General features: G+C 44.5%; 1 protein-coding gene and 1 long non-coding RNA gene across 2 annotated transcripts; one reads left to right on the forward strand and one right to left on the reverse strand.

Moving 5' to 3' along the window:
- Nucleotides 1–40573: 40573 nt before the first annotated feature.
- On the reverse strand, nt 40574–204860 carry LOC138259944 (uncharacterized). Its single transcript, XM_069207940.1, has 12 exons — nt 204091–204860; nt 149086–149263; nt 145160–145315; nt 140134–140270; nt 126789–126937; nt 126354–126542; nt 80227–80316; nt 79420–79509; nt 48575–48697; nt 45535–45666; nt 45008–45124; nt 40574–42113 (listed from the first exon to the last, which is right to left on the reverse strand). The coding sequence occupies exons 1-12, from the start codon at nt 204098–204100 to the stop codon at nt 41985–41987; spliced, it is 1500 nt and encodes a 499-aa protein (XP_069064041.1). The 5' UTR covers nt 204101–204860; the 3' UTR covers nt 40574–41984.
- Nucleotides 204861–204951: 91 nt separating this feature from the next.
- Nucleotides 204952–208357, forward strand: LOC138259945 (uncharacterized). The gene is made up of 2 exons (XR_011198778.1): nt 204952–205118; nt 205627–208357. It is a non-coding gene; the product is annotated as an uncharacterized lncRNA (long non-coding RNA).
- The last annotated feature ends 80001 nt before the right edge of the window (nt 208358–288358 follow it).

A 288358-nucleotide genomic window follows, 5' to 3' on the forward strand; every position in this document is an offset into this window, starting at 1 on the left:
TTTTTGCCTTGAAGAAGCTCCATTGTGTTTAGGAACAAAACGTGTTGGTTGTTAATGTGTGATTTGTTTGATATTTCAAAAAATAAAGGAGGATCTTTAATTGCACACATTAATATTTGTCCCCACGTTGTACCTTGAAGTTTGCTCTCTTACAATCGGAAACATGGATTTTCTCTGCACAAGGTTGCAGCGGTTCTGGAGCAGGTGAGACGTGGGAGAAAGAGCTCCCCGGATACAGTCAGAATTAAAATTGCTGGTTCAGTGTGAGGGAAGCAGTGAATTTTTAATGCGCTATGTCTAGGCTGACATTTGTCCGTGGTCTAAGTACCAGACCTCCCAACTCTATACCGGCTCCCATCACATGGTCTCAAGGCCCTGCCCCCTCCTCACACAGTGGAAATTTTACTTGTTGGCACGTCTGAAGTACTATTGGTATGATAAGGTCTACAGATGCCTGTTATGTCCCTAGCAAAGAGCTGGTTTGTCAATCCACATGTTGAGGTGCCCTAAGATGAAGAGGTCATCGTGGCCCATTGAAATATCTGCTAATGTGTCCCTGAGGATACCTGCAAAAGGGAGACTGAGTGGAGTTTGACAATTTATGATGAGAAAGGCGGAGTGGAGAAGCAGTGATTCTTATTCTGAGAAACTGATGTCTTTTATATTGGACATGCACAGTGTATTTTTGTGAACCATTACAGGCCTGCCACCATTCTTCCCCATTGATTTATTTCTAGAGATGATCATTTGTACGTACACAATTACTTTTTTTAGTACTGGGGTTTCTCAAATGTTTAGCCAGGTTTCTAAGATGAAAACAAATTACGATATGGGGCCCGATTGTAGATCATATATGCAAATTCTTATTTAGTGATCTGGCATTGAGTAGCATACATGATGATTGTTTCTATGATTGGTGGGGGCTGTGGTATAACTGATCTTTCTGTGAGATTAGTGGGCAGCTCTCAATATTGTGTTTAGGGTTGGGCTAGGCTATATGATTTCATTTGGCTTTTTGCTACTTTGTCCAGATAGTATGCAGTATGTGGTAGGGTATTATAATTTCCTTATTGTTTGTGATTTTTGAGGGAGTTCTAAATAGATTTGTAGGTCGTTTGTTTGTGCGTTCCTCTGGTTGAATTTACAGCAGTTCTCAGTATTAAACTTGATATTTTACAAGATGCTGGAGGTTTTGAATCTCGGTTCCTCAGCTAGAATTATTGATAATTCTATTGTGGCCTTGTCGCTACTCGAATTCTAGCCCAGGCCTCTGCGGCAGCAGCTCTGGTGAGCAATTGATGTTCCATGGGGTAGATTCAGTATGGAGAGGAACAAGATTTTTGGGGGTTGGGAGTACACTGGTAAATTTGAGTAGAAGAGGTTGCGCAATGTGTTGAGGCAAAGTTGGAGCCAAAGGTATTTAAGGAGCTGTTTGAAGGGCAGAGTTGTGTAAGGAAGGAGTGAAAGGAAGAGTAGGGCAGAAGTAATTTATACAATTTGAAACTGAGCAATTTGGTGCCCCAGTTAGTGGAATGGGTCTATGTCACTTACAACAGATTTTGGGGTTGGCAGCATGAGTGACTGCAAGATGGTGAGCAATGATTACCGGGGTGATTTAATAGTAGCAAACAGATAATAAGAAAGTTGCAGGCGACTGATTAGATTTTAGGGTGGGAAAGAGGAGTATATTAGACGAGAGGCATAGATTTAGTTAATGAATAGGAGAAGATATGGTCTAATGGCCAGAGCTTCCGGATTTGAACTGGGGAACCAGGTTTGAGGCCCAGCCTCAGCACGACATCCGGTGATGTGGGGTAAATCACTATCTCCCTGTGCTCTAAAAAATACAAAAAACAACAAAAGGTGTGTAGTAAGATCTGGTGCTCGTGTAGTATAATTTGATGTTCATTTAAAATGCTCTAATGCCCTCTGACCAAGTTCACACTTTATAAGACTACAAATAATGCCATTAAGGAGGCCAGACAAGGTAGGATAAGCAGGTTTAAGGAGAGAAGGTATTGGCTTAATAGAGGAGGAGTGAGCAGAGGAAGAAGGTTGGATTAGTAAAAGATTTGTAGCAGGGGAGTGTAGGACAGGAAGGATCAAGGGAGAAGTTGCTTTCCTTTCAAGGATATGATAGTGCCACCAGGAGTAGTGTTCTTTGTAGGATTCATTGTGTTTCTTTTTACATTTTGGTCATTCAGTACTATCTGTGGAATGTGCAGGATTGGAGCGCACCAAGTATGTACAAACCACATAGGAAATAGGGGCCAGATTTAAGAAAAGTGGCGATGCACCGAGTGCAGTACCACTTTTCTGGCGCCCTTTTTCTTGTGCCCCCTAATGCCACCATGTGTGCGTCGTATCTAAGATACGGCGCAACATGGCAGTAATTAGGGAAGTAGCAAATTTTTTGACGCTAGGTCAGAGGTTTGCAGGATTAGCATAAAAAATGTTGACGTTGATTCTGGAGAGCCCATTGAGGTCCATTTAAACAAAGGTGTGCCTCCTTCTAATGCCTGCTCTAAGCAGGCGTTAAAAGTGCCAAAAAAATGATGCAAAGAAATCTCTTAGATTTCCTTGTGCCATTTTTTCAACCCCCCTTAACGGGGGAACGCCCTGTTTGCATATCATGCCTGGCAGTCAAAATGTAGCGTAAAGGGTTACAAAGTGATGCAATACATGCATTGCTCAGTGGCGCAATGCTGTGATTGTGCCACTTTGTAAATCTGGCACTGCGATTTTGGCCTCGTTGGGCCCCATTAGCGTTAAAAAAAAATGCTAGGGAGGCGCTAGGGTCTCTTAAATCTGCCCCTGAATTTGTTAATTCTGGAAAATCGCAAACTTCCCTAACAGATGATCGACCTGGAGCAGCAGGCACTCAGTTACCAGACATCGGTGGTTCAATGTCTGTTGACGATTCCCAGCTTTGTTCTGCAGAATTCTACTCAGCTTGTGAGCTTATTTAGAGGTTTGGGTGCAGATAATGGGACTTGTAGCAGTGGAAGGTTAGCTGCCTGCAATGTTTTCTAGGGTGGAAAGTGCCCTGCTACCAGGATATGGTCACAGTATTAACAAAGAGGGGTTACCCACATCATTTAGTGGACCAGCTTTGATTATACCCCATATTCGAAAGTCGCTGGTGAATAGGGTCTATTCAATAGTGGAATACAAATAAGAGCAGCTCACAATATTCACCCGCCACCATTGTATTAAGAACCTGAAGCATAACCTGTAGCAGAATATGATGAGGTTATGGGGGGATGTCCAGGACAATGAATCAGAGAAGGTTCATCTAAATCCCAGAATATAGAGCAGCAGGTTTATGGAGATCTCCAGGAGTGGAATAACCGGAGGTGAGCCTAAAAAACAGACACCAAAATAGTAGGTCTATGGGGCATACACGGAGCAGAATTATTTGAGCTCCTCCTAGGGCACAGACACCACAGTAGTACGTTTATAGGGGATACCCAGGACGGGAATAAGAGGAGGTCAGTTTTAACACCACACACCAATGTAGACGTTTGTGGGGCCTCCCAGGAAGTGAAAAGAGAACTCAGCATAAAACGTGAAGAACACATACATAGTTCTACGAGGCCACTCCCACAGCTGAGAGGAATCAAGCTGGGTAAGGTGCTGCCAATAGAGTAGTTAGCACGTGAGAGCGGGATTATAGACAATACAGTAGATCTAGGGCTCTACCTACAAGGAAAGAAAAATAATCTAGTGCAGTGGTTCCCAACCTGTTCTCCGGTGACCCCTGGTGTCTGCAAAGCCATCTCAGGGTGCCCGTGACGGTTTAGAAAATTAACTGATATGAAAAGCGTAATAACAAAGTGATTATAAATAAAGTGTCTAAATGTACAATTGAAATTTTTAAAACATACAGTAAATGTTGAGGAATTAGAAATTGGAGGCTAAAAATTAAATTAGTATCCCGAGGTTGATGTGTGGGTGCAGTGCATGTGCATCAAACAGAATATAGTACGAATGATGTGCAGCTTCTGTTGAATTTAGAAAAGCTTCAACCTTCCTATTAAAACATGTATTTGTTTTATTTGTTTGAAAATTAAATAAAATGTGTTATCATTTGTGTATGTGGTTGATGGAACGCTGATTTCTGTATTTTTTGTGTGTATTTCTTTGTGGTTTAAATCATCAACGATGTTTAGGCCTGGGTCCCCAGCTTCCAATAATGAGTGAGTCTGGGAGTCCCTGGTTTCCAATAATGAATCAGTGGGTGTCAACAGAAGTCAAAAGGTTGGGAACCACTGATCTAGATTGTCTATAACTTTTCACAGTTACGTGCAAGGGGCCTTACTCAAGGGTGCAGGAGTAAAAGTAAGCCTGCAGCAGGTCTGTATGGTCCATTCAGAAGTTGGATCAGAGCAACCCTAGAAGTACCTAGGAAGAAAAGTCGTTACCACTGTGAAGTTTGCCTGATGTAGATGTGAACACCTGGTAAAAAAACCTAAGGTAGCACAGTATTAGGCCCAGGGGATCTACCTAGAAGAGGGATATGTGAACCTGCTCATACACCTTACAGATTGAGAACTGATTAAGCGGGGACCTCTGAGGGGTTTGGTAGGTCTGAGTCAAGGAAAGATACCCAGGTTTATAAAGGTATATATTGATGTGGTTTATGTTTGTATAGAAGTAATAAAGAGGAAGGATAGGGAATGAAATGGATAGGATGTATCAGAGCTAACAGTGGCTGGAGTAAAAGTTAAACAGGCTTGTAGGTAGGAGGAACCAGTGATATGAATTTCTGGCCCTATGCCCTTTTCAGACCCTAATAAGCCCAAACTTGATAGCTCCTAAGCCTTAACTTGGACGTCTGGGTGGGACACTCCCGAAGGAAAAGTTAAGAATGAGTAAGTGACCAATCAGTATAAGTGTAAGGTGGTGAGGTGGAAGGACTCAAAGGCGAAGGCCATGATGTTGCTTTTCAGAGAACCAATTAATTATGACACTGTGTCTGCAAGCCAATAGAAAGGCTGAGAGGCACACAAGCAGTGGTGGCTGCTCCTTTTAGACAATTGTGGGTCCTTAAAAATTAAAAACAAACTTACGTCTCTTGAAGATCTTCTGCAGCACATGTTCAGCTGCAAACACACACAAAGTTCCTCCTGCCTCACGCTGCTTGCTGGAGAAAAGCATTGAGCCAATCCAAATACTGCTCTCTTTCCGCTTACAATGCTAAACAGCATAACAGCAGGGCTAGGATTGGCTGGAGCGGACAAACACAGCACTCCATCAGTCACCTACAGCACTGTGCTTCTGCTTCTCAGCTGTTGATTGCAGAAGCCTGAACTACGCATGGCAGGCTGGCCACAGTAAAAACACTGGCCAATGTGACATGCGCAGTTCAGTTAACCCAGCCTGAACTGCTGCTGCGACTCCAGGAGAGAGAGAGTTCAGTCATGGCCCGCCCTCTAAACAGGTGAGAGTGAAAAGCGTGAGAAGGAAATGTGTTATGTGTGTGTGTGTGTGTAGTGGGTCCCATGGGGGAGGTCAGGTGGTCAACACCCCTACGCTCCTATGGACGAACTACCCCTGCACATAAGAAATGTAATGCATAGAAATGTCTTCAAATTACTCTGCAGTCGACCCAAGGCTGGACTAGTGGCCTGGCTCATCCTTAAATGCTAAAGAACTTACCAAATCTTCTAAATACTTCAGATGTAAATTAAGCAACAAACAAAATGCTAAAAGCTTCAGAATGTAGGAAGTGTTTCCTTAAGATATGGAAGTGGTTCAGTTTAGTGCACTAGATGACAACATTACACTGACATTTATTTGAAGTGAAAGTTTCTAAACATGAACTCTGAAACATTTATTAACACTTCCTCCTAACAATGACTTAAGTGAACAAATTGAACCAGTTGTCTGGTGTCCCTTATATCATGGCCAATATAACTGCTATCAATGGTGAAACATTAGAGGCTATTAAAGCATATACAAGTGAGATTTTTGCATGGGTTCCACTTGAACTGAAATACTTGAAAGGGCTCTCAAATGTAGGTTTCAAGTAAATTAGACACATGAACTAACCTGATTTTCCTTACGGCACACAAATTAGTCATTCAGGGGAGCTGGGATTTGAACCTCGTTTTTTTTGTTACATGTAGTGCGAATAAGCCACTAACGGAATTCATTTATTTTCCTCAATCCTGTCTAACACCAGAAGACAATGCTTTTGTACAATTCTGTCAGATGGTTAGAACTTCGTGTTAAATAAATAGAGATCACAGGTTATGAATGCACACGAGCATGTAGAAAAAAGCACATAAGAAGGGTAAGGATGGCAAGGAACCATAGAGAAAGCCCAAGGCTTTCCTAGATTTTACATGGCTATTCAAAAGTCATAGTGCATTAAAAAAGTATGGGTCACGTGACCCTAAGTACAATAGAGGTGGGGTGAGTGAGCATGGAGGTGGAGTCAAAGGCATGGCTAAAAAGATCAAAATATTTTGTAACTATTTTGTTGATATTTCACTAACAGGTAACTTCATATAAAATAATTCACATCTTCAATGAAAATTAATTGCACGTTAAATTAATCAGTGGGAAATGCACTACTTTATGTTTTTAAACCTCTATTGGTTAATGTGATCACTGCAGATGTCTGAGTGTGTGCATCTGAGAGCTACAGAATTACGCCCTGGTTGGTGCAGTGGTAACTAGTGTATTTTTAATGGTATGAGGTATGAGGTCTCAGCCTATAGAAAGCACTGTGAATGTGTAAGTCTTTATTTTAAACGTGAATTACACAGAGCATAATAGGCTACCACAAAATGTACAAAAACACAGGTTTCAGATAAAAAAAGTCTTTCAAAATCTGCATTTTAGGAACACATAGACTGTTCCTAGAGCAAACATTTTTCATAACTGTCTATTAAAGCAGTCACTCCATTGTTTAGATGGTAACACCCTTACAGTGCCTCTCAAAAAGAAGACATCTTTGTTAGGAAGCTTCAAGGGACTCCATCAATGAACGCCCATACTAGCTTCCTAGCAGCCTTTACATTTGTAAATTAACCAATTGCACACTTTTATATGTCCCTTAGGCAGCAACAACCCTAGCAAGATTTCTTGTTTAGCTGTCTGCCCCTCCCTAACTCTTAAATTGAGGCATCTCATCTGTCAGAAGAAATACTAAAATTACACTAAAAGGTCCATTGAAACATTTATCAAGGATATTAGGGCTAATTTAGGGACAGGCCGCGTAAAATACGGACGGGTGGGCACCCTATTCGGTGTTCCTAAAATTATTTTCTTCTAATATAATTATCTGATTGTTGATACGCACCGTCCCCTAAATAATACAAGCCTCCAAAAATAAAACTAAGATTAAAGACGACAGTTTATTATAATTGGCTGATAAGCGCGAACTTTCTTGATGCATGTGCTCAGACGTAAATATACAGCTTATTTACATTCAACAGCTGTAGCCTCCTGTCAGGAGCACAAGAGTGCAGCAGCTGTATATATAGCCTGGCTTCACATAGCAAATATACGTTAAGTGAAATTACGCATTAGCCACTAGCAATGCGGTACGTCAGCTAACGGAGCCTCAGTGGGGCATGCCACCTATCAGCCCTCATGCCCTATCAGACATGGGGTGGGAGAAGGAAAGCCTGCCCCACATTCCAGTTTCTGACTGGTCAGAAGCTTCAGTCCTTTTCTGGCACAAGCAAAATCTGCGTTATTTTCTTTGGAACCCTACACATGAAGACCAGTTACGTTACACAAGTTCACATTCATTTTAATAGGGTCGGGGAGATTAAGGGATGTCCCCGAATCACAGGATGTTGAGCCGATGCTGAGACTCTACCTAGTTACCTAGTTCTAATGTCGGCAGCCCTGGCAATAAGGCCACATCTCCTCCCTGTTTCTTGAGACACAGTGTGTGTGGGATCTGGAATTGAACAGCCGGTGGGTGATGCAGAGGTGGACATCCACGCCCAAGGGAGACCTGCGGTGCTTCAAGATAAAGTGTATTATTAGCCTGTGTGTCTCCCCTGACTACGAGTGTGGATGTGGGTACAAGTGTGTCAGTGTGTGATAGGATCGCGGTTTTTCTTTTTGCATCAGTCACCATGGGTGCAAAGGGCACATTTCCTGTAACGGGCAAGGCTCTAAGATGGATCATGCTGATGATGTCTGATGTAAACACCACCTTGGAATGCCACAAAAGTGCAAAACCATGCCAACCAAGTACTGCTTCTTTAAGGGAGCAACTAGTAAAAACCTTCAAGCATGATCCTGACCACCAAGTCTACACTCTTAACTGCACACTGCACTAGAGTGGGTTTGGTGTGGAGCAGAGGAGGCAGCAAGCAGCTGCAAAAGAAGGCCCAAGGGGCTGAAGACTAGTTTCAGGCTCTGTTCGGAAACTGAGTGCCTGACAGAGATGAAATAATAACAATATAGATAGGATTTGGGGAGTCAAATTTATTTAAAGCGAGAAACAAAGTTTAGTTTGGGACACGCATGTTTTTCTTCATCCCCAAAATTTGACAGTTTCATCAAGGCTACAACGGTACATGCCCTCAAATGAAACACTGCCAAAGCCAATAGGTTTTGTCTTTGGGATCTAGTAGGCATGTGAATGCCTTTTAGCGATGCTGTGCAGTATCAGCCAGAAGAAAACAGAAACGCAATGACGGAGATAAGGTCATTTCGTGTTTCCACGCATGATTGCGCTTCAGAAAGGAGTAGCAGAAAAACACTTTTTCGTAAATAAGAAGAATCAGCATCCATTTGCTACTACACAGTTTAAAAAAATAAAATGAAAGAAGAATTGCAGGGGTAAAAAAGAGTGGGCAGGTGGAATAAAAAAATCAAATTAGGTGAGAGAGGAGGAGAAAAGCAGCACATAAGGGAGAGAGCAAAACAGGGATAGGGAGAAGCACGCGAGGCAGAGAGAAACATGGAGCAGGGGGAGTTTAGCTGAGGAAGAAGCACATGAGAGAAAAAGCAAGAAGCACACTAAGGAGAGAGCTATATGGAGTACACAGGGTGCAGGTATTTGAAGTGGAGAGAACCACTGAGGGAGATAGCTGGAAAACATATGCACTCTCATGGAGTGCTTAAAAAAAGAAAAAAAGAAGTTCCCTAAAACTGAGAAGTGAAAGGGTGTAAATTTTATCAGCCGGATGGTAAAGACACTATGCTCTAGGGGAGGAACAAACTTAAGGAGATGAAGGGAAACTGTTGAATAAGAAGCAAGCAAATGGTGTGACAATAAATCCAACATGGTAAGTAATGGGTGGTCTGTAAGCCCACTAACTTTTTGGGAAGTCCACAGGACTTTCACAACCACACAACTTGTGCCACTTGTTAGGTGAGACCTAAGAATTTGAATATCTGATGAAAAATGACTAGGGTGTAGCCAACAGCTATATCTAATAGTTTCGCCAAAGTAATTTATATTAATTTACAGACAATTTTAATAACTACACGTGACTACTTATGTTCCCATATCACAGGGACTTTATCATATGCATGCTCTGAGCAGCTACTTCACTCAGTCATAAACCATGATTACCTTTGTAGGAGGTATTGAAACGGGCAGCTAAATATATGAGAATGATTGCCTTCGAACTAGGTTGTGTATTCCCTAAACCTTGTACACAACTGGTCTCAGACAGACGGAAAGCAGGTGTAGGACGAGAACAAAGAAAGATTAACAAACACGGAGTAAGCTATTCGGGAACAAAGTGAACAAGCATTTGCAATGCAACAGGTCTTGCGTTTGCTCATGTTAGAGCTGATCGCGTTGTAAACTCCTAACCCGACTTTTCATCTATCGGCAAAAGTGCTTTTATGTACGTAACCCGAAAAAGTGAAATTAACTGTGTAAAGCGCTCGACTTCTGCCAAGCAAAATCGCGCTAGGAAAATAGAGAAAAAGTAGTCCACGATCCGACAGAAAACAGCGAGCCTCGCATGTTTTCTAAACTTGGTCGCTGCGCTCGAGGAGGGCTAACCACGGAAAAGGCATGACGTGTGCATGCCTTCCACTAACAAAAGCAAGCAGATTTTACTAGGCAAGCCCAGCAACCAATCAAACACACTGACGTGGCATCGACAGGGCTCTGAGCCCTTTTCTAATAACTAAAGCGTCTCGCTGTGATACGCATGCGCGAGCGCATGAAACGCAGGCTCGACCCTAAAAATGGATATTTGACTCCATCTGCTGGTAGCAATGTGCAAGTATTTTGTTGCGAGTGGCTCTTTATGCCAGTGGAGCGAGACGCTAAGTCAAATGATTTGCTACTTTTCATTAATTTAGGTCTGGCCAACAGACAGCTGTTAGTTGTCTGTTTAAGACAGTCCTGTTGTGGATCATACCAAAAACTTACCATGGGCTTAGAGGTTGCCCATTCCTTACAATTGACTGGTTTCTTATCACTGTTCATTTGTTTGAGTCTTAGTTGATTTTCCTCTTCTTTTGTCTACCCCTCTCCTGGATCATAGCTCCTTTATTAGGTCGAGCGCACAAGTACCTGTTGTAAGTATTACAGACTTTTAACCACGCCCATCACTATCACTCGTTAATGGGCTTGTCTTTCAAAAATCCTTTGTTATCCTTGGTAAATGCTTTACGTTTTCCCCACCTTGGGGCGGTTTGGTTACTGCCTTGGACACGGACCCTGCTACATGGATCAAGCATGTTTGCTGATACGTTTGATTGTCAGCAAACTTCTTTTTCCTTTTGTGTCTCTCCTTCGTGCTCATGCTTATGGCAGCCAAGGCACTTTGAATCTGCTCGCTTATGTCAACTGTTTTACTTTTCATTTTCAATTTATGTGGCAAGAGAGTCTAGTTAGGAATTTACAATGCTAATAGCTCTACCTCGAGCAAACGCTAGACCCATTGCACTGCAAATGCTTGTCTTCCTTCTGATTGGATGACTTGTATCCTTCCACTGCTCACACTTTTTTTAAGCAATGGTTGAGAGTAGACATGTTTTCTACTTACCTTCTCAACAACCCACCCCTTCCATATCCACTGCTTGTTCTCCCTTCTCTCTACACTCCGAACTCGTCTGCCCATACCGACACCCAGGCAAGCTTCTCCATGTTGCAATGCATTGCTTTACTTGTGTTTGTGTATATTTATACATCACTTACTATATGTATATTTTATTATTACATGTATTTTTTATTTTGCGGAGGAAACTCCCTCCAAACCACCCCCTTTTCTTGTGTACTCCTTCCTATACCATTACTCAACCCAAAACCATAAAATTACCCCTACCACCCCATAACCCTAAAGTTAACCTTACAATCCTTCACCACTACCAATCTCTAAACCCTAAAATTACCCTTACCACCCTTCACCACTAACAACCCCTAAATCCTGAGATTGCCCCACCACCCCTTTATCCAAAAATTACCCTTATAATCCTTCACCACTACCAATCTCTAAACCCTAAAATTAAATATACCCTTACCACCCTTTACCACTAACCAACCCTAACCCTAAAATTACCTCTACCACCTCTAAACCCTAAACTTACCATCACAATCCTTCGCTACTGCAAATCTCTAAACCCTACAATTACCCTTACCATCCCTTTATCACTAACCAACCCCACCTCCTAAAACTACCCTTACCACCCCTTACCACTACCCACCTCTAAACTCTAAAATTATCCCTACCACCCCAACCCAAAATTACCTTTAGAACCCTTTACCAGTACCCACCCCTACATTTTAAAATTACCCTTACCACCAGTTACCACAACCCACCACAAAATCCTAAAATTATCCCTACCAAACCTAAACCGTAAAATTACAATGACCACCCTTTACTACTACTCACCCCCTAAACCGTAAAAAATTAATTTACCACCCTTTCCCCCTACCCATCCCTAAACCTTAAAATGACCTTAGCCTCTCTTTACCACTGCCCACATCTAAGTGTGGTAAATGCACAAATACTGACTTCTGATCTAAAAGCATGCTTGGTGAAAGGGATGTAAAGGCACTGCCTGGTAAAGGCATCATTGTAAAGGTGGTCTCCCTTCTCCACTGACCCCCAGTCCACCTTACTTTGCTTCCACCTCTCTATTGTCTTTTCCTTCTTCCACTTTCCCCACCTGCTCATGCTTCGCTCCCGATACAAAATTTGATCACAACATTTTTTTTGGTTACATTTTTTTTTAGCCCTGGAGCTGCAATTTGCTGCTGGGCCACTCAGATTTCTAAATAAGTGTTTTTGCAAAAGTAAAAAATATTTTTATTTATTTACTGTTTGAAGCGACGTCCATCCTGGAATAGCAAGCAAAAAATAAAATGAATGGCCCCCGCATCAGTCCGGCTGCCTGGTGAGGGATGTGTGCAAATACAGGACACTCCAGCCAGCAGCACCATGACGTGTGTGCACCTATCATGTGTTTGCATCATCATGCCTCGATTTGATTTTATTATTTTTTTGCTGTTGCTGCACAGTATCAGAGCTCTGCAAAGTGCAATGCTTCAAAGTTTTTGAAAAACCTTTTTTAACTGGGGCTGCAATGTACGAGCTGCACCTCACCGACATTGTGCCTGCAGACACAGAAGGGCAGCTGATCACATTCTGAAAACTATACTCGTTTTTTCCATTGAAGAAGCTCCTTGTGTTTAGGAGCGAAACGCGTTGGCTGTTAATGTGCGATTTGTTTGATGTTTCAAAACATAAGGGAGGGATTTTAATTGCACACATTATTCTCTGTCGCCACATTGTACCTTGGAGTTTGTTCTCTTACAATAGGATCAATGGATTTTCTCTGCACAAGGCTGCAGCGGTTCTGGAGCAGCCGAGGACCGAGAGGAGGAGCTCCCGTGAATACAGTCAGATTTAGGAGTAATCGGGGGTGCCGGGTTTCTGCTTTGCCACAGATGCTTGCATTGTGTACCCACAGCTTCTCTCTCTATTTGACAGCTGTATTTAGCATTCATTCACAGGGCAGTGTGCAGGTGCAACCGTAACATCACAGTTCTACCAAGAAGCGCATCACTGTGTGAACAGATTTAACTAAATGCCAAACATGTATAAAATAGTCAACAGTTCATCCCAAGGTGTGGCAGTCCCATCAGCCATGGTGCTGAGGTAAGGACAGTGTGGAGGGCGAGGGAATCAGAAAGGGATGAAGCACTCAAGGCCTGGCTCATCAGGATTAGTGTTAAAACTGATACATAATCAAATACCCTATACTCAATAGTGATCAGTTGCTTGCATTGTCTGGACTTGTGCTGGCAGCAGATAGCTAGATATGAAGTGTTACGAAGACGCCTATTGCAAATTGCAGTTTTCATTCTCGTCTGCTTTATTACAGTCACGGCTGCTGCGATTTGTGGCAACGGAGGACCCACGTGCAGCAGCATTGCCTACACTGTGCAGCACCAGATTATAGGGGATAACGGGCCACACTGTGTGGGAGTATCACTCCTAGGGTGACCACCCGTCCGTAAATTTCACGGACTGTCCGTTGTCCGTGATGAAAGCTTTAACGGACAGCATTTGTCCGTTATTTTAGCCTTTCACCTAAAGGACAATGGAGGCAGGGCGAAATTACGGGCAGAGGAGTTTCCCCAGCTGGGCTGGAAGGCAGGGGGTCTCCTGTGCTCTGAGGGAGGGAGGGGCAGACTGATAAGAAAAGGCCTTCTTGCCAAGGGGTCTCCTTCCCTAAAGACATGCAAATGTGGGCAACTGGTAAATCTGCAAATACAAAGGGCTTGAAAACCTGCATTGACTTTACTAAAAGGAGTCACTTGGAGTTTTCTGATGGCAAAGATATTTCTTTCAGAGAGGTATTGTAATGGTGTTCCAAGGTGAGCTGTGGAGTGTGTGGTTTTAATGGAGTGTTATACATTTTTTTAGTATTATGTATAAACTGTATATTACTCAAATCTGTATTTCAGAAACACTATTTTTTATTTAACCAAAATGGATTTGCGCATTTTGTAGCAGCCTTTATTATGATGTCATTGTATTTTTCAGTTCTTTCTGATGGATACAACTACCTGTGGATTCCTCACCTGATGAATACTCCCATGGCGCCAGCATTCGACGGAAATCTTCTTACTAGTCTCTGCACGTCGACGAGGACGTCACTCTAGCCCACGCGACGCCGTCTGACGTCATACAGGCAATAAGAGGTCCTCGCCGACGTGCCGATGACAGTTCCCTTTTTTCCGTGCATTCGAAACGGTTATCTTCGAGGGAGCTACTGTTACCTTCGTGGTTACAGTGTATTGTCTGCTGCGTAGTCTTCTCTGCGGTAATAATGTCTCAGAGGAAGTCGGGTTTCAAGCCCTGTCGAGAGTGTGGGGGCAAGATGTCAGTTACAGATCCTCACTCCGACTGTCTATGGTGTTTGAGCTCCGACCACGACGTCTCGACTTGCGATTCATGTCAACACATGAATCCGAAGGCCCTCAAAGAGCGTGAGGCCAAGTTATTCATGGCAAAGTCAAAGAAGAAGGAGAAACATCATAAGAAGTCTTCTTCGCCAAGGTCTCACCGGCGTCAGAGACTCCCGGCGCCGTAGAGACTCACGACGTCATTCCAGCAAGGAGTCTCGTTCGAGGTCACCTTCGGCTCGGCGTCGGAGGACTTGGGAGGTCAGCCCCACGGTCACGCCGCATCCATCGACGCCGTTGCCCTCTCCGGCGTCACCGACTTCGTCTGGTCAGGCGTCAGTGATTGAGGTGGTGCAGCCTCTTGTGTTTTCTCCGGCGTCGCAGACGTCGAGGCCGGCGTCGGGGTCGCCCTCGATCCAGGCACCCCAGTATCCGGCTTTTCCCACTCCTGGAGCCGATAGTACCGCGTTTCTTAATGCGATGTATACCATCTTTCAGCAGATGGCTCCAGGAGCTGCTCCGGCTGGTCCTTCGGGGCCCTTGGCCTTTTCGTTGGGTGATCCTGCGCCTCTTCGGCCGGCACCCTTTATGCCCTTTCTCCCTTTTGGGAATGTGGGCTCGGCGCCGGTGGCCGCTCCGGTGGCTTCGGATGTTTCGGCCCCGGAGGTTGCCCTTCCGTCGAAGTCAGGATTTTGCCCTGTGACTCCGGTTGGTCCATCGGCTCCAAGACCTCGTCCTCCGGCTCCTACCTCGGCGCCGAAGCTGCCTATGGCGCCGGACGCGGCGTCAGATGCTTCTGGAGATCGGCGCCGTTCTTCGACGTCGGCGGAGGTCATGTCGACTCCGCGTATCGAGGAGAGACTTCATTCGAGGAGGCGTGCTCTCCGTCTTTTAGAAGAGCAGGAGTACCAGCGAGTCTTAGAGGAGGGAGAGATTGAGGACTCTGGAGACGGACTACATGGTCTGGATACAGCCAGTGGGCTGGACACTTCCCCTGAGTGGGACCTTTCATCTCCAGGGGAATATACGGAGGAGGCTGCTTCCTTTCATGCTGTGGTGAGGAAGGCAGCAAGCTTTTTGGACCTGCCTTTGCCGGTGGCAGAGGCGAAGCAGAATTTGCTGACAGAGGTATTGCATCCGGCCTCTGCTGCAGCTGAGCCTCTCTTGCCATTTAATGAGGCTTTGCTGGATCCGGTGTTGGAGGTGTGGAAGAAGCCGGTGTCTTCTTCGGCCGTTCATAGGGCTGTGGCCAGGAGGTATCGAGCTGCACCATCTGACCCTGGCTTTCTCTCTAGACACCCTACGCCGGAGAGCTTGGTGGTGCAAGCCTCCTGTTCCTCAAAGTCAGCGCCTGGTTCCTTCCCGACGGTGCCTGGAGACAGAGACTCCAAGAAACTGGATGCGCAGTCCAAGAAAATATTTTCGTCATGCAGTTTGGCGTTGAAGGCCACCAACGCAACGTGCATTCTGGGGAGGTACATCCATGCTCTGATGGATGATATTTCGTCTTCATTTACGGAGCTTCCCCAGGGTCTCTTGGATGTGGTCTCGGACGCCCAGGCTGCCGCGACCCAGATTATCCAGTCTGGGCTGGACACGACCGACTCGGTGGCCAGGGCGATGGGCACGGCTGTGGTGGCAAGGAGACAGGCCTGGCTCCGAAACTCAGGGTTTTCGGCGGATGTGCAGTCGACCCTGCTGGACCTCCCGTTTGATGGGGACAGACTGTTTGGAGCCAAGGCAGATTCGGCCTTGGAACGATTTAAGGAGAGCAGAGCCACAGCCAAATCGTTAGGACTGCAAGCTCCTTCTTCCTCTTCTAGATTTTTCAGGAGGTTTCGGGGATTTGGGCGTGGCTCTTCTTCCTCTTCCTTTCGGGGGAGGTTCCAGCAACCCGCCTCTTCCCTCCCCTATAGGTCATTTAGAGGGAGGGGGAGGGGTGGGGCCCGTACCAGAGGAGCCTCTCAACAGCACTCTGCCTCTTCCTCGTCCTCTGGAGGGGTGCAGCAGGGGAAGCAGCCTTAGGCTACCACCGTTTCCCACTCACTCCTCTCCTGTAGGGGGAAGATTACAGCATTTTCTCCACAAGTGGAAGTCTATCACCACGGACACTTGGGTTCTCGGCATTGTGGGGAAAGGCTACGCCCTTCCCTTTCGGGAGTTCCCGCCCCTCATCCCGCCCCGCCCATCTTATTGTTCAGAAGAACACCTCCTGTTGCTAGAACAGGAGGTTCAAGTCCTCCTTTCAAAGGGCGCGGTAGAGTTGGTCCTAGAGCAGGAAAAGGGTCGAGGTTGTTACTCAAGATACTTCCTGATTCCCAAAAAGGATGGTCAGTTGAGACCAATCCTGGATCTGAGGATCTTGAATTGGTTCCTCAAACAGGAAAAGTTCAAGATGCTGACCCTAGCACAGGTGCTTTTAGCGTTGAACAAGGAAGATTGGATGGTGTCTGTCGACTTGCAGGATGCTTACTTTCATATCCCGATACTCAAGTCGCACAGGAAGTATCTCCGGTTTGTGGTAGGGTCGCAGCACTATCAGTTTGCGGTCCTCCCGTTTGGTCTTACTTCAGCACCTCGAGTCTTCACAAAGGTGATGTCAGTGGTTGCGGCGGAGCTCAGAAGGAAGGGGATAGCAGTATTCCCTTACTTGGACGACTGGTTGATCAAAGCCAAGTCCCCGGAGCTTGTGTCGCATCATCTGCAGTCAACAACCCAGTTGTTGTTCGACCTGGGCTTTTCGGTGAACGTGCCCAAATCTCACCTGGAGCCCTCTCAGCGCCTCCTGTTCATAGGGGCAGTACTGGATACAACATTGAGTCAAGCCTTTCCTCCGCCTCAGCGGATTCAAGATATTCAGGAATTGGTTCCAATGTTTCGAAATGGAGCGGTAGTTCCAGTCCTCAAGGTCCTTCGTCTGCTCGGTCTGTTCGCCTCCTGCATTCTGTTGGTCACGCATGCTCGCTGGCACATGAGGGCTCTTCAGTGGTGCCTCCGAAGGCAGTGGTCTCAACACAAGGGAGATTTAGAAGGTACTGTCAAGATCTCCAGAGATGCTGCTGTGGAATTGAAGTGGTGGATTGCGGGCAACAACCTTTCACAGGGAAAGCCGTTCGCGCAGTCGCCACCAGTGGCCACGGTCATAACGGATGCTTCCACCCTAGGATGGGGAGCTCATCTGGGGGATCTGGAGATCAAAGGGCTTTGGTCTCCAGAGGAACAGGTGTTTCATATCAATCTGTTGGAGTTACGGGCTGTACGTCTGGCTCTCAAGGCCTTCCTCCCATCCCTTCGTGGTCAGTCGGTACAGGTCCTGACGGACAATACTACCACGATGTGGTACATAAACAAACAGGGAGGAGTAGGGTCGTACCTTCTCTGCAGAGAAGCTCTTCGGCTATGGTCCTGGGCAAAGGACCATCATATTTGCTTGGTGGCAAATCATCTGGCCGGGGTCTTGAATGTACGTGCGGACAGTCTCAGTCGCCAATTCTCGGCAGACCACGAGTGGCGTCTCCATCCAGATCAAGTCTGTTTATTCTTCCAGATGTGGGGGTTTCCTCGGATAGATCTGTTTGCCACTCGGGAGAACGCGCATTGCCCGTTATTCTGCAGCCTCCAGTATCCGATGCAGGGAGCGTTGGGGGACGCGTTTCAGATAACCTGGTGCGACCAGTTGCTTTACGCGTTTCCCCCCATACCCTTGATTCCTCGAGTGTTGAAGAAAATTCGCCAAGACCGGGCCCAAGTCATCTTAATAGCTCCGGATTGGCCAAGGAGGGTATGGTACTCCGACCTTCTCCAACTCTCAATGTGCCCTCCGCTCCGTCTCCCTCTCAGGGCAGACCTCCTCTCGCAGTCGCAGGGGCAGGTTTTACACCCCAACCTCCAGAGTCTGCACCTACATGCTTGGAGATTGAACGGGGCAACCTGAGTTCCTTCTCTCTCCCGCCTGATGTAGTGGATGTTATCTTAGCGGCCAGGCGACACTCCACTAAATCTATCTACGCTAATAGGTGGTCTAAATTTGTTATGTGGTGTGGAGAGAGACAGATTGATCCCTTACATGCTCATCTGTCACATGTTTTGTCTTTTGCACTGTCTCTAGCGCAGAAAGGTTGTGCAGTGGCTACCATTAAGGGTTATTTGTCGGCCTTGTCAGCCTTCATTTGTCTTCCAGACCAACCATCGTTATTTAAATCCCCTATTGTTCTCAGATTCTTGAAAGGTCTTCTGAATCAATATCCTCCAAAACCATTCGTTATGCCTCAATGGGATTTGTCCTTGGTCCTGACTTTCCTTATGGGGTCCCCTTTTGAGCCTATGCATTCTTGCCCCTTAAGGTATTTGGTTATTAAAACAGTATTCCTGGTAGCTATAACATCTGCAAGGAGAGTGAGTGAGTTGCAGGCCTTATCGGTTAAACCCCCTTATATAACGTTTTATGGGGATAAGGTGGTGTTGAGGACCAAGGCTGCTTTCCTTCCGAAGGTTGTTTCACCCTTCCATTTGGCTCAGACAATCACTTTGTCCACGTTTTATCCTCCGCCTCATCCTTCAAAGGAGGAAGAAAGACTACATCGCCTGGACCCAAAAAGGGCGTTGAGCTTCTATATCGACAGAATGAAGGATATCAGGCTGGAGGATCAGCTGTTTGTCGGATACGTGGGCAAGAGGAGAGGAAAGGCAGTCCACAAGAGAACACTCTCCAGGTGGGTTGTTCTTTGCATTAAAATCTGTTACTCTTTGGCAAAGAAGGATCCGCCTGAGGGCATTAGAGCTCACTCCACCAGAGCTAAGTCGGCCTCTTCGGCCTTGGCCAGGGGTGTTCCTGTGGTCGACATCTGCAAGGCCGCAACTTGGTCGTCCCTTCACACTTTTGTGAAACATTACTGTTTGGACTCTGAGGTCAGAAGGGACGGTCATTTTGCACGGTCAGTGCTGCAGGATTTCTTGGTTTGACCATTTAGGCACCCACCGCCGGGCGTGGTACTGCTTTGGGACTCTATTCATCAGGTGAGGAATCCACAGGTAGTTGTATCCATCAGAAGAACGAGTTACTTACCTTCGGTAACGACTTTTCTGGTGGATACATTAGCTACCTGTGGATTCCTCACGGTTCCACCCGCCTCCCCGTTGCCTTTTTGGTCTCTCCAAGCAATCCTTGAGTGTGCTCCTTTTGGTCTTCAAAGTTGCAATACATTTTGCAAATATGATATTTGTATATATGTGTATATTTATATATAAATCTATATATATATTGGGTATATACATGATTCGTATGTATAAATATATTTATTTGTTAAAAAAAAAAAAAAAAAAAGAAGGTTATATTAAATCTACAGCTATTTTATTGCAATGTTGTGTGATTTACAATATTAAGAGATGTTGCTTTGCTCTTTCATTACATTGGGTTATTATTATTCTCATGCACGTAAAAAATGTTGGTACTGTCATCGGCACGTCGGCGAGGACCTCTTATTGCCTGTATGACGTCAGAAGGCGTCGCGTGGGCTAGAGTGACGTCCTCGTCGACGTGCAGAGACTACTAAGAAGATTTCCGTCGAATGCTGGCGCCATGGGAGTATTCATCAGGTGAGGAATCCACAGGTAGCTAATGTATCCACCAGAAAAGTCGTTACCGAAGGTAAGTAACTCGTTCTTCAGGTACTTCGGTACCTCATAGTACTAACAAACATTGGCAAAGCAGTAGGTCTCATCTACGAAAGAGTTATTGGCTTTGTTAATGTGTTTTAGCCATTAGCCATGTTATACACCAGAGTAGCTGCTGTTCAGCATGGCTTAAAACTAGTGGCATAATTGTGTGGAGTGAGGTAGAGTGACATAGGAGCAGTGGCGTAGAGCCCAGTGGTGCAAAGTACAGTGCGTTAGAGTAGAGTGCAGTCGTTTAGAGTGCAGTGGCATGGAGTGGCGTGGGACAGAGTAGAGTGGCATAGAGTGTAGTGGAGTAGAGTAGAGTTGCATACATTAGAGTGGCAGAGAGAGCAGTAGCGTAGAGTGGTGCAGTGGCATGGATTGCAGAGTAGACTCACGTTGCAGGGAGTGCAGTGGCGTAGTGTAGAGTGGTGCAGAGTAGAGCAAAGTGCTGTAGAGTGGAGTGATGCAGAGTAGAGTGGCATAGAGTGCAGTGGCATAGAATGCAGTAGTACATAGTACATCAGTGTATAGTACAGTGGTGGAGAGTGCAACACTGCAGAGTAGAGTGTCAGTGTAGTGGTGTAGAGTGGTACAGAGTACAGTGGCATAGAGTACAGTGGTGCAGAGTAAAGAGCAGTGGCATACAGTGCAGTTGTTTAGAGTGCACTGGTGTAGAGTGCAGTTGCATAGAGTGGCATTGGGCAGAGTAGAGTGGCATAGAATGCAGTGGAATAGAGTATATTGGTGCAGAATGCGGTAGTACAGAGCAGAGTGGTGTAGAATATAGTGGCAGCCAGTGCAGTGTTGCAGAGTGTCAGCGTGCAGTGGTGTAGAGTGCATTGAACTAGAGTGCAGTGGTCAGAGTGGTATAGAGTACAGTGGCGTAGAATAGATTGTTTCAGAGTAGAGTGCAGTTGCATAGAGTGGAGAGGTGCAGGGAGAGTGCAGTGGAATAGAATGCAGTGGCACAGAGTGCAGTGGCATAAAGTAGATGATTTCACAGTAGAGTGATGTGGCTTAGAGTGGAGAGGTGCAGGTTATAGTGGAGTTGCATAAAGTGGCATAGAGTGTGATGGCGTAAAGTAGTGTAGAGTGCAGTGGCATAGAGTGCAGGGGTGCAGAGTAGATTAGAGTGATGTACAGTGTATTGATGTAGAATGCAGGGGCATAGAGTTGAGTGTTACAGAGTAAAGTGCATTAGCATAGAGTGCATTAGCTTAGAGTGCAGTGGCGTACAGTGCAGTGTTGCAGAGTGGCAGTGGAGCTGTGCGGATTAGATTGGTGTTGCCTAGACTGGAGTGGTATGGCATGCAGACGAGCTGAGCGCAGTGGTGTAGAGAGGCATAAAGTGCAGTGGCATAGAGTAGAGTGGTACAGAGGAGAATAGAGATGCATAGTGTGAAGTAGCATAGAGTGCAGTGGCATAATATGGAGTGGTTCCGAATGGAGAAGAGTGCAGTGGCATGGAGTGGAGTAAAGTAGAGTGATACAGTAGGAAACAATGAGCAGTGCATTAAGCCTTCCTTAAAAGTCTTTACTAGTAAACCCCATCTCATGCAGGGAGGTGGGCAGAAAGCCAGTGAGCCACCCATTGGACCTGTGCAGCTGAATAATAGCATTCTAAGTCCAGAAGACCTAATCCACCCGCAGTCAGAGTTAGCTTTAGGGTGGAAAGAGCTCCCGATGGCGCCGCAGTGACCAAATCAGATGTGTGGCCTATCTGAAGAAGGAATGAAGGACGAGCAGGGGAAGTTTTGCAAATAATACTATCATTGGGGTAGCACACCATCTTCACTAGTGCCACGTGGCCTTTACAGAAAGCAGAAGAGAAGACCAAAAAGCAAACTGGGCTTGGAGGGACCGTTCGCTCTGCCGAGATTTTCATCCTGGAAATCAGTGTAAGAATGGTAGATATATTCATCACTAGGTATCAAAAGGTAACTGGTTCCCAGTTCAATCTGAGATCTAATTGTATATGAAGGCGAAAACAGTGCCATATGTTAAAGAAACACTAATTACATTTTAAAATTTCTAAATTTTGTTTGTGCAATTTAGATCCCAAATATTTTGAAGATTCTATGTGTACTTGACACTTAGGGATAACCCAGATCTCTAGTTTGGCTTTTGCTCAATTTCAAAACCATATAACGACATGGACAAAGCGGGAAATTGCCTTGCACAACCTTGCAAGGGGTCTGGCCCTTGCTCACCCTTCAAAAGCACTAACAGCGGACTATTGCACCAGAAGAGTTTGTCAAGGTGGATGGGTGTTGCTTGTTCAACCACTTGACAGTGCCCCTTCTGTTTCACTCCTGTGTGCAGAGACAACTCCCCAGGTACCCAATACCTTCAAATAGTCTTGGTGGACCCATCTTGTCTGATTGTAGGAATTGTCCCACCTTGTTCTTCTCTTCTTTATTTATCCAGTTCTTAGCAACAACCCTTTGAATTACTTGCCGTGGATCTCCCGTTTGATCTCAGTTTCATCCTCCTCTTTGATTATCTTTGATTGGTAGTCCAGGCTCCCATTTCTGAGATAAATGTAGAGTTCCATTCATACACTAGTGCAGTGAGACTACAGACAAGTCGCCCACACCATCTGCCCTGCCTCTTTAAAAAAAAAAATTGGTTGAAAGTCCATGGGCGGTTGGGGTAAGCCAGATGGTTTTGTTCAATTTGTTTAAACTAGCATAAGGTTAATTACCTTAATGTGTCCCAAACTGTTTGCCAGGGGTTTTAAAATGTTCAGAAACATAATCAAAATGTTGCTGTTACTTTCTCTTCAGGAAAGATCGGGTAGATTTGGGTAGGGGTGATGGCCTTGCCGCAGTACTGAAGGGCATTAATTTACTACTGAACAAGGACGTAATGTGACACCTGAATGTAGCATACCAGGAGGCAATCACAAAAGGTCCACATTGAATAAATAGTGCTATGTTAAAAAAGAGTAAATAAATGCACTGACAACATAGTGAGGCATACCCTCTCTTGCGCGTCTGTAAAACTGACGTTTGTTCTTGAATTTCTGTCCTGAATTTTGACCCTTTGTCCTGAATTTTTAACAGTCCTGTCCAGAATTTGCCTCAATGCCAGGTGGTAACCCTACTCCTCCATTTTATCGTTTAATACACACTAACATTGTCGGAGCAAGGTTTCATCTCTTAACACCTGAATACAGCAATCAACAACTGTAAGGTGACCAGTTAAGCTGTGCAGAGGATTTGCCCCCCCCCATACAGCACTTGTGGTGGGCTTTAATAACAGTTGATCCATTTGAGCTACATTTTTATACAAATCTGCCAATTACTTAGCACAGGACAGCAAAGGTGGGTAAATACTTAACTATGCAAAAATTATTTGAGCTGCAAAATGACAATTCCTGTGGTTCCCATTATACTGATCTCCTTGACTGCTAGCATAAAGTTATTGCGAAATGTCGATAGAATATATGAGTTGAATTATTTTCAGAAGTTCACATGATAACTGGATCAAGATATGTGGTAGTGTCACTTTATTTGGCCAACTTAATAATTACACTAATATTCTGACAGAATTCCTTTATATCTTCCAAGCAATTGCAGGCTAGACTACTAATAGATTAATTTGGATCTGTAGCAAGGCAACAATTACTGAGACTCACTTAAGAAGAATAACTATGTACTCCCATTGACGATTTTAGTGATAGGTGATATAGTGGATAGCATCATTTTGCAGGTCGATATATGGTGGATTCAACCCAGACTGGAGCTGATCTCCAGAATATGGTTTCATCTTGAATAAAATAAATCCATGCTTTTTTAGCACAAAGTGCCTGATTCTTGTTGACATATGAAGGTCAGACATAGGGGCAAACCCAGGATGTAGGGAGCAGACAATCAAAATATAGGGTCACTCACGTCGGTTCTCTTTTTTGCTTCTGCCAGTGTCCAGCTGGTACATGCACAAGGCGAGAGTGTTGTTCATGCAATGCAAAATGATAAGTGGTGTAATGATTGCTTCCTTTCTTGCGTGATTAATCCATTCCTTTCCGGGGGTGGTGCGGGGGGTTGAAGGGGATACACCAACTTCTTTTGGTGTTGCGTGGAATTATACAATCTGATCACTAGCTGCTGATGTAATGATTAAGTGATAACTCATTCTGGCATATTATATGATTAGCATTGATTAAGAGTTGGCATAAATATTTTCTATGCTTACTGATCCACGATGTTTTTGTATTGCTTAGTATCAACTGGCAAGCATTTTTTTTTCTTACTTTGCCGTATTCCACATTAATTGCTTTGAGTTTCCTTGCAAATATGACATTTTTAAAGCAGTTAATTAATTAAATGATTGACCAAGAACCATCAATTGATAAAGCTCAATGTCCAGTTACCTTTACAAAGAAGAGAATCATTAATCAGTTGTTGTGCTGCAGAGAAAATAAGAGATCTCGACTACTTAAGCTGCAAGAGTTAGCGTCCAAAACAGGTGAACACAAAGGAGGGTGCTACCACCAATTAAAATGAAAATGACAGCATTATCAAGCAGTCGAGATTTGTGGAATCTCGATGAGGTACGGTTCAGTCTTTGCAGCTACTGGATCAAACAGCATATGGTACTTCAATCTTCAACCACTTTCAAAAAGATTCTTTTGAACGTCCTCAGGCTGCCTGTCTAAACCTTTCCAGTCATAACATCCTCCTAAACATTTATAATCTCTTGGAGCCTCGTCTTCGTAAACTAACGAGATTTGGGTACAGATCTTTTTACCCACAGGAAAGACTTTCCTAAACTACTGAGAATAAAAAGGGATTCCTGAACTCTAGAACAAGCCTAAAACTTGTGTTTTCAATTCCCCTTACGGTCTAGCCTCTGCTGGCATGGGCCAATGTCCAACTGCAGGACTTGCATATCAACAGTAGGCTGGTTTATGATCATTCAGTACCCATATTAAAGATTTTCCATTATTAGAAACTTTATCATTCTTCCATTTCAGGATTTCAAGCGTGTCATTTTCTTTCCTGCATGCTTGTCTACTATGGTATTTCAGTGACACCCCACTTAGCCAGTGCTCTGATAAAGCAATTTGTGGTTGTAGCACCTTACAAAACCTCTAAATTAATACTGAAACTAAATACATTTGAATATAGAGTAAAAGCACACCGAGATGTACCACTGGAAGACACAATGTTGTTTTGTAGACAGTAGTCAACAAACTCAGTTGTTTTGTAGTCTCGCAGACATGCTCTCATTTTAGAGTAAGGGCGAGAACTACTGGCAACAGGTACAATCACGTCTCTTTCAATTTCTGGCCAGTGGTAAGAAGTTCTGGTGTCTCTTGGAAGTTTATGGATTCTGGTATCTTCAGTCTGGCCTTTTTACTGATCGCTGTGGAGAAGTTTATCATTTCCCAAAGGTTGCCATGAGCCAATGAAATCTCTCAGTTATGGTTAGTGGTTCTGAGGATGGCTGTACCTTAGCTCGGTTGTTAATGCTCAATATTTTTTTCCTGCTTTGGTCCCACCTGTCTCTGACATCTGTTGATCATGCCTACCAGGGTAGAGGTAATAAACCCGCTGAGATTGTTTCAACTGTGAGCTGATCATTTTCCTGATATAAAAGGTTTACTCCCTCATATAGCCACCAAGCTGAAGTCAAGGAGTGGATGAGTTTACTTCTGAAATGCATCTACTGGGGACAGGTGAGGATAACAGACAATGACTCAGAACACAAGTCTAGGCGCAGCTGGTGTACAGTTGTAGCAGGGCAGGGTGGAAATAAGTTGGGGACCCCCAGGCAAAGACAAAACAACTCATTGGTGGAGGGTGATACTAATGGTCAGGCAGGCACACTGCATGGGGTGCTCATAAGCATGCGTTGTTTTCAATGGTGGGCTGGTCAGTCCTCTGTGGCTCACCTGGCCCTGGTCTCTGGGCAGCTACATGCCCTCTCGTACCAATCTTGGGCTGGGGCAGAGTCCTTGTGATGAAATGTGGTCCATGCAGGTAGGTATGCTTTTCGGGCAGACAAAAGTCCTCAGTAAGATTAAAGATAAGTATTTGCTAAAAGAGCCTTATACTTACAAGTGCAGGAGAGATGAGCAGTTATCCAAACAATGCAGAAGGTTCTTAAATTTAAAATGTTCTCTTACTCATGAAAGAAAGCATTTTTGTGGGCCCTTTCCCGGGCAAACATGGTGAAGCTGGGATGGCAGGAAGTGGTGGGAACCTTTTCAGCAGTCCCAGGGCAATTGCAATTTCTGGGCTTTAAATGTAAGAAGAAATTGGCAAACCAAATAGGTCTTGTGTTTATAATGTGAATACCAGACTGTTGATTTTGTCAATGTCATTTTGTAAGGTATTGCTTCAAATAAGTAAAAGAAAAGAAAAAGTTACTTAACTTTGGTAACGTCTTATCTGGTAAAGACATATTCTAGTTGCAGATTCCTTAACCTTATAATTTCTCCCAGGCATCAGTCTGGATCCGGAGATTTTTTCTCGAGCAGTATCCTTGTGCCCCACCAGGTGGCGTCGGACAGCTCCACGTTCGTTGCCAGCATCGTGTGCACTGGATATGATGTCACGGGACCTATATAAGTGCAACCCCAGTGCACCGATGTCAGTTTCTTTACAAATCTTTCCACGGCAGAAGAGCAGAGCCACGAAGGACACTGACCACTGGTATATCAAAACTAGGGTTCTGAAAGGTAAGTCCCTGTCCCTAGAAATCAGTTTGCAGAGCTGGGGTGATGGGTGGGTCAGTAAGGAATCAGCAAGTAGGATATATCTCTACCAGATAAGGCGTTGCCGAAGTAAGTAACTTGTTCATCTGATAGAGACTTCTAGTTGCAGATTCCTTACCTTAGAATAGACACCCAAGGAATACCATCCCCGGAGGTGGGTCTCCGAACCAAGATCATACTAAGAAGTCCTGCAGGACCAAATGGGCCAAGTACCCGTCCCTCCGGTCCTGACTGTCCAGGCAGTAATGTTTGGTAAACGTATGCAGTGATGCCCATGTTAGTGCCTGACAGATGTCCAGGACTGGAACTCCACATGTAAACGCAGTGGTTGCAGTTGTCACTCTGGAAGAGAGTGACAAACCCTCCAAGGGTTTTAGCCAATGGCTACCACAGTTTAATGCAGAGAATGACCCATCTAGAGATGTTTCTTTTCTTCACTGCCCAACCTTTCTTCACACCCACATCCCCAACAAAGAGTTGATCATCCCCCGGAACTCTTTGGTACAATCATGGTAGATCATCAATGGTCTTTTTCGGTCCAGGCGGTGGAGTCTCTACTCTTCCTTAGAATAAGGAGGGTGCGTGTAAAAAGTAGGCAAGGTGATAGATTACCCTACATGAAAGGGCATGATAACTTTTGCCAAAAAGGAATCCCTGGTGTGCAGCACAATTTTGTCATGATAGATAGAAATGTATGGTGGCTTAGATGACAATGCCTGTCTGAAGCTTACTTACCATGAGAGAAGATGTAATGGCCACAAAGACAACTGTTTTCAATGTTAGAAGCCTGAGAGGACAATTGTGAAGAGGCTCAAAAGGAGCATAGATGCGAAATGTCAGAACCAAATTCAAATCCCATTGGGGCACGAGGAATGGTGATGGAGTAAACATGTTGGTCGACCCTTAATGAACCCAACTATAGGAGACTTAAACAAAGAGCGTTGGTCAGGTGATCTCAGAAATGTAGAGATAGACAAATAACCTTTGAGGGTGCCCAAAGCAGAGTCCTGCTGGGCCAACAAAAGTATAAGCAAGAGGACATCGGAAAGAGGGGCAGAGAGGGGGTCCATAGACTTGTCTGTGCACCATGCCATAAATTTGTTCTTTCGACAGGCCTATACCGTTTTGGTGGAGGAACGCCTGACTGCCAAGATAACGTTACAGACTTTGAGCAGCAGGTTAAAAGCTGTCAACTGCCGCCGCTAAATCTCCATGCAAGAAGGTGGAGACTGGACAGGTATGGGTGGAGAACCTTCCCCTGCTGCTGCGACAGAAGATCCTCCCGAAGGGGCAGTCTGATCGGAGGATTGGTGGCTATGCTCAAAACTAGGGATACCAGACTCTCCGTGCCCAGTCGGGAGCCACAGCGATTACTTGGCCAGGTCATTTGTGATCTTCTTGAGAACTTTGGGCAGAAGTCGTATGGTCCGAAAGAAGGCCTGAACTCCACTCAAGATGAAAAGCATCACCAAGCAGCTGCTGCCTTGGAAACTCCAACGCGGAAAACTGCTGACATTGCGCATCCTCTGCAGAGGGGAAGATATCTAGCCGAGGCTCTTCCCACTGCTGAAAGAGATCTTGCGCAACATCTGGATGGATACGCCATACATGATCGACTAGTCTTTGTCAGCTGAGTTTGTCCACTTTGACGTTCAAAGAGCCCACCAAGTGCTGAAGCAGCAGGAAATGCCCTGCTGTTCCATCCATGTCCAGAGGCACGACCCCACCGCGCCATGCTTCTTGCAGTACCACATGGCAGTGGTGTAGTCTGTGAACACCTGCAATATTTTTCCTTTTGGAGAGGAAAGGAATGCTTTCAATGCCAGTCTGAATGTCCAGAGCTCTGAAAGACTGATGTGGAGCCCAGATTCCACCGGAGACCAAGCTGCTCTGGTCTCTGCCTCTCTCATGTAGCCGCCCCATCCCAGAGGTGGTCCATCTGTCACCAATGTCAGATCTGGTTGGGGAAGGGAGAGGGATCTGCCTCTGACTCAATCACATTTAAAGAGCTCCCACTGCAGATCTTGCGCAGTTCCCTCTGTGATCCGGACCATGTTGAAGAGATTCCCCGATGCAACGCCCACTGGAATTTCAGGTCCCACTTTAAAGCCTGCATATGCCATCTGGCATGTGTCACCAGCAGGATGCAGGAAGCCATGAAGCTCAGCAGCCTCAGAGTCATTCTCACAGAAATTCAGGATAGAGACTGAAACATTGGTATCATGGTCTAAATATCCTGGACTATCAGCTCAGGGGGATAAGCCCGAAACTGCACTGTGTCCAGAACAGCTCCAATGAAAGGGATCCTCTGAGAGGGAGTCAGGTGTGACTTTGGCGCATTTATAATGAACTCCAGCGAATGCAGGAGGTCGGCCATAGTCTGGAGGTGGGAAACAACAGCCCAAGGCAGGCCTGTGTTCCACAGCCAGTTGTCAAGGTAGGGGAAGACTGAAAACCCCGACCTGCGCAGAAAAGCTGCAACCACCAATATCACCTTAGTGAACACCCGAGAGGCGCAGTTAAGGCCAAAGGGGAGCACAGTGAACGGAAAATGCTCATAGCCTACAATGAACCGCAAAGTAACATCTGTGGGGAGGCAGGACAGGAAAATAGAAATAGGCGTCCTGCAATTCCAAACCAACCATCCAGTCTCCTGGATCCAGGGCAGATAGAACCTGAGCCAGAGTGAGCATTTTTGAACTTCTCCTTCTTGAGGAAGGGATTGAGGGCCTGAAGGTCTAGGATAAGGCGGAGGCCCTTGTCCTTTTTGGGCACCAGAAGGTAGCAGGAATAACAACCACGACCTACTTCTGGCACAGGGACCCTCTTTATAGCTCCCTTGGCCAAGAGAGCCATAACCTCCTCGCGGATAAGTGCCAGTCAATCCTCCCTCATCCGATTGCAGGATGGCAGTATGGATGGAGGGGCAGTCTCGAAGGGGAGGGAGTAACCCCTTTGGATTATATGCAAACCCACCTGTCTGACGTGATGAACTGCCAGCGGGGCAGGTGATGGCAAATCCTGCCTTCGACTAGAACCTGGTGGGGAAGCGTCCGACTACGAAGGTTTGGAGGCCACTGCAGGGGAGGGGGCAATGGATGGCTAGACCGCTAGTGCCCTGATCCCCCAAAATATTGGATCCCAAATCCCCAGCCACACAGACGCTGGGCAGCATGTGTTGCACGTGACTGGAGGGTAACGGACGTAGTTGGGTGCCCTTTTTGTAGCCATAAAAGAGACAAAAAGCAGACTGAGGTTGCGAGGGGCAGCTGAGAGACCCAAGGACCTGGCAGTGGCCCGGGACTCCTTATAGCACTCAAGCGCAGAGTCTGCTTTGTCTCCAAACAGACAGATGCCATCAAAGGGCATGTCCATAAAAGTTGATTGAACATTCCCTGAAAAGCCAGATGTCCTCAACCAGGCGTGGTGCCTCAAGGCCACCACCGATGCAACCGATCTGCCTAGTGAGTCGGTCGAATCCATCCCACATCGTACTGTGAACTTCACTGCTATTCTCCCGTGAGCAACAACTTGGGAGTGAATGGACCAGTGGCAACACGGTGCAACTGTGTCCCATAAAGTATGGGTATAACAGCCCAAAAGGTATGTGGTGTTAACAGACCGCAATGCCAGGCTGGAGGAAGAAAACATCATCTTTCCAAGCTGATCCAGCCTCTTGGATTCCCTATCCGGGTGTGCAGAAGGGAATGCACCCGGGGAACGTGATGGCTTGGATAACCAAGGTCTCAGGGGTTTGGTGTTGCATCAGATACACTGAGTCATTTGGAGCAGGTCTATGACAGCAGGCGATAGTCCTTCTCACAGGAGCCCCTATGCTGGGTTTGGACCAGGTCCTCAGCAGGACATCAGTAAGGGCTTCATTAAAGAAAAAAAGGGGTTCAGAAGTGGAAGCACCAGGCTGAAGCACCTCTGTCAGGAGGTTAATCCTAACTGCCACAGAAGTCAACTTGAGGCCCTGGACCTCATCTGCTCTTCTCACCACCACTGAGTAGGAAGCTCCCTCCTCCATAGCCACAGTAGGTGAAGAAAGCATGCCAGTGTCAGGAGAAGTGTCCAGACCACTGGCCTCACCCAGGTCCATCCGATAGTCCATGGGATCTTCCAGCTGGTCTTCCAAAGGGTCCAGTGACCCCTCCCAATCCTCACCGTACCCCAACCCAAGAGGATCCAACCTAGGGAGCAAGGTTCTAGTGGAAATCGGAATCTGCATCGTGGAACATTGGTCTGGCTCTGAGCTGGAGTCGGTAATGAGGATGGGGTCCGTGGCGTTGGGAGCGCCGACGTCGGAACCGTCGTTGGTGAAGGCTGAGGTGGTATGACCAACACCTGTTTAGATCCAGGAACAGATCCATGAGTGCCACCAGGAGCCGAGATCAAAGACCCTGGCGTGGAACCCGAGGGGGCCCCTGACAACCCCACAGGCCCAAAGGCGCTCCAGCGGAGTAGGACTGTCTAAATATGAAGTGCATGGCCTCATAAAACTCAGAGTTGGGCATGGGTCGCTATGGCTCCCAGAAACTTTGGGAGGTGTGGTGCGACCCAGACGCAGCCTCCAAGGATGGAGGCCCGAAACGACAACACTCCTTTCCCTCATCTCTCGACGAAGAAGTCGAAGAACGATTCTTCTTCTTCAACTTCTTTTTATGCCTTGACTTAACTGACTGTCCCGAGGACTTGGAGTGGGACAATAAAGAGTGGTGCTCCGCGACTGTTCTCGGGACCTTCCTCTCGACCGAGGTCAGGAGCAACACAAAGCCAAAAATGGGTCACAATGAGTTTTAGAGACCACTTCCTCAAAGCTTACAGATTCATGGCCTGGCACTTGGTGCACGACTGCAAGTCGTGGTCACGCTCCAGACACCACAAGCACACAAGAAGTAAATCCGTCACAGACATCTCCCGATAACAGGATCCACAGGGCTCGAACCCGGTCTTATGTGATGAAATCTCGATGCACCAGGTAAGGAATCTGCAACTAGAAGCCTCAATCTGATAAATAATTTCAAAACACTGGAGGAAAAGCAAATGCAAATCTTATGGTATTTTAAAACTGTCCATTTAATTCAAAGTTTATGCATGGTTAATTTTTTTAATACTTTCACTCAGGAACCTAAACAGAGTTTAAAAAGAATAAGAACGCATTAGGATGTAAAGGGAAGTGGTTACCAAGGATTCAGCCATTTGAGCATCTGTAGTGGCCCAGGGAAGAGATTTATGGGCCTCCATGAGAAGTTTCATGCAGTCACCAGCTGAGTGCAGCAGAAAGACCATACCAAAGCACCTAAAGGACTTTGCATGACTAAGCTTGTGATTTCATGCAATTTGTGGAGTAACTGAGATGTAACAAAAAACGTTCTCTCTTCAGCCTTAACCGAGTAAAAATGTACCTGCTACTCTGCATTTACAGACAAACTCGGAGGGAGGAAGAACAGCACTTGAGGCAGGCAGCTAGAAAACGCATTTACTATAATGGAGTGCTGAATAAAAAAGAAAAAGGTAGTTCTCTAAATGACAGCAGTGGAAGGATATAAGGTAGCCAATCAAAAGGAAGCTAAAGAGGGGAAAAACAGACATAACCAGAGGAAAGTAAGCTATGTACTAGGAAGCAAGCAAATGAGAATTACAATAAAGCCAACAAATGGTAAGCAACGGTCAGGCTGTCAGCCCACTGTAAGTTTACAATAGGTTTTTTGCGACCAGATAGGTAGCCTTTACCTAAAAAAGAAAGCCTATTACCATTGGTGTTCTCAGACTTGACCTTACTGTTCAACCCAAAAACTGAGCACCCAGAGCAATCCTTTGGCACTTGACCATTAGGGTAGGAAATCTGAGGAATCCACAGCTCAGTAAGGGAGGTGATGCGTGTTAGAAATTCAGAACTCATGAGACACGCAAAAGCAATGAATAATTTCCTGTGTACCCACTGCTTTTACATAAAAGTAAATACTTAACAGCCACACACAATACATTAATGTATACCAAATTTACAGGGCAAAGAATAACAAGTTAACATATAGAATTATGGATGGGTAACAATGAAATATGGGAATATTTGTGTTGCGAGTGGCATCCAATAGACAACAAGAGCGAAGCTAGAGTTGTCTATGATGTCCCTCAGAACCCTGACAAAAAGAGGATGGTAATGAAGGCGAGCACAAAAAGATGACAACTTTGAAGGCATATATCACCTTTTGTTTCTGTGAAATGCATATAAGTAAACACAGAAAATACCTTGTGCCAACAGCACTTACACAAATCTGCTGGAAGAGAAGAGTGGGTGGGGGGGGATCAAGAAGGCATAAGAAAGAGTAAGAGAGAGTGACCAAAGAACGGTGAGAACGAGGAGCACATCGGGCAGGAGGTAGGAAGACACAAGAGGGTGGTAGATGAGGGTAATAAGGACTGCTAGCCTTTTCTAAAATGTTGGCAATGTATTACCCAGGACCCCAACCCTCCAAAATCTTAAACAACTTGACATTATGAACACTGCTTGAGGATATCACAATGGAAAAACAAAAATAATAAGGAGATGGATGGATAATCTCAGCCACTGGCAATCGCTTGGGCTGCATCCCAAACCATCATTTTTCACCCACCATGCCACCTCACTTTAGACCCAGCCACATGCAAATCTCCTGATACAACGAAACCTTGTTTCTCATAGGAAGTCGAGCTCGAACTGCCAGAAAGGCTACCACAGTGGCACCGGTAAGAATCCTCCTCCATGGAGAGTATCCACCAGGCAGATATTTTACCAGCCATGTCTTTTAAAACGGGGAAAAGCACTGGAATCGCTTTTGTTTCCCTTTTGAGATCTCAATGTTAAAATGTAAAAAACATGAAGATGTACATCACTTAAAACTATTCACAAGCTGTCTAAACAATTTCTAAATGAGGATTAAAGTAAAGAAAGGGTTAACTGCTACGTTTTACACAATTATTTTTTCACTTATCAGCACTTTGCCATCGCAGAATAGCAAACGTAAACGAATGTTAGTATTTTTTCCCCCGAGGAAGGTGACAACCCAAATTCCATGGAATACATCTGTTTTTCAGAAAAGAGCTAAAACATGGCTCCGTATCCGCCACTATTAAGCACCTTCCCAGATAGGGCCATCGTGCTTAAAAACACTCTCTCCTCCCTGTCCTATTGGGCTTCGTATGCACATCATTCTGTACGTTCCCTCCCCTGCTAAGATTGCACTATAGGAGTACCTACATTAACTGCTTGGTGACCAAGTGTTCCCTGTTAAAACTGATGTTAAGAAAGGTATGTAACCCAATGAGAAACAAAATCTCCTCTGACAACGTATCCTTGGAAGGAAACTGCACCATAGATAAAGTTTACCATACCTAAAGTTTGCCATGCTTGCAACTAATTTTGGCACCTGCTCTGAACTTTTTCAGATTTACCGGTAACTTAGTGGGTCTGGGTCGCACTTCATAAAACTGGAAAGAAACAAATAAATCCTTTTGCACAGTTGAACCAAATTCTGAGGTTGCAAAGTATTTAAAAATTAGCTAAACGAAGGTGCTTGGACTCCTTGGGGTCCAAGAAGCCTACTCAGCGGTTCCTCGATAGCTTACAAAATTAAGATAAAATAAGATTAATAACTAAATAAACTGTATATAAAGAAGCAAAACTGAAAACCGTAAATTTCAAAACGTTCTGTAAATGTGAAGGAATTTGAAGTTGGAGGTTGAAAATTAAGTTAGTACCCTCAGACTGATGTTGGGAGCAGTGCAAATGCATCAAAAAGACTAAAGAAAGGACAAAGAGTGTCCACTATTGAATTAGAAAAGAAACCTCCACTCTTCCTATTAAAATTGAAGTTTTGATTTTTGGGCTATTTGTTTGTGAAATAATAAAATATTTCATCATTTGTGTGTTTGTTTGATGAATGTTTCTGTTTTTTTTGTGTATTGTCTTGCAGTTGAAATCATTGAAAATGCTTAGGCTGGGGTCCCCGGCTTCTAGTAAAGATTCAGTGGGGGTCCCGAGATTCCAATAATGATTCAGTGGGGGTGGTCCTAGGTTTCAGTAATGATTGATTGGGTGTCTACAGAAGTCAAAAGGATAAGAACCACTGTGCTACATTTCTTAACCACTGGTGGAATCGTGATTGTGACCTCACCCAGGTGTCATACTGAAGTAGGCAGTCGGGATGCCACACTCAGGATTGTAGCTTCCACCGGTGCAGCAGGAGCAGTGGCACCGGAGCGCAGAGGCCTGAGGAACTCACTGAACCCTGAACACTGCTTTTTTAATAACTCAAACACCAGCCGGTGTCCGATTTCCTTTCATGCACTAGGGCTCCTCACACACTGGCTACACTAATCGTCACAGTCAACTTATAACTTAAACTATTATTCATGACAAGAACCATTCGATAAACCCACTCATTCAAGTCCGAAATCGTATTTTGCATTGACGTTCACAACAACCACAAAGCCACGATTATTGTTTTCATACCAACAACAGTCACCTTTATCTTCATTGTCAGCCCCACTTACAACTAGGCTCGGGAGAAAGTAAATTTACCTAATCTTTGTGTAATGTTTTGGGAAACGCCCCAAATGATGCCAATAGCCCACGTCATGTAATTGAACCTCCGTTTAGGTAAATAAATATCCTACAGCGGGAACACAGGAGCCATAAGAACAGACAGATTGAGAGCGGCTGTTGTAGACATCACACCATATTGTCCTTTTTTTAAGGGCCAAAAGCGTCCTTGCATCCAAAGATAAATGTGAGAATGCGATCGTACAAAATGTTGTATCTGCATTTCACATACGTTTGTGTAATAAAGTATTTTTTAGGAATTTAATGTAATGTCACCAAAGGTAATTATGCAAATGTTGCACAGGCCTATCAAATACGCCAAACATATGACATACAATCCTCTTCTGCCAAGGGCAAAACATCTTGCCTGAAGTTTTCACCTGCTTCCCCCCCTCGATCTATAGTCCTGCCTCGTATCTTATATAAGTCAATCATGGGGTAGTACGACGACGCCATGAGCTCTGAAAAACGAAACAATGTGAATACAAAACTACAACATACATTTCTCTCAGTTTCAGTTTCCCAGATACACACTCTCTGCTGATACTAACCAACAACACTATCCGCTGTTCGCTCCACTCATACCACCTGTCATCATAACAATGCCCAAACCCTGCATTCAAACACATAATCTACAAACACTCTTCCCCTCTCCTCACCAATTACACACAACCATACAATCCCCACATTTCACTCCACCACACATATTACCTCTTCCGGTCATCTCAACTAATACTTACTTCCCTGACACACACCCATCACCTCTTACACACTTCATACATTCACCTCCAAAACACATCAACACCCCATCTAACACTCAAATTCCACTTAGCAGCACTAACTCACATACAAATCCCTCACCAAAAACAACTACACCAATATCCCCTCTCATTATTCCACAAAAACAATACCGACCACAAACATCAGCACATCAAAGCAACACAAACTTACATTACACTCATCGTCATACCCACTCCCACCCCCAGGACTACACAAAGGATACAAATTCCATCCTATCTCCACCCCTACCCCCCCACTCTTCACAAACACCTACCTCAAGCACCCCAACCCAGCAACTTTCATTCACTCGCCTCTCCTCCATTGCACAATTTAGAGCCTTACATCATGATCCACATGCTCCTCCACCACCCCTAACCCATACTCCATCCACACTAAACAAACGCAAACAAAATAAAAAAACATGCCACTCATAGCAACCTCGCATCCCCTTGTCTGTTACATAATAAAACTACCCTACAAAAAACACTACACTCCTCATGGCTCTCTCAGCCACCAAGTCCACCACCCACACACACAGACCCAACAAAATGCCTCCTTAACCTGCTGGAAGAGGAACACTATATTGAAAAGCAAGACTATTGTGAGTCTCAAACAGTCATCACAACTAGCAACACTCCTGCTTCAAGCTCACATTACACTACTTACACTTCTACTAAAAAAAACAACACTACCACTAACACACCTTATCTAAACTGCCAGCTCATAAATGCTCGATCACTCTCAAAAAACAAGCACCACATCTACGACCTGCTCACAGACACACAACCTGACTTACTATTCATTACGGAATCCTGGTTGGGAGATGACATGGCACCAGTGTTGCACGAAGCCCTTCCTCTGGGCTATCAAACCATCACACAAAACCGTATGGGCAAGAAAGGAGGTGGACTAGCTATTATATTCAAACAGGCAATAACCCTCAGTAAAACAGACAACATCTCCATACAAGGTTGTGAAGCCCTCCTTACCAGATGCCACCCTACTCCAACTTCCTCCTGTAACTTTCTCCTCCTTTACAGACCTCCACCTAACAACTCCACTTTCCCTGATGCTTTTCTTGACACAGTCTCAAACCTCGTTACACTATACTCCAATCTATGCATTCTTGGGGATCTAAACAGTTGGTTTGACAAACCCAATATGCCCCATCCAAAAGCTATCACCACTGGCCTACTCGCATTGAACCTACATCAGATTGTACACAATCCCACACACATCGCTGGTCACATCCTAGATGTCATTTTTGCTAAGCCTGAACTTGTTACTATTCATAGCATCACACCAACCACCTGGTCAGACCACCATATGATAACTTTCCGACATACAACTCCACAAATCAACACACCCCACAACTACTTACATACATACACCTATCGACCATGGAGCAAACTCAATTTGGATCACTTAGAAACACAACTAACAGCAAACACAGATCTAGATACAATTAATTCTGTACCAAAACTTTGTGAGTGGCTACAGGAAGCTTTTGATGTCCTAATACCACTTAGAAAAACTAAACATGACAAAAGAAAACCAACACCTTGGAGAAACACAGAACTTAAAAAGATAAAGCAACAAATCAGAAAGTTGCAGCGGACCTGGCTCAAAACAAACAACAGTCAAGACAAACTGCAGCTACACAAACTTAACAGGATATACAAATCATCAATCAAAAAAGCTAAAAAAAGATACTACTCAGACAGAATTCAAAATGCTCAATCTACAACCAAGGAATTTTACAAAATTCTCAATGAATTTCGAAAACCTAGATGCATGGAAGGAAGTCATCCCACCACTCAAGATTTCACAAACAAATTGGCAACTCACTACACAACCAAGGCAGGCACATTGGACTCCTATTTAAAACAGAAGAAAACCATCAGCACCAACCCCTTTACTAAAATACCCTTTAAGAATAAACCATCCCAACCTCTACAGTCCTTCAAACAAATATCCCAGGATGAATTTATGGATTTGGTCAAAGCAAGCAGACCTTCTGGTTGCCCTTCTGACCCTTGCCCACCACAAATCTTCAAGAACATTCTGCTATCTACTTCTACTGCCACACCTGTAAGAAGAATCATCAACAACTCTTTAACTTCAGGAACTTTTCCTGCAGACCTGAAAAAGGCATACATACGACCATTATTAAAGAAAACAAACCTAGACCCACAAGACCCCAACAACAACAGACCAATCACAAATGGACCTTTCCTGGGCAAATTGATAGAAAGAGCAGCATTCGCCCAGATGTCATAATTCATTGAAGACAATTCTATACTTTCAGACTTCCAAACTGGATTCCGCCCAGGAAGAAGCACTGAATCAGCACTCATGGCAATCTGGGACGATCTTAAAAACACGGTCGACCGAAATGGAGTTGCTGCACTACTTCTCTTGGACCTCTCAGCTGCCTTTGATACGGTTGACCATGACACCCTAACACAAAGACTCCACGAAGCCGGCATACAAGGGATTGCTCTCGACTGGATTACTTCCTATCTCCAAAAAAAAGCGAATATCATCCACTCGCCCCCCTTCTCGTCCGAACCCTACCTCACAAAAACAGGGGTCCCCCAAGGGTCAATCATCTTACCTTTGCTTTTCAACATCTACATGATATCTTTACCAGAACTGATCAATGATTTCCATCTCACATGCTACAACTATGCAGATGACACACAAATACTACTTAAATTAGAATGCCCCAAAAACATTGAAAACTCCCAAATCTTCAGTTGCCTCAGAGCCGTTGATCAGTGGATGACCTGGAGCCATCTCAAACTAAATACCTCCAAAAGAGAAATACTCATATGTGGTGACTGGAAAAATTATGACCCTCTGTGCGTCTGGCATGACGATCTCGGACCACCTCCTCAATTATCCAAGGAAGTTAAAAACCTAGGAATCACCATGGATTCCAAGTTAACTATGAATGCCCAAGTAGACAAATTAGCACGCACAAGCTTCATCACCTTAAAGACTTTACGACGCATCTTCCCCCACCTCGGATTTCCACACAAGGTGCAAGCTACTCTCTCGCTTGTACTATCCAAACTGGATTCTGCCAATAGCCTCTACCATGGATCATCTCTATCTGTTATGAAAAAACTACAATGTATCCAGAATTCCGCAGCCAGGCTACTACTATATATAAAGCCGCAAATCCACATCTCCCCTGCCTTGAGAGCACTACACTGGTTACCCGTTGCCAGAAGATGCACTTTCAAGCTGCTTTGTATCACCCACAAAGCTATACATGGAACAGGACCGCTTTTTATCAGAAAGAAAATTACCAAATACATCCAACAAAGAACCCTCCGCTCAAGACTGGCACCTCGCCTTAGAACACCACCGTACAAGAAAAAGACTATAGGTGGTACATCCTTCTCCGCCCAAGCAGCCAAACTATGGAATTCATTACCCCCAACTATAAGAGCCACAGATAACTTTCTTGTCTTCAGAAAACAACTCAAGAGTTGGCTCTTTCCTTCATAACCACCTTTTTCAAACAACTATGAACTGCATATGCCTATGTGGATAAATATTTTTTTCAGATTATATGTATATTTCTATTTATTTATAGTTTCTTTGGAAAATATGTATTGCTACTGTCATAACAATAAAATACACACACACTCTTTAAACCTGTCTGACTAAGTATTTTTTACCCATGATTCTAATTATGTATTGTATGTGCATATGTGTGTGTATTCATGTGTGTGTGTGTATATATATATATTTATATGTGTATGTATGTGTATATGTTGTTTCTGTGCTTGGCATGTTCGTGGATCATTGCATGGCTCCTGGTTTTGGGTTGTTATACTAGATATCTATGAATTCCTGCTCTCATCTTATCACACTTATCTACTCATCACTCTTATGTCATGTCTCTATCAAACTATCCTCCATTCTCACTCTGACTCATCCCAAATCCCTTCTACCACTTTCATCTCCTAAATATCTCTGCCTAAGCTCTTCCCTCCACCTCCACATCTAAATCACCAAACCTCACTCTACCTCTGTGACCTCCCACACAACCCTACTAAATTCTCCTGCATTCATCTCACCCTGCTACTATGCTCTCCCTAACCCTTCCACATACTCTTTCCCCTCCGCCCCCCTTTATTCATCCCAAGCCTTTGGGTTGAGTAAATGAAGGATATACTCCCAATTAACACTTCTGGATTTCTTTCCTCCTCCACCCCTCCATTACTCCAGTCAATCTAACTAACAAACTCTCATATCCGCGGCTCAAATTAACTCATAATACTAAAACTGTACTCATTATTAAACAATACTAATCCATCACTAATTCTTGTTGGGTTCCGGAGTAGCGTGCTACTCATCGAAAAGCGCTTCGACGCCTCGTCAGGGGTAGTAAGCGCTATATAAATACGATTACAATACAATACAATACAATACAAGAAATCAGATCAGCCAGACAAAAAGTTCTTTGGATTTATTTGGCGATGGTACAGGCAGAGATGTGTTACCTATGGAGAAGTATTGTTCCTTCACACCCCCCACCCCCAGCTCAGTGTCCTCACCTCGAGGGTCCGATGGCAGCGCTTTCTGAGGATGGAACAGGCCAATAAGGAATCCAGGCTTGTACCTTGCTCGGGTACGAGGTCTGTCAGGAACATTTTGCACTGATCGCTAAAAGTCAATGGAAGCAAATACAAACACCTTTCTCTAGGGTAGGGGCAAGAAAGAAAATCACAGCTGTGTGGGCTGACTCTAAAAACAAGGGTTTAGAGCAGTGCTTCCCAACCTTTTGACTTCTGTGAACCCCCACCTTATCAGCACTGGAACCCGGGGACCCCCAATGAATCATTATTGGAATCTGGGGACCCCCAATGAGTCATTACTGAAAGCTGGGGATCTACTCTGTTAATATTATTACAATTTCTAATCAGTCACGGACCCCCTAAGGAGGCTTCGCGGATCCCCAGGGTTCCCGGACCACAGGTTGGGAACCACTGGTTTAGAGGAAAGACATACATAGGCACTCTTACACACCGCCCAAAGCGGATTCATTAAGCAGAGACCTTCATCCAGGCCTACAAGTGCCTTCAGATCCAAGCCCATCAACGGAGTGATCCTTTATACCTGGTTGGGTTCTGAGTGCCGAGTGTGGCTGTTGGCTCAGTGGCACAGCTCTTGGTCACAGGGTGAGGGGAACTGCTCTGTCAGCCCATGGAGCCCTCAGCGGTGAGTCAAAATGTTAAATGATTTCATAATTTAGATCAGAGATGGGTTTCTAGGTGAAACTGAATCTTGGTGGCGATTCAGTCAGTGACTTAGCGCTAAGGTTCTCTGTGAGGATCTTAGTCTCAATACAAAAAGAGCAGCTATGTGAGCTCAGTGGTAGAGTCCCGATTAAACCTTTTGGAACTAGATGGAGGGGGAGTAACCCTGTTACTTTATCAAAATTGTCCCACAATTTGAGGCATAGAATTATAGCAGTAAGGACTACTGCACCTCTACCTGACGGGCAATGGTTTCAGCGACCACCCTGAGGACCACTGATACAGTGCACTAGCTCAAGGGGAGAGCTCCTTAAGGGGAATCCACGCCCGATTCCCACAGAGCGGAAAGCAGAGTGCCACTGAGCGTGGCACAGCTCACAGTAGGTTCTGTGGCCCGTAAAAGTCCCACTTAGGGAGCACACACTTCACAGTATGTAGCAAACAACAAAAACCATAACACTGCCTGAAGCTTTGTCAATGAAAACCAGCATGGAGTCCACATACAGAAAGCAAACAAACTTTGGGGAAGTACCCAACCGTGGGAAATAATCCATGAATATTCATTATTGAACTGTCTGGAAGAGGTGTATAATGCTCTTGCTGATCCTAGACTGCCATTATCTCCAATGGCTTCTCCGCATAGAAGAGGCCCCATCGTTGGTCTCCCAGGCTGCATCGGTGCAATTTCTCTTTCCATCCTTCGATGATGTACAGATAATCATCTTCCGAGAACTCCTGTCCACAGAAAAGGAAGACACAAGCAGGAGGTTACAACAGCAGCTATCACCTGCAGCAGGTGAAGTACCTTAGCTAAACCCATCCCGCTAGTCCCATTTGACTTCACAAATGTAAATGACGGCACACAAAGGCTGGAGTACTGAGGTACTTGAGCAGAGCTCTGAGTGTGTCTCAGTGCTGGAGTAGTGGGGGCTGCAGGTCAGCAGTGAGATGCATTGGTAGGTGTATTGGGAGGTCTATATATGTGGGGAAAACATCAATCTCTACCCTGACACCCTGAATTGTTGTAGTTTATGGCTAGCTTGTGACTATGTTCTAACACTAGGGGTAATTATCTTTAGAGACCCAAATATAAACATTGGGTATTCGTAAGAAGGAACATGTTAGTCAGAAGTAGCGTTGAGAGTGCTTCGTCATTGTACATTGGGCACACGCACCACTATTATTATCGTTCTCTGAGGCTGTAAGCTCAGCTTAGGTTATACTTTCTTTTAAAAAGGCTTACCATGGGTTTTCTGTGAGGGTTTGTTGGAGGAATTACGAAGTTACATTAATCAGGGTTCCTGTATGGTCCTGTCTCCTCCTCTCTCACCTTACAGTATTCAAGAAATGTATAAATATGTATCAATCAAAAGAGGCGTTTTACCCTCATTTGGACCACCTCACTGAAAAAAGGACCAGGCCCCACCAACAATAACATACATTAACTGAGAATAATGACCAACAATCTACCTCCCAACTTGAGATGCAGAGCGAAAGATGATTTAGGCATTTCTTTGAACTATCTGATGTGACATCATAAAACTTTGTTTCAATCGGTATCACCAAAGAATTAGGTGCTGCGACGTTGCTGGATGGTGCATGCAGACACTAGGCAAACCCTTTGAATATAAAGACAAAAGAAGAACTGTACCCCTGTCAGAGTCAAGGTTACCTGGGAGGCAGCCACATGGACAGTACTGAGGATCTGAGGCTCTGGAGTCAGGCAACAGACAGAAAAAACCTTTCTTCTCTTTCAGTCTCAGATAACAAGCAGGTTGTCTCAAAATCATACATCTTAGAAGAAAATTCTTAAAAGGTGCTCAAAGGACGTGGAAGTCAACCAAATATGATTTTGTAAACCATCCTATGTACAATTAGGTCAGTCCGCAAAATCGCCATTTGCAGAGGCTGCATAACGACCTACTTAAAGAATATTAAGTAGGCGATCACAACTAACGACTTTCTGTGATTGGATACAAACACAAGGATTGTGGTGCAAGGGGCAGAAGACCACCATCCTCATGTTTACATTTCCAAAAGGAAAACTTATTCTTTAAAGAAGTGCATGTCTGTGAAAGAACCCCGGGCTACATAAAAACAGTTTTCACTTTGAAAAAACACCATGAGGAGTAAGCAGTGGTCTCCAGTTTTTGCTTTGAGGAGTCGGTAACTGTTCAGTGGTTTGCAAACAGAACTTCATTCGCAAACGTGGTCACAAACACAGAGATTAAGAAAAAATGGACGGTTTTAAATTGCAAAATCCTTTAGTACATCTGGTCCAAAGAGTGCTACAAGCTACACCTCTGGGGAAGCCACCTCATCAAGCAAACGCAGAAATTGTCTAGTTTCAAATCATGCCCCAGCCAGTTTTCAAACTACACAGGTTTACTATTCACTTCAAACAGTGTGTATATTTTTTAGTTTTTTTTATTAACTTTAAATTACAAAATGAAACGGATTTCAAGACAAAAGTAAACTATAATAATGCATTATAAAATTATGATTTTTTAATGCTATATGAATTGTTGGACTGATTTTAAAGAACTATCCCAAATGAAATCTTCGGAATTGATGGTTAGGACCTTTGACACTGGCTTGCTATCAAATAGGCCAGCACCCTTCTCTGAGATACTGTTCTCCCTTTGTGCCTGTTCAAGGCTGTGTGCTTTTCTGGACTAAGGCCAACTTTACTAGTCCTGGCCTCCAACTTCCTAATGTGTGTATACGTTTTGCAACACCTGTGGCGGAAGAGAGATCAGAAACATGGTCCTTCAGCAGAGCAGTATTCTTGGTACTGGAATATCAGAGGAGGGCATAGTAAGCCAGAACTGAGGTGCATTAGATGACCTATGAGGTGGTACTGATTAGAGAAGGGGCCTCCAACCTCTTCTGTAATAAGAGCTACTTATGTTCAATGAAACTCATCGAGAGCTACTAATATTAATAGTGTTGTAATAGTGACCACAGGGGTGATTAAGTTAATAGCTACCATATGCAAGAATACCAGCAGTGACCACCTCAGTCCACAAAGCATGGCTGCAAGAAGTAATGTATAAAAAGCTTTGTCAATATGGAATGGCTCTACATGGGCAATACATGATACCCATAACTGCACTGCCTCTGGCACCAAGGTAATAACATTTGTAAAAAAAGATTTCCCAATGAGAGATAATTTATAACTTAAATATCAACCTTACACATAGTGTGGAAACCGCCATTTTTCTCCAAATATCAGCCTAGGAGTTCCAAAAACAAACATATTTTTGTCTTAAATACACACTCATTTGTATTAATGAATACACCATTTAATTTAATACATTAATTCAACCAAGTAAAAGCTTCTCATTTAGGAGTCTGAGCTACACATAGGTGAGCTAATTACAGATACCTGAAAAGCTACAAGTAGCTCACAAGCTACTCGTTGGAGAAGCCTTAGTGCAGCAGATCGACTGAGGTGCATCAGTGGCACCTGGTACTTGAATAGCAAATGGTACTACATTGATAGAGGTACATTTTAAAGTGGATTGGTGGCTTGGCCTGTACTATGCCACTGGAGGCGGAGGGGGAGCCAGGATGCAGCATAGATCTGATTACATCTTCATGAGCTGCTCCTGTCTACCTGTCCTTACCTGTGTGAAAGCCTCTTTCATCTCCTGTGTCCTGCAGAGCTCCATGTTCAGGATCGCCACGAACTGCGCAGTGCGGTCCACGGCACGGACGTTCACAAATCCCACCTTCTTCAGGAACTAGACGATGCCATCAAAGTGGAAAGCAGAGGGGATAGAGTTAGAGTGAGAAGGGGATCAATTTAAAGGGGGCTAGGTAATAAATAATGTCATAGGTGGCCATGTAATTAATGATGTCATAATAGATTTTACTGCCTAACCAGACCACATCAAACAAAGCAACATTCCAATAGACTTGCAGTTTGTGATTGTTTATGATGTAAGATTTAGTAAAAGGACAAGCTTTATACCATTCACAGAATAATTCCTCTAGCAAGACACACTCAATCGATCCAAAGGCCAAGTAATGTACATCTGAATGGAGACAGCACAAGAGGGGACTGAGTTTATACCTTGTTACGATAAACATTTCATTGCAGTTATTCAAAAGGTACAGGGCATTGAGGGTACTTGAGAACAATGGGACTGACCTTGCCGTATTCCTGGGTAGTGTACAGGATGTAACCTCTCCCCTTCACATACTCCTCGAAGACCTTAGACCATGGCTTCTCCCCGCAGCAGTAATCAGTGATCAGAAGTCGGCCTCCAGGCTTCAACCACGACTACAATGGAGGACAGAAAAGCAAAGAGTGAAAACAAGGAGAAATCTAGAAGGGAGAGTGAAGGGAAGAAAATAAAGAATGGAAATTAAGCAAGGACAAAAATGAAAGAGTGAGCAAAAGGGGAGGAGGGGAAACGGTTAACTATGGATCAAGGAGGACTGCAAAAGATAATGGAAGGAAACAGAAAAAAAGATGCAGGAGATACAGCAGAGAAAATGAGAGGGAGGCGAAAAAGAGAAAGAAGGAGAGAACAGAAAAAGACCAAAGAGCAGGAGAGGCAAGGAGAGTGTGTTAAGAGGAAGGAAGGAGGGACAAAGAACGGATAGAGATAAAGGAGGCAGGAGAGAAAGGTAATCCAAAGAACAGGAAAAGGGAAAGAAGAGTGATCAGGAGGAGGTGAGAGAAAGAGAGAGAGAGAGAAGGAAAGTGGACAAGACAGGAGTAAAGAGAATGGGTTGAGTGGGAGGAGAGTGGAAGAAGATGAAAAGGCAAGAGGAAGTGAGCCGAAGAAGGAATGTCAGGAGTGGTTTGACACAGGTGTAAAAGGAAGAAAATGGTAGTGAGAAAAAAGGATAAATGGAACGGGCAGAGACAGAAAGTAGTGGCGGAAACAGGGGAAAAAAACAACAGAAAAGCACAGTGAGAAAGAAAATTTAATGAAAAGGCAGAATTCGAAAAAGCGAGTTACAACAAAGTGGAAGGAACAGGAACACACAGAGAGAAACAATCAGGAGGTGGAAGAGAAAAAAATAAGCGGTAGCAGTGAACAATGAAACAGAATGAATGTGTGATACGAAGAAAACGACAAAGAAGGAAAGAACAAAACGTGTGTTTGCCTATATATATATATATATATTTAATGGAAACAATGAAAACGCATTGAAATTTGACAGTTAAGGTGTGCTAACTGTTGCCCCACCATGTTTTGTCTTTGTAGAGAACTTTTTTATTTTCCACCTGCTAAGGCGTTTACTGAGCATGGTAGGAAGGGGGCCAAGAGTTATAGTGTCCACTTTGTTTTGCAAACTATAAATGGCACTTTTAAGAGAATTTTCAGTTTTCTGACCATGAACCAAAACTATCTTTTAACTATGTTTTCTTCAGTGAATTACATAGGTTTGCAATGTATCACATTCACCAGCACTATACCTTTTCTCAATTAAACACAGCCTTCAACCAGACTACGCACTCAATCCCCTTCAGTTGTGCACACTGGGGTTGGATGCAGGGCCTGCCGGGCCTTGCACGGGACTTAGCTTGCTAAATGCCAAATTGTATGCAGATTCATCAACCACTGCCTAATTTATTAGTGAGTAAAACTTTTATTTAGTGCCACTGTTTGCGTGACCGTTGTTAAATGTGCTCAAAATTGGATAAAATCAAAAGTTATAAAAGTATAATTATGTGCGGATTCCTCAAACAATGCAAAATTAGCAAATGGACACTTCCAGTGACCCCTCCCCCACCCATTTTTATTACTCCCACCTTTAATGGTCCTACATGCAAGTGAGAAAATCACGATAAGGCAAAACATGCCAAGTCCCTGCTAAATTTCTTGCAGATCTTTCAAATGGTGCAAATGTTATTAGCAAATCAATAATGTTTTGATGCAATACCCTTTTTAAGTGTGTCCACCTCATTACATTGAAAAAACCTCAAATATCTGCACTTCTGCTCTGGGTGTAGTTTTCTAACTGTCTTACACATAGGATGCAAATTCAGCATAAAGCTCTAAAGTTACAAATCAAATAAATATTCCATGCCCTCCCCTTTTAGATTTGCGTTACTCTTGATGATCTAGTACAAAAATTGACATATCAAAAGAAAACTAATCCTTTAAAGCTTCTGTCAAATTTTGTGCAGTTTCACCCCACCATGCCAAAGCTGTTAGAAAATTAATACTATTTTAGCTCCGCTCAACACCGCTCCCATGTAGCTGTACCCTGTCGAAGGATTTGCAAACGTATGAAAATACCAAGAGCAATCTCAAATAACTAAGAGTTTGATTTAGAACTCTGTGGACAGGTTACTCTGTCACAACAGTGACAGAAATGTCGTCTGCCGAAATCTAAATCCCATCAAATATAATGGGATTGAGATTTCGGCGGACGGGCTATCCTTCACCGTTGTGACGGAGTAACTTGTCTACAGACTTGTAAATCAGGCCCCCAAAATCTAAATCGCATAGAATACAATGGGATTTTGATTTCAGCTGATGGGATATCTGTCACTGTTATGACGGAAACCTGTTTGCTGAGTTGTAAATAAGGCCATAAGTGTTTGCCATATCTATGCATTCATCAAACGGTGAAAAATGTATAAACAAATTAACAAATGGTGAGACTCAAAAGTGTAACTCTTTCAAGCTGACCTTTCAAGCGCCATTTTCAAATGTTAATATCTAGAAATCTACTAAAAGTATTTACACTAAACAATAAGAAGACCAATTTCTGAGTAAAAGTTCTACTTTCAAGCCAAGTGTGACATAAATCCAATCAGCAGTTTTTGCTGTACCTATCAGCAAATATTTCCTACGGGTAGTTAAATGGGAAAACACATCTTTTTTTACTCCTCTTTTTCACTTTTCGCCCCTTACACAGAACGGCACAACATTTTTCATGTTTGACCTTAGATGACAACATTAAGCAAGTGCCAAACTTATTGCAAATCCGTGAGTGGGGGCCAAAGTTATAGGCAAATAAAAAAAAAGTACTTTCAGCGCAAACCAATGCTGCCACAAGTACAATATAACTGCCATTGTGTGTGAAACAAGAGTCCTTTAGTCCATTCCCCTTTAGCTTCTTTCCCTGAAGTTGATTCCGTCTTCCACCCTGTTCTCTACACAAACTATCCACGTGTCGCACTCACTTCCCTCAGGCCCGCTTTGAAATGCTGTAGACAGACTTACGTAGAATCTCCGGAAGAGGGCTTCCTTGTCTGCGATGTGCAGGATGGTGTCCCTGCTGTACACCACGTGAAAGGAGTTCTTGGGAAAGACCCGCTTGGTGGCGTCGCCGATTTCAAACTGCACCTGAGAAAAAACCAAGAAGAAACGTGTGGGCATCTTCTATAACTCTTCTGCTGCCCTACGCACAAGCTGCCTCAGAATGTTTCAACTGATGAGTCAGCTCAGCCTTAAAAACCCATGTAGACAATATGCAAAATCAAGCCGGGTTCCAGGAATATATATCTGGATGGGCCAAGGGTGCGTTTGGGTGGGCCCATGCGTGCCCAATTTTCAACAATTCTGGAGGTAGCCTACAAACTGGGCTCTGGTGCCACTGCACCTGCTGCATCATTGGCAGGTAAACCCCTGTCTCCTCTTCCCCAACACACACCTCCACACTGCAGCTTGCGTCAGACATGAGCTAAGGTCGCCACTGGGCTGTTTTCTTTTATGGGCATGCCCAGAGTTCTGTCTCAGTCAGTAGAAAAATACAGAAATCATCTAAAGGTGGTATTTTTCGCCCTGTCAATACACAAGTAAAACAGCTGTTATTAAAAATATGCACTATAAAATGTATTCTAGAGATTTCTCGTTGACCGCTGACTGATAATTAAAGTAAACAAAACAAAAAAAAAAATCACATTTGCGACATGGAGGAAGCACTTAGCAGGCACTTTCTCTGTGGCCTCTTTTGCGGATACTGGGAGGGCCAAATGTCAAGTTTGGGTTGGGCTGGCCCACCCGCTAGAACCGGGCCTGTGCAACATCATGGAGGCAGCTGGTGGGCGCCTACTCTCATTTTTTCAGGACAAGGACGCATTTTTCATCACTGGATTCTCTGAGAGAAAGAGAGAGAAATGGGAGGAGTGAGAAGAGGAAGGAGAGAGTAGGGTGAGAAATAGGGGGGGAGCGGTGGGGAGAAGGAGAGAGAGAGACACCGGCATCTATAGCTGCATGTCTGCATGAGCCAGTGTGTGAGTACTAGCATGTGTGTGAGTGAGGGTGTACCTGTACCTGTGCTTTATGCATAGTTCACCCCAATAAATGCTGGCACAGACCCAGAAGATTGCCAGGGGCGTGGCCCGCTCCCCACCCCCTATGTACCCTGGCACTGGAGTCGCTTGTGCGCCTGGGAGAGACCAGATGCCCAAGTCAGGGGTCTGCATCGGGATCTGGATTGGGAGGATGTGATCGCCCCATACGCAGGCGGCATGCTGCGGTACCTGAGGGGTCCCCCGCAACTGATAACACGCGGTGGGCGTCCTAGATACCTGTCAGAAAAGGCCTGATTTCCGTAGCAGGCCAGGAGGGCCTATACTGAAGAGTGTCCCGTCCCTGAAATGACCTTGTCAGCAGGCCACGCTGGTAGTTACAATTGGTGTTTTTAAACAACAGTAATAGGAACAAAAATTGGACTGTTCTTTTTTAACGAACGTGTATTGCAAATCAACCCTTTTAATTTCTTCATGATTAATGGATCAACAAAGCTGTTCTGCCAGGCCAGATGACAGAATCATTCCGAGATGGGGCTCTAAAACCTACTAACAGAGTAATGTACTCTGAACATGTAGTAGCAAAGATTAACAAACGTATAAGATATTGTTATATGTGAGCATAATTTATTCCCTCAGGCGAGTAAAGTCACACACTGAACTCATTTCAGAGGCTCGCAAAATGTGGTCATTTAGACATCAAAGGTTTTCCCAACGATTTGCAAAGATTTCCATATTTCTGATGTCAGAAAAATCTTCCCTCGGGAGTACACAAGGAAGTCTACGTACATTATAGATTTCCTCGGGGTTTTCTTCTTAAGTATACTTAACTCCTCTGGACTGTGTACAGGGATCACAGGCATACGTTTTTACCCAATTACTCATTTGCACATGTAACTTGCAAATGTGAAGAAATCTCTCCACGGAAAACTCCACAAAATATGGGGGCGTTGTGATAAATTATACATCATATTTGTATGCTTACTCCAGTTTGGTTTAAGAGAAAATTTACGTGTGCAAATAAAGTGGAAATACATCAGAAATCGGAGACCATTTTGTGGGTATTTATCTCATTTCCATTAACCATGCCTGTGCTCCTTACTTTGGCAATAACAACACAAGTATCTATTCCATTTGCTAATTCTTGATTCATAAAACAACAATAAAAACAATTTCCTATATACGCATTCTTTTTGCAGCTGCATATGTTGGGTTTAAAAACAGGTAGAAGTAATTTTCTCCAGTACATGTAATTTCCACCTGATCTACATGGTATAAATTACACCGTTTGTACATATATGACACTCATGAATTATTTTATCCATGTCCCAATACACACCACTCTGACTAATGGTGCAAGTGTTCGACTCCCTGGGCGAATCTCCCTACTTTTCCTTACGAGAGTGTGCCTCTCCCTCCCTAATTATGTTTTACACCCCTCACATTGTATCTCGTTATTTCAAAATTTACGAGGTATGTCCACAAAGAATGAAAAAATATAAGTGAATATTAGCGCTGTTTCAGAACTTAAGGAGCAAGCTCTCCGTTTCTACTCTAATGTATGTGCAGTGAGGAGAGATGAAATTACTAATTTGTCACATAACATCTGCCTTTTGGTATGAAGTGAGTGTGTGGTCCCTTCAGAACAAGCCACACTTTTAGGAAGTGACGATAAGGTCCCAAATAAACTAGCAGCCCTGATTAAAAGCTGTAGTCCATTCATGACAATGTAGCCACTCCCTTCAGATGTATTGGTACCGTCCATGAGAGCAACAGCATGCCCTTCTGAGGAGCGGTGGTCCAGATATACATTGTCAAGATAGCCTGGCAAACTTTTGGCATCTGGTATGGCCGGCTGTCATAAGTTCAAGTTCTGACCAGGTCACCTCAGACACTCATACGTCTGAGGTCATGAAATTCTGCGCCATTAAACTGATTAGCAATAACATCCGTTATTTGCAGCGCTTAGAACCAACCAACACTGTGCTGTGGTATTACTGCGGTGCAAGATACGGTAGTCCTGCTGAGAAAAGTCAGTGGCGTGTCCTGCGGCAAACAGTGACCTGTGACCCTTCCATGAGCCGCATGGCAGCCCTGCTGAGAAGTGCTGCTACTGCTGATGGCAGAAACAGAAATAGTAGGCCTGTCCAAGAATGTTCATCCTGGCCAACAAAAGCTTGGTATCCTTCTGATGGATTCACAGGCCTGCCCGATACCCAGCATGTCTATGGGACTGCTGGATCGGGGGCTGGTTTGGATGTCCTGGAGATCCGATGGGAGGAGTGAACAGGAGAGTAGGGGATGCCAGGGTTTTTGACTATGGACAGAGGGAACCACCATCTCTACCAACAAAGGGTCCAGAGATTAAGTATTTCGTGCTCTGGAAGCCTTGTCAATGTGCTCTATTCCCAATCAGCTAGTGGGCTGGAAGGAAGGTTTACTTTTGTTTTACAACCTTGATGGAGATTGAGGGGAGGAGCAGAGACTACCGCCATGCTCATGTCAAATTAAAAGATTGGCAGTAGGATCTTCTCTTCCCTCATATACCACTCCAGTTACAATGAGGAGGGAGAGGCGAAAGAAGGAGGAAAAGGGAAGTGGAGATTGTGGAAGCGCATGAGAGTGTCAATGAGAAAGATGAGAGTGATGAAGCAGAAAATGAAGGTTTCGATTTATTAACGCTTAAACGTAGTGCTGAAATAATCAGGTGTGACATTAACCGAATTAATTAAGATTGTACGGGGACAAAATGTGCCCTCAGAGTAGTTTGCCATCATTTATACGCGTGCTTTATATAACGTGGTGAATTAGAATTGCACTAATCCGACATAATCATAAACGTGTGCTACGATTTGCTTGTTTGAAATGTTTTAGCTTAGCATTACTTTAGCGGAGGCTTTGGCCTAGTTGCCTGGTCTCACGGTTTAGATGCTCGTATTTTTCCACTGTGCTAATAAACGTGTATTCTTGCTTGAAGCTGTACTTTTCCACAGAAACTGTTCACATGCTTATCTTAAAGTTAGTGCCAGCCTGGCATATTTTCTCTTTAATTCAAGGTCGACTTGCAGGTGCGGACAATGGAGGCTCTGAGAGTAAGCTAATTGGGAGACAATGTTGCGATTTGCGTACCCATCTCTAAGGATAATGTATGCTTAAGTAAAAGCTTGAGAACTGTCGTTTTTGATTGGTCAATTTGAAGCCAACCTATGAACCCTCCAATGGAGACCCTACAGGACTCGAACTGTTGTCTATAAAAACCAGGTGCACAAGAAGAAGGTAGCCATTACCAGCTCAATACCCGCCATTTTGCAGACTTCGTAGCTATTATGGCCCACTTTGCTGCGACGCCATTTTGAGAGACTTTGATGCTTTCTCTAATCGAGAGAAAGAGACTTTAAATGATTCTTGCCCTAGAGACTGTAACTTTGATTGGATCCCTTTGCATGAAGTAATAGTTTTACCTTGCCGCCGTGAGGCAATTGCCCCGTTCACCCCTGCCCCTTTGTCCCGTCCTATGCCGATCGAAACGGTACCCATGATGACCGAAGAATGGTACCTGTGAGACGAAGACTTCCTTGTATGCTGATCGTAATTGGTAAATATGAAAGGAAAACTGTAAAATTGCATTGTGTTTCTTTTAGGTAACCAACTGCTGAATTTTTGATAAGGGCCCTAGCTAGGAGTTTTCTAAATTAATGTTGCTAAATTGTTTTTGCATGAAGTCCCACATGCTGATGCTAATTTGAGGTTAGATGAGGATTCCATATGTCGCACGATGCAATTGGAGATCTTGTTATGCTGACTAAATGTATGCCATTAGTTCATTACAGATTATCGTATTAGTGATTTGCATTGCTATTATCGAATGCCTTGTGATTCAAATGCTACATAGATTACACTTGTTTCGACGTTATGGACAGCTATTAATGTTCATATATGTTTATCATTTGGTGTTGAGAAACATTTATATTGTGCTAGCTTTGTTAATATAGGGAAATAAATTCACTAACTTTGCAATAAACTGGTGTGGTTCTTCCTGACTGAAAGGTCAGGGTTCGCCGAAATGTATTCTGGATTAATTGTTAAGTGTTATGTTGTTCAAGGTGTTGCTTATGTTCGTTATTGATTATTGATTTTGATGAGATTGATCGATTAAGAGTACAGAGAGTTCCCATTAAGTCAAAAGATTCATCGGCCTAAAGAGCGTCCAAAACAGGTAAAATTATTAGTACGGACCGCTCTATCAGTAGATGGTAGCAGAGGACGGTTTCGTCTTTTGGGACCCTGTACTATTAAAGTATATGGTGTCGAATTAACGGTTACGCATTTTGAGACCCCATTCGAAAAGTCGAATTAGATTTTCTTGGATAAAACAGATTGACAAGATGATGATGGGCTAGGTCCACCGCGACTTTCCCGGGATCTCGGAGCTTGCGAATGGAGAGAACGGAGGTGTGGAATCAGCGCTGGCGGTACTAGTGATGGTATGAGTGAAGTTAGGGTTTTGCGCTTGCACAGCTTATTGCCGCAGGGTGTGTGAAAAGGTTGCGAGGATTTTTTCTTTTTGAGGATAGCGGAGGTGCGACTCCGAGTGTAGAAGTAGAGAAGTCGTCGAACTTCATAGAGATATCGGAGGTGCGGCTCCGAGTGTGAGAGTAGGGAAGTCGTCGAACTTCATATGCGTCTGGCGCTTTGTGCATAAAAAGGTCCACGTGGTTGTTGTTGTTGAGACGGGCCCTGCGAGGTCAAGAGACTCCGGAGTATGTTGATCCATGTTGTGATCTGGGCGGTTTAGTAGGTTGATCGGGCGTGGTCAACGAGTCGGTACGTGTGTTAGGGAGTGAAAGAAACTTCGACTTCGGGCTTTGACAAAGATTCTAAGTGCACTAGAACAGATCATTGACAAGTTGAGAGTAAGTCTGCGGGTCAGATTTGCTTGCGAATGTGGGGATTGAGAAAGACGGAATAGCGGCCAGAGGCTAGTGAAAAGTCCCGAGGCTAGTGAAAGGTCCCTAAGGTCCTGAAGCGATTGTGTTACCCTTCCTGTAGTAAACCGACAGATCTGTTTTATTTTTGGTAGCTCGCAATATATGCAAGAAGTTGTTACGGAAAGAGGTGAGTGAAGGAGGATTAGCCGCGAGGCTTTGTCAGCCGCAGTGTGTGTGAGTGTGACGTCACTAAGAGCCGCGCTGGGATAGGTTGGTTGAAGAGAAGGGTCGCGCACGGATTGGACGCAGTCCGTGGCACTCGATTGGAAGGGGAGAGGCAGGTGAAGAGTATTCCGGGAATTAATGTCACCTATTGATTACAAACTTTGTGGAATTAAAGTGACCTATTGATTATAAACTTGGTGAAATAAAAGACGAGAAAATGAAATTCTTTAAAGCATTCAGGAGCGCGATGAAGGGGGAGTCTTACATTAAAGCGAGCGTAGGAGAGGAGACGCCGCCCGAGGGTACACCAGCTTACATTGTAATGGAAGAGAAGGGGGTAGCTCCGTGCCTTTGGCTAAAGCAATGGCACAAGTGGACAGAGAAACATGGGAGCGTAGCATTCCCGATACATGGGACATTCAATATAAGGATTCTAGAGAATTTGAGATTCACGATGTACGACATGAAGGTGCCTCCAAGGCCAGCACAGTTTGAGGCTCTAGCAATTTGGGAACTAATGGCCAGACAGCAACAGCAAAAGAAGTTCGAGACCAGAATGAGGAAGGTAGAAAAGACACTAGCGGATGCTAGGTGGGATAATGCACAGAAGGTGTGGAGGTCAGATGTATTGCAGGGGATAAAATTGTTCCCAGCAATTACTAAGGAAGGAGAAGAGACAGGTAAGAAAGCTACCTGTAAGACGGACAGAAAGTGTTCCAAGGATAGAGAGGACGAGGAAAAGTTGAGAAGAGAAGAGGAGTTAGAGGATGAGGAGTTAATAATGCAATTGCTGAACGACCGTCCACCGCCTTATGCAGAGAATGGACGAGGTCCAAGTACCAGTTCTGCCCCTCCAGCTCCGGTACAGAACAATGAAACTCAGAGTTCAGGAGCATCATCGGGACCAAAGGACCCGAGTCTGCTGTTCACCCCGCAGATACCGCAGGTTAGGAGAATATATCCAGATGTGCCCGTGTTGAACCCAGCAGAAAATTATCAACCGCAGATGCCAGGGTACTACAACAGTGATAACAGTGCAGGAATGATTCTAGATCCAACAGTAAGGGGAGTACAGAATGGTTACAGCCCAACAATGGCACAAGCTGAATCAACTCAGTTTTTGATGCCTCAAAAGCAGATGCAGGGAGGAAATGCACATGCTCAAATGACGGGGAGCCAGATGGGCATGCCGACAATGATGACCCATGGTGTGGGAATGAACATGCCTCAGAACATGGGGAATGGACAGAACCCAGACGCGATATCCTTACCCATTACTGTAGGTCCAGCGGTACCTCTGTATAGTCAGCGTAACTTAGGTATGAGCAGTCAGGGATCAATGCTGCAGAATGGGACAGAAAGGAGGTGCATAGAGAACACTCCAGGGATGACTCCGATAGCGGCTCAGCCAACCGGGTCTGGATCCTTGATGGAGTTTAGTCCCGTATGCGCTCAGTCAACACTGGTGAGGTCGAGCCCCCCACTGATAATACCTCTCACATCGAACACTGAAAAGCTGCCGCAGCCATCGATGGCAGTCGATGTGAATGCTACACTGATGGGAGTAAATGCGCAACAGCTAACCCAGTGGTTCAACAGTCTAAATTCCACACAAAGTTCAGACAGTGGGAAAGGAGAAGATTACTTGAATAGGATGAGGCTGAACATGGAAGCACAAGAATTGGTGGAAGGGAATATGGGGGTGAATAGATTAGAGTCCTACACGGAAGAAGAGCTGAGGTATCTATGTCCAAAGATCACGAAGGAAGTGAACAAGGTACATAAAAGTCTGCAGGAAGTAGCGGACAGAAACGGGATTGACATAGGCAAGACGAAACATTTGAGCAGGAGTTATAGGTTGGATTTTGGGACCACAGATTTTGAACACATGAGGTCCGCAGGTATGAAAGCACACCTTAAAGAATTGCTGCAGAGTGCACAAGTGTGGAGGTGCTTAGACAAGTGGGAAAGCAGGTGGGTAAAGAGGAAGGATAAGAGGAGGGACAGTGCTACAGAGCACAATGAGAAAAGACCGCAGAGTAGTGATACAGTAACAATGTTACCAATGAGGGAGACAGCAGGGGGAAAATTAGTACACGTACCATGGCACCGAAGTGACATTCAGTCCTTCACGGACGATTTTCCCAAACTAAGAGAGAAGCCGATTGAATGGTATCAGCAGACTGATAGGTTTGTGAAGCTTGCAAAATGTCTCTGGGAAGACCTGAATACTCTCTTTGTGATTGTGGTTCCGGCAGATTTGTGGGAGGATTGCAAAAGAGCCGTAGGTTGGCCGACAAGTGAACCAGAGAGGAACAGGGAGACAGGTGCACCATCGCCTTTGGTGATGAGCTTGTACTACAAGGTGATTGAGCATTTGAAAACGAAGGTACCTGCGGAAAACGTGGATTGGCAGAGGATTGACCGAACTGCCCAAGAGACTAAAGAATCGATTCATAGTTACTATGAGAGGTTGTTGAAGGCGTTCAAGAATTACAGTGGCACGGAAACCATAGAGGCGAAGGACATGCTCCATTTTGTCTTCAGATTTGTGGAAGGGCTGAGGCCAGAGATAAGTCAAATGATAAAGTCGCATTTGATTTGTTGTCAGTCTAAACCGATTGACGAAGTCTTGACCTATGCGAAGTACTGTAGCGACGAAATTGAAGTGAAACAGAAAAAATTGAAAGAGAAGGTGATGATGATGCAGCTTAAGGCAGCTCAAACAGGTTTGCAAGGTCTGCAAGGTCTGCAAGGCTTGCAAGGGATGCAAGGGTTCCAACAGCAGGTACCACAACCGCAGTTGCAGTTGCAGGGAAACATGGCGTTTCAGCCACAGGCCAGAGGCAGAGGCAGAGGAGGTTTTGTGAATAATGGTCCGGATTTGAACACTGTTGTGACGGGTGTGCAGGCAATGAAGAAGGTGATGCCGTGTCATGTGTGCGGAATCGTAGGTCATTGGAAACGCGAGTGCCCAATGGTGGTGCAGGAAGGTGCAGGTGTAGGTGCAGGTGTAGGTGCAGGTGTAGGTGCAGGTGTTGGTCAGCAAAACAATGATGTCAATGCATTTCAGACAATGAGGGGACCGAAAATGAGAGGTCCAAACCCAAATTTTCAGACCATAAATCAATTGCAGGGATTGCAACCTATGCAGCCGCAGCAGATGCAGATGCCTCGTATGCAGATGACGCAGATGCAGCCGATGCAACAGCAGTTACCTATGGTACCTAATCAGCAAATGCAAATACCCTTGGCGCCAATGAGTCAGCAGCAAGTGATGGTTCCTCCGCAGGTAACAGGTCAGGTAATGAGTACAAATGGCACCGTACAACAGTTCCCATTACACAGTGAGAGTGGAATAAACAATGTATGGGAGAGTGAAAGTTCAGGAGAAGAAGGAGACTGTGTGCTTGCGGCATCCTTGGAAGTCGATCAAAGGGGTCCGTACGTGGAGGGAAGAGTAATGGGTCATCGTGTTTCATTCTTGGTTGACACGGGAGCCACACGTTCAACAGTTAAGAGTAGTGAAGTTCCAAATTTGCCACTCTCGGGAAGGACAGTTCAAGTGGTGGGGGTAGCAAACAGACATCTGACGAACCCAATCACAGATCCGGTTCCAGTCAGCATCGGTAACTATCAAGGGGTACATCAGTTTGTGGTGTGTGACTCAAGCCCGATAGCACTGTTAGGAAGAGACCTATTGTGTAAATTGGGTTGCTCGATCATGTGTTCGAACGAAGGAATAACAATCCAGACAAGCAGTGATGGGGAAGAAGAGGACAGTGTAGAGGGGGAAGAGATGGAAACTGTCGATGAAGAGTATCCTCTGATTTGTCTCTTCCCGATGATAACTGAAGAAGATATCCCAGCCGGACTACGGGAGACAGTCGGAAAGGAAGTGTGGGACATGACAGGGAAAGAGGTGGGATTGATGAAAGGAGTGGAACCAGTGAAAGTGATGGTAAAGCCCAATGCAATCTTTCCCCAGACCCCACAATACCACATGCCACAAGATACTCTCATGAAAGTTGCCCAACTTATTGACGAATTTGTGAAGCAGGGGGTACTGAAAGAGGTGTTAAGCAGCCCATGTAATTCACCAATAATGGGAAAAATAAAGCCGAGTGGAAAGGTCTGACTCGTGCAGGATTTGAGGAAAATAAATGACATCATAATAAAGTGCTGCCCAGTAGTACCGAATCCAGCTGTGATAATGTTCCAGGTCCCTTGCGATGCTGAATGGTTCTCAGTCATCGATTTGTCACAAGCATTCTTTTCTGTGCCCCTTCATGAGGACAGCCAATTCCTCTTTTGTTTCAAATTCTTAGACAGAGTGTACAGTTGGTGTCGAATTCCTCAAGGGTTTTCTGAGTCACCGTCAATATTCAATCAGATTCTAAAGAAAGACCTGGAAGCATTAGAATTACCATTCGAGTCAACCCTAGTACAGTACATTGACGACTTACTGGTTGCATCAAAGACAGAAAATGGCTGCACAGCCGATACCATTGCTCTGTTGAACCATTTGGGAAGGAATGGACATAAGGTGTCTCCTTCCAAATTACAGTTCTGTCAGAAGAAAGTGAAATACTTGGGTCACCAAATAGAGAAAGGGTCACGGAGAATAATGAAGGAAAGAATTACAAGTATACTCCAAATGAGTCCACCAAAGACAAGGAAGGAGGTGAGGAAGTGTAGGAAGTTGGCTCTGTATGTGCTATTTCAAAGTAAGGAATAGCATGCACAGAGTCCAAGGGTTCCCCTTAGAGGTAAAATAGTGGTAAAAATAGATAATACTAATGCTCTATTTTGTGGTAGTGTGGTCGAGCAGTAGGCTTATCCAAGGAGTAGTGTTAAGCATTTGTTGTACATACACATAGGCAATAAATGAGGTACACACACTCAGAGACAAATCCAGCCAATAGGTTTTGTATAGAAAAATATCTTTTCTTAGTTTATTTTAAGAACCACAGGTTCAAATTTAACATGTAATATCTTGTTTGAAAGGTATTGCAGGTAAGTACATTAGGAACTTTAAATCATAAAAATTGCATGTATACTTTTCAAGTTATTGACAAATAGCTGTTTTAAAAGTGGACACAGTGCAATTTTCACAGTTCCTGGGGGAGGTAAGTTTTTGTTAGTTTTACCAGGTAAGTAAGACACTTACAGGGTTCAGTTCTTGGTCCAAGGTAGCCCACCGTTGGGGGTTCAGAGCAACCCCAAAGTCACCACACCAGCAGCTCAGGGCCGGTCAGGTGCAGAGTCCAAAGTGGTGCCCAAAACGCATAGGCTAGAATGGAGAGAAGGGGGTGCCCCGGTTCCGGTCTGCTTGCAGGTAAGTACCCGCGTCTTCGGAGGGCAGACCAGGGGGGTTTTGTAGGGCACCGGGGGGGACACAAGCCCACATAGAAATTTCACCCTCAGCAGCGCGGGGGCGGCCGGGTGCAGTGTAGAAACAAGCGTCGGGTTCGCAATGTTAGTCTATGAGAGATCTCGGGATCTCTTCAGCGCTGCAGGCAGGCAAGGGGGGGATTCCTCGGGGAAACCTCCACTTGGGCAAGGGAGAGGGACTCCTGGGGGTCACTTCTCCAGTGAAAGTCCGGTCCTTCAGGTCCTGGGGGCTGCGGGTGCAGGGTCTCTCCCAGGCGTCGGGATTTAGGATTCAAAGAGTCGCGGTCAGGGGAAGCCTCGGGATTCCCTCTGCAGGCGGCGCTGTGGGGGCTCAGGGGGGACAGGTTTTGGTACTCACAGTATCAGAGTAGTCCTGGGGTCCCTCCTGAGGTGTTGGATCTCCACCAGCCGAGTCGGGGTCGCCGGGTGCAGTGTTGTAAGTCTCACGCTTCTTGCGGGGAGCTTGCAGGGTTCTTTCAAGGCTGCTGGAAACAAAGTTGCAGCCTTTCTTGGAGCAGGTCCGCTGTCCTCGGGAGTTTCTTGTCTTTTCGAAGCAGGGGCAGTCCTCAGAGGATGTCGAGGTCGCTGGTCCCTTTGGAAGGCGTCGCTGGAGCAGGATCTTTGGAAGGCAGGAGACAGGCCGGTGAGTTTCTGGAGCCAAGGCAGTTGTCGTCTTCTGGTCTTCCGCTGCAGGGGTTTTCAGCTAGGCAGTCCTTCTTCTTGTAGTTGCAGGAATCTAATTTTCTAGGGTTCAGGGTAGCCCTTAAATACTAAATTTAAGGGCGTGTTTAGGTCTGGGGGGTTAGTAGCCAATGGCTACTAGCCCTGAGGGTGGGTACACCCTCTTTGTGCCTCCTCCCAAGGGGAGGGGGTCACAATCCTAACCCTATTGGGGGAATCCTCCATCTGCAAGATGGAGGATTTCTAAAAGTTAGAGTCACCTCAGCTCAGGACACCTTAGGGGCTGTCCTGACTGGCCAGTGACTCCTCCTTGTTATTCTCATTATTTTCTCCGGCCTTGCCGCCAAAAGTGGGGGCCGGGCCGGAGGGGGCGGGCAACTCCACTAGCTGGAGTGTCCTGCGGTGCTGTGACAAAGGGGTGAGCCTTTGAGGCTCACCGCCAGGTGTTACAGCTCCTGCCTGGGGGAGGTGTTAGCATCTCCACCCAGTGCAGGCTTTGTTACTGGCCTCAGAGTGACAAAGGCACTCTCCCCATGGGGCCAGCAACATGTCTCTAGTGTGGCAGGCTGCTGGAACTAGTCAGCCTACACAGATAGTCGGTTAAGTTTCAGGGGGCACCTCTAAGGTGCCCTCTGGGGTGTATTTTGCAATAAAATGTACACTGGCATCAGTGTGCATTTATTGTGCTGAGGAGTTTGATACCAAACTTCCCAGTTTTCAGTGTAGCCATTATGGTGCTGTGGAGTTCGTGTTTGACAAACTCTCAGACCATATACTCTTATGGCTACCCTGCACTTACAATGTCTAAGGTTTTGTTTAGACACTGTAGGGGTACCATGCTCATGCACTGGTACCCTCACCTGTGGTATAGTGCACCCTGCCTTAGGGCTGTAAGGCCTGCTAGAGGGGTGTCTTACCTATACTGCATAGGCAGTGAGAGGCTGGCATGGCACCCTGAGGGGAGTGCCATGTCGACTTACTCGTTTTGTCCTCACTAGCACACACAAGCTGGCAAGCAGTGTGTCTGTGCTGAGTGAGAGGTCTCCAGGGTGGCATAAGACATGCTGCAGCCCTTAGAGACCTTCCTTGGCATCAGGGCCCTTGGTACTAGAAGTACCAGTTACAAGGGACTTATCTGGATGCCAGGGTCTGCCAATTGTGGATACAAAAGTACAGTTTAGGGAAAGAACACTGGTGCTGGGGCCTGGTTAGCAGGCCTCAGCACACTTTCAATTGTAAACATAGCATCAGCAAAGGCAAAAAAGTCAGGGGGCAACCATGCCAAGGAGGCATTTCCTTACACAACCCCCCCCCAAACGAAAGAGGATGAGACTAACCTTTCCCAAGAGAGTCTTCATTTTCTAAGTGGAAGAACCTGGAAAGGCCATCTGCATTGGCATGGGCAGTCCCAGGTCTGTGTTCCACTATAAAGTCCATTCCCTGTAGGGAGATGGACCACCTCAACAGTTTAGGGTTTTCACCTTTCATTTGCATCAGCCATTTGAGAGGTCTGTGGTCAGTTTGAACTAGGAAGTGAGTCCCAAAGAGGTATGGTCTCAGCTTCTTCAGGGACCAAACCACAGCAAAGGCCTCCCTCTCAATGGCACTCCAACGCTGCTCCCTGGGGAGTAACCTCCTGCTAATGAAAGCAACAGGCTGGTCAAGGCCATCATCATTTGTTTGGGACAAAACTGCCCCTATCCCATGTTCAGAGGCATCAGTCTGCACAATGAACTGCTTAGAATAATCTGGAGCTTTTAGAACTGGTGCTGAGCACATTGCTTGTTTCAGGGTGTCAAAGGCCTGTTGGCATTCCACAGTCCAGTTCACTTTCTTGGGCATCTTCTTGGAGGTGAGTTCAGTGAGGGCTGTCACAATGGATCCATATCCCTTCACAAACCTCCTGTAATACCCAGTCAAGCCAAGGAATGCCCTGACTGGAGTCTGGGTTTTTGGAGCTACCCAGTCCAGAATAGTCTGGATCTTGGGTTGGAGTGGCTGAACTTGGCCTCCACCTACAAGGTGTCCCAAGTAAACCACAGTTCCCTGCCCTATCTGGCATTTGGATGCCTTGATAGAGAGGCCTGCAGATTGCAGAGCCTTCAAAACCTTCTTCAGGTGGACCAGGTGATCCTGCCGGGTGGAGCTAAAGACAGCAATATCATCAAGATAAGCTGTGCTAAAGGACTCCAAGCCAGCAAGGACTTGATTCACCAACCTTTGGAAGGTGGCAGGGGCATTCTTTAAACCAAAGGGCATAACAGTAAACTGATAATGCCCATCAGGTGTGGAGAATGCTGTTTTCTCTTTTGCTCCAGGTGCCATTTTTATTTGCCAGTACCCTGCTGTCAAGTCAAAGGTACTTAAGAATTTGGCAGCACCTAATTTATCTATGAGCTCATCAGCTCTTGGAATTGGATGAGCATCTGTCTTGGTGACAGAATTGAGCCCTCTGTAGTCCACACAAAACCTCATCTCTTTCTTTCCATCTTTGGTGTGGGGTTTGGGGACTAAGACCACTGGGCTAGCCCAGGGGCTGTCAGAGCGCTCAATTACTCCCAATTCCAGCATCTTGTGGACTTCCACCTTGATGCTTTCCTTAACATGGTCAGATTGTCTAAAGATTTTGTTCTTGACAGGCATGCTGTCTCCTGTGTCCACATCATGGGTACACAGGTGTGTCTGACCAGGGGTTAAGGAGAAGAGGTCAGGAAACTGTTGTAGGACTCTCCTACAATCATCTTGCTGTTGGCCAGAGAGGGTGTCTGAGTAGATCACTCCATCTACTGTGCCATCTTTTGGGTCTGATGACAGAAGATCAGGGAGAGGTTCACTCTCTGCCTCCTGATCCTCATCTGTTACCATCAACAGATTCACATCAGCCCTGTCATGGAAGAGCTTAAGGCGGTTCACATGGATCACCCTCTTGGGGCTCCTGCTTGTGCCCAGGTCCACCAGGTAGGTGACCTGACTCTTCCTTTCTAGTACTGGGTAAGGGCCACTCCATTTGTCCTGGAGTGCCCTGGGAGCCACAGGCTCCAGAACCCAGACTTTCTGCCCTGGCTGGAACTCAACCAGTGCAGCCTTTTGGTCATACCAAAACTTCTGGAGCTGTTGGCTGGCCTCAAGGTTTTTGGTTGCCTTTTCCATGTACTCTGCCATTCTAGAGCGAAGGCCAAGTACATAGTCCACTATGTCTTGTTTAGGCTCATGGAGAGGTCTCTCCCAGCCTTCTTTAACAAGAGCAAGTGGTCCTCTTACAGGATGACCAAACAGAAGTTCAAAGGGTGAGAATCCTACTCCCTTCTGTGGCACCTCTCTGTAAGCGAAAAGCAGACATGGCAAGAGGACATCCCATCTCCTTTTGAGTTTTTCTGGGAGCCCCATGATCATGCCCTTTAATGTCTTGTTGAATCTCTCAACTAAGCCATTAGTTTGTGGATGGTAAGGTGTAGTGAATTTATAAGTCACTCCACACTCATTCCACATATGTTTCAGGTATGCTGACATGAAGTTGGTACCTCTGTCAGACACCACCTCCTTAGGGAAATCCACTCTGGTAAAGATACCAATGAGGGCCTTGGCTACTGCAGGGGCAGTAGTCGACCTAAGGGGAATAGCTTCAGGATACCTGGTAGCATGATCCACTACTACCAGGATATACATATTTCCTGAGGCTGTGGGATGTTCCAGTGGACCAACTATGTCCACACCCACTCTTTCAAAGGGGACCCCCACCACTGGAAGTGGAATGAGGGGGGCCTTTGGGTGCCCACCTGTCTTACCACTGGCTTGACAGGTGGGGCAGGAGAGGCAAAACTCCTTAACCATGTTGGACATATTGGGCCAGTAGAAGTGGTTGACTAACCTCTCCCACGTCTTGGTTTGTCCCAAATGTCCAGCAAGGGGAATGTCATGGGCCAATGTTAGGATGAACCCTCTGAACAGCTGAGGCACTACCACTCTCCTAGTGGCACCAGGTTTGGGGTCTCTGGCCTCAGTGTACAGGAGTCCATCTTCCCAATAGACCCTATGTGTTCCATTTTTCTTGCCCTTGGACTCTTCAGCAGCTTGCTGCCTAAGGCCTTCAAGAGAGGGACAGGTTTCTTGTCCCTTACACAGCTCCTCCCTTGAGGGTCCCCCTGGGCCTAAGAGCTCAACCTGATAAGGTTAAAGCCCCAAAGGCTCAGTTCCCTCAGAGGGCAGAACTTCTTCCTGAGAAGAGAGGTTCCCTTTCTTTTGCTGTGTTGCAGTTGGTTTCCCAACTGACTTTCCTGTTCTCTTGGTAGGCTGGGCCATTCTTCCAGACTCCAGCTCTACTTGTTCACCCTGTGCCTTGCACTGTGCTCTTGTTTTCACACACACCAGTTCAGGGATACCCAGCATTGCTGCATGGGTTTTTAGTTCTACCTCAGCCCATGCTGAGGACTCCAGGTCATTTCCAAGCAGACAGTCCACTGGGATATTTGAGGAGACCACCACCTGTTTCAGGCCATTGACCCCTCCCCATTCTAAAGTAACCATTGCCATGGGATGTACTTTTCTCTGATTGTCAGCGTTGGTGACTGTGTAAGTTTTTCCAGTCAGGTATTGGCCAGGGGAAACCAGTTTCTCTGTCACCATGGTGACACTGGCACCTGTATCCCTCAGGCCCTCTATTCTAGTCCCATTAATTAAGAGTTGCTGTCTGTATTTTTGCATGTTAGGCGGCCAGACAGCTAGTGTGGCTAAATCCACCCCACCCTCAGAAACTAGAGTAGCTTCAGTGTGGACCCTGATTTGCTCTGGGCACACTGTTGATCCCACTTGGAGACTAGCCATACCAGTGTTACCTGGATGGGAGTTTGGAGTGGAACCTTTCTTGGGACAGGCCTTGTCTCCAGTTTGGTGTCCATGCTGTTTACAGCTATGACACCAGGCCTTTTTGGGATCAAAGTTTTTACCCTTGTACCCATTGTTTTGTGAAGAGGCTCTGGGCCCACCCTCCTGTGCAGGTTTTTGGGGGCCTGTAGAAGACTCTTTACTATTTTTAGTTTTGGTTGTCTCATCACCCTTCCCCTGGGGAGTCTTTGTGACCCCTTTCTTTTGGTCACCCCCTGTTGAAGTCTTGGACACCCTTGTCTTGACCCAATGGTCCGCCTTCTTTCCCAATTCTTGGGGAGAAATTGGTCCTAGGTCTACCAGATGCTGATGCAGTTTATCATTGAAACAATTACTTAACAGGTGTTCTTTCACAAATAAATTGTACAGCCCATCATAATTACTTACACCACTGCCTTGAATCCAACCATCTAGTGTTTTCACTGAGTAGTCTACAAAGTCAACCCAGGTCTGGCTCGAGGATTTTTGAGCCCCCCTGAATCTAATCCTATACTCCTCAGTGGAGAATCCAAAGCCCTCAATCAGGGTACCCTTCATGAGGTCATAAGATTCTGCATCTTGTCCAGAGAGTGTGAGGAGTCTATCCCTACACTTTCCTGTGAACATTTCCCAAAGGAGAGCACCCCAGTGAGATCTGTTCACTTTTCTGGTTACACAAGCCCTCTCAAAAGCTGTGAACCATTTGGTGATGTCATCACCATCTTCATATTTAGTTACAATCCCTTTAGGGATTTTCAACATGTCAGGAGAATCTCTGACCCTATTTATGTTGCTGCCACCATTGATGGGTCCTAGGCCCATCTCTTGTCTTTCCCTCTCTATGGCTAGGATCTGTCTTTCCAAAGCCAATCTTTTGGCCATCCTGGCTAACTGGATGTCCTCTTCACTGGGGTTATCCTCAGTGATTTCAGAGGTGTTGGTCTCTCCTGTGAGGGAACCAGCATCTCTGACTATTATTTTTGGAGTCAGGGTTTGAGGGACCCTGTTCTCCCTAGATAGGACTGGTAGGGGGGAATTTTCCTCCAAGTCACTATCCTCTTCCTCTGAGTTGCCACCCTCAGAGGGGTTGGCCTTTTCAAACTCTGCCAAAAGCTCCTGGAGCTGTATTTTGGTAGGTTTGGGGCCCATTGTTATTTTCTTTATTTTACAGAGTGACCTTAGCTCCCTCATCTTAAGATGGAGGTAAGGTGTGGTGTTGAGTTCCACCACAGTCACATCTGTGCTAGACATTTTGCTTCTAAAAGTTGGAATACTTTTTAAGAATCTACAACTGGTTCTAGAATCTAATTCAAACTTTTACAAACTTTTAAACTCTAAAAGAAATGCTAAACAGGATCTAACACAAGGCCCTAGCAGGTCTTTTAAGAATTTAGAAAACTTTTCAAATTGCAAAAATCAATTTCTAATGACAATTTTGGAATTTGTCGTGTGATCAGGTATTGGCTGAGTAGTCCAGCAAATGCAAAGTCTTGTACCCCACCGCTGATCCACCAATGTAGGAAGTTGGCTCTGTATGTGCTATTTCAAAGTAAGGAATAGCATGCACAGAGTCCAAGGGTTCCCCTTAGAGGTAAAATAGTGGTAAAAATAGATAATACTAATGCTCTATTTTGTGGTAGTGTGGTCGAGCAGTAGGCTTATCCAAGGAGTAGTGTTAAGCATTTGTTGTACATACACATAGGCAATAAATGAGGTACACACACTCAGAGACAAATCCAGCCAATAGGTTTTGTATAGAAAAATATCTTTTCTTAGTTTATTTTAAGAACCACAGGTTCAAATTTAACATGTAATATCTTGTTTGAAAGGTATTGCAGGTAAGTACATTAGGAACTTTAAATCATAAAAATTGCATGTATACTTTTCAAGTTATTGACAAATAGCTGTTTTAAAAGTGGACACTTAGTGCAATTTTCACAGTTCCTGGGGGAGGTAAGTTTTTGTTAGTTTTACCAGGTAAGTAAGACACTTACAGGGTTCAGTTCTTGGTCCAAGGTAGCCCACCGTTGGGGGTTCAGAGCAACCCCAAAGTCACCACACCAGCAGCTCAGGGCCGGTCAGGTGCAGAGTCCAAAGTGGTGCCCAAAACGCATAGGCTAGAATGGAGAGAAGGGGGTGCCCCGGTTCCGGTCTGCTTGCAGGTAAGTACCCGCGTCTTCGGAGGGCAGACCAGGGGGGTTTTGTAGGGCACCGGGGGGGACACAAGCCCACACAGAAATTTCACCCTCAGCAGCGCGGGGGCGGCCGGGTGCAGTGTAGAAACAAGCGTCGGGTTCGCAATGTTAGTCTATGAGAGATCTCGGGATCTCTTCAGCGCTGCAGGCAGGCAAGGGGGGGATTCCTCGGGGAAACCTCCACTTGGGCAAGGGAGAGGGACTCCTGGGGGTCACTTCTCCAGTGAAAGTCCGGTCCTTCAGGTCCTGGGGGCTGCGGGTGCAGGGTCTCTCCCAGGCGTCGGGATTTAGGATTCAAAGAGTCGCGGTCAGGGGAAGCCACGGGATTCCCTCTGCAGGCGGCGCTGTGGGGGCTCAGGGGGGACAGGTTTTGGTACTCACAGTATCAGAGTAGTCCTGGGGTCCCTCCTGAGGTGTTGGATCTCCACCAGCCGAGTCGGGGTCGCCGGGTGCAGTGTTGTAAGTCTCACGCTTCTTGCGGGGAGCTTGCAGGGTTCTTTCAAGGCTGCTGGAAACAAAGTTGCAGCCTTTCTTGGAGCAGGTCCGCTGTCCTCGGGAGTTTCTTGTCTTTTCGAAGCAGGGGCAGTCCTCAGAGGATGTCGAGGTCGCTGGTCCCTTTGGAAGGCGTCGCTGGAGCAGGATCTTTGGAAGGCAGGAGACAGGCCGGTGAGTTTCTGGAGCCAAGGCAGTTGTCGTCTTCTGGTCTTCCGCTGCAGGGGTTTTCAGCTAGGCAGTCCTTCTTCTTGTAGTTGCAGGAATCTAATTTTCTAGGGTTCAGGGTAGCCCTTAAATACTAAATTTAAGGGCGTGTTTAGGTCTGGGGGGTTAGTAGCCAATGGCTACTAGCCCTGAGGGTGGGTACACCCTCTTTGTGCCTCCTCCCAAGGGGAGGGGGTCACAATCCTAACCCTATTGGGGGAATCCTCCATCTGCAAGATGGAGGATTTCTAAAAGTTAGAGTCACCTCAGCTCAGGACACCTTAGGGGCTGTCCTGACTGGCCAGTGACTCCTCCTTGTTATTCTCATTATTTTCTCCGGCCTTGCCGCCAAAAGTGGGGGCCGGGCCGGAGGGGGCGGGCAACTCCACTAGCTGGAGTGTCCTGCGGTGCTGTGACAAAGGGGTGAGCCTTTGAGGCTCACCGCCAGGTGTTACAGCTCCTGCCTGGGGGAGGTGTTAGCATCTCCACCCAGTGCAGGCTTTGTTACTGGCCTCAGAGTGACAAAGGCACTCTCCCCATGGGGCCAGCAACATGTCTCTAGTGTGGCAGGCTGCTGGAACTAGTCAGCCTACACAGATAGTCGGTTAAGTTTCAGGGGGCACCTCTAAGGTGCCCTCTGGGGTGTATTTTGCAATAAAATATACACTGGCATCAGTGTGCATTTATTGTGCTGAGGAGTTTGATACCAAACTTCCCAGTTTTCAGTGTAGCCATTATGGTGCTGTGGAGTTCGTGTTTGACAAACTCTCAGACCATATACTCTTATGGCTACCCTGCACTTACAATGTCTAAGGTTTTGTTTAGACACTGTAGGGGTACCATGCTCATGCACTGGTACCCTCACCTGTGGTATAGTGCACCCTGCCTTAGGGCTGTAAGGCCTGCTAGAGGGGTGTCTTACCTATACTGCATAGGCAGTGAGAGGCTGGCATGGCACCCTGAGGGGAGTGCCATGTCGACTTACTCGTTTTGTCCTCACTAGCACACACAAGCTGGCAAGCAGTGTGTCTGTGCTGAGTGAGAGGTCTCCAGGGTGGCATAAGACATGCTGCAGCCCTTAGAGACCTTCCTTGGCATCAGGGCCCTTGGTACTAGAAGTACCAGTTACAAGGGACTTATCTGGATGCCAGGGTCTGCCAATTGTGGATACAAAAGTACAGTTTAGGGAAAGAACACTGGTGCTGGGGCCTGGTTAGCAGGCCTCAGCACACTTTCAATTGTAAACATAGCATCAGCAAAGGCAAAAAAGTCAGGTGGCAACCATGCCAAGGAGGCATTTCCTTACAGGAAGTTTTTGGGAATGGTGGGCTATTGTCGCCAGTGGATTCCCAACTTCTCGTCTCTAGCAAAGCCTTTACTGAAATTGACCCAGAAGGATGCCTTGGATGAAATTGAGCTGAAAGGAGATGAGATGGATGCTTTTGTTGAACTGAAGGAATGCATGTGCAGGGCTCCAGCTTTAGGTATGCCTGATTACACGAAGCCTTTCACATTGTTTTGCCATGAACGTGATGCATGTTCTTTGTCTGTCTTGACCCAAGCCCATGGTGGCGTGAACAGACCAGTAGCGTATTTTTCAGCTACTTTGGATCCGGTTGCAGCAGCACTCCCAGGGTGTTTGCGCGCCGTAGCAGCAGTTGGTATCAGCCTCACTCAGAGTGAAGGAATAGTGATGGGACACCCAGTAACAGTCATGGTCCCTCACTCAGTTGAGATACTTTTGACCCGCTCCCGAACGCAACACATGACTGGAGCAAGACTCACAAGGTATGAAACGATAATTCTGGGCTCACCGAATGTGCAGCTGAAAAGGTGCACTACGTTGAATCCAGCAACCTTGCTTCCTGGAGAAAATGCCGAAATTGAGAACGCTGAAGACGTCGAGCATGACTGCCTTCAGGTGACTGAATTTTGCACAAAACCTCGACCGGACATCAAGGATACTAAACTTGATGAAAATGACCAAATTCTTTTTGTTGATGGTTCATGTCTGAGAGACGGGATGGGGATTTTGAAAGCGGGATATGCTGTCTGTACTGTAACAGGGGTCTTGGAAGCGGGATGGCTCCAAGGAGTCTATTCTGCACAAGTAGCAGAACTTGTAGCCCTTACCAGAGCATGTCAACTATCTGCATTGATGAAAGTCACCATTTATACTGATAGTCAATACGGGTTTGGGATTGTGCATGACTTTGGACAACTATGGTCACAGAGAGGGTTCCTGACTTCTTCAGGATCCCCAGTGAAGAACGGGGAGAGAATAAGGGAATTGTTACATGCCATTCTAGTGCCAGCTGAAGTTGCAGTGGTGAAGTGCAGTGCTCATACGAAAGGACAGGACTATGTGTCTCTGGGAAATGCATATGCGGATCAAGTCGCAAGATTTTGTGCCTTGAACTGTATATTACTGAGAGATGATTGGAACACGATAAGTGAGCCAGAACTGGAACCAGCTGAAGCATTTGCCTTGAAGGTTGTAGATACAATAGAGGAACTAAAAGCATTACAGAATAATGTCAGGGAGGATGAAAGAGATTCCTGGATCAAATCACAATGTATAAAGAGACAAGACGAGTTATGGGTTTCACATGAAGGAAAATATGTTTTGCCAAATAGTCTCTTATCACAGCTTGCGCGGTTCTATCATGGGCAAGCTCACCTAGGGAGAGATGCCATGATAAGATTGTTCAAAACTGATTGGTTTAACCCCAGATTTCGTCAAGCTGCAGAAGCAGTTTGCCATCGATGTGTCACTTGCCAGCAGATGAACCCAGGAAAGGGAACGGTTGTGAGCGCGAGTCACATTGGTAGGGCAAGCGGTCCTTTTAGTCGAATGCAGATGGACTTCATTGAGATGCCTGTGCATGGGGGTCTGAAATATGTGCTGGTGATTGTGTGCATTTTTAGTCACTGGATTGAGGCATACCCTACACGTAGGAACGACAGCCTTACAGTTACCAAGCTATTGTTGAGGGAGTTAATACCACGTTTCGGATTCCCAATCTCTTTAGAATCAGATAGGGGAAGTCACTTCAATAACGAGGTGATAAAGTTACTTTGCGAAGCGCTGAACATTGAGCAAAAGCTGCATTGTAGCTATCGCCCTGAAGCATCAGGACTGGTGGAGCAGATGAATGGTACGCTGAAATCGAGAATGGCAAAAATATGTGCATCGACAAATTTGAAATGGCCTGACGCATTGCCCTTAGTGCTAATGTCAATGAGAAACACTCCTGATAGAAAGACTGGATTGTCTCCACACGAAATTCTCATGGGCAGGGCTATGAGACTTCCTGCAGTTCCCGCAAACATGCTTTTGAATATTACAGATGATATGGTGTTAGACTACTGCAAAGGACTGGCTGACGTGGTTCGCTCTTTCTCTCACCAGGTGGAAGCGACCACCTTGCCACCGATCCAAGGTCCAGGACACGCACTGAAAGCAGGTGACTGGGTCGTGGTAAAGAAGCACGTGAGAAAATCGTGTCTGGAACCCCGTTGGAAAGGCCCTTTCCAAGTGATCCTGACGACAACTACCGCTGTGAAGTGTGCGGGGGTTCCCAACTGGATTCACGCCAGTCACACAAAGAAGGTGTTGTGTCCCACAGATGAGGAAGTTGAAGCGCTGAAACTACCAGTGCCTGATAAAGCAGTGCTGAGTGCTGAGACAGAACAAAAGCGAACTGAAAGCGAACAGGCAGAAGCAGGAGAGAAAGAGATATTGTTGGAAAGTGAAGAGTCCGACTCACTTGGGGAAGACCCAGGAGAAAGTTCAGACAGCGACGAAGAAGCTGCAGGTGACAAAGAACCTGAAGCAGCTGAGGGTAGCAAAAAGCCTGAAGCAGCTGAAGGTGACAGAGAACCTGAAGCAGCTGAAAGTGATAAAGAGCCTGACGAAAGTAACGGTGACGAAGGGCTCGAAAAAGGTGAAGAGCCAGGAGAGCCTGATCAGAGGAGGGCTTTCCCAGAAGCAGACGATACAGAAAAAGAAAAAGAGAACGTGATCGATTCCCCGGAAGAAGGGGATAAGGCAGAACAGAACGAAAAGGTTCAAGCTTCCACAGAAAAGATCGCAGGTCCATCAAATGGACATGGTGCAAAGAGAAGACTAAGCATCTCACCAATAAAAGAAAAGGGTAAAGAAGGTTTGAACGAAGGAGGGAGACCGAAAGTGAAAGAGAAGAGAAAGGAAGTGACTGTAGTGGAACAATTGTCAAGTGAAGAAAAAGACTTGACAAAAGAAGAAAGTACCAGCGAAGCCGAGTCGAAAAGGGAAGCAAAATTGAAAAGAAAAAGGATACCAAATAGGAGGTATTCCGGTCCTGAATGGGCATATGCAGTCAATGATGATTGGACTGACGAGTTTGTATCTCTAAGCATCGAGAACGAAGAAGAAGAAGAGATACCAATAGAGAAGAAAAGTTTCATAGACTCTGTCGATTGAAAGAGTAAATGATATTGCTTGCTACAATATAACGTGAAAGAAACAACCAGCTGAGACATTGTTAAACCAGATGAGACATTTGCTAAACTGATAAAGACTGAGTCATTGCCGAATTGAGACAAATGCTGCTAACCGATAAGTGACTGGCCTTTTGAAGAAGACGGTGTGAACATTGCGCTTGTTCAGCTTTGTAACTGAATCGCTGAATAGTTTCATTTATAAGTGCTTCTAGCTCTCTGATTCTATACAGATCATGACTAGGTACGCTATGCAAAATAATAGAAAGAAATATTGTAAATACGTGTGTATAGGCTTGGTAGTAACATGTGTAATAATAATAATGGCAATTGTGATTGGAATGCATGGAAAGGGTGAAAGTGAGAATATCGAGGCTTCTACTATTACTCCTGTTACTGTCACTGAACTAACTCCATTGAAAAGACTAGCAATGGATGAGAGGCTCTTGCACGATAAGAAAGAGCTTTCGTATAACGTTTTCTATCGCTTACTAACAGAGTATGTTGAAACTATGGATGCGAAGGATTGTTATGTGTGTACACAGATACCGACATCAGTAAAGGAAGGGGTAACTTATCACCACATGCCTCTTACATACGGGATTACATGTAGTATAGTAATGTCTAGGTTTTATGGTCAAACTAACATACAGTATTTTTACTCGAATTATGATGTTACCTTTGCTTATGTTCCTATAATAGCGCAGCTAAGCCAGACCGCAAAATATTGGGATTATAAAATTATGGGGGAATTTTTCGAGCCAATGCAACCTTTTGAAACGGCTCATGCTCATAGGGAAAACCTTACTTGCTCAGTCTCTGCTGTAGAAATAAGCTTTTTGGATCGCACAGATGATAGAAGGGCTCAAATGAAAGCGAAATTAGAAAAGGAGTTACATAAGAGGACTTCAGTAGATAATTATGATTTTGCTGCTATAAAGACACAAGGGAAAATAGCTTTAGATGCTTGGCATGTAGGGAAGTTTTGTATATATCGAGGTGAATCTTATTATGACAATATTTTTGTAGGAGCGAGTGAATGCAAACATACGTTTATTTTTAAGGCCAAATGGACATTCATGATGGACGGACTTGACCCTGTCATTCCAGGTGTATATTACATTTGTGGGCATAATGCTTATTATCGTCTTCCAAAGGGATGGTGGGGGAGATGTTATTTGGGTATAGTGTTCCCAAAGGTTTATCAACTGGATGACGTATCGATGATTCAAAAGACATCTGGATCTCATAGTATCCAGAAAAGAGAGACCGCAGCTGCTGTGGTAGGTGATATATTTGGAGCCATGATTCCTTCATTGGGAGTTGTGCTGAATTCCATCAAGATACGAAAGTTGTCTACTATAGTGGATAACATGTTGACAAAGTTTTCAGGTGCTATAATCCTGATAGATGCTGAGCTTGCAGTGGAAAGAGCTATGACTCTTCAAAATAGGCTGTCTTTAGACATTCTTTTAGCAAAGGATGGAGGCGTTTGCAAAATAATTGGTGCACGTCACTGTTGCACCTATATACCGGATAATAGTGTGAAGATTAAAACTATGCTTGCTAATCTAACAAAAGAAAGTGCAGATGTGAAGGAATTGAAAGAACCAGGAGTGTGGGAGAAGGTTGGAAAGGGAATAGCTTCAGTCAGACATTGGATTGGGGGAATTTGGAATGGAATATTATTGAAAATAATAGAAGGAATATTAATAGTAATAATTTGTGTATTTGGAATTTGGGGAATAAAAAGGGGAATAATAATGATTATGGAAAGAATTAAAAGAAGAAAGGAGGAGAAAATTATGAAAAGAATGGCAGAAGAATACAAAGCGCAAACAAGGGGTACTAAAAGGAAAAGGGAACTGACAGAATTTTAATGGAATAAAATTTGTGGGCTAAATTTGTGTGATGACAAGTAGTCATCAGAGGAGGGATTGATGAAGCAGAAAATGAAGGTTTCGATTTATTAACGCTTAAACGTAGTGCTGAAATAATCAGGTGTGACATTAACCGAATTAATTAAGATTGTACGGGGACAAAATGTGCCCTCAGAGTAGTTTGCCATCATTTATACGCGTGCTTTATATAACGTGGTGAATTAGAATTGCACTAATCCGACATAATCATAAACGTGTGCTACGATTTGCTTGTTTGAAATGTTTTAGCTTAGCATTACTTTAGCGGAGGCTTTGGCCTAGTTGCCTGGTCTCACGGTTTAGATGCTCGTATTTTTCCACTGTGCTAATAAACGTGTATTCTTGCTTGAAGCTGTACTTTTCCACAGAAACTGTTCACATGCTTATCTTAAAGTTAGTGCCAGCCTGGCATATTTTCTCTTTAATTCAAGGTCGACTTGCAGGTGCGGACAATGGAGGCTCTGAGAGTAAGCTAATTGGGAGACAATGTTGCGATTTGCGTACCCATCTCCAAGGATAATGTATGCTTAAGTAAAAGCTTGAGAACTGTCGTTTTTGATTGGTCAATTTGAAGCCAACCTATGAACCCTCCAATGGAGACCCTACAGGACTCGAACTGTTGTCTATAAAAACCAGGTGCACAAGAAGAAGGTAGCCATTACCAGCTCGATACCCGCCATTTTGCAGACTTCGTAGCTATTATGGCCCACTTTGCTGCGACGCCATTTTGAGAGACTTTGATGCTTTCTCTAATCGAGAGAAAGAGACTTTAAATGATTCTTGCCCTAGAGACTGTAACTTTGATTGGATCCCTTTGCATGAAGTAATAGTTTTACCTTGCCGCCGTGAGGCAATTGCCCCGTTCACCCCTGCCCCTTTGTCCCGTCCTATGCCGATCGAAACGGTACCCATGATGACCGAAGAATGGTACCTGTGAGACGAAGACTTCCTTGTATGCTGATCGTAATTGGTAAATATGAAAGGAAAACTGTAAAATTGCATTGTGTTTCTTTTAGGTAACCAACTGCTGAATTTTTGATAAGGGCCCTAGCTAGGAGTTTTCTAAATTAATGTTGCTAAATTGTTTTTGCATGAAGTCCCACATGCTGATGCTAATTTGAGGTTAGATGAGGATTCCATATGTCGCACGATGCAATTGGAGATCTTGTTATGCTGACTAAATGTATGCCATTAGTTCATTACAGATTATCGTATTAGTGATTTGCATTGCTATTATCGAATGCCTTGTGATTCAAATGCTACATAGATTACACTTGTTTCGACGTTATGGACAGCTATTAATGTTCATATATGTTTATCATTTGGTGTTGAGAAACATTTATATTGTGCTAGCTTTGTTAATATAGGGAAATAAATTCACTAACTTTGCAATAAACTGGTGTGGTTCTTCCTGACTGAAAGGTCAGGGTTCGCCGAAATGTATTCTGGATTAATTGTTAAGTGTTATGTTGTTCAAGGTGTTGCTTATGTTCGTTATTGATTATTGATTTTGATGAGATTGATCGATTAAGAGTACAGAGAGTTCCCATTAAGTCAAAAGATTCATCGGCCTAAAGAGCGTCCAAAACAGGTAAAATTATTAGTACGGACCGCTCTATCAAGAGCAAGACACAGGACAAGGGCTGTAATGAATCTGGCAAGGCAGCGGGATTCCCATGGAGGGAAGGGTGTCCGTATGGTACTCGTGTTTTAAATACTGTGGTTAACAAGAAACTCTTGCATCTGTACATTCTGGGAGTGAAAACAATGATTTAAAATCAAAGGAGAGGTGGGAAAACGTTTGCACGCGTGGGCTTTCCATAGATGGAAAATGTGGACTTGACACTGACATGAAAATATGGACCTTTCATTTTGTGAAGAAAATATGACATGGCAAGGTAACTTTTACACCGTTGTAGTGCTGCTCTAAAACAAAGGCCTGTATAATGAACAGCATAAGGTTAATGCAGTAAGTGCAAATGCTATAGTACCAAGAGCAACAGCTCTGGCATCCGAGGCACTGAGCTACCCCGGACCCTCATAGCAATATCTACATGCACCTGCCTCCGGTTGTCTCTTTACAGTAGGACCCTTCCACAGGTCGGGCGGCTCAAATCACACGAGACTCGCCTAAATCAGTCTGTGGTTGAGCGGCAAAGCTGCTCATCATATCAATGTATCTATGCACCAGCCTCTCGTTGCACTGTCGCACCCATTCGAAGAAATGGGCTCCAATCACGAGACTCGCGTAACAAAGCAGCGTGAAGTGAGACGCCGAGCCCACGCGTCAAACCACTACGTAATTACGTCTACCTTAGATTGCACAATCTGTCGTAGGACCCCTACCAAACAGCACAAGAGCCCCTCCAATGGCTTTTACAGTAGCGGACTCCGAGGGCCGCTAGCGGGGTTGCCACTCAACCACAGGCTGACTTCGGCGTGTCTCATGTTATTTGAGCCCAACTTGTTGGAGAGGTCCCACTGTATACGACGCAACCACAGGCAGGTGCACGTAGATATTGTTATGATGAACAAGTTGGCCTGCTTACTTCCAATTGATTTGTGGCGCAGGTTTCATATAATTTAAGGGTTGCCCATTCCCTTACGTCCGGATGAAGACCCCCCTTGATGGTTCAAAGTAACCACGTTATATAGGGTTGAAACGTTGACGCTCTTTTGTATCTAGATAAGAATTTCAGTTTCCCCCTTGGGGCCACTAAGGAATTTGTCTAGTGGCCCTTTTTGATTTGCAATAAAATTATCTTGATAGACAGGTGACAGGCGGCCGTGCACCTCGAATTCTCTTCGATTGTATTTTTGCAAATTGTTTTTAAACTCATTTACTTTACTGTGTCACTTGCCACATCGCATGAGCACTTTTTCACTTGCTGGAGCAACCATTAATAAAATATACGGAGATTGCCTCGTGTACCTTTGAAAAATATATGACGTACATTATTTTTTCGTCTTGGTGATGTGATCTTGGCTTAATTCTCCTTTTTCTTTTCATGTGATGAATTACACGAATGGTGGACCCAAAGAAATATAGGTTCAAGTTATTGGTTTCTGGCCCGACAGGACCGTGTTTTGATCATATCTCCAATCTGACTAAAGACCTACATTCATTCTAACTACAGATATGAGCAGGTAAGGTATAGGATCTTTTTTGGCAAGATAAGTGAAAGAGAGAGGTTCTGGCGTGTTTTATGTGTAGGATGCTTAAGGGAGCAGAAACACATTATATTGTCACCAGGAAAAAGACGCTCTGGGCATCACCAGCACGACAACTCAAATCATGTGCGAGGCTATGTTTTCAGGTTTAACCACAAAATAATTGAGAAGGTATTTGAAAATTATAAAAACAAACATTTCTTACAAAGCGCGCACCACATTCCAAAAAATGTTTCCTTCAATGCATCGTCTGCTTACCCAGTGAGAGGGAGGATGTTTGGAGGTCCAAAAGAAAGAGCAAATGTAGACAAGTTTGGGTGCTTTATCAGGAAAAAACAAGAGCACAGCTCAAGTGTCCGAAAGAGATGAGAGAAATATCAGGCACATCCTGGACTGTTAGGGTGGTTATCTTAGAAGGCGATCTTTTGAAGAGGTAGAGGTAGAGGCAGGTTACAACCTCTGAAGGATGTTCAAGGGAAGCCAATGTGTTTTCGTCTAGTGGCTCACACTGACATGTCCAACACTAAACAGCATCTAAAAGAGGATTGCCTGCAGCCAAGACTTCACAAAGATGTAGACAATGGCGAGGAATTCTATTTACTGCCTTCGGAGTGGTAAAGGATGTAAAACTCAATGCTCACATGGGGTGTGCAGGTGTGCCAGAACAGTACTGGGAAAAGGATTGGATGTCATGAGCATTTTCGCAGTCAAGGTGTATCAAGCTTCTTGGAAGTAGTGGCAAATCACCTGTCTGAATGGTCTGAATTGTGAATGACTCCACATACATGGAAAACAGTGGGCACACCTCATATAACATATAATTGCCGGGAAAGGTTATGAGAATAAACTACTGAATCAATCAATCCGTCTTTAAAAGAGGCATTTAAATAAAGTGTGGGTAGAAGTCGATCCCGCATTTCACCACAGGTTTTATACCTTTTGAGGCATTAAAGAGAAGGTAATACAACTCCTCCACATGCCCACAGTGTCTGTAGAGAGGAAATAAATTAGAACCGGATATGGGCACTAAGCATGTTCTTGTGTTTTACTGCTGCCATGTTGCATCCGTTCTGCACACAAGAGGGAAGCTTGAATTCTTGCTACCACATTGGTACTTTTTCTGCTTGTGTGAGGTAAGCTTGCACCACTGTGGTGCTGCAGTGTGTGAGGGAAGATCACAATGGTGACTGTATATGGTGACTGTATAGCTGCCTCCTGCATTTGCAATCTCTTTATGATGAAGGTTTTTATCAGACCTACCAGAGGTGTGTTCTCCTCCACGGCTCGCTCCATTGCAATCTCCACCATGTTGGAGGACAGGTCCATCCCCAGCACCTCAACTCCGTGCTCCTGGAGAGGAAGAGAAGGATGTAGGCAAGTGAGAAATGGCACACAGCACTGTTGGATCTCTCAGAATCAAAGAGTTCCTGAAGCCATCACCTTCTAAAGCCACTGAGTACCAGCAACCATGCTCATCCATAGCTGCGTGCCAATGCAGTGGCATAGCAAAGGTACCATTGGCTCTAAAGCACGTAAGTAAGTTACGGACCACCCCTGTGGTTTGACTCTACCAACTGGAGTAAAGTGGACCAGTCAGAACCCCAGGACACGGTGCCATTGTACCTGTTGTGCAATTGTTAACCACTCTATTGTAATCATGTGGGATGCCACCTTTCTGCTGGGTCCATATGGCATGGCTTCAAGAAACACTGCACATTGGGAGACATTGCCTTTATGAGTTGCTGAGCACTGTGGGGCATTGCCTCTCAAAGCTACTAAGTACTGGGGTAAGTCACCTTCCCCAATGAGCACAACAGTGCATAGTAGCTCCAGAATGGCGGCAAAGGCTCTCTAGAGCTGCTTGGCACTGTGTGGGCCACATTCTTCCAGTGCCCCAGAGGACCGGAGGTCCTAAACTTTCTGCTGAGCAATTAGAACCATAGGCTTCAGAAATACATAACCCCTGCAGCAATGGGCTTCCCGAAACCGTGTGCACCTGAACAATTGCATTCTAACAGAGCACAGAATGTGTATTGCTGGATCATCAGCCTACTTAGTCACACCTACCTTAGCCATGTAAAAGTCGCCACCACCAATGCCACAGCCGACATCAATCACCTTTTGACCAGGATTAAGGTCGAGCATAGCAACAAACTCCTACACCAAGGAAAGTAGAAACAGAGCATAAGTGATGGAGAAAGAGAATAAAAATATAGAGGTAGAGAGGCTGAAAGTGTCAAACAAACACAGAGAGAAAGAGTACTAAATTGGGAGGAGTCACTCGAAATGAAGATGACTCGCTCAGGTAAGGCAAAGAACAACTAAGCACATTCACTTCTAAGTCCCTTCTGACAAGTGCCTAATTTCCACAAATAAGTGTCAGGGCCCAAGGTGCCATTTAGGATGCCTCTGCACCTTACACCCTCACTGCCCCTGGCAGAGCATCAAAATGGCATTACTAAAAGCCTGGTCGCACTGCTATTATTATTTATAGTATAATAAACTGTTAAACTGGCATGCTCTGCTGTAAATAGGCAGACAGCACCACCACGTGATGGATGGTCATCAAAAAGGTATTGGTGTTAGGAGTTATGTGCCAGTGCCAAGCATCACTAAACACCAGCACAAATTAAGCACTGCTTCTAACAGGCAATACCACATTCTACACTCCCTCTACGCACCAAGCTCCAACATTCCCTACCGCTAACCTTAGAATCTCCGAGCGTTCTAAGGAAGAAACTCTGGAAATTTGTGAGTGTGCCCCACACTGAGGAGAAAAAAAAAATCAAGAAAACATGACATACAATAAAGAATATTACATACATTAAAGAATATAACACAATGATTTAAAATTTAGGAAATCAGAGAGACACACCCATTTAAACAGGTATTTGGCTTACAAAACAGAGGTTGGCAGTGCTGGCTCCAGAGTCTCAGAGCTGCCGCTAATATATTCTGTGAGAGACATTTCCCACTAGTTGTAAATTGTGTCCCTGAAAAATGCTCCAAAATGACCTTGAATGTGTAAAAATAATAAATAAATAAATAGAACTAAAATAATGTGATGTGTACTACTAAAGAGAAAGAGAGGATGGGGGGAGGTCTGTAGGTGCCGAGAGACAACAGGGGAGTGATTGGTGGACATTTGCAGTATCTCATGTTTAGTTCCACTTTACTACCTGACCACAAACCTTCCAAGCCTGAACTTTTTCACTATCAGTCTCTGATCTCTCTACCACATACGTTATGTGCATAACTGTCTCATCCAAAGCTGGTTTCGTTTGCACTTAAACATATATTATAACAGTGGATGGTTGGAGCTCCACTGGAGACAATGGGGTGCTCTGGGCTTTTACTGGCTGGTAAAAGCCCGGAGCGTCAACATTCCATTGTTCTTTGTTCCCAGCAACAGCTGTGAACAAAGGCCTCACTGAGTCCAAGGGGATTTTAATCCCCTCGGGTTCAGTGAGGACTTTGTTTTATTTAGCAGAACATTCTGCCCTCTAGTGGCAGAAAGTTCTAATAGACTTATAGCCCTTCGTAGCTGGGCTATAACAGCAATTAAAGTCCCGCTTCCTTGTTAAAGACCCTCGCCTTCATCTCGGCCTTTAACACAAGAGCGGGCCTTAATGGACGGTATAGCCCTCTACAGCGGGCTCTAAGACTATAACAGAACACTATAATATTGGGAGCTCCACCAAAGACAATGAAGTGGTTCAGGGCTAATAATGGCTCCAACATTAGCCATCTAATGCAAAATTACAAGCCTTCTGCTCCAACATTACAATGTTTGCCTTTCTGTTTTACAATATTCTATCCTCATTGCATGGAATGTTCTAATAGCTTCACAGCACTTCAGCATTGGGATTTACCAGCTGTTAAAGGCCCTTAAACTGATTATAGGCCTTCGCCTCCAGGTTTGGCAGTTAAATCGGGTTCAGGGCCTTTAACAACATATTGTGCCAAAGAGGTTTTGAGAATGAGCATTACAAGAACTGAATCTAATGGTAATTATATCTGCTGACCACTTACTGTTGCTGCAGGATGGTCAGTGACAGACCCTGCATATTTCATTACAGTGTAACAGGAATGTAAGGCAAGTTCTACAATTATACTTCAGACCAAACAGCAGTGATCGGAAGCACTATTCTAGAAGTACAAATATCAACGATGAGCAAGACAGGAAACTCATAGGGTGAGACATGACCTATGAAGAAAGAGCAATCATGTAACTCACAAAACAGATTACATGTAAATATTTCAGAAGATTGCTTCGAAATAAAAATAAATAAAAAAAACATTAAATGCAGACATCGAGACACATGGGGATACCGATAGTGCAAAAAATGTCAACGATTATGCGCGTTAAAATGTACTCATAAAATCATGACACTGATCCACAGCCATCTCCCACTTATTCGAAACTTTAACACTAAACCATTACTTATAATAAAAACACAAACAGCACACTTTATTTACTCGCATCTGTGAAATCTGCGGGGATCTGTTTTAGGGAGTTTTCACTTCGAGTTAAGACTAAGCTCTACCTCTTCAGGTAATCGACATACCTGTGTTACAACGGATACAAATGATACCTTAATGTTTCTCCCACATTTCTGTGTGAGTATGTATGTTGTTTCGTGGCTTTTCTGCTTCACAGCATCAAGAAAAACCCACAGACGAACACAAATCCCATCAGTATTTTATTCACGTTTCATTAATGCAGGCAGATAAACTGCTGTTCAATATATCGTGATGTGTGCACAAGCCCGGTTCTAGGTGGGGAGAGGGCAGGTGAGCAAGGCCCAACGAAGAAAGACCCTGGTCCACCCGAGCTCTTAAAAACTGGAATAACAGTGTTTTTCTCCTTAATGACTGGATGGTGTGCAGGGCTCGCTTTAGCGCTGGTGTCACCCGTGCGACTCTCTAGTTTGGCGTTTCTCCCCATTCTATCAACCATGACCTCCTCCTCGGATTCCCTCACTACCTCCCAGCAAAAGTACTTTTCATCTCTCCACAGTCTCTTTTTGACGTGCATTTCATCTGTTTTGAAGCGCTGGTAAAGGCTGGCTTCACTAATCCACTCACCTATACACATAAAAATACACATTTGTCCTTTGCAGCAGGCATATTAACCCTCTGCACTACTTTATGGTGAGTCAAAATTGCCACTAGCCAAAACGTTGATTTCTCTCTCTAGTAGGAACATTATCATTAATAATCAAATTTAAGTAGTTGCTAAATACAGCGCTCCTATCCCCGAGTTCAGTGCAACACCCCCGAGGTCAGCACCCAGTGCGGCCACATCGGTCCTACTACTTTAAAGCCGCCTGCATGTCTAATGACTTCTATTAATGATGGACATCCTTGACGTGGGCTGCTTTCAGGCCTGGGGACAGGAGTGAAGTCAGCAGTGATGGTAGCTGTTAAAATTCACAAATGAGCAGCATGGATGTCCACTCACTCACACAGAAGAGGTGCCAGACTGCAATTACAAGCTGCAAAGGGTCAGATGTATGTAGCATTTTTTCAGTCGCAAAAAGTCCAATTTGCTGAATCGGACCATTTGAGGCTTCAGAAAGACTTTTTTTTCTGTATGTACGTACCACAAATTGCCATTCAGTAACATGTTACCGAATCGGAATTTGGGTTTGCAACCAAAGTCTGAATTCGAGTCGCAAATCACTGATCTTTACCACCTCCTCAAAGAAGGTGGTAAGCCATTCGCAAATGAAAATGTTGGAAAAAAAACTGACTACTCTTAAAAAATGTTAATTAAACTTTTACTTTTTTTATGCATCCCATTTTCCTCTAAGGGAACGGGTTGAAGTTAAACAATAAAAATGTGCTTCAAGGTGTTCTGGTAACTTCATAACCCACGAGGCAGAAAGCAGAATGGTTTGTAAATGTTACTAGAACCAAGAGATGGCAATACAGGACCATATTATATGTGGAACTGATATGTATTTTTTATATTACATGTTTGGATAATTAGCTGGGGAAAAAAAATGTTTTCTTCAAAGTGCAGTTCACAATGGACACCAAGGCAAATTCAGACGTTTAGGTTTTGTTTACATTTCTTGAATAAATTGTTACAAAATCATCAGCAATGGTGATTTTAGGAAACAGGGGTTTTGAATCGGGATGGCAGACCCTTCCCAGGCAATACCTGCTGTCCCTGTGATGAACCACATATGTCACTAAATTAACATGTGCTTAATTTTCTGGTAGCCTGGCACAAAAGCAGTCAGACTTAACTTAGATGCACTATGTTAAGTATTTATGGATCACAAAAATAGTAATAAAGTGAAATCACAACACAAGGAAAATCCCTCACAAATTTAGAAAATTAGAGAGTATATTAATACACAAAATGACACTAAAATGAATTAAATCCAATCAGTAGAACCAGAATTATGAATTATGAATCTTTACTGTGAAAATAGCACCTAAAAGATCAAAGCACTAGCCATAAGGTTGCACAAGACTGGGGCAAAGTCAAAAGTTATGGCCAACTGCTTGAAGAAATGTTCCTGAAAAGATAAAGTTCAGAAAGGGAAGGGAGTAGGTGGTGTCTGAGGAAGTGGCACTGTAGTCGCGGAGCCACTGTACAGAGCTGCAATTAAGATTTCTACATTTGGAATTTGTTATTATGTTGGAAGTCCCACCGAACAGAATTTGCTGCTGCTGAGAAGAATGTAGTGGGAGCTACAGCAGAGGCAGGTTGGCCAGCGATGCAACTCGGGCAGATCGGCGAGCTGCTAGATCACGGACTTCTGTCAGTTGTCAGGAAACTATTTGATGAAAACATTTCTAAGCCCCAACTTTTAGGGTTAGTCAGGAGCAGCACGTTTGGCACCAATAGGAACAGGCCAGGACTCAAGAGGCATCACTTGGGAGTCAGGACTCACCCCAGAAGATGCCAGGTGCAGGGTTCAAAGTCTCAGAAACTTGTTACATTGCTGTAGCACACACTGGAAGCCAGCCAATTAGCCCTTGAGGTCACTCTGGTAGTCCTGGGATTAAGCAGCAAGGCATACCTCAAGCAGCAGGGCAGTCCTGTGAGTACAAGGCAAGCCTCAAGCAGCAGTGTAGCCCAGTGGAGGTCCAAGGCATGATTCTGGTGTTCTCGCAGGTCCAGGAATTTACTGAAAGGTTGATCTGAGAGTCCAATATTTGAGCTGGTGCCACCTTAGGAAGTGTTAGAAACTTCTAGGCTATCACCAAATCTGAGGATGGAAAGTTCCTTCCTTCCCCTTCCTAGGCTCCAAGTGGTCTAGAGTGACAAAAGGCTGGTGACAAGTTCCTTTGTGAATACACTGGAGACAGCTCTTTAAAATATAAGTGGGATAGGGAACATCTCCATCCCTCCCGCCCTAGAAGGATGCCCCACCCTGACAACACTTAGTCCTGCTTTGTCTCACTGATTGGAAGGAATACACAAAGGCCAACTGGCAAGCTATTCACAGTCATGTGACCTATGACTCAGGCTGCAGGCACCAAATGGTAAGGACAAGAAAATGACAACTTTCTAAAGGTTTACAACTAAAGACTTTTTAAATACAATACCTTTGAGACCACACATGACATTCTTAGTGGATTACAATCAAAAGTTAGCACTTATTAAATGTAACAAGGTATGCTAATGTCATCCTAAGGGAGAGGTAGGCCTTACAGTAGCGAAAAACAAATTTAGGAACTGTTTATTACCAGGACATGAAAAACATAAAAACACATGTCCTGCTTTTTAAATACAATGTATCCTACCCCGTGGGCTGTTTAGGACCTATCTTAGGGCTGACATATGTATTAAAAAGGAAGGTTTAGATTTGGCAAAAGGATGATTTTGCCATGTCGAATTGCCAGTTTCAAAATACTACACAGGCTGCAATGGCAGGCCTGAGAGAGGTTTAAAGGCATACTTTAGTGAGTTGAACAATATGTGCTGCAGGTCCACTAGTAGCATTTAATTTACAAGCCCTGGGTATATGTAGTATCATTTTGCTAGGCACTCATAAGTATATTAAATGTGCCTATTGTGTGTAAGCCAATTCAGTTGCACTCATTTAAAGTGATACTTCCTTAAGCTGTGTAACAAACAAAGTTCAAAATGAGAACTCAGTGTGTTTGGTCTCTGGATCAAAGCCGTGAAAGGCCGAACTACATCAGGTTCTCTTATTGAACTAACATAAATAAAAGGATACATATCACCTTGAATGAATGTAACTGAATTATTGGTGAAATAATAAACACTGGGGAAATTGGGTTTGTTGACTGCATTGCTAACCATAATTGGTGGGGTTTTAGTGGTCTTCTGCGTTTACCAGAACTATAACTAGTCTTTATCCATTTCTTTTTCAGTTAAAGAGTGCGTAGAACGAGGATGCTGCAATTTTGCATAATGGTATTAGGTAGGAGTGTGTAAATAAGGTAAAAGGGTCATTACACTGGATTTGTAAAATGTTGGCATGTAATGATTGAGACAATTGAGTCTCAAAAATCCCCCAAAATTCGGAAGGTTAGTACAGAGTGGGGTAGGAAACTTGCAGGGGAAACCGACCAGTTCAGTGGGTGAGGATGCTTGGGTAGAATTCCAGGAGGAGACTTATAATAAAGATGTTACACTCACCCATTGCTCAATAAGATTTCTCATAAAGGAAGAAACAAAGGAGAGGTTTTGAGTACCAGCAATTAAGAAAACAATTTAAATGTTAAAACTCACAAGACAAGATACCTTACCAGAAGTAATAATAAAAACTAAAATAGCCTGGTGGACCAGCTTGTTCCATCCCTTTTTCCAGGGAAACTGGAAGTTTGCCGGATAGTCGTAAGGGGGCGATAATCAAACCTTTGTATTAGAAAGGCGAATACTCCCTCCCAGGAAAGTTTCAACAAATAAATCTGTTAGATGTAAATGGGAAGGTCTTCTCAAAAATCCTTTTGGGTATGTTGAGGGATTGGTCAGAAAGAATCAAAATTATCCCTCAAGAGCAAAGGGGTTTTAAGGCGGGGATCGTTCGATGATCGATCATTGCTTTAAAGTCTGTACCAGTGCTAAAAAATCATTTGAGCAGTGTGGAGGACTGTATTGATGTTTTGTCGATTTTAGTTCTGCAAATCGGGCTTTGTAGTGGGAAGTATTAAATAATCTTCACATTCCCAATGATTTACTTTCAGTTTTAAAAGAAGAACTCCACAGGGATAACTGGGCCCAGGTATAACTAGATCTAGAGGGATCTCTCTCTAAGAGGACCAATATAAGAAACGGTCCTAGACCGGGGTGCGTTTTGGCACAGAGGGGGTCATTACGACCCTGGCAGCCGGCGGTAAGGTGGCGGTAACACTGCCAACAGGCTGGCGGTGTTCCGCCAGCAATTATGACCGTGGCGCAATTGCCACGGCCATACCGCCGGCCCCTCCAACATACCGCCAGGCTTCCGCCTGGCGGTCATAATCCCCAGGGCAGCGGTGCTTGCACCGCTGCCCTGGGGATTATGAGTCCCCGACCGCCAGCCTGTCCATGGCGGTAAACACCGCCATGGAAAGGCTGGGGGTAAGGGGACTTGGGGTGCCCCTGGGGGCCCCTGCACTGCCCATGCACTTCCACATGGGCAGTGCAGGGGCCCCCAGGCATAGCCCCGTCACGCATTTCACTGCCCGAATTTTGGGCAGTGAAATACGCGACGGGTGGTACTGCACCCGCTGCACATCAGCATTGCCGCTGGCTCTATCACGAGCCGGCAGCAATGTTGATGTGACATTTCCGCTGGGCCAGCGGACGGTAACACTGTTACCGTCCGCTGGCCCAGCGGAAATGTCATAATAGGGAGCCAGGAATACCGCCGGCAATGGCGGTATTCTGTCTCCCGCAGCCTCGGCGGTCTTTTTGCAAGACCGCCGAGGTTGTAATGACCCCCAGACTCTCTTCTCTCTATACGTGGCCGACCTGCCTAAAATATTTAGTCAATCAAATAGCTTCAGCACTAACATGGATGGTATGCATACTAGTTGTCTCTTATATGCAGACAAATTAGTAATCTTTGATTTGACAGAAATCGTCCTCCGGAGAAAATTGGATGTATTCCAGATCTATTGGAAAGAGAAAAAAATAAAAATTAATATGGAAAAGACCAAAGTGCTCCTGAAAGGAAGAGGATAAGGTTGGGGTGATCAATAAACCAAGTCAAAATAGAGATAGTCACTTACCCAGTGTACATCTGTATGTACTGCCACACTACATGCCACAAACAGATGTACACTGGGTAAGTGACATTTTTCGTTCGATAGCATGTGTAGCTGCGGATACACATGCTGTGCATAAACTAAAAATCAGTTCTCCTACCAAGTAAGAGGTGGTTATCCCGCAGGAGTTGAAGTAGCTTGAAATAGTGTTTTTAGCACTGCTTGTCCAACATTAGCTTGTTGTCTAGATAACACATCCACACAGTAATGCTTTGTGAATGTATGTGGTGTGGACTATGTGGCTGCTTTGCATATATCTGCCATTGGTATATTTCCTAAGAATGCCATGGAGGCACCCTTTTTCCTAGTGGAATATGTTTTTAGAATTAATAGTTGTCTTTTTGTTTTAAGGTAGCATGTTTGAAGACATTTTACAATACATCTAGCTAATCCTTGTTTTGAAATGGGATTACCTTTATGAGGTTGTTGGAAAGCAACAAAAAGTTGTTTAGTTTTCTTAAAGTCCTTTGATCTGTCTACATAATACATTAGAGCTCTTTTAAGATCAAGAATGTGTAGAGCTCTTTCAGCAGTAGAGTCTGGCTGTGGAAAGAATACTGGCAATTTCACTGACTAATTAATGTGAAAAGCTGAAACCACTTTAGGCAACAATTTTGGATTTGTCCTAAGTACTAATTTGTGTTTGTGTACTTGGAAGAAAGGTTCTTCTATAGTAAATGCATGAATTTCACTTACTCTTCTCGAAGGAAGTAATTGCTACCATGAAAGCAACTTTCCATCTTAGAAATTGAATAGCACAAGGGTACATGGGTTAGAATGGGGGACCCATAAGTCTTGTGAGTACAATATTAAGATTCTATGCTGGAACTGGTGGAGTTCTGGGTGGAATGATGCGTTGAAGTCCTTCCATAAATGCTTTTATGACAGGAACTCTATACAGAGAGGTATGCTGTATATTTTGTAGGTAGGCTGATATGGCTGTGAGATGAATCTTGGAGGAAAAAGAAAGATTTGCTTTTTGCAAATAAAGCAAATAAAACACAATATCTTGTACTGATGCTTTAAGTGAATTTATATTTTTAGGTTGACAGTAGTATACAAACCGTTTCCATTTATTTTCATAGCGCTGACTGGTTATTGGTTTACATGCTTGTTTTAGAAAGTTCATATATTCTAATGGAAGCTGTAGGTGTCCAAATTCTATGACTTCAGGGTCCAAATTGAAAAGTTGAGCACACTGGGATTGGGATGCCTGATTTGACCTTTGTTCCAAGTTAACAGGTCTGATCTGTTTGGAAGCTTGTGATGTGGTACTACAGACAGATCTAGGAGTGTTGTGTGCTAGTGTTGCCGTGCGCACATGGGAGCTATGAGTATCATGGTGAGGGAAGTGTGATGCATTTTCTTGACCAGAAACAAAATTAATGGGAGAGGGGGAAAAGCGTAAGCAAATATCCCTAATCCATAAAGCATTGCCCTTGGACTGAGGGTGTGGGTTTCTGGATGCGAAGTTTTGGCAATTCGCGTTTTCGCTTGTTGCGAATAGGTCTATGTTTAGTGTTCCCAACATTTGAAAGTAATATTGAACTACCTGTGGGTGAATCTCTGATTCGTGTATTTGTTGCTGCATCCTGCTTAGAAGGTCCGGTAGCTGGTTGTGTATTCCTGGGATGTATTCCGCTAGCAGGTGAATGTGATTGTGAATTGCCCATTTCCATATTGTTTGAGCTAGAAGGGACAATTGGGTTGAGTGTGCCCCCCCTGTTTTTTCATATAATACATTTTTGTCATGTTGTCTGTTCTTATTAAGACTATTTTGTGTATTATCTGTGGTTGAAAAGCCTTGATGGCTAAGAAAACCGCTAATAATTTCAAGTGGTTTATGTGTTAAGTTTTTTGTATTGGGTCCCATTCCCCTTATATCGTTAGATTGTTGAGATGGGCTCCCCAACCTGTCAATGACCCATCTGTTGCAATTATGATCTGTGGTACTGGGTCTTGAAATAGCCGCCCCTTTATGGTGTTGTGATTCCACCACTGCAGAGATGTGTAAGTTTGGGGGTCTAACAACACTAGATCCTGTAACCGTCCCTGAGACCATTGTTATGACAGACACTGTTGCAGTGGTCTCATATTTAGCCTCACATTTGGTACTATTGCTATGCATGATGTCATCATTCCTAATAGTTTTATGACAAATCTTACTGTGTAAGTTTGATTGACCTGCATTTGTGATATGAGGTATTGAAAAGCCTGTATATGTTGAGGATTTGGGTAGGCTAATGCTCAATGAGTATTGAGAATTGCACCTAGATAAGGATCTATTTGTGCTGGCTGACAATGAGATTTCTGGTAATTGATTGTGAACTCTAATGTGTGTAGGGTATCTATTGTGTATTGTGTGTGTTGTTGGCATTTTAGAATGGTGCTGGATTTTATTAACCAATCGTCTAGATAAGGAAAGACATGTATGTGGCGTCTTCAGAGGTATGCCGCTACTACAGCTAGACATTTTGTGAACACTTTTGGTGCTGTTGTTACTCCAACGGGTAGTACTTTGAATTGGTAGTGGTTGCCAGATATTACAAACCTTAAATACTTGTGATGGGCTGAATGTATGGGAATGTGGTAGATCTAACGCATTCATATGATCTTATACATCCTGTAGAGTGACCATGTGAAAATGTTCTGACAGGATATATAGATTTAGAGGTCTGAGATCGAGAATGGGTCTGAGAGTACCATCCTTCTTTTGTATAAGGAAGTATAGGGAGTATACTCCTGTTCCTTGCTGTGAGATGATAACTATTTCTATTTCCCCCTAGAGTAATAAAGATTGTACCTCTTGTTTTAGTCGAATAGTGTGTTCTGGGGACAGTCTGTAAGAACAAGGGGGAATATTGGTGGAGCGGAGATGAGCTCTAGGCAATAACCTCTGCGGATAATTGAGAGTACCCATTGATCTGTGGTGATATTTTGCCAGTGAGAATGGAATTGGTGCAGTCTTCCTCCCACAGGAGACTATGGGATTGGGAGATGTTTGGGAAGTCATTGTTTAGTAGGTGTGGAAGCACCCTTTGAGGTTGCAAATTTTCCTCTAGCCCTGGAATTTTGTCCTCTGTAAGAGCCTCTAAATGACCCTCTTGGGTAGTACTGCTGTCCTTGCTTTGGATGGGAGGTGGAAGCCTCTGCAGTCTGGGTTTTAAAACCTCCCCTAAATTGCGGTTTCCAAAAGAAACCCCAAAATGGTGTTGTATAAAGGGCTCCCATGGCTTTTGCTGTCTCAAAGTCTTTCTTGAGTTTCTCAATGGTTGTGTCCACCTCTGGTTCGAAGAGTTGCTGTTTGTTAAATGCCTGTTGTATTTCTGGTTTAAAACCTGAGGACCTCAACCATGCTTGTCGTCTAAATGTGATGCTGGTATTAATTAATCTAGCTCAAGTGTCAGCTGCATCTAGAGCAGACCTAATCTGATTATATGTTATGGCCTGACCCTCTTCCATTATTTGCTGCGCCCACTTTTGGTGTTCTTTGGGTAGGCATTGCAAGAATTCTTGCATCTCATCCCAATGTGCCCTGTCGTATCTTGCCAACAGGGCCTGGGTATTGGCAATATGCCATTGGTTGGCTACTTGTGTTGCCACCCTTTTGCCCTCAGCATCAAATTTTCTGCTTTGTCAGAGGGTGGGGTATCCCCCGAACACGGACTATTGGCACGCTTCCTGGCTGCACTGACCACAACAGAATCTGGTGGTAATTGTTGTGTGATGTAAATTGGATCTGTTGGTGCAGGCTTATATTTTGTCAATCCTCTGTATTAGAACCCTAGCTTTAACTGGTTCTTTAAATATAAATTTCTCTTTCTGCCTAAGCATACCAGGAAGGATTGGTAAACACTGGTATTGCTTATGAGCTGAGGATAGTGTATTGAAAAGAAAATCCTCTTCTAAAGGATCTGCATGCATTTGTACCCCATGGTATGCAGCTGCCCTGGATATTACTTGGTTATAAACCATACTATCCTCTGGGGGGGTGGTCTAGTATGGTAGAGTTCTGGATCATTAGATGGTGTAGGATCTGAGTTGTACATGTCCCATGGGTCTACAGTGTCTCCTTGTGAGTAAGTAGGAGAGTGTGATGGTGAAGGTGGTGGTGGAGTGAGAGGTTTTGGTGAAAAAGAACACTGCAGTGAGTGTGGTGAAGAAAGCTGTAGCGGTTTTGGCTTTTCCTTTTGCTTGAAAATGTTTGCCGGTAGTGGGACAGTATCAAGAGTCTCTTGAAATGCTAGCTTTCTTTTAGTTTGTGGAGGCGGAGAAGTAATAATTTTTTCTTTCTCTTTCTGGATTTGTATTCTTCTCTGCTTGCTGCCCATAACCTCTAAAACAGGTTAAATGTCTGATTCCTTCATTTGATGTTCAGAGGTATGTTTTGTGCCCTTACAGGAATGCCCAGTGAATGTCTTGGGCACCTGCCCCATTTGAGCCGAAAGTCCTGTTTACTCTGTATAGGATGATGTTTTCGGCTCCAAATTCGGACCGAGGTGGTTTGGTTCCGAAGTTGTTGGCCAAGGTTTCAGCTCCAAACAAGAGCATACTCTTTTCGAATCTGATGATTGTGGGCGTCGGCTAAGTTCGGAGGTTGAGGCTTGAGTTTTTCAGCTCAAACCAGACACCGAAACAGTCATGGTAACCTGTTGTTGGAGTGTATTGGCCTTTTTCGGAGCCGAACCCAATGGTTGGTCAACGATTAGTCTTTTCCGGGTGGAACCATGGCATGACAGCAGTGATGCACCAAAGGCCTTGCCTGATTTTTTAAAAGTGGGTGTTGGATAGGTGTACTCACATGCTGCGCCGCTGCTATCGGCGGGCTGTCATCTTCTGAACCTTGCTTGGAGTCGGAGTCTGGGATCTAAACTGTTGTTTGTGCCTGTTCCTCTTTGAGGGTGTCGTTGGTAGACTGTGTGCTTGGACACTATCTCCAGTCTGTGTGCCCTTCGATCTCATAATGTTTTCTTCGATTGAAAAGACCAACACGCCTCACAACTTTCCCCATGATGTTCTGGAGAAAGGCAGACATTACAGACCAAGTGCTGGTCGGTGTAAGGAAATCTGGCGTGGCACAGAGGACAGAATCAGAATGGAGTCCGATCCATCAGGCTATGATGCAGTAGGCCCGAACAGGCCCAAGGATGGCGCAAGCGCCCGAAAAGGCGATTCCTTGATCCAGACGTTACTATCAGATTGAGTGCAGAAGAAACCGCATTCGAAACAATACCGATGGTATGAGAAAAGTCTGAGATAACATAGTGTTTCCGAACCGAAAGTCCCAGAGCGAGAGAGAACATGTCCGAACCCGACGGCGGAAAGAAAGCAATCTAACAAAGGAGTCGATGCCCATGCACACTATCACTGGCAGGAGGAGTCATTCGATCCTGTGACTCAAAAAAAAGACTTCTTCGAAGAAAAACAACTTGTAGCACTCCAAGTCCAACACTAGATGGCAAGATATGCACAGCATGTGTATCTGCAGCTACACATGCCATCGAACATATAAGTATTTAGGGATGTGGTTCTCCCATGAACTACGTTGGGAGGATCTCTTAGCTTCCATACAAACAAAGTCACTCTCTTACATGAAGAAATTTTATAAACGCTTTGGGGGCCCTCCCTGCGACCCGTGCTGGCAGCCTATCAAGGTATAATAAGGCCTCAGTTCAAGTACGCGCAGAGGTGGTCGGCATGGGAGAAAAAAAAAACTGGGATGGTGAAGAAGAAAGGTGCCTGAAAAACTTACTTTCCCTTCCATTGTCTACAATGGTGCAGGCAGTTAGAGTAGAGACGGGCCCGTACAGGATGGACTCATTTAGCACATGCAGAGATAACATTTTGGATATGAAGAGACTGTGAGGAGATTTCCAAAATTTCTCTATGTACAAGGAAGATATCACAAAGTGAGTTAACCTGGGACAGAGGAGTTAGAGGGAGAATCTTTGATTGTCGTAAGAAATTAAAAATAAAAACAGCAGAGGCCATTAATCATACAGGCAAGCTTAGGAGAGCAGTGAAACAGGTCTCCAGAGAGAAGGACTTTACGTATTTAAAGAATATGAAATCTGTTTCCCAACTGATAAAATCATCGATGGAAGATGAGACTTTCACCTATCTGGAGAAACTTCCTAACATACAAATGCATCAAAGCCTCCTGAAATTTAAATGTGAGATAAACCCAGTACTGATGTCTGAGATGCACGAAACTCTGCTAAATAAGGACAGAATTTGTAAATGTGGCCTCAGCGTGAAGGGAGATCTAATACACACTCTTGTGGACTGCCTGCGCTTTCTAGATCAATGAAGTCCTTATTAAAACCATTACAAAAAAAATATGATATTAAGAATAGGGGGCAAGCAGTTAAACTACTTATAGAAATTAGGGCCATATGTACGAAAACTTTTTCCCATAGACACAGAATGGGTAAAAACCTTTGCTACATCTGGCCCTTAGATTCTTGGATGCAACATGTGCTATGGTGTGATTTTTATTGTCTGTAGATACCTTTTTATGGTTGAAATTATATTTTACAGTATTATGAGGGCTACTTTTTTATTGTTGTTCAGTTTCAGAAACAGTAGATTTACATATGTTTGGATTAATTGTGGTTCAATGATTTTATTGGACAATTGTTTATTTTAACCTTCGATTTTACTGTGTTTTATCAAAATGTTGTTTTAAAGAAAAAGGGCTAAACAAAAATGTATTTTTGACACTGGATTTTTAAACTTCAATGCTTTACAAAGTGCAAAGCTCACAAGATTTAATTTAAAAAAAACAAAGTCTTAGTAGGAACGTTTCTGCTGCTGCACATGATCAGGAGCATGCTGCAGTCGGTCTGCATCTTACAGTTCTTACAAGCAGCCAGGGGTGGCCCCTCTGCAGTAGCGGAGGGGCGTTATCCCCCTGTCTGAGCCAGCAGATGAAAAATAAAACAATAGCTTGCTAGTGTTTTATTTTTCATCATCAATTTTCATCTGCTAGCTCAGCCAGTAGGTGCAGGGAAGAGCGGGGCAGGGCACTGGGAGGTGGGGGGAGTGCACTAAGTGTGCATGTGTGTTTGGCCAGCCGTCTTAGGTTTCTCCAACCTGGCTGTAAACACACAGCTGGAGAAACAGCACAGAACGCAGGCTTGTGTCTGAGCGTCAATGACTGCCGCTCAGACCAATCCTGACACTGCTTACATGCTATGTTTAGCATGTAAGCAGTGCCAGGATTGCTAGGGAGCCTGTGCTGGTGTCCTAGCGAATGCTGGAACACCACAAGAGCAGCAAGGCAGCAGAAGATGGTGGCGGGAAACAAGGGCCAGAGGTAAGGGTTTTCTTTTTCTTTTTTAATGTTTTGCCAGTCATGCCCCACCCTTGACGTATGCGGCAGTCGCTGCTGCAAGCAGGGTCACGCCCCTTCCGCCAAGCTGGAAGGACGGCAGTGTATCAAAGTATGCGACTGGTGGTGGTTGTATTGAAATGTGAAGGATGGATCCCACCCACAATACCAAATGTATGAAATACTTTACCGTTTTTGGACTACTGCCTATCCATCTTCGCAGTAACTTAGCAAGGAAGCAGTGGGCACTGGTGCTAGCAAGGAAAATGGCCCCTCTGACGTCAGTAGAGGTAATAAAAACATCAATTATCATGGTTCAATAGGTTCCTCAGGGCTCGGGGGCTCGGTGCCACTGCACCTGCTGCACTATTGCTAGCTACGCTCCTGCATCTTTGTGGCACATACATGCATGTTTATGGCCCTGCCAGAGCACGACCCCTTGACCCTGGCTTGTGTGTACATAATTCTTTTAAACTGCACACATAACCATTTACATAAAGGTTCGCGCGTAGTCTCAAACATCCACTTCTATATACGGGAAATCCAGACAGTACAAAAACGTGAACGTGCTTCTAGTTTTGTGTATATGCATGCATATACACACACAAACACCACTACGAATATATATATTAATTTCCTAATAGATTATTTCCAGCATCACAAGGGTGCAGTATAAATGTATATAACTTGTAACTCCACGAAAACAGCGATGGGGGTGCTCAGGGAGGGGTGTGTGAGAGAGAGAGAGAAAGTTGTGTGGTGGTTAAAGCCTTTTGAGGTATCGTGCATCTACCTTTGAGGACATGGGTATGTCTAAAGTTCATGCATTAACGAGAGGATATCCGAGTTATATGTGCGAACTTTAGACACCTCTCCAGGTATAGTAAGGGCTGTATAAAAGCAATTTAAATACAAAACATCTCACACGCACAAACAGGCGTGCAGCGGTATGCTGGGCCAGCATTGGTCTTCATGGTGCAGCCCCAGATGTCTTTGGAATTTGTGAACAATGAAAACAAGGGAACTCCCTGGCTTTGGGGTTGTTACATGAAAATAACGGACCAACAGCGCCCTCCTGTGGCCACTGAACAAAATGAACTCTCACAGTAAAAGCTCAAACACAATTGCAGTGTTTTTCAAACTTTTATGTACCAAGCCCCCTTTGAGGGGAAAAAACGTGTACCAGCCAATCCCAGAAATCCATATGCAAGTTCGCCTAATACTTCATACACCCCCAGTCAGTCGTAAGACGCCTTCACCAAGCCCTGAGTCCTTCAGACCCATTCTCCATGCTCAAATGCATTCTCTGCCTGAGCTCCGAGGCCCTCTGCCCCTTCCCTCCTCCGAGGGCTTTCTGGCTTTCCCGAAGCACCCGTAAATTGCTCTCGGCCATCATAAATTTCCCGCTGCGAGCTACTTAAGGTGCAGGAGACTTAATTATCTCCAATAAACGATTGCCTGACAGTCCTGAACTCCCTCCCACATTTTCTCAATCTGCCCTCACAGGCCCTCAACTGGCTCTTACAGACTATCGACTGACCCTCAGGCCCTGCTAACCTCAGGAGCAAATACCATAATGTGTATTTGTAAAGTGTAAGTTCACCCACAGATTACCTTGGCGCTGAAATAACAGATGTTTATTGTTATCCAACTCAATCATATTCACTTTATCGACCTCAAATAGATGGAAAGTTGAGTGAACACACCAGAATTTGAACTTGTGAGCATGAGGTAAAAACACAGATCCCTGCAGTGGATTAGTCACCAAACCAACAGTCCTAGCTACTGGCTGCTAGAGCTCTCAACACTGAAAGGCATCATACAGCTTGCCGACTCTCTTGGGTGAGCCACTTATCAGTAAAGCACCTCTGCTAGCCGCAAGACCCTCTTTCAGCCCTAAGAATCTCACTCCCTTGTCTGTGCAACCCAGAGCCCTTTAGGTACTCTCCAAAGGTTCCTGACCTATGTCATTCTATACCAACCTGTCCTGAACTCTCCAACCCAACACTGCAGTCGGTAACTTGCTTCTTTTCGGTAACCTGCTTCTTCTTGCAAAATATGGACTTTCGAAGCCACTCCCACGAGCAAATGACCCACTCTTCTTCAGACCTTCTTCAGACCTTGTTAAAATGATTGCCGCTGAGTTGCTTAGTACTATCCACACAAAAAAACTGTCAGCAGGATGATTGTATGTAAATAAAAAACATTCATGTGTTTTTCTGTAGTACTTTGTGCCATACCTCTGCAGTTTTTAAGTGGTGTGAATATAACAAATGTTACTGTTTTACTACCTTCAGGGAAGTTTAATGATACTCAATATACTGATTTTAGAAGTATGAAAAGGACGGCTCCTGGCCGTCTTGGCACCCACCCATGGGGGAAGCGCTGGTGCTCCCGTCGTGGGCCACCCCTCTGGACCCCCACCCATCAGGGTTGGCAATGGAAGTGCTTCTGCTGCCACCTCTGACCCCTCTGTGACATCTTATGACATTGGTGCACACAGCAAACCAATATCATAAAAAGTGAAGGGGCTGCGCTGTAAGCCATTTGTTTCCAGTGCGTCATTGGAGAAACAGGTACGTTTCTCCACGGGGATGGAGTTAGGGGAGAACAAAGGCACTGGGGGAAGGGAAGGGGTTTTCTTTTCCCCTAATATCTTTTTGGCGTGCATTCCTGCCGCATGATCGCACATTGGGGCTGCAATGGTGCAGCAGGAATGCCCACTAGGCACCACAAATGTTGTGGGATTTCTGGCCCCCTTAGGGGCAGTTCGTGATTATATAATTATGCCCATCTGCCACTGGGGGGGTAGAAGCCACTAGACACCAGGGATTTTATTTTTTGTAATACTGTTGTTGTGGGGAGCAGTCACTTAGGCAAGGGTCGCTTCCCTTTTGGGGGGGATTGTTGTGACCATTTCTGCCTCACTTGGGGGCAGATCAGCCAAATACTAATAGGCCCATCTGCCCACAAGGGGGACAGAAGCCACGAGACACCAGGGGTTTTGTTTTTTGTAATATTGTTGTTTAGGCCCTTCTGTTCTGCCCCCAGGGAAAGTATGTATGTGTTTGAACTGTAGTTTGTCTGACGGTCTGCGTATACTGGTGTTGGGCTTGCTGTGTGTTTGTACTGGCATTTAGCTGGAAGTGTGTGTGTGGACTTGCACTTGGCTGGTGGTGTGTGTGGCGTGGTGCATTATTTGCATTTGTGATCATAATGTTTTATTTCTCCTTTTTATTCTAGTGCAAAGCTTTTGATTCCTCTCTTGTGACTCCTGCTTCCGGTTTTGGCAGTGGCAGATCTGCAGTTTGAATAGTTGCATGTGTTGCAACTTTTTTTTACTGTTTACTCCAAATGAGTATCATTACCATGCATGAATGAGTTTTTTGTAAATGGTTTAATATTAGCAGCATATTTAGCTTCTGTTTGATTGCGTTTGAAATTCTCCTTGGATTTGGGCAAGATGTGTTTTGTGTTGTCTTGTGTATAATTTTCTTTTGTTTTTCTTTCTAATGGAATATCGCTGGCGCTTGCTGTGTCTTTGCAGAGTAGGTGCAGGTTATCCTCTGTCTAGCAGTCTCTGGTCAGAGAGTGGTATCATATTCAAGGTTATAGGTTTCTGTGTGATTTGTACTGCATGACGTTTCTTTCCAGGTTACTATATGCCAGTAGTTTTATTTTCTGTTTGATAAAGATACCCTTTCTTACTTATTTTACACAGTGCTGGTTATTGTTGGCTTAATTGTCAAGTTACTTACTGTTAAGTTACTTTCAAGTGACTTTTATTAGTAAGGATTTTTGCTAGCCGCAGGACTACTGCTCAGCAGGTTGCTGGTATGCTTTTCGAATCGTCCTCTGACCATGAGTATGAGACTGACTCTGCACCTGAGGCAGAGGGGAAGTGCAATATTCTGGCAGTTGATTTTCTGTCTGAGAGGAATCATCTGAAGATGAAGCCACTCAGTGCAGAGGAAGGGCCTGTTTTAGAGGAGGACACTGATGTCCTGATAGTGTAGCAAGCATTGCATCCATGGACTTATAGCCTTCCCTTTGGAAGAGCTGAACTCTGAGATGCCCCAAACATGGTGCAACCAGCATTGCCTGCCTTTACTGGTGTAGAGAGAATACTGAAAACATTTTACCTATAAATACATACATATACAGGTTTGCTAAGTTTTCCTAGGGGCTGGCTGGGCTAGGACCCAAAATGTACAGCTAGGCACATTGCAACAAAAGTGTCCATTTTCAGTGGAAACATGTGATGTGTCCATGGTGCGTTTTGGGTCGTGTCCTGTTGCGGGCACTAGGTCTACCCACACAAGAGAGATGCCATTTTTATCAGGAGACTTGGAGGAATGACAGGTTTAAGGAAGCTTGTGTGTCCCCACGGATTCCAGACCTTTGCATCACAGAAATGTGAGGAAAATGTATTTTTTTCCTCTCTCGTAGTTTCAGGTTTGCAGGGATTCTGGATGACAAAGCATGGCGAGAGCCACGCAAATCAGCCCAACTCTAGTTTTCAAAAATATACAGTTCGGCTAGGTTTCCCTAGGTGCCAGCTGAGCTATGGTCCAAAATCTAGAGTGATCCACGTTGGGAAAAGAGGGTCAGTGTAGTGTCCATGTTGCGTTTTGGGCTGTACTCTTTTGTGGGCACTAGATATACTCACACAAGTGAGGTACCATTTTTATCAGGAGACTTATGGGAGTATAGAATAGTAGAACATTGGTTATTACTAATTAGATGGAGCTGCATTTGTGCCTTTGAAATGCAAACCAGAGTAAAAGAAAGATGACATTTTGAAAAATACCTCACTAGTACGGGTACCCATAAGCTCAGAAATGTAGAAATAACCACTGCACCTAAATGATATATCTTGCGCCCATTTCAGAAATACATACATTTCCTTGGAACCCATTTTTCACTGTGCCTATTTCGCTATAAGAATAGGTCTATACTCAGTACTCAATGAAAACCCATTGTATGGTGCAGTTCACTTATTTGCTGTAGGTACCTTGGGTTTTTGAAGAACCTACAAACCCTATATATCTCTGCAACCAGAGGGGACTAGTGGACCTAATGGTATATGGCTTTTGTCAATCTGTCATTGTGGGAAAAAAAGTTACAGATTAAAATGTCACAAATGCGCTTTTTCCCCTACTAACTTGCAATATTTCTTTATTTCAACAGTTATTTTCCTTGGGGAAAACCTTGAGAGATCTACACATATGACCCCTTGTTGTATTTGGAATGCTGTCTAGTATTCAGAAATGTATAGCTTTTCTAAATCACCCCTGGGTTTCATACTGGTTTCCACCACAAAATGGAAGTGGGTTGAGAGTACAAAAAATATGGAAAATAGGCTACCTCTTAGAAAAATACCAATACTGTGGTACAAAATTAGATTATTTGATCCACCTCTGCATGCTCCTGAAAGCTGGGAAAATGGTGGGTGACAATTTTAGGGGAAAAACAAGCTTTTTTTGGAGAACTTTTCCCCTATTTTTTCCCCCAAAAGCTCAAACTTTTGCTATATTTTGCCTATTATCGTGGCCCTCCAGGGAAATTCACAAACCTTCAATATTTTGCATGTTGGGGAAAAAAGGACGCAAATTTGGCGTGGGTACCTTATCTAGACAAAATGTTATGGAGTCCAAAGCGTGAACTACCCTTAAATAGCCAAATAAAAGGTGTTAGCACTGGGGGAAAAGGTCTCGCAGAGAAGGGGTTAAACACGTGATGTTCATATCACCTCATGCTTCTGCAATGACCGTTTAACTAAATGAGCCCACCTGAAGCACTTTGTTTACATAGAAATTTACATCAGCGTTAGAAAGACCAGGCATGCCAGATTTGCAGAGGCTAGTCACAGTTTCAGTAAATTTAGCACATCCTTTTCAGAGAAAGAACGTTGACTAAACACAGAGAGGCACATTTTCATATGTTCTAGTGCAGCACTACTCAGTGCCTTCAAACGGAAACCACTTTAATAGATGATATATTTTGTAAATTTGAATTTAATTTCCCTTTTTCCCCCACTGTCTGTACTTTCTATGTCAATAAATGCCCCTCAGTGGATGCAAAATTGTATCCCTAGTTCTACGGTTGTGGAATATCCTGGATTTCAAAAGCTGACCCCCTCTAATCCTCATTCACATACCCACCCAGAGTTCTGCATACATATATACACTAACACTGCCAACAATTGTCCTGCCCATCCACTTGCATGTTCTGCCAAATGAGGTATTGTTTTTTGTGCCAGACAATGAATGTCCCATGAAGCTGTTTTCCAGCTTTCTCGCCTGCTTATTCACTGCTGCAATTTCAGAGAGGGTTGTTGAGTGCAGCAGTGGACACTGCTTTAAGATTTCCTAACCCATTGCATGAAGGCAGGAATAACAACCTGCAAAGCAGCACAGAAGAAAAAAGCTACTTACCTTTGGTAACAATCTTTCTGGTGGATACTTTATCTACCTGCATATTCTTTACCTGTAGAACAATTCCTAGGCATCAGACTGGATCCGGAAAACTTCAAAGACACAATAACGCTGGTAGATGGTGCTCAACTCAGTCGCCATCAGAAGTGATGTCAGGTGACGCCTCATAGGCCATAAAGTGCATGTCCTGATGGACGGACGTCAGTTTCCCTCCATTTTTTCCAAGCCTTTGAGCAGAAAGGCAATTTAAAATTGGGAGAAATTGCAGGACCAATAAAATAAGACTGGGGTCTTAATAGCTGTCCCTATAAGTCACCCATCAATGAGGGAGCCAGGCTGGTCAGTGAGGGATCTGCAGGTAGACAGAGTACCGACCAAAAAGAAGGTTACCGCAGGTACGTTTTTCTTCTGATGGATACTTCTACCTTCTGATTCCACACCTGTAGAACAGATTACACAGCAATACTCTGCCCAGGAGGAGGGACGATGATTTAGACTAAAAAATCCTGCAACACGGATCTAGTGAAGTATACCTTCCTGCCAACTGAATATCAAGACAATAATGCTCAGCAAAGGTATGCAATGTAGCCCACCTTACCACCTTACAAATCTCCGTAATTGGGATACCCTGAGCTAGAGTAGAAGTAGTGCACTGGTGTAATGGGCCCCAGTCCCTTCATGCAATTCTTCCTTGTCTAGGGCGCAGTAGGTCTTAATGCAGAAGATGATCCAATGGAATAAGGACCTCTTCCGGACTGCCTTTCCCTTGTTTGCTCCACGACAGCCCAAAAAGAGCTGATCATCTGACAGATATTCCTAGGTGGGATTCAGGTAATAATTGACTGCATGCCAAGGATCCAGCTGAATCAACCATTCCTCTTCCTTCTTAAGATGAGGTGGAGGGTAAAAGGTCGGAAAGGTAATGGACTGGGCAAGGTGGAAGGGAGTGACCACCTTAAGAAGGAAAGCAGCCCTGGTTTGCAACATCTACTTGTCTTCTAGCAGAAGTGCTGGCAACCAAAAACACAGTTTTGAGGGTCAACATATGAAGGGGTCAAATGTGCAGGGGCTCAAACGGAGTCCCCATCAAAAACATAAGAACCAGAATCAAAGTCTTTGAGTCACACTAAAGGGAAGTGGAGGAAAAAAGAATAGTTAGACCTTTAAGGAAACTCACGAAAACAGGGGCCTTAAACTGGGGTGGCTGATCTGGCAGGCACAGGAAAGCAGACTAGGTGGTTAATTAGCACTTTACAGTGCCATTGCACACCCCCTCTGAGCAAGGACAAGAGCAAATTGAAGTAAATAGAATAGCTTGGCCTGATAGGGGTCCATACCACTGTCTGAACACCATGCAATGAAGTTGCTCCATCTGCCAGAATAGGCCGACTTAGTGGATGGGCAAAGTGCAGGTAAAATGTCTACCACCTCCGGTAGTAGCAGAATTGACCTCAGTCCATGCTCAATCTCCAAGGATGTAGCTGAAGGTCTCAGAGACTGGGGTACAGAATCATTCCCCCAGCCTGCGAGAAAAGATCCGGCCTGAATAGCAGGCGAGGCGACAGACATTTGAAGCACAGGAGATCTGCATAACACACCGTTCTCTGCCAATCCAGGGCTTTGAGAATTATTTGGGCCCGGTTGTGGCAAATCTTCCTCAGGACACGAGGAATCAAGAGTATGGGAGGAAGTGCGGTGTGAAGATCAAAGTTCCACCTCAATGGAAAAGAATCCCCCAAAGTTCCCCTCAATGGACTCTAGACGGCACAGAAGTTCTGGCACTGAGCATTTTCCTTGAAGGTGGATAAGTCCACCTGAGCAAAGATGTCCTGGATTATCTCTGGTATAAGAATTCACTTGTTACTGGCAATATGACGACGACCCAGGCTGTAAACTCGGATGTTTGGAGAAACTGCTAGCTGATTGGCAGTGCGCCAGATTGCTTGGCCCTTCCAGACTAAGGTGGGGAGACCCAATCCCCCTTGTTTGTTTATGTACCACATCGCTGTCGCATTGTCCCTCAAGATCTGAATGGACCGACTCACAATAGAGTATCGGAAGGATTTGGGCACTAGCCAAATCACCCACAGTTCCAACATGATAATGTGAAGAATGGAGTTGCTGCCAGGGCTGCACCTGAGATTTGGACTGGTTAATCAAAAAACCCAAAGTCGAAGAGCAGAGATGTCAGACTGTAGATGATGCAACAACATCTCCGGCAAGCTGGCTGTGATGAGGCAGTCATCCAAGTACTGGAAAATGGGGGCACCCCACATGAGGAGATGGTCCACCATCACTGTCATCACCTTTGTGAAGGCTCTAGGTGCCAATGACAATCGGAAAGGTAGTACCACATATTGGTAGAAAGTAGAGCCCACTACAAACTGCAGGTACTTCCGATGAGACCAGAGGGGGATACGAATATGGAAATATGCATCATACAGGTCGAGTGACACCATCCAGTCTCCAAGTTCAGAAGCCAATAAGACTTAAATTGGTGCCAGCATCTTGAACTTTTCCTTTTCTTGTTTGAGAAATAAGTAGTGCAGGCTCCTGAGGTCAAGAATGAGATGCAGACCACCGTTCTATTTAGCACTAGGAAGTGAAGTGGGTTGTATCCAGTGCCTATTTCCTTGCCCAGCACCAACTCCGCTGCCGCTTTCAGAACCAGAGCCGCCACCTCCTGCTCTAAGATGGTCAAGTGGTCAAGAGGTGGGAAAGAGGGAGTAGGTGGGATGGAGGGCAGAACCTGAAGAAAGAGAAGAGTAAACCCTTCTTTGATGATCTGAAGGACCCAATGGGCTGAAGTAATGGCTGTCAATGCAAATTGGACATCCACATTCCTACAGGCTCTGTGTGATGTTGGAGAAGCAAGCTAGGCCTGCTTTCCTGGAGGTGTGGGGGAGGAGGAAGTCTGCAAAGCAGATCCATGGCCCTGTATTCTAGAGGGACCCCTTTACTGGCAGATGAAGGGATTAGGATGCTGCTGAAGTGTTTGGTATTTTCTGGGATGAAAGGAGGAGCCTTTGCTGAATCCACGAAAGTGCAAAGTAGCAAAGTTCCCTGGAAGGTGGTAGAATCCAAGACCATGCGAAAGTGCAGTGGCTTTCTAAGTCTTAAACTACTCCAGCACAGAATCCGCCTTATCACCCAAGACACGCACCCTGACAAAATATTTTTAATAGAAAGCACCAGAGAGCAAATGTATAGGTTGAAAAGGTGTGAAGAAAGGGAAGAGCCTTGTGTCACTCCACAGTTCAGTGTTACTTTAGGATAATTGAAGAGGGGATGGGGGAGTCGAACTGATTGAAACCCGTCCTTTCAAAAAGAGTCCTGCAGCACTGTGACCCTGAGCAAGGTCCACCAGAAGATTATAGTTGACCGTTTTAAAGGCTGCTGAGAGATCAAGTAGGACGATGGCTTGACTAATGCCTCTGTCCGCCTCCTCCCACATGTCGTCCACAATCGAGAGGATAACTCCTTCTGTAGAGTGGGTCGGGCGGAAGCCAGCTTAGCACAGGTCAAGAAAAACTCAGTCCTCAAGGAAGAGGCAAAGGTTATGAGCTACGTGTGCCTCTAGTATTTTTTCCAGGTGGGGAAGTAGGGAAATCGGACAATAGTTTTTCAAATCGAGGGGAGTCCGCACCACGTTTTTTTTTGTAGAGGTACCCTTATTGACTCTTTCAAGGAACTAGGAATAATTCCTTGATTAGGGGGACAAGTCGAGGAAGGATAACACTGGGTTTGGAAAGAGAATGAATATAGTTTTTAACACGACGTGGGGCAGGTATCACTGGGGAGCCCTATTTAACTTTAATCAGTAGGTCCATAAGGCCATCCTTACTGATTTCTGGAAACAACGAGAGAATACATGTATTCCTGTCTCCAGATGACATAATATTGTGTAGAGGACTGGAGGGAATACTCTTTTTGATAGTATCAATTTTGCAATTAAACATAAGTTGAGAAAATCACTAAGATTTTATGAGCATTATGGCTAAGGTAATCAGGTCTGGTTTGAAAGTTCTGTGACGATTATGAACATCTCTTTCGACTTAGTGGTGGAGTCCTAAATTTTATTGGTAAAGAAAGTAGATTTGACTTGCCTAACCAGCAGTTTATATTCTTTAAGTTCTGGCAAGTACATCACTGTACGAGGGGCAGGCTAGCTCCATTATCCATTAGCTCCAGAAATATGACAAAGAGTATGCTGGAAGTTGGCCAGCTTTCCAGAGAAAGATCTATAAATACAGAAAACATTGTGAATGAGGGGTGAGTTGGGTATGGATAGCGGAATCCTGGTACTCAATTTGTAAAAGAGCAAAACTAGAGATGCCCAAAGTTTTTCTTGGGTGCCCTCCACAGCTGGTGTTGAATGAAATGGTGCCTAATATCCGGGCTCCTGAATCTTGATTTAATCACGTGCTTCTTTCTTCCACCACTCTACACTTCCTGTCTCATTTTGTCACTCTTGCAGGTTTTTTGTCTATGCTTTCTCCCGTTGTCTGTGGTTTTATTTCTCGGTCTCCTTTTTCTACGTTTTCTGCCTTTCTCTATTGTTCTGGGTCAAAGCTTGATGAAGCAAATTAAGTCCTGGCACCCATAAATGAGCACCAGTGCCCACCACCCCCAACCACTTGCACAAATTAAGCACTGCAGAAGCCTCCTTTCAGTTCTATTCTTGGGTAGTCACACGTTGAACTTGAATGGAACTTGAACTGTTGATCCCAGGGGACAAACTGTCAGGCGACTCCACCGAAAGGCGCTTAACTTCTTCATTTACTAAAAAGAACACGTTCCAATATTCTTTTCCATTAAAAATTATTACAGGCTGGTTCTAAGGACACGAAAGCACGCACAGTAATGAACTAGCATTAAACTGGGCTAGAAGTACGTGACCTGCTCAGTACAGCTTCCTTGTCCATCAGCACTCCCACTAATCTCTGCAGGTGGAAGAAAATAGTTTGGGCGTCTTAGGAAGAGGCAAGCAATATCAATGGGCTAGCATTACACCCCCATTCCTCCACAAACACATTAGTGAATAGTAGAGCACTCACTATTAAAACCAACAATCATACTCATAGCTCTCATTAAAAGGCACTTAAAAGCAGGTCCTGAATGGCAGTACCGGACAAGCTGAAAGGGTGGGGGCAGTTTTGTTACTGGTGGTGGCTTAGCAGGCCACCACTCACTTAAAGGTCAATTTTCCAAACACCCAGTTTTTTTTTCCATCACTGCAGGGCAGCAGCGGAGAAACACCCATGTGGAATGTAAACTCCTAGTGTTAGTCCGAGTCAGACAAACTAAGGACTGTTGTCTGTTTTTTTATTTCAATGGCGACAGCTGTCATGGAAATAAAAGATAAACAAAGGTGTTCCGCAGAGGGAGCTCACGCGGTCGCACATCGTGTATTGCAGGCTTAGTGAAATCCAGGCGGTAAACTTCCACGCAAGCAGTCTAGCCCGTGGTGAGTATATTCCGCCTTCCGGGTGAGCATAACTGAGCTCTATTAATCTGCCCGACAGCCAAGTCACAGTCCACTATTCAAAATCTTCGGTATGGTGGCTTTGAGTAAGGGCATATGAGATACGGTATAGCATCCCTAAAGGACTGAACTCAGCTGAACTATGATTGCATCAGACTGGAGCCACTGGGGTATGCTCCAGTCTTGGCAGCAACCACGAGAAGAAGCAATTAGTTTACATGAGGAAGTACTGCTAGGGTTTGCCACTGTAGAGTATACTGAGTTGATCGATTGTGGAGGTTGAAAACCAGACATGGTTGTTTATTCATCGTCCCCAATTAGAATCGTGCTTCCCTCTTCACAGCCATCAAGCTGTATTGCTCTTTTTGCTGTCAATGTGCCTAATCCAGGCTACATGTGCCTTATATTTAACTCCTGGGGAGCACAGCTATTCGATGGGTCATTTTCGAGAGGGCAAGGGTGCAATGGACCTTAGTGAAAGAAAGTACAATGGGGTCTAGATCAATGCCTGAATAGTAAAATACAGCAATAATTCGGGTTCGGTGACCCTGGTGCCGCTGTACGTCAGATAGATTCACAATTACGGCTATTCCTGTAGACATACAAGGGGAATCTGATTTTTTTCTCTGGCCCACAGATACTAAAAATAGTCAAACGGTAAAAGCACTTTCTGTGTACTGTGCAGAGCCTTCCATCGTGTTCATACATAACACTGATTATTCAACAGAAGCTCTACCATTAAACCTTACCCACCCTTCTTTTTACTCTGTGGGTGCAATCATGTTACAAAATATTTATGAAGTCTGTTTAAAAGTTTCCTAGCAGAGGAATTGAGTATCTTTGTCCTTTCCGCAGTCATGATTGTTACTTCAATAAGCCAGGTATTATGCAACAATTTAGCTTGTGTTTTTATGGTGATAGAGCAGTTTACTCGATGGCGACTGTCTGCCAGGTCGGCATGATTTCTAAACCTGGACTTTTGTGTGATAGCTTAATACATTCTGAGTGTTGTAGTCTTGCTTTGCTTCCACTGAACTAATTAGATGAACACATCTTAGATCAATGATTTGTAGGTGAAATGTTCTGTACAGGAGACTGTCTCTTTAACAACCTGGAATGAGAGTGTCACCCTATAATTGGACATTAGATAGCAGAGCTATCTAATGATAAAGGTTATCAGGTTCAAAATGTGCGCTATAAAAATCTCTGGCAGAACAGCTACTCCTTCAGTGTATGTAGATTTCATATACTAATGCTTCAGATAGCTTTCTCAAGATATTGATTATTCTACACAGTTATCTCTTGAGTTACACAGGTTTATAGACTCCAGCTGCACTTCCTTTTTAGGTCTCACTTAAGACATCACATGCACTGTCTCTGGTGAGACATTTTGTTACTCTAGGGGGGCCTTGGAGGTTCCCCACTGCTTACCAGTGGTTGGCTTCATCGTTACTCTCATTTGCTGCTTCTTACTGATCAGCTTACTTAGACACTGATCCTCTGTGTGTTTGTCCTCCCCCTAGAGCATGGACTCGCCATATGGGAACTGGTCAGTCTTGCTCTGTCTTTTTGTGCTTGCTGTAAAAATAAGTCTGTGGGCATGACTGGGTATCCTGGTGCCCTCTAATGGCATCACTTACTATGTTTCAAAGTTAATACATTTGAATATAACATCAAAACGTGTGGTAGCATGCACAATATTTGTTATTTTGTTCCCAATTTTCCTGGGCGGATACCACTCCTTCACCCACCACCTCAAACCCACAGTAGTGGTCAGATTCGCTCTCTGCACTCGCTTGCCACCATATGGGGGACAGTCTGACAACATCTGACAAAATTTGCCAGGGCTTTGGGTTCCCAGTTCGGCCCTGTTTAATAGAAGTAAACATTTTTTCAACAAGACTAATCATTATCACAAAAAGATGAAAACAAATGTGCACAATATTAGAAAAACATATGAATGAGTTTTCATCATTTTTGAAGTGGTATGAGTCAAACAATGGTATATAGCAAAGAAATTAAACTAAATTCAAGTGGTCACAGCAAAAATGATTTCTTTAGGTTAAGAAATTTAGATATCGGAACGCATATGATCAGGCTGGGCATTCTATGCACAAAGCAAGCCAGAGAACTGTGCAACTTGAAAGTAGTTTGAAACACGGTGGAGACTTGCTCAGCCTTTCACTCTTCTGAGGTGAACAGATTCCACCAATAGTAATAAGTGATAAGACGATTGGCTTGGAAAGCAGTCAAGAGAAGTTGGGAGGAGAGAAAACGTCAGGCACACTCTGCAAACTGTATTGGGTATGGCAAATGCTTTGATTGAGCAGAGAGGATCTTTGTGTGTGCTTAGGGTAATGAGTGCTATGGGATTTGTTAGCTTGGGCACTGCAATAGGTGCACCATCCACTGAGCTACTTCACTTGATTAAGTATGGCAATGCTCATTGAGAACATACATCAGTGCCATTCTTAGCACAATCCCTCTGGCACCACCTGTCCTTCGACCATGCCATGATGCTCGTACCGCCAACTACTTCCGTTCTTCCTCTCTCACCAACAGTTTCTCCACCAAATGCAAAGCTCCCTTATAGGACAGCATTGTCTACACTTGCTCCAAGTCCTGCCACCTCAGCACCAGAGCTGAAATCACACTTATGCCCTAATACATAGCCAGAACCGCCTAGACCACAAGGCGAGGGAAATGGTGGTAGACCTGGGACAGATAGTGGATAGAGGCGTATCACTGTCCAACAGAGGAACAATGCTTTAACTACGTTTAAGCATAGTATTTCATGTTAGTGTGTGTTCAAATAATCTGCTACCTTGGAAGATAAGTACTGGGGTGATAATTCAGTTTTTGATCTGACGTATGATTGCTGAGCTCTGAGCTGAGTACCCCCACACAACCTACCTGAGAAGCCTGTGACTGCTCGCCATCGCTACCACTGAGTCAAGTGATGAAGGGGTTGCACTTCAAGCAGTTTACAAAACCATAGTATTATGGCCAAAGGATCAGCAGCAGTAAACACCCCCAACCCCCCATTACTCTGGCCCAGTGGCCCCTGCTTGCCCTGTGGCCCCTGGTACAGGATATGACTTAGGGCTTGGTGTACACTCTATCTTTGGAAAGGGAGCTGAGGACAACAATTTGAGGAGAGTTTTGTGAAAAGTGCATCAAAGTCTGTTAAGATTCCAGCACCAGCATCTGAAACCAAAATCACTGCTGAGCAGATACTTTTGTAACTGAAGTGGAACAACTCGAATATATGCCTTTAAAGTACAACTTTATAGGACGGCGATGATTTTTGTGCTACTGTCTCTCTGATCCTTTTGCAAAAACCGTAAACTGGGGTGTTATGAGGTTGCAGACTCGGGCTATATGAACACATCCATTGGATAACATGGTCCAAAGGCTTCCTCGTTAAATCTTTTTAAAATTCTTGGCACATCAGCACTAGAACAGAGCATGAGGTCGTATTTTATGCCAGGAAGGTGCTACAGATTTTTTTCTTGCTTATTCTTGTTTTATGTGCAATATTTTTCTGGCATCGATTAAACAATCTTCTTTTATAAGACGATGCACTCAAAGGACAAGCAGTTACTATGCTTTAATTAAGTTGTCTGCTGTATTCTGAGGGTCTAAACATGCACCACTTACCTCAGTAAAGCTTGGAGTACTCAGTCTCAGTACCCGTGCTACAATGGAGTAACTGGTTATCCAATCTGGTGATCACTAGAACTATGGCCCTCATTACGACTTCAGCGCTGTTTTCAAAAGACAGCCGAAGCAGCGGGTGCCAAAAGCCCACCAGTGCTGGGTCTTAAGACTGCCATATTACCACGTTGTGCCGATTTTGGGGGGGGGGGAATCCGACACCGTTGGCCTGGCCGACGTCGTAATAGAGACGGTTTCCACCGCCAGCACCACCATGCTAACAGGACTCCGCCCTCCGTATTACGATCTGTAATACGGCACAGCAGTTTCCTGCCTGGCGGTGTGGTGCCCCCTGCCGGATGACCATCTCACCGAAGGAGGTACGTTGATCGTCCGAAAGGGGCGGGGAAGGGTGGGGTGTCGTGTGAATGTGAGTGGTGTATGCGTGTGTGTATGAATGTGGGGGGGAGGGGGTGTCTGTGTAAGTTTATATATGCCAAGGAGGTGGAAAGAGGTGTCTGTGTATATAAGTGCATGTATGCCGAGGGACAGGGGGTGTCTATGAGTGTGTATAAGTGTGTGTATTGCGAGCAGAGGAAGGGGGTGTCTGTGTGTGTGTATAAGTGCATGTATGCCAGGGGCGAGGGGGTGTCTGTGTATAAGTGCGTGTATGCCGGGGAGTGGGAGGGGCAGGGGAGGGGGTGTCTGGGTGTGTGTGTGTATAAGTGCGTGTATGCCAACGGGGTGAAGGGAGTGTCTGTGTGTGTGTAGGTGTGTATATGCCAAGGGGCAGCGGTGTCTGTGTGTGTGTGTGTGTGTATAAGTGTGTGTTTGCCAAGGGGGTGTCTGTGTGTGTAAGTGCGTGTATGCCAAGGGGGTGAAGGTGGTGTCTGTATTTGTAAGTGCGTGTATGCCATGGGAGTGGGGTGGGTGGAGAAGGGGGAGACTGTGGGTGTGTGTGTATAAGTGCATATATGCCGGGGGATGGGCTGTTGGTGTGTGTATATAAGTACGTGTGAATCAAGTCAAAGTTGGATGACACGGAATGGGTAAGCCTTGTTAATAAACAAGATATCTGTCTTTTTCAAGAAACCTGGACTGCAGAAAAGTTATCCATACAAGGCTTTACAACCTATTTTTCTGCTGCCCAACCTGCCTCCGGTGGTTTTGGAAGACAGATAGGAGGGTTAATGATTTTATTGAACAACAAGCTAGAATGTGACCACTCTATGATAAAGTTTAATTTCTATGATCTGCTGGGTGTGCAACTCACTTTCCGACCCGGATTCAGGCTGATAGTTCTGAATACCTATGCAAGATCCGTTTCCCGTGGGTCAGAATCAAAGGTTCTCACCCAGTTGACGGACTACATAGAGCTTCTGGACCCTTCAGATCTCCTGATCATAGCAGGCGATTTTAATTGTTCCTTTGCATTGGACAACACCATCAGTAATCTGACTACTGAAGAGGACGAACATTGGGGTATTCCCCAATCTAAGGAAATGGCGTTTTCTCCCGTTTCCTGTGTTGCATCTCAGTTGTCTTCCCTTTGCCTGAAATATGGCCTGAGAGAATGTAACGGCCGCACTAAATATGATTCAGAGCGAGCCATCACTTTCAAGCGAGGGCTTTCCTTTAGTACTATTGATTATATCCTGGTGGACATTAGGCTATGGTCAAGTTCACTGGACATCGAAATTTTATCTTGCTTGGATAGCGATCATAATCCTCTGTGCCTTGTACTGACCAACCACGCATTTTTAAGAGTCCAGCACACAACGATCACTAATGTCCCACTCCCTTACCTGAACCATAGACGTTCTCGGGTCTGTTGGCCAAAGGTTGAATCCAATCCGTACCTGATTGGGGAAATATATTCATCATTTTTAAAACTCTTCGTAGATTATGAGGAACAAGAAGCCCCTGACATTCCCATTATGGCTATCCACATTAAATTGGTGGATTCCCTACAGGGTATCTTCTATAGGGAAACCCCTTACAAATCGAGACCTGCTGATACCCCCCGTAGGGATTGGTATAATCAGGATTGTGTGCGAGCAAGATCTAATTTAAACGAGGCTGTAAAAAACTCTACCCAAGTGGCTATTAAAGAGGCCCGACGTAGGTATGCTAATGCCCTGAAACAAGCAAAAAAAGATTGGGATAATGAGATATGGCAGAAGTTGCTTGCAGCAGTCAAATACAAAGATGATAGTTCCTTTTGGCGGCTGTTGACCTCTAGTTCGAAAAGGGGCAATGATGACATCGGTATGTATATACAGCCCGAAAGATGGGTGTCTTATTTTTCTGGTATATACGCTCTGCCTGCACCGCAAGCTCCGGAGGATCCTGGATACGATGAGTGTTGGGCTGTTAACATGACTTCAACTGAGAGCATTTTTTTTACCTTAGCCGAAACAACAGCTGCAATCAATTCTTTGAGGCCAGCTAAAGCCCCTGGTCCAGATAAGATCCCAGGGGACCTGTTTAAATCAGAACCAAAGATATGGGCATGGTACATCAATTTATTGTCTAATGCCATAGCAGCTGGTAGCCCTATTCCAGATTCTTGGCGTGGCGCAGAAATAATCCCGATTTATAAAAAGGGTGATGTAGGTTCACCTGCAAACTACCGTCCAATCAGCCTTATTGATATCCTTCAGAAGATGTTTGCTAAGCAAGTCTTAGATAGGCTTACCGATTGGATCCAAGACAACCAAATTTTATCCCCCTTACAGGCCGGTTTTCGGCCTAAAACTAATACCATGGACCAAGTCTTCAGACTGTCATTACTAATTTGGAAGTATGTCACCCTATCTAAGCAAAAACTTTATGTTGCCTTTGTAGATCTGAGATCTGCATTCGATCTTGTCCCAAGAGAGAAACTTTGGGGAGTATTAAACAAAATCGGTACCCCAGGGAACTTAGTGCATTTAATTAAAAGATTACATGAAAAAACATTTGCACAAGTCAGATGGGGTAATCAGGGGGAACTCACCGACAAAATAGAGATTAGGAGAGGAGTGCGTCAGGGCTGTGTTCTTGCCCCAACGCTATTTACATTGTTTATCAATGAGGTGGTGCAAGTCGTTACCAACTGCCAAAATGATGCTCCATCCTTGAATAACCATAAAATTCAAATTTTGCTATTTGCTGATGATTCCCTCCTGATCTCCAGAACTCCTATGGGTCTCCAGGTACTTGTGGATAAGTTTAGTTCGTTTTGTGCTGACTATGGGCTTGAACTCAACCACAGCAAAACTAAACTTATGACCCTGGGCTGTGGCCCCACTAAGAGATACTCAATTTTCTATAATGGAACCCCCCTAGGTATGGTAAGCTCCATAGATTATTTGGGGGTGAGAATTAGCAACAACCTGCATTGGGGGCCCCAAATCGATAAAAGCTTAGCTCTTCTGGCACAGAGATCTGGGGCCATTTTACGCTTCCACAAGTCTACCTCTGAGAGAGTGATTACTCCAACTATTAAAATTTACAGAGCAAAGGCACAGAGCGCTGCGGTCTATGGGGCAGAAATTTGGGGGTCCTCGAACACTGGCAAGCTAGCAGTGGGGGAAAACAACTTTGTAAGGTCAATCTTGGCCTGTCCTCGTAGTACCCCACTGCTGCCAATGTTCTGAGAACTCGGCTTTCCACGCATTTCAGATGTAATTGCCCTACGACCATTGCTTTTCTGGGTCCGTGTATGGACCACCCCTGAGCTATCCACATACAAGGAGTCTATTCAAGACATTCTAGATAGACCAAATGTACTTACCATTTCCTGGTTTAATCACATTTCAAAATGGTTTCATAGATTGGGTCTTAGTGAGTTTTGGAGTCATCCAGAAAGTATAAGGAAGGATAAAGAAGAATCATCTGAAAACTGTTTACTGGATACATGTCAGGGAAAACTATCTGCTGTGCTCAACACACAGCAGATTGACGTCACAATTCTTTGATTTTAAATGGTATCCATATTTGGAACCATTTATGGATACAATTCTTGATCCATTAAGTAAGAGTTTATATATTCAGTTCAGATATGGTTGTCTGCCTCTTAAATCCTATGGCAGTACGCGGAGTGCGATCCCAAGTCCTGACACTTGCCCGAGTTGCAATCAAATTTCAGAATCTATTGTACATTTTATGTTTATATGCCCTGCTTATTTGATTGCGCGACGGAAGTGGTTACGATCTGTGTGCAGTAATATGGGGGTAAGACATTGTATTGTTGCCTTAAGGATCATGATGAGGGAAACTTCTCTCCCTCTATCTTGTGCGGTTAGCAAGTATATTGTAGCTGCTTGGCATATACGTACTAAACTTTTGGGGAAATAATGATGATGAGGACCAAATGTTAAAAAAAAAAAAAAAAAGTGTTTTAGCTGCTAAATTTTAACTACACACCTAGACTGAAATAAAACCCCATGTTTAATTTAAATGTTAGGTATTAGGGGGTTAGGTGCTTTTTCTAAGGAAAATAATTTTATGTGTTTTAAGGCTGACATATATGTTTTTACCTTATTCTTATCCTTTTTAACCTAATTTCTATCTGCTTTTTCATTTAATTGTTGGTTGTTTTGCTTTTATGGTTGAAAGTAACCGAATAAAGCTATGTGTTGATGATGAAGTACGTGTATGCTGAGGGGGGGTCTGTGTGTGTATAAGTGCGTGTATGCCAAGGGGCAGAGGATGTCTGTGCGTGTGTGTGTGTGTGTGTGTATAATTGCATGTATGCTGGGGAGGGGGGTGTCTGTGTGTGTGTATAAGTGCATGTATGCCGAGGGGGAGGGGGGTGCCTGTGTGTGTGTGTGTGTATAAATGCGTGTATGCCGAGGGGGTGAAGAGGGTGTGTGTGTGTGTGTATAAGTGCGTGTATGCCAAGGGGCAGGGGGTGTCTCTGGGTATGTGTGTATAAGTGCGTATATGCGGGGGGATGGGCTGTCTGTGTGTGTGTATATAAGTACGTGTATGCTGGGGGGGGTTCTGTGTGTGTATAAGTGTGTGTATGCCAAGGGGAAGGGGGTGTCTGTGTGTGTGTGTGTGTGTGTGTGTGTGTGTGTGTGTGTATAAGTGCATGTATGCCGGGGATGAGGGGGTGTCTGTGTGTGTATAAGTGCGTGTATGCCAAGGGGGGGAAGGGGGTGTCTGTGTGTGTATATAAGTACGTGTATGCTGGGGGGGGCTGTGGGTGTATAAGTGCGTGTATGCCCAGGGGCAGGGGGTGTCTATGTGTGTGTATAAGTGCGTGCATGCCGGGGGGATGGGCCTTCTGTGTGTGTGTATAAGTACAGGTATGCCAAGGGGGCGTGGCGTCTGTGTGTGTGTATAAGTACGGGTATGCCGAGGGGGGTGTGTCTGTGTGTGTGTATAAGTGTATGTATGCCTAGGAGGGGAAGGGGGTGTCTGAGTGCATGCATGCAAGTGTATTTCCGAGTGCTTGCATGCATGTGTATGTCTGTATGCGTGCATGCAAATGTATGTCTGAATGTGTGTTTGGGTGCAAGTGAATGGGTATATCTGAGTGCTTGTTTGGGTGCAAGTGTATGGGGGTGTATGTAAGCAAATGCGTGAGTGAGGGTGTGTGAATGTAGGTGTGGTCGTGTGGCGGTGTGTCTGCCGGTGACAGGAATGGAAATTCCTGTCGCTGGGTGCCTGACCGCCACCATTTTCGTGGCGGTGCGACCACCACGAAAATGCTGGCTGTCTGCCAAATCGTAATAACGATGGCAATATTGCGGGTACTGCCGGGTCGGAGGTGCTCACCTCAGGCCCAGCGGTCAGATCGCCCTGGCGGTACGGGTAGTGTTTTGTCGGTCTGGCTTCAGCCAAACCACCGTAGTCATAATATGTTTGTCTTTACCAGCAGCCTGCCGGTGGTAAGACCGCCACCGCGAGTCTGGTGGTCCTAGGACTGCCAGACTCGTAATGAGAGCCTATGTCTGCAAGACTCCGGCTCTTAAAGATGGTTCCCAGAAAGCACACTCAACTGGGACAGAGGAACCCAGTTTTCACACGTGGCCACCACCAGAGGAAACAAATCTTCCTCCTTTATAAGAAAAGTAGGTATGGTTCGAGGATGCAGCGAATAAGGTTCTGTAGAAAGCACTTTTTAGAGATAGTAAGGTCAGTGAATCAATACAGGGGAATCTGTGGCCTTGGAAACATTTTATGGTAGAGTCACTACACCTACAAAGGGACTTCTTTAGGCAGACATTTTTGTGCACGGTATCCATTAGCACCTGCTTACACCTCACCACAGGTGTCTATAACACCGAAGTGTTGGCAGGAATGGATGCCAGGTTTACCACATTATGAGTAGGGCCACAAGAATAAGCGATTCTACGCACACAGCGTTTTCCGCTTGATTGTAGATTTGCCTCGTTCGTCCCAGAATCCTTTATCTACTGAAAAACTTGCAGATTTTAACCAAACAAATGTTGATTATAACTCAAACGCATCAAAAGTTGAAAAAATGGCATCAAAAGTTTAAAAATGTGGCAGCATGGGCTGCTGCACAATGGAATCCCCTTCACAAAATTTGTTTTGTTCACTTTTAAGTCGCCCACAAAAAGTGGAACCTTTGCCCAGGCATAGGTCCTGTGTAAAAAAACGAAGACATAATGCATTAATGATGTCACATAATGTGCCACAATGCGTTGTGTAAAACTTGCCTGCTCTTTCTACATAATTTAATCAACCCTGTCGCATAATTTGGCCCGCCCTTGCTGCATAATTCCAGTGGTTCTAATTATAACCTGTTCCACTAAGACCACTCAGGTGCTGTTTTGGGTACTCAGCATTTCTAGAACTAATGGCCTGATGCCCCACAGACAACAGCCAGGAATGACCACAAGGCCTAAATCCCTGAGCTACGTATATTACTAACTGTGAGGAAGTAGCCTCTTTCTAGCCTTGTTACCCCCACTTTTGGCCTGTTATGAGTATATGTCAGGTGTTTTCACTGTCTCACTGAGATCCTGCTAGCCAGGGCCCAGTGCTCATAGTGAAAACCCTATGTTTCCAGTATGTTTGTTATGTGTCACTGGGACCCTGCTAGCCAGGACCCCAGTGCTCATAAGTTTGTGACCTATATGTATGTGTTCCCTGTGTGATGCCTAACTGTCTCACTGAGGCTCTGCTAACCAGAACCTCAGTGGTTATGCTCTCTCTTTACAAATTGTCACTAACAGGCTAGTGACCAATTTCACCAATTTACATTGGCATACTGGAACACCCTTAAAATTCCCTAGTATATGGTACTGAGGTACCCAGGGTATTGGGGTTCCAGGAGATCCCTATGGGCTGCAGCATTTCTTGTGCCACCCATAGGGAGCTCTGACAATTCTTACACAGGCCTGCTACTGCAGCCTGAGTGAAATAAAGTTCACGTTATTTCACAGCCATTTACCACTGCACTTAAGTAACTTATAAGTCACCTATATGTCTAACCTTTACCTGGTAAAGGTTGGGTGCTAAGTTACTTAGTGTGTGGGCACCCTGGCACTAGCCAAGGTGCTCCCACATTGTTCAGGGCAAATTCCCCGGACTTTGTGAGTGCAGGGACACCATTACACACGTGCACTATACATATGTCACGACATATGTATAGCGTCACAATGGTAACTCCGAACATGGCCATGTAACATGTCTAAGATCATGGAATTGTCACCCCAATGCCATTCTGGCATTGGGGAGACAATTCCATGATCCCCCGAGTCTCTAGCTCAGACCCGGGTACTGCCAAACTACCTTTCCCGGGGTTTCACTACAGCTGCTGCTGCTGCCAACCCCTCAGACAGGTTTCTGCCCTCCTGGGGTCCAGCCAGGCCTGGCCCAGGAAGTCAGAACAAAGGACTTCCTCAGAGAGAGGGTGTTACACCCTCTCCCTTTGAAAAAAGGCGTCAGGGCTGGGGAGGAGTAGCCTCCCCCAGCCTCTGGAAATGCTTTGATGAGCACAGATGGTGCCCATCTCTGCATAAGCCAGTCTACACCGGTTCAGGGATCCCCCAGCTCTGCTCTGGCGCGAAACTGGACAAAGGAAAGGGGAGTGACCACTCCCCTGACCTGCACCTCCCCTGGGAGGTGCCCAGAGCTCCTCCAGTGTGCTCCAGACCCCTGCCATCTTGGAAACAGAGGTGCTGCTGGCACACTGGACTGCTCTGAGTGGCCAGTGCCAGCAGGTGACGTCAGAGACTCCTTCTGATAGGCTCCTTCAGGTGTTGCTAGCCTATCCTCTCTCCTAAGTAGCCAAACCTCCTTTTCTGGCTATTTAGGGTCTCTGCTTTGGGGAATTCTTTAGATAACGAATGCAAGAGCTCATCAGAGTTCCTCTGCATCTCTCTCTTCACCTTCTGCCAAGGAATCGACTGCTGACCGCGCTGGAAGCCTTCAAAACCGCAACAAAGTAGCAAAGACGACTACTGCGACCTTGTAACGCTGATCCTGCCGCCTTCTCAACTGTTTTCCTGGTGGTGCATGCGGTGGGGGTAGTCTGCCTCCTCTCTGCACTAGAAGCTCCGAAGAAATCTCCCGTGGGTGGACGGAATCTTCCCCCTGCAACCGCAGGCACCAAAGAACTGCATCACCGGTCCTCTGGGTCTCCTCTCAGCACGACGAGCGAGGTCCCTTGAACTCAGCAACTCTGTCCAAGTGACTCCCACAGTCCAGTGACTCTTCAGTCCAAGTTTGGTGGAGGTAAGTCCTTGCCTCCCCACGCTAGACTGCATTGCTGGGAACCTCGTGTTTTGCAGCTACTCCGGCTCCTGTGCACTCTTCCAGGATTTCCTTTGTGCACAGCCAAGCCTGGGTCCCCGGCACTCTAACCTGCAGTGCACGACCTCCTGAGTTGTCCTCCGGCGTCGTGGGACCCTCCTTTGTGACTTCGGATGAGCTCCGGTTCACTCCACTTCGTAGTGCCTGTTCCGGTACTTCTGCGGGTGATGCTTGCTTCTGAGTGGGCTCTTTGTCTTGCTGGACGCCCCCTCTGTCCCCTCACGCAATTGGCGACATCCTGGTCCCTCCTGGGCCACAGCAGCATCCAAAAACCCTAACCGCGACCCTTGCAGCTAGCAAGGCTTGTTTGCGGTCTTTCTGCACGGGAACACCTCTGCACGACTCTTCACGACATGGGACATCCATCCTCCAAAGGGGAAGTTTCTAGCCCTTGTCGTTCTTGCAGAATCGACAGCTTCTACCATCTGGTGGCAGCTTCTTTGCACCCACAGCTGGCATTTCCTGGGCATCTGCCCACTCCCGACTTGATCGTGACTTTTGGACTTGGTCCCCTTGTTCCACAGGTACTCTCGTCAGGAAATCCATTGTTGTTGCATTGCTGGTGTTGGTCTTCCTTGCAGAATTCCCCTATCACGACTTCTGTGCTCTCTGGGGAACTTAGGTGCCCTTTGCACCCACTTTTCAGGGTCTTGGGGTGGGCTATTTTTCTAACCCTCACTGTTTTCTTACAGTCCCAGCGACCCTCTACAAGGTCACATAGGTTTGGGGTCCATTCGTGGTTCGCATTCCACTTCTAGAGTATATGGTTTGTGTTGCCCCTATCCCTATGTGCCCCCATTGCATTCTATTGTGACTATACATTGTTTGCACTGTTTTCTATTGCTATTACTGCATATTTTGGTATTGTGTACATATATCTTGTGTATATTTGCTATCCTCATACTGAGGGTACTCACTGAGATACTTTGGCATATTGTCATAAAAATAAAGTACCTTTATTTTTAGTATATCTGTGTATTGTGTTTTCTTATGATATTGTGCATATGACACTAGTGGTACTGTAGGAGCTTCACTCGTCTCCTAGTTCAGCCTAAGCTGCTCTACTAAGCTACCTTTTCTATCAGCCTAAGCTGCTAGACACCCCTCTACACTAATAAGGGATACCTGGGCCTGGTGCAAGGTGTAAGTACCCCTTGGTACTCACTACAAGCCAGTCCACCCTCCTACACTAACTCATTCATTAAGTACAGTGCCAACCATGTAGCCCCAAACACACAAGTTGCCCTCTCTTGAACAGCAGAGAAAAGTGATATCAAAACCCTATGATTCCTTCATGTTAAGGTAAACAGGCTATCTTCCACTTAAAATCTTGACATTTACATTACTGATACACACACACACACACAAAAACTTTTACAACGCAAACGTTAATATATAAACCACATATTATGTCTGTTTAGCTGCACTTTAAAAAAAATGCATGTTTGTGACAATAAATTAATTTATTAAGGTTCAATCACACACGCCATGAAAAACTACAGAAATTAAGGAACACAAAGGTTGACAATTACGCTGTTATCCTTTAAAGTAGATACACATAAAATGTATATCCATAACGTAAATCACACTTAATTCCAATAGATTATACAAAGGTTGCCACGGATCACGAGAGCTGTTTTCGATCCATGGACATTGGAGGATGGTGATCAAGTTATGTTTTTGTTACAGCTGAGAAACAGCCTATTAACTACTTAAACGCTAAATATAAACAACAAATAAAGTAAGTTGTTTTAAAAAACTAATATATGAAAATAATAGTTAAAAATATTATTTCTGTACTTTTTATTTTTCTATTGTGACTCGCATTTATCTTTTTTTCCTCACACATTAACGGCTAATTAAGCTTATAAATGACTCAAGTGACTAAGGGGGTCATTCTAAGTTTGGCGGGCGGCGACTTATGCCGCCAAATGACCGCTCCGCGGTCAAAAGACCGCGGGGGCCATTCAGACTTTTTTTACCGCTGGGCCGGCGGGCGCCCGCCAAGGGAGCGCCTGCCGGCCCAGCAGGAAAGGCCCTGCAACACAGAAGCCGGCTCCGAATGGAGCCGGCGGTGTTGCAGGGGTGCGACGGGTGCAGTTGCACCCGTCGCGATTTTCACTGTCTGCTATGCAGACAGTGAAAATCATGCTGGGGCCCTGTTAGGGGGCCCCTGCACTGCCCATGCCAGTGGCATGGGCAGTGCAGGGGCCCCACGACACCCGTTCCCGCCATCCTGTTTCTGGCGGTGAAAACCGCCAGAAACAGGCTGGCGGGAAGGGGGTCGGAATCCCCATGGCGGCGATGCTCGCAGCGCCGCCATGGAGGATTCTCCCAGCCGGGGTAATCCGTCGGGAAACCGCCGGACCCGGCTGGGTGACCGCGGCTTTACAGCCGCGGTCGGAATGCCAAATGAAGCACCGCCAGCCTGTTGGCGGTGCTTCCGACGACATCCACAGGTTGGAATGAGGGCCTAAATGTTAAATTAAAAGGGGTGGTAAATTTGGTTGCTAAATTTAAAAGGTGTCATTAACACGGAGTAGATCATATCTTCTGTTTCTAAGAGATAACGTTTTGTAATTGTATCTAAGTCAAACGTTCTACCTGTATTTTGTTAAGAGGTAAAGTTTTTTCATTTTCACTTTCACTGAGTCAGACAGAACTTTTAATCAAACTATTTTTAGGTGGAAGCCTACCAGACAGCCCAGCTGTCTGGTTTCCTACACACATATTGGGGACATTCTGAAAGCTTCCCTCGGAATGCATTCCACTCCTTGCTTACCATTGGCTTTGTGGTTTGTAACTCAAATTTTCTGGCTTTCTATTTGCTGGCTTTATTTGTTTTGGCCTGTCCAGGTTCTGTTTGTCCCTCCCACGGAGCACTACCTCTCCTTGTATTCTTCCACTAGTGCTCCTTTCAGTAAGCAGACCTAGAAATCTTGTTCTTATCTTGTCATGTGCTGTGCATTCAAAGATAAATGTTAAATGGCAGTCTCTGTCTTCTGGGGGAGCTTGGTGTTAACTTTTGTTTCTCTCAGTGAAATAACTTATGTAACAATCTTGCAGGATACTGGGGTTAGCGGAGAAGGGTTTTCCTACCGCTCAATATGCAAATGAACTGTGCAAGTATTTCTGAATGTACCAGAATTGACGTTTTTGTTCATTCTGAAGTGTGTTGGAAAAAAACACTCATCAAAACATATCAGTACACTACGTGGTGCAATATTGTTTGTGCGCTGTACAGTTTTACTAGTAAAACTGCATGTATGTGCAAATGTAAGCAATTTCAATTGAAAATGTGTTGTCTTTAATGGCAGTGAGCTACCACATCATGCATACTCCACTCTACGCTAATCCACTCTATGTCCCTTCAATCTATGACACTCTACACCACTCTATGCTGCTGCACTCTACTCTGCTCCACTCCACTTTGCACACACCACAGCTCTCTACATCGTGGGACTCTACACCAGTCCAGTCTAGGCCACTCCTCTCTGCAGCACTTCACTCTATGCCACTCTGCAATACTGCACTCTATGCCAATCCACTCTACTCTGTACCATTCCACTTTACGTACCTGCCCTCTACGCCAATCCACTGTAGGCCACTCTAATTTACTCTGCACCACTGCACTCTACACCGCTTTACGCCATTACTGTATACCACTCTACTCTTGCCACTGCAATCCACCCTGCACCACTCTACTCTATGCCACTTCACCCTACCCTGCACAACTCTACGCCACTTCACTCTACTCTGAACAATTTACTCTACGCCACTACACTCTACTCTAAACCAGTGCACTGTACGTCAGTGCACTCTATGCAACTGCCCTCCACTCTGCACCACTGTACTCTATGCTACTCCACTCTGACATTCTCCTCTGCAACTTTGCACTCTAAGCCACTGCACTCTGCAGCATTCCCCTCCATGCCACTATACTCTACTCTGCACTACTTTATGCCACTGTATTCTATGCCACTCTACTCTGAACCACTCTAAGCCACTGTACGCCAGGACATTCTACTCAGCAATATTGAACTCTATGCCAATACACTGCATCAATGCACTCTACTCTGTGCCAATCCACGCCCCTGCACTCTATGTCAATCTACTGCAAGCCACTCTAATTTACTCTGCACTCTATACCACTGCACTCTACACTACTTTATGCCATTACTCTATGTCACTCTGTCACTGCACTCCACCCCGTACCACTCCACTCTACCCTGTCCATCTCAACTCTATGCCACTTCACACTACTCTGAAACAATCTACTCTATGCCACTATACTCTGAGCCACTCCACTCTATGCCACACACTCTAAGGTACTCTACTCTAAACCACTGCACTTCACGCAACTGCCCTCTACTCAGCACCACTGTACTCTACACCACTGCACCCTATGCAACTGCACTGTATGCCACTCTATACCACTGCACTATGACATTATCCTCTGCCAAACGCCGCTCCAAGCTACTTGACTCTGCGCAATCAATTGTATGCCGCTCCACTATATGGCTCTATACTCTTCTCTGCATCACTTTTAAACACTGCATCCTATGCCACCCTATTCTGTACCACTATATGCCACTGCACTCTGACATTCTACTTTGTATCACTGCACTCTATGCCACAGTATTCTACACCACTCTACTCTGCTCCACTCTGTGCAACTCCACTCTACTCCACTCCACTCCACTCCACTGAACTCTACACCACTGCCCTTTATGGCAGTCCACTACACGCCAATGCACTCTATTCTGTACCACTCCACTCCACTCTACGCCCCTGCACTCTATACCAATCCACTGTACGCCACCCTAATCTACTTTGCACTACTGAACTCTACACCTCTTTACGCCAGTACTCTACACCACTCTAGTATTATATGGCACTCCACTCCACACTACACCACTCCACATGCCTTCACTCTACCTTGCACCACTCCACTCTACGCCACTTCACTGTACTCAGAAATAATCTACTCTACACCACTGACCTCTATGCCACTCTGCTCCACTCAGTGCCACTCCACTCTGTCACTGCATTTGATGCCACTCTACTCTAAACCACTGCACCCTACACCAATCCACTCTACACAAGTACACTCTACACCACTGTGCTGTACTCTGCACCACTGTACTCTACACCACTGCTCTTTACGCCACTGCACTCTACACCAATGCACTCTGAGTCTACTCTGCACACAGCGCTCTATGCCACTTCACTCTACATCACTCTACACCACTATACTCTATTCTTCATCATTCTACACCACTGCACAGCTGTGTAGAATCTGCACCACTCCACTCAGCACCGCTCCGTTCTATGCTACTCCATTCCACAATGCAATACTCTACGCCACTGAATTCTACGACACTGCATTGTATGCCCCCGAGTTCTGTGCCACTGAACTCTACACCACTATACCTTGCAACACTCTATACTAATGCCCTCTACTCTACGTAACTCCATTGTACGCTATGCTACTCAACTCCATGCCACTCCAGTATACAACATTCTATGCCACACCACTCTACGACACTCTACTCAATTCTTCGCCATTCTACTCTGACAATCTGCACCACTCTACTCTAAGCCACTAACTTTTTAGTCATCCTGAATAGCAGCCATGCTGGTGTACAACATGGCTAAAACACTTTGGCAAACCACTTTGCTTTGGTGCTGAGGTTCACCGAATAGTAAGAGATGGTGTTCAGAAGCCGCTATATATTTGTTGCACTAGTATCCTTCAGCAATGTTAATCATTCACTTAACACGTTTTCTGATCCTTCCAGAAAAGATAAATTCTTTATCAGCCTCTGATTCATTCTTTCTTGCTTAGAACAGATGGGTTATTTCATCCTCCTCCCTCCTCCTCTGGCATGCCAGGAAAGGATACAAAACGTTATGAGGTGTCTATTAAGTTCTTGATTCTGGCCTGAGTTTTGAGCTGCTGAATATGAATTATTGCTGAGGTTCGGGCCCCAGGGAGCAATACTACTTTGCACCTATGTCAGACGATATCAGCTACATTGGCATCCAAAGCATGGCTTTGAAACATACCCCTCCCTATGCTGTCTAGGATCTTGAGTCAACCATAAGTGATTTTAGGTCAACAAATATTCTCTGCACATCCTCTACACACAGCTTCATGCAGCCCTCTTAAAAGAGCTGAACATGGCTTTTCAGATATTAGTTATCACAGGCAGTTAAACGCCATACTCTGCCCCAGCCCTTGACTCCATTGTCATCTTACCTTCGTGGTCTCCAGCCCACCTGTGCTGACAAAGCCTGGACCGAAGATCTTTTCGTAGCGCAGGATCCCACGTCGAGAATACTGGTTGTTATCCAGGAACTGCTGAAAGGTTTCGTAGCCCTGGTTGGCCGAGCGGTCCCGAGACACACGTTGCATCAGCCAACACACCTGGTTCTGATTGCCCTTTAACTGTGGAAGGGGAAAAGATGTTATACTAACGCACTGCAGCATCTCCACCTGCCCCACTAACACAATCCTAGTAATGACTTTCAGACAGTTCTGCTAGTACACACTAAACCTCACTGTAGCAGCATTGCTTTTACAGTACTGACATCCCAACAGCTCTGCCATACACATCAATCCTGACATTCAGCAAACCTGACCATTACACTAACAAAGATAAGCCTCAATCTTACAAAAAACAACTTGCATTACCTTAATGTATGTCTGCACCGATTTAGACATCACAATCTCAAATCCATAGCTGTTTTTGTCATTCCCATCATGAACCACAGAGGTGAGAAGGTGGTTATACTGAGCAGGTTTGCGGTAGAGTGTGGGGTTAAAACTCCTCTTGCTGTCTCCTATTAGAATAACAAAATTCTATTATTACTTTGGACAGGACCATGCTTTGCTTTGGTCCCCTGCAGAAGCAGAGGTGACACAGAACAGACCCTGCCACACACATCTTTGAAAGGAAGTGAATGGAAAATATGAGAGCCAGCACACATGACTGACCAGAGCCAGAGCATTTGTGGGGACATCTGCTAACATGACTTGCGGTCCCTCATGGCGTGGGAGGAGGATGCTGTGGGCAGTTACAGAAGACTACTCACCAGAAAGACTTCACTGCCTGCTTGGTCTCAGATCATGTGACTGTAGACCTAACCACCACAACCAGCAGCAAATAACAGCTGCCAGTCCATGCTGAGCCAGGCGGATCAGGGGTGGGGAATTTTATGCATAGCATGGCATTTTTGAAACAGTCAATATGTCTGTGTGTATGCTGTGGAACTAAATAGGCAATGTTTGGTCATAATTAGCATCACAGATGTATTGTTCTTCTTAATCAATGATCTTCATATACTGGACAAGGTACACTCCACATGGTCAGACAAAAAAGAATAAAATTCTGTATTTCTGGAAAATTCCACATCAAACCACATCATGAAGCCATATAATTCGATGATTTGATCACAGTGGTCAAGGTGAAAAAGGCTAGCTACAACCTGGCCAGTAATTGGTATGAGTCTCCTAGCATATATGAAACTATTGCATACTACCCACCCTCTCGAGTGGGATTTGGCAGCTTGGTTTATGCTTTGTTCCTGGTGAGTTGTGGCACCTGCCAGGGCTGCCCTCTCTCACCTCCTATCAGACAGCGTGTGGTGAGGTATCCCACTGGATGGAACCACACATGCTGTGTCATTATATGGCGACCACTTGCCGTTTTATCTTCAGAATGCCAGCACAGGCACCAAGACTATCTAAGTGGCCCTCCAAGATTTTAAAGCAGCAGCGGGCCTGCAGGTAAACTGGATGAATTGGGGAGTCTTTCCCCTACACCGAAGTGCGCCTCCCACCCCAGAAGATCCAGTTTGGTGGCTTTGCTCTGGCCTGGGCAGAAGAAACGGTCCAATACTAAGGCATCCACTTACATCACTCGCAACATGACCTGTTTGATAGTAACCTGAAACAGGCGCTCATGACTTTAAAGTCCCAGACCCGGTTCTGGAAACGTTTATCCCTTACCATCACAGCCAATGTCACCCAAATCGAAGATGATTGTCCTTCCTCGACTACTCTACTACTCTGTCGATGTGCTGATCTATCCACCCCAACATTTCTTCCAGAAGCTGGAATCAATGCTTGAGGAACTGATCTGGGATGACAAGCAGCGCCGAATAGCCCTTAGTATATTACAGCAGCCAGTGGGACATGTTGGACTCGGAGCCCCCTCTTTCGAATCTCACAGCCCAACTTCAGTGGGTATCCCTCTGGATTCCGGATGGATAGCTATTTGAGACCAGGGCCGGCGCCAGGCACTGTCCATTTCCATTACCCACTATTAAAATGCAACCCTCCTCGTCACTGCATGTATGGGTAGCCCGTAAATGCCTCACCTGGAACTTTCAACTGACACGCAATATCCAACCATTTGCTCTCACAATTCTCCACCCCTCTCCCAGCCCTGTCAAGATTACCCGCATCCTTCATGGCTGAAGATCTCTCTACCTGGAACAATAAATCCATTGACAGAGGGCAACCTATTCCAAGACCATCATCCATTAACCTTTGACATGCTTCGACAAGGCGATGATATCTCCCCATGCCAATTCCTTTTTTTATGGACAGCTGTTGATTGTATGCAGACTCTTATGCACAGCCGACGTAGAACAGCCCGCACCCATGGTCTCATATACACCATGTACACCATGGGCTCCGGGCGTCATTTCATTACATGGCTGTGAAAAGCCATGAGGGTACATGTGGGTTATCTTTGACACTCCTCCTGCAAAAACAGGAGAATGACTTTGGAATATTATTCCGAATAGACCGTGGTTTCCACAAAGCATCTCTTGTAATGCGAGGTTTAAAGACATACAATACATGATGCTTCATAGGGCCTATGAAACACATTCCAGGCTGAACCACATATTCCCAGCAGCACATCTCACCTTCCCTAAATGTCAGTCTAATGTAGCCGATCTCCAACACATGCTATGGTTATGCCCCACCCTAGCTCATCAGAGGCGCACCGTACAGGACGCCCTTGCCACTGTCACCGAGCTACTATCCTGAACATAAGTAAAGCACCTGCCCTGGAAATCTACAAACAGGGGAAAAATCCCAAAGAACAATTGCAATTCACTATCCTAGCCCGGATCCTAGTCCAAAGTGGACCCTCACCTTACACTGGAGAGCCAACCAACCCTCAGCGGAGTTCACTCTGGCACAAGGCACTCCTCCATTCGGGGGGTAGCAGAGAGGGTCACCTTACAGTATGAGGAAGCCAACACCTCTGTAAAACAAGAGCTATGTTGGCGGCCTGGGACACCACGCAGACTCAATTTCAAGACCTGGTACACAAGAACACCTCCCCATGAAAACCCAGCAATAGACTATCACTTTGCCCTACACCTGGTCTGCTGGCCGTGATCACAGGCCCACCACACAACAAGGTTGGAATATTATCACACAAGTGACAGGAGGGTCAATACAGTGCCACAGATGGCCTCACTCTGGAGGCCTCAACCCTGCTCATGGATCCCCCCTGAGGTAATCCCCGAAGGGTTTGCTAGTGCTGCTGCCCAGCTGAACTCCTCCATAACAGTTTCCTTTTTCTTTTCCCCCACTACTTCTTAGAGGTTCACCTCAGTAATATGGCCCTGAGTCACAGCGGACTGAGCCCCAACACATACAGACAACACTATTACACACTATGCGCCTTTGCCATAGCTGCCTCACTGTTTTGATATCTACCCTCAGCTGCTAGCCATGCATTAACTGTGCAGAACGTAATCTGAGTTCCAACAAAATGTCCTCATTTCATGCTAATTGTTTCTTATATGATTGTAACAATTGTTCAGATGTAACAAAAACCTCAATAAAAAGACTATGAAAAAAATTAAGCCATATGATGCCAGCCTCTCCCAATTAGGCACAAGAATATATTAAGTCATGAGTACCTATAATAAATATCATATACCCCAACTTCAAAAACACCACTTGGCAATCTTCACCACTTGGCATTCGTTTCAAGTTTGCAATTAAAGTAATAGATTCCCTTAATTGGTTGACACTTCAAAAGAATTGCACAATCAAAACACATCACAGAAAGACTCAGAACTGGTATAATGATGAGCTTGATAAAACTTATATAGAGGGTGCATAATGTGTAGGATACACTGCTGCGACTATGAGGAAGCCTAAGTAAGGGCTTGGTAGTCCTAGTTTCAAGACATAGCAACTCAAGCACGATGTTAAACTAGATAATTATTTCTCCCAAACGTTATCAACTCTGCATCCTTCTCCACTCCTACCATCCCTCCAAAGTGCAACCTGAAAACCTTCTTCAAGAACAGAACTGATACAATGACTGTCTGTATAGTAAGATTTGTCCCTTCCAAATCCTATTATTACAGAACTTAAAGAAAATGTGAACTCCTCTCCACTACAAATTGTTAACTACCCTGAAATCTGGCTAAGCTCCTTCAAACAGCGATCTGCAATGCACAAGTTATTAACCTAGACCTCCCCTACCTTAACCTAAATCTTCAAAAATGTCACTAAATATTTAATTTGCCACAGAAGAACTCACTCAGAAACTAAAACTTGCAATTATCGTCCCACCAAACAAATAATTTGAGATATGGAACAATAGACCTCTGTGGAGGCTACAAAAAGCACGGTAATCACTAAACAACTAACCCTTCAAATATATAATAACTCCATAGTGAATGATGGCCGAGGCACATAATAAAAGCTTCTAAACAACTCTGCATGGCCAGTAACCGAAGTCACATCTCTATTCTAACACTGCAAGACGTGTTACTCACACATGACATCATTCACCAAAATATTCCACTTAACTCAACAAGTTGTGCAGTTGCTCAAATTCGATTTGGCTGCTCTTTTCTGCCACTTAGATGGTCTCTCCGCCTCCAAGGAGCTCAGAACAGAAACCGAGGCAGAAACATTCATGGAGTTTAAATTCTCTTGCTGGACACAAATGAGTGTCCTCAACCCCCCGGTGTAGGGCCCCTAAAGCCCGTTAGGAGAGTTGGAAGCCTCCATTGATACTATAGTAGCTTCATGGCATGAGGCTCCATTTGGCCCAAGCAAGTCCATCGGAGATGATGAAAGAGGGGCTAAGGGGTTCTCTGCCATCAGTGAAATATGCCGCTCAGCAAGATTAATTTTGTCCGCCACAAGATCAGTGACCCTTACTGGAAAATTATCGATTGTCGTGCATGAATGTTTTGTTTGCAGGTCAGGGACCCCTACCAGGATTGCCTTTCTTTTTCCCATGACCCTGCTAAAGGACTCACAACCAGCAGGCCACAATCAAACAAGAAGTTTTGCCCCAGCAGTGACAATTAACCAACAGTAGCAATCAGGAATTCGATCTGTCTATGTTAAGTTCCCTCAAAGCCAGAGTCCACTGACCCAGGGTGGGGGGCAGGGGAGGGGGGTGGCGGGCTGGGAGGTCTCTTACGGGTTAAGACGGGCTTGTCTTGGCCTGGTCTTTGCCTGTGCGCGTGCTGCACTGCGAGAAAGCAGTTGTGATTTCCTAGTGCATCAGGGCAAACCCTGATGGTGGTGAAGGAGGCAGCTACCGTGGCGAAAACAAAGTCTCCTGCCATGACCTGTGGGTCAGGTGAGTCTTGCTGCTTACCCACTGCTTCCTGCACTGTGGGAAAGCAACCACGCTTGTCTAGCGCATCAGGGCTCACCCTGATGGTGAAGGAGGCTGAGGGACGAAGTCCCACCCAGCCGCTGTGGCCAAACAAAGTCTCCTGCCAGGGCATGTGGGTCAGGTGAGTCTTGCTGCTTTCCCGCTGCTTCCTGTCCTGGGGGATAGCAACCACGCTTTTCTAGGGCATCAGGCCCACCCTGGTGGTGAAGGAGGCTGGGGGATGAAGTCCCACCCCAGCCACTGTGACCAAACAAAGTCTCTGACCGGAACCTGTGGGTCAGGTGAGTATCCCCACTTCCCGTCCTGCAGGGATGCAACCACAATTGTCCCAACCCAGCTGCTGTGGCCACACAAGTTTTCCTGCCAGGACCCGTGGGTCAGGTGAGTCTCACTAATTTCCTGCTGCTTCCAGCACTGGAGGAAAGCGACTGCGCTTTTCTAGTGCATCAGGGCCCGTCCTCGTGGTGAAGGAGATTGGGGGACAAAGTCCCATCCCAGCCACTGTAGCCAAACAAAGTCTCCTGTCTGGATCCTTAGGTCAGGTAAGTCTTGCTGCTTTCCCGCTGCTTCCTGCGCGGCAGGAAAGCGACTGCCTTCTTCTAGCGCATCAGGCCCCGACCTGGTGGTAAAGGAGGCTGGGGAACAAAGTCCCAACCTAGCCGCTGTGGCCATACAAAGTATCCTACCGGGAACCATGGGTCAGATGAGTCTCGCTGCTTTCCCGCTGCTTCCCGTCTGCATGAAAGCGACTGCACTTTTCTACTGTGTCAGGGCCTGCTCTGGTGTTGAAGGAGGTTGTGGGGACTAAGACCCACCCCAGCGCTGTGGCCAAACAAAGTCTCCAGCCGGGACCCGTGAGTCAGGTGAGTCTCACCGCTTTCCCACTGCAGTTATCGTGGTACCAGTCTAACCTAGTTTAGATCCTTCCTAGAATATTGCACTCAAGTAAAATTAGGCAACCACAATTACTACACATATAGCAACCTGTGGTCCTGCTCTCACCCTGAACTTATTCAAAGTCTAGGATTTACCTTTCCTGCCCGTTCTGTTCTCTAAGCAAACTGATGTGTCCAATAGAGCAATCAGTGTTTGACCTCATGGTCGAAGGTTCAGATCCCAGCATGTTTCTGCAGCCTTTTTTGTTTTTTTCTGCAGGTAACAAATGAGTACAATTGAGGTGTATAATAATAAACATCAGTTATTCAGGACCGAGTTACACCTTAGGGTGAATGAGTGCTTTCCAAATAGACATGGAAACACAGGATGCAATGGTTGAGATCAGATTTATGTAGCTGACACACACAACCATTGCAAACTGAAAGATAACTCCTTAGGTCATATTACCAAAAACCTATAATCATCCTTGCTTGGACTGTAAATCCATCAGATATCACAAATACTCAATTGGACATTCCTTACATCTTGTACTAATGTTCGAGATTTGGCAGCACTGTTTGACAAAGAACTTTCCTTCACTTATCAAGTGAGTGAAATAACCAAGAATGCCTTCCAACATCTACATCTACATTGGCCCTCCTACTCTATCCACACAAAAATGTATTAGTATTTGTACTTATTTCTTCTAGGCTGGACTACCGCAATGAACTGAGACCACCACTTTCTATACTTTCTTAGAAGACCCTTGGCACAAAAATTTGTTTCCGAGGTCCTATTGGAACGAAAACCACATAATACTCAGTTTTAAAGCTCTACCTTGGCTCCTAATTAAGGAGAGGGTACCATGTAACAACTACTGCTTAATCCATCAACCATTTCATGAGCTTACACCAAGCTACCTCCCCTAAGTCTTCATCCCTGCTCTGGCCCTCAGGTAAACAAGATCGTCCTCCTTGGACCTGCTTGCTGTTTATCTGCACAGACTGAAAAAAAAATGTTTGACCATTCCATGTTACAAGCCTCAACCTACTGGCACTCACTACACCTTTACATGAGTCTTATAGAGAATTGTGTGAGGTTTCTGAAAAACTTTAAATCTTATTTTCTAAAACTAGCTCATCGCCACCAGCTCTGACTATAAGGCTTTCTTTACATTTATTGTCATAGTCACTGAGGTATGATCACTTGTCATCTTGATTTATAAATTCAAGAACTAAATTTAGATCTGTGAACTATCTCTGACTGTGCCTTATGTGATTTACTTACAACGTATACCTCTAGTGCTCTGGTAGAAGCCCTTAACAAAATAAATAAATACAACAGAGAGGCAATATTTAGGCTTGACCACCACTTCAGAAAGATTTGCTAAAAAATATAATTCTTCTTAAGGAGTTGTGATCGCTGATATTTCAAAAGCTTTCTAGCAAGCAATCAATGATGTTCCCTGCACACACTTAAGCAACATCAGCCTTTGTGACCTTTCTCAGATTTATGTACTCCAAATACCGTGACCGCCACTGACCCAATACTAAACTGGGATATGCTGCTGTTGAGTATATTTTAAAGCCCTTCATTATTAAATTTTGTGTAAATTTCTATAAGAGTCACAAATTTGATTAGCCAAGACCGCCAGCAATTAGAGGAATGCCAGGTGGAGGAAGATATGTTCCCATGGTTTCAGCTTGTATATCGCCCTAACCTCTCATTTCTGCATATGTAGAAGTCCATTCATAACCTTTTGTAGTAGGCCAGTAGTACTACAGTAGAACTACTAATGTACTACAAAATGTTAATCACAAACCTGCTTGCAGAGGTTCTGTCTCCACCTCTTTTTTGAGTCTTTGCACACATAAGTATGCGTATTAATAGTAGTAAATGTTGACAGGACAGGAAAGAGTGGCTGGTGATGGAGGAATACTTAATATTAAAGGGAAGAGAGATTAAGGGAAGAATAAGAAAGGGTTAAGGGAATGGCTAGAAAAGAGTTTAGGGAAGAATGTGCATTCACAAAAGAGTAATCCCTTTCATACTAACAAACTACACTTCAAAAGATACTACAGCCAGAAAAGGACCAAAAGCAGTCTTAAATGTAGTCCTGCTCAGAGCTGGAGTAAATCCAGTACAATCATGATTATTTGTCTCAAATAAAAAATAAATCCCACCTAAAATAAAAAATATATATTTTAATTATGTATTAAAAATTATTCAAAGTGGCGTATATAATTAATTTAAAAGGGATGTAATTATATTTTAATAAAATGTAGTGTGACAATCATTTTTAAATTCACAAAAGGTTATTAAAATATGTTAAAATTATTTAAATTATTTATATTTTTAACTATTTCAAAACATTTAATTCAACATTATTTCCTATGGGCTTCTATTGTGAGTCCCAACTTCCATTATTTTCTGTAGAAATGTGTTGCAGTATCAGAGGTTGGCCATGTGTGATAGTGAACTTACTTCTGCCAAAGAGGAGCAGTAGAAACTTGGCACTTGTGAATTTGTCTCCACCCCAGCTGCAGAGGGTGGAGACAATTAAGTCTACACTTTTCAGTAACTTTACACTCGTAAATGGTTAATAGCCTATAGTTACTCAAAAGTGTAAGAATAAACTTACACTTGTAGATTTAATCGTGTATGTTTCTCACAAAAGTGTATTAAGTACAGGGCCATTATTTTCCAGCTTAAGTTTAACCTTATTTGACCTGATAACTTCCAGAATCTTATTTGTCAATTATAGAGCCATACACCAAGTGTAAGAAAATGCCTCTGCCAAACAGGCCTCAGTGCCAGTGCTCTGGACCTTTAAGCCTACATGTCTGATTGGTTCACCCACAATTAGCCTAAGTTAACTTATATATAAGTCCCTAGTATATGGTGCCAGGGATACCCAGGGCCTGTAAGTTAAAGTATCGCTTGGGTACTGCAGCACTTACTGTGCCACCACGAGTGTGACAAAGCAAAGCATGACCCCTATCCTGTCACTGCTGGCTGGCAGAGACTTCTTTAAACTGCTCAATCCATTTTGCCATTCAAACTAATCACAAAGTCCAGACCTTCTTTTTTAATATTTATGTCACCCCTCAGGCAGGCCTACTGAGACCTAAGGCGGGGTGCAGTATTTAAAAAAATAAGACAATTGGTTTACATTTATTAACTGTAAAAACCCATAACTGTAATTTTCACTATAGTAGCCCCATTGGCGAGTGAAGGGTTAAATGCAGACCACTCGGCTGTGCTAACTTCTGATGGAGAATGATAAAGTTGTTACACTTCAAGGTATCAAAAGGATTGTGCATTAAGCCCGACGTGATGCCCATCTTGAATTTAATCCAACTTTTGAGTAAACTGCATGTTTGGAAAGTTTTCACTTTGTTACCCAAAGTTTTCTAGTGACCATTTACAGGTGATGGCCACAAGGCAGCCTTCTGTCCTCCTGGGAGGAAGATGTGAACGACTCCAAGGAAGGAACACAAAGGGCCTGCCTTTGGAAGAGGAGTTACCTTTTCCTCGAAGGAAGGCCAAACTGGGTGTGAGCTTGAAAGGTGTACTTCAAATGGCAAGCAACCCTTGAAAGGCAATTGGTGGACACACATAAGGGGAAGTTGCTCTTTAGTTCTGATAGGCAGGTTGGGATTGGGGAAAGAGAAGGGAAACAGTTGCCAAACCAGTTTTCCCATGGACATGTAGCCCTTAGGGACCCCATACCTCAAAGGTGAGCTACTAAGCTCCACACACCAACAGAGGGGTCCTGCTATCTTGGAAGAGGGCAGGACATTGCATTCTGGGAATTGTTAGATGGCACACTTTGATGAAAGTTGCCATCAGGTGGGATGGGAGCTGGTAACCCATTTTTGTTACTGTATTCCAGAGGAAACTTTCTGGGCATGAAAGTGGCACCCATGGCACTTGTTCTTTTAGTAAAGCCTAACTGCTGGAAGCCACACCTACCCAGGGTTGAGCTAAGATTTGGCAAACAAACCTGACTGGACTCAAGACAGGTCTGTGAGTTTTTTTTTTTTTTGTTTTTTTTTAAACACACTGTGAGGTTGCACAACCACACCACATAATAACCGGCTTACCTCACATCTAGGTTTTTTACAAAGGAAGCGTGGACATGATTCAATACCCAACAATTGCAGCCATGGAATGGCAGTTGAACCAAGGCCCCAGTACCCAGCAGCAGTTCTTATATTTTGCATCTGTTCACAACCTGACTACTATATTGCTTTGATCTTTGGACTGCCTCCTATTTCACCACTATCCACACTTCCCACCTGTATCCCTAGCTATGTGCCATCTGCATACATATGATACAACACCTTGTATTCCCTACTTAGTTTGACAGCAGTAACATTTTGATGTCGAAAAGGAAGGAAATCCCTGTCAAACTTCACAGTTTATCTCTTTTACAGTGGAAAACTTCCTGCAGTATGGACCTCTTAACTTCTTTTCAGTAGAAAGGAGCTCCAAGTTGCCCTAGCCTTCAGATGCTGGACTGCATATTACTCCAGTCTCTGCATTAGAGTATAAGTTCTTAGTCAACAGTGTCAAAAGTGGCCAACAGAACTAACAATATAAGTGCTGCTGGCTGACAGAATGGAATACCTGGCCAAGAGGGCTCATTAGTAATGTCAGCCAGGGCGGTTCTGTTCCATGCCCAAGATGAATCCTGAGGGATTACTGTCTGCGAGTTGACTAACCATGCTCACACAGATCCTTACGAATCAAAGACACAAATGTTTCAATAACCAAAGACAAACTAGTGATGGGCATGCAAATGGCAGAGGCATTCACAAGAAGCATGTGTTTTCCTCTTGTTCAGAATAATGGGGAGTTAGTAAACTTGAACAGAGAAAAGTGTCCCTGTTGCTACCAGTGATTTCAGAACTGAAGTGCAGCAATCACAAAGTGGGATGAGGAGAAGCACAGTCTTTCAGGAAAACTCCCATCTTTGCTCCACTGCCACCAGCTTCCAGTTGTAGGCAACCCCCTTCACCCAGTCATGGACATTGGGCCTTCTAAGTTAGTAAACTTGAACAGAGAAAAGTGTCCCTGTTGCTACCAGTGATTTCAGAACTGAAGTGCAGCAATCACAAAGTGGGATGAGGAGAAGCACAGTCTTTCAGGAAAACTCCCATCTTTGCTCCACTGCCACCAGCTTCCAGTTGTAGGCAACCCCCTTCACCCAGTCATGGACATTGGGCCTTCTGGTGTGCCTGTGTCTTCTAATGGATTGCTGACATTGTCTATTTTCTATCTTAAAAACTTGGCAATCTTTTACCCTCTCATGCTGGGAGAAGTTAGAAGTGCCTGCCTGGTTGGGATAGTCAGATGGTGGCTCACAGCCACTGTTGTACATTCAGTGGGACACGATACGGGAAAGAGTTAAGCCAGGTGTCTCCAACCAGTCGATCGTGAGCTAACAGTAGGTCCCAAACACCTTCAGAGTAGCTCACAGCCTTGAATAAGCACAGGGTCACATTTTTCCTTTTAAAGTTCAGGAAAGGCTGTGTTTATTTTACATTATTATCATTTATTTTACATTATTACCATCAGGCGGATAGCAGGGCCTGACAATGAGCAGTGCTGGAATCAGATTTACTTCCCATGGAGAGGCACAGAGGTGAAGAATTGGAGCTCTATGGTATTTAACTGTTAAATAAAAGTCCTTGTAAAATCAATATTGGAGGTGAAAACAAAATTATGTTTCCTAAAGCTTTTAAATTGGAGACAATTAAAATGAAAAGTTCCTATAATGATTAACTTAACTTGTCATTTTAATTTTCTCAAATGTGTTTTCAAAGTGTTATTTACCAACAGCAGGCCTCTTGCTCCCAGTCGCCAGGAGAACACTGTGCCGTAAAACTAGTCACTTTTTAAATGGGAGAAATGTAAAGTGCAGAAAAATGACATTTATTATGAACATTTTTGCCCTTTAAATTTCTCCCATTTACCAAAAAGGGTTGAATGTTTTTGTTATACACGTAACAGTGACATATATGACGAAAGGTATGTCCTGTGCCACAAATACGTACTGTGCAGACTGTAAGTCACCCATACACATATATCCCATTCATTTGCACACGTTAATACATCCCCAAAGACCACTGTCTCACTGACACGCATGGCAGCTCTGTCATAGTGCCCCTAGTCAAGGTATTTTGTTCAAACCATAGTGTCTTTCTGTATGGACATCAAGCTTAAAGTTAATGAAGCTGGGTGTGAGGTTGTCTGGTAACAATGCGCGAGTTGTTTAGCCTCCAGTAGCTCACAATGATTTTCAATGATCAGAAGTAGCTCTTGCTACAGAAAAGGTTGGAGATCCCTGAGTTAAGTTATGTGGACATATTAAGTAGCAGCACATTAACAGCCCTCTGAGTAGTGCAGCATAAGAACAATTCACTTTTTCTCCACATAGCTGCTACATTAGGAGCAATCTACTGATACTGCCTGGTGGGGACATCACATGACAACTCCGACTCAGTAAACGTTCACCCACGACGGTGTAGTCTCACTGTTTACTCTTGGTTTTTACCTTTGGGTACGCATAGGTGCTCCTTCTAATGTTCCTTCCTATCTCCACCCTCTACTGGGTGGATGTACAGGTTGTAAAGAGATGGAGCGTAATTTCCTGCAATTTATTTTGGATTCATTGCACATGGTATCTTGATTTTACAAAATGGCTATCCACTGTGTGAGAAACTCTGCCTACTGTGTTTATTTTAAAAAAAGCAACGGAAAGTTCGCTAAAATTTGAGGAAGGAAAATAGTCACCTGAGGTTTGGGTTGGAGGGAAGTTACAAATATAAAATGGTAAGGAATGTTACCTATCAAGAATTTGTTAACATGTCCATCTAATTTTACATTAAGATGCGCAGAATAAACCAGATTTACCAACTCGCCTAGCCCCAGGGATGTACTTTATGAATTTGGGTGGCATTTGTGGTGTCTGTACATTAGTAGGCACCCTCCTGTTTACTGGACAGTGAGCTGACCGTAATTACCAAAAGAAAACTGTACCATAATGTGTGCCTTTTCAGAATCCTACATCAGTGTAAACATTAAATGCGTGGCTATCTTACAAATGAAATTCTCTTCATTACAATTTTTTTTTTCTCCCACAGTCTTTAGATTCAAATCCACGCATTGAATGTCAAATTGTGTTTATTCTATAATTCTTTTTCTTTAAAGCAAAGAGAAAAATACAGAAAGCTCGAAAGAGAAATAAAGAAAAAATGGAAAAGAGGGAAATAAAAAAGGGAAGAAAGTATGACAACAAAAGAGGTTCGTAGAATACAAAGCAAGAAAAGAAGAATAAGAAGAAGCCACAGAAAATAACAAAAGATAGAATAAAAATCAAGAGAAAAGAAACAGAAGGACAGAGTCAAGTTGAGTGCTTTTGCTTCGTTCTTAAGTGGAAACCAATCACTACCCTAACCAATGGATGGGAACTCTCACCTGATTGGAAGAAGCACGACTCGCGGAAAAACAGGTATCCCCCAGGCCGTAGCCATCCCAGCATCCTCTGGGTGAGTTGCACCAGCTCTGTGTCCGTCAGATACATGAAAAGCCAGTTGGAGAAGATGAAGTCAAAACTGTAAAGGAGATAGAGCATGGGAAGACAGTAGGAACAAAATGAGATAATCTAACTCTTCAAGTCAGGGCAATTTCATACATTCTCAATTTCCACATCCTCCCACAATTATGGCAAGTTCATGACATATGCACCGCATAGACTCGTATAGGTATAATTTACTCTACTGCCTCAGACAATCCACAAAATTAAGCTACGAGCATCCCCGCAAAAACTCAAACCACAAGGACCAGTCGCACATCCAAACTCATACCTACGAAACACATCAGTTAATCTCACTCCTACGCCACCTGCCTCCAAAATAAATATACTTAAGCTAATGCAACCCTAAAAAATACTCCAACGATGCACATGTGAACCAGTCATTGCTCTCTAGATAGGTCTGAGTGCTACAAATACTGTACATACATTCTAACCCATCTCCTTCCCAGCAGCTTGTCATGATTTTAGGTTATTTTGAAAATGAAGATCATTTTAATGCAAAAGTACTGCAAAATGTGGCTTAAACAGGAAATTCAAAAAACTAATTTCTTTAATATACATCATCCATGTATTAACATTTTCCTTTTATCAATAGGCTTTCGTACAGCCGCCTCTTGCATGTAGATAGCGTTGTTCGATCCAGTTACGCATCTTTATGAGTCTGTAAAGAGTTTGGTTGAAGAACTCAATATTAAATGCCAATTGGTGAGTCATACAGCGTTATGTTTCAGATTGCACCTTGACTGCCATGTTCACTTTCGGTTTTCAAGCCTTGATCACTGTTATTTTATTTGGTACCAGCAGGCATACAAATTAGACACATTCCTTACACCAGGTCTGCCCAGGAACAAATTTAGTAAATTATTTGTTGTAGCTTCAATGTCAATATCACAACCATTTTTCACATGCATAGCACAAAGCCTCACAGAGCTCTCTCCACGTACTTGCACCATTTGCCTGATGTGTGTTACATTTTGCAAGATGAGCAAAACAAGTAAGAAAAACTACTCCCGGCAGGATGGAAATATGGAAATAAGCATGCTGCAAGTCCAACGCTACCATCTAGTCTCCGGGGCCCAGGGCAGGTAAAACCTGAGCCAGTAGGCATTTTGTTCTTCTCCTTCTTCAGGAAGAGATCGATGGATCAAAGGTCTAGGAATAGTACGGAGACCCTTCTCCTTCTTCTGTACCAGAAAGTAGTGCAAACAGCAACCACAACCTACTTCTGACATGGACACCCTCTCTATGGCTCCCTTGGCCAAGAGAGCCGTAATTTTCTTGCAGAGAACGGTGATCCTCGATCATCTGATCGTATGATGGTGGCATGGATGGAGTAGTCTCAAAGGGGAGGGAGTAGCCCCTTCAGACTATCTGTGAAACCCACCTGTCTGACGTGATGGATTGCCAGCAGAGCGGGTGATGGCTAATCCTGACCCGGACTGGTCCTTGGTGGGGAGTCAAACTAGGAATATTTAGAGTCTGCTGCAGGGGTATGGGGGCAGCGGGCAGTGGACTGGCAAGATCACTTGCTCCCTGATCCATGAGGTTGGTGGATCCCATGATCTCAGCCACGCTGTGGCTAGGCAGCATGCGTAGCACAGTTGCTTGCCGGGAATAGACGCAGTTGGGGGCTCCTTCTGTAGCTACGAAAGTGGCAAAAGGCAGACAGGGGGGATAAGGGGCTGCCACAAGGCCCAAGGGCCCGGCTGTAGCAAGAGAATCATTGAGGGGCTCGAAGTCCAAGTCCACCTGGTCTTCAAAGAGACGGGTGCCAAAAGTCATGTCCATCAAATTAGCCTGGACATCCCCCGAAAATCCAGACGTCCTCAACCAGGCAGCATGGCACCTCCGAGCCACTGTTGTCAAAACCACTCTGCCCTGTGAGTCGGTTGTGTCCAGTCACAAGGAATAGTGAATTTTGCTCTGTCCCTCCCACCAGTAACTGTAAGAGAGTACGGCCCAGGATTCCTCCAGGACGTGTGGCAGCACATGCACAACTGTATTCCAGAGCGTGTAGGAATAATGGCCCAAAAGGCATGCAGTGGTAACGGACCGGAATGGTGGGCTGGAGGAAGAAAAAATATTCTTCTCAAGTATATCCAATCTTTTAGATTCCCTATCCGGGGGTGCAGAGTGGAACTTGCCCAGGGAAATGAAGGCTTGGATGGTCAAGCTCTCAGGGGTGGGGTGCTGCATCAGAAAGCTTGAGTCCCAAGGAGCGTGGCCATGGTGACGGCAATTGTCCTGTTCACAGGAGCCCCCGTGCTGGGTTTGGACCAGGTACCCGGTAGGGCATCTGTAAGGGCTTCATTAAACGGGAGCATCCGTTCTGAGGTGGAAGCTCCAGGGTGAAGCACCTCTGTTAGGAGCTTAGTCCTGACTGCCACCGAAGCAACTCAAGACCTCAGCTGCTCTTCTCACCACCCTGGAATAGGAAACTCCCTCCTCTGTAGCCATGGTAGAGGGAGAAAGCATGCCAACATCCAGTCCACTGGCCTCACCCAAGTCTGTACGCCAGTCCATAGTTTCTTGGAGCTGGTGTTCTAAAGGGTCCAGCGACCCCTCCCATTCCTCACCGTAACCTAGCCCATAAGAAAGGGGCTTAGTATCCGACATAAGAGCAAGGCTCCTCCTGGCATCAGAGTCGGCGTCATACAATGCCCATCTCGCTCTGTGTCAGATTCTACAATAAGAATGAAGGTTGCCGCCGTCCATGGGCACGGGTGGTGCCCGGGAGTGTCAGCACCAACGTTGAGGAATTTCAGCGTGGTATGACTGACGTCGGTCCAGATCCAGGACTGGACCCATCGGTGCTCCTCTAAACTGGCGTGGAACCCAAAAGGGGCCCCTCCAACTCCGCAGGGCCCAAAGGTACTTCAGCGGAGTCGGGCTCCCTAAAAATGAGGCTTATGGCCTCATAAAATTTTTGTCGTTGTGCAGGGGTCCCTCTGTCTCGGAAACTCCAGGAGGCACAGAGTCGGCCCAGGCACAGGTTCCTGGGCCGATGGATGGCAAGAAGTCAAAGAATGCTTCAACTTCTTCCTATTCTTGCAACTCGACTTACCCGATCGTCCCAAGGACTTGGAGAGGACAACGACAATAGGGGACCCTGCACCCCTCCCAAGACCTTCCTCTCGACCGGGACCTCAACGTATGGAGTTCAACGTCGAGCTGCCATCAGCTTCAGGGATCGCTCCCTCAAAGCCTTTGTATGCATAGCCCTAGACTCAGCGAACGACTTCAGGTCGTGGTCATGCTCCAGGCATCAAAGACACACGAGGTGTGGATCCATCACCAACATCGCCCAATTACACGATCAGCAGGGTTTAATCCTGGCCTTTCTCAATGAGATACTCAAACCACAAGGAGTACAAAGCTCAAAAAAATCTTCAACAAAAGTAAAAAAAAGGACCAGCAAAAAGTGACTGAGAGGTAGCTCCCTTCAGATCGGCACTAGCTGGCACGGAAATAAAAGAACGGACCTAAGGGCGCCAAGGTGGCACCTACATAGGACCTGCAACGTCATTTACAGCACAGACGACAATGGATGGGGAGGCGATCGATACCACCTAACAGTGCCCAAGGGTACTGCTCAGAATAATCTCTGGATCAAGCTGATGCCTGGGGGAAATTCAAAGCTAAGAAACCTGCAACTAGTAGTCTCTTCAGATAAACATGATCAAGGAGCGAAAACGAAATGCAGTCAAATCAAAAAATAATCCATGAGACACAACACTGTGCTCATTTCATTAACATAGCCCCACTATGGCGAACACATGCGCACTTCTTAAAAGATTTATCGCACTGCTCTTGTTGCAGACGATTTCCTAAGTGTGATGGGTATGCCCAGACGTGGGTCTTGTGCTGAATGTGCAACAGGATTAAAGATATATCACTCTAACAACACTTTAGTAAAGTCAAAACAGGTCTGGGGTTGCTTGTGTTGCCATGACCTGGTCCAGCAGTTCTGACTGGATTGTTCTTACTGGACAAAGACTAAGGCTCAGCCTGAGCGATTGCCAGAGACAGAGATTACTTTAAGCATTCTGTCCATCACTTTGTTCTTGTTGCAGATTACAAAAGAAGCACATCCAGGATTTATCCTTAACCAATTACAAGCAGCAATTTCACAGTAAGATAAAGAAAATGAACGTGGTCTACAGGTGGGATTTAAGAAGCTTTCAGAATGTCCTACGGCCCCTCTACTCGCTCATGGTCTCTCGAAGTTCCATCAAATGGGCTGTAATGTATACATGCTAAGTGGCAAAATCTATTTTGTGCTTTCTATTTGAGTAACACATGTAAATTTACTAATTTATATAATTCCTTGAATTCTGTGATTTTAGGCTTTTATAGACACAACCAGAGAGGCTGACCTCAGGTAAGCCAGTAAAGGACCCATATTAATGAGGGTAACTTTTAGAAGCTACCAAGGCCTTCAGTGAGCGCTGGGATAAATGATCAAATCTTTGCTGTGATCCATTACACTAGTGTGGATTTTCACCCTTACACACCCAAACTCAAAACACATGCACTCTGCGTAAACTCCTTGTCTAAGATTCTCCAACAAATTCCAGCTTAAGAACTCTGCAAACTTAAGTGGCAGCCACCCTCTAACACCTGCACTAAAAACCCTTGAAATTCTGTACCCCAAAACACTGTAACCGCTTTCCCCAGTCCAAAGCAGTTCGATCTGCAAGTACCTATACTTGAAACATCTGCATTTCTGATACTGCCAAGGAAACCTCCAAACACCCATCCCATAAGCTCCTGCCTCGCACAACCATTATTAATCCAGGGACTTTCTAAAGCAGACAATAAATGTATGGCCATTTCATTCCCTCTAACACAGCAGTCGCCCTCTCAGTGTTCCCATGTTTCACCCCCTCTTTTAGCCTTATAGCTCACCTGCTTTCCGGCAACTCTAGCTGGGCCACATCTGCCTGCAGGAAAGTGATGTTGCCACGCTGACCATTATCCTCTTTGTTCTTGTCCAGAAAGTTCTGCATAAAGTCCACAGCTGTCACGTGGTTGGCGAGCTTGGCCAGGTGCCCGGTGAAGCGACTGTGGAAGTGGAATAAAGGATACAAACACATTGATCTTTGGTGACAATAAGTGTGGGCCAGATTCCAGTGGTTAACACAAAATGATCCCACACCGCAACCCGTTGCGCCTCCAAAATGTGATGAACTGGCAGTGGTGTTGGATGCACTGTTTGTAATGGCTGTGATTGTGGTAATTGTGTTGTTGGTAGGACAAGTGATTGTAAAGGTGGTTGTGGTGAAAAATACAGTGGTAGTTGTGGTGGTTGCAATGTTGAGGTGGTAATGGTGGAGGTGGTAACACTATGTGATAATGGTGGTTGTGGCTTGGCAGTGGTGGTGGTAGTGATGGTGGTGTTATGGTGCTAACAGTAGTGCTGGTTATTTGTGGTCATGGTAATTGTATCAGTAGTCATAATGATGCCGGTGAGGTAATTGCAGAAGTGGTGGTAATAATGGTGGTAGTGGAAATAGCAGTAGAAATGATAGGTTGTAATGGTGGTGGTGGTAACTGTAGTTCTGGTAATGGCTGTGATAAGGCGGTGGTGGCTCTAATAATGGTAATTGTTGTGGTGGTGGCTATGACCTAAAATGCAACAGACCTGTGTGAAAACAAAAAAACAATTAGGTGGCCATCTAAAGGTCAGGTTGGCACTTAAGTGCTGACAAACACATTTGTAAAAGCCTGTAGCTGTAAAAATACAAACTACTGATTTATTTCTGGATTGCAGGCATAAGATACATAATTGAAAGTGTGGTGATTGTGTATTGCAATGCAAGTTCTCCGTAGAAAGTGGAATAATATACAAAACAGCCAAAAGCATCGGTGGAGAGAGAGGATAATACTTCTGAGGACGGAGCCAAACACTCTATGTTTGTTTAAAAGTATTTGTAACAATACCAGCTGAACTCCCAAGCAGGCCAAAAAAAAGACAACAATGCTCATTCGGACACAGATGATGTAAATCTCAGTCCGAGCTGACAATTCTTCGTACAAAAGAAGCAGAAGAGATTACCAGGAAGGTAACTGGAGTGAGAAAAAAATACTACTGTGCTAGTCACATTGATACTACAAACCAAACAGCAGAAATGTTCAGTATCTACAACAAACCGTCAAAACCAGAAGCCGTATGAAGTACAAAACACACCGGGTTCAATATCACCACACTACAAAGATGTAGTTTTTTTTTTTAAAGTCACAAATATCTGGGCGTCTGTCATAATCAACCATCAAACCTTTCTTTAACTAATGTTGTGAATAATAAATCAGAGCTTCAGCAGTATATCAGATTTACAGTAGGCACCAAGACAAACGCTCATATCTGGATCCATGTACCTGTCTGAAACAACTGTTTTGTAACATATCTTCTGGTATTATCCCTCAGCTAAACTCCTCACTCTCCTCTTCGGTTGTAAACAGCCAACTGAAACCAGCTACGCCATGACCTTCAAATAAATGTCCACTCAATGAGAGCTACTGGGGTAGCACTGACTGACATCTTAGAGGATCTCCTCAGTAGACTTCAAGACAGGCCAGCAAGATGTCCCGATTCTTTTGGAACTTTCTGCTGCCAATGACACCACAGACCATGACATTCTGCTGCACAGTCAGAGTTTGGTTAAGAATCTTTGATGCCCATCAAAAATGAATCAGCTCCTTCCTTCATATGGAGCAATTTCATATGAGATCTCCCATCTTGTGGTTCTCAACGTGGGGTCCCCCGGGGTTTGAATCTCTCACTGTTCTTCTTTAAACACCACAGTAGTGCCCAACCTCAGCTACTAGACCCCTGGAAGATCCACTTTCAGGTGCACCCCAACACCACCCAACTTGACATAAGTCTGAAGCAAACTCTGAGGGACACAATAACATCAGTACTGTCTATAGATATACAACCATCAATGAGTTAGTGCTTACTTCATGTAAATGGGCCAAAACTAGAAATTCTAATCTTGGGTGGTTATGAAACTACTCTCTAACATTTTCATGTCTCACCAGCCCAGTACATCCACCCTCTACTTAGTACAATTTAGAAAAACAAGGGTTCATCTTTGGCATGAGCCTTCCATTCAGTCCGCAAATCAATACTATGATGTGGGGTGTCAGCATACAACAATTCTGATTCCACAAAACGCTCCTCCTCTTCCAAGCTTCACCTCAAATTGAATTTACAATATGTCAGGTACTGAGATGGCTAGAGATGGTACCTTGACCTTTAATAGGACTATAGTTCCATGCCTTGTTGATCCTGATTAGACAACTACAGAGGTTTCAAATCAAGCCATTAAGATGTACCTAAACTTAAGTAAATTTGGCCCAGTGTCAAACCAGGCCAGAAAAAGAACCAATGCCTTTCAATGGATGCAAAGATTACATTTATATCACTCTGCATTGCACACACAGCCTATTAGACTAAACGCCCATCACATTTAAAAAAGAGGGCACCACATTACATCCCAACTAGAAATCTTTGTTGACCATCACAACTGACCTCCCATCTTGAATCATCAGAAAAACGAAAGCCACTATCTGCAAGCAGCAGAACCCATCTCAAGACTGGTTCAGCGGACACAGTTAAGAATGTCTTAATACTGACAACCACTTAATTCTACAAATTCTGCCTTTTAATGCATCTCTATAGTGTCCTACTTCTTTATGCTTTGAGCTCCTATTGCAGTATTTACTAGCACCCAAAGTTACATTATTAAACACTTAAATATATAAATAACATTTGTCTATCTTCTCTTTCCTTCATTATCGCCTACTATTCTGTATCTCTATCAGCCACTCTCTAACTCGCTCTTTTTTCTCATGCTGGCTATCTTTACCTCTTTGTCCTCCTCTGTTTCCCTCTCTCCTAAGTCAGCAGAGCTGAAGGTCAAGCTCGGACTAGAGAAGTGGCCCACTGAAGAATATGAGTAGGGGTTCACCAAACGGAGCTGTGAGAAGATGTTTAATTCCCACTCTTGCACAGAGTACAAGTTTATGTACTGTTGCAAGACTGGAAAATGCATGTCAGAAAGAATGCTTGGGCCCTTGTTGCAATGTATTGCTTTGCCCTTATTACCACTCTATAGGGCGCTGAAAAACTTAAACACATGGGTAGCATGGTACACGATTTTGGTAGTGTTGTTGAAGGATGTTGTCTTCGTTTAAAGCCCATTTGAGAAGTGTTTCCAAGTTCTGTGTGAAGACCAACGAGGTGCAATTATCATGTTATGAGATGCTGTCTTGGTGGTGTGATGGACGAGAAGTGTGATAGTAGACATGTATTTTATAGTTTGGGTTACACTGTATTCGATGCGCAACCAAGCTGGCATGCCAGAGAGGCATTCTGATCATTACTGTAATTCTGAGAGATGATGGTATGTCTTGGTTAACAGTCTGGTTGGACGCCAGGGTACCTCTAGGTCTTGTGCCTGACGGACACAATACTTCGGTTGTGAACTACTCGTAGATCCAGGACATGTTGGTTGGTATCTGGATTGCCTCTAGGTTTGAGGCCTAGCAGGGATATGTTTGTTGCACTATGTGTCATCCCGGGGTCTGATACATGGGAGGAACGGACTAGTTTTGTCCCTGTATTGCATTCAGGTCTGGTGCCTTGGGGTAGCAGTCTGGCTGTGCCTTGGGTTTTCTACAGGAATTATGTCCTTTAGTCAGTCTAGTCAGTACCCAATGTTCTCTCTCTGGTGTTTGTCAGTGTTCCTGTGGCAATGAGTACAAATGTCCATATGCAGTACATGAAGACAAATCGCAGTCAATGGAACCAACAAACTGTCTGACCTTACCCTATCCCAGCTCCTAACTCCAGCACAGTGCGACCGTCAATGCTGGGCAGCATGCTGATGATCTCAGGCTTTTCCTTCGCTGATAAGACACGGGCACTAGAGTCCAGCATCATCTCCTCCACTGTAGCAGCCTTGGAGTGCTCTTCCCAAAACTGTGTCATGCTCTTTCGAGCACTACCTAAATGGAGGAACAAAGGACAGGTGAGTCGACAGGAAGTAGCTGTGAGAGACAGCAAGTCTTGCTGCATATTTTATCGCTTGGCTAAACGAGACAGATAAATGTATTGTTTGGTCACTCACCATTTACTCTTCAACCTTAAAGATCAGGACAATTAGATAGTTATCTACTGCCTGCCAGATGACGCCTTTATGCTTACTCAATACCACCTCTATCTCCAGATAACGCACACATATAACCACATATCTGGTAAAGCAGCTAACCAAGTAACTCAGCTAGCGCCTAAGCCTTCTGTCCAGACCTACAGCCACTCATGCTAAACTTCATAATCCAACAAACATACAGTTATTAAAACAAACCTGTTATAAGCCGTAACAGAACGACAAGCATATGACTGATGTTACAGCACAAAAACCAAAGCAAACTGAGCTATGACGGAATCCTATAAATCAGGAGAGGAAGGTCCAGGAGTATTTTAGTTCTACCAGGACACACTGATGGCAGAACGTGCGCTATGTAAATAAGACCAACATAATATAACCAAATTATGAATAATCAAACACTTGACCAAAGCTCTACTTCAGCTGGAAAAGGGTGCGCTAGGGCAAAATCTACTGAACTTTTAACTAACGAAATCTACCACTCAGATAAAGGAACATATGACGTCACTTCAAATCACCAGGTTACAAGCCCAGGACCTGACTTACCTCCCAAACAAGTAGATTCCCTCATATCTCTATAATGAAGTCTAGACTGAGCACCTCCAAATGGTAATATTAATTTTTAAATGTCTTTATCAAACTTTAAATAAGCAGAACGAAACAGAACGAGAGGTTCTGCACACGGACAAAACTGTTCCCAATGACTTCCTAAAGATTTCCATCTATTCTGTGGGATTTACCATCAATGCTTAATGTCCAAGACGGAAAAGACGGTTATTTATCTGGAAGTGTTTCCTCTGCTCTACACGGTGTAGCCATTTTCTCTTGAGCCTTTGTGCAGGGAAGGAAATGGACCCCCTGGCAGCCCTTTGAAAAGTGACATATAGCAATAATTGGGGTTTAGTGTTCTCCGCAAGCCCGGTGCTCTGGTGTCGCTGCACCTGCTGCACCAATGTAAGCTAGCCCTTGGCTCTACGATGAACAACTATCGGTAGTTCAAGGACCACAACTCTCTACAACACGTCAACTCACTACAACGAAATAAGTTGTTGAAACAAAAAAGGGCACTGTCTTAGGTCAGTCATGAACAGGGGCGAACCAATAATTAGGAAATAAGGCTATTTCCCGGTCTGGCCTCCGAGTGGTGTAGGCCTGTCGAGAAGTCTCCTGTTCTCGAGTGGGCTTGTGATGAAGATGGAATGTTCTGCACTGAAACAATAGAGACAACCTGCCACTAGTGATCATGACAAATTAGCCTTTCAGATGCGTAAGCGAATGTACTCTCTTCTGATTTTTCTACAACTTAGCACGACTAACGCCTTGTTTAAAAAAATCCAAGTGTTGGCAAAGGCAATATTTTGGCAGTAACTGTCCAGCTCATTGGCCTTGTCAGTGCTTGATTTGTTCTGTCATGTCTGTGTTTTTATAGCACTTAATTGTTGGAGGATCTTTTGGGGTATCGTTATATATATCTTTGATAGAAATTGGCTAAAAGCAAATATGTTTTGTGCTCAAAACCCATGCGTTGTCATAGAAGTCACTGGCACTGAACTGAACTGGGTGTGTTACAGCAGAATGCCATCATCACTCACAGTAAGTGACACTAATGGCTGGAGTGGGCTTGCCCACTGATTGGCCTATACTATAGTGGGCAAGACAAAATTTGTGATCTCTCTCTCTCCTTTATTTCAAAATTTGATGGACTACAGCGAATTTCAAACCTTAATTCTCGCCTATCCCAAAGGTTCTACTGACTTCGGTGAACTCTCATATCCATCTGACACTCGTCTTCTTTTTATTTAAAGCATTAACTTTCGACCTCATCGCCTCTGGGCAAGCAGGTTGCTCCATTGAATTGAGAGCGCGTCCTGGAAAATTACAGACATGCTGAGGGAACAAAAACAGAACACGGTGTTCCACCCAGGCTGTGTACATAATGCTGCGGAGGCCTGCATGCCTTGGAACACGGCCATGGGTGTGCACGGGCTCTGGCGACGTAAACTGCTCTTCTGCTGAAAATCTCATATAGCCAATGTTGTCAATTTAGACAGATTATTTGAGGGTAAGAGTCCCTAAGTACAATGAAATAACGACTATTTGCCTTTACCGTCAAGCTCAGTCACTCTGCATCATCGTTGAAAGGCGACCCTAGTGGGCTGTTTATGATACCAGCGAGTTAGCCTGTAGCTGGGATAATAAACGGGGGGGTGGGGGGGAGGCTCCAGCACTCCGCCTTTTATCCTGTGGGTGAGGGGGGTGTAGAGGTGGACAACCCAACAAATCTACAGCCGAGCCAAGGGTCTGGCTCGGATCTGAGAGCCTGTGCACGAGAAAAACCATTAAAGTGTTTGCCCGGTAAATTACACAACGCAACAAACATCACAGAAAATATGGTAATTTTGGTTCAAAATTGGAAAAAAGTTTATACTTGTAACTTGTGAAGCTTTGGCATTAATACATCACATTATAGTGCTGCATTGACAAGTAATTACTAAAAGTTAAACTTTAAAAAAATTAACCATAACTGCACTAGGGGCAAGACATGTAAACCTTGTACTTGGCCCAGATTATAGAGCAACATTATCGTCTATTACCACAAGCAAAATAGTTTTTTTTTACTACTGGTATTCTGAACTCATATTCAAAAGTGCTTTTTATACGGGATAATGACGAAAAAAAGTTTTAGTGCAAATTAATTGCCTAAAATCACACAATGTAAGTGGGTAAGCCGCAAGTCATCCAGATTTTCTAGTTTCACTTTGTACAAAACAGACAGCAAATTGGGATCATTTGTCTTTCCTCATGTCAAAGCTATGGTTTTCATTTCTTTGTGCATGTTCCTGCAGTTTTTATATAGCATGAACTCTATCTGAAGGTATTGGAGTGTCGCACATGACCATCAATTGCATTACACAAGGTCATATTGGTTGTTTATTGACACTTGAAGATTAAGGGCCTGATTCTAACTTTGGAGGACGGTGTTAAACCGTCCCAAAAGTGGCGGATATACCACCTACCGTATTACGAGTTCCATAGGATATAATGGACTCGTAATACGGTAGGTGGTATATCCGCCACTTTTGGGACGGTTTAACACCGTCCTCCAAAGTTAGAATCAGGCCCTAAGTGATTTGTACGGAATCGCAGGATGTTGAGCCGACAGTGAGACTCGAACCTGGTTCCCTAGTCCAAGTCGGCAGCACTGACCATAACGGCACATCCTGGGTTGAGAGAGAGGCAAAAGCCAGATGAAAGCTCGGCCTGCAATGGGATGGGCTCGAGGTTCCAAAAGGATAGCGAGCTGAGCCAGGCTTCAGACTTGAGCTTTCAGTGGCTGGTCCCCCTGGGGGAGGGGAGAGAAGGGAGGTGGGGGGAGGGGGCAACTTGAGGCTCGAGCCAGGCTTAAATCAGAGGCTTTGCTCTGGCTCGACTCGAGGTCCCCTGTGACCCTCGAACTCAAAACGAACGGGCTTAAATGTGGCTTTTCAATGCCACACAGCCTCCAAAATCATGAATCAAGAATTAAAAGATAAGCCTAAACGTTTGGTGTTGCAAAAAGAGAAAAAGACTCTCTGCTTGAGATACTCTGCTCTGATGAAGTGCATGCTTAAAGATGCCTTTCCCTTTCAACTCCTCTTTCCTGTGACCCTGTGCTGTGGGATAGCTGCTGTGGCTCCCATGAAGCTCAGAGAGCATTCCCCCCCTAATCGTTCTGTCTAGTGCTCACATGTTTCACGCAGGAGTTGCTGATGAGCTGTATAGCTTTTGGAGGGGACAACATAAAATGGACTTGCACAACCATTTCCATCATAGCTCAGTTTTCGTCTACAGATATCCACGAGTGACTATATACAGATATGGTGAGTCACTTGCCGAATTCTGCAAGTATTTAGTTGGCAGGTTTGAGAGGAATTTGCGCAGTTGATATGTTTACCGTTAATCAAAGAATTCAGATCCCCGTGCAAACAGGAATTTGAGCAATGATCGCAATTTACCACCTGACACCGCCAGTCACACACCCAAACTGTATTCATATTCGAGTCCTACCTAGGCCGTTGAAATCATCTAGATATTGGCCACTGGGGCTTCATCACATCTGGCTGCAGTGAACCTCTGCTTGACCGATGGGACTTGTCTCGGTACTTTTTAGAAAGTGAAAGAGAACCATTGGGCTCATTCTCTTCACAGCGAGGAACAACCTGGATCTTTTCTGTCAGACTACTTACTGCCAGAGTGGGCTCCTCCATTAGGGCGGAGGAGCGTCGCCCCCAAGCCAGCAGCAGAAGCTGCAAACTTTTCACCACGAAGGGATAATAAAATAGGTTTATTATCCCTTTGTGGTGGAAGGGGTGGGGGAACAGTGGAGCACCAAGGGGACTGTACTGTGCACTCCCCTCAGAACATATGTGTGTTTGGCCGGCCGGCTCGGGCCAGCCTAACGCACGTGCTGTAGGCTCTCTCCAGCCCAGCAACACGGTTGAGCCTGCAGAGGCTCCCAGTCTGCCTGGAAGCACCCAGCCAGAGAGCTCCCAACCAATCCTGATGCTGCTTTGAGCAGCGCCAGGATTGGCAGCAGGGTAGGATGGGAGCCTGTGCCTGCCGGCAGCCTGGGGAAACAGAGGAGAGGTTCGGCAGGGAGCGGGTATGTTTTTATTTTATTTTCCTTTAATTCATTTTCTGACCCGCTCCTGCGCGATACCTCCACCTGCGCGCATGCCAACCCCGCCCCCCTCCTTATTAACGATGCGAGCCGTGACTGCTTGCTGCCGTCTTTACTGCTGGAGGAACACCCTTTGCCAAAAAGCCATTCTTCAGCCAAAGAGAGAAGGAGTCAAGCACAAACTACCCACTCCTCTCCAGGGACTGTTGAAGCCTTCTCATGAGGAAGGGCAAGTTACAGAGAACAGTGGTCCATGAGTTGCTGCCTGCGCTAAGACAAGATGGTTACCTCTTATGCTGTGGACCGCCACATCCTCGTCTTCAGCCATCTGCCTTAGGTCTCGTCCTAAATGGCTGCTGCCTAGTAAAATCTTTGATCTGGTTTGGCTGGGCTTGGTCTGGAGACACACAGGGCCTCCTAGGATTTCAAAACACAGCCACTTCTTAAACTATTTTGGTGGCTGCAAGTTAATTTGTCCCTAAGGGATTGTCATCCATTTTTAAAGGATAGTGAAGCCTGTAGAACAACCAACAAAAGAGTTTTCAACTAGAACATGTGGTTGCTAAGATACTGGTCTTAAAAGCCTGAAGGAGGGTTTCACCAACAGTGTTGTGTGTGGTATACTCTAATTTACTAGGTTTAAGAAACCCCTATAATCCACTCTGCAGGTGTGTAAGATAAAACAGAAGAATCTGCGCCAGACATAGCAAATTGCTTCTACTTGGGCTGCCTGCACGTCACAGGACTGCCAGGTGCAGTCCAGAGTGACATAGGCTGCTCACAGTAATACTGATTGGCTCGCAGTAACCAATCCAAACTGCCTTGAAACAGACTTCTTTTCTGGCTGGTTGAAAGGGTGGCCAACCAGATTGCAACTGAACTGCATTCATCTTATAATTGGGCTGGTGATCTTGCAGTAGACAAAGGACCACTGTGCAATACTGTCTTCTGTCTGTATTTCATAAGTCTGTGTCAAGGAAAACTGATCTTAAAATAGCAGATTTGTCTCATGGTTTGCACCCGTTGACCAGTCTATTACCACTCATGCCTTTAGAACGAATATGCTTTTACTACGCCTGCCATTACAAAGAATGTCGTGAAGGAATGAATAGGAAAAGCATATTTTCAAAGGTTTTGTAGGTAAGTTGTAAGTATATATATATATATACACCTCAACAAAATGTTACCAAATTTATTTTTTACCAGCCGTCAGCTGCTGTCTGGAAAGTTTTGGGGTGATCTGTGAAATGGGGACAGAGAAAAAGGAGGGGTCCCAAAACAGTTTTCTCCATAGCGATTTTGAACAGTGATAGCGCCAAAAATACTGGACGGAATTACACCTAATTTGGCAGAAAGGTCCGGGTCCAGAAAGCGACCTTTTTGTGATTTGATATGAATCCGTGTGTATGTATATATATTATTATATAGGATTCAGAGGGAAAAGAATGGCCCTGATTAGCTGGCCGCAGCCTGTGCCATTGTGTTTCATGCATTCCGAGTGGGGGTGGAGGGGGATTCAAGTGTAAAAACATGTAAGAGGTCAGGATACAGGCATCCTGGCCCCATAGGGCACATGGAGAGATCCTTCATGGGCAAAAAAATTGCCCTTTTTTTCCGGCCAGTCTGTGGATCTTCCTCGAATACTCCTCAGATCCTTGGGAAAAGCGAAGCCTTGATTGACTTGCCACAACCTCACACAAATATTAACATATATGTTAAAATAGACATAGAAATTCACTAAAAAACTAAAAAACTAAAAGAACATTACAGGGATGTTATAGTTAGGTTCTGAATTTACTCGTACAAAACCACAGAAATTCAGCAGTTATAGTTAGTTTTCTTTCAAGTAACGAAAACTCGCACCCTAAGTTAACTATAACTCATTCCTTTGCCATGCACAGCTAATTACTCCACATATTATATCATTGATGACATATTCTGTGTTATCTTTCATAGTCTCACTGCAACATTTGCAATAAAATTATTGATGAGACACATGTGTATGGGTTTTTGGGATGCAGGTGAAATGTAACGGTTTAGGGACGGCTATGGGTGTTTGGACAGCAAGGGCAATTTTAGGGTTTAGGGTTCGTATGTGTTTCTGGGTGGCAAGGGAATGTTTAGGGTGGGGATGGGTTTTTGGGTGGCAAGAATATTTTTAAGGTTTAGGGTGAGTATGAGTTTTTGGCTGGCCAAGGAATTTTTAGGGTTTCGGGTGGGTATGGGGGGTATGGTGATTTTTAGGGTGGGTATGGGAGGTGGTTGGATTAACATATGGTCATTAAAATGACATTATGCTAAAAAAAAAAAAAAAGAAATTCACTGGAAAAAAAAAAAAAAAAGGTTACAGGGACGTAATACTTAGGAAATAGAACTTAAAAACAGAGAAATTCACTTAAAAAAACCAAAGGCTACAGGGACGTTATGGTTAGGCTCTCATTTTAAACGTACAAAACCAAGCAATTATAGTTAAAGTTATTTCAAGTAACTATAGCTTGTGCCCTATGGTAAGTAGAACTACCGCCCTCGCCATGCACTGCTAATTATCTAAGATATTACAGCACAACACCCTCGATAATGTTACTGTAACATTTGCAGTAATAATATTGATGAGATAACTGTGCATGGTGGGGGTGCAAGTTATAGTTACCTTAGGGCATGAGTTATAGTTACTTGAAATAACTAACTAGAATAGCTGAATATCTATGGTTTTGTACGTTTTAAGCGTGAGTTTAAGTATTACGTCCCTGTAAACTTTGTTTTTTTAAGTGAATTTATATTACGTGGCACCATCTTGGATAGAACACGAGTGTGAGAACAGTATAACTTATAGTAAAAAAAACAGACGTAAAAGAACTGTGGACAGTGAATATTTTGCATTCTGTCCAACAACATGCAAAAGCGCGGTAAAGGGATCAAGGAAGGGGAGACGAAAATTACTAGTGTTCTGGGACTGTGAAACCTAGGAGGGAGGGAGGTGGCAGTGAGAGTGATGCAAATGTCTGCAATATGCGCATGTACTGCCCCGTTACCGGGGACAGTGTGTTCCAGGTGTCCCCCGACAGCACTTCTGTCTCCATGGGTCGCAGAAGATGCCGAAACCAGTTTGTCGGCAACAAGGTTAACCCTTTAAGCTTGAAATGCCAGTGAACATGCAATTTACAGACTTCCTTTCAACTCCACTAAATGAACTGCTCTAAACAGAAACAGACTATATCGAGAAGCCATTCATTTCTGAATTATTGTTTTATCATTACAGGCGCTAGAAAGTTGATTGTTCGAACTATGAAATGTTACAGCTGACTTCATGGTCATAGACTTACCAAAGTCTATTCTGCCAATTCTAGGTTTCTGGCTTTGGGAGAGACTGTGATACATAGAATTGATATTTTAGGTTAATCACTGGTGTTTGTTTTATTTTGGTTATGGGGCCCACCATTCTTCCAGGAGTCAAATAAATGCTCAATTGTGTGTCTGTCATTATGTGAAGCTAATACAGGCTACTTTGCGAGTCTCCCTAATACTGAGAACCTAAAAATACTATTATGTTCTTGTCTAAAATCAGGCACGAGAAATCTCTAGTGGCCATGGGTTACCAGAATATTTTAGCATCAGCAATGCTATGGTTAGGTGTAGGGTGGGCACCAGAACGGAAGAACTGTCCTTTGGTCAAATAGTGCCCTGGGCGAAACCAAAGTTGGCGCCCCTCGTGCTCTTCGTCTTTAATGACCTAGTTGTCCGAGGTCAGAGCCAGGCTTCTGCAGGCTGCTGGAGGTCTGCGCCTCGGGCGCGGGCCCAGCTCACAAATGTGAAAGGCCGGCCATGTGTTAGAATATCATATGGATCCACCACATCATGAGTGTGGACCTGGCTGTGGTTTCTGTTGAGAGTTGTGCTACTAAGCTGTAGTGTTCCCTCCACTTGCGCAATACATTTCTTTGTCTTTGCAAAACTGGCAACAAGTGTGGAGCTGGAGCAGAGGGGTGGCAGGCATTGGAACTAGGGTGACCACCTGGTATGGAGGGAGATTCTGAACATTAGCACAAAGGCTCAAAATTCAGGACACAAGGTCAAAATTCAGAACGCTTAGGACAAAAGGTCAATTTTACAGACAAATCTGAGGAGGTCATGCAATATTATATAAGTAAATATATGGCCAACACAAGTACACGTGAAATAGGTTTATGTTCTTTGGTCTGTATTAGACATAACAGTATTGATCATACGTGTATATGTACCTGGCTTATTTAAAGGTTAACAACTAGAATACACGTACACTAAGCAAAATTTAACCACAAATATAACTGACAGTTGTAATGGAATTCTGTCCCCTTAATAAGAATGTTAGTACCAGAGGCAGAGCATGGGCCAACTGGAAGCAGCGCTATTAGTTTTAGTGTTTGCTTCTGAACCTACAGACTTCTGAGGTTCTTTGTTCCCAAAGAAAAAACAAATAGAAATCGGATTTCAATGTTTCGTATTAATCTGGGGAGAGTACTGACAGACAGAGGGAGAGAATGTACCATATCCACAGGGTCTTGAGAAAGCGGGCAATAAGGCAGCGACCGATGGGCTGGTGCTTGAAGACCTGCTGGGGCTGCTTTTTTAATGCACCTGGCCCGGTTTTATCTCATATTTGTTTATTAACAGGAAACTGGTAGGCTTCTTATGCTTAAGTCCAAGGTTGCAGCATCCCTCTCGCCCCTCACCACCTCACCCAGCGTACCAAGAGAAAGTCTGTGAGCAGCAGAGTTCACACTCCTCTGCCAAGAACATGAGGCATTGTGTAGGGTGAAAGGACTTGAGGGGTTCTGCTTTCACTTCCCACAGAAAACGTAGTGCCGCAAGATGGCTACCACCCCATTCTAGGTGAGGAAATTGAAACGGCATCAGAGATTTAAGTCTATTAAAAAAACATGTAACTGTGATCTTAACCCCATAGGTGCGTGCGTCAGCCACCGGTCGACACACGCACACCCTCCCTGGTGTGGGTCACGACCATTGGCCTTCGCCAGGGAGGGTTTTTTAAAAATCATCCGGTCCTCACACCAGAAGATTTATTTATTTATTTAATACCCATAAGGAGACATGGGTGGTCATTCTGACCCTGGCGGTCTTTGACCGCCAGGGCGGAGGACCGCGGGAGCACCGCCGACAGGCCGGCGGTGCTCCAATGGGGATTCCGACCGCGGCGGTAAAGCCGCGGTCGGACCGGCACCACTGGCGGGGTCCCGCCAGTGTACCGCGGCCCCATTGAATCCTCCGCGGCGGCGCAGCTTGCTGCACCGCCGCGGGGATTCCGACCCCCCCTACCGCCATCCAGATCCCGGCGGTCGGACCGCCGAGATCCGGATGGCGGTAGGGGGGGTCGCGGGGCCCCTGGGGGCCCCTGCAGTGCCCATGCCACTGCCATGGGCATTGCAGGGGCCCCCGTAAGAGGGCCCCTACATGTATTTCACTGTCTGCTGCGCAGACAGTGAAATACGCGACGGGTGCAACTGCACCCGTCGCACAGCTTCCACTCCGCCGGCTCGATTCCGAGCCGGCTTCATCGTGGAAGCCTCTTTCCCGCTGGGCTGGCTGGCGGTCTGAAGGCGACCGCACGCCAGCCCAGCGGGAAAGTCAGAATTACCGCCGCGGTCTTTCGACCGCGGAACGGTAACCTGACGGCGGGACTTTGGCGGGCGGCCTCCGCCGCCCGCCAAGGTCAGAATGAGGGCCATGGTGTCTACCCCACCCAGCTCTGATGTCACAGTTTGTTTTTCCAACCGGAGCAAAAAGTGGAGGTAAGGCTACTTTCTGCTCCAGTAGGAAAAAGGGCCCAAAAGGACCTCCCCAGCTTTTAGGAAGGCCTCATTTGAAAGGCGGAATTCATCCTGAAATTGTTCCCTGGGCATGGATCGCACCTGCGCTACAATCCATGCCCAGGTAAAACCCCACTAGACACCAAGGATGTCATCTGGGCAGGCCGGCCCCATTGAAAATCGACCGATCCCCCCTTCCCCGGGGGCTGTAAAAAATAAACTGTGTTTGCCCTTGAGAGGGGGGGGGTGTGATCGCCCCTCCAGAGGTTAATATATATATATATATATATATATATATATATATATATATATATATATATATATATATATGTTTATCCTTGGGGGGCAACCACGCCCCCCCCCTTTCAGGGGTTTAAAAAACCAATAAATAAACAAACAAAAAAAACTGAAATTGACAGGGGGTCGCCTACGAGTAGGCCTGACCCACTGGGGGATTTTTAAAATGTACATAAAATGTATATATATTGAGAGAGAGAGACTAAACAGGGCGGAAATCTCTAATATATTTAGAGACAGCTTCTGAGAGAGAGGACAATTGAGGGAGAGGACAATCGAGCAGAATCTGGGAGTGATTTTTCAGTTGGCGGTGTCCCATCCGATTTCACCTCTTTCAGTTATTCTGAGTGAGACGATGAGGACAGTCGTGCTGTCCCTTTGCAAGCACAGTTTGTGTAGCGGGACAGGAGAAAGTTAGGCCAAACCAGAGAGCAGGTGCTCTCTTGGCAGCCCCCCAATTTAGTTCAGTCCCAACTTCCACATTTTACTGGTGACGCTGGATGTAAAGTAGATACAGCCAACTTTTTGCCAATTGACTAGGTCTTTCTTTTTTTGGATGTTGACTTTCTTCAGCAAATTGTGCAGCAAACAAATTTGCGTTCCGAACAATTTCTGAGGGAGTATGGAGGCACTCTGGGGGCCCCATTCTAGGGCACGCCACTGGACTCCCACTTCTCTTTTTTTGGGCTGGATGACTAGCACGGTTTGGGTAACCCCTATCGTCTCACAGGGTTGCGACAGGGAAGACCAGAATTGTATTTGTGGAGACATCAAAATTATTATTTACAAACAACGTGGCTTTGTAAGGCGAGCACTTGCGTTTTAGGTCCTGGGCTCGGTAAATATATAGGGAAGCCTACCAAACCCAGACATTTCTGAAAACTAGCCACCCGGGGGAGTCCACAGAGGTGTGGCATGTGTGGATTCCCCAAATTTTTCTTACCCAGAATACCCTGCAAAGGTGAAACATTGAATAAAAACTCTATTTTTCTTCCCATTTCTGTCACACAAACTACAGGAATATGCAGGGATCCACAAAATGTCTAACACCCGGCATTTCCTCACTTGTCCTCATAAAAATGCTACCCCACTTGTGTTTCTGTGCCTAATGCCTGCGTCAGGAGTGGATCACTCCAGGGTCAACAGTAACCCTCATGAATGACTAACATTGATTGTTGTGTGATCCATATCTGTCACGGGCCATTTTTATCAAGAGATGTGGGGGAATGCTGGGTGGATAACGTTTGTGGCTCCCCTCAGATTCCAGAACCGAAATGTGAGCAAAAAGTGTTTTTTAGCCAAATTTGGAGGTTTGCAAAGGATTCTGGGTAACAGAACATGGTGAGAGCCCCACAAGTCACCCCATCCTGGATTCCCCTATGTGTCTAGTTCTCAAAAATGCACAGGTTTGCTAGGTTTCCCTAGGTGCCGGCCGAGCTAGAGGCCAAAAGCCTCTTTCCCAAAAACACGTCAGATTTCAATGTAAAAATGTGATGTGTCCATGTTGCGTTTTGGGGCACTTTCTATCGCAGACACTAGGCCTACCCACACAAGTTAGGTACCATTTTTATCCAGAGACTCAGGGGAACACAGAATAGAAGAACAAGTGTTATTGTGCCTTGTCTTTCTCTACATTTATTCCTTACAAATGTAAGACAGTGTGTAAGAAAGAAGTCTATTTGAGAATTGCTCTGTAATTCACATGCTAGCATGGGGACCCCCCGAATTCAGAGATGTGCAAATAACCACTGCTTCTCAACACCTTATCTTGTGCCCATTTTGGAAATTTAAAGATTTCCTTGGTACCTATTTTTCACTCTTTATGTTTTACCAAATGAATTGCTGTATACTGGGTATGCAGTGAAAATCCTTTGCAAGGTGCAGCTCATTTACTGGCTCAGAGTACCAGGGGTTCTTGATGGAACTACAAGCCCTATGTATCCCCGCAACCAGAAGAGTCCAGCAGATGTAACAGAATATTGCTTTAAAAATCTGCCATAGCTGGAAAAAGTTGCAGAAGAAAACGTGGACAGAAATGGCTGTTTCTTTCCACTCAATTTCAATATTTGTTTGTATTTCAGCTGTAACTTTCTGTAGGAAAACCTTAAAGGTTCTACACAAATGACACCTTGCTGAATTCAGAATTTTGTCTACTTTTCAGAACTGTTTAGCTGTCTGGGATCTACCACTGTTTTCACACCCATTTCTGTCACTAACTGGAAGGAGGCTGAAAGCACAAAAAATAGTAAAAATGGAGCATGTCCCAGTAAAATGCCAAAACTGTGATGAAAAAGTTGGTTTTCTGATTCAGGTCTGCCTGTTCCTCAAAGCTGGGAAGATGGTGATTTTAGCACTGCAAACCATTTGTTGATGCTATTCGCAGGGAAAAAAACACAGGTGCTTTCTTCTGCAGCACTTTTTCCTATTTTTTTATTTTTTTTTAAAACACATTTTAGCTGTATTTTGGCTAATTTATTGGTCTCCTCCTGGGGAACCCACAAACCATAAGAATCCCCAGGATGTTGGAAAAATGGGACGCAAATTTGGTGTGGATAGCTTATGTGGACAAAAAGTTTGGGGGCCCGAATAGCCAAAAAAGGGCCCAGCAGATAAGGGGTTAAGGGCATTGGGGACAGGGTCAGTGGGTACGAAGCAGAGATGTGGCTTAAAGGAACAAAATGCCTTGTAAACAATTCTGTTGGCTTTCACCCACAAGTAACTGCATATGAAATATTTCACACACCCCTTAAACAAGAAATATATCCAAGCTAAACTCTTCTATGGGAACAGCACTCAGTTCGGGTAGAAAAAGCTCACTTGTTGAATGTAACCACTGTAGATCTCCCTGTCTAACAGGAGGGTCCCAGTTATAAATCCTGGTTGGAGTGCTAGAGAATAGTTACACATGTTCATAGTGCTTCGAGGTCCAGCTGGTGACAAAAAGCACTGTGAATATGTCATTATCTTAAAACTGCATTATTCACATCATAATATAGGCTGCTGCAAAATGCACAAGAGATTTTGTTGAAGTTAAAACAAGTACTTTGAATACATATATTTTTATAGTACAACTAATTTAGACTGTAGCTAATGCAAAACATTTTACAAGTTTTCAATAAAAGACACACTCCAGAACTCAGGTGCTGAAACACTTCCACTACTCTTAAAGAGGATGCATCTTAGCCACCATGAAGCTCAAAAGATCCTTTTAATGAAAGCCTACACTAGCTCCCAATCATCTTTTAGATTTACAGATTAGCCAACTGCACACATTTACATTTATTTAAGGTAGCAGGCATCATAGAGGGAAGGCTTGCGTATTCTTTTGCTGTCTACTCCTCTCACTTCACAGTACAGCAGACTAACTCCCTCCCTTTTAATCTGAGACACCTGGCACCCCAAGGTCAGTATTAACTTTTCAGGAACAGTTGTTTTTTTAGCAGAAATAGGAAGAATTATTTTGGTCAAAATAAAAGACGCTACCCCCAAGTGATTCCGCCTACTGCAAGCTGTGAATCGCATCGATTTGTAACTTGGAGCCTATTGCTACAGAAGATACGGGTAACATGGGAGCTCTACATCTATCGGTAGGATGGAACCAACACCATCATCCACAAGGAGATTCTGCTTTCACCTCCCACCTCAGTGCTGCATGATGGCTACCACTGAGAAGGTCTCAGCCTTCTTGCTGCCAGAAGCAGGAGGTGGTTCCCATTTTCAGGAAGCAGGACTTTTTGCAAATAGTCTCCACCTTGTAAAGGTCTGGTTTTCAGCACATCAGGGCGATTTGTATTTCATTTAGCATAGGGATTCCGGAAGTATTTTGTATGGCCCTTTCTGCCTCCTCTTCTGGTTTGCTTGCTCTTCTAGCTACTGACGGAAGGTTTGTTGAAACTTGGTAATGGTACTTAAAATGGGTGAGGAGCTCACCATGCGCTATACTCAGAGGATGCAGGTAAAGACTTTTAGGGGTGTACACTGTCTGGTACCCATTATATTAGGGGTGCAAGTACTGCTAACCTAGAGACGTCTCTAGCGCAATTACTTGGTTTAAATCTAGATAACAGCCAGCCTTGCATGAATTGTGCAGGGATGGCAAATTACAAAGTCAAGTATAATTTTAAAATTATTGAGGCACATTAAAAGAGGGTGAGTGGGGCTAAAGCAGCTGAATGACACAGGGTCACAGGCAGTGTCAAAGAGTTTACCTACCATCTTTTCTCTCTTCCTCACTTTAATCATATGCATTCTCCCCTTTTCCTCTTTAATCACAGATGTTAGTAGACCCTCCCTCGATTCACCAGTTTACCCTTCCTTTCAGGTTTAAAATACAGGAAAACACACACTGAAAGCTATAGTGTAGTGTGTTGCATAAAATGACAGTGGTTAATTTAGTGGAGAATTTAAGTGGACTATACAAATCCCTCTTTTCTAGAGAGCAGTGGTGAAAGCTGTAGAAACTTCACCACTTCTTTGCTGCTGTTTCTGTGACTATGGTTGCAGGCCAACTGGTGACTTTTTATATAATGGACACCATGAAATGAAATGTCTCTTGGTTTTGAAACAATGGGTCTTTTCATTCATTAGTACCCACTTAACTGCCTTGAAAGGATGAAAGACTAAGTTGGCCCTGCCAGAGTCTAGTCCCATGACTTGCGGCTTGCACATAAGCACTTACATCACTGAGTGAGTTCAGTAGGTTATTCAAACTGTCTGGGCCATCAGTTTTGAAAAGTCTTGCAAACTGAAGTAAAGTATTTCTGCTTGCATGTATTGTGCAGCACGTTCCATATGCCCTGAGCATTTCTGCATATTGTGCAACAGAGCTAAAGAGTATTTGGGTGGGAAGGTAACTTTCAAAGTCTTAGCCAGTCTCAGTGCTCCACTGATTTGGGTCCTTGTTTTGGTAACCATCCTTCTCTAGGCAATGCAGAAGGGACCTAGCTAATCGTATAGCCCTATGTGAGAGGAAAGAAAGGGTCAGATCTTGAAACATTACTACATTCGTGAATGATCCGAAGTTATCCTTATTCAATGAGGTCAACTTTGAGTCAAGGCCCCAATAGTGAGCAAAGGTTAACCTGGAAACCATGTAGAATAAATAGGTAAGCAGGGATTTGCGGACCAGCAGAGGGTTAGCAGGGGCTTCAAGGAACCGGGAGTGAGGCGATAGCCATCTAGACTTCAGTAAACTGGAGTCTTGGGAATTTAACTGGGCAGGGCCATTGCTGGAAACCGAAGAGTGAGAAAGATCTGGTGAGGTTTAGGGACAAGCAGGAGCTTTGGAGATCTGGTGCTAAGTGGGACTCTCAGGACCCTAATGTGTGCAGACCACCAGGTGAGCTGATGTTAAACAGCAGACTTAGGGAATATCATGGTGAAGATGGACTTCACCTTTCTGACTGAGCAGGAATCTAATTGCACATGAGAATTAATAGTAGCCTCTGGAGAGCTCAATGTGAGCAGGAGACTCAGGGATTTGAGTCTGTGCAGGAGCCTCTGGGGACTTGAGAGTGGAAATTAGCTTATGGGTCCGCTATGAGAATGGGTAGTTTGGGACCCATTGATGATGAGGAAGAGGCTCACTGTTTTAGGATAAGCTGGGCGCACAGTTCCTTTACGTAAATAGAAGCCAGACCTTCAGGTAAACAGGATCCTCTGAGGACCTGTTGGACAATGGACTGCAGGGGGCTCAGGAATGACATGCAGTGGAATAATGGTGTTTCCAGACTTGGAAAATGCTATTGGCCCCACAAGCTGTAAATGTATTCATGTATCACAAATGTCCTCCAAAATTACCTCAGGTACTACCAAATAATGACTTGTAAAAGGTAATGATCCTTGAATGCAGGCCACTTTCTTTTTGATTGCCCAGGCCGATTTTTGGTACCAATCCAACTTTCTTCCAGCAATACCTTCTTTTTTTATTTGTATATAAGTCGTAAGTTTTTCTCCAAACGTCAGCGCTGCAACCAAGTGCCACTGCCTGTGCACCTCACGCCTGCCTGGTTGAGTACCATGGGCTATTCTCGTGGCTGTCTTCACACCTGGCTCCCTTCCCTGCCATGTACAGATTTCGAGCCCTTATGTCGAGATTCAAATCAATGACTGCAGTGACACAGACCACGAGAACAACTTCGGCAACAAGGTCCTCAGCAGCACAGAAACTTCGCTGCTAATTAATTTACTTCTGATCACTATAGGAAATTAGTGGGAGTGCAAGAGTTGATAAACCGTTGAAGGAAAATAAAAAGTGGAGAAAAACAGGAAAAGCAGTGTTACCAAAAATTGCTGCAAGAAAGACAAATGTTCAACGTTACAGAAGTGTAGTCACAGCCATTTGGAGAATTTTGGTGGGGCATCATATTGTTCAGTGATTCAAGTAAAGGTGCCCCAGCTGGTTGCAACCTGAGGAGGTTGTACAAGGCTTCAAGAGGGTGGTAAGCTGAAGAGGTAGCAAGGTGTGAATTTGGGATGCGTGCTTTTGGATACTTTTCGATGTTAGCAGGCTGTTTTCCCTTGCTTCTGTATTACATATCTCGTGATTAAAATCATGAAATCCCATCTAAATAAAAAGTACACAACCTGGTAATTCCCACAAAAATTGTGTTTTCCTTTTGTTCTGGGATACAACTTTACAAAGTGCTGCAGCATCCACCTTTGGGCTTGCTCATGGAAAGCTTCGATTGTAGCCTGGGTACCCGCACATTGCTGTTGGTTTGTTAGCTCATATTACACCATGTTGGTAACAAACAAATAAATAAATTCTTCCATTGCCTCATGTGCACTAAAGGGGCAGTTTGCTGCCAATTGCCAGAAGAGAACCACACGAGCCTCTCCCTCCAGCAGCGGACACTGTGTTCTGTTGCACAAGCTCGGGTCTCAGAGTACAAGTTATAACATTTACAGGAGTATGTACTCTACCAAGAAACAGATGTGTCAAGCTGTTGGCAACCTAACAGAAAATGGGACGCAGCAGAAAACTAAAATCTAGAAATTTCACTAGAGAAATTTGTATAGGTTTCAGAACTTTGGTGGAAGCAGGCATCCACAGAATCTGCCATACTGCTTCAACTTAAATCACTCCCCCACTTTGACCACAGCCTCCTGATTATGACAAGACCTCACTGAAGTATCACCTGCCAAGGAAAATCATTAGAAGAGTTAGTCCCCTAACCATGTGAAGATCTGAAATAAACTAACTCGGATTCATAAACCTTTCAAAACTGAACTTTTTAAGAGTGTTATGGCTTCTACTGCCATGATGGCAGGCATGTTTTGCTAACGCTTTCGCCCCAACGGCCCAAAACATCGACATTCTGTGGAATACTACACAAAACTGCTCTGAAATAGTGCCAGACAGATAGAGAAATGAAGGATGGCGACACACAAACGAAACTGGTCAGTCTATTGCTGCGCAAGTCATGAAACCCATCCGCAGTAAAATGGCGGCTACAATTCGCACATCGGAGGTACCACAATCGGGGGCGTCTGCAACCTTTGCTGAGTAGGCAGTTGCTACCCGCGACATGTGGATGAGACTGATGCGTTCCCAGAACCCAAGCCCTCTCAATGCCCTGAATCCTTGTGTAAAACAGTTGCAGGGTGCTGAGATCGCCTACAGGCAGAACTAGACTGTGGTTGTCTCCTAAATGTACAAGAGTCCATCTGTGCCAAAGGGTACGGTCGCCTAATCTCACTGACCTCAGATGGTGTAGAGTGCTACCACCTCCAATGTACAACCGACCTCGGGGATGGCTGTTATCTGGGCTACTCGTGCTGCCTCACAGCAATACCAGAGGTAAGCAGGCCTAAGGGAATATTGTCAGGCCAGGTGTAACAGGGCCACCACCCCCTTGTTTACCTCCTGTCGTCAAACTCCAGCCCTGACTTGGAGGCCCTCTTATGACTGATTAACATATGGACATGCAGTCATGGAAATGAGGTCCTCCCCTCGCTTTGTGTGTTCCTGCCTCGCTCCTTCTGCTTGAGGGACGATAGATGCCCTGACTAGTTGTATCACCACAACAGTGTAATTTGGTATAAGCCAATCGTTAGTGCAACAGTATGCTAACCTACGGAGATAACTACTTGTGGTTGCCCCCCACCCTTCCCTTTGGATGCTGTGAAAGAGACCGAGGAGGGTCTAGACACTATGGATGCCCGGAGTGGACATCATATCTTCAACTATATAAAGGGTGGTATATTAGCCTATCCGGAAGGGAACCACTGTGATTAATACACACATCAAACATCCTGAGACACAGATAATTACTCCATCAATGTTCCACATAGCCATTCTCATTTGAGATAACGTGAAATGGAAGAGATGGAGGCACCTGATAAACCAATATGGAGACCATTCTCTCTGAGGGAAACTGTGGTAAAAGCATGAACGATGCGAGTGACCCTATAAATGCAAAACACCACAACCGACAAGACCCAACAAGAGAGGGCAGCTCAGATGTCATCCTCCTGCAACAAGACTTCCAGACTGCTGTTGAAAATGTCTCTGACAATAAGGATCGCATTTCAGCGCTCGAAGATACTGCCAAATAAGTCTGCACCATGGTTCCCCAATTACTCACTTCTTCAAGGGTGCTGATGGCACGCCCAGAAGATGTCAAGGATCGCTTGTGTTGGAACAATTTGCAGTGAAAATGGACACCTCCAACAATTTATCAGACTGCCTAATGTGAACCAATAGGTACAGTGTACAGAAAGGGGAGGGGCTTTACCTTTGCTTCCTATCCAACCCTAGGATCAAATGGTCAATCCACCTTTTCTGGATGAGGAAACCTCACTCACAGTATGTGGCATTGTTGGACTTTTTTGGTTATGCAGGGTCATCCCCAATCTTTTTGCCTCCTGCCTCCTATTTTTTCTGACCTGTTGCTGTTGGCTTTTGAACTCTGAGCACTTTACCACAGCTAACCAGTGCTAAAGTGCATATGCTCCCTGTGTAAATTGTATTGTTGATTGGTTTATCCATGATTGGCATATTTGATTTACTAGTAAGTCCCTAGTAAAGTGCACTGGAGGTGCCAGGTTCTGTAAATCAAATGCTACTAGTGGGCCTGCAGCACTGGTTGTGCCACCCACATGAGTAGCTCTATAATCATGTCTCAGACCTGCCATTGCAGTGTCTGCAGTTTTAACTGTAAATGCAACTCGGCAAGTGTACCCACTTGCCAGGCCTAAACAATCCCTTTTCTTACATGTAAGACACCCCTAAGGTAGGCCCTAGGTAGCCCCAAGGGCAGGGTGCAGTGTATGGTTAAGGTAGGACATGTAGTAATGTGTTTTACATGTCCTGACAGTGAAATATTGCTAAATTCGTTTTTCACTGTTGCAAGGCCTGTCCCTCTCATAGGTTAACATGGGGGCTATCTGTAAATCTGATTAAAGTGTAGATTCCCTTTGGGAGCACATGGGCATATGGAGTTTGGGGTCTCTGAGAGCTCACAATTTAAAACTACACCTTTTAGTAAAGTTGATTTTAAGATTGTGTGTTTGAAAATGCCACTTTTATTGCTTATACCATTTCTGTGACTCTGCCTGTTTGTGGATTCCCTGTCTGGGTCAGTTTGACAGTTGGGCTGGTTGCAGCTCACATTAGACAGTGACACAAAATGAGCTGGGGTGTAGTCTGCATTTCCTGATGAGCCATCTGTGCTAGGAGGGAGGGGAGGAGTGGTCACTTACACCTGAAAGGGCTGTGCCTGTCCTCACACAATGCAGTCTCTGACCCCCTGGTGAGTGTCTGGGGCCTGACCTGGGCAAGGCAGGACTTCACATTCAAAAGAGACTTTACTTTGAAGTAGGCCTACTTCAAAGGAGAAATTGGGTATAAGAAGGGCACCTAAAACCACAGACTTTAGAACACTTCTGGAAACAAGAGGAACCTCTGCCTGGAGAAGAGCTGAAGAGCTGAGGAAGAAGAGCTGCCCTGCCTGTGACTGTGCTTTGTGGAGCTATCCTGCAGTTGCTGATTCTGCCAGAACAAGAGGGCAAAGACTGGACTTTGTGTGCCTTCCATCTTGTGAGGAAGTCTCCAAGGGCTTGATTTAGAGCTTGCCTCCTGTTTTTTGAAGTCTCAGGGACAGCAAAGACTTCTCTCTGTCAGCACCTGGAGTCTCTGGAGAGGCTCCTGCTCTGACAAGTGGTGCCCTATCCAGTCCCTGGGCCCTTGGAAGGAAAGCTGGTGGATATTCAAGGAAATCGACTTCGGACCGACGACGCTGCTGGATCCGGTGATGCCGCCTGCACCCGACTCCGTGATCTTCGCTGGAACGCGACGACCTTCGCATGCCCAACATGGCTCCAGCCCCGCCAAAGTCCGCGACTCCGTGGAAGTCAAAGCACCACATCGTGTCCGGCGCTGCTCGAAGTGCACGGATTCAACGTTTCGCACAGATGCCACGATCTCCGACTTCGCGCATCGGCTTGTTTTCACTCTTCACCAAAGGAACTGTACTTGGGGGTCCACGTGACTCCATGTCCAGCGCCGCTGGTGTCGGATTGTTGGGAACGACTCCGTCACAACGCTGTGATAACACCTCATGGAAGCATTTTGTGTTTCTAAGTGCTATTTTTGAGTTTAATCTTTAAAAATTCATAACTTGACTTGTGTATGTCGGATTTTTGTCGTTTTGGTCTTGTTTTGTTTAGATAAATATTTCCTATTTTTCTGAACTGGTGTTGTGTCATTTTGTAGTGTTTTCATTGAGTTACTGTGTGTGGTGTTGGTACAAATACTTTACACCTAGCACTCTGAAGTTAAGCCTACTGCTCTGCCAAGCTACCAAGGGGGTAAGCAGGGGTTAGCTGAGGGTGATTCTCTTTTACCCTGACTAGAGTGAGGGTCCTTGCTTGAACAGAGGGTAACCTGGCTGTCAACCAAAGACCCCATTTCTAACAGGCATGATTCATCATTGGATACCTCACAGCTCCCTTGTAAGTTGATCTCACCAGGGCAGACTCAACCTTCAGGTTACAAGGGGGTTCTTGATAAAATGTATGCCTAAATAAAGCAGGGATCCAGATAGTATTTAGTATATTCTGCCAGCCAAACTTGAACAACCAAACTGCCACAACAGACAAGTTCAGCTGGCCGACGGATGTCACACAGGTTGTATGCTGGCAGTTCTCCTTGAGGAACATGTGACTACAGGAGTTGCCCTCCTGGATCCAGACCATGAAACTAGAAAATGCACATATCAGAGTTGGCTCAAACCATTGGTAAAGGTAGGAAATTCTTCTCTCACCTGGTATGGATATGAATAATACAATTTATAAATGATGTGTGTTCAGCCTTTACAAATTCCCCTGACCTGTTTACTGGCACACAAGCAGGCAGAAAATGTTGGCACATTAATGGATGAAAGGGGTATTATAGCCAAATCATCCAGGAATATTCTTAACCATACCTGGAATGAGGGGACATGGCCAACTAAGATGGCTGGATGGGCGTGTACCTAGCACACTCTGTTCTTACATGAACATCCTGCCTAAGAAAGTACTGAGTGCCACTACGCACCGAAGTTGCCCAGACAACCGAGGAGGCGGTGGAAGTTGCATTCCGGCTGGGTTTGCTGGTAAACAGTGCTGACACAAGACCTGTACATCATGGCCAAAAATCAAAGCGAGTGCGGCTGCACCAGAAAGTGCGGCAATTGATCAGGCCTTGACTCATTTCTGCGCTAATGAGGGCCTCCAGCAGAGGGAAAAGGGCTTTGTGGCGGCTGCCAGGGCAGAGCTGGTGGGACTGCGTGTTTGCTGAAGTCACCAAAGAAGAGCAACAGCAACCACTTTAAATTGGGCTCCCTTGTCGAGGATAAGGTTTGAGGAGGTGACGCCTACCGCTCTGAGGGCTGCAGTGCAGTGCTACATGAGGAGAATTAAAAAATTGGTGGACCAGCTGCTGGGAGCCTCTCCCTCTGCAGGCCCGGGGGGAGGTGGGAAGAGGGGTGGGGTGTCCATTTTGTGGGATCCCACCAGAGAGGCACGTTGGGCCCCCCTTGGTTAGGTGATGTACTCTGTGAGGGGCCCAGGCTCTGCAAAACATGCTGGAAAGTGAGAGGGTGAGGAGCCCCAGATAGAGGTGGGCGAGTGGCCTAAGGAACGCAGGTGCTGCGAGACGTGTTGGCCATGTGCTCAATGTTCTGCTCAGAACTTGGCCTCACTACTGCAGCTCTCACTGAGGAGTCTGACTGAGAATTAGCCACCAGATTCTAGCAGCGGTGGGCTACCACAGAAGTGATGCAACGGCAGGTACTGCCAATCTACCAGGCACTGCAATGTGTATTACTGGCTTTCCCTAGGCCGCGCTATACGCAATATAGTGGACCCCTAAGGAGACCTGTTGGGACTCTAGAAATAGCAGCCTGAAGTTGCAGGATAGCTGAATGTCAGGGGGACGACATGCCAGTAGAAAAGATAAAGCAGCCGGAAAAACACGGGGGGAACACCATCACGGAGTACTCAAACGGTACTACCCAATACAACATGCACAAGGAGGGCGCTAAACTGCTTGAGGGCTCTGGGAACCCACTAGGGGAGGCCACGAGGGCCGAATTGATGCCCGCTATGCAGGGTTCCCAGACAGCATTGAAGGGAAGATAAACTCAGTCTCCATCTATGGCAACCTGCTACGTACTGACCTACATAGGCAGCTGACGAAGTTAAATCAGCAGACCCCTTAATAGGAGCATTACAAACGGAAGTGAAAACCCTCAAAAATCAGATGTCAAAGATGAAAGCGATAACGAAGACGCTCAAGGTCAGAGTAGAGGATGCAGAGGGGCATTTGTACCCTAATAGCTTACGAAGCTTTCCAAAGGGGGTGCAGCACGCGCTTCCTCGGGAAAAAGATTCTACATATGCTTAGGCCCCAGGATCCATAGCCAGGATTTTCAACAGTAAAGACCAAGACGTTATTTTTACATCGGCTAGTAGGCCAGAATTTTCCAATTTGATAATCAGAAAACAGCCATCTACTTCGATTAAACCAGAAATGTACAGACAAGGAGAAAGACATTTATTGATGTGAAGCAGAAACTCAGGGCTCAGACTCTCCCATACATGTTAAGGTATCCTGCTAGATTGCAGGTGCTGGTGCAAGATAAAATGCATTTTTTGAGCATCTGGAAGAGGTATGGAGCTGACCAACTCAGGAACCAGGTCACCCAAACGAGACATGAAACTCTCCAGACTTCCCCAGTGTGGAGAAGAGGGGGGCCGTCAGCACTATGCTCAGGCCTGATTCCAACCCAAAGACCAGAGAAACTGGCAAACACCATCAGTAACAGTGCAGGGAGAAGGCTCCTATGCGATAGAGGTGGCATCGATGACTGAAGGGGATCGATCCAGTGACAAGTCCAAGTGGTAAATCTGACGACCTCCAAAGGGTGAACTGTCTTGCAGAGGGTGCAGAGACCACAAACAAGTCTGAGACAACATAGTTGGGTGCCTGCAGCTTCTGGTGTCTTGAGGTGGTGGGGGGTGAAACAGCAGTGAGACAAAAAAATGATGGTTTCAATTGTGCTTTTGATATAAGACCCATATGGTGCATGATAATACTGTGAAATCTTATGTCTGAGGGCGCACTACTTATGCTGGGTTAGGGGAGCCTTCTCCAGGATACCTTGATCACTGCTGGTTTAAAAAACACAGGGGAGGGAGCTCTCTCCTCGTATTGTATCTAGAAGTTTGGTGTAATATTACTCCAGTGGGTGGTACATGAGCACCAATGATCCGGGAAGGGAAGAACAGGGCAGACACGCTTTTAAGAGTGTTTACAAATGTTGACCCGGGCAGGGGAGAGAAGGTATTGGGGTGGAGTTGGTTGTTTAAAGTTCCAAACAGCTGTTACATTACATTGACAGGCTCACCTTCGGGCTGCCTCTCAATATATGGAGAGATGGCAGGGTACACAAGAAATGGAGGGGACAATTGTCCACATACTCTACTCATGCCAGGGGCACATCTGTGCAGGAGGCCGCTAGGGTACCCTACAGACTTACATACTTGGAAGCAGACATGGAGAGGAGCTATATCCTCTTGCAGGAGACACTAGATGGGAAAGAAATCTACATCCTCAACCTTTATTCACCAAACACAGATGGCTGAGACATTTTTGTCAAGATACAAGATTTATTGACTAGCTGCCTTGACCTCTCAATACTGAGAGTGGGGGACTTTAACAGCATATTGGATGGGACTCTTGACAGACATCCTCCACAACACAATATGAAGCCTCACATGGTGACTGCATTGCATCTAGTAAAGTTCAATACAGTCGGTGCAGCTGTATGGAGAGAACTTCACACACTAGACAGAGAATATTCATGTCATTCTATTACTTACCATACTTATAGTAGACTAGACCAGGTAAAGGGTCGGGAGGCATTCTCACCAGGGTACGGGAGGCTTGGTACATAGTGAGATATTTGTCAGACCATTCCCCACTGAAGGTTGTATTGACTGGGGCAGTAGATGGGTGGACTCCTACTCATGGAGAATGCCGCCGGGGATCTTGCGGGACCAAAAGTGTTGAAAGACCTCACAGAACAGTTGGGGGCATACTTGAGGATCAACTGGGGACCACCAGTGGGAATAAGTCGGAGGCACTGAAGGCGTGGCTTGTGGGGTATGCTTAGAGAAAGTATATAAAGCTAAGCAACATTTTTAGAAGGACCTGACCAGACAGGAAACTCTCTTAGAAGATTTATAGTGGTGGGAGGCAGGAGGAGAGGATGTGGGGATAGAGCTCAAAGAGGCATAAAAACCCCAGGGTGAGAGACTGGACAGATTAAATAGGCTGACACAACGAGACCACAGCCAGCACTTGCCTAGGGAAGGCGATAAACCTAAAAAATTGCTTGCCTGGATTCTAAACAGAGGAGACAGCAGTCACTCTGTTAATGTTACTAAGGTAATCTGATGGAGGAAGAGAAAGAACACAGACTGCAATTAATTGCATATTTAGGGAAAATTTAGGTGAGGTTTACTTTAGTGTTAACTCAGCAATTCCAGAAGGGCACCCCATCCTTTCTGGCCAGGATAGAGCTCTCAAAGGAGCCAGGGGTCTTCTAGGAAGAGTTTACTTTGGAGGAATTGTGGGAGCCCTAGAGGCAATGTATGTATTCACATAAAGCCCCACGCAATATTGTTTTCCCAATAGATTCCTACGAATTATTCTGGCCCCTACTAACAGAGAAGCTGTTAGAGGTCTTTGAAAAGGTATGAGTGCGGGGCAAATTGCCACTCTCGATGCCAGAGGGCCTTGTATACATGATGTTGAATCGATAACCATGATTAACTCTGATGCAAAGGTCCTGTGTAAAGTGTTAGTGCTGAGACTGTAGTTTGAGATAATGATATTGGTGCACGAGAATCAGTATGCACCACTGGGCTTTGTACGGCCCTTATTTTGAGATGATTAACAAATGTGTTACACTCAGCACAGGGCTGGAATGAGGAGCTGGTCTAGGCGTCAGTGGCTACTGCCAAAGTCTTCTACACTCTGGAATGGTCATACTTGATAGGAGTGGTGAACCAGATAGGAAATGGAAGGAAGTTCTGTGCCAACGTCAAATTGCTTTACACAAACCCCAGAGCCCAAGTTCGTAAGGTAGTAGTGTCGGAGGCCTTTGCTGTGTAGTGTGGCACCAGTCAGTGATGCCCGCTTTCACGACTCTAGTTTGTGTTGGTGCTGGAACCGCTAGCTTCGGAAGGCCTTGGGGGAGTGCTGGGGGATACTACCCACGCCCATTCTCTCCATGCCGATGATGCCCTCTTACTTGTTGTGGCTGGGGGAGTCTGTAGTGGCACTAATAGCATATATGGAGGATGTTGGAGGGATTACACTTGTCCGTTCAGTTTTAAGCAGGATTAGCCCTGTCTACAATGATCACAGTTGTTACTCCCAAAATGGTGTTTCTTCCCATGCGTTTGTATATGATTCAGAACACTTTGTGCCCCATTTCTCGGGTCATGATCAGACACTTAAATAGCCTCTTGGTATCGCTGGTATAGGTAGGCAGGAGAAGCTCACTGGCCCTTGACACCTTATAGCTGGATCAGGCGGAAGTAGGGGGCTGGGTCTACCGGAGATGGAATTATATTATTACGCAGTACATGTACAATGTGCAACTAAATGGGGGGCTGAAATGTTGAAAAGTGAGAAACGGTTGCTCCATAGAATGCATATGGATGCACCCTTGCTGAAACTATTGTTGAGGACCTGGAGGAGGAGTTCCCTTACATGGTGCAACATACAGTCCAGCACTGGGAGTACATAATCACCAGCGTACTTCAATGGCCTCCCTTCTCCAGTGATCTAGAAGTATGGGCATTGAATTTCTTTAGGGATATTAGCTCTACTATGTCAGTTGCTCGATGGAAAGGGGAGGGGTGTCAGACGCTGGGCGATCTCTGTCCCAGGGAGCGCTTTGTCTCCTATTGGGATACCCGGAAGGTACTCTCCTTGGGTCAATGCCAATACTTACAGTAGGTTAAAATTGCATGAAGAGCAAGGGTAGGGAGTTTCCAGAAGCGCCCACCCGGACGGAGACCCTTTAAGCGCTACTGGACATGTGAGATGGGGGCCTCTTGGAGTCTTCGATGTATAAGGCCCAAAAAACTGTTGTTGGCTAGAGTGGTCAGCACTGATGACCTGGAGGGGCACCTCACAGAAACTGAATGGAAACTGACTTTTAATTTGGTTAAGGGGGTCTTCGGGAATGTCAGATTTAAGTTAATGCAGTCCAAATACGTACATCGCATGTACCTTTCGTCACTTGAGCTAACCAGGATTTATGTGGGCCACTTCACTGTATGCCCTCGCTGTGGACAGAGGGAAACAACATTTTACATTTGGCATGGTATTCTGAGGAGGCACTGGTGGACTGTGGTTGAGGGGATCTGGCGAGCAACAGAGTTGACCCTAGACCCATTCCCTAGGCAATGCTTGCAGGAAAGATGCAATACAAATTCCTCCAGCTGTCACTTCTCCTGGCACAAGGTGGTTTGCAATTAGATAGTTAGGGGACTGGCAATAGACCATTAGGCAAGTAACACCAATGAATGGTCAGTGGCAGAGGAGACCCACATAAAGCTCTTTCATAAAAATAAGAAGGTAATTCAGGTCTTGGAAGTTTGATGGGACATACTTCTGACATTTGAGGAGGCGGGACACTGGGAGGGGACAGGACATCTACATCTGGTTCATCTGAGGAAAGGCCAACTTAGCCGCTGGATGACCTGGGGTTGGTGCAGAGAGCTGGTCACAGACAGAGGGGAATTCCCGGTATTTACACTGATCAAGAAAAAAATGGGACTTGGAATATAGGAGTTGAGGGGGTTGGACAATATATTGCCGAAGTCAAGCACGCTGGGGGGGGTGCAGTCATGCGAGCCCAGGTTACTATACTTTTACAAAGATGCTGGCAAGAATAGTGAATAAATGCCACCGCTGTGTTGCTTTTAAGTTTGTAACACATATATGTTGTTGTGTAAATGCATAAAGAATTTTAAAAAACATACCTTGTGGTACCTACGAATAAAGGGAACTCCTTCAGGTTTACCCTAAGGTATTTTAAATATTATCTGGATCCCCTGCTTATCCAGGCATACCCTCACAACATAAGATTGAGTCCACCCTGGTGATATCATCTTACCAGGGAGTGATGAGGGAAGCGATGATGAAGCATGGCTTTCTCATCAAGAAAAGCTGGATTTATGATATGATCTCAGGGTACAGCTAGGTAACGAGAGTAAAATCTATTCCTTTTCCGTACACTGTAACAACTCCATTTGTTGAGGTGTCAGCAAGGAGTACGTTCAGTGGCTGTTCTCCTCCTCTTCTCTCATTGTGGTAGCATACTGTCAATCTTAAGCAACAGAAAATGGTCTGCTTGCTTCCAGGTCAAGCGAGCCCATCGGATGCTGGTCACCAAGCTGCCTCCTGGAACTCAAGCCAGACAATTAAATGCCGGGTTATTGAACTTTAAAGACAGAGACCTGATACCACATTAGTCATGAACCAAAGGGGAATTTGAGTTCTTATCCCACACAATAATGATCTTTCCTGGCTACATAACAGCTTTTCTAAAGCAGCACAGGTCCTATAATCAAGTTTAAAAAAACTGGGTGCCACGGGACTTAAATACATGTCACTGTACCTGGCTAGGATGAAGGTTCTTTTTCAGTCAAGATCACATTTTTGAGACTCCTGACAAAGCCTGGGCCTGGGCTGAGGAAAGACCTCTGCATGCAGCACAAGGACATTCTCAAAACAATCAATGTTCTGGAAAGTGACAAAATGTAAATCAAGACCCCAATAACCAAAACTTCAAAGCACTTAGTGAAATGGTAAGATGAAAGCATCCAACAGAGGAAAAGCAAATACACAAAGGTACCCAGCAGATGCAGAACATAATCAAGATACAACAAATGAAGCCCACAACACTGTCAAATTCGATACACCAGAAGCTGATCTGGTGGCCACTGGGAACAATGTCACATGATTATGTGATGTCACAAAATAAAGCAGAAAATGTATAAATATGTACAAAGCTCAGAGAGAATGTGGCAACACCAACAGAAAGCCTTGTGCTTCTTTACTGTATTAGTTAGGTGTTGTTTCAGGGGCAATGTGTCAGGCTGGCAACACCTAAAACTCTCCCTTTATGATGGACTTATTTTCCTTGTTTAAACAACAGATACTTCCTGTAGAGAAGTATGGGGTGGGAATACAAGTCTCTTGAAAGAGGGATTTGTAGCATTAATTCGTAACATACATAGCCTTGAAACACACTAAGCAATATGCAATTCCTCTACTGACCCACTTGCACATACCTGCAATCGCATATCCCTGACCCATTTTGGCTTCCTTGAAATGCCTCTCTTGGAAAGTTATTGGACTTCTAGATAAAATCAAGAGAAGTGAAATCCTCAAAAGAGCTACATCCTCATGCTACAGGAAATGGATTTCCTAAGTAATGTCCAAGGGCCTGATTTAGATTTCGGCGGACGGGTTACTCCGTCACAATGGTGACGGACATTTAGTCAGCAGAAGTATAAATCCGATTATTTTGTATGGGATTTATACTTCCGCATATGGGATATCCGTCACCGTTGTGACGGAGTAACCTGTTCGCCTTAATCTAAAATCATGCCCTAAGTATCCACATCGATTTGGATATACTAGGGTTTATCATGCAAGTCACTGCAGAAGATCCAGAAGGGTTACGATTTTAAATAGCTCACCACATCCTCTTTCGATCGATCATACACAAACGGACAAAGATGGAAGTTATATGATTATATCAGCTTAATTACTCAACATCTCAATGACACTGACAACATTATATCCACCACCTCCAATACTTCAAGGGTTTCGCACTTGTAATAGTGATATCATAACAAAGGCCCCATCCGCGCTTTCAACTTAGTGACAGTTTCAAAAGTCTCCTTCATATCTTACTAAATAGGTTAGGATCTCCTAGTCAGATACCCTCATTCCACATGTCATGACTCCTAGGGTCCTTCTTGAGGGCCCTAGGCTCCTAATATATATACAGACACTATCATCTAGAGGCTGGAGAATGTACATAGATCAGTATTCGGCACCTATTATTTTTTCAGCCATCAAGCCTACCTGCACTTCATATCTCATATCATACTGCCCTCACACGTAATAGTGGATCATGCACAAACAGACTTTCAAATACAGCATCTACTCCCGATTACACATCAAGTATGGAAGTTTGGTGCCCAATAGCACACTAAGCAGAAATTCCGTGATGGAGAGTATTAAACTGTGGTTTTACATAAGCCTAAGCCTAATTGGCTGTCTGTCCAATGCCCATCATAAAAGTCGGTATCCTTAATTAAGCCTAAAATACGTGCAAAATTCCTAGCCAATCTTCTCACTACACAACCAGTATGGAAGCTTGGGGTCTGGTCGCTAAGTAACAAGTAATGCTGTGATGAAGGAATCTCATGATGTGGTTTTATGAAATTAATTAAGTTTTATTAAGCTAATTACCCAGTGTTTTGGAAAGACTTATAGGCTATGGGGGATAAACCCACAATACATTACTTATATGGTGACATCCTCCCCCAACTCATTCCCTCAGCAACCAAAGTTATACAGATTCACTAGTTAGATAACAGGAAAACCCCCACTATGTATAGGCACCCTATTTCCCTAGGCAGACATGCTGTAAGGATTTAAAAGCTGGGAGCACCTAGGTATCTCAACCTAAGTGGGACACTTAATTGAATAAACGCCATTAAATCTTTTTAGGAATGTAAGCAAGACTGTGGTCTTGAGAATACTCAATCATTCTGGTACTTACAGGTGTACAATGCGATATCCCCATGTGTAACTCTCAACACATTCAATGAATCTAATTTGTTGAAAGCCATGGACACAATATCACAAGTGGTTGATTAACATTATTACACAACTCTCTCATTATAAACACGTTCCCAAGCTACATGAGGACTGGTAACTGGCCCCCTTTGAACAAGGTGTGGTGGACCTTTGACCTCCATTGACTTCCAGGACATCTACTATTTCTACTCCATACCGTATAATACAACTTAAATGTTTGCACAGAATGTACTTGACTGTACAAAGCCTGTGCCAGATGTACTGGTCTAACCTGTTTCTGATGCAGTACGGAAATTGGAGATTTGTTGCATACTACCTGGTCCTGCAGAATATTTAAACTCTTCTAGGGAGCAATGAGGGATACGATAAAATCAGATATATAACAAGACGCGTGTTCACGAAAATATGGGCAGAGCATATACTGAAGGAAGTATACTGTAATAGGAGAGCGTGCTTGAAATTACATCTTTCAATTGTGGGATTTCTTCCATATGATGAGGTTACATGGTGAAATGCAGAATATTTTACTCATCCCGATACTGATTTGTATTGGGTTGAAGGCAATATATGTGCGCTATGAGTTGTCACAATGTTGACTCAGAATGTATTTTCTGATACAAAACCTACGAATAAAGTACTTTAAAAACTGGAACTCCGCAGGAATTCCTTTGACCGTTTCATAGGGGTATCACAATCGAGAACGTGGGTTGGCGTTTCCACGTCCTCTAGCTGCGGTTTAATGACCCTGTGTCTAAGGTAAATAGAAAAAAAAACTATGCCAGTGTGACTATACTAAACACTTAAACAAGTAAATAATTTAAATAGATACATTAATATATTCATTGATAAATGTCAGAACTTTGTGAGTTTCATTCTGGAATGGTATGAACCATCGTGTTAGCCTTCTGCAGAACTGTCTCCATTCTTGGACTCAAGCCAAAAGAGGAGCAAAAAGAGGCTCTGAATATCCAGACAAAACAACACAGAGACGCACGATCAGCAGGCCTTGCCTGACGGAGGCCAGCTAGCCTGAGGCGGTTTCCCAGACAAATTATGGCCAGTGACTACTCGCATGGTATTTAGATAATAACTAGAATCATCTATTTCCTGCTTCTCTAATCTACCAGTACAGGACATTTTAGCTGACGTGATTTATTGTTTTAGTGGCTCTTTATGCCATTACCGGTACAGGCAAAGTCAGGCAGACCAGAATGAATGCGTTGGTAATCTAGTGCTTTGACTCAAGCACATACACCATTGCTGGTTGTGCAAAACTACAGGTCGAAGTGTGCAGGATCTGAGGAGCAAGATGTGCCCATACTTTTTATTTATTTTTTATTTTACAAAAACCGTTCCCCTACTTCATGTCAAAAGGAACCAACGCAGTATGATTAAGACATATGTGATGTCTCAGTTGAATGGAAGATGGGAGAGTCACTGCTGTCAAAGTGAGTGAGGAATAGACAGCTGAACAAGTAACAGGCCTTCTTGCCAGGATGCCTGCTGTCTGAAAGAAATGGAAATGTGTTCATTTGGTTAATCTAGAAATGTAAAGCCTGCTTGAAGCCGGTATTTGCTTTCATTGATGGAGTCACTTGAAGAGTATTGTTTTTGGGAGGTACTGGAAGGTGACCTGATGAGCTGTGGATTCTGTGTTTTTAATGGACATTATAAAAAATGTTTTCATTATGTACAGTCTGCACATTACTCAGATCTATGTTTTGGAAGCTCTTTTTTGATCTTAACCTAAATCTTTTTGTGAACTTTGTGGCAGCCTATGTTATACTGTGTGCAATGCAAGTTGAAAGTAGTGACGTAGAAATCTGTTCCCCACTACACCAACCAGAATTCAATTTCGTGGCTCTCTGGTTACACAGGCATTTGCAGTGTTTGCATTAACCAATAGAGGGTTCACACTAAAATATTGCCTCTCTCACGGATTAGTTTAACTTGCAATTGTTTTTAATTTAAGGTGTGTATTTTACAAATCAGTACTTGAAGGTGAAAGACCAACAAAATAGCTATAGAACTTTGTTATATTTATTCACAACCTTGATCCCGCCCACACTGAACTCAGGATCACAGTTTCCGTACTTTCTTAATGCACTTCGACCATTGTCCAAATAGCCACCACTGTACAAAACTCCACAGCAGTACACATGCTCCCTAAAGAACACTGGTGCTTTGAATAAAACTTGTAACAAATGACAAGGAAAATATAAAAATATGTATAAGCTTTAATAGTTCAGGTATATTAAAACAACAACTGTTGTCACCTGCTTTGACACTGCCAGCGAAGGAGACGACATCCTAAAGGGGCGCAGGCATGGTTCTGCACCCTAGCTTCTCCCGGATGGAAGCCTCAACCTTTGCTTAGCTAAAGCCTTCGCATGGTCGAGCCCTCCATGATGGCTAGAGGCCTGGAAGCCCGGTCCAGGCCTACAAAGGCGAGGAATCAGCCTTTCCAAAGTCTACAGCACCCTGTAAAGAACCTCCCTCGACAGTGGTGTCTGGGACTTCTCACAAGCGGGACCACCAGGGGATATGAGCGCAGTGTACGTGAGAGTGCGCCTCACAGGAGGTCCTTCTGGCGGCCCAAGTATATTGGTAAACGTGTACCAGAACATTTTTGTGAGGCATTAGTCCATCCGACTGTCGCTCCACCTCTTACCCTCCTCCCCCTTTCATGCTTGGTCGTTCCTTTTCCGACTGCCTCGTTGTATCTCTTGTCCCATCTTTCTTAATTGCAGTCCAGATACCTATGTCTGGTTGCCCACATTGTACTTTCACAGGTTCCAGTGAGATGCAAGTTCATGAGGGACTGAGGCCATCCTCGTGCCTCATTTCTTCCTTCGATCTTCCCTCAACCCATCTTATTCCCTTCCTCTGTTCTTGTACCGCTTTCCTTTGGTCTAGTCCTCCCTCAGTGCTTGGAGGAAACTTAATGTGGCATAAAATGTGACACAAAAATGAGCTAGTATTCTAGAAGATGATAATAAATACCTAATTATAGTAGTGCTGGGCTTGTTTTTGAAAATAAACTGAGATACAACAAATGTAGACAAATCTATACATGGTAATGAATTTATCATTGAGGAGATAACAAGCCATTCCGTCCATACACACGAGTTAGGCTAGCACTGATGTATGTGTGTACTGTGTCTGTTACTGTCAATTTACAAAATGTTGGACATTTAGAAAAATCACTGTTTCAAGCACCTAGTTACAGTATATATCTCAGTAGATTCTAATGCTACCTGAAGAAGGAAGCCCATGGGGCTTTGAAAGCTTATACATTATAGCACTGTAGCATAATATAATAACTGCTATTAAAAGAAAATTTGATGAACGTTGGGTTTTGGGTATGATGATGAATATAAACATATAAGGTTATATATAGCACTGTTTTATGACAGGCAGGTGAAAGATCAATTGAATGGACCGTGATAACGCACAGTTCTGTGAAATCTTTCAGTTTTTTAAAGCTCAGTTTAAACAGCCTATTGGCACTGATGGCTTTCTTGATTAGCACAGTGTTGTACGCTGGCTTCGGCATCCCCTACAGTGAGGACGCTATAGGGTGATCAGGTCTTGGACCACTTCCAACTCTAATGTATGTGAAGTCAGTATATGGTGTGCTCATGTGTCTTAACAGGGGACCCTAGTCCCTGCCTTCCTGTGCCAAAATCCAAGTCTCATGACCCCAATCTGTGCCTCTCTAGTCCAGTGTCCATGTCAGTCTTCTTGCCCTGCGTCCAAAATCCACTTATCCCTGCCCCAGTGACTGCCCTTTTCATACCTTGAAAGCCACGCTAGTGTCTACCTGGCCCATGTGCCACGAATACTTGTCTCAGAGTTCAAGCCTATGCATCTCTGATGCAGGGCCTTGTCTAAGCTTATTATGCTCCACAATCAGGGTCTCCCCTTCTCTGTGCCTGTGCCGCTAGCTCCAGGGGGCAGTCACCCTAACCCAGTGCCCATGTCCATTAATCCATCCATACTGTGTCCATGAATAACTGCATCATGATCCGTGACTCACAACAACAGTGATGGGGCCATGTTTTCCATCTGTAAAGTATCTGCAGGCCTCGAAAAATCATAAGAATGTTACTAGACCTACAGGTCAAGTAGCTTGAATAAACTACTCGACCTAACTGCAATGTACTTGACCTGTAAACAGATCTCAAATGGTGTGATCCTAGGCAAATATTGTATTTTACTGTCGCCTTTTTCTTCATTCTCACATAAGTGCACCGTCAAATATGTGAGTTCAGCATTTCTGCTGTAAAAAAAAACTTCTTGTTTGATTAAATACACTAAATGTTTGCTCCATGTATAATACATCTAGCCCACATATAGGGTACTCACGATCTATGCATGATTTGCCTCTTAGTTTACTAATAGCTTTGCCATCAGGGCAGGAGTGTTTCTCAGTTTATGTTTAAACATTCACTTTAAATAAATATATATTACTAAAGCATGATGTGGGAGGACACTGTCATTTACAGACAGTACGTTTCCAAGAAATGTCCAAAAACCTTCCTATTAACTTGCAGCTTTACTGATAAAACTATATAGTGCATTAGAAATCATCTGTGAAAATTGGGTTTCAGAAAACATTTGTCATTTGCACATCACCAAGTAAAGTGTTCTGACTTTTTTTCATCCTATTAAAATATGTTTTTTTCATCACACAGAGGTACAAAAAAAGGTCTTTCACAGCTACGGAGATATATTTTGAAATGTGTGTAAAGTTGACTTAGTTATATAAATGTTGTTGTGTTAGGAAAAACCTGATACCAAAAGTCTTTCATTTCACATAGGTCAGACAGTTCACCTTAGAAAATCATGGAACTCTGCAGTCACAAGGAAAAGTATTTGCATTGCAAGAAGACAAGCAGACTTTTGACCTCTGTCTCACACACAGAAAATGTGACAAGAATAAGATTTAAAGGCATCTTAATTGCTAATTCAGTTTCTGACTGAACAGAACACCTAATTTGTCCACTCCCCAGAAGGATCGAGTGGAATCTAAAAATAGCGGGACCTCATAAAATAAAACCATAGCAAGTATTTTTCCATCCCTGCAGGACTTCCCTCAACCCCTAGTGTCCCTGATTGTTGATTTCAATCCAAGTGTCCATAAATCCATGCACTGGCACGTATGCCTCCATGTTAGTGTTTCTTCATACCTTATCTCTTTGTTCCTCTCGCTCTCTCTGTTCTTGAGTCTGAACCTTGGCCACCCTATCCTGCTATCTGTACCTGCCGCAGCCAGGCACTGGCCTCTTTGTGTCTTTGTCAGCCACTGGACATGATCCCAGTATCAATATATTCGGGTCACACTGCCCATGTCTCTTGGCCCTCACAGTCCCCAATGTACATGTCTCGAGGCTTCCAGTGCTGCTGTTCAAGAAGTCCTGCCACTGTGTCCCTGGGTTCGTGCCCCTTGGTCAGTGTCTCCTGGCTCTCACTGCCAGTGCCCATGATGCCATGTGTCACTGTGTCCCTCTATCAGGGTGCATGTATCTCCCTGCTCAATGCCCACGGCCATGTCTTGATATGTCAGTACACTGACAGTGACTTTGCAACCTGGCTCCCTGGTTTCCAATCAGATGACAGCACTTAAAATGTATAATTCCATTCATCTTAGATTTTTTTGTAAAAGCTGCGTTTAATGTTACCTGTAATAATATTTTAATATATATATATTTCGGTTAATCATGTGTTTTGTTTTGACAAATAGATTTTATCATTTTTGTAAATCAAGTTGTTTATGCAGAACGCACGGCCAGTTTAGTATACTTCTATGGTTTATGCATAACTATTAAAATGGAGATGGTACAAGAGAAGTAGCAGAACATATATATTCTTTGAAGATTTAATCTTTGAATTGTTCATCTATTTGCCTGCAGGATATATCCTTTTGGCACTTGGGGCATATGTACCTGCTATTACAGGAAGGGGTCGTACACAACCTCATAACTGCATAATGTCCGGCAATGTTCGGAGTACTGTAAGCTGAGAATATTATGGATATCTGCAGTTCCAAACAATCATGGATTCCAGCCAGGTTCTCCAACATAAACCTATATAGCTTCTGCCAGTTGACAAACTATGCAAAATTACTTGAATTCACCCTTGACGATCGAGGCCTCACATTCAAACTAAACAAAGCCAGGAAAAGCAAGACAGTGAAGCCCTTTCTTCATCTAGTTGACTTACAGAACAAGTCCTACACTCTGGACGGTGGCAGCACATTATTTAACAGACTCCAAAATTCCCCTTTGGAAACCATGAAAGACATCCTGAGCTCTGCAAAGAAGATGTTTGACTACATAAATTCAATGCTCATGGAATTACACTTGTTTCTCATTCAGTTGCATATTGTACACAGAAATATCATCTGACATAAATATTTTGTCCTAAACACTTCCTACAAAAATATAACCACAATGGGTGCATGTTATGAACTCTAGTGAGATTATATTTTAGAATATGATATACAGAACACTATATTTAAGTCTGGCACTTTTCTACGCCCCCAAACGACATCACAGCCTCAGGATCTTAATTTCAAAACCAACTTCATTGCCTACAGAAATGACACCCTGACTTACACTGCACAGAAACTGACAACCTGAGCTACGTAATACCACCCCTGAAGCCAAGACATCACCAGACGTGAAACAAAGAAGTGCCAAAAAAGGGGGGGGGGGGAAAAACCAAAAAAACAGAAAGCAGGCCTTCTCATTCGACACCCACGATCAGGAACAGCATCTAAGTTCCAGCTATTCTGCAATTAATAAAAAAAAGCTAAAGACACATCTCTTCAAGGAGCGTAACCCTGCCACTCAGTACTACTCATCTGTGCTCCGCCGCACTCTGGTAATCACAATTATACTCTTGTGCTTTCATCTATTGTGCAGTGCTCCAGTGGTTCCCATCTAGGTCAACACCACACAAATGCTGATATCTACATTTACCACAAAAAATGTCAATGTTTGTTGAGAGAAAACCTGTTTGGTGAACCAAATTCTCTCTAACAACATCTACGTTAGTGATAAATATAAACTAGAGGAACTCAAAAGACTTTCATGACCTTTCATTCCCAAAACTATTAAATCGAAACAATGTGCAACATCTGTCGTATCACCTCACTCATGCCAGAGGTAAAAACCATGAATCTAGTAGTCTCTGGTCTAATCAGTTAATTGTCTCAAACTCCTAGAAGTTAACCGGTAACACCAATTCGTCATTTAATTGGATATTTATCTGCCCGGGTCTCCAAAGGCAGCGCACTTGACTACTAAAATAATCGTAAAAGGATCATTCAGTCACATCCCTGAAAAAAAAGAAGTTCTAGTTCAAATGAAGGCCCTTCCTAAATTCTAATAAGCAATGATGTCTGTTACTTTCGACAACTACAGTGCCACTATCCAAAAGGCTGATGACAAAATTGCTTGTTTACAGTAAGCTTAACAAAATTACACGCCAAAAATGTAACCCTTGCTTCACTGAAGATCTGCTTGGCAAAATAAAATATCTAAATCGCAGTTTAAATAAAAGACTCTCTCAGCATTAAAGACAGCATAGAAAGTTATACAAAAACATGTTGTAGGCCAGAGTGTCATTTATGAAGAACAAAAATGATCTCAACGGATGTAAAGAACAATTTCAAATTGTAAAACTTAAAGCCATTCCTGTATTTGAACTAAACAGTGAAATCCGTTGCCAAAGATAAGGAATTCTACTATTTTATTCAGCAATAAAATGTTCTCACTTAAGCAAGCTATCTATCATAATTTCAGCCTCATCCGCACCTCTCTCTCAAATCCTTGTCTACTCTGTTTCTGAGCACAAGTTTATCAGGATCCTTGATGCCTATCCTTTACTATGAAAACACAATTTTATTCACAATAATTACAAATAATTTTCAGCTCGTTTCTAAATTATCAGCTCGTTTCTAAATTATGGTGCCAATTAATAAATGCACCCTTAAAAAAGGGCGTTTTTACCAGATTCACTAAAAACAGAGCAATAATATCGATTGTGCTGAAAAGCACTCATGCTGCCTCTTATCAGCTTGACAATTGGAGACCCGATAACAAACACCCCTGATTGGTAAAGTCGCTTAGAAATGCACTGAGAACCAATTACATATGTTCCCTGAAAAATGGTACTCTATTAGCAACCTGCCAACTCAGGATTTCTCAAAGGCTGAAGCACGAAAAGAACTATGATGAAATAGTTGTTGACATTCATTCTACAGAACAGATCTCAGCCTCGTCGTGTTTTTCGATTTTTAAGCTATTACCAATACTAACTACCAGAGGCTTAACCACGTTTGAGAAACATGTTTGTGCGCCAAAGGCTGCTGTGATTCCTTTCTAACTAACACAAACAACAAGTTGGGCTACTGCGCACCCCTTCAGACCATCTACTACCCACCTACGGAGTCCCTTAGGGATGTATCTTAACACAGACATTGTACAATTTACCTATGGAACCAAAAAGATAATTGACGGTTGTGCCGAGTGTCTCACTTCACCACTATGCAGACGATGCCGAAAAATGTATCTGAAAGTTGCCTGCTTCAAGGACATTTTATTGCATTTTCATATAGTACGACCTAGGCCCAAGAGCATTCGAGCACTCTACAGGAGAACCAGATTATGTTACACATATGGACCATGAAAAATGCCCGACGGAGCTCCATAATCGTATGGCAAAAAAATGTGCTTAGGTTAAATTCTATAAAGATAGAATTGATTTTTCTTAGTGAACAGAATATTGGTGGCTTCCTTTGTAGCAATAACCTGATATAAAGTTTGCTGGCATCAAATATATAGCTTTCCAGTTTCAGCAGTCTGAATACATGCTATCCCCCATAGAAATCTCAGGGAATTATCTACAGTCAAATAAACTGCCTCGTTTGTTTGGAACTCTCTACCGAAAGATTTCAGATGTCTAGGTAGCATTTCAAATATCAAAAACAAAAGAATTAAGTTTGTCTATTAGTTTAGTTTAACCCTGTAATCACTTTTTCAGTAGCACTCATTTCAACCCTCTTTATGAAGTCCTTCATTTGCGTGTATGACTGCCAACGAAAAATTCAAACTTTCAGCACTTTAGTAGTTTGAAAACGGTATGCCTTGCATGATGATTAGTGATGTACAAAGGTATTAACATCATATTCCTTTCTCACTTAGGTGTGATAGGAACATAATGTAAGCTTGTTGGGAATTGTCTTTATAATTGCCACCACAAGTATGCCTCCTTATCAGTTGTTTGGGAACATACCTGCACCAGGGGTCCTACATGATCTGTATAAATACATTTCACATGGACAAGGTCATTAGAGGGATTCCTTCCAGATGCCATCTACACTGCACGTCACCTTGCTGCATTGCTGCAGAACACAGCCTTTGTGTCACCACAGAGTCTGACCTACAGACCTCATTCCAAGGTAACAAGGGTTGGGGGGGTGCTTCTCATGGACATGGTACTGACAGATTAGGTTTATCATACCTAGCTCTCATTAGGTTAGAGATCAGGTTTTCTTTGCTAGAAATTGTACATCTCATGTTTATTGTAAAGGGGTTGAGGGGGTTTATATTCACAACTCTCATCTTCACAAATATGCTTCTTTTACTATTTGTTATCCTAATCATTGCAGTACATGCATTTTATTGTAGATTGCAGCCTCTTCAATAAATATATTGGAAACTCTCCTGCATCTCCTTCATTGCCTGTGTGTCACTGAGTCTTGTTAACAAGAGATAAGGGTAACTTCCGTTCCACCACGATTTCCCTGAGAAGTCTTATCTAGAGTTCATGCATAAGGCTGCCAGAAATCACCTTTTACTGTTTGGGTTTTTAGTGAGGCACTGCTTGTGAGCCAGGAGGGTTGGGCGACAGTTGTGACTTGTTGTAGGAGTGGCATAGTCATTTCCAAACAAAAGTGCTGTCTCCCCTAAACCAGCAGTCTCGCCCAGGAGCGAGAGTCCAACTACGACAGCTTCTATCTCTTCCTGAGAGGGGTGTTTGCCGCTGAGTGAGGGATAGCTAGTGATTTTAGCCTCTGAATAAGGGATAGCTGGTTATTTCACTAAGTGACATTTTGGCATTATATGACTGGAGACTGGACATCTGAGGGAGCTTGTAAATCTTTCTTATGGGGAGCCGTGTATTTCGCAGAGGGAAGCAGGAACGTTCAACTAGCTTCATCTCATGGAAGGGAGCTTATGCATCTTAACCAAAGAGAACATGTACATCTCACTGATGGGATGTTGTGCTCCTCAATCATATGCAAAAGAGGGTGTATCAATTTCACTAAAGGAGCATGGGCTTTCAGACGTGGAATTTGTGATCTTACTAAGGGAATATGTGCCTCTCCTTGAAGAGGCGCATGTTCAGGTCTGGGTTGGGATATATCCAAGGGACAGAGCGATGCCAGGTGGGCCCACTATCCTGCACAGCTGTGCACACTGCAAACAAGAGCTGTACACCTGAGTGAAAAAGGATTTGTTTAAATTGGAGACGAGGAAAGGGCTGCAGCTCCATCGAGCTTAAGAGAGACCTTTACCTTCAGTGATGCTAATAAGGAGGAAAATAGACAGTGAAGCGGCTAAAACAAGAAGGGACAGGCCCTAGAGACTATAATGCAGCTAACCAACCAGACACTAACCTGCTTAGATAGGTGAGGTGTCCGCCCCTTAACTTGTACACCCCAATAAGTAAAAGATATTTGTTTATCTAGCATGCTTCTGATGTATACTGTGTAATGTCTGCCACAGTGCTTCATTTGTGCCTGTGTTTTATGGTGCTCAGCACTTTGATACATACCACACAGCAGCACTATCTGATTATTTTTTAAAAGGGTACATCACAAGAATATAACAAATTGCTACATTAAAAAAAATAATGGCAGCGTATCCAGGACACTTTAAAGGTTTTGGGTGCATATGCAGAAGTGTTATGGTCAGTGGATAGCATTGGTCTTTGCATTTGGCAGAAGCTGTGGGTGGTGCAAGCTGCAGTAGCCTCAGGAGGAATACCTAGGGCCTGGGCACTTGCTTTTTTTATTAATTAAGCACTGGTCCACTGTAAAGGCTTTACTGTACTCTTAATGGATGCCTTAACAGCAAGTAGAAGCTAATCCAACTGTACTCAGCTGGACGAGTCGGACGTAAGGGTGAGTGGGGGGCGACCTCTAATGCAGACTAATAAATTCCGTTTTGCAGAAGAATGCCATGAATTTCAATGCAGGCTTAAGTTCAAGGTATTATTGCCTTCACAATTATGCTGCAGCACTGCGTTTTACCTGTACAGTGTTTGGTACGAGGAATGTAGTAATTTTATCTGTGTCACACAGGACAGTCAGAGATGGGGTGGAGGAATGAGTACAGTTGGCAACAAAAGCTTCAAAATGCAAAATTACTACTTTTCTAACCTTTCCTAAAATACATGTGGAGCTTTTAATTTGCACCAAAATATTCTAGGGCAGGAAAGAGCACAGTATATAATCCTCCTGGAAGAGGTTAACTCTCTCCAGTTATTCTCAAAATTAGCCTTCCCAACATTTACAAAACAGACTGCTGCCCTGATGGCGCAGGTAAAGAAAGAACTACCAGTCACATATTACAACAAGCATTTGCAATGCAATGGGTCTTGCATTTGCTTGACTTAGAGCTATTGGCATTGTAAACTCATATCTAGACTTCTCTTGCCACATAAATTGATCAACGCTGCTGCATATTTTGGTCTTTTCCTGCCACATAATTCCAGTGGCTCTGCATATAACTAAAGCTCTTCTATTTACCTGCTTCCTCTATCTGCGGCCAAAAATGAAAATGTTGACATTTAGCACTAAGCATCCTTAATTTAAATCTGTCATGCTAATTCCAATAGAATACCACTTTCATCACCCCACCATCAGAATTGCTGGCTGGTAACACAATTCCCCCCAAAAAGACACAAGACAGCCACGGAGTAACAAGAGAAATAAACTAGAAGGGTCACCAAATATATTAAGAGTGTTCAAATAGTCATAGTGTAATAAGGATGGTGGGCTGGCCTGTTTCACGGTCAAAATCATGGCCAAAAGTGCAATAAGGAGAGATTAATAAAACATATACAATTATCATATAAACCAAATAAAAACCTTTATTAGAAATGCACTTTTGGCATTAGACTGTAATGCTCAGAACTGCCCCTAAAGAACACTACAATGAAAATAGTAAGAAACATGGTCATGAAATCATATAGTTAGTCCCTAGAGGACATAACCACATGAAAAGAAAATTACCAAAAGTAATGCAGTGTAACCATATATTTAGCCACTGGAGGTCATAGTGCATAGTTTTCATCACTGTCGGCCATCATAGTGACCAAAGTCCCATTAGGTACTTCTCCAAGGGCCAACACCTATGAGAACTGAAAAAGTGAGCAAAAAGAATTGACTAACCATTTGAAAAGTGACACTACCCGTTGTCATGGCGCCCCCAGAGTAGTCTGACACAAAGGGGAGGATTCACAGAGGTATGTAGGAGTATGAAGAGTAAAATTGTAGTACTATATCCTGTACCCATAAATACTTTGGAGAAGTGCTTATGATCAACCAATCAAATCTTTAAAAAAGCACAACTACTTGACCGTAACGGTCTCATGGGGGATGCATCCTCTGTGGTTCAGTCGAAGAGCCAGGTCTTAAGGGCCTGCCTCAATTGAGGTAACAATGGTGACTCCCTAGGTGAAGAAGCAAGGTGTTCCAGCTCTTCGCCGCGAGTCCTTGTTGAGCAAAGATGTCTAGCGGTGGAGTAGAAGATGATGCGATGGTTGATGTAAGTAGATCTTAAGTTGGGGAGAGCCTTGTATGCGTGGACGCAAAATTTGAAATTGATCCTTTTCTCGACAGGGAGCCAGTGGAGGTCTTTCAGGGGTTTGGTCATGTGTTAGCAGCAGGGCGTGCTCAGGATGAGCCTGGCAAAAGCGTTCTGGATGTGCTGTAGTTTCTTCATATTCTTCTGAGTGGTGCCGGCGTATAATGCTTTGCCATAGTCGAGCCTGCTTGTGACCAGGGTGTGTGTTATGGTCTTGCGGCAGTCATTTGGGATGCATTTGAAGATTTTCTAGAGAAGTCGGAGTGTATGAAAACAGGAGAATGCGAAAAAATAGATAGAGCCGGTCACTGCGAGAGATGAGTCCAGGATAAAGCCGAGGTTGTGTGCATGGTTCGTTGGGGTTGGGTGCCGAGTGTCGCAGGCTACCATGAGTCATCCCAGGTGGCTGTGGAGGGTCCGAGGATGAGGATCTCTGTCTTGTCAGAGTTGAGCTTCAGGCAGCTCTCCTTCATCCAGCCGGCAACGGCTTCCATCCAGTTGTGGAAGTTCTTCTTGGCAGTTGAAGGGTTTTCAGTCAGTGAGATGATCAGCTGGGTGGCATCGGCATATGAGACTATGTTCAGTCCATGGCATCTGACAACGGATGCGAGTGGGGCCATGTAGATGTTGAAGAGTGTGGGGCATAGGGAGGAGCCCTGGGGCACTCCGCAGCTGATCTCTGTAGGTTCCAACAGGTAGGGTGGGAGTCTGACTCTCTCGTTTCTGCCCGCCAGGAAGGAGCGTATTCTTTGTAGGGCCTTGTCTTGGAAGCCAGCTGTGTGGAGGCTGAAGCAGAAGGTGTGGTGGGAGAGCCTGTCGAAAGCGGTCAAGAGGTCCAGAAGGATGAGGGCTGCTATTTGGTTGAGGAGCAAGCGTTAGTCATTCGTGGCAGCGAGGAGGGCAGTTTCTGTGCTGTGGTTGCTCCCGATGCCTAACTGGGAGATGTCCAGAATGTTGTTATTTTCAATGTGTTTGTGGAGCCTTGCGTTGATGGCCTTTTCGATGGCCTTGGCTGAATATGGCAGCAGTGAGATGGGGCAGTAGTTCTTGAGGTCCAGGGGGTCGGCCAAGGGGTTTTTCAGGAGAGGTCAGATTTTGGCATACTTCCAGTCCTCAAGGAAGGTAGCCGTCTCCATGGAGCAGTTGACAGTGTGGTGGAGTAATAGCTACACTTTTCTGTTGCGCGCTATTTGATTACACATGAGCACATTTGGCTTTATTGGAATATATTTTTTATTCATTGTTCAATTATTTCCAAATATTTGCTGCTAAAAATCGAGTCCTATTTAAAACACAGCTAGCCCTGCAGGTGGGCATGGCCTGCTGCTATTCTGTATTTTATGTACTAGTTTGCACAATGATCCCATAAGATGGCATTTTGGAAAAAATGTGGTTATGAAATTCGTTTGTTGTGTGTGTTCATGTGCCTTGGGGTGCGCTAGGAGCTCGCATTAGTGAGAAGCTGTTTTGACTTTTGAACCAGTGTGATGAACCGTGCCAAGGCATGCTGGCACGAATGATCCCACAGGCCCTAGTCTGTGCCTTGAACGACTCCGTCTGCAGCAGCAAGGCAGTGTGCCAGGCCGGGTGCTCACCTGTTTGTACAAACACCACACTGGCTGGCTTGACAGCACGCCTTAAACTCTTCTTCAAGGCACACCGCCATTCAAATGGCTCTGAAGGCCCATAATGGAGTATATCGCTCAGAGGGGGTGGCTGGGAATGGGATATGAATGGGTTGTGCCCAGACGCAGAAGTGCAGAGTGAAGCGCTGTAAAGGTAAACTTTTTTTTTTTTTTTTTGCAGTTTTATATAGCGCAAACTCGACCTGAAGGTGTTAAGAGTGCTTTGCATGAGCACCAGTTATGTTACACAAGGTCATATACATTTTTTAGTAGACGCAGGGAGAATAAGCGATTTGCACCCTCTCACAGGATGTTGAGCCAACGTAAAGGTCAGCAGCGCAGGTCCATAAGCCACATCCTCGCCTCTACACCACATCCTAATCTAATGACATTAACAAAGCAGTTCACACCTCCCTTGCTCACTTCTAGGCACTGATAATAAAGCGAGCACACAAACACACATGCAGTGTGCAATGGCTTTACTGTCGGTAACTAAAAAAGTACTTTTACACCAAATGAAATGCTAACATGTGTATACCATTGCGTGCATTCGATTTGGAAAACTACACTTGAGAACAGGAGCGGCTCACAATGCTTTGTTGGGGGTTGGGGGGATGAGCAAATTAATTAAAATATAAATAAATAAAATCACTTACCTCCTTCTCCACCGCCACCTTGCCGCTCCTTTCCTGCACTGCAGGCACAGGCTCCCAGCCTGTCCTGCAGCCAATCCTGACGCAGCTCAAAGCAGCATTAGGAATGACTGGGAGCCTGTGCATGCTCTCTCCAGCCCAGCAACTGTGTTGCTGGGCTGGAGAGAACCTTCTGCGCATGTATGTTTGGCCGGCCAAACATACATTTGCACTGAGGGGAGTGCTCTGTGCACCTTCCTCAGTGCTCGTCATCCCCCAATGCCCGCCCCTTTTACTACAAAATGATAATAAACTAGGTTTATTATCGTTTTGTAGTAAAAGTTTTGCAGCTGCTGTTGCTGGTGAGGGGGGGGGGGGGGGAGGTGGGGACGACGCTTCTCCACCATAGCAGAGGAGCCTCGCCTGCTTGACAAGTAGTTAATGGAATCCATTAAATTCTGCACAGTTAGCTTTAATTTGTGCCTTGTTTGCACGGCCACAAACGTATAATAATGTTAAAAAATAAAAACTGGGCCACAATGGGACAATATTTAATGAGGGCATTACCGTAGTTGTTTTTTTTTTTTTTTTTTAACAAGGAAAAAGAAATAGTTCCATAGAAACTATTTACATTAATTTCGGATACACTGTGTTTATCCACAGCCTTATTATTTTTTCTGATTTAGAAATGCGCAAGAAAAAAGAAATGAGCACAGCTGATTTTGCATCATTTGGAGCAGCAAACAGATTAATTTCTGGTAGTTGACATTCCTATAACCAGACTGCCATGCGAGCTGCCCTCGCCAACCCACTGCACAACACGTGCATTTAACACCTCGGACTAAAACTGCCAAATCTTGGTAGAGAACGTGAAACATAGCCACATTTTATTTCATTGACTGCTTTGTTATAAATCTCCCAAAATATCTAAATTCCAATAATAAGGCACGTTGTGTGATGTTTTTCTAAATATGAAGATTTTAAGAGCTATCATATACATTTATGTGTGTGAATATTCAAGTCAATTACACCATACTGCCTTTACCTACACAATCCATGTGTTCTATTTACAGGATAAACTTGTGGGCATGCTGTTTAACTGTCATTGTTGATTGGTGGTAAACGGTGCCCACGGCATCTATCTCGGTAAAGAAGATACCTTCTGTGCATACTCCTTTCTCACTGGGCATGACCAACGTCCGCCATAAATTCTTAAGGTCCGCCCAACCTACAAACAACCTGTGTGAGAGCTGAACAAGGCAACGGATTAATGTTTGTGGATGAAGGGGCGGGCTCGGTGCGTGCACAGGGGCACACATGGCGGCGTGCACAGCGCGGTGCACGACTGCTCCCACTGCGCATTATTATACCGTCTATGGACGGGGCTCACTCAGTGCATGCACCTGGGCACACATGATGGCGTGTGCAGCACAGCTCCTGTTCACACTGTCTGCAGTTACTTAACTGTTTATGGGCGACAGGTGGGCTCGGTGCATGCATCAGAAGCACACATGGCGCCACATACAGCGCGGTGCGCCCCCGATTCTGTTCACACTGCCCGTTATTATACTGATTATGGACGACGGGTTAGGCTCGGTGCGTGCATCAGAGCACACATGGCACCATGTACACTGCAGTGCACGACTTCTTCTGTTCACACTGTCTGCACCTCATTATACTGTTTATGGATGGGCAGGCTTGGTGCATGCACCGGGGCACACATCGCGGCGTGTACAGCGTGGTTCACCACTGCCCCTGTTCACACAATCTGTGGTTACTTCACTGTATATGTACCACAGGTTGGGCTTGGTGCCAGACGAAATGACTCTGATTAGGTAACTGTGAAAAATGTGATCCGCTCTTCAATACTTTCAATCGAGTTCACGCTGTTGTGCCTGTTTGCGCTGTGACTGCCAAGGCCGCCATGCAGCACGAAGGGGAGAGACAAAAGAAAAAAATAGTTCACCCATGCTGAAGTATAACAGCAATCGTGCAATAATCCATGTAACACGGTCAATCTGCACGCCTTGACAAAAACAGCCTTAAGGCGGGACAAACGTAAAGCATTTATCAATGACATCAAGTGATTTTTGAAAGGCAAGTCCACAAACGAGTGACAGTGATGGGAGTGAAGTGGGCGTGGTTAAAAGCCAACAATATATTTACAAGTCAAAGCGCTTGAAATGAATTGCCGACTCGCGCATGGAGCTGGGACACTTGAAAGCCCCTGAAACTGTATTTCTGCTACAAAACAACCTATTCATTGCCCCCCTCCCCTCCCCCCCCCCCTGCTTTGGCCAAAGCTTTGGTGAATATATTTGTTTCTTTTCTCATTTTTAGGAACTGGGGAACCTCATGTCATAGTTGACATGTTCCTAACTGCACACTGCACAATCCTGTTAATAATTCAACCTCAAAACATGAGGAGAAGCAGGGCCAGGACAGCAGGCAATTACAATAACAACAAACATTGGTAAAGACAATAGGTCTCGCTTGAATTGTCTGTTATAAGTTTTGTACACACTTTGCAGGGCCTCAGGAGTCCTAGGGATGGACTACACCTGGATAAAGGAAAAAGCAAAAGAGGGTGAAAGCTTGGCAGCCAATCACAATCATAGTTTAAGAAAACTATCATTAGGAACCAATGTTTCATATTTTGAAATGTCTTTGATTTTCTGGCTTTACTATTATACTATTTATAAAGAGCAGATGAATGTGCAATATGCAGAAGGCGCTAAGGTGCACTGATGGAGCTTCGCCCAAGGTCCTGTACTGGAATACGAGACAGTACTGGCTGTAAGAACTGAGGTGCTCTAGCAGATGGCATGTGTGCGGTTCTAGCACGGCTGAGGGCTTGGAGTGTGTGAACTGCGGTGCACTGATGGAGCTGCGCATGAGGTCCCAGTACTGGAGCAGCAGGGTGCAAAAATTGAGGTGGTCTGGCAGACAGCGTGTGTGGGGGGCGGCACTGGCACAGCTGAGGGCTTAAAGTGTTTGAACTGAGGTGCACTGATAGAGCTGTGAGTGGGATCCCGGTAAGTAGCAGAAGTGGGCACTGTCTCTGAGGATTGCGGAGCCCTGGTAGAGCTGGATGCCTAGGCTATAAGCAATTACAAGCTTTCAGTACACAGGCAGGCACACTTGGAAAAGAAAATCCAAGCCAAGGAAGGGCAGGAGCCAGGTAGCTGAGAGAGGGTGCAGAGAGCCTATAAAAACTGAATGTGACCAAGATAACAACCTGATTTATAGCCTTGTTTACAGCTAAGCTCAGAGGAAGAATGCTCTGCAAATGAAAAGGGAAGTTTCCCTAGTCAGGAGCTGGAAACAAAGCAAGAAAAGTCCCCTACAGACCAGATAAACAGGCCAAAGCGTAATTATACAGCAGTTGGTCCCTACTCCCACAGAGAAAAAGGAGAGACAAAGAGGCATGAATGACCACTAGCAAGCAAGGATTTTTAAATGACACTGAAACTAACAAATGAAATAGCTGGAAGCCCACAGAAGAAGTATACTTAAAAGTATACAAGAAGTCGTACTCGTACGCTTGACCTAAAGAGGCCCCAATTCCTTTTATTTGGTGCACTTTCTTTCAGCTGTTTTGGCTAAAGTTATTGATAAAAAATATATTCTGCCTATTCAGTAAGCAACTCAGTTTCTTACATTACAGGCCAACATCTGCATGCCTAAAAGACTCTTCACACTAAAGGGTGTTTCAATGTGTGGAGATACCCATTTTTAACTTGTGAATAACAACAACACGTATAGACATGGAGCAAGTTTTTGAAAGGAGACTTTCACGCCTGTTTCTGTCTCCTCATGTCACAAGAAGGGTGGAGACGATGTAACTGCTGAATAGTCACCAATGTATTACTGTGAGTACTTTTAGATAATAGAGTCATAAATCCACTGCCATCACCACCGTCCATAGTTTTGTCAATTAATTATTTGTGAAAGACAAACACATATTGTAATTCCGATCAGTGCCCACTGTTAGCTGCACTCGGAAGAAGACAACCTTTTCAAGCTAACTGCCCCATTGTAAACATGTAATATAAAATATACATAGTGGAAATAAATATATATATACATATATATATATATATATACACACACACACACACACACACATATGTCTAAACTGTCCCCTCTGCACTCCTTATTCCATAAAGTGTCCAAAGCAAAGGCAAAATTATTCTACAAAATAGTGAAATAAATATAAAATGTGTGTCTTGATTCCACACGGAGGTAGTTTGAAACATAGAATTTACATGAAAAATGTAAATCTACTAATCACAGGCTGTCGTTTTGAGTCAATGATTAGACTAAATTAAAAATGAACATTTGCTCATGTAACATAAAATACTATGCAGGGCTCCAAAAATCCACTTGAGGGACCACCACAGTCTTAATTGATCAGGTTGAACTATTTTTATTCTTCCTCCTCCCTTCTGGAGAGTTGACACTGAACAGGTGTTCTCTTCAGTTGTAAAGTGGTGGGGCAATAAAAGATGCCTTTAAATCTTGTTCTTATGTCACATTTGCTCTGTGTTCACAAACAGAGGTCAAAAGTTAATTTTTCTTGCAATTAATTTTCTTTCTGACTGCAGAGTTCCAGGACTTTGTAAGGTGAACTGTGTGACCTGCTGCTTAGAATGTAAAATAAAAGGATATAGGGTGTCTGTTTTTTCCTAACACAACATTTAAATGACTAAGTCAAATGTGCAAACATTTCAAAATATATTTCAGTAGTTGTGAAAGCCCTCTTTTGTATTTCTGGGTGATGAAAAAATAATTTAATAGGATGAAAAATCAGACTACTTTACATGCTGATGTGTAAAGAATATGTTTTCTGAAACCCAATTTTCACTGACTGTTAATACACTATATAGTTTTATCAGTAAAGCTGTAAGTTAGTGGAGAGGTTTTTGGACATTTCTTGGAAAGTTACTGTGTGTAGATGACAATATGTTACCACATCATGGCTTAGTAATATATTTATTAAGATTGAGTGTTTAAACAAACTGAGAAACACTCCTGCTCTGATGGCAATGTTGTTAGTAAACTAAAAGACGCCTGGGTTATGTGGGCTAGATCTCATAAGTTTGTGAGATAGATTCTTGTGATGCATGCAGCAAACTTTAGTCTACTTAAACAAAGGTTTTTTGTACTGCAGAAACGCTAAGCTCACATATTTGAAGGTGATGTGAGAATTAAGAAATAAATGGCTCTGTAGACTATTTGCCTAGGATCACACAATTTGAGACCCGTTTACGGGTCAAGTACATTACAGTTAGGTCGAGTAGATTATTTAAGTTACTCGACCTGCCGGTCTATTAAAAATTTTCTGATTTTTCAAGGCCTGCACTTGTGTGTCTGGGCCTATGCTCACATCAGGAATGGATCACACTGGGGTCAACAGTAGTCCTCATGCAAGAACTACCATTGACCCACATGTGATCTATTCCGGTCATGGGCCTACCCACACAAGTGAGGTACCATTTTTATCAGCAGACTTAGGGAAATGCTGGGTGGAAGTAAGTGTGTGGCTCCCTGCAGATTCCATAATTTTCCATTACTAAAATGTTTTTACTCAAAGGTTTGGGGTTGCAAGGGATTCTTGATAAAACAACCGGGTGAGAGCCACGCAAGTCAACCCACTCTGGATTCCCCTAGGAATCTAGTTTTAAAAAATGTACAGGTATGCGGGGTTTCCCAAAGGGCCGGATGAGCTAGGGCTCAAAATCCACAGCTACCCACTTTGTAAAAAAAGGGTCCGTTTTGAGTGGAAAAATGTGATGTGTCCATGTTGCGTTTTGAGCCATTTCCTCTCCAGGGCACCAGGACTAACCACACAAGCCAAGTACCATTTTTATCAGAAGCCCTAAGGGAATGCTGGGTGGAAGGAAGTTTGTGGCTTCCTGCAGATTCCAAAACTTTCTGTCACAGAAATCTGCAGAAAATATGTTTTTTTAGTCAAAGATTGAGGTTTGCCGGGGATTCAGGGTAAAACAATGGTGTCTAGTTTTCAAAAATGTACAGGTTGGCTAGGTTTCCCTAGGTGCCTGCTGAGGAAGGCCCAAAATCCACAGCTAGGCACATTACAAAACAAGGGTCAGTTTTCAGTTAAATCATTTGATGTGTCCATGTTGTGAATAGGGGCCTTTTCTGTTGCTGGTTCTAGCCCTACCCACACAAGGGTGGTATCCCTTTTACCAGGAGACTTAGGGGAACACAGAAGAGTAGAATAAGTGTTATTACCAATTGTATTTCTCTTCCTTAGTGCCTTCCAAATGTAAGCCTACATGTAAGAAAGAAGACATTTTGAGAAATGCCCTCTAATTCACATGCAACTATGGATACCCACAAATTTGGAGATGTGCAAATAACCAACGCTTCTAAACTCCATATCTTGTACCAACTTCAGAAAAACATAGGTTACCTTGACACCTATTTTTCACTACTCATATTTTACCATATGAATTGCTCAATACCAGATACACAATGAAAAATCACTGCAAGATGCAGCTCAGTTATTGGCTTTGGTACCTCAAGTTCTTGGAAAACCCACTAGCCCTGTATAACCTGGCAACCAGAAGAGTCTAGCATTTTTTCCTACGAATTTTCAACACTTTTTTATTTCAACACTTAGGGCCTGTTTAAAACCTTAGCTAATGGGATACTCCATTATAAATGTGACGGATATCCCACCTGCCGTTTTATAAGCTACATAGGATATAATGTAACTTGTAATACAGCGGACGGGATAGCTATCGCATTTGTGACAAAGTTTCGCATCCGCCAAGGTTTTAATCAGGCCCTTAGTTACTTTGGGAAAACCTTGAAGAATCTAGGCAAATGACCCCTCGCAAAACTTAGAATTTTGTCTAGTTTTCATAAATATATAGCTTTCTGGGATGCACCATGGGTTTCACATCTGTTTCCACCACAAACTGGAAGGAAGTTAAAAGCACTAAAAATAGGAAAAATTAACTATTTCCCAGAAAAATGCCAAAAACTGTGTTAACTAATGTGGTTTTTCTCAAACAAGTCTGTCTGTTTCTGAAAACTGGGAAGATTGTGATTTTAACACTGTAAACCTTACATTGATGCCATTTGCAGGAAATAAAAGCAGACGCTATCTTCTGTATCACTTTTTTCCCATTTTCGCCAGAAAAAAAACAGAACTGAGCTATGTTTTGGCTAATTTCTCGGTCCCCTCCAGGGGAATCCACAAACTCTGGGTACCTTTAGAATCCAGAGAATGTTGAGAAAAAAAGCAAACAAATGTGCCATGGATAGCTTATGTAGACAAAAAGTTTTGGAGGCCTAAGCATGAACTACTCCAAATAGACGAAAAAGGCTTAGCACACAGGGGTGGGCCTAGCAGCGAAAGGGTTAAAAGAAGTACCACCCATGTTCAGAACACTGACGCTCACGTTTGAATTTGTACTTTGGTGCTCAAAACTTACTTGACAGGTCCGCTTGAGTAAGAAATCTATTTGAAATGCTGCTTGCATTCAAAAATTATAAGAACAGTACCTCCAGAGTTAAAATTTCTCCCTGAAATTACCCCATGTAACGTAATGGCATAATCTCTGTAATTTCGCATACATTTGTTACACATTTTTTTAAAAAATACTCCAATTACACTGGCATAATTAAAATTGCACCTTGGCACAGTTGTACTATTTTAGGAGTAGACTGGTCCTAAAGAAGTGAAACCTCCTAACAGTTTTAAGGTATGTCAAAATGACAAAAAATAAAAATAATACTGGCCCGGAATGTACAGCACTATGCTATATAAATCGCCTTTTCTTGACGCCCTTGGTAAACCCTTCAGCATAATTTGGTCCTCCACTGCCTCATAATTTCAATAGTCCTACTTCCACTCGACCTCTGAGTCAGAACCAATTTAAATCCACCCTCTGTGGGTCACCTGTGCCTTTATGTGCTAATGCTTGTAAGCCAGAACAAGCAAAACCTTATGTCCTCTCAACAATCCCTCGAAAACACAAACACAATACTTCAAACACAGAACAGGCTGCAATACTATAGGGAAATATTGCACATCACTGTTTATAATGCACCTAGTAAACCGTTCAATGGGTAAACGTGATTCTTGTAGAGCGCTATCACATCTCTTAATTGCAGTTATTATTCTATTACGAATGTCACATTTTCCTTTTATGAAGCACTTTCAAATATTTTCCTTTCAAGTATACTATAAACGGTTAAAGTTATTTTGAAACTTTCATTCTGGATTTCCAGTATCACAAAACACGACAGCCTTATGGCTTAAGAATCCCTCATGCGCAGATATTATACACGTTAGTTCTATATTAAAGGTTTTAATGACTCACCCTCTGCCATGATTATAGTCCTGCGGTGACTTCACAGAAGAAAGCTTAGGAGCTCAGAGGCAGCAGGTCTGGCTCCACTACAGAAAATACTGCTTCCGCCAGTGACAAAACTTCCAAATATGAAATAGTTTTCAATGTTTAAAAAAAAAATAAGTTAAATACTAAAAAAAATAATTACACTGGTGTTGAATACCTTAAACTAAAACGCAGTACACAGTATACCTCCTTGTCGTGCAGTCAAAAGGTGCGAAGTATTGTGTGCTATTCAAAGTTCAATAAGATGCAATGGTGTTGTGCGCAGTTAGACGCTATACACTGCAGCAGAATAGTGCAAAAGTATACAGTCCGCTTCTGAGGAATAAAGTGCAGTCGTCAGTGGCGTATGGTGCAATCGAATGTTAAGAGTTGTACAGTGTGGTGTATTGTCATGTAAGGTCTCGAGTTAAGCAGCCGTGTGCTGTCGCATGGTGAACTGTGCTGTGCAGCAATGCCCTATTGGTAGGGGGTATACAGTAAAGTGACGTGTAATGAGCAGTGCAGTATAGGTGCGCTGAGCAGTACTATCCTATCACTCCATGAATCGCCACCCGGGTCCTGCTGAAGCTGCGGCTGTACCTATTGTGCGATCTACCCCGTGGTCTCATTCACATAGGCATTGAAAACGGAATAAACACCAGAATATATAGCGCTGCTGGGCACTTTAAAAAACATGCGTCCCTGATGTCACCGTCACTCTTTTAATCAGCCCCGCCCTAGCGACCCTCGGCCACGCCTTTCAGCTCTATGATTGGTGTCCATGTGATCTCGTGCTAGCCTTATGATTCCCTCCCTGTTTGATGCAATCAGAAGCCGCGAGGGGCGAGGTTAATGGGAAGAACTTCTGACTGGCTCGTTTTCAGACGCGTACGGCGGGTGGCACCGACGTTTGACGTGGTGATCGGGGTGATGTGGCCTTAACCGGGGCACATAGGACAGCGTCAGTTTTGCAGTCTATGTTAAACATTGAGAAAAGATGCGCAAATAACATCGTACGTAGACAGCTTGCCTGTTTTCATGTAATTACCACGCCGCGTTCCGGTAACATGTAAAAAGGTATTAACTCCCAATCGAAGATGACCGATCGTAACCATCTTGGATTGGGATTACATGTCGTCATTAAATTTCTTCATAGCCGAGCAGTGCTTCAAACGGAAATAATTCCTTTGGTGAAATCTCCAAGTTGGAATGTAGCGATAGCACAGTGGTCATGAGAGGATGAGTCACTTACATCCAGCCTATGGTATCCCTCGACAGAGACCCATTGTTTTTAGGTTTCACCTGCTAAACTGTTGAAAGTTTACAGTGGGCGCAAGGCCCACCCATTGCGTACTATTGGTTGGTGTCATTGTCAAAAGGGCTAGTCTTTCCCAGCTGTCCTTTTAGTGTGCGTCTCATACGTTAGGGTTGACGTTTACACCGGTTGTATCGTTTAGTTTTTATATAGTTTGGTATGTTAGCCGTGTTTTATATGCATATACTTATGTTCTTCTTTGGCAGACTGACCTTATTGGACTGTGATGAATTCTGGATACCAGTTGCCTGCGGCGCCCTGAACCGGTGTGGTGCTGCTGTGGTCGTGGGTCCTATTTTCCAATAAACCTACTCATTTAATCAAAAAAATACTCTGCTTCCGGATCTCTCCTTTTGAAATGTACAAGTGTTTTGGCCCCCGCATTTCATGGAGGTTCCGTGCTACATTTTCGTACCAGGAGTGGGGTGCGCATTTTGTTTTTCGCCTTGGACCACCGACCTGCTGTTTTCTATCTGCATGTTTGACGTTCGGAGGAGAGAAACGGCATTTACATCTCGTCTGACTTCAACATTGAGGCACATTCAAGACAGGACTGTAAAAAATTCAGGACAAAGGGTCAAAATTCAGGACAAAAATTCAAGAACAAACGCCAGTTCTACAGACACAGAGAGGCCATGCCTTACTATGTTGTCAGTGCATTTATTTACTCTTTTTTTTAACATAGCACAGTTTATTCATTGTGGTCTTTTTGTGATTGCCTCCTGGTATGCTACATTCAGCTGTCAGATTATGTCCTTGTTCAGTTGTAAATTAATGCACTTCAGTACTGCGACAAGGCCATCACCCCTACCCAAATCTACCCAATCTTTCTTGAAGAGAAGGTAACAGCAACATTTTGATTATGTTTCTGAACATTTTAAAACCCCTGGCAAACAGTTTGGGAAACCTTAAGGTAATTAACCTTATGCTAGTTTAAACAAATTGAACAAAAACATCTGGCTTACCCCAATCGCTCATGGACTTTCATCCTAAAAAATAATTAAAGAGGCATGGCATATGGTGTGGGCAACAGTCTCACACCTAATGTCAGGATGTGAGGTACCGACAACTTGTCTGTAGTTTCACAGCACTAGAGTGTATGTCTGGGACTCTACATTTATCTCAGAAATGAGAGCCTGGACTACCAATCAAAGATAATAAAAGAGGAGGATGAAATCAAGATCAAATGGGAGATCCACGGCAAGTGATTCAAAGAGTTGTTGCTAAGAACTGGATAAATAAGGAAGAGAAGAACAAGGCAGTACAATTCCTAAAACCAGACAAGATGGGTCCACCAAGACTAACGGAAGGTATTGGGTACCTGGGGAGTTGTCTCTGCACACAGGAGAGAAACAGAAGAGGCACTGTCAAGTGTTTGAACAAACAACAGCCATCCATCTTGGCAAACTCTTCTGCTGCAATGGTCCTTTGTTCGTGCTTGTGAAGGGTGAGCATAGACCAGACCCCTTGCAAAGTTGTGCAAGGCAATTGCCTGTTCTGTCCATACCTTTAAATGGTTTTGAAACTGAGCAAAAGCCAAACTATTGATCTGGGTTATCCCTAAGTGTCAAGTACACATAGAATCTTTAAGAATTTAAAAATGTAATTAGTGTTTCAATAACATATGGCACTGTTTTCCCCTTTATATACAATTAGATCTCAGACTGAACTGGGAACCAGTTACCTTTTGATACCTAGTAATTCATATCTACCATTCTCCCACTGATTTTCAGGATGGAAATCTCAGCAGAGCGTCACTGTCCCTCCAAGCGCAGATTCCTTTCTGGTCTTCTCTTCTGCTTTCTGCAGTGGGCCACGTGACACTAGTGAAGATGGTGTTCTACCCCAATGATAGTATTATTTTGCAAACCATCCCCTGCTCAACCTTCAATCCTTCTTCAGACATGCCACTCATCTGATTTTGTCGCTGCAGCACCGTCATGTAGCTCTTTCCACTCTAAAGCTATCCATGAGTGCAGGTGGATTAGGTCTTCTGGACTTAGAATGCTATTATTCAGCTGCACAGGTACAATGGGTGGCTCACTGGCTTTCTGCCCACCTCCCTGCATGAGATGGGGTTTACTAGTAAAGACATTTAAGGAAGGCTTAATGCACTGCTCATTGTTTCCTACTGACCATTCTACGGATCACCATCCGGGGTTATCATGCACAGCTTTCTCTTGCCTTGCTACAACCTGAAAACTCACTGACACGAAGAAACCCTATGCTCCTGCACTACCTTTGCTAAGCCTTCCCACTCGCACAGGATGGCTGTGCTCAGAGCAACTCCACCAGTGGCATGCTGCAGGTATCTTAAAATTGGGGGATTTGTTTCTGGACGGTGAGCTACTAAATTTCCAAACCCTTGTGGCAGACTACCATCTTCACCCTGGTCAACTCCTTATTTACAACCACCTCAAATAATCATTAAATGCCCTATTTCATGTCTGCCACCTAGCATTAACCTTACAAGAGGTGTGCCAGAAGCTGTACACCATAGGAACTGGTGGCAAACTGATAGAATGGGTGTACAGACCTTTCCTGCAATATGAAAACTACTCCAGGTCTTCTTGTCATACTACCTGGTTGATTGATGCAGCCAAACCTCTGCAAGATATGGACTGGACTAAAATTCTGGTCCTTCCCCACAAAGTATCTCACGGATGTCACTTTAAGTGCATTCAAAGTGCTTTCTTGTGAATGCATTCCACCCGTTGCTTGCCATTGGCCTTGTGGTTTGTAACTCACATTTTATTGCTTTCAATTTGCTGCCTTTATTTGTTTTAGGCAATGCAGCTTGAGTTCATCCCTTCCCTTGCCAAAACCTTATTTAAAGTATCCTTCCGAGTGCTCCCTTTCTGTAAACAGGCCTGTAAATCATGTTCTTATCTCATCACATTGGCTGTGCATTAAAAGAGTCAAATGTCAGGCTCTGTCTTTGGTGGGAACTTAGTGTTTACTTTTCTTTCTCTGACTTCAAAGTGAGAGGATTTATGGGACAATCTTGCCGGATACTGGGGTTAGGAAATACTTTTTTTCTATCACATGGTAACATTTAAACTTCAGAATATATCATAATTAGGAGTACAAATGAAGCACATTTTTGTTAATTCTGAACTGTGCTGGAAACAAATACCTTTTTATGATTAAAAAAAATAATTGAATTAGGTGATGCAGTTTCCACACGTCATCTTCTGTGCACAGTATAGTTTGTTTTGAAAAACTTTATATCTGTGCAAATCTAATGGTCATTTCAATCAAAAATGTGTTGTCTGTAATGGCTGTGTGTTACCACACCATGCATACTCCACTCCACTCTGCACCACTCCACACCACTGGACCCTACTCTGTATCATTCCACTTTACGCCACTCCATGCCACTGCACTGCACTCTTCTCCATTCTGAACCACTCCACATTATGCCAATGCACTGTATGCTACTTACCACTATGTCTCTCTACCGTACTCTGTACCACTTTACTCTATGCCAATGTACTTTACACCTCTCTAAACCTCTGCGCTCTGCTCACTACACCACTTCAGTCTAGGCAATACCAATCTAGTCCGCACAAGTCCAGTCTATGCCACTCTGCAACACTGCACTGTACGCCACTGCACTCTAAGCTAATACACTCTATGCTGATGCACTTTACTCTGTAACACTCAACTGTATGCCCCTGCACTCTGCATCAATACACTGTACGTCACTCTAGTCTACTCTGCACCTCTACACGCTATGCCACAGCACTCTACACCACTTTACTCTATGCCACTCCACTGTACCCTGCACCTCTCCACTCTAAGCCACTTCAGTCTACTGTGAAACAATCTACTTTATGCCACTGCACTCTGTGCCACGGCATTCTATGCCACAGCACTCTACCTTGCACCTCTCCACTCTATGCAACTGCACTCTACTCTGAAACAATCTATTCTATACCACTAAACTCTATGCCACTCTGATCACTGCACTCTAGTTCAGTGCACTCTACAACACTGCACGCTGACAATCTACTTTGCAACAATTCACTGGCCGCCACTATACACCACTCTACTCTGTAGTACTACATTCTGCATCAGTACACTCTATTCCACTGCACTCCATGCCACTCTACTCTGCCCCATGCCACTGCACTCTACACCAGTGCACTCTAAACCAGTGCACTCTAAACAACTGCACCGTTTGCCACTGCCCTTTACTCTGCACCACTGTACTCTATGCCCCGGTTCTCTGTACCACTCTACATCACTGCACTGACACTCTTCTCTGCAACATTGCACTCTCCGCCACTATACTGTACACCAATCTACTCTGTACTACTGCATTCTATGCCACTACACTCTATGCCACTCTACTCTGCATCACTCCACTCTACGCAACTGCACTCTACAGCACTACACTCTGTTCTGCACTGCACCACTCTACACTACGCCACTGCACTTTCTGCCACGCAAGTTTACTCTGCACTCTATGCCACTGCACCACTCTACACTACTGCACTTTCTTCCACTCTATTGTATGCCACTCTACTCCACTGCACTCTCTGCCACTCTACTCTGTCCCACGCCACTCCTTGCTACTGCACTCTACGCCAGCGCACTCTGAACAACTGCACTGTACCCCACTGCACTTTGCACCACTGGGCTCTACGTCACTGCTCCCATGCCACTCTACTCCACTCCACACCACTATGCCACTAATGTTTAGCCATGCTGAGCAGCAGCCACTCAGGTGTATAACATGGCTAAAACACATTGGCAAACCCAATAACTCTTATGTAGATGAGACTTATTGGCTTTGCCAATGTTTGTTAGTACTATGAGGTACTGAGGTCCCTGAAAGAACTGTGAATATGTAAGTCCTTATTTTAAACATGCATGCAACGCCTTGTCAGGGGTAGTAAGCGCTATATAAATACAAGGCTGCTACAAAATGCGCAAATATATTTTGGTTAAATAAAAAAAGTGCTTCTCAAATACATATTTGAATAATATACAGTTTATACCTACTACTAACAATTTTTATAACACTCCATTAAAACCACACACTCACCTTGGAACACCATTAAAGAACCTCTATAAAAGAAAATATCTTTGGCATCAGAAAGCTTCAAGTGACTCCTTTGGTTAAAGTCAATGCAGGTTTTCAAGCCCCTTTGCATTTGCAGGTTTACTAGTTGCCCACATTTGCATTTCTTTAGCGAAGGAGTCACCCTGGCAAGAAGGTCTATCTGTCTGTCCCTCCCTCCCTCAGAGCACAGGAGACTCCCTGCCTTTGAAACCAGCTGGGGAAACTAATCTACCCATAATTTTGCCCTGCCGTCCGTTGTCCTTTTGGTGAAAGGCTAAAATCATGGACAAATGCTGTCCATTAAGCCTTTCATCACGGACAATGGATGGCAGGGCAAAATTACAGGCAGTCCGTGAAATTTACAGACGGGTGGTCACCCTATTCAGCATTGTACGCGTCTTGCGCTTCTTTCCTGCTGTCATACTGGATTTACAGCAACATAATTTTGGCACGAGCTGTGCACTCAGGATTCTGTGCTTCACGCAATACCTCCTTACCGCAGTGCCAATTGTTTTTGTGTAAGAAACGCATTTTTTTGACGAGTTGAATTGGGTTCAGTTATCCTGTGTGCTCTACACCCTCATCAGCATGCCACGTTAAGTTGCAGCGGCCATATTGTGTCAGGTTTGTTATCTATATTGCGTGCTGTACGTCCCGTCAGCACGCCACGCAACATTGCTGGCACCATGTTGTGTGAGATTGATTTGAATGGATCTCAAAATCTTATTAAGCGTCTAGCTTAAACCCTGTTCCTTGGCTAAATTTATGGTACTCACTATTTCATTAAGATCTGCCTAATCGAAAGGTTAAAGGATTTAAAATATGTGTGAGTACTGTTTCCTTGAAGTCAATATATTTACATTTTAAAATCTATGTTTTACGTGGATGTTCATAAGTAAAAAGGAAGTACTGTGTGAACAAAGCATACTTCTACAGCATTTTATAGATATTGATTACAAAACCTACTTCAACATTATTTTCTCCCCTATTTATTTATGATGGCTGGTACCCAAACTGCAGTGCAACTTCTACCTGGCAAAGGCCGAAAAACCAGAAGTTAAATGGTGCAAGTGGTTGCGCAATTTTGAAAACTATCTTACAGCAATTGACGCCAATGATTATAATCCCATCAGGAAGATGACTGTTTTGTTTAATCATCTGTGAATTGCTGGACAAAGAGTGTTCGACAATATGCCTCCCATTCCTGCACCACAGAATGGTGAGACACCAAGGAATGACTATCTGGAAGGAAAAGAAAGCAATATTCTGATGATTCTAGTGTACTGTTGGAAAGGTTCAACTTTGGCATGTGCAAAGCAGACATGTGATGAGTCTGTAGAAGAACATTTTGCTAATTTAAGAGTTCTAACAGCAAAATGTGATTTTGGGGCTAACATAGATATTTATATACATGACCAATTTTTGTTCTATTGTTTCTCTAAAAACATTCAAGAGCGTCTACTAGCATGTTGCAATCCTACTCTTGAGGAAACAATTGATATAGCGAAAAGTATAGAAAGGTCCATTATCACTTCCAAAGTTTTGGCAAATTATGTTGGGCAACCCTCTGTCAGGTGTGTGCTTGAGGAAGAAGTAGTGTGCGCGGTTATTGATGGATCTTTTAAGACAAAGAGGAACACCGCGGACACAATGGCAAGGAATGTGTTAACAATGTATATGTTAAGGCTATGGGTCCAAGAACCATATTGGAAGTAATCCCTCTTGTCCCGTTAAAGGAAAAAATGTAATAAGTGTCAGAAAATAGGGCACTTTTAAGTTGTGTGTAGGAGTAATGTGAATTTTGGTGCCACAGCTAGTAATATGAAGATTAACAATGTACACACCAATGAATTGCACGGGAAGACACAGGAGTGTGTTGATACATTTTCAAATGTTTTATTGACCATAGATACTCATGCATTTTCTAATGAGCCAGAAAAATGTATTAAAGGTCCTTTGTGTCAAGCCATAATTAATGGTAAACATCTCACTGTAATGGCTGATTCAGGTGCACCTGTCACTATATTAGTTGATCAAACCTATTATAAGTTGTGGCCTGAATCAGTAGTTTTGACTTCTCCTGACCTCAGCCCCAAAGCATTCGGTGATCAAGATATTGATCTTTTAGGTTTCTTTTGGTCAAATTTAGAATGTCTGGAAAGAGTCATTAACACAAAACTTTATGATTCAATCAATGGCATTGTGGGCTGGAAATATATAGCTAAATTAGGTATTATTTTGTGTCTAGGTCATGATATACCAATTGTTTTGGAAAATTTAACAGCAGTTGATCGGGAACCTAGTTTGAGTGCAGTTACGACCAATGACATCATGGATAGTATGATTAAGTGATTTCCTGAGGTAATCAAGGATAAGGTGGGCACAGTGTGAGGGTTGAAGCATAGTATAATATTAAAAAAAAAAAATGCTTCACCAGTGGTGCATAAAGTTACACCTGTGCCATTGAGTGTTTGACAAGATTTTAAGGTTTTGTTGCAGAAATTACAGTCTGAAAGAATTATAGTTCCAACACATTCCTCGGAGTTGATTTCTCCCAACGTTATTACACAAAAAAATCAGGTGACTTGAGATTATGTGTGGATTTAAGATCTCTCAATCAAAATATTTTAGTGGACTGTCACCCCCTACCCAACATGCAGGAGATGATTGCTAATGTGGGGTTTTTAAAGCTTTTTTCAACAATTGATCTTCACTCAGCATATCATCAGATCCCATTAACTGAAGATTCTCAGAACTTTTGTGACTGCTTTTGCAGCATTCAAATACTTATGTTTGCCATTTGGATTGGTGTCCGTGACTAGCATCTTTCAAAAAATGATGGATGCTCTGTTCGTTGATATGCCTCATGTACAAGCCTTTCAAGACAATATATATTTTTTTCACAGAGACCCTAGAAGAACACATGCAAGCGTGGGGTAAAGTATTAGACATTTTACGAAACAGGTATGACAGTAAAACCCGAAAAAATAAATTATTTGTTCAAGAAGTGAAGTACTTAGGTCGTTTTAGACCACGGTATAAACCAACATTTTGTAATTTAGAAGCTATCAAAAATGGTCGTCATCCCTCTGATAAGGATGCTCTAGTTCTTTCCTAGGATTCTGTGAATACTATGCCAGGTTTGTGCCTGGTTATGCTTTAGTGGTACAACCTTTAAGATCTCTTCTCAAAAAAGGTACATGTTTGAGTGAGATAGTCAGGTCATTGATGCATTCGAGAAATAATTTAGTACTTACAGTTCCTGCTTTGCAAGCCTTTATTCCTACAGGCAAATCATACATTGCTGTTGATGCCAGTCTTAAAGGGCTAGGGACAGTTTTTGGTCAGTGGGTTAATGGTTAAGAGAACTGGGGCATTTGCATCTAGAACCCTGTCTGATGCTGAACCTAAGTACAGCACTATTGAAAGGGAGGTATTGGCTTGTGTGTGGACTGTACAGAAATTTGAGACTTACATATGGGGTACCACTTGTGATATATATATATATACTGATCATATACCTCTTGTATATCTTTTAGCCTTTTATCTGGTAATGGTCTTGGTAAACCGTCTGCCCTTTTAGTTTGTCTGTTATCTAAATTACAAGAATATAATCTTGTAGTGAAATATATTCAGGGTGGCAGAAATGTTCGGGCAGATTGTCTATCCCACATACCATTAGGTCATCATGGAATATTAGAGGTAGATCATGAAGATGAATGTGTTGTGGGTCTGGTGGATGCTTTTGCTAACTGCAGTAGTCATATTACGGCTCATGATTAGATTTCAACTACAACCAATGATCCTCTATTGTCTAAAGTACTACAGTGTATTAGAACAGGTTGGCCATCCCCAAAAAAAAATGACTGGAGAACTCAGATGCTTTGGGCAAGTAGCCAAGGTGTTGTCCTGTGAGATTAATATTTGCTTAAGAGGTGATGTATTTTTTCCACCTACAGCCCTCAGGAACAAAATCATTGAGATCGCCCATAAAAAACAATTGGGAGTTTCTGCTACTTGTAAGAATTTAGGAGTAACATACTGGTGGCCTGTTCTAGACAAACAAGTATCGAAATACATTGACAGAAGTCCTCTGTGTATTGTTTCTGACAAACATTGGAAAACGTCTACTAAGCCTTTATTTCCTGTTTTTTTTCCGGAGAAAGCTTTGGAAAAGTTAGCTTTAGAATCTTCAGGACCTTAAAGTCTTTTTCCAAGGGGCAAAAAATATCTTATAGTAGCAATAAATTATTTTTCTAAATGGATCTACTACTCCTTTGATGAAGTTGCAAATTCAAGTAATGTAATTTCTTTTCTTGACAGAATATTCAGAATCGAAGGTTTGCCAGTCACAATTGTAACAGACAATGGTGTACATTTTACTTCAAAACAAATGACTGATTTTTGACATCTGCATGACATTAGACATTCACAAGTAGCCCTTTACAGCCTGTCATCTAATGGTGTAGTTGAAAGGGCTAATTGTTTCTTAAAAGAAGGAATTCAAAGTGCTTTAGCAGAAAATGTTGATGGTTCTACATTTTTGCAAGAAATATGTGGGCATATCTTACAACTCCACAATCGACGACTGGTGCAACACCTTTTAAACTCCTTAGAGGTAGAGATTTCAGATCTAAACTTATGCCAGTTTGGATGTCAGACATGTTGGTAGGCAGTTGTGAAACATATGGCACAAGTGACAATTCTCTCATGAGAAAAAAGGATTTAGACCAACAGCAAGTTCAGAAAAGTAAAAATGTCACAATTAATATGAATGACGGGTTTTAATTAGAAAGCCTTTCATAGTCAACAAAGGGGAATCTAAATTTACTTTACCCGTCAGAGTCATCAAAACCAGTAAAGCATCTGTCCTTTTGGAAGGGAAAGGATGATGGAATAGGGATAGTATTGTTCCTATATCCACTTTACAAGAAGATGTTTTCATGAGCTTGTACTCTAATAAGGGCATAGAAAGTTCAATATTGACAACTGATGTTATTATAAAAATAGTAAGGGAAATGTTTTTCATCTAATAGGGCAAATAATGATAATGTTTAAGTTATTGACATGGAAATTGCCACGGAATTGACAGATGTAGAGAGTGGTGTATCACGTTCTAGTCAGGATGAAAATTTGCTGGAACCAGTAACCACACGTAATCTGCCTACTATACATTTTCCATTTTAAACTTTGAGATCATGTTTTATATTTAGGTTTATTTGGTTTTGTTTTTATTTTCTTAACACTTGAGTGCTAAGGACGTAACAGTTACGTCCTTGGCTGCACCGCTCGGGTGCCAAGGACGTAACCGTTACATCCTGGTATGGGCCCTTGAGGAAAGTGCTAGCGCTCCCCCAAAGGGCCTGTCACCCCCCTCCTATGGGCAGGGATGGAAGGGGTATCGCTTCCCTTTCACCCCCGTCCTGACCCCCCAGTGATGTCTGATGACGTCAGTGCACTGTTGTGTGCTGTCCTCATCAGAGGCCACCCCCACTGCACAGCTGAGCTTCCAGCTTCCATGGGCTGGGGGCGGGAGAGGCATCAAAGGAAAGGAAAGGCCTTTCCTTTCCTCTGATGTCTCTCTGAGCATTTCTGCAGCCCGACTGGGAAACGATCGGGATGCAGAAATGCTTACTAGACACCAGGGATCTTTATTTACCTTATGTAAACAATGAAGGGGAGCGACCACTTTGGGAAGGGTCGATCCCTGGGGGGGGGGGCAGATCGGCCTATTGTTATTAAGACGATCTTCCCCCGGGGGGACTGAAACCTGTAGACACCAGGGATCTTTTTTTGTTTGTTTAATTTTTTACATGTGGGGAGCGACCCCTTAGGCAAGGGTCGCTCTTTTGGGGGGGCACATTCTCTATAGGCCATTTCTGCCCCCCTTGAGGGACATCAGCCTATTTTTATTAGGACAATCCACCCCCAAGGGGGACAGAAACCACTAGGCATCAGGGATTTTTTTTAGGTCAATTTCACGCAAGGGGAGCAACCCCTTGGGCAAGGGATGCTCCTCGGGGGGGAACATTTATTTTAGGTCATTTCTGCCCCCCCCGGGGGCAGAAACCACTAGGCACCAGGGATTTTATTTAAATGTTATATAACAGATGGGGAGCGACCCCGTAGGCAAGGGTCACTCCCCTGAGGGAAATTTTATTTCAGGCCATTTATTCTTAGGCCAATCTGCCACCAAGGGGGGCGGAAACCCCTAGACACCAGGGATTTTGTTTTGCGACAATTACACGCAAAAGTGAGCGACCACTTGGGCAAGGGTCGCTCCCCTGGGTGGCAAATTTATGTTAGGCCATTTCTGCCCCCCTTGGGGGCAGATCGCGCTATTGTTATTAGGCACCAGGGACTTTTATTTTGTTTAATTTTTTTACAGATGGGGAGCAACCTCTTTGGCAAGGGTCACTCCAATGGGGTGCAAATTTATTTTAGACCATTTCTGCCCCCCTTGGGGGCAGATCGGCCTATTTCTGTTAGTGGGGTCAGAAAAAACTTAGGCACCAGAGATTGGTGTGTTTGTGGGTGTGTTTTGTTTTGGGGGGGGGGCAACCCCTTTGGCAAGGGTAGCATGGGTGCACATTATTGTTGTTCATTTCTGCCCCCCCACCACCCTTGGCATATCGGCCTATTTTTGTAAGGCCCATCTGCCCCCAAGTGGGGGGTGGGCAGAAAGCCCACCAGAGACCAGGGAAGATTTTTTTTCAAAAAAGGAGGGTGGGGGTATAGCCATACACCCACCCCAAATAAATGGGGACAGAGTTGTTCTGCCCACCGGTGGGTAGATGGGGCATTTACCCCCCCGATCCACTCCCCGGAGGGCAGAAGGCTTACTAGATGCCACAGAATGAAAAAAAAAATAGAGGGCTGGTGGCTACCAACCAGTATGGGCATGGTAAGGCCCCCACCCCAACTGAAGGGGGTAACAGTCTTTCAGCTCTCCCCCTGCACACTAAGACATCTTATCCCACGGCAAGCAAGGGGACATTTGATTATTTTGGGTTTTGGTTTTACATTTGGGGCATGAGAGCTTGTCTAACTCTCAGAATCGTCCCACTTGAAATGGTGAGGGCTGCACTTTTTGGACTTTGGGACGCTGCCATGTAGAAAAATCTAAGAGACCTAGACACATCTGAAAACTAAACATCTGGTTGAGTCCAGGGTGGTGTACTTCACATGCACCTCCCACCATTCTCTTACCCACAATGCCCTGAAAACCTCCAACTTTGCTTAAAATCACACATTTTCCCCACACTATTTTGATGGAACCTTCCGGAATCTGCAGGAATCCACAAACTTCCTACAACCCAGCATTGTCGCATCTATGCCGATAAAAATTCTGCCCCACTTGTCAGCCTAAAAATGTTTTTTCCAAAACTACCCTTTTAGACCCACTTTGGTTCCCCTCATTTTCAATATGTTTTCGGCTCCTCCCTGTCTCAGGCACTCGGCCCACTTACACAAGTGAGGTATCATTTTTACTGAGAGACTGAGGAGAACATTGGGTGGTAGGAAATTTGTGCGGTGCAGTGATCTCACACAGAAATGTGGGAAAAGTTTGATTTTTTTATCTCAATTTGAGGTTTGCTGAGGATTCTGGGTAAGAAAACACTGGTGGGCCCATGCAAGTCAGACCTCCCTGCACTCCCTCGGGTGTCTAGTTTTTAGAAATGTTTGGGTTTGGTAGGTTTTCCTAGATGGCTGCTGAGCCCAAAACCAAAAACACTGGTGCCCCTCCTCGCAAAAACAGGTAGTTTTGTATTTGATCATTTTGATGTGTCCACATGGTGTTTTGGGGGCATTTCCTGTCGTGGGCACTAGGCCTACCCACACAAGTGAGGTACCATTTTTATCGGGAAACTTGGGGGACTGCTGGGTGGAAGGAAATTTGTGGCTTCTCTCAGATTCCAGAACTTTCTGTCACCGAAATGTGAGTTAAAGGTGTTTTTTTGGGGCAAAATGTTGAGGTTTGCAAAGGATTCTGGGTAACAGACTCTGGTGAGAACCCCACAAGTCACCCTATTCTGAATTCCCCTAGGTGTCTAGTTTTAAAAAATGTATAGGTTTCCCTAGGTTCCAGCTGAGCTAGAGGCCAAAATCCACAGCTAAGCACTTTGCAAAAAACAGGGCAGTTTTCTTTGGGAAAATGTGATGTGTCCACATAGTGTTTTGGGGCATTTCCTGTAGCAGGCACTAGGCCTACCCACACAAGTGAGGTACCATTTTTATTGGGAGACTTGGGGGAATGCTGGGTGGAAGGACATTTGTGGCTCCTCTCAGATTCCAGAACTTTCAATCACCGTCATATGAGGAAAAAGTATTTTTGTTGCCAAATTGTGAGGTTTGCAAAGGATTCTGGGTAACAGAACCTGGTGAGAGCCCCACAAGTAACCCCATCCTGGATTCCCCTAGGTATCTAGTTGTGACAAATGCACAGGTTTGGTAGGTTTCCCCAGGTGCCTGCTGAGCTAGAGGCCAAAATTCACAGCTAGGCACTTTCCAAAAAACACGTCATAGTTCAATGTAAAAATGTGATGTGTCCAAGTTGCGTTTCCTGTCACAGGCATTGGCCTACCCAAACAAGTGAGGTACCATTTTTATTGGCAGACTTGGGGTAACACAGAATAGCATAACAAGTGTTATTGCCCCTTGTGTTTCTCTACATTTTTTCCTTCCAAATATGTAGACAGTGTGTAAAAAAGACGTAAATTTGAGAAATGACCTGTAATTGCTTTCGAAAATCTGACATCCCAGGAAAAGATACAGAGTAAAACATGGAGACAAATGGCTGTTTTTATTTCACCTCAATTACAATATTTTTTAATTTCAGCTGTTATTATCTGCAGGAAAACCTTGTAGGATTTACACAAATGTGTGAAACCACAGTGAGTGCATGTGCATCATGGCAAGGGTAGGGATGCGGGCCAATGACTGTGACGGTGCAGTTGGTAATTACTTCTCTTTTCCCCTGTACAATTCCTGTAGGTAAGCGCCCACCAGAAAAATGACATCTGGCATGCTACTGCCAAGGAAGTCCGGCTTCTGTGTCTGTCGTGTCTGCCAACGGTTTCGGTATTGCATGCACTGAACATGTCTTTCTTCTGTCTTCCACCCCCCCCCCCTTTTTGTGGTCTCCCTGTACTTGTGGGCATTAGCATCAGCTGGCGGAGGAGCAGTGGCACCGGAGCAGGAGGAAGCTGCATCCTTCATGGCCCTGGAGGCCGACACTGCGGACTCCGAATTCACCAGTGGGACGGAGGGCAAGGGGAGCTCCACGGCGGGGAAAGGAGCTGACACTAGCGAGACGGACTCCTCCTCTGATGGGAGCTCCCTTGCGGTGGGGGCCCCATCTGTGCCCCCCTGCATCTACTGGTACAGCTGCCACCCCCTCTACCAGCACCGCCCTCCCAGCAGCCCCTCAGCCTTTGCCCCGCTGACCCAGGAGGGTGGGCATTACCTTTGCCCTAGGCACCTCAGCCCCTGTCACCCCTGCTGCCCTCAGTGAGGAGGCCATTGACCTCCTCAGGTCCCTCACTGTTGGGCAGTCTACCATTTTGAATGCCATCCAGGGTGTAGAGAGGCAGTTGCAACAGACAAATGCATACCCGGACGGCATTCATTCTGGTCAGGCAGCCCTTCAGCGAGCTTTTCAGACTCTGGCCTCAGCACTGATGCAGCCACTGTCCCTGTCTCTAGCCTCCCCCCTCCAACTTCCTCCACCCAGATCCACACCCCTGTACCTCAGCCTATCCCAAGCACACCATCAGACCAGCATGCACACACCTCAACACACAAGGTAAGCTCTGGCACACATAAGCACCACACATCCCACAGGCACTCACGCAAGCATCACACACATGCAGACACACCAACATCCACTGCCTCCAATGTGTCCCCCTCCTCCTCATCTCCCTCCTCCCTCCCTGTCTCGTCTCGACTCACACCTGCATGCACTACATCCTCAGCCACTACGTCCCTCACCAGCGCACCCACCACCATACCCCGCATACGTGCAGTCACCACCCCCACTACCATTCACACATCCCCTGTGTCCTCTCCCAGTGTGTCTGTGAGGCCACCTCGGAAGCTACACAAATGCAGCCACACACCCACCCAACAGCCATCCACCTCACAACAGCCTCCAGTCCATGCACCTTCACCCAAACTCAGCAAACGTACACCTCCTATAACCACAACCTCTTCCTCCACTCCCAAACCCCCTCCAGCTACCCGTGCCAGTGTTCCTGAGAACATTTTCCTGGCCAGCCTTGACCTCTTTCCCTCACCTCCACCCACCCCGTCAGTCTCCTAGGGCCCGACTCTCCAGGTCCCAACCTAGCACCTCAGCCACAACATCGGCAGGAGCAGTGGTGCCAGTAGTCACCGGATTATGGAGTGCACCAGGCAGCAGGGCAGCCAGTGTGGCAAAGAGCCACAGCACGGACAGTCCCCCACCTGTCAAGCATCAAAAGCTGGCCAGTGCCCGGTGGGAGAGGGGAAAGAAACCAGCCACCAAAGCCGCTCCCAGGGGTCCAGTTGGTTGTGTGGAGACAGCTGCGACACTATCCAAGGTGGGAAAGGGGCACAGTAAAACCGGCAAGTCAGGGAAGATCAGCACGGCGGACTAGACCGCCAGCAGCCACACTGCCCAGGAAGCGACCGCCAGCAGCCACACTGCCCAGGAGAAGACCGCCAGCAGCCACACTGCCCAGGAGAAGACCGCCAGCAGCTGCCCAGGAAGCGACCGCCAGCAGCCCCGCTGCCACAGACAGGACCGACAGCAGCAGCCCCACTGCCCAGGAGGCGACTGCTACCAGCCCCGCTGCCACAGACAGGACCGTCAGCAGCAGCCCCACTTCCCATGACACCGCCGCCAGCAGCCACACTGCCACAGACAAGACCGCCAGCAGCTGAACCGCTGCCCAGGACATCGCCGCCAGCAGCCCCGCTGCCACAGACACGACCACCAGCAGCTGAACCGCTGCCCAGGACACCGCCGCCAGCAGCCCCGCAGGCCGGTACAAGACCGCTAGCAGCAGCCCCGCTGCCCAGGACACCGCCGCCGGTCAGCCCCGCTGCCCAGGACACCGCCGCCAGCAGCCCCGCTGCCACAGACAAGACCGCCAGAAGCTGAACCGCTGCCCAGGACACCGCCGCCAGCAGCCCCGCTGCCACAGACAAGACCTCCAGCAGCTGAACCGCTGCCCAGGACACCGCCGCCAGCAGCCCCGCAGGCCAGTGAGCGCCAATGATTCCGACGCTACTGAGTCCGCTACAGGCAGGATGAAGCACTCTGGGCACAAGGCCCCCTCCTGAACCAGTGGAGTATCACATCCACTACCTCTGTCCTTGGCAGGATGAAGCACTCTGGGCACAAGGCCCCCTCCAGAACCAGTGGAGAAAGACATCCACTACCTCTGTCCTTGGCAGGATGAAGCACTCTGGGCACAAGGCCCCCTCCAGAACCAGTGGAGTATCACATCCACTACCTCTGTCCTTGGCAGGATGAAGCACTCTGGGCACAAGGCACCATCCAGAACCAGTGGAGACTGTCATCCACTTGAGAGACTGTGGCTTTGCACTCCCCAGGATTGAACAGTGGGCAACCCACCCACTGTAGAGACTTGAGAGACTGTGGCTTTGAACTCCCCAGGATTGAACAGTGAGAAAACCACCCACTGTAGAGACTTGAGAGACTGGTGCTTTGCACTCCCCAGGATTGCACAGTGGGCAAACCACCCACTGTAGAGACTTGAGAGACTGTGGCTTTGCACTCCCCAGGATACATCAATGGGCATGGAGCCCCCTCTTGGAGCTGGCGTTGTGCACTCATCAGGCTGAGGTGTCCCCCCTTCCCTTTCCCCTGAGGTGCCTGTTTTCTTTCTATCTGATGCCCCTGCAGTGTTCTCTCCGTTTTGATCGGGTATTGAGTGTGGGCCTCGCCCATGCCTTTTGGGCCCAGTGATCCACGGACTATGATGGTGAATCCCTTGGACTTGTGTTCTTGGTGTACATAATTGTATATAGTATAAATGTATGTATTTGTAAATATTTTTGATGTATGTAATTGAATATATCACAATAATTCGACTCATTTCCTTTTTTCCTTGCATTCTTCCAGGGGTTTTGGGGGTGTAACTGTTATGTATCAATATGTATTAGCTTGTGTGTTGTAGTGGGTGTGGGTGGGGATGGGGATGGGGGTGTTGCGTGTGTGTGTCACTTTCTTTTCACTCCCCCCTCCCCGGTGTCGTAGGTGCAGTACTCACCATTGTCTTCGCCGTCGGCATTCGTGCTCCTGGTAGAGGAGCAGGATGATAAAGGCTGGTAGTATCTGCAGTTCCGGTTCCATGGCGTCCTGGTTCCTCGTGGGTTGTGTAGAGGTGAGCGTTTTCCCTTTGAAGTCCTGTTTCCGCCGTGTTTTTGTTCGCAGTGAATCGGCCCCCGAAAAGGTGGCACATTGGTGGGTTGTAATAGTGTGGGCGGTACATTGTCCTCCGCCTGACTGTTGGCGGTCACCGCTGCGGTGTTTGTTTGTACCGCTGTGGCAGTTGGAGTGTTAAAGTGGCTGTCTATGTTGGCGGTTTCTGCCACGGTCGTAATTCCATTTTTTTTACTGCCGGCCTGTTTGCTGTTTTACCGCCGCTTTAACACCGACCACCAGGGTTGTAATGACCACCTTAATCTTTGAAAATTCGTACTTTTACTTGTGGATGTTGGACTTTTGTTGTTTTGACTTGTTTTACTCCGATAAATATTGGCTATTTTTCTAATCTGGTGTGGATTACTTTTACGGTGTGTGTGTGTGTTTTGTGTGTGTGTGTTGTGTGTGTGTGTGTGTACAAATACTTTACACATTGCCTCTGAGATAAGCCTGACTGCTTGAACTAAGCTACCAAGGGGGTGAGTAGAGCTTATCTTAGCTGTGTGGCTGTTTTACCCTGATTAGAGTGAGGGTCCCTACTTGGACAGGGTGCCAACTACAGACCCCATTTCTAACATTGGTGGCAAAGGTGTGATTGGACTTGTATTTACACTGTACATACAGTGATTGGTGTACACTACTTCTATATCGCAGACCATTACACCCCAACATATTTGTTTGATTTTTCTCTTTTTGCAACTTCTGAGTTTCATTGAAGGTCATGCCTCAATCTGGTGAGCCATTAGTTGGAGCTGCAGAGTTGGTGTTTGAACAGGATAGGTTGCAGACCTATTCAGTGCCTTAGCTCAAAAGGTTCTGCAAGGTGCTCAAATGTCCTATTAAAGGCATCTCTAAAAAGGAGAAGATGCAAAAGGTGCTGAGGGCCTGGTTGGCAGCAAAGGAGGCTAATGAGCACACAAAGGAGGAGAATGCTATTGCGAAGGAAGAGGAGCAGAACCTGCATGATGATTTTGTGGAGAATCAGGATATGCCTAGGAGGAAGGCACCTTCCAGGCAAACAGCAGTGTTTCCTGAGCCCAGAGGAGCTGGAGTACAGGCGGGAGGCTAGAAGGCTCCGAATGGACCTGGAGAAGCTCAAGCTGATGCATTAGATGGAGTTTAGTTGGAACTAGCCAGGTTCAAAAGAGAAGCAGAGAAAGAGAAAATCGCTATTGAGGAGAAGAAAATGCTTTTAGCTCAAGAGCTGAGCTTGAAGGAGCTGGATCTAAAGAGAAGGTCCAACACAGATGATGGCAGCAGTTCTACAGTTAAGTCTGAGGGGAAAGTACATATACCCAAGGATGTGGTGGGTGAAGGATTTTGTTATGGGGGATGACATAGAACAGTGGTTCTGGGTTATGAGGTGGCATTGAGGATGCATAGGGTCCCAGAGAGAGATTGGAGGGGCAGGCCTGTGGAAGTATTTCTCTGTGGAGCGGAGTGATACCTTGGCTTTAGAAGAGGATAGGATAAGGTACCCTGCCATGAAGGAAGCCCTAACCAGGAGGTATGGTCTCTCCCCAGTAGGGGACTAAACTTGGTTCTCAAACTTGGGTGGATTATGTTGATTCTTTCTGCAGAGCACTGGATGGTTGAGGGAATGGCAGCAAGGTAACAGACTATCAAGGGCTGTACAATTTGATTCCATGTGAGCACTTGTCAATGTTTTTCATAGCTGCGCCAGCACTTGATTAACAGCAAGCTTACTGATCCTAGGAAGTTTGCCAAGGAGGCGGGCGCCTGGCTCATCATCAGGGCCCAAAAGAAGTTTTATGTGGGAGACTCCCCAACAGAAAAAGGAGAGGGAGGGACAAAGATAATAGTCAGGAGTTCTCTAAAGGGCCCCAATTCAGTTCCCAGGGTAAGGCTTCCCAACCCCATGTTGAAAAGAAAAGTTAGTTCCCTTAAGGTAAGCCTGCAATCTCAAGTGTTTCGCCTGTAACCAGGAACTGCATTTCAGGGGGTGTTTCAAGTGTCCCAGGCGGGCACAGTCCCCCTACCTGTGGGCATACACTAAGGAGGGCGAGTGTAGCGCGTGGGGAGGAGTTGGCTCCAGTTAGTGGTGGGGAGCCAGCTGAGTTAACCCTAGTCTTCCTGTGTCAGGGTGAGGTGGTCTAGAGAACTCTCATGCCGGACAACACTAAAAAGTACGGACAGAGGGTGACCATCAATGGGAGGAGGGTGGAGGCTCTGAGAGACACAGGAGCCAGAATGATAATTGTCCACTGTCATCTGGTGTCTGAGGAGCAGGTAATCTCTAATGTGGTCCACCAGGTTGTAGCAGGAGAAAACAGTGAGTGAGCGCCAATGTTTAGTGGCTCAGGTTCCCTTTGAATGGGGGGTCTCAGGTTCCTTGAGGATAACTGTGAGTCCATCCCTGCCTGTTGCCTGCTTGCTAGGGACCGACTTGGAGCATATGGCCTGGAGGGAGGTGGAGCTCAGGTCGCACTTGGAGATGTTAGGATTGCCTGAGAGCGTGCATGACCACACAGTCCATGGCGCCAGGGAGGATGATCAGAAGGACCTGGAGCCTAAAACAGTGGCCCGGGTGCTTGCCAAAGGAGGAGAGGCAAGGGGTGGGAGAAAACCCGTTTCTGAACCAAACTGGAGGAACTACCTAAGCTGACCCATTGGAAGCCAGAAGGAGGCCCCACCAGGGAGGAGTTCTGTGCAGTGCAGAAAGCGTGCCCCACTCTTGAGGGCCTTCGGAAGCAGGCCAGTCATCTGGCGACACCTCAGGATCTCACCTGATTTACTAGGAGATTGAGCTCCTGTATAGTGAGCCTAAGGTTGCTGAGCCTGGGGCAACCGGTGTACTGGTGGTACCCTAGTGTTTCATGATGTGCCGCTAACAGGTCATTTGGGGCAGGACAAAACCTTTGACAGGCTTGTCACCCACTTCTGTTGGCCTCAAATGAGGAAGACTTCAGATGTGTTCTGCAGGACTTGTCAAAACTTCCAGGCAAGTGGCAAATCTGGGAAGAAGTGAAAGGTTCCTCTTTGACCTTTTCTTGTTGTGAGCACACCTTTTGAGCGGGTGGGCATTGATATTGTGTGGCCTCTGGATCGCAAGACAGCTATGGGAAACAGGTTTATCCCAGTCTTGGTGGACCATGCCACCCGGTACCTGAAATCTGTCCCTCTCAGGACAGTTACTTTGACCTCCGTGGCCAGGGCTCTTACAGGGATCTTTACCTGTGTGGGTTTCCCCAAGGAGGTGGTATCTGACCAGGGTTCCTATTTCATGTTGTTGTACATGAAAGCCATGTGAAAGGCATGTGGTGTTACCTACCTACAAGTCCACCATGCCTTACCACCCCCAAGGCAATGAGTTGGTTGAAAGGTTCAACCGTACCCTGAAAGGCATGAGTCTCAGTCTCTCAGAATCCAGGAGACATAAGTGGGACATCCTGCTACCATGTCTGTTATTTGCCACAGGGAGGTACTGCAGAAGGTGTTTGGCTTCAGCCCTTTTAAACTTCTGTATGGGCACCCTGTGAGAGGGCCTCTCAGTTTGGTGAAGGTGAGCTGGCATTCTCAATGTAGGGGGGGGCATTAGCAGTTTTGTGTTATGCGCTTTGGGTTAAAGAACACCCCTGCTACACTCCAGAGACAGGTGCTGGCTGCAGTGGGGAACTTCAGTGCCACCTACCTAGACAACATTGCTGTCCTCAGCTCTAGCTGCGAGGACCACTTGCATCACATCTAGGAAGTGTTGAGGGCCCTGCGGGGTGCAGGCCTCACTATCAAAGCCAGAAAGAGCCAAATAGGGCAAGAGTCTGTGTTGTACTTGGGACACCAGGTAGGAAGCAGCCTGGTGGCGCCCCTACAAGCCAAGATTGAAAACATACTAGCTTGGGCATCCCCTAAGACCCAGACAAAGGTGAGAGCCTTTTTTAGTCTCACCGGGTACTACTGGAGATTCATCAAGTGGTATGACACCATTGTTGCCCCTTTGACAGAGCTGACTTCCCGGAAGCAGCCCTTGAGGTAATCTGGACAGAGGCGTGCCAGACTGCTTTTTGGCGTCCGAAGGAGGCCAAGTGCACAGCACCCAGCTTAAGGCTCCTGGCTTCTCCAAGGAATTTTTGGTGCAGACAGATTCCTCAGAGCATGGTGTGGTAGCTGTGCTTTCACAGCTACACGAAGAGGACCTAGATCGACCAGTAGCCTTCATTAGTAGGAGGTACTTCCCAGGGAACTGAAGTGGAGTGTGAAATGAGAAGCTTTTGCTGTGGTGTGGGCGCTAAAGAAGCTAATACCCTACTTGTTTGAGACTCAGTTCCGGGTTCAGACACACCACAGGCCCCTCAGATGGTTAATGCAAATGAGGAGTGGGAATCCTAAACTGTTGAGGTGATCCATCTCCCTACAGGGAATGGACTTTACAGTGGAACACCGCCCTACAACAGAACATGTCAATGCTGATGGTCTTTCTAGGTTCTTCCGCATTAGTGACTAGAACTCCCAAGAGATTGGGTAGTTCTCCCTACTTTCAGCTAAGGGGGACACATGTTAGACCAGTCAGCTCTTGACCTGGTTTCCCCTGCCTTTTTGCTTCTGACCTCCTGTTTTCGATTCTGTGCTGACTTACATTTTTGCAGGCTTTAGAACTCTAGGCACTTTACTACTGCTGACCAGTGCTAAAGTTCAAGTGTATAAATGGGATTGGTATGAATTCATGATAGGCATATTCATGATTGGCATATCTGATTTACTAGTAAGTCCCTAGTATAGAGCTCCATGTGTGCCCAGTGTGCCCAGGACCTGTAAATCAAATGCCAGTGGACAGCAGCACTGATTGTGCCACCCACAAGAGTAGCCCTGTAAATGTGTCTCAGACCTGGCACTGCAGTGTCTGTGTTGGAAGTTGTAAACTGCCAATTCGGCCTGGCAAGTGCACCCACTTGCCAGGCCCAAACCTTCCCTATCACTACATGTAAGTCATCCCTAAGGTAAGACCAAAGCAGCCCCACGGGAAGGGTGCAGTGTGAAGGTATGACATGAACTTGTGTGTATTAGATGTCCTGATAGTGAAATACTGCTAAACTCAGTTTTCACTATTGCACGATCTATCTCTTTCATAGGGTAACATGGGGATTGCCTTGAAATATCTTTTAAGTGTAATTTCCGATTGGGAGCAGACAGTGATATGGGGTTTGTGGTCGCTGAACTCACAATTTAAAAATACATCTTTTGGTGAAGTTGGTTTATGAATTGTAAGTTTAAAAATGCTACTCTTAGAAAGTGGGCATTTTCTTGCTTAACTATTCTGTGCCTTCGTCTGTGGAATACACGTCTAGTTCAGGATGACAGTTGGGCTGTTTGAGAATTCACTCTCGAAAGCCAAAAAAGGAGTTGAGGTGTGCCCTGCATACCCCGATGGGTCTCCATGATCTAGAGTGGTGGGGGAGCTAACACTTGCACCTGATAGAGCTGTGCCTGTCCTTACACAAAGCAGTCGCCAACCCCCTAGAATGTGTCTTGGGCCAGGGCAGGAAAGGTGGGTTCCTGTGCACTACAAAAACTTTTCTTCGAAGTTTGTCTACTTCAAAGGCAGAAATGGGTATAAGTACTGGACTTCTATCCCCACAAAATTAGAATGAGGGACTGCCACTCTGCCTGTTGCTTTCCTGTGCTGGCCTGCTGCTTCTGTCCTGGGAGTGAAAGGACTGGACTTTGTTTTTACTTCCTGTTTCCAAAGATTTTCCAAAGGCTGGATTGAGCTTGTATCCTGTTAAGAAGTCTCAAGGACATCAAAGACTTAATCTGCCAGCACATGGGCTCTCTTGCTGAGAGTCCTGACTTGCCAAGTGATGCGTGCCAAATCCAGTTCATCGGTCCTTGAGAGGGAGTTCTGATGCAGCCAAGAAGAAACCAAGCACCCCCACTACAGAGCAACTTCGGAACCGGCGCTGCTGTCCGACTCAGCGCCGCTGCCTGCACCAAAGCCGCAGTCTCCGGTGCATGCAACGACTGACGCCGCTAGCCCGGCACCACCGCAGTGCCTCTGAAGTCCCACCACTGCATGAGTCCCAAGTGCTGTACCACCGACGCCAGTAACACTTACTCCGATGCCCCACGTGTGGCTCTGTGGTGTGATTCCGACACAGCAAAGTTGCCGCTTCGCATCTTGACCTGCTGGATTCATCTACCCCGCCAGGTCATAAGGAACTGATGCCTCACTACTGACGCCGCATCACCTCACCTGCAACCATAAGGAAGCAATGTCTCACCTCCCCTGCCTAACAGTAACCACCTCAGCTCCGTGCAGCACCTTTGTTTCTTCGTCATTATCCAAGGTACTGTACATGTGGTCCATGCGACTCCCTGACAAGCCCGCACTCCCTCACGAGTGCCATCGGACTGTTGGGAATGACTCTGTCCCAGTTGGAACTATTGTGTTTCTAAGTGCTTTACTAAGATTTAAACTTTGAAAATGTGTTCCTTTACTTGCGTATGTTGCATTTTTGTCACTTTGGTTTTGTTTTACTCAGATATGTATTGGCTGTTTTTTTTAAGTGGTGTGGAGTACTTTTGTGGTGTTTTCTCTGTGTTATTGTGTGTGTGTGTAAAAATACTTTACACATTGCCTCTGAGATAAGCCTGATTGCTTGAGCCAAGCTACCAACACGATGAGCAGGGGTGATCTTAGCTGTGTGGCTCCCTTACCCTGACTAGAATGAGGGTTCCATCTTAGACAGGGTGCAAACCACTGCCAAGTAGAGACCCCATTTCTAACAGCTAGGCTCTGGCTTGGCCCTACCTGTTAATTTGTTCGCTCACCCACCTCTATCATACACCCAGCTCTCTCCTTTCTCTTTCCCTCTGTCTATTCTTATCGTTGGTTATGCTCCTTATGCACTCATTTCTCCCCTTGACCCTTCTCTTGCTCCCCCAGCTTCTTAATTTGTCTCAGTGGGTCTGCTCCTCTGACATCCAGTTGTTCCCTCCATGATGTAATGTTCAATAGGATGCCACCTAACCAATCTGTTAGTAACATGAATGGTATTTATAAGTTAAAGTTGATAAAAGAAAACGTGGAAACTCAGCAGAGGTGGGTATTTATTCCTGCTTAAAATAAAAAGGCAAATATAAGCATAAATCACACCTAAATTAATTCCAAGAAGTGTACATAATCCCTGAATGATTATTAAAGCCAACAGGGGCTGAATTGGGGAATAAAAGGCATACATCAGAGTTTTCCACAAATTGATAATGCAAGCTTGGTGTCCATATTTATAAGAAACTTGTGGTAACTGTATATATATCTATCATCTCTCCAATGTAAATCCACCTGGCCCCCACTTTCAGTCTATGCAAAGGAAATGATGCCCATTGTGGATGGAGCTTATTCCCTTTCTGTTTGGTTTGTTACGCTTTTTGCAGGACACCCTATTGTTCATTCCTTGACGGTGATGTCCTCCTTAACTTCACACCACTCCCTATCTTCGAGCCTATCCCATCGCCGTTGGCATACAGAGATGCAGCAATTAAGCCATGGAAGGGCTGAGCAAGGTAAGCTGTTAAAAGAAAGAAAAAAACAAAAATGCAGAGGCTTGGTTTTTTGCGATGTGAATGCCAGGGATTTAGGACAGCCAGTGCAATATCTTGGTTTACTGGTCGGTAGCCTAAGCGCAGTCCACGGCACCTGACAAGGGTGGCAAAAGCTTTTTCAGCCCATTGCACGCTTGTCATATCGTCCATGTGATTTTCCCTGCCACTCTCCAATGTGCAGTTTCCTCCTGTGTTGCTTTCACGCCTGTGTGCTTATACCCCCTCCCAGCTCCAAATGTCCTTTCTCACTCGTTTTCCTTTCACTTTCGACCTCTGTGATCCATGTTGCTCTTCCTCGCGCCCACGTATTCCCTCCGCGCGTTTTCCCACCTGCACCCTCCATGTTGCTTCTGGATCCCTGTATTGCTTCCGCAACCATCGCGCCTTTGTTTTACCTCGACAAGCTTTGCTCTTCCTACCACAGGCTCTTCCAATGTTGCATTCCCAACCCCTTTTTCCCAAAAAATGCTTTTGCATGTTGTTTTTCTTTTCATTAGCCAATTCAAGTTGGGTCGGCAAGTAAAAAGAAAAAAGCACCAGCGTCATTTTGTATGCACGCACATGTGGTGCACAAACCTTCGAAATTATGCATTAGGCTTTATTTTATAAGCCGTGCTGTACAGCACTGGGGATACTGACTGCACAGCATTGCTAAAAACAAAAACAAAACCAATAGATCCCAACGCGATACCTATCGGCTTTGCCAGTGCTTGTTAGATCACAGAGACCGCTCCTAGCTGTCTTTTGCCAATAGACCTTTTGTGAACCATACCAAAAACACAGTGGGCTTACCATTTTTGGTACTCTGATATGGTTGTTTCTTCTTCAATAGGTTTTTTCTCCTGTTCTGGGTGTTGATCCCTTCCCAGGAACACATAGTTTTGTTACCATCATTTTCACTGGAGGACTTGCCACTCTCATTTGACTGCTTTACATTCAATGGCTTTCCCTCCTTTTTAGGTCTTGCCTACAGACAGCGATTAGTTATGTCTTTGCGAAAAGACTTAGGTCTAGCCTAGCTTATCATCCTTTTCATTGGATGACTTTTAGCTTTCCACTGCTTATATTCAAGTAACTACTCTTTTCTTTCTCTTTTACGCATTGCTTGTAAGCAAGACCTTTTCAGGACCCTACCAAAAACTGAAATTGGTCTTCGGGCCAGCTTGCTGCTTACAATTGGATGTCTTTTTTCCACTATCATCTTATTGCTTCATGCTCAGTGGATTTTCTTCCTCTCTACGTTTACCTTATAGTCAGTTTATAGCTGTTTATTAGCAAACATACCTCTTGTGGATATCACAAAAAACTTACAGTGGGCTTAGAGCGTGCTCAATGCTTACCACTGGTTGGCTTTCTTTTCACTCTAATGTGTTTGATTCTTATGCAGTTGCTTTTCTTACTTATCTTGTGCTTTGGGAACTACTTTTTCCCTTTGTTTAAAGCATTCTGTGAAAGTGCATGTGTTTTCACCTGTCTGTTTTGTGTGCAGCTCCCTTCCAATAAGCGCCTCCCACAAGCTCCATGTTGCTCCCTCTTCTCCCTACTTGCCATCTCTCTTATGTGCTGCTTTTTCCTTTGAACAACTGCTCCTGACCCCACTCATTCCATGATGCTTCCTACTCCACCCGGCGTAGAATGTTTTGAATATTAATTCATTCCACCAGTGGCCTAAAGCTTGTCCGTTGTTACCCCATCCAGTCCGCATTACTGAATCTCTGCCCACTCCTGGCACACCCTCCTTCAATAATACCAACTCCTTGATATCCTTAAAGTATTTTATTTTTTAAATTTTAGGAGGACCTTGTGATTAAAAGTAGTTTTTTTAATTTTATTGTTTTAGGTTGCCTTCACCAATTTGGATCACTAAATAGAAAAATAAGGAAAATGATCCGTGTATCAATCAGCAGGTGTGCATATGCCTAGTGACACCCACATTTGGGACGTAGTGTCTTGTGTAAGGTGTACAGTCATGTATCCTGATTTTTTATTTTGGACCCAGCCTCACACTTATCTAATGTGTACGCAAATGCTTAGAAATCTCCTTTGACAGGAGAGAGGTCCTGGGCCTGTCCAGTCCTTTGTGTGAGGCCAGCCTTTTATCTCTCCTCCTGATCACTGTCAAGTGTTGCTGTTAATAGCCAAGTGCAGAATGCTCATATCTCTTTGCAATTGTAATCTCTTTTTGCCTCTGTGTGTTTTTTTCAAATATTAAATGACTCTGTCAGCCGCACCTCAGTCTCCAAAAATAGCCATGGATGGTGGGAGGAGCTGTGAGGGAGGCGGGAAGGCCGAGGAAGAGCAGCCACCAATCGGAAAAAAAGCAATGGGAATGGGCGGGGCTACAAGCCCAATACTAGGAATGGCAACCTAAATACATTTAACTTAAACTCCAATGGCAAAATTAAAATTAGACCCAACTGAAAGGCAAAGATTACTAGTCAATAACGATAACAGAGAATACAAGGCAAAAACTAAATCCAAGCGGACCGACATGCTGTGTGATCGATCCAGCGGCAGTGGTGCCTGGGAGTGCTGTCCCAGGTTCATGGAGCTGTCCGCGAGAAAGCGACTCAGTGGCTAGAGGTCACAAGCGAAATTTTTTTGCACCTCACCTGACATCAACCTCCACCCATCCTTCCCCCTCAACATTGTTTGAATATTTGACTTTGTTCCCCATGTTCTCCTCCGTTGCTCCCTCACCCCGGCTGATGGAATTTGCTTTTTGTTAATTGTTTTCAGGGGACCAGGCATCTGCCATATGGTGCTGGGCCACTCCATTTGAAAAAAAACACTTTCGCTCAACATTCCTGGAAAAATCAGAAAAATGTTACCTGATCTGCAGGTATAGTGCCTTGAATAATCTACGTGACCTAACTGTAATACACTGGACCCATAAGCTTGCTTCAGCTTGTGTGATCCATGGTAAATATTTTATTTCACTGAGTTGCCTTTTTCTTCATTATCACATACAACAACACCTTCAAATGTGTGAGATCAGCATGTCTGCTATACAAAACACTATTTCGATTGATCTAGTAGACTAAACGTTTGCTCCATGTATAGTAAAAATCAGTCCCACATTAGGGAACACATTCCCCCTGACTTGCATCTTAGTTCACAAATCGCATTTTCATTGGAGTGGGGGCAGGAATGTTTCCCATTTCATATTATAAGCTCTTACTTTTAATAAATATATTACTAAAGCATGATGTGGTAACACATTGTCATATAGAGACAGACATTTTCCATTGGAATTGCTGGAAACCTTCGAACACTCATGCAGCTTTATTAATAAAACTCTATAGCATACAAACAGTCGTGTGGACATCAGGGTTCAGCAAATATTTCTCATTTGCACATCACTAAGTAAAGTATTGTGATTTGTCTTCATCCTAATCAAATCTTTGTTTCCATCTCACTTCAGAATGACAAAAAGCGCCTTCCTTACTACTGAAGTATAATGTGAAATATTTGCACAGTTCATGTATAAGCTATTTAAATTTAGTGTGCCCAGCATGATTGTCAGACAGTTCACTTAATAAAATCTTCTAACTTTGCAGTCAGAAAAACGAAAGTAAATACCAATCACCTGGATAAAATATGCTGCAGTTTATTAAGGACATATGCTGCCATTTGACCTCTGCCTTTGGAGCACAGCAAATGTGACAAGATAAAATTTAAAGGCATCTTTAAAGCATGTTCAATTTCTGAATTAATATAACACCTATTCTTAGCCAGCTTGAGCTCTCTCACTAGACTGTGCCAGTAGGCTCTAAAAATAGCTTGCACTGATAAAATCTGAGTCGCCATAACAAGTGGGAGAGTAGATTTTGAGGCCTGCTCAAGTGAAAATGTATTTTTTATTTACAGTTCCAAGTAATATATCCCATCTTGTAATGGTAAATTAAAGAATAGAATGGGACCTGCATTATTTGTATGTCCATGTTAATGGTGACATGTGCATGTATACATTTTTATGCATGCATGCACAAATGGAATGACACACTCAGCAACAGTGCACATTCACGTCATCATGCCTTTCCTAGTATGGCTGTCCAGACTGGCCAAAGTACAACCCTTTTAGCACCTGACTCTCAATTGTAGTGATGGCAAGCAGTCACAGGCTTCTCGCAGAGTTTGATGTGCTGGTACATGGACTCAGCAGTCAACACCACACCGAGGAAACCGATAAGATGACTATCCAACCAAGAGCTTCTCTTTAGAAAAAGACAAATACTTGATTTTACCAAAAATCACATAGAATATCAAAAGTCACAATACTACACATTACGATAATGTAGACACTGAACTTGTGGGTGAGAGTCTAATGCGGTTCAAAGTAGTGTCCCAATCAAGGAACTCCACCCCTCTGTCCTTGGGGTCTTACTGTGGCATAGTTTCTAGATTTAGGTGCAACGATTCCTCCATCCAATCTTGGCACACTGCCTATCTCTTAGGCTCTGAGCCAGCATAGTCTCTCACCTGTTTTTTTTCTACAGCATTGGTGGGCCATGTCAGACCTTCCCACTTGTGGTGGGTTCACTGGTGGTGGGCAGAACTAGTGTGCAAATAAAACAGCAGTCCAGCTACAGATGTGTGCCTGCCAGCATCACAGTGAGTCTGTGGAGGGCTGTGGAGGAGGCAGAGGCTTCAGACATTGGTCTTTCCCGGCTCCTGTGGTCAGTCATTTTCAGATAGGCCTTGCAGGTTCAGTGAGCTCTGTTATTCTGGTGAGTCTCTGTCAGTTGCATTGGGGCCTCCATGGTGAGATGCAGTTGGCAGTGCTCGTCTCCAGGTGCAGGGACCTGTTGGTAATCAAGCATTTCTTGGCGTTTTGCTTTGGCACATTGTCAGTGAACTGATCAGGCATCGAGTACTTTGGATCCATGGCTACTAGTGCTAACTTTGGAACAGGGTGCCTCTAGGCAATGGCTTCATTCTTTGGACGTACTGCCACTGGGCACTCTTTGGGTAGCGCTGGATACATTACTCACAAGGGGTACCTTGGCGGGTTCCATGGGGTTATAGTCTTCATTTCTTCTGCAGTCGTGGCCACGTGGCATGGTTCGGGGTTGCTGCGTGTGAGGGAGGGGCAATCACAAGCCCAAAATGGATACCTCAAAACAAGTCTCGATCCTTCTTCATTTCGGCTGTCCAGTCGGTCACTGGACTCAAGTGCCTTGGCAGTGACAGGAGTGTTAACACAGGGTGGCTGCCTGGCATACTTCAAAAGTCCTTGGGCTTCCTTGTCCATTGTGAAGATGGATCATCAAGCTGTATCATTCTGATCACTTAGTCTGTAAGCCTCTGGTGAATTGACACCCGAATGAGAATCAATTACTTCAATCCCTTCCAGTGGATCAGCACATCCCGCAGAATCAATGCACTTCTCTCCTCTCACTCAGGCAGCACTCAATGGTTTCCAGGACAAGTCAGCAATTTCTTCATCTGATTGGACTTTAGGTCATGACCCCATGGATCGGGGGAGCTGGATGTGAGGAAAACCCCAGCCATAGTTGCATAGTACTCTAGGCACTCTGGGGAGCACCCCCTACTTGGTTGAAGAAAACTTGGACAACAGTTTGTCAGCATCTCCCACTTTTATATAGAGTAAGTAGAAAGAAGATGTGGATTCTCTGTCTGCCTCTGCTGAACTGGTTTGGATTGCTTCCTCGTGACTCAGTTTGCTCTCACCTCAGAGGGCCATTCAGTGAGTGAGACTGAGGTGGAAGACTCACTTCCTCTCCAGTGACTGACCACAATGGCCTGACAGTTGGGTCACACAGCTCCACACTTCGCTGAAGTCCTGGTTCGTCTGGAGCAGGAGCAACCCACCAGACCTTAAGGTATAGCAGTGTTGTCCCTAGCCTTACTACTTGATGCCCTGCTTACCTCACTTTCACAGCACAGGCCACTGCAGTCACCAGAAGAGATTGCTGCCACTGTTGGGAACAGCTCTGACCACACTGGCCACTAGCAAATCACTGGAAGCCTAAGGTGGGTGAGGGCCATGTTGGCTAGTGCATTAATGGCTGGACAGGGTGGAAGGCCTGTAAAATAAAACACAGCACTGTGTGGAAAGCCTAAAACCTAACAAGCATTTAAAGCTGAAATTTAGCAATAAGCAAGCAATTCACTTGGAAAGTTGTCCTTGTAACTGACCAGAGCACCTGCCCAAATACAGTTGGAATATGCAATGCTAAAATCCATACATTTAAAACTCAGTTTTATCCATTTTCTCTCAATAAAAGTAAATGGAGTCATTAACGTGATATAAACTGTTACTTCAACAAAACTAATGAGCAGGAAGCATGATCTTTTCATGAGAAGGGAGGTAAGGAGTCCTTGGAAAATAGGTATACATAAACTAATTCCTGACTCCGCTACTTTCTAAAACCTCACACTTCATGCTTCCAATCCTCAGAATGAGGCTCCCTTGAACCAATGAGCTGACAACCTCACCTGGGATATACCTGTGTGCCTGTGGAGTGTGGACTTGTTATGATTTGGGCAGCATTTCAGCAACCCTGGATGAATTTTGTCTGCTCTCTAGCGATGAAGGGCTAAACCCAGAAACACATGTCTAGAGATAGCAGCACTACCTGCACTAACTTTGGTGAAAAACTACAGCAACTTGGAAGTAATAATAATGCATTTACCGGGATGCAAGGGGTGAACTGTGCTGGTATGAGAGGCAATGTGTTCCTTCCCCACTTGTATAATATAAAGTATCTTCCCCCTCTCCGTAGACAGAAAAGCATCATGCAGGAGATGCATTATTGTGTACCTGGCACCCCAAGAAACCCTTTTGCCTAATCTCTAGGCATTGCTTCAAAGCACGAAAAGACAACAGTTTCAAACCTTTCTTACTGACGAGTATAATTCATATATCTCGTTTACTCCGGTCTGTTTTAGACACTGGTGTCATATTTTCGACACTGAGATCCTGAAGTATGTAGTCCTTTTCATGCCAGACTTGTTAATACTTCACCATAATGCCTCATCTAACTCATTTCTTCCTAACTCTCTTACACTAGTCCCTCATTAAAAGTGAACAAAACGTGTATCTTAGTAAGAGTCCTTCTAATAATAAGGAACACACAAACCTCAGCTTCACAATTAAGTAATCTAGTAGATCCTTAAAAATTACTTCCCACTTATCTTAAGCTATGCTACAAAGCCAGCCCATCCGGCAAATTTGTTTCACCTTTTTTCCATAAGGAAATTCGCTGAGGTCTCTCATTTTCACTCTACATGGGATCACAGCCACTCTGATCTCATTCCACAATCTGTGCTCCTAGTTTTTCAAAACTTAGTTCACAAATTCCTCCATTGCACTGAGGGCTAACCATGGTCCTTACCTTTTGTACACTGCCGGTGCCAATAACTGACTTCCGCTATACCGATCTCATAATCCAATAATATGTCTAGTACTAACAATTTCAGGGCCAACTTGATTATGGTGGTAATCCAATGCTCAAGAGGTTCTTGGAAAAGGTAGTTACTCTTTGGTTGATTCGGGAGCAACCTTCAAACCCCATTTCACTTAAAACAACAAAAACTATCAGCTATATTATTTTTGCAGCCCTGGATACATTTATCAGTAGAAGTCACTTTGCGCATTAAGCACTTTAAATTCAAGACACTGTTTGTGCCCAAGTGTCACAAACTATGCTGCCAGCACCATCGCATTAGGCTCCCTATCACATGTGGCAACCTTCTGGTGAACCCATACACTAGAAGGTCCACGTTTCAAAGTCCATGTCCGCCAGTAGAGAGTGAATTTGGTTTTCACCTGACCTCCTTCATGGAAGCTTCCACATTGGCATTTGGTAACTCAGCTTCATATTTTACGTTTTATATTTTTAATTCAGTGCCCAGGACAGGCTGAACTATTGTACGGCCTCTATCACTTGCCACACTGCCGTCAGAGGGAAAGGTGCAGTCAGGTCACTTCACTTGCTTACTTTCGATCTACTAGCCAGCTGAAAGTCACCTAAGGGCAGATGACTTCAATGAGGTTATCTTATCTTTACCTCCACATAAAACGTTTGATAAACGACCTAGTTAGTGTGCATGATGTGGCACATTCAATTGCAGACATTTACCAGAGTAAAAGGATTCCTCCACAGCAGAACTCCACGAATTATAATTCTCCGGATGTGCTTGCCACAGCCTGATTGCTGAATGTGTCCCTGTCTCCTGTTCGCTTAGTACCACAACTGAACTGCACTGTCTGTGTCTTGGTGCAAGCAATGTTTCATTGCAACCTCGGCTCACCTAACCAAATTGGTTGATTTTGGGTAAATCATGTTGTTCTCCGTTCACATTAATACCCTTATCAATCAGTATGTGAGAACTTTTAAACAGGCTCAATAGATGGTTCAAGGACATGCTACCATGGAAGTCCCCATATATAATATATTAAAGTGTGCCAAAGACCTAGACGCACTCAACAAATCCGGTGCTGTTTATTTCATTGCATTGATTACCCCCGACGCGTTTCAGACTCTCCAGGTCCTTGTACACAGGATTAAGCACATCGACAGAGCTGCTAATAATGTCGCCCCCAGGTGGACATCTCAGTGAGCTTTCAGTCATTTCCAAATGCATGCTGGTACTGTTAGTTCTCTAATATTTATATGGCAAAATGGTTACACTTGAGAGGAGCAGTATCTTTTCTGATCCACTTCTTTTGAAGCTTCTAAGGGTGTAGTTCAGAGGGCACATAACAGAATAAATCACTAACAAGTCTGCTGCGGCTAAGACCCTAACTAAATCAAAGTCTTATGATGCCTGTGATGGGTATTCTTAATTTGCAAATCCTTGTTTCTTGCTCCTAGTAGGCTGAGACAGTTAGGTCCTTGAACTTAATAATACCCTAATTGTTATTTTCCTAAAACTTGAACAACAAATACAAAAAGCATTGTCTATTTTCAGAAGGCCATTCTATCTGGCTAATAATTTGTCTAAGCAAAACGTGGTCATTCGACCACGGCCAAGCAGGAACCAGTGACATGAGCAAATACTTTCCACTATTCTTATCAGCAGGGCTGAAGACCAGTAACAGGACAATGCAAGTTGCTAAACGGTGCAATCCAGCAAAACTAGAAGAGCAAAGCAAGCCCCTGAAGGCCCAGGCAAGCTCACCCTTGCACACACTTCTGCCAACCGTGCCTATGTGCAGGGCACAATGAAGCCTGCAGCCCAGGCCAGCGCAGCACCACAGCAAGGTCTGCCACGAGCAGGTCAAGAGACCAGCACAGCACTGTCTGCAGAGCAAGGCCACTAAACTGCAGCCTGTGCGGTGTTGAGCGCGCAGTATTGTATCTTAAATGGGGCCAGTAAGGCCAGCACAGTTGTAAATATCATAGAAGTGCCAGCGAGGATTATACAGTGCTACCTCTGACAGGGCCAGTTACGCCTGCACAGTGCTTTTCTAATGTGTAACAAGAACAGAAGCTTCCCACATTTCCATGAATATTGTAGGAGGTATTTATGGGAATGTGAAAACAATGACAGTTCCTTTGAAAAGAGCTGCTTGGTATTCCTCTTTATATGAATCTAAAACGAACAGAAGAACTAGAGTAGCAGCATTTTATGCAGTGTCATTTTAAATAGCAAATTATGTATTGTTGCATTGGTCTTGAAAATGGCCCATATCGTGCACTGTTTAGCCGGATTCTTGTTTAGTTGCATGGTTTCAGCATTCTAGGCCAACAATGTTTATAGATACAGAGGATGCTGCTCAGTGCAGGCGGCAGGGACGCTCAGTTGGTTAAATGCCTGCTGCAGGAATCTTTGTTAAACACCATGTTGACTAGTTTTTGTCTCTAGGACGTATAAAAAGTATTGGCATTAAATTGGCTAATTATAAATTGTTTAAAAACCAAAACCAAGGTCAGTTTTCTGACTCTTACTATTTAAATAGTCGAGGGAGAACCCATTTGTTGATAGGAGACTAATTCAAAACACAAAGGCCCTCATTATGAGCTGGTCGTTCGAGCCCAATGGTAACTCCTGTTACCATGCATATCGGAAAATTAAGTATTGTGATAAAAATATGATCCCTTGATAATTTTTACAGCTCAAATCTGGTGATATTTATTGTGGGAAAATTGCCCAGTGATTACTGCGAAATGCGGATTTTGGTGCAGCAAGCATCAACATCCAGACTTTATTCCCTATCAACTGAGTCGGATTTTATCAGGTGCAATAAATATCCCACCAGTTACAGTCCCATTCGTAATGACCACTATAAGGTAGGAAATAGAGTAGAGGTCAAGGCAGATGCAATTATTTGAACAGGAGAAGATGATGTCCATGGACCAATTTACTGACTTTGTGTGTTCGACTTGACAGGACTAGACAACACTGCTGCCACCAACCTTAGGAGAAAACAACCCACCTTTCATTAGACTCGAAAATAGGGGCGCCGCATTGCCAGGGTACATGGAGTGGCCACTGCACAGGTGGTCTGGACCATTGCAGCCATAGTAATTTCACATTCATTTTTTATAATCACTATGGCATGCATATGTGGGGTACATGATGGTGTCACACAAGGCTCGGAACACACTGCAACAACACGCATATTGAACACATACACAACTGTCATTGTGGCGTCATCCTTCATTGCCAGATGAATGCTGGCACCACAATGACAGTACACTCACACTGGCTGATGTTGTCCATGTGTGCCCATTGCATGGGGACCTGTATGGGTAGATTTATGTCATCTGTTGTGTATCTGAGTCAGTACGTGTATGTATGTGTGTGTGTGTGTGTGTGTGTGTGTGGCTTGGCTGAATGAAGCGGCAGGAGTGAGTGATAAGGTTGTGTCTGTACATGTCACTTGCACGTGAGATTGATATTGTTGTGTATGTTGTGTTGCCTTGTGACACATTGAGGTGAGTGTTGTGTGGCAGGCGTTGTTGTGATGTGTGTAGTCATGCATGTTTGTGCGTGTGTGTGTGTACCTGAGTGTGTAGATGTGTCGGTTGCTGTGGTTGTGTCTTGTGTGGGTGCAGTGTCCATGGTGTGTGTATGTCATGTCGTGGATGAATGTCAATGTGTGTTTTCGACATGTATGGGTTGTGTTGTGTTAGAATTGTAACGGATGATGGTGTGTATGCGGTGTGTTGTGTAGTGTGTAGTGCACCTGGACACCTATGGCTAAGGGATAGTTTGTATGTGTCACTTACCTCTGTTCCATAGGCCCTTCCGTTGTACGAGGTGGATCCTGACGCTGTCTCCCTTTGTCAGCAAACCGATGGCAGTTCTCCGTTTGCAGAGCTGTAACATCTAAATACAGCAGACGGAACACTGTCGACTTGCGGGTCTTCCCTGGTCAGGCAACAGCGTGGCTTGGCTGTAACATCACCAAGATCTAAATCAGGCCCTAAGTATACAATACTGCCCTTGTTGGAAACTCCTGATAATATCATGATGAAACTAATACAGATTTAACACTTGATATTATGGATTAACCTATTACTGTGTCCTAACTAACTGTGGTATGTTTTATTTTACAACCACATTCCCAAGGACTGCCAAACTTACGGCAGCTGCTCTTTTAGTTCTGTGAATGTTAAGCTCAGTGGCAGGTGCACTGTGTTAGAATTCACTGTGGTAGACTGTGAGAAAAAGTGCTCGGTAACATCGACTTTCATCTTTAGTGAAACAACAGAGGGTATCAATTGTATGCTGAGTAACATGGGCATTTGTAAAAATGTGATAGACTTAAAACAGAGGCGCATAGAGAAATGAATGAAAAAATAGATAAGCAAATGGTGCGAAATTGAGCTACTGCCCTGCCAAGTACCACGGATCAGGGGTTAGACTAACGCATTTTAGTGCAGTTGACTGCATCACCGCACTAAAGTGCATTAGCCACGCATATCAAACTTCCTGACACTGCAGGGATCATGAGGCATTGCAAAATCAGCCCCATGCATTGTCTGTATCCATGCCATGCTGTTCTTGGCTCTGCCTGTCTGGCAATTTAGCCTTTCGGCAACCTGGTAAACTCATTGCTATTGTGACCAAGGGTGGTGAGATACATTGTTTCAGTCAAAATGATGCTGGATGGCAAAAACAAATTCTACTCTCTCTGGGAGACCTGTTCGGGCTCTCGGAAACACACGTAGCTGGCTCGCTGCAGGATCATCTGGCACGGGCAGGACAGGGAAGTTGTGAGCCTGACTCCATTATTTTACCCAGGTGGGCGCAGCAGTCAAGACCATATTGTTTTTTCTATCATGACCTCTGTACTGATACTGAGCCCACCCAGACAACTAGTGGTAGTGCCATGCAATGCATGCAGCCCTTGGATAAACGGACTCCGGTGTTAATTACCACCGACCGTCGAGAGAGCTCTCCCAGTTCTCTACTCCTGGCCCCTAGCCAGCCCTTGCCACTAGTGTAACATAGGAACATAGGCCCCTGCAGCCCCCTTGGTGGGAGGGGGGTGGATTCCCCCTCAGCATAGGACCCTGGCCTGAGAGCTCCTACTGAGTCTGGAGAGGTGCCCCTACATGTAGTTTGCAAGGGCCCCCCTCAAGTTTCTCTACACTACTGGCCAGTGCAGCCAGGCAAAGAGTAATACATCACCTTCCAGCAGATATCTGACCGAGGAGAGCTGTGCACCTGCAGCGGACGAGGCGGTATACGGAAGACCCCTATCCCAGTTGAGGAGAGAGACCCCAAGACACAGGTAGGAGACACCGTCAGACAGCGGATTTGTTTCCAAGGGCCACTCTATTCAGTTTGGAGCACTTTCTGTAGCCTATATCATGTGATCTTGGAGTGATCCATTTTACTGTCACTAAAAAGATAAATGGTATGCAACGGTGCACAAAATAAATTCTTGTAATAGAGTGTCACTCAATATGTGACCTTTGACAGACATAAATGTCATGCATAGGCACTCCACTAACACAAAAATGTCCTGCGTATACCCGCTGAGAACTCGGCTGCTCTGTAGCTATCTGGAATGGAAAACACGGAACCCGATACACATGAAGCATTACTTCTTCTATTCAAGAAGGGCAGCGGGAACAGGATGAATTATTGGTTTTATTAGTTACTATGGAGCATATTTACAAAGCCTCTACACACTCTTAGAGCCATGTGGAAAGCCCACATGCATGAAGCACACACAGATAATGGGGCGGGCACTGGAAAGCACAAGCAGGGCATCACAAAATGAGGGGCTCCAATAAATACAATTCAATTATTTGCATGCACATGGTCTGGGAATGTGTGGCTATATCTAAATTCTGGAGCGCGACACTGGAACACCTTGATAATGTGCTTGGGAGAGAAATACCATTCAGCCCTGAGATACATTTAATGGAGCTTACACATTTAGTAACAAAACAGAGGGTGGGATCCAGCTTCCTGGCTCTTGTGCTAATTCTAGCAATAAGGTGTATAGCTATGCATTGCAAGGGCAGTCAGGCAATGCCCATCATGTTTTGGAGGACAGATGTAGCCCAGTGGGGACACAGTGAGCACATAGCGCTAAAACAGGAGGGAAATTGGGGTAGCAGGAAGTACTCTTTTGCGGACTCGTGGCGGAACATTCTTGCAGCATTTGAAAACCTTGCCCCACTTCTACCACAGGATTGACACCCAAGGAGAAAACCCCTAGACTTAATGCACCCGTGTTGAAATGCCAGTGCACCTATGTAACATGTAGACATTATAGCGGATAACTAGGCAAGTGATTGTAGAGCTAAGTTTCCAGGAAAGAGACACTAAGTTGATAACCCTTAACATTTGTAGTACGATGTGTAGCAATTGCCAGTCTGATTACATACTGTATGGTCAAAGGTTCTTATTTCGTAAAAGAGCGAGATGTATGTTGTTAAACAGCAGTTCTCAACATTTTGACTTCTGTGAACCTCATTTAATTATTATTGGAATCAGGGGACCCCACTGAATATTGAAAGCCAACGACCTTCAGTCTAAACAAATTCAATGATGTGGACCTCAAAATAATGCACACAAATCCAAAAAAACAAGTGTATAACAAGCAAATGCTCAAATATTAAACTATTTTGTGTAATTTGCAATGAAATACAAAAAAAAAAAAGTTTTTCTTCTTTGTTTGTGTATACTTAATTTTAATTGAACAATTTTAATACCAATTATTTTTGTAAAATAGCCACAGACCTCCTGACCTCCTGACTAGGGCTCACAGACCTCCAGGGGTCCTTGGACCACAGGTTAAGACCCACTGTTGTTGAACATCAAATGTTTATAACTAATACTCTCTGTCACAGTATTGCCATACTAATATAACAACAATAAACACAATAAACATATCTTTAAAAGAAGCTAATTGTGAGAAACTGCAACATTAACTATGTAGAAGTCTATCAAGTTCAGAGGGAATTCAGAATCTTTATTATCCCAACCTCTGAAACACCAAACACCAGTTTTCCAAAAGAATAGGCTGAGTCCTTGGCTAAAACAAGAAACACAATGATGCAAAGTCTAATTATACATGACCAGAGTTTTAACAATTGTGTTTTTCAAAAGTGATACACGCAGGGCACCATGTTTCCATCTACTAGTCAAAATTCATGAACACCCAGTAAACCCACAGGGTAGACCTATAGTTTACTCAAAGGGGAGATACTCCAAGGGGAGTTTACTTGAGAATATTGCAATATATGTGAATCATTTTTATCCCATTCAGTACTTTCATTATCATCTTATGGTAGGGATAGGACTGACTTTCTTAAGAAATCCCTGACCGAACATTTGGATACAATTTCATCATGATGACATTAGATGACAATTCTTTACATACTTATATCAGTCAAAGCAAGGCATTAGGGCATGTAAATATTGTTTAGGGAGTCGGTCTATTAATTCCTATGATCAAAACAAAATTCTACTGGATTTTATGAGATTTGTTTTGCTAGATAACATTTTCATATTTGATATTGTCTATTTCAGGTAATTAACTAGAACTGCCATAGGTATCAGTGTCACACCCAGCTATGCAAATGTATTAATGAGCTGATAGGACAAACAGCTAATCTGGACCATTGACGGCGAGCTATTCATTAAACATATTGTATTTTAGACCAGATATAATGTGATCGTATTATTATTTGGTTTTGGAAAAGTGATATGGCTGAACGTGTTTTGTATACCATGATGTAGTGACTGTATTTTGATATTAACTTACAAGAAGAGGAGAACAGAAGTTTCCTTCCTTGATATCAAAATAGAAATTGTAGAGGGGCAGGTCACAGTGAGTCTGTTTGGAAAAGAAACAGCCAGTAATAGTGCTTTACACTTTAATAGTCATCTTCCCAGTTAACAGCATTCCACCTGGGAGCTTTCTCCAGACAGACAAAAACAATATTATTAGCAGGTTCAGAAATAGGGACTATTCAACCTTAAAACAGTCAGTAGCAAAGCAGATACCACACGCAGGGACAAGCTGGTATTCTCTGTTTAGAAGAAAGAAAAAAATACAGGAGAACCAAGCTGTCAGACTCATCAACACCTTCAAAAGGGACTTCTCTAGGATTAGATCTGTTATTAGCAAACATTGGATATCGCAAAGCATGGTCTTGAGGCAAGAGACTAACATTTAGTATTTTTTTTAGGAAACTGGCCTGTTGGTTAACAGGCAAAGATGGCTTTGTAAAATGTGAAACTGTTAATTGTATCGAATGCATGTTACCAACAGGAAAAAAGAGAATGATTAATACATTGTTATAATTTTGTATTATCTATGACCTACAGTGTCTCTGCATCTTTTTTCATTTTTCATGTGTATGCTTTTGTATAAATCAATGTACATACAACCATTATTAGCAAATTTTACACAGGTGCATATTGCAAAATTAAACATATGCACATTCCACAGGTAATCAGTGTCACAATCAGACAACAAAAAGGCTACTAGAGAGCATTTAAAGCACAACATATAAGAACCAGCAAACCTTTGTAAACTGCAAATCCGAGTACAGTTATCAGTTACATCACAAGTCTTCAACAAAGTAGTACACTAGATAGGGAGGTTCCCCAGGCCTTCTAAAGCAAATGCGCAACTTTCAAGTGTTTCATCCGTTCCATGCCCTCCAAGTCATTACACAATTACATCAAGAGTCACAAACATCATTATTAAATTGACATATGTTAACAATTACTCTCTTCACGGATGGTGAGTATCAGGTTTGGTCTGTTCCTTCCCCTGGAAGAAATCTTACATTTTGAATCTCTTGCCTCCACCATTCAAATTCTGTGACCCAGCCAGTGCGGTAGTCCCTGAACACCTTCATTTTCTTAAATATCTGAGCCAGTCTGGAATCGCCAGAATGGCTGGTATTTTCTAGGACACAGTAACATGCCTTTTGAAGAGGTTTATAAATTTACAAACATGCTTCATCTTTTTGGTGCGTGTCATTAGACTCAAGAGGCACAATTTTGCTTCCGCTAATACCAGCCTGTCAATCAGTTCGGCTACGCATTTCTGCACTTTACAGCAACACCGGGCTATAGCAGGGTATTGCCATGCCATATGAAAAAATCTCTGTCTGTGCATGAGTAACGTGGTGAATGTCACTGTGTACATATCAGTTTCAGGGTCAAATAGGTAAGATGAAAGCAATTAAACTATGTTTATTCAGGGTTGTGGAGTTCCTGTAACCTGATACCCAAGACATATTGTTTGGGGTCAAGGACAACAAGTTCTCAAGTTTATTTTGTCTTTGGAAGAAGTAGGCCTAACCCCCCTGCAGCACAAACCCTTTGGCTGGCAATTGACAGTACCACATTATGAAGCATGTGGGAAATTGCTTGTAGTTGAGGTAATATTTGTGTCTGGCTGTTAATGCTGTTTGAGATAGTATTTATAGTTCATTATTGCAAAACCTTTATTATTAGAGTGGGCACTCTAAATAAATGTGGTAAGCTCGGACTTCACTACCGACAGTGGTTCCAGTAAAAAAACAAGTACACACTTTTGCAAGGTTTAACAATATGAGGCTGCGAATAAGGCTACCAGAATGCTCCAATTAGATGCAAATATTTGCAGAAGTTTGAAAGCAAGATTAAATTGTTCATAAATAAATGCAACTAGGGAACAAAGATATTTTTCTACGTTTCTGTGAAATTTTAGCTACCTTTTCTTCAAAGCTTTATTTAATAATGTGTTGATGCAGGCCAGTATTTCCTAAAAATATTCATAATGGGAAGTCAGTGTCACGATTTTCAACAAGATTATGGGAAACATGAAAATAAACAAGCATTGGCAAAGCCAATAGGCCTGACGTTGGTGGTCAGTCTTTTGGTTTTGTCAGTGGGTGGCCTGTTTTGACGTAGCTTTTGTATAACGTTACTATTGTGGGAGCTTCTGGGCCCTCATTATGAAAACAAATAAAGGCAAAGAGAAAAAATACTTTTAGTCTAAAAAACACACATTGCTATAGTGGTTCCTGACACTGAACAAAACTACTTTCTGTGCCAATATGCTGCTTCTCAAACAGCAGACTGCAGTCATTCATGAAGCCAGTCAATAGATGGATAGAGAGAGCTAGAATTTTAATAAAAACAAAAGGTGTTGGTTAACCCCAGACCTAATAAGGGGCTCAATTCTTAAATAAATTCACACAAGTGCACCTATTGTATATGTCTTTGCATTAGTTTAAATTTACATGTCTCATAAATTCACAAGAATTTACAGAAGTAGACCAGGAAATCGTACTCCTAGAAAATATTTGCAGACTGTATTTTACCACGACCAAAATACAAATGTATACATTTGCTCATGCAAAAATCTGTTGACCGTTTACAAGTTCACTTTATCTCAAACAGCTTTTTCCCAGCCCTGGAAGAAGTTTTACTTATGACCATTGTCAGGCGTCAATTTCCAACCTTTCTCAGGGTGAGAAAAGATTAGAGAAGAGCTGGTGAAAACCCAGACAACATGCAAGTTAGTAGGTTTGCACAGACTTATTCAAACCCCAGAACTATTACAGCTACCACCAGTCCCAGTATGTAGATTTGCCAAAAGGTGGAAAAATAAGGAAATTGCTAGCAATCAAGCTCTACTATAGTATTAGCCCTGGCATTGTCAGAGAGGCTATTATCAGAGCTCCTATATAAGAAGACTGCTGCCGTATTTTGTCATCACATTTCATGGCACCAAGGGGGCAGATTTTTTTCGGGACAAGTAGATTTATGAAGCAACCTGTCCCATCAACAAGGAGATATTTTATTACATTCCACACACCTATATATTTTAACCTCGAGGTTTTAGAAATCTCTTTCACGTTACCCAAGCACAAAGACCATTGCTCATCAAGTATTGCATGATTAAGGTATCATCTTGTTGAAGCATCACAGCACACAAAGGAAGTTTTGGTGTATATAGAGGTGGTTTGTTTCTTGTCTGTAAAAATGTTTTCCCACACCTTTGGCCAGCTTCACTCCCAGAGGCATGGCTTTCTTCAGTACCAGGCAGCCACTCCTATGTTGTGGGTTCCCCTAAGTGTGCAACTGTTTCCTTTCTTTCAGGATCAGAATTTGCACCTAACCCACACATGGCCAGTGAGTTGTGCCACTGCATAATATGGCTCTTAATTAAGAGCAACCCACTCCCCTTTTGTGAGAATGGCATATGCTTTTCTAATAGACACTCTGCAACTGCCCATGCCCCTGAACAGAGAGGTCAGCAATTACTGATTTTCCAGAAAGAACGCCCTCTTAAGCACCACCCTAATGCCAAGAAAAAGTACAACAGCCTGCGCAGTACCAGCATCTTGGACACCACCTGTTAAACTGGTGACAGTGGGAGACCGCACTAGAAGTGTAATGATTGTCGAATTATTGACACTGCTTTACTAGGTTATAAACTATATCAGTTTCATTGTGAAAAAATATTTACACCCAAATACATAATGGAGTCTGTCCTCCACTGTAACCCCATGTTTTGTAGTCACAGGGATTGATCCTCTGATAATTAGGACAGCAGGAACAAACAAAATGTTATCCTATTTGTTTTCAAACTGGACATTCACCCAAAGCTGTCCTACAGCTGTCAACAAATGTAGAGCACTGTTGTCAGCCCAAAGGTACACTTAAGTTTCATTGGTATATAACAACACTATATGGTAGTTGCCTTCTTCATGTATACCCCATTTTGGGCCTTTTACCTGTAGCAAACATACCACTGGTTCCATCACTAATGCAGAAATGTTTGGTTGTTGTGAAAATTGTGGCAAGTGTCGTTTAGACCTCATCTATTTTCATTATGTGCCTATTTGCAGATTCTTGTATCTGTCTTAATAGAAAGTGTGACATTTTAGACACAAAAAGAAGTGTTAGTATCATGTTTGTCTCCCATCTAGGCTTACATGTTTGTATTGTTTTTATTATAGAAGCTGCCATTACATCAAGGATGCTTACAGTAGAAACTGACATGTTTTTTTGTTTAAATTATAGGAGCATATTATCTATATGTAAATTGAGATGACACAGTTATCACCATATTTTTTCTGTCTTTTTGTGATTTTAGTGTCTGCAAATGCAGTTTTTTTTTAGAGATATGGGATAAAATCACCAAGCAGATACTATAAAAACCCATAAATAGTTTGGAGGGGCTTTGTGCTAGGACTATCAGGCCAGAGACCACACCAGTTTGCAGCAACAACCAGCCTCAGCCAGAGGCTGTGCCGGAGGTGGTACAGAGAAGCAGCCTTCAGCCTTGCACCGCTTATCATTCCCAGGCAAGAGCTGTAAAAGAGAATAAACAGCTATGTTTTTTAACAGAGAGAATGTATGCTGTGCAATGCATCATAAGAAAATCAATTCATAGACTTACTTCTAAAATTTATCATAGCGCTTCGATTAAAATGTGTAGAAAGTACCATCTTCCCCATAAAGAAGCATGTTTTGGAACATTTGAAAGTTATAAAACATGCTCATTCAACTTACCCTGTAGCAAGACGTTTTGATCACAATCTTAACCGGGATTCTACAAACTTACTATTTTCTGCTATTGACCGTATTCTAATTTTAAAGGGGGTTGCTGAGAGAAGACTCTATGTCAGTTAGAATCAAGAGACATCATTGATCTACTGACCAAGTACCCTAATTGATGAGGAATTGGCTATCTAGATAGGTCAGTGATGATTTTAGGGCATACCTGGCTCATTGTTGGCTTTTGTCGCCATAAGTGCGCCGGGTATGCCCAGACGTGGGTCCCGGGCTCACTATGCCACTGGATTCAAGCTAGCCTGGCTGATGAAGGATGATACCCTGAAACCAGTTCCAGGATGCTTGTTTCTGGTCCAGGGAGGACCTGGTCTTGCAGTTCAGGCTGGACTGTTCCCATGGGGAACATGGTCAAGACTGATTTGCATATGGCTGGATCCAAAGTGGGGTGGCTGGGTGAGCAAAATAATTGATGGGTTAAACCCAGTTTTGCAACTGGGCGTGAATGTTTGATTGGTACCGCATTCCGTCCATCATTTGTGTTTGTTTGCTTTTGTTGCCTTAAGTGCGCCGGGTATGCCCGGACGTGGGTTCTGGGCTCACTATGCCACAGTGTGCAAGCTAGCCTGCCTGGGAAGGGTGATACAGTAAAACCAGTCCCAGGATGCGTGTTTCAGGTCCAGGGAGGACCTGGCCTGGCAGTTTGGTCTGGACTGTTCCCTTGAGGAACAAGGTCAAGACTGATTTGTTTATCGCTGGGTCGAAACTGGGGTGGCATGGTAAGCAAAATAATTGATGAATTAAACTCAGATCTGTGTGTTATACCATTAATTGTGTTTGACTTTGTGTTTGACCACTGCACATATTAGTTGTTCAGTGTTCATCAGTAGCACATTACATGTTGTATTCAGTTTAGCTGCCTATTGGCTTTAACATGGCATTAGACATTACATTCTGTATTCAGGTTAGCTGCCTATTGACTTTAACATGGCATTAGACATTACATTTGGCATTCAGTTTAGCTGCCTATGGGCTTTATTGTGGAGTTCGACATTGCAGTTGAGACATTGGAGATGAGCTGTGTTTTTCCACACGGTAGATCAAGCTGTGTTTTTCGTATTGTGTTCACACCGAACCCTAGCGTGATAAGAGAGCGTATATTTTGTGTTTTCCTCTCTATCCAGCCCTGGGAACAAGCGAGGTTTGGAGATTTGGCCACTCTCCAACTCTTGTTCTGTTCCCACTCTGAGCCAGTATGTTTTGACTAAGGGGCCTGTTAGCAGACTTTTTACGGTGTCCCTGGGCAGCAGCAAGGGGGAATTTTCCAGGACTTCAGTCAGGAGCGGACGTCAGCTTCTGGACCTCCCGTTTGGGTGGAAAATCTCTTTCTCGCAGTTGAACAGGAGTCATCAACTTGCAGGCATGAGAAAGATGACGAGCAGTGATAGGCCCTACGTGATGAATTTTGACTTTTTTTCTTTGCTTCGAAGTTATGCTATAATATAATCACATGTATTTGCTGTGTACATTGCAGTTGGGAAGTACTTTGATATATTTTGACTTCATTGCTGTGACTACTTTTAAACATGTGCTTCCAACCTACTAATCTTGTCTCTCAAGAACCTCGTGGAGAAGAAATAATAAATGTCTTCTTTAAACTAAGAAGTGCATTCCAGAGAAGTTTTGTTAGCTCGGTCATAAGATAAGGAATGCAAAACATCCGTGATTGAGGGTGGATGTTTGATTGGTTCCACATGCCATCCATCATTTGTATTTGTTTGCTTTCGTTTCAGGGTATGCCTAGACATGAGGTCCGGGCTCATTATGCCACTGGATTCAAGCAACTCTGGATGATGAAGGGTGATAGCCTGAAACCGGTCCTAGGATGCTTGTTTTCAGTCCAGGGAGGACCTGGCCTGGCAGTTTGGCCTGGACCGTTTCCGTGGGGAACAGGGTCAACATTGAGTGGCTTGTTTCTGAGTCCAAACTGGGGTGGCATGGTGAGAAAAATAATTGATGGATTAAACTCAGATCTGTGACTGGAGGTGAATGTTTGATTGGTTCTTCTTTCCGTCCATCATTTGTGTTTGTTTGCTTTTGTCACCAAAAGTGCCGCCCGGTATGCCCACACGTGGGTCCTGGGCGCACTATGTCACTGGATTCAAGCTAGCCTGGCTAATGAAGGGTGATACCCTGAAACCGGTCCCAGGATGCTTGTTTCCGGTCCAGAGAGGACCTGGCCTGGCAGTTCGGGCTGGACTGTTCTTATAGGGAACAAGGTAAAGATTGATTTCCATATAGCTGGGTCCAAACTTGGGTGGCATGGTAAGCAAAATAATTGATGGATTAAACCCAGATATGTGATTGGGGGTCAATGTTTGATTGGTTCTGCATTCCATCCATCATTTGTGTTTGTTTGCTTTTGTTGCCATAAGTTCGCCAGGTATGCCCAGACGAGGGTCCTGGGCTCACTCTGCCACTGAATTCAACTTACCCTGGATGATGAAGGGTGATAGCCTGAAAGTGGTCCCAGGATACTTGTTTCTGGTCCAAGGAGGACCTGGCTTGGCAGTTTGGGCTGGACTGTTCCCATGGGGAACAGGGTCAAGACTGATTTGCATATGGCTGGGTCCAAACTGGGGTGGCATGGTGTGCAAAATAATTGATGGATTAAACCCAGATCTGTGACTGGGGGTGACTGTTTGATTGGTTCAGCATTCCGTCCATCATTTGTGTTTGTTTGCTTTTGTCGCCTTACGTGCGCAGGGTATGCCCGGACCTGGGTCCGGGCTCACTATGCCACTGAATTCAAGCTAGCCTGGCTAATGAAGGGTGATACCCTGAAACCAGTCCCAGGATGCTTGTTTCTGGTCCGGGGGGACCTGGCTTGGCAGTTCGGGCTGGACTGTTCTTATAGGGAACAGGGACAAGACTGATTTCATATAGCTGGATCCAAACTTGGGTAGCATGGTGAGCAAAATAATTGATGGATTAAACCCAGATCTGTGTTTGGGGGGTGAATGTTTGATTGGTTCTGCATACGCCCATCATTAGTGTTTGTTTGCTTTTGTTGCCATACGTTCGCCAGGTATGCCCAGATGTGGGACCTGGGCTCACTCTGCCACTGAATTCAATTTACCCTGGATGATGAAGGGTGATAGCCTGAAACTGGTCCCAGGATACTTGCTTCCAGTCCAAGGAGGACCTGGCTTGGAAGTTTGGGATGGACTGTTCCCATGGGGAACAGGGTCAAGACTGATTTGCATATGGCTGGGTCCAAACTGGGCTGGCATGGTGAGCAAAATAATTGATGGATTAAGCCCAATCTGTTAGATTGGTTCAGCATTCCGTCCATCATTTGTGTTTGTTTGCTTTTGTCGCCTTAAGTGCGCTTGGTATGCCCGGATGTGGGTTCTGGGCTCACTATGCCACAGTGTGCAAGCTAGCCTGCCTGTGAAGGGTGATACAGTAAAACTAGTCCCAGGATGCTTGTTTCAAGTCCAGGGAGGACCTGGCCTGACAGTTTGGGCTGGACTGTTCCCTTGAGGAACAAGGTCAAGACTGATTTGTTTATCGCTGGGTCCAAACTGGGGTGGCATGGTGAGCAAAATAATTGATGGACTAAACTCAGATCTGTGACTAGCTCTGAATATTTGATTGGTTCTGCATTCTGTCAGTCGTTTGTGTTTGTTTGGTTTTGTTGCCATAAGTGCGCTGGGTATGCCCAGACGTGAGTTCCGGGCTCACTATGCTACTGTGTTTAAATTACCCTGGATGATGAAGGGTGATAGCCTGAAACCGGTCCCAGGATGCTTTTTTCCGGTCCAGGGAAGACCTGGCCTGGCAGTTGGATTCGGCTGGACTGTTCCCTTGGGGAACAGGGTCAAGATTGAGTTGCATGTGGCTGGGTCCAAACTGTGGTGGCATGGTGAGCAAAATAATTTATGGATTGAACTCAGATCTGTAACTAGCTGTGATTGTTTGATTGATTCTGCATTCTGTCCATCATTTGTGTTGGTTTGCTTTTGTCGCCATAAGTGCCACCGGGTATGCCCAGAGGTGGGTCCTGGGTGCACTATGCCACTAGATTAAAGCTACTCTGGCTGATGAAGGGTGATACCCTGAAACCGGTCCGAGGATGCTTTTTTCCAGTCCAGGGAGGACCTGTCCTGGCAGTTCGAGCTGGACTGTTCTCGTGGGGAACAGGGTCAAGACTGATTTGCATATGGCTAGGTCCATGCTGGAGTGGCATGTGAGCAAAATAATTGATGGAATAAACCCAGATCTGCGATTGGGGCTGAATGTTTGATTGGTTCCATATTCCGTCCATCATTTGTGTTTGTTTGCACTTGTTGCCTAAGTGCGCCAGGTATGCCCAGAAGTGGGTCCCAGGCTTACTCTGCAACTGGACTCAGGTTACTCTGGATGATGAAAGGTAATAGCCTGAAACCTGTCCTAGGATGCTTGTTTCTGGTCCAGAAAGGACTGGGCCTGGCAGTTTGGGCTGGACTGTTTCTATGGGGTACAGGGTCAAGACTGATTTGTATATGGCTGGGTCCATACTGGGGTGGCATGGTGAACAAAATACTTGATGGATTAAATCCAAATCTGTGATTGGGGGATCATGTGTGATTGGTTCCTCATTCCGTCCGTTATTTGTGTTTGTTTACTTTTATTGCCATAAGTGTGCCGGGTATGCCCAGACATGAGTCCTGGGCTCACTGTGCCACTGAATTCAAGTTACCCTGGAAGATGAAGAGTGATAGCCTGAAACCGCTCCCAGTGTATTTGTTTCCGGTCCAGGGAGAACCTGGCTTGGCTGTGTGGGCTGGACTGTTCCCATGGGGATCAGGGGCAAGACTGATTTTCCTATGGGTGGGTCCAAACTTGGGTGGCACAGTGAGCAAAATAATTTATGGATTTAACCCGGATCTGTGATTGGGGGTTTATTCTTGATTGGTTATGCATTCCATCCATCATTTGTGTTTGTTTGCTTTTGTTTCAGAAGTGCACCGGGTATGCCCAGATGTGGGTCCCAGGCTCACCATGCCACTGCGTTTAAATTACCCTGGATGTTGAAGGGTGATAGCCTGAAACCGGGCCCAGGATGCTTGTTTTCGGTCCACGGAGGACCTGGCCTGGCAGTTTGGGCTGGACTAACTTGCATATGGCTGGGTCCAAACTGGGGTGGCATGGTGAGCAAAATAATTGATGGATTAAACCCAGATCTGTGATTGGGGGGTGAATGTTTGATTGGTTCCACATTCCGTCCCTCATTTGTGTATGTTTGCTTTCATTGCCATAAGTGCGCCGGGTATGCCCAGACGTGGGACCCGGGCTCAATATGGCACTGGACTCAAGCTAGCCTGGTTTATGCAGGGTAATACTCAGAAACCGGTCCTATGATGCTTGTTTCTGGTCCAGGGAGGACCTGGCATGGCCGATCAGGCTGGAGTGTTCCTATGGGAAACCGGGTCAAGACAGATTTGCATATGGCTGGGTCCAAACCGGGGTGGCATGGTACGCAAAATAATTGATGGATTAAACCCAGACCAGTGACTGGGGGTGAATGTTTGATTGGTTCCGCATTCCATCCATCATTTGTGTTTGCTTGCTTTTGTCGCCATAAGTGTGCTGGATATGCCCAGGCATGAGTCCACTGGATTCAAGCTTGTCTGGCTTAGTCAGGGTGATACCCTCAAACCAGTCCCTGTATGCTTGTTTCTGGTCCAGGGAGGACCTGGCCTGGCAGTTCGGGTTTGACTGTTCTCATGGGGAACAGGGTCAAGACTGATTTGTATATGGTTGGGTCCAAACTGGGGTGGCATGGTGAGCAAAATAATTGATGGATTAAACCCAGATCTGTGATTGGGGGTGAATGTTTGATTGGTTCCGCATTCCGTCCGTCATTTGTGTTTGTGTCCTTTTGTTGCCATAAGTGTGCCATGTATGCCCAGATGTGGGTCCCGGGCTCACTGTGGCACTGGATTCAAGCTAGCTTGACTGATGAAGGGTGATACCCTGAAACCAGTTCTAGGATGCTTGTTTCCTTTCCAGGGAAACCTGGCCTGGCAGTTCGGGCTGGACTGTTCCTATGGGAAACAAGGTCGAGACTGATTTGTATATGGCTGGGTCCAAACTGTGGTGGCATGGTGAGCAACATAATTGATGGATTAAACCCAGATCTGTGTTTGGGGGTGAATGTTTGATTGGTTCGGCTTTCCGTCCTTCATTTGTGTTTGTTTGCTTTAAACAGCAGAAAAGGCATGACGTATGCATGCCTTTAAGAAATCAAATGAAGGGAATTTTGAAATGCAAGCCCACAAACAAATGAAAGTGATGGACGTTAGACAGCGTGGTTAAAGCCCAGAGAATAGATAACAACAGGTCGAAAGCACTGGCGCACTTGACCTAAAAAAGTACACTGAACAATTGAGAATGCACATAACTTTGTTCGAACAAGCATGAGAATACAGTCACACTTCTTACGCTAATTGAGGGTGGTTCTGGAATCATGCATATCTGGAAGGAGGCCGGCTCCTGTAGTCAAACACCTGTGATGTAAACATAACATAGTCAGTGGTACTGTTCAGCTTTTTGGGACTGAGGATCAGATTTATACTTTTTGACGCAAAACTGCGTTAGCTCAGTTTTGTGTTAAAAAGTATAGCGCCTGCTAGCGCCATTCCAAGACGCCGGCCGGGCACCATATTTATGGAATGGCGCTAGCCGGCACTAATGCCCTGTTGGTGTCCTTGGAAAGGATGCTAACAGAGCGAGGGATTTGTAGGGGAAACCGGGGCTTGTGCACCGAATTATGACGCTACACTGTTTAGAGGCAGAAAAATGCCTCTAAGCAGTGTAGCGCCATTTTCTGGCGCACAACCCCCATGGACATGGCTCCTGTCTTAGTATAGACGGGAGCAGTGCCCATCACCCCAATGGCAATGCCCAAGGGACAAATGTCCCCTGGGCATTGCCATTGGGGCCAATGCTGTGCAGGGGGCCCCAAGTCAGGGCCCCGAGTGGGGAAAAAGTAATTACCGGTACTTACCTTGGATGGGTCCCCCATCCTGTGGTGTCCCTCTGGTGTGGGTGGGGGTTGCCCTGGGGCCAGGGAAGGGCAACTGTGGGCACTTTCCATGGTCTCTGACATGGAAATATGCCTACAGGTCTCCTTACACCTGCCCATACCCAGGCGTTAAATAATGGCGCTAAGCAAGCTTAGCGCCATTTTTTAAGGCCCCCATCCCCGTGCTGGATTTTAGCACGAGGGGATAAACATGGCGCAAAGACCATATCCTCCTTTTCTGGACAGGAATGCCTACCTTGCATCTCATTGACGCTCGGTGGGTTTTCACATCCAGAAAATGACGTTAACTCCATAACTTTGGCGCTAGACGCGTCTAGCGCCAAAGTATAAATATGGAGTTAGGTTTGCGCTGAATTAGCATAACAAAAATGACGCTAATTAAGCGCAAACCGAGTATAAATATGGGCCTGAATGCCTTATGCCTTCAAGTTAAAAATTATGAGGCTTAAACTTGCTCTAATGCCCCAGAGTCATTGGTTGAGTACTTAAGAGCATATGTTTGTGATTTTATAATGAGCCTAGTAACTGGCATAGCAGGTTAGGTGTGGCTTAACGCTACAGGAATTAACACAGGCAGACGTTCGCCTTTGTATCAGGAAATGTAGCAGGAAATCCAAAGTGCTGTATTTTCATATCACTGGGGCAGTTTCTCCAGCACTTTGAATTTCCAGAAACATTTAATTTGTGGCACACTCCCCTGGGGTGCCGGGTGGAGGTGGTGAGGGGAGGAAGCTCACTTAAATATTAAAATCCCAAAACGAACTATGTTGCAGCCATCCCTGCAACACGAAGTAAAGCCATTGGCAGTGTAACAAGGGGTATCAGCCACACTTGGGGAAAGATTATTGGAAAGTGGCACCCCTTACCGTCACCATGTGTGCACGGTATCTAAACTAGGGCGCACCATGGCACAGGGTAGGGGGCAATAGCGTAATTCAATGTGACACTATTGATGTACTGTGCAGGAGAAGCACCAAAATGTTTGTGCTACTCCTGCAGAGTACATTGGGGCCAATTCTAAATAATTGAATCCCGCTTTTAACGACTGCTCTGAGCAGGCGTTAAAAGTGCAGGTAAAAAATAGCGCAAGGAAATCTCATAGATTTTCTTGCCCTTTTTTCGGTCCCTCTAACGGGGGAACACCCCCTTTGCATACATTATGCCTGGCGCAGGCATAATGTAGGGCAAAGGGTTACAGAGTGGTGCAATGCATGCATTGCGCCACTCTGTAAATACAGCGCAGGGATTTCGGCCTCAAAGATAATGATGCTAATGTGGTGCAAGGTGGCGCTAAGGGATTATAAATATGCCCCTGGTTCTTTCATACAAAGGCAAATGTCTGCCTATGCTAATTCTTGTAGGGAGGGACCACACCTACCTTACAATACCAATTACTAGGCTCATCATCAGAGTGCAAACATATGCTCTTGAGTATTATCTCAACCAATGAGTCCGGGGCCTTACATTAATTTTAAGCCTCATTCTTTATAACTCGAAGGCATAAGGCATTCAGCCCTAATAAGTTGAACAGTACCACTGACTATGTTATGTTTATATCACAAGTGTTTGACTATCGGAGTGTGCCACCAGCCAAATGTGCATGGTTCCCGAACCACCCTCAATTAAGGTAAGAAGTGTGACTGTATTCTCATGCTGTCTTAACAGTTATGTGGATGCTCATGTGTGCAGTGAACCTTTTGCAGTGGTTTGCCGTGCTTCATTCTTTAGCCTTCTCATGCATCACACCAAACAAAAAAGTTAATAAATATGAACCAGTCTGATAGAGATAGTTGGTTGATGCCAGTCGGTGGCCGCTACCACGGGGCTTCCCCACACTGGCACAAGCTATCATTAAAGGTCAAGTCCAAGCAACTTAGGACCGATTTCGCCCTATGTTGGGCTCTTCAGCCAGGTGTAGCTTGACTCTAGTGCCACAGTGAGCCTGGGACCCAGGTCTGGGCATACCAAGCGCATTAAGGGCGGTAAATGCAAAAACAACAAGATGATGGATGGAAACCTTAAATTAAACTCAGCCACTGGCAATCACTCGGGCCGCAACCCAATCCATTGTTTTTGGTCCACCATGCCACCTTAGTTTGAGCCCAGTCAGCTCGGGCTGAACTGTTTCAATGTTTCTGTGCTTCTTTCCTTTTTAATTCTTTCTTATTCACCTTTCTCTCAACAGTTCTTTTCTTTGTTGTCCCATTCTTTGGTCATTCCGTTCTGTCTTTCTAATTTCTCCATTTATGTTTCCTTCCTGCTTTCCTGCTTTCTTTCTTTATTTCTCTACTTCCTTTCTTGTCCTGTAGCTTTCTTTCTCTATTTCCTTATATTTATGTTTTTTTCTCTTTTGCTTTCCTTCTTTCCCTCCTTTCTTTCAGTCTTAACTTCTTTCTCTGTCTTCATCTTTCCTTGTGTTATTTTTGCTCATCCTTCCTCGTTTTCTTGCTGCATTTAGTTACTGTACTTTCTTTCTTTTTCTCCTTTCTTCTGCCACTCCTGTCCTTTTCTTCATGTCTCTCTCCTTCTTCCCATTTCTTTATTTTCCCTTTTATTCTACTTTCTTCTCCTATCTTTCTCTCTTTTCCGCCTCTCTGCCATGCTTTTCTGTATTTTTTCTCCTTTTTTTTTCACTGTATCTTTCTTTTATCTTCCTTTTTCATTTACTTCTTAGTTTCTTTCCTTATTTTTCCCTAATCTTACCCTTCTTTAATTTATTCTTCTTCTTCCCCAGGCTTTCTCTGCTTCTTTTTTCCCCTATTTTCCTGTCTTACTATCATGCTTTATTCCCATCATTCTGTCTTTCTTTCTTTCTGTCTTTTTTTCTCTTCTTTTCTCCTCTCTTTTTTCTCTCACAACCTGTCCTATCTCTCTTTTTCTTTCCTCCTTTGACTTTAACAAGAGCAAAGGGACTAAACTGATTCTCAGGGACCGCAAATATAAACCTTTTGTGATACAGCTCCTGTGCCGTTAAAATTGTATGCTCCCTGCAGCGGGAATGTGGTACTTTAGGGGTAGTGTTTAACTGATTGGGCTTCTGTATACATTTATTGGACCCATGTATTAGGCAGTAACCCACAATGAATTTCAATGATCTGAAGTAGCTTTCACTATAGGAAAGGTTTAAGACCCATGGTATAGTTAATCTCGCCCTCCCCTACCAGACGACAACACTTTCCACAATGTTGTTTAAATTGGAGTGGGAATAGTACATCTGAATCACCAGAATGCAAACATATGCATTTTCCTGAATGGTAGATGAACTGGAGTTAGAGTAGCAAATTTGACCCCACTAAGTACTTGCATGCTCTCCAGTTTTAAAGATATTGCAGCAGTGCTTAATTTGTAATAGAAGGAGTGCAGGTGCCTGAAGCTCTGCTCAGGAGCCCGCAGACGATGCAAGAAGTGTTTTCCTTTCTTCTTTTCAACTTGTGTGTTTTTCCCTATCGTACTCCTGGTAAATATCTGATGCAGAAAAGTGTTGATCGCTGAAAATAAGTGCTGGTGGCCCCCACCGGCAATGACCAGCTCAAATTATGCACTGGATTGGAATTAGAATGACAGATATAATACCCACAAAATAGATGTACTTTCCAAAATTTTTGTTGGACTAGAGTTAGAATATTTAAACATGACCTGCACCCTGAAATATATGTTAATTTATTAAGGATTGAAATAACATATGTTTATAGTTTCATAGATTTAGAATACATCATTTTATATTTAGAAATTTTGAAAATTAAACTTATTTGTGAAGATATATAATTTTATTTTTAAATACAAAGATGTTTTCATTTTTTTACTTGCTCTATGATTTGTAAATTAATTATATTTTAATGTAGATATTTATAATTATTGTTTATTTGTAAGTTAAAGCACCCATTCTTTAAAGAATTACAAAATAAATTCATTTCATTTATATAAAATGTATTTCTTAAAAGGTATTGCAGCATTTTAAAATATGATTTTTTTCTAATTGAATGCATATAATGTTTTTAAATTATATCATCAAAAATGTTTGCATTATATTTTAGTTTATTATAACATAAGTATTTGTAAAGTGCATGTTCACCCATAGGCCTCTTGGCGCTGAATAACAGATGTTAATTGCTACCCAACTCAATGAGCTCAGAACTTGGATGAAAGGCTGAGTAACCCGTGGGATTTGAACCTTTGACCATGAGATCAAACACAGGCTTCTAGAGTAGGAAGCATTAGTCCACTACACCACCAGACCTCGCTAAATAGCGTGTTATAGTGTATGTATAGCTATATTTTTGTGTTAGATATTTTTTAACGTTATTTATTTTTGTAGGATGGTGTTTTGAAATCACGGTGTTCTTTTAATTATAAGTATAGGGTTTGCGATATTTTGAACTCATAAGTTTGGTAACTCCATGATGTTGCTATTCAGGGCTGCAACCTGACCACCACAACACATGCCGATGCACATTATTATTCTTCATGTTCCCCCAACTCCTAATTCGACAAGGCTATCCTTGCAGCACCTACTCCTGTACCTGTATTTTTTTATTTTAAATGTGCACCTTGAATGACACTGCTCACATTAATATTTCACCTTCAGACCAAAAAATAAAGGATGTCACTGCCAAAAAACTAACAACGGTGCCTAAATTGCCAACTGTTTGTTTATTTTTCTTAACTTTTGTTCTGACAGCATTTTGCCTCTCAACACGACCCACATTTTTTGCAGTAGTGTGCATATGGCTCCCAAAAGCAGGTCACTCTGTAGGGGGTGTAGGTGAAAGGGCTGGCAGTGCTCATCCATGTAAAACTTTTGATATAAGAAGCATCAGTACCAGTGCTTAATTTGGAAATAAAAAACGTGCCGTGCTGAAAGTCCGCCTCTTAAACACGCAGTTGCTGCAATCAAATATACGAACACGGAATACTGAGGCAGTGTAATCCTGAAGCCATCTCGGGCCTCTTCAATCCATTTCAAGCCCCTCCCTGCCCCTTCAGCTCACTCCTGCAGCTTTCTACTTTCTCCCATTGTGATGTTATTTCGTTTTTTTCTTCCTCCATCTTTTACATTTGTGTCTTTTGCTCGCAGTAAATGCTCGATGCTGATAACTAAGTGCCAGCCCTCAAAAATAAGTGCTGATGCTCCGCACCGGAAACAACAAGCACAAATTAAGCACTGCCCAGTGCCCAAATAAAGATGGGAAACCTAGGGGCATATTTATACTCCGTTTGTGCCGAATTTGCGTTGTTTTTTTCTCCGCAAATTCGACGCAAAACTAACTCCATATTTATATTTTGGCGTTAGACGCGTCTAGCGCCAAAGTTCATGGAGTTAGCGTAATTTTTTTGCGTGAACACCTTCCTTGCGTTAATGATATGCAAGGTAGGCGTGCCCGTCTTAAAAAATGACTCCGATGCTATTGCGTCGGATTTATACTCCCGGCCAAAAATGACGCCCGGGAGTGGGCGGGACTAAAAAACCCGCATTTGCGCCGAATTTTAGCGCCTGGGTCAGGGCATGCGTTAAGGGACCTGTGGGCTCAGAATGAGCCCAGAGGTGCCCTCCCCTGCCCCCAGGGACACCCCCTGCCACCCTTGCCCACCCCAGGAGGACACCCAAGGATGGAGGGACCCACCCCATGGTCATTAAGGTAAGTCCAGGTAAGTATATATATTTTTTTTTTTGTGGCATAGGGGGGCCTGATTTGTGCCCCCCTACATGCCACTATGCCCAATGACCATGCCCAGGGGACAGAAGTCCCCTGGGCATGGCCATTGGGCAAGGGGGCATGACTCCTGTCTTTGCTAAGACAGGAGTCATTTCAATGGGGGATGGGCGTCGTAAAAAAATGGCGCAAATCGGGTTGTGGCGATTTTTTTGCCTCAGCCTGACTTGCACCATTTCTGGACGCCCATACGCCATTTTCCCCCTACGCCGGCGCTGCCTGGTGTACGTCGTTTTTTTTAACGCACACCAGACAGCGGCGGCGGCTAACGCCGGCTAACGTCATTCAATAAATACGGCGCCCGCATGGCGCTTCAGAATGGCGTTAGCCGGCGCTAATTTTTTTGACGCAAAACTGCGTTGGCGCAGTTTTGCGTCAAAAAGTATAAATATGGGCCCTAATCTCTGGTCAGCGCATCAGTGTCTGAAATTCTTGTTTCTGGCCGGAGTCTTTGCCCCGATCTGTGCCTTTAGTTTGCAACATGGGCCCCCTCCTTAGTGTTGTCCAACTCATTAGACGCGAAATAAAATCAGTTTTTCGTTTTTAAAAAACATAGTGAATTTCTCATCCATTCTAGATGAAACTATGAAAGAAAATGCAATGTAATGCTTTCACTGAGATTCGAAAGAACCTACAAAAAATGCATCTCTGAATGAAGAATGCAGCTAGCAGCCCCCGCTGAGATCCAAGGACATCCTAATCAACAGAACGGACAGCTCACCTCATATCAGGGCCAACTTTAAGCTGAGGCGCCCAGTGCGACAATCTTTGTTGGCGCTTCCCCCGAAAACAAAAAACCCTTCTTCGACACAAATTCCCTCAGTACCACGGTCCACGAGTGCCCCTCATGTCTCCATAGCCCCTCCCTCACATGCATTTCATTTGTTTCATAGCGCTACTCATGCCAGTGTAGGATGTCAGAGCACTTTAAGTCACACACTTTACAAAGAGATACTGAATCATACGTGTGCAAATCAGTTTATAGGAAATATTACATCAGAGAACGAGGAACACAACGTGGACGAATGATATGTCACCAATTTTAGTAGTCATATTTTAAGACTGTTTAGCCTGGAGAAGCACAAGCTCAGGATTTAAAACATACCACGAGAGTTGGCTTTACTAATAGGAATATATATACTAATAGAGAATGAACCCCTTTTAGCAACATTAGTCTAGTGAAACACTGAAGGGGGGGGACATGACATTCTAAACAATACCCGGAAGTTTGCATGCAACTTTTATGACAGTTCGTAGCTCACTGTGCTAGCAATTTATGAACTGCAAATAAACAAAAGAATCTCTGTGACAAACGCAGGCCCATATTTATACTTTTTGATGCAAAACTGCGCCGCGCCAAAAATATTACCGCCGGCTAACGCCATTTCGGTGCGCCGTGCGGGCATCAAATTTATACTTTGACGCATGGCGGCGCAAACCACAGGTGTAAGTCATTTTTATTTACGCACACCGCAGCGTCAAGTTGTAAAGCAAAACGACGTTAACGCGCCAGAAATTACTGTGGGTCGATTTACGACACCGCAAACCGGATTTACAGCGTTTTTTGACACAATAGTGTCAAAATTCCCCGCGAACACAGCCATTTCAGCAGAGGAGAGACAAAATGGATCCCAGATGCCTGTACAGACCCCAGGAAGATGACAACAGACCAGGACCCAGTCAGGAGGACCCACACAAGAGCCAGGACACTTTTAAGAAGAAAAGAAAGTGTCGCTTCAGTGCTGAGGAACAGGAAATTCTGGTTAAAGAGGTGACGGAACCACAGCACCAACTGTTTGTCACCTCAAAGTTGTCAATCAGTAGGAGAGAGGCAATATGGCAACAAATTGTTGACAAGATTAACAGTGTGGCAGAAGTACTCAGAACAGTCATCGAGTGCAAGAAACGCTGGCATGACTGCAAGCGCAGGACCAAGGAAAAGATGGCCAGGAACAGGGAGGCAGCACTGCAGACTGGAGGTGGGAGTCCAGCACACTAGGAGGCCCTGGACCACATGGAGGAGATGGTTGCAGCCATCATCCCTGAGGAGATCGTCACAGGGATTCAAGGACAGGACAGCGCAGACTACCAGGAGACAAAGCACATGCATGGTAAGTCGCATGGGGAATTATAAAGCAGTTATGTCAACTGTAAGCAGGGGCGGGGATACGGACCACAAAATGCATGGAAGTCATCATATACATGGAGTGGCATGACTAAAAGGGTATGGCATGGGGGCATGGCCTGCACAGAGAGAAGCTGGGGCACACCATAACACTACACCAACAACAGTCCCATGGGGGCATGCTGCCATGCCAACGATGGAGCAAAGGTAAAGCCACGCCAGGAGGGAAGGGCACAACGTCAAACTGACATCCTGGCACACGTCATCGGTGCCTGGGTCACAATGCAACATCCCAAATGTCATACTGCTCAGACAACAGCACTAAGGGGGAGGACACATGTAACTGGTCACTGACATACACCTGCACAGTCAGAGGAGGAAATAGGACACTGCTACGACTATCAGGGCAATCCAATCTCCACACATTCCCCAACATCAGCTGTACACATTACCAATGCCAACATCCATATTGTGCCATAACAATGCTATGCATAGGATACGCTACATGTCAACTACATATAAATGTATGTGAAAGATCAGAGACTGGGGTAGGTCCAGATTGTTTAGTGTGGTGCCAGTGCCATCAGAGTACCCACAGCCAGTGAAAGGTCTCACCATGAGAATGGATGTAGACGGAGGCTTGAGTAGGACAAGAAGGTGGCAATTCATTATTTGGCCTAAAACAACAGTAGAGGAGATGATGCTGACAAGTCCAATAACTTAATACAATACATGTGACATGCAGGTGGGCCTTAGGCCTGGGAGAATGCCCATCTGAAAGACTGGCGCAATGAACAGGAAACAAGATCACAATGTGAAATCATCACAAGGCAGGCATGTCACATCACAAATGCCACAACACACACACACTAATTGTGCCCCATTTCATTTCAGAGGACGATGGATCTCCTGCGGATATGCCTGTCCCAGAATACCCTGATGACATGGATGACGAGCTGACAAACTTTCCCCAGCAGACCATCCAAGATGTCCTTGGAACCCTCCAGACCCCACCTTCAGTCACAAGGAGGAGCACAGAACAAGCAGCCATCGCAGAGGATCCACCCACCACCCCAATTGTAAGACCTGCCAGCTCCAATACAGCTGAGGACTCAGACGACACAGGCACCAGCTTTGAGACAACTGTAGTTGGAGTACAGTGGGAGCTGGCCAATGAGGTGCGGGTGGGGATGCAAACTATAGCAGCCAGCCTAGAGGAGGTGCGTTCGTGCATGATGTCATCTGCAGATCAGGCAGCAGCTATGCAAGCCCTAACATCCATCCTGCAAGGACTACAAGAAACTGTCAAGGAATTCACCACTGCAGTAAGGGAGTTGCCACAACACCTCGCACCCCAAACCTTCCACTGCATGCACGAATGCAATCATGAACCCCCCCCAGGGCCGACCTGGCTGCCTATCATCGTGATGTGGCTGCTATTCTTAAGAATCAGCAGATCCTCCTTGCAGCAGTACTGCCCTTAAGACCTTCACAGGTAGCAGTGACCGGGATGTCTGACTCCACGTCTTCTAACACTGAGGTGTGTGTTGCCCCTTCACAACCACCACCACCAAGGACAGAGGAGACAACACACACATCAGAAGAAGAAGATATCGAACAGATCACCTTCACACGGAAAAATACCCGGAAGCACTACTCCCTGCCACATGGCCAAGTATTACCAAGGTCCAGCGCTTTGTAACATGCCAGTCTTACAACAACTGTACTCAATGACTGTTCTGCAAACCACTGTTAATCTTGTCATCCTGCCCAGTGATTGTCTCTCACTTACTCATTGGCAAATCCTGTCCCTCTGCACTTTCTGACACATCACCCCAGCATGTCAAAAGCATTTTCCTTTACCACTTGTGTAGGATCACAATGGAAGATGTCACTATAATGGACTCACAGTCATGGACAATGTACATATAGCACTACAGCACTTTTCAATAAATAGCACTTACCCAACAACTTTGTCTCTGTGTAATGTGACACATCAACTGTGCAGTAGATAACTGAAATGTGACTCCTGTCAAATTACATAGCTTGACAATATAACTGTTCTGAAATTATGCAGTCAGATAAATTTGCACACTGGCCAGGATTGCATCATACTCTGCCCTTCCTGAGGGTAATATCTGATGAAGTAAGAAACCATACACCATCATGCTGTGTTGGACAGAATAATGCTTCCTCCGGGGATATCTAAGTCATCACATAGTGGCAGCAAAATGTTGTCACCATGCAATACTAACACATATAACAGTGCCCACAAATCTAAGCAAACACTCCAAAAACTGCATGAATGAAGGTGTCTGAGTTTACATCCAAATAAGTAATCATGCTGAACAGTGTCACAAATGATGTCTGTGAGTCATGAAGATGATACTACAATAGTGCTTACGACAACTCACCTTATAAGGGTGTCCTTGAACATCACACTGCAGTCACACCTAAAACAGTTCCCCCAATACCAAATCTGGAAGCACTGTTTGTGACTTTGAAAACATACTTATTGACAAAAACACTTTGGGATCCATATTAACTGACTGTGATAGGTGGTTGCAACAAATGGTGGAATCTTTGCAAGGTAGCTCTGGGGTAGCTGCCAATCTTATAGCTCAGTTTGGATTTGTTCGTAGCATAGGACACAAATGTAATAGAACAAAATTAATGTACACTTATGCCAAGGCCCTGATCAACAAGCATTTAACACATACTATAAAGGGTTCACTATATATTTATTAAACGGTAATAACAGAAGAGAAAACTCGGGGAAAAGTCTTACCTACCCTAATCTACCCTAACTACTCATTACCCACAACTGTCCCTAACTAACCTAACCTAAACTTACTTATCACAAGTAACGAAATGTTCTAAACATCAGCCCCCCACCCCCCTTATGAGACGGGACACATGGAGGACAACAGATACTAACCTAAACACATACTATACTATCCTAAACAAATATATATTTTTTTATTATTTTTGATTTTTTTTTTCATTTTGATTTTTTAAAATCTTTTTTGTAAACACACAAGAACCCTGACATAGTCCACCACCCACCCACCCACACACTCAAAAAGTAAAAATAGAAAGAATGAGGACCCCTCCACCCACTAACACTAACTAAACTAACAGCCTATACTAACCTAACACTAAGCCCCAAAAGCCCACTAACTGTAAGAACAAGGAAAGAGGAGGGAGGGGAGGGAATCATGTCCATATTAAAAGTCTAGAGGTTGGCCCTCTGGAGGGTCCGCTTTATGGACCGCACACGCCTGTTCATATGTTGAACATCCCGCTGCAGGTGACTGATTTTCCGAAACACACGGTCCATTTTTCTTTCCATTGCCTGAAAAGCTGCAGGGTCAACTGTAGTAGCTGGGGCCGTCTGGGTACTGGTGGAGGATGTGTGTGGGCGTGTAGAGTCAATGCCTGTGGGCTGCCCTGAAGGTGTTCCACTGCTGGGGCCTGGAGCAACTGCAGATGTTGGGACAACAGTCCCAGCTGTGAGTGGTGCCACCTGGGTGGAAGTGGTGGTTGTGCTGGTGGTGGCTGTGGTGGGCAAAGTAGGGCCACCCTGTGGGAAAGCCCTCGATGCTCCGGAGGACCGTTCGTTCCGGTATCTTCGGGCCATCCATCTGAACCCCTACTCTACCAGCAGGATATGCTGGTACCTCATAGCCCGCCTCTGGAACTCACGGACGTGGATGGGTGTCATGTTTGCAGCTGTGAAGATAAAGGCAAACAATTTACGTTAGGAACTGCATTGTGTGAAATGGCACAAGAAGTAAATCAGACAGTACATCTACTGTACTTGTAACAGCTCATATCATCATACAGATCATTGAATGTCCCTGAGGAAGTACATGGCAGGAGAGCCTACAGAGGTCATATCACACATAGCACATCCAAACCCTACAAGATGGGTAACAACTGCCATTAATTTGGCATCTGAGTTCTGCCAGTTGTCAGCTAACAATCATGCTGCACATCCTCCGCCCATGCCAGGGCTACAGATGTCAGTATACGGGATGGAAATCTAAAGCCACATGATCTGCAAGTTGTAATTGGACTTGCTAGTATAGTACTCATGTGCCATACCTGAGAGTGTATACTAGGTTCCGACCAAACATTCACTTATTCACATGTCTGTGTAACATACTGGTAGCATCAGTCCTAGGTACCCTATTCACAAACCCATGCCTGTGTTTGAGGGTGGGGGGTGGAGAAACAACAAATAATTCCAAACAACATGGACACCCAGGAGTCTATAGAAAGCTGGACATGTGTTTGGCTCTACACAAACACCACAGGTAAGGTCTATCAACGAATAGGAGACAGCAAACCCTTGACCAATCCTAGCGCCACACATGTCAGGAAATGCAGACCTTTGTCCACATCATATACTTCCAGTAAGTCATGACTTACAACAGACACAGAGTTGCAAGAACACCCATGATCATGATTTGCATGCACACCTAGGCCATTGCACTCAAGTGCCACATACTTGTAGCACTACACGTGGAGCTACATGCTGCTAGGAAGTTCAACCTACATTTTAATAAGTACTTTGGTGAATAGGGAAGCAGAAGTCTGTTGGAAAGCGATTTGCAGTCCCAATCTGGGAGAATGTGGGTCTGACAGGCAGACTAAATCTGAGATGAGTTCCAGTGTGACTCTTGTTGATACAAGTGTTATCCACATGACTCACCCCAGTTCTCATTGCGGGCCTACAGGAATGACCTACAATCCCTAGATAATACAGTAGGATAAGCATTGGCCAACTCAAAAATGGTGAGAAACTGAAATCCCACTCATGGAACAAGACAAATGATTGGCCAGCGCTTCATACCTTGCTATGTGTTCAACACACAGGAGTCCATCACACATCACCAGCAAACACAACACATATCAGACATATCAACACATACTGGAGTGGTCGGGGTCCTCAAATGAAGCCACCTCTCCCACAGTGTAGGGTGCCGGTCCACCTGTAAGGCATGGAAGGAAGAAATGTGTTCAAAATCTGTGCACTGACCAACAATTCCAAAGACAAAAACAATGTGTACAAATTTATACTTTGACGCATGGCGGCGCAAACCACAGGATAAGTCATTTTTTTTTACGCACACCGCAGCGTCAAGTTGTAAAGCAAAACGACGTTAACGCGCCGGAAATTACTGTGGGTCGATTTACGACACCGCAAACCGGATTTACAACGTTTTTTGACACAATAGTGTCAAAATTCCCCGCGAACACAGCCATTTCAGCAGAGGAGAGCCAAAATGGATCCCAGATGCCTGTACAGACCCCAGGAAGATGACAACAGACCAGGACCCAGTCAGGAGGACCCACACAAGAACCAGGACACTTTTAAGAAGAAAAGAAAGTGTCGCTTCAGTGCTGAGGAACAGGAAATTCTGGTTAAAGAGGTGACGGAACAACAGCACCAACTGTTTGTCACCTCAAAGTTGCCAATCAGTAGGAGAGAGGCAATATGGCAACAAATTGTTGACAAGATTAACAGTGTGGCAGAAGTACGCAGAACAGTCATAGAGTGCAAGAAACTCTGGCATGACTGCAAGTGCAGGACCAAGGAAAAGATGGCCAGGAACAGGGAGGCAGCACTGCAGCCTGGAGGTGGGAGTCCAGCACACCAGGAGGCCCTGGACCACATGGAGGAGATGGTTGCAGCCATCATCCCTGAGGAGATCGTCACAGGGATTCAAGGACAGGACAGCGCAGACTACCAGGAGACAAAGCACATGCATGGTAAGTCGCATGGGGAATTATAATGCACTAATGTCAACTGTAAGCAGGGGCGGGGATACGGACCACAAAATGCATGGAAGTCATCATATACATGGAGTGGCATGACTAAAGGGGTATGGCATGGGGGCATGGCCTGCACAGAGAGAAGCTGGGGCACACCATAACACTACAACAACAGTCCCATGGGGGCATGCTGCCATGCCAACGATGGAGCAAAGGTAAAGCCACGCCAGGAGGGAAGGGCACAACGTCAAACTGACATCCTGGCACACGTCAGCCACTATACCCCCTACAATAACTAGGGCCCAAATAACAACCTCTAGTCATACCGACAACTGGAATGTAACAGTGACAACAGTTGCCACTACCACCTCCGCTCTGTGTGCAGCTCAAGTAGCCAATGGCAGTAACATCCCCATGGATCATACACACCTAAATTAGAGGGTTGAGGATGACAACTTCAACAATCCCCTGAAACAAGACAAAGGCTCCAGTCCTGTCAAATGTGAATGCCCATAGTTTTCGCAAACATCAGGCAATGTCATCCAAATTAGGCGCTACACAGCACCTAAGGTCACACCCATGCTGCATATGTCAGGGTCCATCAGTGCCTGGGTCACAATGCAACATCCCAAATGTCATACTGCTCAGACAACAGCACTGAGGGGGAGGAGACATGTAACTGGTCACTGACATACACCTGCACAGTCAGAGGAGGAAATAGGACACTGCTACGACTATCAGGGCAATCCAATCTCCACACATTCCCCAACATCAGCTGTACACATTACCAATGCCAACATCCGTATTGTGCCATAACAATGCTATGCATAGGATACGCTACATGTCAACTACATATAAATGGATGTGAAAGATCAGAGACTGGGGCAGGTCCAGATTGTTTAGAGTGGTGCCAGTGCCATCAGAGCACCCACAGCCAGTGAAAGGTCTCACCATGAGAATGGATGTAGACGGAGGCTTGAGTAGGACAAGAAGGTGGCAATTCATTATTTGGCCTAAAACAACAGTAGAGGAGATGATGCTGACAAGTCCAATAACTTAATACAATACATGTGACATGCAGGTGGGCCTTAGGCCTGGGAGAATGCCCATCTGAAAGACTGGAGCAATGAACAGGAAACAAGATCACAATGTGAAATCATCACAAGGCAGGCATGTCACATCACAAATGCCACAACACACACACACACTAATTGTGCCCCATTTCATTTCAGAGGACGATGGATCTCCTGCGGATATGCCTGTCCCAGAATACCCTGATGACATGGATGACGAGCTGACAAGCTTTCCCCAGCAGACCATCCAAGATGTCCTTGGAACCCTCCAGACCCCACCTTCAGTCACAAGGAGGAGCACAGAACAAGCAGCCATCGCAGAGGATCCACCCACCACCCCAATTGTAAGACCTGCCAGCTCCAATACAGCTGAGGACTCAGACGACACAGCCACCAGCTTTGAGACAACTGTAGTTGGAGTACAGCGGGAGCTGGCCAATGAGGTGAGGTGAGGGAGCTGGCCAATGAGGTGCAGCCAGCCTAGAGGAGGTGCGTTCGTGCATGATGTCATCTGCAGATCAGGCAGCAGCTATGCAAGCCCTAACATCCATCCTGCAAGGACTACAAGAAACTGTCAAGGAATTCACTACTGCAGTAAGGGAGTTGCCACAACACCTCGCACCCCAAACCTTCCACTGCATGCACGAATGCAATCATGAACCCCCCCAGGGCCGACCTGGCTGCCTATCATCGTGATGTGGCTGCTATTCTTAAGAATCAGCAGATCCTCCTTGCAGCAGTACTGCCCTTAAGACCTTCAGAGGTAGCAGTGACCGGGATGTCTGACTCCACGTCTTCTAACACTGAGGTGTGTGTTGCCCCTTCACAACCACCACCACCAAGGACAGAGGAGACAACACACACATCAGAAGAAGAAGATATCGAACAGATCACCTTCACACGGAAAAGTACCCGGAAGCACTACTCCCTGCCACATGGCCAAGTATTACCAAGGTCCAGCGCTTTGTAACATGCCAGTCTTACAACAACTGTACTCAATGACTGTTCTGCAAACCACTGTTAATCTTGTCATCCTGCCCAGTGATTGTCTCTCACTTACTCATTGGCAAATCCTGTCCCTCTGCACTTTCTGACACATCACCCCAGCATGTCAAAAGCATTTTCCTTTACCACTTGTGTAGGATCACAATGGAAGATGTCACTATAATGGACTCACAATCATGGACAATGTACATATAGCACTACAGCACTTTTCAATAAATAGCACTTACCCAACAACTTTCTCTCTGTGTAATGTGACAAATCAACTGTGCAGTAGATAACTGAAATGTGACTCCTGTCAAATTACATAGCTTGACAATATAACTGTTCTGAAATTATGCAGTCAGATACATTTGCACACTGGCCAGGAGTGCATCATACTCTGCCCTTCCTGAGGGTAATATCTGATGAAGTAAGAAACCATACACCATCATGCTGTGTTGGACAGAATAATGCTTCCTCGGGGGATATCTAAGTCATCACATAGTGGCAGCAAAATGTTGTCACCATGCAATACTAACACATATAACAGTGCCCACAAATCTAAGAAAACACTCCAAAAACTGCATGAATGAAGGTGTCTGAGTTTACATCCAAATAAGTAATCATGCTGAACAGTGTCACAAATGATGTCTGTGAGTCATGAAGATGATACTACAATAGTGCTTACGACAACTCACCTTATAAGGGTGTCCTTGAACATCACACTGCAGTCACACCTAAAACAGTTCCCCCAATACCAAATCTGGAAGCACTGTTTGTGACTTTGAAAACATACTTATTGACAAAAACACTTTGGGATCCATATTAACTGACTGTGATAGGTGGTTGCAACAAATGGTGGAATCTTTGCAAGGTAGCTCTGGGGTAGCTGCCAATCTTATAGCTCAGTTGGGATTTGTTCGTAGCATAGGACACAAATGTAATAGAACAAAATTAATGTACACTTATGCCAAGGCCCTGATCAACAAGCATTTAACACATACTATAAAGGGTTCACTATATATTTATTAAACGGTAAAAACAGAAGAGAAAACTCGGGGAAAAGTCTTACCTACCCTAATCTACCCTAACTACTCATTACCCACAACTGTCCCTAACTACCCTAACCTAAACTTACTTATCACAAGTAATGAAATGTTCTAAACATCAGCCCCCCACCCCCCTTATGAGACGGGACACATGGAGGACAACAGATACTAACCTAAACACATACTATACTATCCTAAACAAATATTTTTTTTTTTATTATTTTTGATTTTTTTTTCATTTTTATTTTTTAAAATCTTTTTTGTAAACACACAAGAACCCTGACAGAGTCCACCACCCACCCACCCACACACTCAAAAAGTAAAAATAGAAAGAATGAGGACCCCCCCACCCACTAACACTAACTAAACTAACAGCCTATACTAACATAACACTAAGCCCCATAAGCCCACTAACTGTAAGAACAAGGAAAGAGGAGGGAGGGGAGGGAATCATGTCCATATTAACAGTCTAGAGGTTGACCCTCTGGAAGGTTCGCTTTATGGACCGCACACGCCTGTTCATATGTTGAACATCCCGCTGCAGGTGACTGGTTTTCCGTAGCACACAGTCCATTTTTCTTTCCATTGCCTGAAAAGCTGCAGGGTCAACTGTAGTAGCTGGGGCCGTCTGGGTACTGGTGGAGGATGTGTGTAGGCGTGTAGAGTCAATGCCTGTGGGCTGCCCTGAAGGTGTTCCACTGCTGGGGCCTGGAGCAACTGCAGATGTTGGGACAACAGTCCCAGCTGTGGGTGGTGCCACCTGGGTGGAAGTGGTGGTTGTGCTGGTGGTGGCTGTGGTGGGCAAAGTAGGGCCACCCTGTGGGAAAGCCCTCGATGCCCCGGAGGACCGTTCATTCCGGTATCTTCGGGCCATCCATCTGAACCCCTACTCTACCAGCAGGATATGCTGGTACCTCATAGCCCGCCTCTGGAACTCACGGACGTGGATGGGTGTCATGTTTGCAGCTGTGAAGATAAAGGCAAACAATTTACGTTAGGAACTGCATTGTGTGAAATGGCACAAGAAGTAAATCAGACAGTACATCTACTGTACTTGTAACAGCTCATATCATCATACAGATCATTGAATGTCCCTGAGGAAGTACATGGCAGGAGAGCCTACAAAGGTCATATCACACATAGCACATCCAAACCCTACAAGATGGGTAACAACTGCCATTAATTTGGCATCTGAGTTCTGCCAGTTGTCAGCTAACAATCATGCTGCACATCCTCCGCCCATGCCAGGGCTACAGATGTCAGTATACGGGATGGAAATCTAAAGCCACATGATCTGCAAGTTGTAATTGGACTTGCTAGTATAGTACTCATGTGCCATACCTGAGAGTGTATACTAGGTTCCGACCAAACATTCACTTATTCACATGTCTGTGTAACATACTGGTAGCATCAGTCCTAGGTACCCTATTCACAAACCCATGCCTGTGTTTGAGGGTGGGGGGTGGAGAAACAACAAACAATTCCAAACAACATGGACACCCAGGAGTCTATAGAAAGCTGGACATTTGTTTGGCTCTACACAAACACCACAAGTAAGGTCTATCAACGAATAGGAGACAGCAAACCCTTGACCAATCCTAGCGCCACACATGTCAGGAAATGCAGACCTTTGTCCACATCATATACTTCCAGTAAGTCATGACTTACAACAGACACAGAGTTGCAAGAACACCCATGATCATGATTTGCATGCACACCTAGGCCATTGCACTCGAGTGCCACATACTTGTAGCACTACACGTGGAGCTACATGCTGCTAGGAAGTTCAACCTACATTTTAATAAGTACTTTGGTGAATAGGGAAGCAGAAGTCTGTTGGAAAGCGATTTGCAGTCCCAATCTGGGAGAATGTGGGTCTGACAGGCAGACTAAATCTGAGATGAGTTCCAGTGTGACTCTTGTTGATACAAGTGTTATCCACATGACTCACCCCAGTTCTCATTGCGGGGCCTACAGGAATGACCTACAATCCCTAGATAATACAGTAGGATAAGCATTGGCCAACTAAAAAATGGTGAGAAACTGAAATCCCACTCATGGAACAAGACAAATGATTGGCCAGCTCTTCATACCTTGCTATGTGTTCAACACACAGGAGTCCATCACACATCACCAGCAAACACAACACATATCAGACATATCAACACTTACTGGAGTGGTCGGGGTCCTCAAATGAAGCCACCTCTCCCACAGTGTAGGGTGCCGGTCCACCTGTAAGGCATGGAAGGAAGAAATGTGTTCAAAATCTGTGCACTGACCAACAATTCCAAAGACAAAAACAATGTGTACAAATTTATACTTTGACGCATGGCGGCGCAAACCACAGGTGTAAGTCTTTTTTTTTTACGCACACCGCAGCGTCAAGTTGTAAAGCAAAACGACGTTAACGCGCCGGAAATTACTGTGGGTCGATTTACGACACCGCAAACCGGATTTACAAAGTTTTTTGACACAATAGTGTCAAAATTCCCCGCGAACACAGCCATTTCAGCAGAGGAGAGCCAAAATGGATCCCAGATGCCTGTACAGACCCCAGGAAGATGACAACAGACCAGGACCCAGTCAGGAGGACCCACACAAGAACCAGGACACTTTTAAGAAGAAAAGAAAGTGTCGCTTCAGTGCTGAGGAACAGGAAATTCTGGTTAAAGAGGTGACGGAACAACAGCACCAACTGTTTGTCACCTCAAAGTTGCCAATCAGTAGGAGAGAGGCAATATGGCAACAAATTGTTGACAAGATTAGCAGTGTGGCAGAAGTACGCAGAACAGTCATCGAGTGCAAGAAACTCTGGCATGACTGCAAGCGCAGGACCAAGGAAAAGATGGCCAGGAACAGGGAGGCAGCACTGCAGCCTGGAGGTGGGAGTCCAGCACACCAGGAGGCCCTGGACCACATGGAGGAGATGGTTGCAGCCATCATCCCTGAGGAGATCGTCACAGGGATTCAAGGACAGGACAGCGCAGACTACCAGGAGACAAAGCACATGCATGGTAAGTCGCATGGGGAATTATAATGCACTAATGTCAACTGTAAGCAGGGGCGGGGATACGGACCACAAAATGCATGGAAGTCATCATATACATGGAGTGGCATGACTAAAGGGGTATGGCATGGGGGCATGGCCTGCACAGAGAGAAGCTGGGGCACACCATAACATTACACCAACAACAGTCCCATGGGGGCATGCTGCCATGCCAACGATGGAGTAAAGGTAAAGCCACGCCAGGAGGGAAGGGCACAACGTCAAACTGACATCCTGGCACACGTCAGCCACTATACCCCCTACAATAACTAGGGCCCAAATAACAACCTCTAGTCATACCGACAACTGGAATGTAACAGTGACAACAGTTGCCACTACCACCTCCGCTCTGTGTGCAGCTCAAGTAGCCAATGGCAGTAACATCCCCATGGATCATACACACCTAAATTAGAGGGTTGAGGATGACAACTTCAAGAATCCCCTGAAACAAGACAAAGGCTCCAGTCCTGTCAAATGTGAATGCCCATAGTTTTCGCAAACATCGGGCAATGTCATCCACATTAGGCGCTACACAGCACTAAGGTCACACCCATGCTGCATATGTCAGGGTCCATCAGTGCCTGGGTCACAATGCAACATCCCAAATGTCATACTGCTCAGACAACAGCACTGAGGGGGAGAACACATGTAACTGGTCACTGACATACACCTGCACAGTCAGAGGAGGAAATAGGACACTGCTACGACTATCAGGGCAATCCAATCTCCACACATTCCACAACATCATCTGTACACATTACCAATGCCAACATCCATATTGTGCCATAACAATGCTATGCATAGGATACGCTACATGTCAACTACATATAAATGGATGTGAAAGATCAGAGACTGGGGCAGGTCCAGATTGTTTAGAGTGGTGCCAGTGCCATCAGAGCACCCACAGCCAGTGAAAGGTCTCACCATGAGAATGGATGTAGACGGAGGCTTGAGTAGGACAAGAAGGTGGCAATTCATTATTTGGCCTAAAACAACAGTAGAGAAGATGATGTTGACAAGTCCAATAACTTAATACAATACATAGGACATGCAGGTGGGCCTTAGGCCTGGGAGAATGCCCATCTGAAAGACTGGAGCAATGAACAGGAAACAAGATCACAATGTGAAATCATCACAAGGCAGGCATGTCACATCACAAATGCCACAACACACACACACACACTAATTGTGCCCCATTTCATTTCAGAGGACGATGGATCTCCTGCGGATATGCCTGTCCCAGAATACCCTGATGACATGGATGACGAGCTGACAAGCTTTCCCCAGCAGACCATCCAAGATGTCCTTGGAACCCTCCAGACCCCACCTTCAGTCACAAGGAGGAGCACAGAACAAGCAGCCATCGCAGAGGAGCCACCCACCACCCCAATTGTAAGACCTGCCAGCTCCAATACAGCTGAGGACTAAGACGACACAGGCACCAGCTTTGAGACAACTGTAGTTGGAGTACAGCGGGAGCTGGCCAATGAGGTGCGGGTGGGGATGCAAACTATAACAGCCAGCCTAGAGGAGGTGCGTTCGTGCATGATGTCATCTGCAGATCAGGCAGCAACTATGCAAGCCCTAACATCCATCCTGCAAGGACTACAAGAAACTGTCAAGGAATTCACTACTGCAGTAAGGGAGTTGCCACAACACCTCGCACCCCAAACCTTCCACTGCATGCACGAATGCAATCATGAACCCCCCCAGGGCCGACCTGGCTGCCTATCATCGTGATGTGGCTGCTATTCTTAAGAATCAGCAGATCCTCCTTGCATCAGTACTGCCCTTAAGACCTTCAGAGGTAGCAGTGACCGGGATGTCTGACTCCACGTCTTCTAACACTGAGGTGTGTGTTGCCCCTTCACAACCACCACCACCAAGGGCAGAGGAGACAACACACACATCAGAAGAAGAAGATATCGAACAGATCACCTTCACACGGAAAAGTACCCGGAAGCACTACTCCCTGCCACATGGCCAAGTATTACCAAGGTCCAGCGCTTTGTAACATGCCAGTCTTACAACAACTGTACTCAATGACTGTTCTGCAAACCACTGTTAATCTTGTCATCCTGCCCAGTGATTGTCTCTCACTTACTCATTGGCAAATCCTGTTCCTCTGCACTTTCTGACACATCACCCCAGCATGTCGAAAGCATTTTCCTTTACCACTTGTGTAGGATCACAATGGAAGATGTCACTATAATGGACTCACAATCATGGACAATGTACATATAGCACTACAGCACTTTTCAATAAATAGCACTTACCCAACAACTTTGTCTCTGTGTAATGTGACACATCAACTGTGCAGTGGATAACTGAAATGTGACTCCTGTCAAATTACATAGCTTGACAATATAACTGTTCTGAAATTATGCAGTCAGATAAATTTGCACACTGGCCAGGATTGCATCATACTCTGCCCTTCCTGAGGGTAATATCTGATGAAGTAAGAAACCATACACCATCATGCTGTGTTGGACAGAATAATGCTTCCTCGGGGGATATCTAAGTCATCACATAGTGGCAGCAAAATGTTGTCACCATGCAATACTAACACATATAACAATGCCCACAAATCTAAGCAAACACTCCAAAAACTGCATGAATGAAGGTGTCTGAGTTTACATCCAAATAAGTAATCATGCTGAACAGTGTCACAAATGATGTCTGTGAGTCATGAAGATGATACTACAATAGTGCTTACGACAACTCACCTTATAAGGGTGTCCTTGAACATCACACTGCAGTCACACCTAAAACAGTTCCCCCAATACCAAATCTGGAAGCACTGTTTGTGACTTTGAAAACATACTTATTGACAAAAACACTTTGGGATCCATATTAACTGACTGTGATAGGTGGTTGCAACAAATGGTGGAATCTTTGCAAGGTAGCTCTGGGGTAGCTGCCAATCTTATAGCTCAGTTGGGATTTGTTCGTAGCATAGGACACAAATGTAATAGAACAAAATTAATGTACACTTATGCCAAGGCCCTGATCAACAAGCATTTAACACATACTATAAAGGGTTCACTATATATTTATTCAACGGTAATAACAGAAGAGAAAACTCGGGGAAAAGTCTTACCTACCCTAATCTACCCTAACTACTCATTACCCACAACTGTCCCTAACTAACCTAACCTAAACTTACTTATCACAAGTAACGAAATGTTCTAAACATCAGCCCCCCACCCCCCTTATGAGACGGGACACATGGAGGACAACAGATACTAACCTAAACACATACTATACTATCCTAAACAAATATATATATTTTTATTATTTTTGATTTTTTTTTCATTTTTATTTTTTAAAATCTTTTTTGTAAACACACAAGAACCCTGACATAGTCCAACACACTCAAAAAGTAAAAATAGAAAGAATGAGGACCCCCCCACCCACTAACACTAACTAAACTAACAGCCTATACTAACCTAACACTAAGCCCCATAAGCCCACTAACTGTAAGAACAAGGAAAGAGGAGGGAGGGGAGGGAATCATGTCCATATTAAAAGTCTAGAGGTTGACCCTCTGGAGGGTCCGCTTTATGGACCGCACACGCCTGTTCATATGTTGAACATCCCGCTGCAGGTGACTGATTTTCCGTAGCACACGGTCCATTTTTCTTTCCATTGCCTGAAAAGCTGCAGGGTCAACTGTAGTAGCTGGGGCCGTCTGGGTACTGGTGGAGGATGTGTGTGGGCGTGTAGAGTCAATGCCTGTGGGCTGCCCTGAAGGTGTTCCACTGCTGGGGCCTGGAGCAACTGCAGATGTTGGGACAACAGTCCCAGCTGTGGGTGGTGCCACCTGGGTGGAAGTGGTGGTTGTGCTAGTGGTGGCTGTGGTGGGCAAAGTAGGGCCACCCTGTGGGAATGCCCTTGATGCTCCGGAGGCCCGTTCGTTCCGGTATCTTTGGGCCATCCATCTGAACCCCTACTCTACCAGCAGGATATGCTGGTACCTCATAGCCCGCCTCTGGAACTCACGGACGTGGATGGGTGTCATGTTTGCAGCTGTGAAGATAAAGGCAAACAATTTATGTTAGGAACTGCATTGTGTGAAATGGCACAAGAAGTAAATCAGACAGTACATCTACTGTACTTGTAACAGCTCGTATCATCATACAGATCATTGAATGTCCCTGAGGAAGTACGTGGCAGGAGAGCCTACAAAGGTCATATCACACATAGCACATCCAAACCCTACAAGATGGGTAACAACTGCCATTAATTTTGCATCTGAGTTCTGCCAGCTGTCAGCTAACAATCATGCTGCACATCCTCCGCCCATGCCAGGGCTACAGATGTCAGTATACGGGATGGAAATCTAAAGCCACATGATCTGCAAGTTGTAATTGGACTTGCTAGTATAGTACTCATGTGCCATACCTGAGAGTGTATACTAGGTTCCGACCAAACATTCACTTATTCACATGTCTGTGTAACATACTGGTAGCATCAGTCCTAGGTACCCTATTCACAAACCCATGCCTGTGTTTGAGGGTGGGGGGTGGAGAAACAACAAACAATTCCAAACAACATGGACACCCAGGAGTCTATAGAAAGCTGGACATGTGTTTGGCTCTACACAAACACCACAGGTAAGGTCTATCAACGAATAGGAGACAGCAAACCCTTGACCAATCCTAGCGCCACACATGTCAGGAAATGCAGACCTTTGTCCACATCATATACTTCCAGTAAGTCATGACTTACAACAGACACAGAGTTGCAAGAACACCTATGAACATGATTTGGATGCACACCTAGGCCATTGCACTCAAGTGCCACATACTTGTAGCACTACACGTGGAGCTACATGCTGCTAGGAAGTTCAACCTACATTTTAATAAGTACTTTGGTGAATAGGGAAGCAGAAGTCTGTTGGAAAGTGATTTGCAGTCCCAATCTGGGAGAATGTGGGTCTGACAGGCAGACTAAATCTGAGATGAGTTCCAGTGTGACTCTTGTTGATACAAGTGTTATCCACATGACTCACCCCAGTTCTCATTGCGGGCCTACAGGAATGACCTACAATCCCTAGATAATACAGTAGGATAAGCATTGGGCAACTCAAAAATGGTGAGAAACTGAAATCCCACTCATGGAACAAGATAAATGATTGGCCAACGCTTCATACCTTGGTATGTGTTCAACACACAGGAGTCCATCACACATCACCAGCAAACACAACACATATCAGACATATCAACACATACTGGAGTGGTCGGGGTCCTCAAATGAAGCCACCTCTCCCACAGTGTAGGGTGCCGGTCCACCTGTAAGGCATGGAAGGAAGAAATGTGCTCAAAATCTGTGCACTGACCAACAATTCCAAAGACAAAAACAATGTGTACGATGACATAAGTAATGAAAGCCATTCAGACATGATGATACTGCATCTGATATAGTACGGCTATGGTCTCCTGTGACAATTACACACATATATGCACACATGCAGTGGCCCTAACTATCATGTGGTGGCAAACATGCTCCTTCATTAGTGAACAGAAATAATAATGGAGTGTGATCGTCTCATCATGTGCATCCAAGAGAGACATCCAAAGCCTGGTTACTTGAGGACTGCATTACTAGTCAAACAGCCTATGTGGCCATGACACATTTATGACACATAGGTACAATGTACAGAGGGGCAGGGACTTTTGTAAGCCCTCATGTTGTTACAGTTTCTTCATTTGATGTGGCCCAGCAATGGTGATTTGCACCAAACAAAGAGATATGAACTCATGTGCATACCTTTGGACTGCCATCCCTAATTGGAATGTGGCACAACAAACTCCAAATACCAGTGTAAGATCTTAGCTGAGGGCACCTTACACCTTTTCCCGATGTTTTCAAATCCAGATCTGACATGTATCCAAAAAGATGAAGGACCACAATAATCCCTAACATTCATAGAACTTCCAAAAACGCTTTCCTTACACACTCACCAGACACACATGAGACATATGTCTGGGCCACATTGCTATCATCAATTGACGTGAAGCCAGCACTCATTTTCTGCATCATGTAGTGTTTCTAAAGTCAGTCTAGCTATTGCGTCAACAAAGGTTGCCAATATTTTAGTAAATCTATACTTCACTGGCAAATGTGACCTATACAGACATGATTGGCTCCTATTTTGTATTTCTGACACAAAGGCGGCACCAAATTACATTAAGCAAAAGTATTCGCTAAGTTTGCAGAGCACGTGCTTCCTGACAGCTAGCAATTGTGGTCCTTCACATAGTCCACCAATGACCCTGTATGTTTCCGCAGCATTCCACACAGTCAGCAACTTAGCCGGCAGATATTGTACAAATCATCTGATGTCATTACAGAGCTTTTTTTGTGCAGATTTACATGATTTGTACTCACCAACAGTGCCACCAATCACTATTCCCAGGTGGTCCAGCAGATCTTGCTCCCTGGTGATGATGTCAGCCCAGCGGTACTTCAGCTGGTGGTCATTCCTCTGGCTCCCATACACGCGCTGCAAGTGATGCAGCACCTTTCCCCACCGGATTCGTCGCACTTCAGTGTGATACCCCTGTATCACCCTGCCTCGATCGTGAGTGGGAGGAAATGGCACACCAGCCATATAAACCCCCCAGCTCCTCCTCACCCATCCTGCCAAGACGTGGCCTACCCAACATCTCAGCACCGAAAAGGGGAATAGGGGGTAAAGAAGAAGAAAGGAGAAAAAGGAGGAAAGTAGAAGTACAAAAAATAAGTAAACTTAACAACTAAAAGAGCCCAACTATCCTCAAAGTAGCACTACCCACAACAGATTCCCACAAACAACAAATACAATACAATACCGGACAATTATAGACAAAACACAATCAGACAGTATACAACAACAATATTTATTTCACAAAGTAACAAGTAAGGTAGCACACAGGACACAAAAGCACAAAATCACTGGACAACACTCTAAACACAGCCACACAGTCTAGAATACTCACAGACTGCAAAGTGAAAGTGAAAGTACACCCACTGTACATAATCTGTAAAAAGGATATCCTATTACATCACTTCCTGCATTAAATGGCCGCCATTTTTATCGTTATGCGTCATATTTTTTCACGCATACAGATTGTGCGTCATATTTTTCGACGAACAGGAGTGAAAATTAGGCCGCATCCAAATAATAGTAAATAGTCTTTACAATTATTTGGATGTGGCCTAATTTTCACCCCTGTGCGTCGTAAAATATAACGCACAATCTGTTTGCGTGAAAAAATATGACGCATAATGATAAAAACATTGAAATTTCAGGGCATGAACTGGTTTTGGGGATTTTTTCCATTTTAATTTTATGTTACATTTGGGACACAACTGAGATGGGCTGATTGCACCCACTTTGGTGTTGATGGTGTATGTTCATATGTGAGACATCATACTGCAGCGGACCATGACCCGCTACTTTCTTAACAGGATTTTGACGCTTGGCTGACGCACTAGATGGCCATATGTGTGGCCTACATATATGTATTGCACAATTTGGGCATGTTTGGCATCAGGAGATGATAGCAAGGTGACGCACATGAGTACAATACCTCAATGCCTATGGCTCAATGTGTGTGCAGTGGCTACTAATGTATTAGTCGACCCAGTGTGTGTGCATCACAAGATGCATTATTGCAAATAGGCTTGTATGAATGTGAAGTCAATGTGTCCAAACCTTAGATGCAAGTCATTGTGGAAATGAGAGAGGGCATGTGTTAGTCATACATGTAGCAACATCCGTTGTGTGCACTTCCAAGATTTTGGGTAACGTAGACACCACAAATGACAAAGCATGCACCAGATAGATGGCAGACACTTGTTCATGTCAATGGTCCACAAGTTGTCCATCCCTTGTCCTAGATTTTTGGTAACTGCTTCCTAGGCACTTGTTGGTGAATCCCACAGTGAGTCAGGCACATGCATTGACAAAGTGGGTACCATGTAATTGGCCCAGACAGCCAAAGGTGAACCACAAATGTATTATGATGCCACAGTTGAGGTCATATAACTGAGCTACAACTCTCCAGTGGCTGTGGTGGACCAGCAGACGAGGCAGCACATGTCCACATTTTTCCAGTGATCAATTGCACAGAGGTGTCTTGTTCATGTGTGTGGCCAATGTTGATCCTGTATATTTTTAGGGGTGTATGTTGTCACAGTTACGTCCAGGTCTCATCATGAGTCAGTGGCAGCTATTCCTGTATCTACTGAGTATCCCTCGGAGATCAATGTGAGTAAAGTCAATGAGGACATGAGAACCTACATGGGGATGGTCCCACCCTGTCACTGAAGACGTGTTATGAGACTGTCAACAGGGCAACCTTGGTGTGCTGAGTGAGATAATGTCTCAGGTGTCATGTTCCGGCAGGTGTCATTACAACATTTGTACACAGGTTGGCCTCTTAAATTCCCACTGCATCTGGGAACATCATAGCCTCTGTGCTGATTATTCTCGCAGCTATTCACCACGCACGGCCCATCAATATGTTGTGAGCAATGTGATTCAGCGTGTGAACTGTCAGGGTCCTAACATGTGTGGACTTTCATGGACATTATCAGGGGTAGCTGGTTCTGCTGGAGGCACCGTACCCAATCCCTGCATACGGCCCTGGTACACTGTCACACTTTGTCGTTCATGCATATATGAGACCCAGACAAGGGATGGGCCATGATTTTGGTATTCAAAGACAATTTAACAAATATGGTACAATTAAAAGGCAGATGATGCTATACAATGTATTTGGGTATGTATTGATGAAGCACATGACAAAATACCCTCTGAGGAATGAGAGGTTTGGTAAAGCAAGTGTGGTACATATGTAGCCACAAGGAATCTTTAGGGTAACTCACAGACAGGTGCCAGTCAGGCTGACAGGATGCAGGGTCAATCAGGATAAAGCAATTTCACAAGTTACATAATCAGTGGTCTGACTAAGACTGGTCGGAGGAAGAACAATACAGTTTACATGGAAAACTGTGTATTTCCTGTGTTTTTGAAGGTGACACATGAACCCAAGGGCTGTGTTCAATGTTCCCTGTAAGGCGCGCACGTGCACCTTTCCTTCCCCCATCACACAGGCACCTTTGGCAAGCGCGCAGGTTATTCCACCATTCCTGTACTTTGTGGTAGTTTATATGCGTTATCACTTTCTAAGCCTAAATAAGCCTTTTAGAGCGATATACGTGCTCCCCTAAGGCAGATAATGCTCATATTTGAATCTGGATTGAAGTCAATGAAAACAGCGTTTAAAGGCAGCGGGGAGTGTTTTAAACATCATTTGCCGTACTTTAGCATACAAGCGAGCAAGTGATATTTATGTTGAAAATGAATGGCTAATGAGCTAGTAAATGCTTCAGAACAGTAGAAAATGTGTTGTTATCAACTTTTCTATCATTGTCGTACTTCATAGTTGTTTATATGCATTATCACTTTCTCAGCTCAAATAAGCCTTTTAGAGCGATAGTCGTGCTCTCCTATTGCAGAAAATGCTCATATTTGAATCTGGATTGAAGTCAATGAAAACAGCGTTTAAAGGCCGCGGGGAGTGTTTTAAACATCATTTGGCGTACTTTAGCATACAAGCGAGCAAGTGATATTTATGTTGAAAATTAATGGTTAATGAGCTAGGAAATGCTTCAGAACAGTAGAAAATGTGCTGTTATCAACTTTTCCATCATTGTCGTACTTCATAGTTGTTTATATGCATTATCACTTTCTCAGCTCAAATAAGCCTTTTAGAGCGATAGTCGTGCTCTCCTATTGCAGAAAATGCTCATATTTGAATTAGGATTGAAGTCAATGAAAACAGCGTTTAAAGGCCGCGGGGAGTGTTTTAAACATCATTTGGCGTACTTTAGCATACAAGCGAGCAAGTGATATTTATGTTGAAAATTAATGGTTAATGAGCTAGGAAATACTTCAGAACAGTAGAAAATGTGCTGTTATCAACTTTTCCATCATTGTCATACTTCATAGTTGTTTATATGCATTATCACTTTCTCAGCTCAAATAAGCCTTTTAGAGCGATAGTCGTGCTCTCCTATTGCAGAAAATGCTCATACTTGAATCTGGATTGAAGTCAATGAAAACAGCGTTTAAAGGCCGCGGGCAATGTTCCCTGTAAGGCGCGCGCGCACCTTTCCTTCCCCCGTCGCGCAGGCCCCTTTGGCAAGCGCTCACGTTGCAACGTTCTTGCAACGTCGCTCCCTGCATCATGCACAGCAAATGTGACAAGACAACAACAAGACGTAAAGGCACCTTCATTGCTCATTTACTGTCTGAATGGACAGAACACTTTTTTTTGTCCGCTTGTCAGAACGAGCCGGTAGGCCTAAAAATGGCTCACCCTTATAAATCCGATTAGTCATAGTGAGTGGCTGAGCAGATTACTTGAGGCCTCTACTTCAAGTTCCGATCTGTAACATCAACAGAGCACAAAACAGTGTTTGGGGGAATTGTAACTCTGAGTGCATGCAATGCGGAGGCTATCACTACAGCTGTAAAAGAGATCTACACTGCCAATAAGCTGGACCTTATAAAAATGGTCATGTTTACATCAGATGGTGCATCAGTGATGCTGGGAAAGAACAATGGTGTTGCTACCCGCCTCAAACAATCCATTCCTCATCTAGTTGAGCAGCACTGTGTTGCGCACAGAGAAGATTTGGGAGTTGATGATGCCTGGAAAAAAGTGCTGATGATCAGGGAAATGGAAACATTACTGAGGACTGTCTACACTGCGTTCTCCCGCTCACCTTTAAGAAAGTCCAAGCTGGACGAAATTGCTTTGGTCACTGAATGTGAAGCGGTCTCCTTTCGGCCACTCAATGATTTGCGGTGGCTTTCAAGGCATTTTGCTGCTGGTGCACTCTTGCGTAATTATGAGGTTGCTCTCAAATACTTTGATCATTAAAGAGTTGAGGAGAATGACCCAATTGCTAAATATTGCTACAAAAAACTATCGGATTCAAACTACCATATTTCCTTTGCAGCACTAAATGACATTCTGGGTGAACTTGCATC

This window comes from Pleurodeles waltl, chromosome 9 (assembly GCF_031143425.1).
Source record: "Pleurodeles waltl isolate 20211129_DDA chromosome 9, aPleWal1.hap1.20221129, whole genome shotgun sequence".
In the NCBI taxonomy this organism is placed as follows: Eukaryota; Metazoa; Chordata; class Amphibia; order Caudata; family Salamandridae; genus Pleurodeles; species Pleurodeles waltl.

What these genes read in the sequence shown, in the direction of transcription:
- LOC138259944 (XM_069207940.1), bottom strand. An exon ending in GAGTTAGGAGCTGGGATAGG is followed by an intron (nt 145,316 to 149,085) that starts GTAAGGTCAGAC and finishes CCACTTCCACAG; the next exon opens with TCGCTTCACCGGGCACCTGG. An exon ending in GCGACTTTTACATGGCTAAG is followed by an intron (nt 79,510 to 80,226) that starts GTAGGTGTGACT and finishes CTTCCTCTCCAG; the next exon opens with GAGCACGGAGTTGAGGTGCT.